We start from the raw sequence: 268,164 nt of genomic DNA, 5'->3' as shown, positions 1-268,164 counted from the left end.
CAGAGAGCGACAGAGACTGATGGATCCACGCACAGAGACAGAAGGCGGGACGGAGGTGCACAGACCTCAGGAGAGAATGGAGACAAAGAGGCAGGACTGACAGAGAAGCCCTCAAAGGCAACAGCCAGGCCGGCGGCGCTTCCCTGTTCTCCCTCCCAGCCCCGCCTCCTCCCCAGTCCAGGAAGCTCTGGGGACCGCGGGCTAAGGATGCTTGGGGGGACGGTGTCTGGGCGGAGCCACTGAGGAAGGGTGACCAACCTCTCTAGCAACGCTGCCTCCCACCTCCCAGAAAACTCCAGACCCCACGGTTGTGGGTTGCAGTCTCCTTTCCTTTGCAACCCAGTAGGGGTCTCCAGACTGTGTGTCCAGCTTTGGCGCTCAGGACAGGCACTGGCTCTTTCTGGGCCTCAGTTTCACACGTCTATGAAGGGAGGGGGAGGATCTGCATGTTGCCCTCCTAGCAGGGCTGAAGTAGGTGCAAAAGAACCTGGTGCAAGTATTCTCCTGCTAGGCAAACTGAGACCAGAGAGTTCAAGGGCTTTGCTGAGACCACACAGTGCCGTGGGGGCCGCGCGTCCCCTCTAGACTAGGGTGGAATGAAAGGAAGAGGGACACTGCCCTGGCCTTGGATTCAGCCCTTGCATGGGATCGATGTCTGTTTGAACGTCTTCCTGAACCTGTTTCCTTTTCTAAAAAACTGGTTTGACAATAATAGCAGCCTGCTGGAGCCAGCTCAGCAAGCTGGTTGTTGAAGTCTCAGGGATTTCGGAGCTGGTTGTTAAACAGTCATTATTAAAAATTAAATTATGCAAACATACAATTAAATAAATTATATTTAAAGCAAAGATAATAGTCATCACGTCCTAATTATTTCACGTTTGGTTCTTACGTGCGATCCTGAGGTTATTTACATCTATTGTATTCTGTTACAATGAAACTGCTATGTAAGGGGTGACTGCACATCTCTTTTCCCCCAAAGGCTTTCAATGTTGACACCTTGGTAGCCTGGAATTCGCCATGGTGGGAATATTTACACCATGGAAATTGGCACATGCTACAAAGAAAGGCTTTCCGCCATCACTCGGCAGAGCGCCGGTTGTAACCTATTGACCTGTATGTCACTGCTTGATACCATCAGCTACATCTACTCACAGAGGCTTCCTCTGTGCCAGGCTCTGAGCACTTCATCCTTTCTGCTACAGCATGAGATCGGACCATCATTGTCACCCCCGCTTACAGAGGAAAAACCATATGCTGAAGTCCACACAGCTGGTAAGCAGCAGGGCTGAGGTTTGAACACAAGCGTCACCAAACTCCACAAGGTAGGGTCTTGTCCACTATGGCTTCCTGTCTCTGGAAAGTAGAGGTAGCAGCCCAGCTCTGTGACAAATTAATGAGACTATGGAAGGAAAGCAGTTCTTGCGGGAACAGATTAGAATTTCTTAAATGGGTGATATTATTATTCAACAAATGGAGCCTGAGGAGTCTCAGGGATGGTGGGAGGCAGAGAGGGAGGAGCACAGAATGTTGTTCTGGAAGCTTTGGGATCCCAAGGTTTCTGCGGGATGAGGGGTGGGGTCTTGGGAATGGGATAGAGGCTGAATCCGCCCAATCCCTTCCCAGCCCTAGCGCTGACAGCTGCAGTTCTCCAAAACACCACATGAGGGCAGAAGATCGCCTCCCTACACAGGTTGCCCACCGCTCTTCAGGGCTCACCCTGGCTCCTTAGTTCCCAGTATGGTCCCCACCTCATTTCCCAGATGGGGAAACTGAGGCTTAAAGAGGGGAGGCTGTGGCATGGATAACCTTAAAAAGTTATGCTCATCAAAAGAAGCATACAAAAGACCATTTACTGTATAATTCCATTTATAAGAAATGGGCTTTCCAGGTGGCTCAGTTGTATAGGAATCTGTCTGCCGATGCAGGAGATGAGGGTTTGATCCCTGGGTCGAGAAGATTTCCTGGAGAAGGAAATGGCAACCCATTCTGGTATTCTTGCCTGGGAAATTCCATGGATAGAGGAGCCTGGAGGGCTACAGTCCATGGGGTTGTAAAGAGTTGGATACAACTTCACAACTAAACAACAACAAATTGATGTGAAATATTCTGAACAGGTAAATCTATAGTGACAGAAAGTAGATTCAGGGTTGCCAAAGACTGGGGGGAGAGCACAGTAAGGACCGACTGGAAAAGGTTTTAGGATTTAAGGATTTCTTTTTGGGTTGGTGAAAATGCTTTGGAATTAGATAGTGGGGATGGTTGCCACAACCTTGTGAATATACCGAAAACCATTGACATACGCTTTAAAAGGGTGAATTTTATGGCGTAAGAATTATAGCTCAATAAAAAATTAAGTTAAAAAAGAGGGAGAGATCCAACAGTGTCCATGGCCCATAACAGATGCTTGGTTCCAGCCCGGCCTGCCTTCTCATTGTCATGGGTCCACACTGACTTGGGGAGGACAAAGCCTGTTTCTCCCCCTGCCTTCTTGGCCACCAAATCAGCCACTCCCCCGGGGCCCTCTGCGGACAAATCCAATCCTTGAGTGGAGGCCTTCAGACCTTGGAATCTTAACCCCTGATGCACTTATCCCAACCTAATGTCCACAGAGCAGCCCCCACTGGGGCTAGGGGACAAGGAGTGATCCCTGAGCCCAGCTCCTGCCCCTAATGTCAACCCTACCTCACCCCAACCCCAATCGAGCTGAGGCAAGTGATCATTCTCTCAGGCCAAACACCTGGGATACTATGCCTGGGAACCCAAAGGGCCACCTAAGCCTAAAACCCAGCCTTGAAAGTAACCCTAATCCTGCATCTCACTCCATCTATCCCCCAACCCATTTCTAGCCCCAAGCCATCTGCCGTCTTCATCCACAACCTCCCATCCTTAGCACTGCTCTATCCCCACTGGTGCATTCTGTTAACAGATCTTTACTGAGCACCTGCTATGTGCCGGGCATGTATTTAGAGTTATCGCGATGAACACAGTAAGCAAAATCTGCATTGAATTTACGTTTGATTGGGACAGTCAGAAAATCCACCAGGGAGAAAGAGGGATTTGATCATTTCAGGTTGTAGAAAGTGCTCTAAAGGAACTGAAAAATCAGAGCAGTGTCTCTGGGGAGCGGGGAGCGTATAGGACGGGCAGAAGTGCTTTTGCTGGTCGGGAACCTCTCCATGGAGGAAAGGACGCTGGAGCTGAGACCTGGGTAATAATGAGAAGGCAGGCGTATGGAGACCTGGAGACAGGGGCTTTTAGGCAGAGAGAACCACGGAAGCAAAGCCCTGCCTAGGGCCACCCCCTGAGGCCTCCAACCAGCCCCTGGTCCCAGCAGAACCTTCCTCCATGTCTTTACCCCAGAGCGGGGGAACCCAGGAGAGAACTTCGGGGCCCACAGCCAGCATGGGGTGTCTCTGAGGGGGTACGCAGGAGGGTGTTGTCACCTTGGGAGGTGTGAAGAGCAGACTGGGGGGGTTGCCAGTTCCGGTCGGGGTGGATGAATGTGGGGCCTGACCGCAGCCCAACACAGCCTGGCCTAAAAGGGCAGACAGATAACAAGTCCTTCCCGCCCCTGGCCCCAGAGAGGGAGGGGTTTCCTGACAGGAAATTGACCTCCTCTAACCCCCCCTCCTCAGATCCAAGCTCTGGCTGGCTGAAGGAGCCTCAACACAGGACAGCAGCCGGGACAGGAGACACCGAGGAGGAGGTGAGTGTGCAGGAGGAGGGGAGTCACGCGCCCCGCGCCTCTGAATCGGGCACTGGACCGTAATTGGGGAGAGCGTGTCCCCTGAAGCCAGGAGAGTCTGGGGGCAAAGAGAAACTCTAGGGCCTGACCTGGTGGTGGTGGTGGGGTGTCAGCCAGCAAGAGGCTAGGGGGAGGAGAGGGGGAGCAGGAGGAGGAGGGTGCAGGGCACGCCATGGGGACTCTGCCGATCCAGGCTGCCAGGGAGCCACGGAGAGCTTGGAAGCACCAAGGGAGAGGAGAGACACGGTGTCATTGGGTCGGTGTCATTGGGTCGGAAGCGCTCTGAGTTCAGGTGGGAAGGCTGAGGCCAGAGGGGGATGGGCGGTCTGCTCCGTCCCCAAGAGGTGGGATCCCAGAGATGGGAGCGGTGACCAGGGTTGGGATGGAGATAGAGCAGGAGGCGGGATGAGGCTGGGATTGAAGATGTAGGTGAACCTGGAACAGGCCGGGCTGGTGACGGAGTTGTTTGCGGGCAGGGTCTGGATTGGGGTTGTGTAGGACACAGCTGGTCAGGGCAGTTCCCTGATCACAGGCATGGGACTGGAGGTGATAACTTCTGCAAACAGGCCGGCCGGCCTGCAAAAGGTTCGGGGCATTGGGGAAAGGCTGGTAGCAAGGAAGAGGAGGAGGAGCCCAAAGAGGGAAGCTCTGGTGGCCAAGACATCCTGCGGGGGGCACAAAGGCTGGGGGGCTTGAGGGATCCCTCGGAAGTGAGTCAGGGGCCGGCACCCGGAGGCCGAGGAGGGGGCTGGAGGGGGCAGGATGTTGGAGTCAGGTTGCAGAGGTAGGTGCTGGAGCCAGGAAGGGGAAAGACGTCGGGGTCAGTTTTGGGAAAATGTTGCAGACGGGTCTGAGGATGTTGGAAATGATTTGGCGGGGAGGGGTCCCAGTTTAGGGGTGGATGTGGAAGCTGGCGTGGGAATGTCAAATCTTGTTTGGGTGAAAAAAGATCTAGTTTGAGTGGTGTTGACTTCTGCTGGAGGGAAATCAAAGGCCCCTGTTTTGAGGGGGAGGGGGAGTTTTTTGCCGGCGGAGGAATGATGGAGCCAGTTCTAGGGAATGACAGAGCCATTTTGGAGATGAGGCCTGTGGAGCCCAGCTTGGAAGATGAAAGAGAATCAGTATGTGGGGTGCGTGCATGCGTGTGTGCGTGTGTGTATGTGTGTGTGTGTGGAGGGGCTGGCACCAATTGCTCATAGCCACAGGGGTTCCAGGCAAGGGTTGCCATGGTGACTGCCTCTTGGGGGGATCGGGGACCATGGAGACTACAGAGAGGCTAGGATGGTGTTTTGAGGAACAGGAGGCTTGAGAGACAACAGCTAAGGTCTGGAGGCTGAAGTCAGGGAGGAAAGAAGTGGGGTCACCACCAGCAAAGGAGAGGCTTGTGCCCACAGCCCAGCCCACTCAGGGCCCCTTCAGCATCGGCCTCCTCCCAGTGCCCCCATGCCCCGCCACACCCAGTGCCCCATCTAGACCCTGTCCCTAGCCTGCTCCGACCCTGTCCTGGTTGAAAGCAACCATGTGTCTGGCCAGAGGAGGACGTGGGAACCTCTGACACTTCACGCATTTTGTCATAGTTGCACAGTGGAATACGGTAGGCAGCACTAATTAGAGCCACAGAGACAGGCGTGGACAAATCGCACATGTAAGATGTGAGGAAAGAAGAAAGCAAGTTGCAGGGACACATGTAGTAAGATAGTGTTTATAGAGAGTTTGAAACCACGCAAAACAATATGATATTTCTGGGTACTAGTCTGGGTAGGCAAAGGGATGGCTTTCCTTGGGAAAGGGCTAGAGCAGGCGGGATGAGGGAGGGGTGTGGGAGGCTTCAGTGCCTTTGCAACGCTTGAGTCTTAGTTCCCTGACCTGTGCCTAACCTATGCCCTTGGCGGGGAAAGCGCAGAGTCCTAACCACTGGTATATGCTAAAGCACTTCCGTCGTGTCCAACCCTTTGCGACCCTATGGACTGTAGCCTGTTAGGCTCCTCTGTCCATGGGATTCTCCAGGCATAATACTGGAGTGGGTTGCCATGCCCTCCTCGGGGGATCTTCCCGACCCAGGGATCAAACCTGCATCACTCACATCTCCTGCGTTGTCAAGCGGGTTCTTTACCACTAGCGCCACCTGGGAAGCCCCCTAACCACTGGACCACCAGGGAATGCTCTGCAATGCTTATTTCTTTGGAAAACAAAAAACTGAACCCAAGAGAGCATATATTTGCGTTAGATGTAGCTAGGATCGTAAGCACAAGGGTGTTTAGTAAATTTGTTTTTTTATACTTTTCTGACTGTTTGGACTATTTCATTGTTTTCAAAAGTGCCCTTCCGGAACTTCCCCAGCAGTTCAGCGGTTAAGACTCTGCCTTCCAATGCAGGGGGTGTGGGTTCAATCCTTGGTTGGGGAACTGAGGTCCCACACATGGCCAAAAGTTAAAACAAAGGAAAAATAGCCCTTCACGGCTCCTCGGTGCCCTCGGGAGAAAGCTCAGGCCCTTCCTTATGACTTTTGAGGCCCTGCCTAGCCTGCTTTTTGCTGACCTCTCCAGCTTGACTTATCATTCTTCCTCCCCCACGAGAAATGAAGTCCTTGCCCCCTTCCTTTGTTTCCTGTTTGGCCCCCATTCATTCCCAGAGTGTCTGCTCTGGGAGCTGAGGACACAGTGGTGACCCAGACAGTCCTGACTCAGCCCTCTCAGGGCTCACAGACCCAACCCCAGACAGCGATGACCCAGAGTGGGAATATCAAGGAGGGGAGCACCTGATTCAGCCTGGGTATCCTGGAGAGCTTCCTGGAGGCGGCAACATCTGAGCTGGGTCTCAAAGCCTGAATGGACTATGGAGAACAGAGTTCCATGTAGAAGCAGATGTTGAAGCCCAGAGGAGCCTGGAGGAAGAAGGAGGAAAATGTGGGATCATGCTGATGAGGGATACAGCTGGCCAGCCTGCATTTTGTCCTGAGGGCACTGGGGAGCCATGGAGGGTTAAGAGAAGGGGAGGGGCGGGTTCGAGCCCTAACAAGGTCCTCAAAGGTGCACTGGAGGCCTAGAGCCTGGAGATCAGGGAGGGGGCTGAAGTAGAGAAGCAGGAGGGGGCTTGGACTAGGGTAGGAGCCATGAAGAGGGAGGAGACAGGGATGTAGGAGATGGAATGGGCCAGACTCTGGAAGCTTCCAGCCCCACAGGGGCAGAGACTGGGTCTGCCTTGGCCGCCGCTGTGTTCTCAGTGCCTGCACAGGGCTGGACTGATACAAATACCTAATAAGTGTGTGTGTGTGTGTGTGTGTGTGTGTGTGGTAAAATCTGTACAACATTAAATTTACCATATTAGCCATTTTAAAGTGTATAGTTCAGTGGCATCTCATGTATTCACAAGGGTGGTCAAACATCACCACAAATTCCAGAACATCTCCATCCCTCTAAGAGGAAACCCTGTACCCATTAAGTGGTCAGGCCCCAGTCCCTTTCTCCCAGTCACTGGCAACCACTAATCTTTCTGTCTCTATGGATTTGCTTGTTCTGGATCTTTCCCAGTAAGAGTTTGCTGGAGGAATGAATGGGGTAGAGGTGACAGGACTACTGACTGGATGGGGAGGAGACAAAGGTGCCCGAGAGTGTGGACAGGATGCCTGGGTAGATGGTGGGGTGCGGTCTGGGTCCCCATGTAGGAGGGGACCTTCCCCTCTCAGCCTGTTTTCTCCTGGAATAGGAGGGTCCCAGGGCAGGAGTGAGGTAGGGGAAGGGTCTGAACTCCATTGCTCCAGGGAAAGAGCCCAGGATCTGGAATCAGACAGGCCTGGGTCTGGATCCCAGCTTTGTCCCTGAATCACCATGGGACATTAGGCCCTTATGAGCCTCAGTTTCCTCATCTGCAAAATGGGCATAGTGACAGTGCTCAGCACAGGAAGCTGTGCAGATTCTGGGGGTGTGTAAGTGCTTAGCCCAGTGCTTGGCACACATGCTTCAAAGTGCTGGGGACACAAAGGCTCTGTCGTCAGTGTCACCCACCACCAACAATACCGATGGGCCATTTCCACCCCTCCCGCCCCCAGGCCCTCTCCGATCAAAATGCCCATCCTCAAGAGTCTAGGGATGGCAGACTCTAAGGTGCCCCGGGCAGGGACACTGCCTCTGAGGTCCTCTCGGAACCCCTTTGAGGAAGTCTCAGGACTGGAAGAAGAGGAGGCTGCGGAGCTGGGGGCTCTGCCCAATGGAACGTCATGTCGTCGTCGAGCCACCCTGGAGAAGCTGGCAGGCCTGTCCCCCTTCCGGCTGGGTAAAACCCCTGGCCGGCAGGCGGGCAGCCCCAGGGATGGGCAGCCTCGCTCTTTCCTGGGCCGGGTGCTGTTGCCAGGGATTCGCAGGAGCTCAGCAGACTTCGGCCTCCTGGCCAGGCTTCAGGGGAGCCGAGCCCAGGGCGATGAGGAGGCGGCTGGAGAGGCTGCACGGAAACTGGCCTTCCTGAGACTGGGGCGTGGGCCCAAGCCCCTGCGGGCATCACTGGCTGAGAGGGTGGTGCCCGCAGGTGAGGCGGCTCCCGAGCCCCCGCCCAAGGTCCCAGAGCCCCCAAAGGTGAAAGAGCCTTTGTCAGGTGAGTTGGGAGCCCTGGCTCAGACCTGAGAGAACCAGTGTCTCTACCTGTGACATCACTGCCATTCACATCTCCAGTTTCCATCCGCCCACCTCCATGGACAGGGCCAGCCGTCCCTCCTGCGGTCCTAATCTGCATTGTCAAGCTCCAGCTTCAGCCCCATCTCCACCCCCAGCCCCAATCTGTCCCTTTCTCCACCTGCCACCTTCAACCTTGCCCCGTGGTCCAACAACAATCAAATCACCAACTCTGGTCTCATCTCCTCCAATGCCCTCCCTGTCTCCAGTATCAATCCTCTTTCCCTTACTCCCCTCAAATTCAGCCTCAATCCCATCTCCTTTCAAAGCATCCACATTTGACCTTGACCTTAAACCCCGCCCTAACCTCCACAGTCCACCCTATTCCCATCCTTAGCCCTAATTCTGGCCCCAAACTCCAACCCCCACCTCAACCTCCTCCTCCATCATCAATCTCTTCTCTTCTTCCATCCCACTCTGAACCTCAACCCTAACTCCACCCCAGTCCTAAACCCCCAGCCCCAGCTCCACCTTCAGCTTCATCCCTACTTACACTTATACCCAAGTTTCATCTTCAAGCTCACCCCCATGCCTGATGTCCCCCTCCATCTCCCGGCTACATCCGCCCAAACCCATCACCACCTAGGTTAGTTTTCTGTTAGTACACAGACTGGCTGACTGAAGACCACAGACGTTTATTCTCTTGCAGTTGAAGAGGTCTGAAATCGAGGTGTTGGCAGGGCCACGCCCACTCTGAGGCCTGCCTGGCCTCTGCCACCTTCTAGCACTCCGCTAGCTGCATCCCTCCCGCCTTCCATCCGCCTGTGCCCTTCTCTGTCTTCACCTCATCTTCTCTGTGCCTGTCGGTCTTGGTGTCCAAATGTCCCTTCTTACAAAGATGACAGTCACACAGGTTCAGGGCCCACCCTGTTATCCCATTTTAACTTGATGACCTCTACAAATGACTTATTTCCAAATAAGATCCCATTCTGATGTATTAAGGGTTAGGGCTCACATATCTTTTTTTTTTTTTGAGGTTGGAGGGGGGACAAACACATTTCAACTCACAACACCACTTTAGCTGTATCCTCAATCCCAGCTGTACCCCAAACCCCAGTGTCTTCCTTGGTGCCTTTCTGGTTTCCAGTCACACTTATTCCAAACCCATCATCCATCTCCACCCTGAGACACATCCACACGCTTATTCTCAACCCATCCCTTTTTCCAGATGCCATCTTTAACCTGAGAGCTAGGCCCAACGCCATGACAGCTGCCAAGCGGGCAAGGTCCAGTCCCTTGCCTCGGCCGGTTCCTCGCCTCTTAGCCCACCGCTCAATCCCGTCCCTGTGTGCAACTCTTTCCCCTCTTCCATCTCACTCCCACCCCCCAACCCCAGGTCTATCTCAGTGTCCCCCTTCAACCCCACTCACCTCCCCAACTTCCTGGTTCAGGAAGTCGCATTCCCAGCCCGTTTTCAACCTTAACCCAAATTCATCCTCTCAGTCCCAATCCTAACCACCCACTTCCAGCCTCCAACCTCAACTCTCAGCATTCCGAACCCCAGTTCACCTCCAGGCTTCTTTGAACTCACTTCCTTGTTTCCATCCTCACCATTGCCTCAACTCATCCCTAGCCCCATCCTTACCCCAAGCCCAGACACCATCCTCAACTCCTTCCCCACCTCCCTCTTCAGATTGCAGCACCGCCCTAGCTCTCCTGAGCTCCCGCATCCCAACCCCCACCTTCACCGGATCCTTATCTCCAGCCCCAACCCTGAGGCCTTGTCTCTATTCCCCGACCCCCACCCCTGGCCTCCCCCACGGACAGCCCTTGCTGCCCCAGCAAGGGCTCCATCCTCTGATGCCTTCCACATCCTGCATCAGAGGCTATTTCAGCCTGGCGCCCTAGGGACTGGGAGGGCACTGCAGGGAGGGGCAAAGCGGGTGAGTGGAGCCCCCGCCTTCTGGAAACGGATGGGCAGAAATAGCACTGGCCAGGAAACAGTTTCTCTGCCAGGGAGGAAGGGGAGCGGGGGGAGGTGTTGGGGGTAACCCTGGGCCACTGGGACCCTGCTTCTGCCTTCACTCAGAGGCCTCTCAGCCCCTCAGAGGACCCCCCTCTCCTGGGGGAGTGTGAAATCACCAGAGAACCAGATCACCCCCACAGTTGTCTGCACCCCAAAAGCCCTACCTGTGGTCCTCACATCCTCCTCCCACCTCTAGGGCCCCATCTCTCCCCTCACCTGGATCTGACTGCCCTCCCTCAGCCTCTCCACTTTCTCTGATGCCTTTTAAAAAAAATCTTGATGCACGTTTTCTATCCTATCCGCCCTCAGGTCCCCAACTCCTCCCCACATCCTAACCCACCCCCTGATACTCTCTTCCCCAAGCACTAATCCTTTCCTTCTTCCTCAACCCCTACCCCCATCTTACTCTGACTCCCCCATCTTATCTTCCTCCTAATTAGACACCCTCTAGTCTTTTGACCTCCTTCCCATATCGAGACTCCCTCTCCCATCACCAAACCCCTTCTTCCCTCCCCAACCCTCTCCTGTCTCCTTTTTCCTGACTCTCTCTCTGCCTCCTTCATCCCCTGTCCCCCATCCTCCCCTCCCCAAGTCCTGACCCCTCTCCTCATTCTCTCCATTCTCCTCATCTTCCTCCCTTGACCTCCTCCTCCACCTCTGCCCCCACCCCCTCACCACCCCGAACCTTCTCCCCCTCGCCTCCCACCTTGTCCCATTCTTCGCCCCCTTCCGCCCCGTCTTCCAGCCCCTGATCGCCCACTTTGCGCCCACAGTGTTGGAGATCCTGAGCTTGATCCAGCAGCGTGAGCTGGCGCGGGCCGACGAGCACATCTTGGAGCTAGAGGCCGAAGAGCTGGCGTCGTCGGGGGGCGGCGCGCCCGGGCCGCCCAAGGCCGAGGGCGCGGGCGGCGGCCGCCGGGCGCGGGACGTGGCTCTGCTCTACGAGGCCCTGCAGCGCGAGATGTGGGCGCTGGTGCGCGAGACGCTGGCGGGCCCCGGGCTGGGCGCGGGCTCCGGGGCGGGCGCCGTGGCGCAGCTGGGCCAGGTGTTGGTGCAGGAGGAGGCGGCCGACGGGCGCCGGGGACCCGAGGCTGCCCGCAAGCTGCGCGCCCGCTGGGCCGAGGCGGTGGCGCGCGCGGCCCGGGAGCGCTTAGAGGCGGCGGCGCCCGGGGCGCCCGGGGGCCTGGCCGGGCAGCTGGAGGCGCTGCGGGGACGGCTGCTGGAGGACATGGGCGTCGTGCGGGGCCGCCTGGCGCCCTCCTACCCAGCCGGCCTGGGCGCCTTCGGCATCTACCTGCGCGGCTACCACGGCGCGCTGGCCGAGTGGATCGGGGCCGCCGCCCGCCGGAGGCTGCCGCTGGCCGACCGCTACGCGCTGCTGCACTGGCACAACCAGGTGTACCCCAGGTGAGCTGCGGGCCAGCGACCAGCTGCCCGAAGTCCGCAGAACGCCCCTCCCTCCACCCCGTCCAGTCCCGGCCTTCTCAGATCCTAAGGACCCTGGACTGCGAATCCTAGAACTTGAACGTCTTTGACCCTTCCAGACTCGGCACTGGTGACATCTACAGTTCAAGAGTCTTATGGCTCAGCACGCTTTCCACGCTAGAACTCAGCAACAGGAAGCCTCTGATCGTAGCACCATACACGAACCTTAGAATCCTCAACACTTGCACTCTTAGAATTTTAGCACCGCCCACCCTTCTAATCCGAGAATCTTAGCACCAGTGACCCTTGTCCTGCTGAAATCTTGGCACTGTTGAACCTTAGAATTCTAGAACCCATACAGCGCTCTCGCCTTCAACCCTAGGGCACTAGTGCGGATGACTCTTCCAATCTTAGAACTTTAGAATTGATGACATTTTCAATTCTAGAACCTTGGCGCTGATGAGCCTTTTGAGTCCTATACCTTAGCTTTTTTTTCTGGTCTGCCATGTAAGGCTTGTGGGATCGTAATTCCCTGACCAGGGACTGAACCCGCCCTCAGCAGTGAAAGCTCAGAGTCCTAACCACTAGACCACTCGGAAGTTCCCTATCCCCTCTTTGGATCCTAGAACTTTGACACTGTTGATCCTTCACAGTTTTAGCCTCTTGAATTCTATAATCTTAGCATCTAGAACCTGAGTACCATTGACAACTCCAGTCCAAGAATTTTATAACCATCGAGGCTTTGGACCTTCAAACATTCCATTCTTGTGGCCGGAGGATGGAATAACATTATTAGCAATAACTGGGTCACTAGGGGCTCCAGGGAAAAGGGATCAGCCACACCCAAACCACACACTGGAAGGAGAGGGAGTGGGTGGTTCCTCATCAAAATCAGGGTGCTGACACCAGAAGAATAGTAAGGCAACAGTTACCCCCAAGCCACATCCCATTTGGGAGTATCTGTTCATGACGCTCACATGCCGACTGTCACAGGGGGAGGCAGAATAGGGAGCCTGGGATGTGAGATGTCGAGTCTGACTTTCAGGGAGATGGGGCTTCTGGCTGAGAGGATGCCCTGAGCCAAAGGCTGGTGTGTGTGTGTGGGGGGGTGGGGTTAGTGGGGAAGTGTGGTGAAAGCGATGGCATGGTACAGGCCGGGGCATGCAGAAGGGCAGAAGCCAAGGGTGACGGCTGACGCTGGAGGCCTACCAGGCGAGGCGAGGCTGCAGGGACTAGGGGCGGAGGTGGAAGGGAGCTTCTGTCCTGTGAACCTCTGGTGGGTGAGACCTTGCGTGCCAGATCCTCACGTCTGGACTTGATCCCTCCGAGTCTTGCCCGGACACCATCCATCAGGGAGCTGACTCAGAGAGCTGGAGCCAAGGGAGCAACAATTCCAGAGACTTCCTTTGAGGGATGAGCAAAGCTGGCCCCAAGGGAGGAAGGGAGTGGCTCAGGTCACAAACACAGAGAGCGAGAGCGTGAAGGAATGAGTGTGGGGAGGGGTTCAGTTGTCCAGCCTCAGCTCTCACAGACCCCCTGCCTCTTTCCCCCACTCCTAGAGAGGTCCTGGGTCTGGTGGACATGGTTGCTCTGGAGAACGGGGAGCTGGGGCCCCTTCTGTCGCCCGGCACCCTTCGTGGCTTGGAGGATGAATGTGTCACAGACGTGAAGGTACCCAGAACTTGGCATTAGTGATCTGGAAGTGGGAGGCACTCTGCAGAGGGGGGTGGGGGTTACACTGGGCTTGGGGGGCCTCTCCCCTCCCCCTTTCCCTGCTTCCATCTCCCTTTTCCCTTTATGGACTTCTGAGTTTTGTCCAAAAGAGAGAAATGTAAGCCCATACTGATCCATTCTGTCTCATGTTCAGTGTATCTCAAGCACCCAGCCGGGCATAGGAACACTCGGCAAAGGTTCAATATATTCGGACACTTCAAATCTTACAGCAAGACAGAGTTGGTCACAGGACCTCAGCTCACAGACTCAAGGACTCACAGAAAGAGGGCATCGAAACATCTTTGCAGGATTCATGTTGATGTATGGCAAAACCAATACAATATTGTAATTAGCCTCCAATTAAAATAAATAAATTTATATTAAAAACATCTTTGCATATAAGCAGGGCTGATAGTAAATAAACATGCTTAATGATTGGCATAGTTACTGCTAAGCAGAATGGTCCTGCTGTAAACACCCATTCCAGCCGCAGCTGTGTTTCTGGTCTAAAAAGCCAGTCCTGCCTCAGCCACAGAAGTCAGAATCTTTGCAACTCTAATTCTAGTTGCAATTCTGATTCTAATTAGTTCAATTCTAAACTTGAAGCTTTGAAATTTAGACTCGAACAAGTCTAGATACTCATACTCACTGAACTGAAGACAGGGCAGGACTAGAGAATCAGAGATGTGTAAACCTGAGAACCTCAGATTCTTGGAATTCTTGACTCACAGAATTTGGAAACCCTGAGCGAACTATTTTGCGGAAGCTGAGAGCAGAGTCTTAGAATCATCAGATAATGAGAGAATAAACCCTCAAGCCCTCTGCCTATTAGATGGGGGTGCCTTAAAACCACAGATTCTTAATATCAGGTGCCAAACTATAGGCTTAGGAATGGAAAGGGCTGGGGCAGTTTTCTGGGCCAGCCCCTCTCTCCAGTGTTGCCCTGATGAGCTCACAGGTAGACTCCAGACCTGCTGGGGCCTAAGGTATGGGGATTGCTGTGGGAGAGGCTCCCGGGGTTCTGACGCCTGCCTCTGCCCTCCTCCAGGCTCAGACGAGGGCAGCCCTGCTTCGAGTGCTGCAGGAGGACGGGGAGCACTGGGGGAGCACGGAGGACTGGTCCAGCAACCTGGCCCAGGACGTGTGTGAGGTACGGGGCGGGGAAGAAGAGGGCGAATCAGCTGGGGCGGGCCACTGGGACCTGGCTCCCTCCTCACCCCCTCCTTACACCCCCTCACCCCGGACCATGCAGCTGCTGGAAGAACACACAGAGCGAGCGCCCCGCATCAGCCAGGAATTTGGGGAGCGGATGGCCCACTGCTGCCTAGGAGGGCTGGCGGAGTTCCTGCAGAGGTACGGAGGACTGGGGACGGGGGTGGGCATCTGGACCCGGGATCCAACAGAGAGAGGACAGATGAAAGTGAATCGAGTCAAGATGGGCAGAAAGGGGCGCCTCTGTAGGGATCACAGGCTTTGCTGGGCTGACTGCCCAGCCAGGGACCCTTTTCCTGCAGTGCTTCCATCTGTCTGCCATTTCTCCTCCCACCAGCTTCCAGCAGCGCGTGGAGCGATTCCATGAGAACCCAGGAGTCCGCGAGCTGCCACCCGACACCTACATCAGCAGGACCATCTCCCTGGTCAACTGTGGCCCCCCTCTGAGGTGAGAGCATCCACAGGGTATGGGGGAGATGCCAGTCCAGGGTGACAAGCTCAACTGGAGTGCCTGGATCCTGGGTGCGGTGGCCCCGAGAGGCATACACAGGGGACCTGAGAATCCTAGGACCTGGGAGTCCTAGAAAGAACCGCAGCACCACTAGATTATAGAGTAATGGAAACCTGGGGGTGTTGGAATTCCAGGAACCTAGAAGCCAGACTCTAGGAATTACATTTTTTTTTAATGTTTTTGTCTTACTTGTATAGCTGATTTACAATGTTGTGTCAATTTCTGCTGTACAGCAAAATGATTCAGTTATATTACTTCCCCTTTTATTGACTTTTTTTAAGTGAGTTTTTTAAATCGGGAATGCATTCAAGATACAATAGGGCATACAATGAAAAGCTTCCCTCCGTTACTTCTCTGGTCAAGTTATTACTAACGTCTCCTATGTCTTTGCAGGGTTATTTGATACATTTTCCAGTAAATATGTGTAAATAAATGTATATATGCAGAGGCAAGCTTCATTCATATGCAGAGACGTGTGTGCATATGCATATTTCAAACATACACAAGTAAATATATTACTATGTACATACATATTATTTCTTCCCTTTAAAAAAAAAAAAAAAGAAATACAGGGACTTCCCTGGCAGTTAAGACTCTGTGCTTCCACTGCAGGGGACGAAATTTCGATCCCTGGTGGGGAACTAAGATCCCACATGCACATGCCTTGCATCATAGCCAAAAAAAAGGGGAATGACTCCCCCCAAAATACAGATGGTAGAATACTGAACACACTCTGTCCTTTTCCCTTTTACACCTTGGCGGTCTTTCTGTGAGCACCTGAAGAGTTCCCACATTCCTCTTTCATATCTGAAGTGTTGTCCACTGTCTGGATCTGACATCATTCATTTAATCTATCCGCAGTGGGTGGACAGTGGCCTCCACCCTTTTGTAGAGAAAAATTTGGCACAAGTTTGGGGACTCGGGGATATGTTCTCAGAAGGGAGTCTGCTGGAATTTGGGCAGAAAGTCCCAAATGCCCTCCAAACTGGGTTATTCTCCTTTCAGTGATGGAGATGGCCATCAACTGTTACAATGACAGAAAACGAGAAAGGTAGCATTTTAGAATTATAGTCCTTTAGAATCACAGACTTTTAGGATGGAGGTGTCCCCACTCTCACCCAGAAAGCACCAAGACAAAGAGACCCAGAGAGACCGCTTCCTCCCCACTACATCCCCCTAGACTCCCAGACAGTCCACAGAGCCCCCCAAATCCCCAACCCTCCAGACATCCCCCGATATTTCCCACCCAGGCCCTCCCCAGAGCCCCTGACTTCCACCAGCTCCTCCTCTGACCTGTCACCCCTGTGACCCACAAAATAGGGTCCGTCTAAGGGGAGACAGGTCCAGACAGTTGGGCTGAGATGTTTGGGTCCGTGACTTTTGGTTCCATGGATCCCTGCAGGGCTCTGGCGGAGCGCCTGGCCCGAGTGGGCCCCCCTGAGAGTGAGCCAGCCCGGGAAGCGGCCGCCAGCGCTCTGGACCGCGTGATCCGACTCTGCCACCGCATCCTGACCGACCTGCTGTTCCAGGAGCTGCAGGTGAGAGGCCATGGGCTGGGGTGGGGCCAGGGTAAGGGGGCGCCCCCACCTCATCCTGCAGCTCCTTTCAGCCCATGACTCAGTGTTCGGGAAGCAGAGGGGGTGGGGTGGGGTAACAGCTATATCTGGGTGGTTTAGCGGGGTAGGGGGTGCAGGAAGGAAGAGGCAGGAGGACATGGTCGGGGGAAGATGGCCATCAGCAGGAAGGGGCCTTGGGGACTGGGTGGAGCTCCTCGTCACCGAGGTCCCCCAAATCCCTGCCCAGCCTCTCCTAGTTCCAAGAGCCCCATTTACTCATCTCTGGGCTCCTGCACATGTGCAGAGGGGACAAGGTTCAGAAGGAGTGGGGGGCTGGTGGGAACACTGGGGAACAGAACTGAGCATTGTGCGTGTCCCTGCTTGCAATTGGTGCTCAGTCCACGTTGTATATCAGGTTGTGTCCCACCTCTGCTTAGAACCCTCCATGGCTCCCAGCTCTCTCTGGGCAAAAGCCAAGGTCCTCGCTGTGGCCCCCCAAGGGCCTGGATGGTCTGCCCATTCCCCCTCTGACCTCATCTCCTCCCGCTTCCCTCCTTGCTTATTCCACTCCAGCCACAGCCACCCGCCAGGCCAGCTGCTCCTTAACGTGTCAGACACATTCCAACTTCAGTACTTCTGCACCTGAGGGTCCCTCTGCCTGGACTTCTCTTCCCTCAACAGGCCCAGAGCTCCCTCGCTCAGCTCCTTCAAGTTTTGACTCAAATGTCACCTTCTCAGAAGGACCTGCTCTGACTGTCCTATTTAAAATAGAAGCCCCCTGAGACTCTCCCTCACCCCCCCCCCCGCCCCAAGCTCTGTTTGTCTCCAAAGCACTTATCACTACCTGCCATGCTATATCCTTTGCTTTTTTTTTTTTTTTCCAATCTGTCTCCTCCCATTGGAATGTTAGCTTCTCAAGGGCAAGGATTTGTTGGAATGCTTCTAAAATAACTTTCTTGTAATGGAAAATTTCAAACATACACAAAAGTCAGCAGAATGACCTCCCGTGGACCAGCTCCAGCAAGTATCAGCTCCACCTTTCCCCTACCTCTCCTGCCCACTGGTTTCTTTTAAAGCACATCCTTGATATCCTGTCATCATCCATCAGCACTTCAACCTGTATCTCCAAAAAGATAAGGAATCCGGCCTTTAAAAAAAAACAAAACATAATTCACTGCCACTCTCCTACCTAACAAATGGAACAATCAGTCCTTAATATCATCACATATCAATCAAAATTCAGATTCCCCCCAAAGGCTTATGATGATCACGCGCCTGGAGTTTTGTTTATCTCATTTTGCGCTGTGTCCCCAAGAGTTCTCTGATGTGTTCCCAGTGATCCACGCAGGGCTGGGCCATGCAGGAAAGGTTCAGAGAATGTTTGTTGAATGACTCAATGGACAAGTATGGGAATGAAAGTAAGTGAGTGTGATGGAGGAATTAGGTACAGTCTTTATTCCAGGCCTGGCGGTACCACTTCCAGGTAGGGGGTCTTGGGCAAATGGCTTTCCCTCTGGGGTTGCTGTTCGCTCATCTGGAAAATGAGCACAGCCTTCTCAGATGGCTGTGTGGAAGCAATGGGCTTGCGGCCATAAAGTGTTTAGCTCTCGGGTACTGATCATTGTGATCTTTGTAAATGTGCAGAGTTCATAGCAACAGCAACACTTCTGGAGTCGAGTGCTGTACTAAGAGTGATGGCTCGTTTGATTCACACGCCTGCTTTCTAACAAAAGCCCACATTTTTGGAGGATCAGAAAACTGGGCTACTGTGGGATGAGAAAGCAGGAAGGGGGTGCAGGGCCGAATGGGATAGGATCCTGCTTCGGGCCCTCATGGGCACCAACCTCAAAGGTGTCTGGGGACCTCCTGCTCCCAGTGTCCACCCAACAGCAGCATCTCCCCTCGCTCCTCCCAGCCTCCATCTCAGGGACAGACCCATTCCCCATCCCACCTCCAGGATCCAGATGCCTCCCGTCCCTCCCCCAACAGGCGACCACCCACTACGTCCTATGCATCTGCTACCTGTGTTCTCCTTGCCTCCTCCTCATCCCTTCCGTCTCCTTCCAGACCCCCCATTTCTGCCTCAGTCTTGCCCTGTCCCAGCCATCTCGGTGAAGCACAAAGCTGATCTGCTCCCTCTCCTGCTCAGAACCTTCCATGGCTCCCCAGTACCCTCAGGAGAAATCTGGAGATCCTCACACAGCCCGGGAGGCTTGTGTGTTCTGCTCCGTTCACCTGGCCAGCCCCATCTGTCTACTGGGCAGTCATACATGACCTTCCCCTTCCTTGCTAACCCTGACTCCTTTCCCTGCTTAGATTGGCCCTTAGCTTGGTTTAACACTCTGCTGCCTCTTAAGCAATTATTTTTGAACAAAGGTCTCTCATTTTCACTTTGCATTGGGCCTGTGAATTATCTAGATGGTTTTGCCAGCCACACTGACCTTTCTGGCCCTCTGACCTGCAAGCCCATCTAAAATCTGAATCTTCCTCACACTGGCTCTCCCCTGGATTCAGCTACTGCCTCTCCCACTCCTCACTTGGCTAACAGTGACCATCTTCTGCGCCTCAGCTCTGGGGACCCCTCCTCCAGGAAGCCCTTCTTGACTCTCTATGCTGACTCAGCCATTCTCCTCTGGATCTCCTAATCCCCTGTAAATGGGTCTGTCTCCCCTTCTTGACTGTGAGGCCCCAGGGAGGCAGGGCTGGACTGTCTCTGGCACTGCTGTATCCCCAGCACTGTGCAGGAGCAGAGTTTGGGGAACAAATATTGAATTGCTAAGTGAAGAAAGGGGGTGGAAAGGAGGCGAGCCTTGAACCTCTGCCCACTCTTTCCCACCCAGCCGCACTTTAGCAAGCTGATGCGCAGGAAGTGGCTGAACAGCTCGGAGGCCCTGGATGGCATCGTGGGCACGCTGGGCGCTAAGGCCCTGGCGCTGCGCAGAATGCAGGATGAGCCTTACCAGGTGCGTCTGCTTGGGCGGGGGAGGGGTGCGGGGTGGAACCCGGGCGGCCGCGGGGCGAGGGGCTGAGGGGAGCCAGAGTGCTCGGCTGGGAGAGGCCTCTTCTAGGTGGGGAGCAACTCTATCAGGGAGAGATAGGTGGCGCTCAAGCTGGGGTCTGCGCGGAGGGCGCCAACGGGTTTGGGGTATAGCGGGGGAGGGGGTTGCCGGCAGGGTTGGGGCCTCTGGGAGTGGAGCTCCGGAGAAACCCGGAGAAGGCTGGGATGGGGCATCCTTTGGGGGCCGGTGGGCTCGCGGGCTGATTAGGGAGCAGGTCAGGGGTTCCCCAGAAGGAATCAGGAGGACTGCCTGGGGACTGGGGGCGGGGAGGGGTTCCTGTTGGGTACCCGGAGTGCGCGCGGGCGGGTGGGAAGCGGGGAGAGAGGGTCATCAACAGCTCACACTCCCTCGCGGCTTCCCGGGTCCCCAGGCGCTGGTGGCCGAGCTGCACCGGCGGGCGCTCGTCGAGTACGTGCGGCCCCTGTTCCGCGGGCGCCTGCGCTGTGGCTCCGCGCGGACCCGCAGCCGCGTGGCCGGAAGGCTCCGGGAGGACGCCGCGCAGCTGGAGAGGCTGTTCCGACGGCTGGTCAGTGCGGTCAGAGGGCGGGGGGCTCCGAAACCAGGAAAACGGGGAATCTGGGGACTCGATAGCCGGGGGCGGGGGCTTAGAATGAGACCCCACCCAACTTATACCCAACTGTAACACTCTGATCTCTGCCCTCTGCGGGTAAAAAGTCGGCTTTCTCCCGGCGGCGAGAGCTCAGTCAGGGCTCAAATGAGAAAAAAATGGTCCCTATGCGTTGTTGTGGCGATTAGATAAGTTAAAGGGGCTTAGGACCTGGAATCCTGAACATTAGCTATTATTACAAGCACAGAGAGTCGCTAAATGTGACAGAAACTCAGGACTTGAGCGCTCCCAAATCCGAGCATTTAAAATCAGCAAATCTTATTTGTACCCAGTTGCAATCAGCAAGACCGGAAGAGTCTCACCCAGGCTATCCGGGTAGTTTCTAACCTAGAGTCCTTGGAATTTTCTTGCTAATTTGTGGGGAGATAACTGTAGGTTCACATGGGGTTATAAGAAAGAGTGCAGAGAGAGATCAATGACATACTTTGTCCAGTTTCCCCCAATGCTAACATTTTGTCCCTGAGCCCCAAATTATCTACAAACAGTAGATTATATTACGGATTTTCCTTCAAATTTCCAAAGGTTCCAGATAATCTCTGACTACAGCCCGCCCTATGCCTGGTTTTACCGACGAGAAAACCGCGGGGCCTCGGGAGAGGGTGGTTACGAAAGGGTAAGCGTTGACTGGGGGCGAGGTTGTGAGCCCGGGGCCCTCTCTTAACTGCAGGAGTCCCAGGCCTCGTGGCTGGACGCCGTGGTGCCCCGTTTGGCTGAAGTTCTCCGCCTGGAAGACACGCCGAGCATCCAGATGGAGGTGGGGGTGCTGGTGCGGGACTACCCGGACATCAGGTGAGATCCCCACCCCCACGGCCGCCCTGGCCCTTTCTGCCGCCGGCAGGGCCGAGGTCTCCCGCGAGCCCTGGCATATCCGTCCGTGCGTTTCCTGCCTCTTGGGCGAGGGAGGGAGGCGGCGAGCGTGTCTGACGGCCGTTTCCTGCTGGAAACCAGGGCATTATTAATACGATTTCCCTCCTTCTGCCGCCGCCGTCGCTGCCGCCGCCGCCACCAGGGCTCACAAACAAACAAGCAGTCACAGGAAGCCCGGGGCAGGGGGGCCGCGGGGCCGCCCGGCCGGCAGGAAGGGCCGGCCCATCAGGGGAGCCGCGGGGGACTCGGGGACACGCAGGGGCGCACGGGCGCACACGCACTGGGATAGTGGCAGGGGCCGCTCAGGTCCTGATGGACTCTTTCCTTTGTGATCCTCTCTGAGCCTCAGTCTCCCGCTTCTGATCCATGGGGACAATAGTTCTCTTTTCATGATTAGCGAGGGATGATTTACCATCCTCCGTGGTAACAGCAGTAACACCACCAGTTCTTGTTTATTGAGTCCTTAGGTCAGACCTAAAACAGCCTCACACACACTCGCTCTATAAGTAAGAGTTATTTTAGAATGGAAGCTATTTTAGAAATTCTTTGCAGGTAAAAGGCAAGCACTGTTCTGAGAGCTTAGCACCATTGGAGGCAGGCAGAGATTAACTAGCTGACACCAAATGTCACAGCTAGTCAGCAGCAAAGTCTGGACTTGAACCCAGGCAGTAGGCCCTAAAGCTGGTACTCCTGACCACCGCACAACACTGCCGCTTGCATAAGGTGGTGGTAGTGGCGGTAGTCCCACAGCGTTGGGCAGACAGACATTCTGTATTCAGAGAGACACACCCCACAGGACCCCAGCGTACCGCTGGGTTTAGGGTCAGGACTTGGGGCTGAAGGTAAGGACTCTGGAGCTGATTCACGATGAATAGTTCTGGTTGTGAGGCGGGGGACTTGTGTCCTTGGGAAACCACAGCATCCCAGAGTTGCATGGCATTCCTGCTGAGCTGGGGCTTCTGAACTTGAATCTGAACTTGGATATACAGCCCACCAGCTGCATATCCAAGTTTGAAAGGTCTCCAGCTGGCCTGGGAGGAGGGGTTCCAGAGCTGAGTTAGGGGGCCACGTTTTGAAGCTCACTTGAGCTGGAAGGTTCTTGAGTCCCATTTTAGATTAGTGTTTGGGAACTATGGCGATTTCGAATTTGGAATGTGGACAGGTGAAGATGCTGAGGTGGATTGAAGGGGGTGGTAAAGACCCCAGAACCTTGTTTGAAATGAAAGTTCTGGAAATGAATGTTGGGTGCAGGATATTGAACTGAAATATGGTGGTTCTGGAATTGCGTTTTGGATCCAGGATCTAGAGCTGAGATCGGGTGAAGGGGAGGTTCTAATGTGTTGCATTTAGGGCCAAGGGTTGTGGAATAGAGTTAGTTTTGACAACAGAGTTTCTGGTGGGAGTGAGGGTCCGCAAGGTGAATTTGGGGTTCTGGGGGAGAATTTTGCTTGATAACAATTCCAGGAATGGGCTAGTGGTGAAGTGAGTGTACAGAGGTTGAATTTGGATGAGAGTCCAAACAGCAGTGGTGGAGAATATTCTAGACCGGGTGTTGGGGTGAGGTGAGGGTTAGGATAGGGATGGGGGTGAGCACTTCCAGGCTAGATCTGAGGGATGATGTGGAGCTGTGTGAGATGAAAGTGAAGGTGAAGTTAAGGGTTGCTACAGAGTCCAGAGCTGAAACAGGCGCAAGAGTAGCAGAATGGTCATTCAGGAGCGGTCTGAGCTCCTGAAGGGGTGGAGATGGAAGGTTATTTTAATCAAGAGCTGATATGGGGTGAAGAGGAAGATGCTTGTGCTGGTTTTGGAGGTGAGGGTTCTGGAATCCACTGTGAGTAGGGGGATTTGGAACTGGTTGGGAGGGAAGTTCTGGAGGGGGGCTGGTGGGATCTAGGGGAGCTGGTGGGGAGGATCTGGGGGGAACTGATACGGAGGAGGAATATGGAGAGAGCAAAGGGGTTCCAGAGCTAAGACAAGTTCTGGAAGAGATGGCTGGGGGGCAGGGTGGGTATCCCAGGTGGGCTGGGAGTATATCTGGAGGCCCCCATGCACCTGTCCCCTCCTCCGCCCCCAGGCAGAAGCACGTGGCAACGCTCCTTGACATCCGTGGTCTGCGCCACACGGCCGCCCGCCAGGAGATCCTGGCGGTGACCCGGGACCTGGAACTCTGCGAGGTGGCAGCCCTGTCCCCACCTCGGGACCGTGCCTTCTTCGCAGACATCCCCGTGCCCCGGCCGCCTGTCTGCCTAAGCCTCCCTCTCTTCCTGGGCCGCCTCACCCTCTCCCGGCTGGCCTGCCTGCCGTGGCCTCGGCCTCCGGCTCCGTCTCCATTACGGCGGCCCCAGTCCCGACGCTGAGACTCTCCCAACCCCACCTCAGTGCCCCCCATCTTTGCTGCTGACAGACCATCCCCCCCCCGGCCCCGACTCGACTCCTAGCCTGGCACCACAGACGCCTGGGCTGGCAAGATCCTTAGCGGTCTTCTCTCCTACCCCCAAACTCCCTGTTCCAAGGAGAAAGCGGCTAGAAGGAGCAAGGACTTTCCCAAGGCCATGAAGCCCGTTCCCAGCACCAGCTCCCCAGCCCAGCATGGGGTGGGTGGCGTTTTGGAAGGCTGTACACAAATATCCCAGGCCCCCCCCCTTTCCCCTCACCTCAAGGTCTGGCCTCAATCCAATGTATTAAGGAACGTACGATACTTAGAATAAAGAGGTTTCTATTTAACACAAGGAAGGGCTGAGTCCCCAGTGTGTGGGGGGAGGAAGGACTGGGGCAGGGCCCAGGGCCAAGGGCTTCTCACACACCCAAGGCCGGGCTAGGGTCCAACTCCTGGGCAGAGCAGTGGAGGCCGCGGGAGGCCCTGCAGGACGGGAGCAGCCCTGCCGTCCCATTTACATCAGGTCCCCGAGGCTGCGTGACTCTACGGCAGGCCCTCAGCCTCTCTGGGCCAGCGACCCTCATTTTGTCCATCCCCAAGTGCCTTCTCTCCTGGGCCCAGTGGTCCCACCTTGGCACACACCCCCTCCCCCATCCTCAGGCGGGAAGCGGTATCAAGAGAGGAAGGAGGTTGGGGGCAGGGCTGGCGGCATCCAGGGCGCCCTCCTGGGTTGACGCAGGAAAATCTCAGGGTGGGAAAAATTCCAGCCTCTCACCCCCAGCCCTGCCGCCGGATCCTAGTCCCCACGGAGACCTTGAGGTGACCTCCTTGCTGACCCCTACCCCTCCGGCCCAGTTGGACAGGCTATGATGGATGCTTCCTGGCATGGCTTTTTTTTTTCTTTCTGCAAAGTCGGAAGGAGGAGGCAGCCAGGGGTCAGAGTGGAGGCTGGGGTTGGAACCTCATGCACATTTGAACTCACGTTTGACGTTTGACGTCTGACGGTCTCTTGGAGCCCCAGGGCTGTGTGATGCCAGGCAGGAAGCTGACCCTCTCTGGGCTGCAGTTCCTGTCCCTCTCTGAGGAACTGCTTAACCTCTCTTTGCCCAGGACAAGGTGCGATGTCCAGAGGATATATGCCCCTCACCTCACATCCTCAAGTGATACTTTCAATGTCATGGATATACAAGTGGGGAGTTGAGGAATGAACCGGCTGCAGTTTGTGGACGTTTAATGAAAGATGTATTCATCTCAGTTTGGTAGGATTCTTTTTCGAGAGTTTGGTGCCCCACTGTAAAATGGCTGTATTGAAATAGAATTTACACAGCAGAGAATTCATCCATTTAAAAGTGCACAGTTCAGGGCAGCCACCTCTGCAGTCAATCTTGGGAACATTTCATCCCCCTAAAGAGACCCTGCACCCCTTTAACCATCAACCCAACCCCTCTATCCCTCTCAGGCCCTGGGGACCACTGGGTTCCTTTTTCTCTCTGGAGATCTGCATGTTCTGGAACGTTTTTGTGTAAATGGGATCACAGAAAATGGAGTCTTTGTGTGTGTGTGTGTGTATGTGCGTACGGGTGTTCAGAACACAATGTGAGATCTACCCACTTAACCCATTTCTCAGTGCGTAATACAGTGCTGTTAACTATCGCCACAAAGCTGAACAGCAGATCTCTGCACTCTAAGCGTGCGCTCATTAAACAACTCTCCCCCCTCCCCCATCCCATCTGTTCTCTACTTTGATGACTCTGAGTTATTTTCATTTTTCTTATTTTCTATTGAAGAGTATAGTTGACTTACAATGTTGTGTTAGTTTCTGCTGCACAGCAAAGTGATTCAGTTACACATATCTATATACATAGTCTTTTCATATTTCCCATTATGGTTTGTTATAGGATGTTAAATATAGTTCCCTATGCTTATGGTAGGACCTTGTTGCTTACCTGTTTTATTATGTAGTCACTTGTATCTGCTAACCCCAAACTCCCAGTCTGTCCCTCCCTCACCCCCTGAGTTTGAATATTCTGAATACCTCATGTAAGTGGAATCATGCAGAATTTGTCCTTTTTTGATGGGCTTATTTCACTTCACATCATGATTGTCACAAATGGAAGGATTTCTTTGTTAAGGCTGAATAATATTCCGCTGTGTGGCTTCACCCACTCATCTGCTGCTGGACATTTGAGTTGTTTCCATATCTTGGCTACTGTGAATAAAAAAGTGATTTTTGGGGGGCCTGTCTTCTTTCACTTCGCAAAGTATTTTCAGGATCCGTCATGTTGTAGCACGTGTCACCACATCATTTCATTTCATTGTCAGATCACATTCCACTGTACGGCTATACCTCACTGTATTCATCCATGTATCAGCTGATGGACAGACTTCTCAGGTGGCGCTAGTGGTAAAGAACTCTCCTGCCAATGCAGGAGATATAAGAGATGCAGGTTCAATCCCTGAGTCGGGAAGGTCCCCTGGAGGAGGGCACGGCAACCCGCTCCAGTATTCTTGCCTGGAGAATCCCATGGACAGAGGAGCCTGGCGGGCTACAGTCCACGGGGTCACAAAGAGTCGGACACAGCTGAAGCAACTTAGCACGCACACATGCAGCTGATGGACATTTAGGCTGTTTCTACTTTTTAGTTATGAGTATTGTGCTCCACTTTTTCTTTTCTAGATTACAAACATTTTCTTGGTTCCCTGAGAAGTTCTGACCTTACCCTGAGCTTCATTCCACCGTGTTTGTTTGTTTGTTTTTTGACCTTGTTGCCTGCTTGCAGGATCTTAGTCCCCTGACCAGGAACTGAACCCAGGCCACAGCAGTGAAAACCCAGGAGCCCTAACCATTAGGCCACTAGGGAATGCCCTCAGTTTCCACTTTTGTAAAACGGGAGAAGAGTCCTAACAGCAGCGTTAATGTGGCGCCTGCAGCATGCCGAGTGCCATGCTCCCAAGGATTCACTCAGCAAACCTGCAGATTTGGAAACAGAGGCCCAGACGAAGACAGGAGTGCCACTAAAGTCGCCATCCAGGGGCTTCCCTGGTGGCTCAGTGGCGAAGACTCTGCGCTTCCAACGCAGGGGGCATGAGTTCAGTTCCTGGTTGGGATACTAAGATCCCATGTGCTGTGCGGTGCGGTCAAAAAAGTAATAAAAAAATGCCAAATCATCATCCAAAGAGTGCCAGGGGCAAGACCCCACCTACTCACCCCAGGCTCCCAAGGAGATTGTGTGCGAGAAATCTGGCTCAGATCCTGACCCAGGGGGAGTGCTTGGAAAACCCTTAACTGATTGGATTCACACAGAGCTGATTTCTGGACTGTGGGACTGGGGCGGGGTGGTAACTGTTTATTTGGTACCTACCTATTCTGTGTCAGGGGCTCCCTGAAAGTATCCTACATGCAGAGCATCTCAGGACTTCCCTGGTGGACCAGTGGGTAAGACTCCCTGCTCCCAGTACAGGGGGCCCAGGTTCAGTCCCTGTTCGGGGAACTAGATCCCACATGCCACAGCTAAGAGTTCCCATACCGCAACTAAGACCCAGTGCAGCCTAAACAAAGACAGAAATAAAAAAAATTTTTTTAAATGCAGAGTGTCTCATGGCACCACCCCCTGGCCCTGGGAGAAGGGACTGGTCCTCTCAGGCCGGAAGCAGTCTCAGAGGTTAGGACAGAGGCGGTGGCTGGGATTTAAACCCCAATCAAATAGATTCCAACAGCTCTCAGTCACTGTCTGCTGGCCCTGCTGTGCACCAGGCCAAGCACGTGCCTAACTCACTGTACCCGTGCCTCGCTGCCTGGTCTACGGCCAGCCTCCCCGTCAACCCCTGGGAGATGGATGGTGTTATTGTTCCTGGTGCACTGATGAGGTCCCCAAGGCTCTGATGGACACTCTGGTCACACAGCCAGGAAGTGGCTGAGCAGCGCCTTCCTGGGAAGGGGAGAAAGGAGACGACGCCGGCTGGGGAGGCTGGGGAGGGGCTTATCCATATGGGCCACGGCCACGGTCCAGATGAGAGAAAGAGAGGCAGGGGGCCATGCCCTCCCCTTGGACTGGGCTTGGTTCAGTTGGAAACAGGATCATTCGGCTTCATCAAAATGTGAAATTGCAGCCAGGACCATAAAGGCACCAGGGCAGGAAATTCTGGGAAAGGAGAGGGCCCGGGGTCAGTAGCCACCCCCACCCTGGGTCTTCCCGCACCCGTCCCTCCCACTCTGGGTGGGACCCTCCTTTTCTACCCAGTGCCTTTCTGATGAGCTGCCCACCCATGCCTAGTCATTTTCCACTGAGCCCTATGTCTAAGGCAGCCCCATCAAAGCACCCAGACAGTGTGAAAGAGGCCCCTAAGGCCTGGGGGGAGACCAACAGTGTCCAGTGCTGACCTAGCAAAGCCCTTGAGCCCCTCCCAAGGCCTCCATGACCGAGCAGGTGGTCAAGCTGGAGGAGGCAAGCCTGGTTGCCGCTATCTGCAAGAGGAGGAGGAAGAAGGTGGGAACCTACGCAACTCCCATCCTGTCTAGGAGCCTCAGTTCCCAGGCCTTCTGTAACCTCCACCCCCATCAGAGCACCTGTCATCCTTGCCAGCCTTAACAGCTCTCTCGAACCCCCAGTCGCCACTGAGTCCCCATGCCTCTTCCTAAGATGCCACCCCTCTCTGGCTGTCTCTCTCTTCGTGGCCTTGCTTCCTTCTGGAAGCCCCCTTCCAATCCTCAAGTCTCCACCTCTCCCTCTGAGCCTCCCTACCACCTCTCTGAGCCCCTGGAAGCTGAGTCCTGTCCCCATCTTGGGTCCCCTCTCTTTCTGTCGCTATAAATTCACTCATTCTGTCCATTCATCCACTGAGTTCATCTTGTACACCCAACCTTGTACAGGGTGATGCTGGGGACACTGTAGTGACCTCAACAGCCTTGGCCCTGCCCTGACGGAACTGACAGTCCAGAGGGGAGACATGTCTGTCATACAAAGTGGTCAAGGCTAGAGTTGGGGAGCTCTCTAGGGGAAGTTCAAAGTTTCCCTGACTTTGTCTGGGAATCAGGAAGGCTTCCTGGAGGAGGAGGCACCTGCTCTGAGATCCAACCCTCCACTGGACCACGGATACCATCTGGCAGGTCATAATACCCTAGAGGGCCTGAGGAAGAAAATGGAATCAATAGATTCCCCCAAATTTTCTTGTAGTCTTGCCTAAATAACCTTGTAATACATGGAACGATGTTCAAAGGGAAAATTAAAATGCTCATACCCTTGAACGCAGAAACCCCACTTCTAGGAATGTGTCCCTTTGCAGTACTCTCGCAGGTGCAAGACAGACACTGCTACGCTGTTCAAAGTGGCAACGATGGACAACAGTCAACAGGTGACCAGTTAAGTTGGGTCCAGTAGGTTCAGTCCCCAGTGGAATACAACATAACTAATACAAGACTGGAGGTTGACACTCTCACCTTATTCCCAGGCCCAGAAGGGAAGCATTTAGTCTTTCATTATTAAGTATCATGTTGTTGTTGTTGTTTAGTCGATAAGTCTTGTCTGACTCTTTGCAACCCCATGGACTGTAGCCTGCCCGGCTCCTCTGTCCATGGGATTTCCCAGGCAAGAATACTGGAGTGGGTTGCCATTTCCTTCTCCAGGAGATCCTCCCAACCCAGGGATGGAACCTGATTCTCCTGCATTGGCAGGTGGATTCTTTATTGCTGAGTAATCAGGGAAGCCCAAATATCATGTTAACTGTAGGCTTTTCATAGGCGCTCCATATTAGAAGGAGGAAGATCCCTTCTATTCCCAGCATGATGAGAGGTTTGTATGGAAAATAAAGTTTGCTTGAGGCTCTTCCTGTATCTTTTAGGGTAATTAAACTATTTTCTTCTTTATTCTATTAATGGAAGATGGATTACTTAGATTGATGGTCGATTGTTCAAACAATCTTGAATTTTTAAGGTTAAACACACTTGATTATGATGTATTATTATTATGTATTGCTTGCTTTGCTTTCCTAATATTTTATTATTTTTGCATTCATGTTCATGGAGATATGAAAAAGAATTAGACATGAACTGACACCTTTTATGACAAAAAGCAATAGATAAACTAGGAACAGGAGGGAAATTCTTCAATATGATAAAGCCAATATATTAAAAAATAAGTAATATTACCTGCAATGGGGAAAAATTGAAAACTTTCAATCTTTTTGAAACTCCCTAAGATGAGAATCAAAACGAGAATATTTGCTTTCACCATTTCTATTCAACATAGTACTAGAGTTCCAGCTTCTAGAAAAAGGCAAGAAAAAGAAATAACTGGAAATGAAGAAATAAAATCTATTTGCAATAGCATGACCTTATAAGTAGAAACTCCTAAAGAATAAAAAAAAAAATTAGAACCAAAAATGAATTCAGCAGTGTGTAGGATATAAAATCATCACACACAAACCAGTTGTATTTCTATACACTAGCAATAAGCAGTCTAACAGAGAAATTAAGAAATAATTCCATTTACAAAAGCATACAAAGTAATAATTAGGAGTAAGTTTCGCCTGGGAACGAAATTAGGAGTAAATTTTCACTGAAAACTAAAAAAGCACTGCTATAATGGAGAAGGAAATGGCAACCCACTCCAGTATCCTTGCCTGGAGAACTCCATGCTCAGAGAAGCCCAGCAGGCTACAGTCCATGAACTCGCAAGAGTCGGACACAACTTAGCAACCAAACCACCACCACCACACCCCACCAGGGCACCCCAGGGCACAGCAGATTGCTGCCACAACACAACTGGCCCACTCCCTCAGGCAGGGCTCACATCAGGGATCCAGAGGTGGGATATAAAAAAACAAAACAAAACGCTGCTTTAAGAAAGTATAATTTGAAAAGATACATGTCCTCCTATGTTCACAGCAGCACTATTTACAACAGTCAAAACATGGAAACAAGCTAAACAGCCATCGACAGATGAATGCGTAAAGAAGATGCAGTGTATATACATAGTGGACTATTACTCAGCCACAAAAATAATGCGCGAATGCCATCTGCAGCAACACGGATGGCCCTAGAGATTCTCATACTAAGCGAAGTAAGTCAGAATGACATGATATCACTCATCTGTGGAATCTAAAACATGACGCAAACGAAGATGTCTGTGAAACAGAGACAGACTCACAGACACAGAGAACGGACATATGGTTGCCGAAGGGGAGGAGGGGTGCAGGCGGGAAGGACTGGGAGTCTGGGATTAGCAGATACAAACCAGTATGTATGTAGGATGGTTAAACAGCGACGTGTGACACAGGGAACTCCTTTCAACACCCTGTGAGAAACCGTGACAGAAAAGAATATGAAGAAGAATGCGTGTTTATAACACTGTACATCACCTATACGTCAATCATTTTTTTAAAGCTACAGTAATCAAGACAGTGTGGTACTGGAGCTTCTCTGGTGGCTCAGAGTTGAAGAATCTGTCTGCCCATACAGGGGACACGGTTTGATCCCTGGTCCGGGAAGAGCCCCCATGCCGAGGGACAACTATCCCCATGCCACAACTATGCAGCCCATGCAGGTGCCGAAACTGAAGAAGCCTTAGCGCCTAGAGCCTGTGCTCTGCAACGAGAGAAACGACGGCAGCGTGAAGCCCTCACACGGCAACCAGAGAGTAGGACCTGCTCGCTGCAATTGGAGAAGGCCTGTGCGCAGCAATGAAGGCCCAGTGCAGCCACATGTAAGCCAGCAAATACTTTAAAAAAGACAGTGTGGAATTGGAGTGAGGATATATATCATACAAACACAATAGTGCATTTTCTATAAACATGTAGTATAATTCAAGGGGAGGAAAGTCTTTTCAATAAATGATCCTGAAACAACTGGATATTTGCATGAATAAAACTGAACCCAGTTCACAGTGCACACAAAAATTACCTCAAATGAATCAGAGACCTAACATATAATCATAGACCTAGCATATAAACTCTAAAACTATAAAATTTCAAAAAAAGAATTGGAGAAAATTTTCATAAACTTGGGGTAGGCAAGGGTTTTTAGACAAGACATTAAAAGCACTAACCATAAAAGGAAAAAAAAAAACAAACATTAGATCAATGCAACTTAACAAAACTTAAAACTTCTGTCCTCCAAAAGACAAAATTAAGAAAATGAAACTGTGAGCCACAACCTGGGAGAAAATATGTGTAATATGTTTTCCACCAAACTGGTTGAAATCAGAATATATAAAGTATCTTTATAACTTAATAATGAAAAAAAATTTTAATTTCCAACTTTAAAATGGGCAAAAGACATGAACACTTCCCCAAAAAAGATATATTAAAGGCCAACAAACATCAAGACAGTCAGCATCTACAATCACCAGGGATTTTCAAATTAATGCCACAAAGAGATACGACTATACATCCAGAAAGGCTAAAATTTTAAAAGACTGATAATACCAAACACTGGAAAAATATGCAGCAGCTAGAACTCTCACATAGTGTTGAAGGGAGTCCAAAATATTGGGTTGGTCAATAAATTCGTTTGGATTTTTCCTTAAGATGTAACGGAAAAACCCAAATGAATTTTTTGGCCAACCCAATAGTACCCCCACTTTGAAAAACAGATTGGCACTTTCTTGTCAAGTTGAATATACATTTACCCTGTGATTTAGAATCCTCTTGGGTATTTATTCAAAAGATAGATAGATAGATATATATATAAGGCTTCCCTGGTGGTGCACTGGTTAAGAATCGCCTGGCAATCCAGGGACACGGGTCACATCTCTGGTCCAGGAAGTTCCCACATTCCTCGAGGCAACTAAGCCTGGGAGCTGCAACTACTGGAGTCCTAGAGACCATGCTCCGCGACAGGAGAAGCCACCGCAATGAGAAAACTGCACACGGCAACCCATTCTCTGCAAGCAGAGAAAAACCCAACAAGCAACAAAGACCCAGCACGGCCAAGAAGAAATAAAATTATTTTTAAAAAATAGTGTATGTTAATTATAAGCTTCCTGAATTCAATCGCTGAATTGTTGTTATTAGAACAGTGTCTTTGTTCTTGGGAGTTACCTGCTAGAGCGTTTAGGGGTAAAGAATCATAAGGTCTCAAATTACTTTCAAATGGCCCATTCATTAACAACATCACCACGACCATCATCATCACATATCCACGGAGAGAAATAAAAGCAAGTTAAACGAACATTAATGAGCAGTGACTCTAGATGAAACAGTGAACAAAGATACTAGTCTTGTAATTTAAATAGGCTTAAAAATGTTCAAAATAGAAAATTAAGAATGGCCCAGCCTGTGATACCTGTTTCTGTTCTTTGAAGGTGTTCAAGCTTGACCCCAAGGGGAGGGCTTGCTCTTTCTGTGGAGATGGGTCTGCAAGGTATATTCCTGGGAGTGGCATTGCTAGGTCTGAGAGTAAGGACATATGTTGTTCAGCTAGTTAGCTATCATCAGATGTCTCCCCATGGAGTTTGTATCATTTTGCATATCCACCAGCAATGCATGAGAAGGCGTTTCCCACCTTAGAAATTGTTGCCAACTTTATAGGTGAAGACTGCCACTTCAAGGTAGTTTTCACTGGAGTTGCTCTTATTATGAGTGAAGTTGAATATCTTTTCATATAGTTAATGATGGCTCATATTTGTTTCTCTGTGATCTATTTCTTCTGCACATTTTAAAACATTGGGCTTTTAGTCTTTTCCTTATAAAGAGGTAAACATTTTGTGTGACAAAAGTTGTAAATATTTTCTCTGAGATCGTCACAGTTTTACTTTGCTGATAGTAAAGTACTTTGCTTCTTTTTCAATAATCTCAAAATTCCAATGTTTTATTAACTATTTTATGTGCATTGCTATCCAATCTTGAAATCTGATAAAATATGTCCAGAGTTTCTTATAAAGACAAGTGCAAATGCTCATTTACATTTTGCACATTAATACTGACAATGAAAATGACACTACAGTTATAACGACATAAAAATATATACAAAGATTTGGAAACTCCGTGGTGGTCCAGCAGTTAGGACTCAGCACTTTCACTTCTGTGGACCCGGGTTTGATCCCTGGTCTGGGAATTAAGATCCCACAAGTCATTTGGTGTGCCCTCTCACTCTCTCTCTCTCTCTCTCTCTGTATGTATATATATAGTAACTTTACCGACAAAGGTCTGTCTAGTCAAAGCTATGGTTTTTCCAGTAGTCATGTATGGATGTGAGAGTTGGGCCATAAAGAAAGCTGAGTGCCGAAGATTTGATGCTTTTGAACTGTGGTGCTAGAGAAGATTCTTGAGAGTCCCTTGGACAGCAAGGAGATCAAACCAGTCAGTCCTAAAGGAAATCAACCCTGAATATTCATTGGAAGGATTGATGCTGAAACTCAAATACTCTGGCCACCTGATGCGAAAAACTGACTCATTCTTCAGGAAAGACCCTGAAGCTGGGGAAGACTGAAGGTAGGAGGAGAAGGGGATGACAGAGGATGAGATGGTTGGATGGCATCACCGATTTGACGGACATGAGTTTGAGCAAGCTCTGGGAGTTGGTGATGGACAGGGAAGCCTGGTGTATGTTGCAGTCCATGGGGTCCCAAAGAGTCGGACACTACTGAGCGACTGAACTGAACTGATATAATAAAAGTATAATATAGATTTATATGGATTCAAGATAGACTTAATGTTATTTGACTTATAAAACAGGTAGATACTACACAAAAACTGAGGATGTAATTTCCAGAAAAGTAAAATGTCACTTTTCTTCTTAAAATTTAACAATAAATTTCCTGTTGTAATTACTAATTCATAGCCAAATCTTAGACTAATTCAAATTAGCCAGGATTAAATACTCTGCATTTAAAAAATAAGGTTTGCAATTTAATAAACATACGTAGGGTTTCCCTGGTGACTCAGATGGTAAATTTGATAACATTTTGTCAGAATTAAGAACTGTTTATCCATGTCATTCTAGATCCTGGAAACACACTAGAAAAAGTGAATACTGAACAACTGATTCTTTGGAAAGCTGCACCCCTAGCCCTGGAAAACATCCTTAAGGGGCCCAGGGATCACACCCTAATGGAGGACTTCTCTGGTGGTCCAGTGGTTAAGAATCTCCCTGCTAATACAGGAGACGCAGGTTCAATCCCTCGTCCAGGAAGATCCCACACTGCCGCAGGGCAGCTAAGCCCATGTACAACTATTGAGCCTGTGCTCTAGAGCCCAGGAACTGCAACTACGGAAGCCCCCACACCTACAGCCTGTGCTCCACATCAAGAGAAGCCAACACAGTGAGAAGCAGCACACCGCAACTAGAGAAAGCCCTCACACAGCAACCAGTGCGGCCAAATAAATAATTAAAAAAGAATAGGGGGGTTGGGAAGGTCATATTCTGCTATGTTCTAAATGGATAACCAACAAGGACTATTGATTATACACGTGACATGAAACTTTACTCAATGTAATATGCCAGTCTGGATGGGAGAGGGGCTTGGGGGAGAATGAATACATGTGTAAGTATGGCTGAGTTCCTTGCTGTTCACCTGAAACTATCACATTGTTAATCAGCTATGTGTGTGTGTGTGTGTTAGCTGCTCAGCTGTGTCTGACTCTGCAACACCATGGACTGTAGCCCACCAGGCTCCTCTGTCCATGAAATTCTCCAGGCAAGAATACTGGAGTGAGGTACCATTCCCTTTTCCACAGGATCTTCCTGACCCCGGGATTGAACCTGGGGCTCCTGCATTGCAGGCAGATTCTTTACTGTCTGAGCCACCAGGGAAATCCATTAATCAGCTATTCCCTAATACAAGATAAAAGTTTAAAGTTTGAAAAAAAAAAAAAAAAGAATTGCTTTTTAAAAACCCTAATGGGAAACTTACAAAGTAGCAATGATGCTGAGAACAAAGAGAGGGGAGTAATATGCAGATGTTTCATTGCTGTATATAGTATAATTAAAAGGTATGAGGTGATTTACTGAGGTTTTGGAAAAGGTGTCAACTATTCTTAGGGGATCAGTTAAGACACTGAGAATGAACAATCCTATTAAGACCTCAGAAAGAACATCTCCCCTATTATCATGGTGTTATCTCACTAATAGGAAATTCAGTTTCTAACAACTCTTTTCTATATTTTACTCTACTGGCTTGAGAAGCAGCTTCCTATTTTGAGAAATATAAGACATAATATAATCATATATAATTAAGCTAATGGCTTAGAAAACAAATTGATAGTAATTTTAAAAAGGAGCAAGTATCTCTCTTGCTAGGTTGTAACACCAGGCTAAGAGGGCTTAGGGTTGGAAAGTAAGTCGTGGGGATTGTGAGCGGTTCAGGTATAAATCTACCTCCATTCAAGGAGACGAAGGGCATGAGAAGAGTCTGGACAGCCCAGAATGGTCCTGGCACCTGGATATACAGTTACCACGCTGGGTCAAAGACAGCTGATGCATCTCCTCTGCCCTAGATGCTATGGGACCCAACTGCTGCCCAACATTAAACTGGGAACATAAGCATCATAAGCATCTCAACGCATACTTGCCAAAAACAGATTATTCACCCTCATAGTGTGAAGCCTAAAAGGAGAAGACATTTGATTATTTTAAAAAGTGGGCTATAAAATGATGATGTTTCTCCTTACTTCATCTGAAAAACCCGAAGAACAAATATGTTAAAAATTTTGGGACTTCCCTGGTGGTCCAGGAGTTAAAACTTCCTGCTTCCACTGCAGGAGCCAAGAGTTTGATTCCTTATCAGGGAACTAAGATTCACCCCTTCAGGCCACATGGTGCAGCCAAAAAAAAAAAAAAAAAAAACCAACTACGACTATTAACATGTTTAGAAGGTACTTAAAACATTTGTTTGCAATCCAACTCAAATATATCTGCAACTACATTTTGGACAAATGTTTAAAAAAATCCCGCTTAATTTTGATGCAAGTTTTCTTGTAACTCAGTGATATTTACTACTTACAAGGGCTGAATGTTTTGAAAAACAGAGCCCCAACTTTCTGCAAAACATCCTGAAAGTGCTTTTATCCTAGAAATGGGGAGGGGCTAATGATCTGCTCTTTCACTGACAACATCCTGTAGTTATTTAAGTAACACATCGTCATTTTCTTGATGGTTGGTGATTCTACAACACCATCGATAGCTACTGCTTGCTTCTTTTATATTTTTTGGCCAAGGCATGTAAGACCTTAGTTCTCCAACCAGGGATGGAAACTGTGTCCCCTGCATTGGAGACACAGAGTCTGACCACCAGGGAAGTCCCTATCGTCCATTTCTTGGTTCTCTGCTCACCTTACCTTATTATGTTGTTGATATCTTTCAAACTCTTAGAGGCGCGGCACTGGATTTAGACAGCAGAGCACTCCTTGGCGTAAGGACTGACCCATCCATGGAAACTGATATCAGTGCGATCGATCCAGCATCGTTTGCTGGACTGTATGCAATGGGATTGTAATTTTATGTTCTGTTGTCCCTATTCTATGTCTCTGGCCATTAACAGAAGACTCTGTCTGGGTGAAATTGACATATTTTCAGCAGTAATGCTTGAAGGAACAAATTTCTATTTTGTTCCCTCTGTTCCGATCCTGTCTTTATGCATTTCCTTTGGGGGAAGTCTTCCCCACAAAGTCTCTTAGCACTCCCAGCCGTAGGAGAACTGTAGTGTTCATGGACAGAAATTGGAGACAACAGTTCCCTACCCTTTTGAAGACTTTCACTGTCAGTCCAAATTTCTTTGACCCTTGGATGACAAGGTCATCCATTTCTTTGACCCAGGAGACACTGGCATCATGGGAAAGATGTCCTTGTACATTTCCCCCACCTCCTGTTTCAAAATTATTTGGGAATATAACTTCTTCACAGGTAGGAACTTTGCAGAAGCATGGAGAGCCTCTCACAGTGCAGAATCATGACTCCATACTAAATTCTCTAAAATCTGTTCTTCGATGCTGTTCAGGTGTTTCACCATGTCCCTGGAGAGTCCCTGTTCTGAGCAGATCACCACCTCTATCACTTCAGTTCAGTCACTCAGTCGTGTCCAACTCTTTGTGACCCCATGGACTGCAGCATGCCAGGCTTCCCTGTCCATCACCAACTCCCAGAGCTTGCTCAAATTCATGTCCCTCAAATCCGTGATACCATCCAACCATCTCATCCTGTCATCCCCTTCTCCTCCTGCCTTCAATCTTTCCACAAATCAGGGTCTTTTCCAATGAGTCAGTTCTCCACATCAGGTGGCCAAAGTACTGGAGTTTCAGCTTCAGCATCAGTCTTTCCAGGGGACTGATTTCTTTTAGGACTGACTGGTTTGATCTCCTTGCAGTCCAAAGGACTCCCAAGAGTCTTCTCCAACATCACAGTTCAAAAGCATCAATTCTTAAAAAAAAAAAAAAAAAAAAGCATCAATTCTTAGGCGCTCAGCTTTCTATATGGTCCAACTCTCATATCCATACATGACTACTGGAAAAACCATAGCTTTGACTAGACGAACCTTTGTCGGCAAAGTTAATGTCTGGTTTTTAATATGCTGTCTAGGTTTGTCATAGCTTTCCTTCCAAGGAGCAAGCATCCTTTAATTTCATGGCTGCAGTCACCATCTGCAGTGATTTTGGAGCCCAAGAAAATAAAGTCTGACACTGTTGCCATTGTCACTCCACCACCTCTATAACCTTACAAAAATAAAATGGCCACAGATTAAAAACTTCAGTAATCCAGAGAAAAGTATGAAGTGAGCTATAGGCAAAGAGGACCATTTTGAAACAACAGGCCATCAGGGAATGATGAAAAATATATATCCTGCTCTAAAATAACTGACATATCTATTCCATGAAGTCTTTGTGTTGCCCGAACCATTGCAGTCTCTCATATTTTATAATACAAAATTTCTGCAAGTTCCTGTTTGTTTACAGCAAAGTCTATGCAAGATTCTGGCTGTTCATCTGTTGATTGAGTATAGTGTTGGCAGAGTCTCTCTCACTAGTTTCATTATGTTTTCCCTTGGATTACACAAACAAGACTCAAAAATATTTATAACTTGGTTACTTAATTTTTTAATCCAGCCACAATACTCTGTAATCAGCTCACACTTTGAGTGACTGAAAGCAACAAGAGTTAGTGACTGCTACTTTTTCTCTTAAATACTGCTGCCCTGTCAGTGGGGTAGAAGGTATAATGTTTGTTTCAAAGTATTGTTGATGGTTACACTCCACAGTAGTCTGGGTTGTCCGTTTCCAAACAGGGCATCACCAGTGAACCTTCCAGGAGTTTATTTCCTCTTCTGCATATTCTCCCCCAAAGAGCTTCTCATCATAACCACCAATGGTTAAAACATATTCTTCACACTCCGTGTTCACTGCTTCGCTATTGTCAGTAAACTGGAAAGGCCCAGGAGGCATTCTCTCCTTTAAAGTCTTCCTGTCAAATAGTTTTGAAACATATGGCTTAAAGTAGTGCTCCTTTATCCCTCTGGCTATAGTTCACACAGTACAGCAGTGATGCAGCCAGGCTATACAGAAGCTCTAAAATCAGCAATACGAAAATCAGGATGGTAAACCTTTAAAGATGAATTCAAGGAGTCTCGTCAATTTGAGCATATAATGTCACTGGCGAAAATCGGATCCAAGCAGCACAGAAGGAAATGATGAGTTTACTAAAATATCTCCAATCATATGAAAATTATCCTCAGTATAAACAAAGTGTCCAAAAGAAATTAAAAAGCTCCTTAACACTGCAAGGACTCCTCTGCTTCCTGCTTCGTGGTAACTTTGGTGGCGCTTCACATGGATTTTGAAACACATCTTTAAAAATTGGCTCAAATTTTTTGAAAATTACAGTAGACACCTCAAAATTGCGTTTCGCTTAATTTCCTTCCAAGATACGGTTTCCAACTGTGGGGATAATGCTTTTGAGGCAGGCGACAGATAACGAACAAGCCGACCAATGTGTAACTTCCTCTAGGCCGTAGATGTCCTGGATGACGGCGGAGTTAGCTTGAGTTCCCCTCGGCCAGGTTCAGCTCCCGACACAAAACGTCCGCAGCGGCACCCACATCGCGCCACCACCGCCACCTGCCTCAGCTTGGTGCCCGCCCTTGTTTATACTCCTTCCGCTGAGCGCTACCCACAACCACCCGCACCAAGGCGGGCGAAGAACGACGGCTCTTCGATGGTCTACATCCGCGCTTCGCCTCAAAAAAGTCCGTTTCTTCTCCAGGGTTCCGAGCCTGTCCTTCACCAGAAATGTGATAAAAAGCATATCATCTTAAGTGACTTATAAATCTGCTTAAGTCGTTTTATTTATAAATTTAACTTGATTGCTCCTGGATTTCTCCCAACATTTTATTATGGAAAATTTCAAACACGCAAGAAAGTTGAAAGAGGTGTACGTGTGTCTATCACTTAGACTCTGTTACCAACATTTTGCCATATTTGTCTAACTGTATTTCTATTTACTCTATCCATCTAACTTTTCAATGCATTTCAAAGTAAATTGCAGACATCAGTACACTTTCCCTAAATAATTCAGCCTGTATGTCATTAACCACAGTTCAATTTTTTTTTTTTTGCTGCTTTTAATTTTCAATATTAATAAAAGATTCTCCCACTTTCAAGATGGAAAGAAATTCATTCATGGATTCTTCTGGTTGACGTGTTTCCACTTTCACACAGCGATTTAGGGATTTCTAATTTATTTGGAGTTTATGCAGGTACATGTTGTGAGAACTAAATCCAACTTTATACATAAATATATATATATACATGCACAGGGGCTCTCTGTTTTAAAAGTATTTTTATTGAGATTTAATTCACATACCATAAAATTCACCCTTTTTAATTGTGTACATTTTAGTGGGTTTAGTATTTCACGAAACTGTGCACCTATCATTGCTACAAGCTATATTTGTACATATATGTTATGTATGTGTGTGTGTGTATTTGTTTTTCTCCAAATGTCTATCTAGTCTTAGCGGCACATATTAAGAGCTCCATCTTGCTGTCAGAGAGTTGAGATGCTGCTGCTGTCACTAATGTCCGGGTATCTGGGAGACCAATTCCGTTCCACTGGTCTGTTTGTTCGGTCTCCCTAACAACGGTTCTGTTTTAGGACTCTGGTAAGGGGCGGGGGGCGACAGACATGCGGTCACGCCTTCAAGGCCTTTAGTCAAATTCTTTCAGAAAAGAATCCTGCTACATTAAGGCTCTCCAACAGAGTAAATCCCCTAGGACTCATAAAAAACCAACTGGGCAGGAGCATGGTCAGCAGGAAATCCTGGGAAGGAGAAGTACCAAGGATCAAGACACGCCCCATTCTTGAGTCTCCCCTCTCCTCTCCCGGCTCCCCAGCCCGGGCTGGGGGCCCTCCCCTTCTCTGTCCATCTCCCCCTTTCTGAGGACTAGTGGACCCGCACCAGGGGCGTCCCATCCAGCTCGCATCCTAGGACTGTCCGCAGGAAAGCACCTGAATAGCGTGGCTGAGGCACCCAGTGGTTTCAGAAGTGAGGCCAAGCGTGTCCAATGCTTGCCGAGCGAAGTCTTCGGCGCTCACCACGAGCAGTCCCTTTCTCAAGGGATAGGTCATATTTGTTTCAACCAAAAAGGGGCTCACTGTCTGCAGGTAGGAAATGGATCAAGATAAGAACTCCCTTCCCTCCCAATCCCAAGCTCCCGGGCCCTCTCCGAGAATCCCTGAATCCCACCCCTCTTGCGGACCACGCCCCCAGATATGTGCTGACCACGCCTCCCTGGCCACGCCCCCTCGAGAACCCACCCCTTGCGACTTTCGTGCCACGGAAGCTTTTTCTTAAAAAAGGTTCTTCCTTCCTTCTTCCCTCTTTCTCTCTCTTTTCCTTCCTTCCTCCCTTCTTCTCTCTCCCTCTTTTCTTTTTTCCCCTCCCTTCCCTTCCTTTCTTTCTTAAATTTTACTGAAGTATAGTTGATTTACATCCACCGAAGCTTTTTGACCTCACCCCCACCTCATTCCCAGCCCGCCCCTGCTCCTAGGAGCCTCCACTGAATCCAAGCTCCTCCTCCTTCAGAGCCCGCCCCTCGTGAGTTGCCCCTCCTGCCCCTCTCGAGCTCCTTCCCTCCGGAGTCAGGCACCTGCACGATGACACCTTTGGAGCGGTACTCTGTGCCCACGGCCACGGAGAAGCTTCGCACAAAGGCCTGCGGAGAAGGAGAGGCGGGTCCCAGGACCACGAGCTTTCCGCGTGGAGTCCTCCAGCCTGCCCCCTGTCCCGGCGTGCAGTCCCGTATCCTAGAACATTCCCTCGTTCCCGGAGGGGCCCCTCCCTTACGGCTCAGGTTCTCACCTTAACACCTGCAAGTTTCTTTGCTCTAAGCCCTCTTTTTGTTCCCATACTCTCACTCTCCATTCCAGCCGCGCCAGTCTCTGTGTATTCCCTGACCTCCTCCCACCGCACAGGTTCTCGAAATCCTAGCTTTCTTTTCTCTTAAAAAAAGAACACAAAATCTGACTTGCCCACTGGACTGTGCCCGAGATATCTGACCTATTAATAGCCTCAGACTCTGGTGATACATCTCTCTCTCTCTCTCTCTCTCACACACACACACACACACACACACACGCACGCATTCGGGTCTTTTCCGCCATAACCTTCAGGACCAGAATTAAGGGCTACTGTAGGAATGACAGCATGCCAGCCAGCCGGTGCCCGGTCTGTGGGTCTGGGTACCTTGGTGGCCGCATACACTGCTAAATATGGATAGGGCTTCCTGTCGGCTACTGAAGATATGTTGATGATGATGCCTTTGCCCCTGGAGGAGGAACCATTAGTTGGAAGGCAGTCACTGCCAATGGGGAAGAGAGGGTCCTAGTGATTTTCCCACCTCCCCACCCTTTAGTCGCTGTGCTAACCAGAAAGATCAGAGAGATAGGGAGGAGGTGGAAATGTAAATGGGAGAGCTGGGGAATAGAAATAGGCAGAGGTTGGATGGGAAAGATCCAGAGTGAAAGACAAAGAGACTGCCTCCTACCTGCTGACCATTCGGGGCAGGAGGATTCTAGTCATCTGCAGGAGGAATGAAGAGGATCCTGTCTTTCCTTCTTTCCACTGCTTTCACCTGCCCAGACTCCCGGCCCCTCCTCACGTTCACTCCTGTCCCCCTACTTTCCATCAGGGACTATTCCGCTAGCACTGCCTCCATGCCAAGTCCAGTACTGGGGGATATTGAGGACCACCCAGAGCGGTCAGAGCTACGCTGACTCTGAACCCAGTCCCTCCTAGCCCTGACTCACCTGGGCCACAGACAGCATGTTGCAGTTTATAATATCCTGGAGTTTCTAGGGGAAGAAAATGGAACCAATCAGTCCTTTCCTTTTTTTTTTTTTTTTGTGAGCAGAAGGCTTATCAAAAGACATTTAATACAATTGGTTTGCAACAACCTCTGGTGGTCCACATCTACAAAGATATCCAGCCCAACCCACCCCCCTCCAAATCCCACCCCACAGAAAAGCACATACTTACCAGAATTTTTAGCAAGTATGGTTTGGGAATTTTTTTTTTTTTAAGGCCCCTAGGGCAAGTTATTTACAGTTTAATTGCCACTGTCAACTGATCTGGACCTTGACCGGGACCGGGACCGGGACCGGGACCTCTGGCGATCCACAGATGCTGGAGACTTAGATCTACTTGAAGAACCACGTTTCTGGCTCTTCTCAGGCACAGGAGACCTACTAACAGAACGAGACTTGCTCTGGCTCCGACTCCGGCTCCTGGACCGGCTGTAAGACTTGCGACTCCGGGAACGAGATCGGCTACGAGACCTCGAGGAACTCCTAGTACGGGAACGAGACCTGCTTCGTGACCTACTGTGCCTTTTGCTGCCTTCAATTAATTTGATTTTTCTCCCATTTATTTCTTTTCCAGAAAGTTTTTCAATAGCATTCTTTAAGTCACCATAAGAGGCAAACTCAACTACCCCCTCATTTAATTTAGGTCGATGTGCATCCGCAAAGGTTACTTCCCCAGCTTGTCTCATGAAATCTTTGAGATCCTGCCAGCTGACTCTTGAAGATAAATTCTCAACTATAAGCCGATTTTCTGTTCTTACAGGTGGAGCATTTCGTCTATCATTTCGGGGTCTGCGACTACTAAAACGGTCTGAGTAGCGTCCTCTACCTCTTCCACCTCGAGATCGAGCCCTAGCATGTTCATTTGTAACCCTTTCACTGCAGAGTTCTTTTCCATCAAGTTCATATACAGCATCATCCGAATCCCTGGGATCTTCAAATTCCACAAAACCAAAGCCTCTTTTCAGATCAATATCTCTTATTCGTCCATACCCCTTGAAGAATCTTTCCACATCTTTCTCCCTGGCCGCCGGATTTAGCCTCCCGATGAATACTGGATAGCCACTCGTGTCCGGCTAGTACTTTCTACCGGACAGGATCTTTGGCAGCTGAGACCCAGAGAGGTCCGTAGTCTGCGATAGAGCCGGCCGCCTCCCCGCAGACCAGGACTCAACTCGTCTATGTCTCTCCACAACTGACTCAATCAGTCCTTTCCTTCACCACAACTCTGCCACAACTCCCATATTTTCTAGCCTACTTTTCTTTTAATGTGGAACACAGTTTTTAAAAGTTGCATCTACTAGAATTTAAAATACACATAAACTTCGACGCATCAACTCCACTTCTGGAAATGTATTCCTTTCTAAGATACTCACATATATGGGGAATGCATATGTCCAAAAATACACATTATAACACAATTTGTAGTCAGATATACCAGGGAACAGCCTGAATATCCATCAATACTGGGATGACTAAATAAACACTGGGTAGCCCATGGATAGACCACTGAACAACAAGTAAAAAGAATGGATCAGCTAATTATTCTGATTAAAATGATCCCCAAGATACATGTCTACTTGTGAAAGGTAAAGTGCAGAACAATAGGCTGCCACCATTTGGATAAAAATTACATATACATCCTTCTGTAGGCATAAAGAGAAAAATCTATCACTATTTTAAACTGGGGGGCACTTGTGGGGAATAAGATTGAAAGGAGAAGGGAGATTTTCACCTTCTTTTCGTAAACATCTCTCTTTGGATTTTCTGATCAGTAAACTATTTATAAATGCATACCATATACATACCAAAGTGCGCAAATCTTAGAGTAAAAACTGAACACAAATCTTTAGCTTCTACCCACATAAAGGAAGTATTGGGACTTCCTTGGTGGTCCAGTGGCTAAGACTCTACATTCGCAATACAGGGGGCCAGGTCAGTCCCTGGTCAAGGAACTAGAACCCACAGGCGGAACTAAAAGATCCCACAGCCGCAACTAAGACCCAGCGCAACCAAATAAATAAATAAAACATTTTTTAAAAGATTCAATTCAACTGCTATTAAAAGCCTAGTAGCATATTTTGCAGAAAGAAAAACCCTGCCCAAAATTTATATGGAATCTCAAGGGACCCTGATATTAGCCAGACTAATCTTGCATCCATCATTTCCACTTCTGGGTATATGCCCAAAAGAATTAAAAGCAGGTACCCAACACTAAAAGCCTCTTGATGAAAGTGAAAGAGGAGAGTGAAAAAGTTGGCTTAAAGCTCAACATTTAGAAAACGAAGATCATGGCATCCAGTCCCATCACTTCATGGGAAATAGATGGGGAAACAGTGGAAACAGGGTCAGACTTTATTTTTTTGGGCTCCAAAATCACTGCAGATGGTGATTGCAGCCATCAAATTAAAAGACGCTTACTCCTTGGAAGAAAAGTTATGACCAACCTAGACAGTATATTCAAAAGCAGAGACATTACTTTGCCAACAAAGGTCCGTCTAGTCAAGGCTATGGTTTTTCCTGTGGTCATGTATGGATGTGAGAGTTGGACTGTGAAGAAGGCTCAGCGCCGAAGAATTGATGCTTTTGAACTGTGGTGTTGAAGACTCCTGAGAGTCCCATGGACTGCAAGGAGATCCACCCAGTCCATTCTAAAGGAGATCAGCCGTGGGATTTCTTTGGAAGGAATGATGCTAAAGCTGAACTCCAGTACTTTGGCCACCTCATGCCAAGAGTTGACTCTGGAAAAGACTCTGATGCTGGGAGGGATTGGGGGCAGGAGAAGGGGACAACCGAGGATGAGATGGCTGGATGGCATCACCGACTCAATGGACGTGAGTCTGAGTGAACTCCAGGAGTTGGTAGTGGACAGGGAGGCCTGGCGTGCTACGATTCATGGGGTCGCAAAGAGTCGGACACGACTGAGCGACTAAACTGAACTAAAACCCAACACTGCTGTATTTAAAATGGATAACCAACAAGGACCTATCGTATAGTATGTGGAACTCTGTTCAACGTTATGTGCCAGCTTGAATGGGAGGGGAGTTTGGGGAAGAATGGATACATGCCTATGTATGGCTGAGTCCCTTCACTGCTCACCTGAAACTACCAGAACATTGCTAATTGGCTATACCCCAATACAAAATAAAAAGTTGAAAGTTTGGGGAATAAAAAGCAGGTACTCAACAGATATTGGTACATCAACGGTTCATAGCAGCATTATTCACAACAGCCAATAGGTGGAAACAACCCAAGTATCTATCAACAGTGTAGAGATAAAGGGTGATACATATTAATACATACGATGGAATATTATTCAGCCTTAAAAAGAAAATTGGGACACAGGCTGTGACATGGATGGACCCTGAAAATACTATGCTAAGTGAAACAAACAAGGCCCAAAAGAATAAATACAGGATGATTCCACTTATAGGAGGCACCTAGAATAGGCAAATTCACAGAGACAGAATGGTGGTTTCCAGGACCTGCAGGTAGTTAGGAACTGGGGGTTACTGTTCAACAGGTAGAGAGCCGAAAAAGTTCTGGAGATGGATGGAGGGGATTGTTTCACATCAGTCTGAGTGTACACAATACCACTGAACTGCACACATAAGAGTCAAAATGACAAAATTTAAGTTATATATATTTCCCATAACTTAAAAGCAAAGAACAGAAAAAGAATGAAATTCTGATATTTGCTAACAACACAGATGAAGTTGAAAACATGCTAACTGAAATAAGCCAGACACCAAAGGAAAACTATTCTGTGATTTTTCCTGTATGAGGTATCTAGAATTAGCAAGCTTGTAGACACAGAAAAGTAGAAATAGATGTTACCAGGGAATAGGGAAGAATGTGGAGATACTGCTTAATAGGACCTGTTTAACTTACAGGTCCTGTATTTAACTTATACTGCTTAATGAGCTTCTGTTTGGGATGATGGAAAAGTTTCGGAAATACACAGTGGTGACGGCTGTACTACACTGTGAATGTATTTAATACCACGAAGTTGCAAACTTTAAAATCGTTAAAATGGCAAGTTTTATGTTATATATGTCACAATTTTTTAAAAAATTAAATGCTGATATTTCCATTAGCCTGGCTCCATGTGGACCTTGTTATATTATCTATTATTTCTCTTGTGTTCAATCATGAATTTTCTTCTAATACTCCTGGTTATATTTTTTTGGTGCTGAATATTTAATATTAAAAAAATTTAACTGCTAATTTGAGTCTCTGGACTACACTGTTTTTCTCTAAAAATGGTTTGGGTTTGCGTCTCCCAGGTAGCTAAACTAGGGGATGCCAAAATATCAGATCCACATAATCCCAGTGGAATTAAGATCATCCGAGAGTTGGCTTCAGTTCCTATGAAACCTGCTGCTGTGCTGTGCTTAGTCGCTCAGTCATCTCCAAGTCTTTGTGACCCGCTGGACTGTAGCGCACCAGGCTCCTCCGTCCATGGGATTCTCCAGGCAAGGATACTGGAGTGGGTTCCCATGCCCTCTTCCAGGGCCTATGAAACCTACTTTACCCTAACTCCTGGATTACAGTGTTCAGGATTCCAACCTAAAATCTGAGATAGTTTCCAAAGCTTTGTGCTATGTTATTTGTTGCAGCTCCAAACACTATCCATGTTGAAGGGGAATGTTGCTTCAAACGTCAGATCTCACCTCTCTTGGATTCTCTCTTCCCTCAAATCTTGATGTGACAATTCCTCATTGACTTAGTAGGTTGATGCCTTCAAACAGTTATTTTAAAACTATTTTATCCAGCTCTCCTACTCGTTCTCATTTGCAGGGTTAGTCTTCAGTCACAGCTTCCTCTAATACCAGAGGCAGAATACACAGGCTGATTCTCCTTGCATTTTCTAAAATGGGCCTATGCCTTCGTTTTCTTTTCTGACTTCTGTTAGCACAGATTAATTTTTATGGGAGCATAATTGGTTTACATTGTTGTGTTAGCTTCTGCTGCACAACGAAGTGAATCAGCTCTGTGTATACATATATCCCCTCCCTCTTGGACCTCGCTCCCACTCCCTTATGCATTCCTTCTGAAATAATGATATTTAGAATTTATTTATTTGTGTGTGTGTGTATAGCAAAGTTTTGTTAATGTGATAAAGGGACAGGGAAAGCTTCTGACAGACATCAGAAGGGGGATGGAGAGTGCCCCCACTCGCTAGTCTTATCAATGCCTTAGATACTTTTACTGGACCCACTCCCACAACAGACGTCTTAAACTAACATGATTAGAACTAACAATAGAGAATTTAAAAGCCATCCTGATCTCCTATGTTTAATAATAATAGCCCTCATTTATGGAGCATACAACTTAGGTTTATGCGCATTATGTTGTCTTATCAGCTGATATCTTATCAGCTCTACGAGGTCAGCAAAAAAACACTGATTCCCATTTTATAGATATGAGACTGAGGCGCTGATTTTTCCACGTGGCTCATTCGCCGCCCCCTACTCTTTTTTTGGCCACACTGTTGGCCACGTGAGATCTTATTTCCCTGACCACAGACAGAACCCACAACCCCGGCCCACCCCCACCCCCACCCCCCCATTGGAAGTACGGAGTCTTAACCACTGGACCGCCAGGGAAGTCCCTCATTTCTCCAGAAAGTTAGCACCGGAGAATATAAAACGGGCAGAACCAGACTCAATTTAGACAGTGGTCCTGGTTGAGCACTGCAGAAGGGCGCCCCATGGAAGGAGAGCATAGATTCCTAGCTCTCCACTTAATCAAGCTAGTGTACTGCGCGAGGTTTTCCAACAGAGGGAGCAGTGTAAGACAGAGGTCCCGCGGACTAGTTCTCGGTGTTACTCACTTTGCCGACGTCCTCCTCACAGTCGAGCAGTCTACTCAAGTGGGTTGTATATTTTTGGCCCACGTTGTTTACTGAATGAGAGGGGACAAAGTGCTTGTGTCACTCCAACAGTCCCTGGGACACCGGGCGGGGCCAAAGGGGAGTGTTTGCCAAGAGAGTGTTCCGGGGTCAGGGTGAGCCCGAGGGCGGCTGAGAGCAGCGCTTCTCCCAACAGGCACAGGGACATACCCAATACTCCGATCTCCAGGTCCTTCAGTCCCGCCTCAATGGTCTCGTAGATTTCCAAGCCCCCGGTGAAATCCACCTGAATCACTCGTGTACTTTTGCCGTAAAGCCGCTCTGGGAAGTGTGTGAGGGGTTGAGGGGCAGAGGCGGAGTGGGAGCCAGGCTTTTGGCTGTAACTCATCTCTGCCTGCATCTCACTCCAGTCTCAGTTCAGCCCCAGGCCCTTACCCCATCCTTCGCAGGCCGCAGAGGCAGTGGGAGCGTGCTCCCTGCACCTGCCTCGACCACGCCTTCGACCACGCCCCGACCACACCCCGTCAAACCTCAGCCCCTGAGCCATGAGGGCCGCGTTTCTGAGCTCCCCTCCTTTCCTTTACTCACCTATCTCCCTTGCCTCGTGCTTCAACTTGCTCAGGTCTCGACTGATGAGGACGACGTTCAGACCTCTCCGGGCGAGCTGCAGGAGATGCATTCGTTTATTTATTCACGAAAGCCACAAATATTTACTGTGTGCTGACAGCGTGCTGCACTGTTTTAGGCGCTGCGGATGCAGAGGTGAACAAAAGAGAAACAAGGGAAGTCGGCCCTCGCGGAGCATGCATTCTGGGGCCAGACGATTCCAGGCAGAAGGAACAGCAAGCGCAGGCCCTTGCGCAAAGGCTGGCTAGCTGAAAGGACAGCACACAGTCCAGGGTGCACTGAATGAAGTATTCTTGCCTGGGAAATCCCATGGACAGAGGGTCCTGGAGGGCTACAGTACATAGGTCACAACAGAGTCGGACACGACTTAGTGACTAAACAGCAACTAGCCTCCCCTGCCTTCGTGCCCGCTCCGGGACATCGCTGCAGGTTTCTCCCATTTTCCCCCTGCATCACGCTCTCTCTTTTCTGGATGATCCCCATCCAACGTGCAGACCTGCCAGAAGGTCTTTGTTTCGGTGCTCCCCCATTTCTCATCACGCCACCCCACGTTACTCAACATTCTAAGAACTGCTTACCCTGGCTCTCTCCCGGGCTGCTTGTACCCATTCCAGTTGGACTCCTGCCCCCACTGTGCCACCCAAACCACTCTGGTCAACAGTAACCTCCACGGTGGTAAACCCAGTGCCGTTCTCAGCACCTCCCAGCACTAGCTGACACATTCATCACCCCCTCCTCCAGGCAACGTTCTTTCCCTGGCTTCCAAGACGGCTCTTCCAACCTTGGATTCCCTCCTGCTCTGGCTCAGATCTTGTGCCTCATCTTCCCTGCGTCTTAACTTTGAGTGCTCCAGGGAGCACTTTGGGGGGATTCAGACTGTGCTCCCCTTCTCCATCCACATCCACTACCATGGGCATCTCATCTAGTATTGGGACTTTATTTTTTACAATATTATGTATTTTATTTTTGGCTGTGCTGGGTTTTCACTGTAGTGCGGGCTTTTCTCTAGTGGTGGCAGGCAGGGGCTACACTCTAGGTGCAGTGCTCGGGTCTCTCTTCCTGGTGGCTTCTCTTGTTGGAGAGCACGGGCTATAGGCACATGGGCTTCAGTAGTTGCAGGATATGGGCTCAGTACCTGTGGCTTCCAGGCTCTAGGGCACAAGCTCAGTAGTTGTGAGGCATGGACTTAGTTGCTCCTCAGCGTGTGAGATCTTCCCAGACCAGGGATCAAACTCATGTCTCCTGCACTAGCAAATGGATTCTTTACCGCTGGATCACCAGGGAGGACCCCTAGTCTTAGGACTTTAAATGGCATTGTTATGATGTTGATGCTCCAATTTCTATCTCCACCCATTCTGAACTCCAGAATGGCATTTCCAACTTCTCGAACTTCACAACTCGGATACCTAACTGGTATCTCAAATGTGTGTGTTAGTCGCTTAGTCATGTCCAACTGTTTGCAACCCCATGGACTATATAGCCCGCCAGGCTCCTCTGTCCATGGGATTTCCCACGTAGGAATATTGGAGGTTGTCATTTCCTATTCCAGGGGATCTTCCCAACCCAGGGATCAAACCTGGGTCTCTCGCATTGCAGGCAGACTCTTTATCATCTGAGCCACCAAGGAAGATAGAATGTCCAAAACGCCAAACTTAGAATGCCCAAAACTAGACTCCTTTCCACTTCCCCCAAACCTGGTCCTCTCCTCAGTTCAACTCCATTGCAGTAATGGCAGCTCCATGCTTTGAGGTATTCTGGTCACAGATCCTATAAGTACTTTATTTTATGAGGTCAGCATTATCCTAATAGCAAAAATCAAACGAAGATGACAAGAAAACTACAAACTAATATCTCTCATAAACTTAGACACAAAAGTTCTCAATGAAATATGAGTAAATCAAGTCCAGCAATATAGAAAATGATAAGAGGTAATGCTCAAGCTGGGATTTATTGCAGGAATGCAGGGTTAGTTCATCTTTTGCAAAATCAATTGATGTAATTTACCATATAATCAGACTAAAGAAGGAAAACCATATGATCACCTCAACAGACAGAAAAATTACCTGACAAAAGCCAACTATCCATGATAAAAAAAACAAACACAAAAAACCTCTTAGCAACCTAGGTATAGAAAGGGCCTCTCTTGACCTTATAAAGGTCCTATAAATAAATACATACACACATACATGAATTTTAAAAACCTAATATTATGCTGAATGGTTGAAAACTGAATACTTCTCCTCTAAGAACAGGAACAAAGCAAGGATGTTACCTCTTACCCCTTCTCTAAATGTCCTATTTAATTTCCTGGGCAGTACAATAAGGCAGAGAAAAGAAAGAAAATGTATGCAGATTGGAAAGAAGAAATAACATTGTCTCTGTACATGGATGACACATCCATGAACATAGAAAATCTCAAGAAATCTACAAAATGGTTACAAAAACTAAGTGGGTTTAGCAAATTTTCAGTTTATATAAGGTCAGAGGTTTGGAGTCATACTCTACAACCAATCTTTAGAATAAATCTTGTCAGTACAAGGCTTCCCTTATAGCTCCGTTGGTAAAAAAAAATCCACCTGTAAAGCAGGAGACCCTGGTTTGATTCCTGGGTTGGGAAGATCTGCTGGAGAAGGGATAGGCTACCCACTCCACTGTTCTTGGGCTTCCCTTGTGGCTCAGCTGGTAAAGAATCCATGAGCACTGATGTCAAAATCAATCCGAAATTTGGAACTTCTCTGGTGACCCAGTGGCTAAGACTCTTGTGCTCCCAATGCAGCGGGCCAAGGTTTGATTCCTGGTCAGGGAACTAGGTCTCATATGCTGCAATTAATAGATGCAGCATGTTGCAATGAAGATCAAAGGTTCCCTGTGCTAAGGGAATTTGCTGCAGGTCAGCTAAGACCTGGCACAGCCAAAATAAACGAGCTGATAATTCAATAAAACCTAAGTGCAAGTACTTCTCATGCCCCGATGTGATCACACTTGGATGAATCATCAAGATCTCTTGCTTGGATTTTGCAAGAGCATGCATAAGCAGAATCTCCCTGCTTGCATCCTCACCCCCTGTAGTATCATATCCCTCTTCAAAACACATCTCACTCAGTAGATGTTAAAGTCTCCACAATAACCTACCAGATTCCCCATGATCTGTCCTGAAATTGCACTTCTGCCCTCATGTCCTACTGCTCCTCTCTCCTTGTGACTCTGATACAATCACAGCCGGCCTTTTCTTGCTTCTCCAACAAGTGATGCTCCCTACCGCAGGGCTCTGCACTGGTGATTTCTTCTCCCCGGAAATTCCTTCTCCCAGTTATTCACAAGACTCCATCCCTCATCTCCTTCTCATCTTTGCCCAATGCTGTCTTCTCAGTGACACATTTGATTACCCTATATAAAAATTGGAACCTGCACATCTCCAGGGCTCCCTCTTCTCCTTCCTTGATTTATTTTTAACTTTTTAAAATTTTAAATCTATGTCTTTCTTTCTTTTTTTGGCTACACCGTGTGGCATGTGGGATCTTAGTTCCCCGACAGGACCAGAGATGGAATCCTTGCCCCCTGCAGTGGAAGCACAGTCTTAACCACTAGACCACCACAGAATTCCCTCTCTTTAACTCTTGTAACCATTTGACGGGCTTCCCTGGTGGCTCAAGCAGTAGAGAAACCACCTGCAATGCAGGAGACCTGGGTTCAATCCCTGGGTCAGGAAGATCCCCTGGAGAAGGAAATGGCAACTATTCCAGTACTTGACACACTATGCATTTCATTTGTTTATCTTACACCTATCTCCCCTCACTACAACATAAGCTTCCAGAAGACAAGTTCTTTTGATTTTTTAAGAAAAACCTCTTTTGTTTACTGTTGTACCTCCTAGCATCTAGAAGATGCCTGGTGCATGGAGGTGCTATATAAATATGTTTTGAATGAATAGATTCCTGCCCCAACCTGGGGAGCAGAGGAAAGGCTCCCTGGAGAGGATGTCTGCGGGAACCAGAGAGAGCACAGCATTCTCAGTCTGATAGAGTTAGCTGACAACAGACAAACAGGAGAAGCCCTCCCAGCACCCACCCCAAGCCCTGGCTCACCTCACGTGCGTAAGCCTTGCCGATGCCGCTGGTGGCTCCTGTCACCACTAGAAAGGAGAGGAGGAAAGGGCAGGAGGGGATCCCCACCCTCTCCTACCCCCGTCATCCACTTCATGTCCCTCTTGTCCCTTTTTGCACCTTTTCTGGGAACCCCCCTCACTGAGACCCAACCCTCCTGGTTTTCGTCCTCCTCTTTCATCAGCAAGGGGCTCTGACACCTCGGACAGGTTGGAGGACTTCATACACGTCCAGCCTTCACCCGTCATGCTTCCAGGGGTCCCTGGCCTCTGCCCTGACTAGGGGTCCTCACCGGTCATCTGTCCGTATTCCTGCTGCCCCGCCTCTACCTGCTTAGTGCAGAGCCCTTCTTCCTTACCTGCCCAGGCCCCGTGGGCCCGGAGCCAGTGGTTGCTCCGGCGTGCCTGAGGCAACAGATGCACATAGACTGTGGAGCCCACAGCCCAGGTCGCCCACAGCAGCAGGAACAGGGCTGTAACCGCTCCCAGCACTCTCAGCGCGTCCCACTCCGCCTCCATCATAACCCCAACCAACAGATCACCCGACCTAGGACCGAGGGGGTTTTTCCGGGGGCAGCTATTAGAAGCCTGGGCGTTAGCCCCGCCCACAGTGCCAGTCAAGCGTTCCACCCCGCCTCTCTCCCTAGCTACGCCCAATGAGGGTTTAATCTAACCAACAGCCACGCCCATAGCCTTAACACCGCCCCTTGATGGGTCCACACCTGAGCTCAAAGTCCACTCCCAGCGCCTGCAGAGCCAGCTTACATCCAGCCTCCCCTCAACCTACAGAGCTGGGCAAAGGGTGCCCACAGATAACCTCCATTTGGGTCACTGAACTCAGTCTCGCTGTTGGTGGGTGAAGGCCAGAACTGAAACGAGGGACCAATCACGTCGTTGTTCAGGCGCCAAGTTGTGTCCGACAGGCGGGGTTTAGCAATACACAGTTTGTCAGAAGAACCTCACCTACAACTTATCTCCCGGGGCAGTATAAAAGCCGGAGGCCTTACAGTGGCTCTATGTAACCTTTCTCCTCACTTCTCCTTGGCAAATTCTGTTGTGTTTTTTTTTTTTTCACTTGTTCTTCGCATTTATTATTGAGTAATTTGTTGTTGTTGTTCAGTCCGGAAGTTGCGTCCAATTCTTTGCCACCCCATGGACAATAGCATGCTAGGCTCCTCTGTCCCCCGCTATCTACTGGAGTTTGCTCAGATTCATGTCCACTGAGTTGGTGATGCTACCCAACCATTCCATCCTCTGTTGCCTCCTTCTCCTTTTGCCTTCAATCTTTCCCAGCATCAGGGGCTTTTCCAGTGAGTCAGCTCTTCACTTCAGGTGGCCAAAACACTAGAGTTTCAGCTTCAGAAACAGTCCTTCCAATGAATATTCAGGATCGATTTCCTTTAGAATTGACTGGTTTGATCTCCTTGCAGTCCAAGGGACTCTCAGAAGTCTTCTCCAGTGCCACAATTAGAAGGCAATTATTTACAATAATAAATTGTAATTATCATCTAATGATTATGGCTATGGTTTCATAACATAAATTATAGTTATTTATAATAAATATTATTATTATTTAATAATGGGGTTCCCTGGTAGGTCAAACAGTAAAGAATCCGTCTGCAATGTAGGAGACCCGGTTCGATCCCTAGGTAGGGAAGATCCCCTGGAGAAAGGAATAGTTACCCACTCCAGTATTCTTGCCTGGAGAATCCCATGGACAGAGGAGCCGGGCAGTCTATAGTCCATGGGTTTCAAAGAGTCGGACACGATTGCTGTGGTAAAATAACTATACGTAACATAAATTTCACCATTTTAATCCTTTCAAAGTATAGATATAATTCAGTGACATTAGGTGCACTCACAAGATTGTGCAACTGTCACTACATCCTAGAGCTATTTCATCACCCCTGATAAAAAGAAAACAGGTGCCAAATGGAGTCAGCTGTGCTAAGCCTCGGGTTAACAAAGCAAGATTTAATAACTAACTTAATGGTTGTTTCAACCCCACAAGAATGTAACCTTTATTCAACCTAGGATCGCCTGGTTGGTACTAATGAGCTTTGCTGCTGTTCAGTCACCCAGTCGAGTCCGATTCTTCGCAGCCCTGTGGACTGCAGCCTGCCAGGCCTCTCTGTCCCTCCCTATCTCCCAGAGTTGGCCCAGGTTCATGTCCAATGAATCAGCAATGCTAGTGAGGTAGGCCACCCAATAAGCCCTTCCATCCCCTTAGGAGGATAGCCTTGACTCAAACAATGAATTTCTTTGCTGAAGAGATCCTTTTTTCAACTCCCGTTCTGCCTTTAACAACTTCCCTTTTCTACAGCTCAGTGGAGATCCTTTCTACGGCTAGATGGGATGTAGCCTGATGCATGAACCATTGAATAAAGCCAATTTGATCTTTAAGTTTACTGAGTTGGGACTTTGTGTTTTTTTAACAGATTTGGTGGCAGCAGCAGGACAAAGGGGATTTCTGATGGCTTTGGAGACAGCAGGAGACAGGTGTGGCGCCCCGTGAACCCTTTGGGCTCACTGTCTTTCTGGCCATTTCCAAGGATCCTGGGTGAGTTCTTGGTTCTGAGTTCTGTCCTATTTGTGTCAAGTTCCTGACCTAGTGGGCTTTCCAGTTAGTTTTCCCATTTGTCTGGAATTACTAGTTCCATGTCGGGAACAGCCGGTGACCACTGCAGTTTCCCATTTGTCTGGAAGAAGCCTGCAATTCTCATTCTTTGGAGTCTGCGGGTTCAGTCCTTTCCTCAGTCCCTGGTTCCATGTTGGGAACTGGTCATGGTGTCCACAGGACCTTTTCTGGGCCAGGATGCAGTAACAGCTCTTGATCTTCACCGATATATTAAGGTACATGTGTTTGCTTGTTTTGAATCAATGAGGGCTGTTGCTAACTGGGACCTCAGAGGTCAAAAGCTGCGAAAATTGATGGGTCTGGATGGAGCAAGAACAGAGTTATGACAAAAAGGAATATAAATCCTAGCAGCACAAGACACTATTACTGAGTTTAAGTAATCCCTCCAATGTAGACCTTATTCCTATGGGATCCATGGCAAAGTGTTTCCTGTGAGACTGAATCCATGTTCTTGCAATGACAAGCAATCTTACTGTCTAGCACTACTCTGGCTAATGAAGTTTGGGCTTTTTGCTGGCAGGTTATGGCTTAAACCTGCTCTTTTATGTCCTTTACAATCTGTCCTTGATATAGAAGAGAAAGAATTACAACAAAAATTCTCTAGTTTAACAGAGGTGCCCCCAAATCTATGGGTTTTTTCTCTCTCTTTTTCTTTTTTCTTTTTTGCATTTTAAGCTTTACTTATGAAACACTGACATGCTCTCTTTTATATTAGCATTTAATACTTACGAGAATTGGTCTGTTTACTGTTACCTGCCTTCATAACTAAACCATTTTTATTGTTGTTTAGTTGCTAAGTTGTCTCTGAATCTTGTGACACCAAGGACTGTAGTCCGCCAGGCTCCTCTGTCCATAGGAATTTCCCAGGCAAGAATACTCAATCTATGGGCTATTTCTAATCCTGACTTTGGGAAAGCAAAAAGTGCAGAGCCGGTAAAATTTCTGACATATGTGGTTAGACCTCTTTCTAAACTGCCTCAATATTCATTAAAGCCTGAATCCAGACAAGGCCTTATACCAACAATAGACAATCTCACCACCAAGGGTTGATCATTTCCTGTACCAGCCCCTATAACACTGGTCTGGCTGACTGGAAACCCTAATGAGGACTTCCCTGGTGGTCTAGTGGTTAAGAATCTGCCTGCCAGTGTGGAAGACACAGATTTGATCCTGGTCTGGGAAGATCCCACGTGTCATGGGGCAACTAAGCCTGTGGGCCACACCTGCTGAGCCCCCTCTCTCTAGAGCCTGTGAGCTGCAACAAGAGAAGCTACCACACCACAAGAGAGTGGCCACAGCTCCCCATTGCCAGAGCCTGCCTACAGCAGTGAGGACCCAGCACAGGGGAAAAAAATCGAATGGTTGGGAAGCTATTTACAAGATAGTTACTCCCCACTTCCCAGTTGTTTCAAACACAAACATTCTTTTGTCACTAATTCCACCAGGCTCAAAATGGTTCACTGCTGTAGCTCTTTGCTTGGCTTTTTTCCCCCCCCGCATCCCTGTGGACCCCAACAGCCCACATCTATTTGCCTTTACTTGGAACAATCAACAATATACTTGGACACTCATGTGGCAAGGGTCCACACAGACCCCTTCTTATCTCTCCCAAGTGCTCCACCAGGGTCTGAGCACCCTCCACTTCCCCAGGAAGTCGACTCTCTTATAATATATGGATGGACTCTTGCTTTGCTCAGTGCTCCCCAAGAGGCGTCCATAAATGATCCTATTCATTTGCTGCAACAGTTAGTTCAAAAGAAACATGGAGTTTCTGATGCAAAATACCAACCATCTCTAGACACTGTTTATTACCTAGGTCATAATCGAAGTGCTGAAGGAATCCAATTGTCTCCCAAACAGATTAAGTTAACCCAAGAATTTCCTTGACCCACAACTAGGCAACAGCTTGGTGGATTTCTAGTCCTGGCTGGCTACTTGCAGATCCTCATTTTCCTCTCTATAAACTTACTAAGGGCTTCCTTTGTGGCCCCAGGCGTAAAGAACCCGCCTGCCAATGTAGGAGATGCAAGAGACGTGGGGTTTGAATCATGGGTCCGCATGATTTCCCTGGAGGAGGAAATGGCAACGCACTCCAGTATTCTTGTCTGGAGAATTCTGTGGATGGAGAAGCCTGTGGGCTACAGTCAATGGCGTCGCGAAGAATCAGGCACAACTGAGCAACTAACACTTTCAAACTTTCATTGCCTTTTATAGCAGCACACAAGTGGATTCAGAGGGTAGTGCCTACCCCAACTATAAGGCTGTAACTAAAACTGGGTGCTCCACAGGGTTAACAGAAATTGGTGACTAACAAATTCTTGAGCTGGTCTTACAGAACAGCAACTAAGGAAACACCTTGTTTAAAAAAATAAACAAATCTCCACTTGTAACTTGCCTTCACTGACCAAGCTTGCCTTTTTTTTTTTTTAAATGCCTTAACCACCCCTATAGATAACACTACTGACTGATGGGTCACTATAGTAATGGGGGCTTAAGCTGTTTTTCAGGAACTTGGAGCCAGCTCTTGTCCTGTCCGAGTCAGCTGAGACTGATTGGGACCACCGACCCTAAAGCCGGTCCTGCACAAGGGTCCAACAGATGCCCTTTTGACATCAGAGGGGCAAAAACTCCAGTCTCAGAGTGTGCTGTGTGAGCAGTCGTGTGCGACTCTTTGTGACTGTACCCCTTCAGGCTCCTCTCTCCATGGGATTCTCCAGGCAAGAATACTGGAGTGCATTGCCATTTCCTCCTCCAGGGGATTTTCCCAACCCAGGGGTCAAACCCTTCTCTCCTGTGTCTCCTGCATTGCAGGCAAATTCTTTACTGCTGGGCCATCGAGGAAGCCCTTCAGATTGCACTAAAGCACTTCCATTTTTTAACATGCATCTCATGAAGAATTATGTATTAATAATTAGCATCTCATGTATTAATAATTCAGAGACATCTGTGCAGAATGCCAGTTACTTCACCTTTTCCCCTAGCTCCAATCTCCTTTCCCCACGCTTATGACCACCCTAACTCTTTCACCCACAGATAGTCCAAGTTCCTCACCTATGAGGAGCAGGATTTGTGGATTTGAGATCTCATTTGGCTGCTTTGTGAATAAACATTTTCTGTTGCAAACCTTAGTGTCTCGGCCTTTGGCTTGCTTCACTGTGGGCAAATGAACCTGGTTCAGTAACAAATTTGGTGAGCCATCCTGGAGATAAAGGTCCAGATGGACTTCTTGCTGGTCATTCATTGGCCCCTTGCTGACACTGAGAATCTGTGGACAAGTCTGAGCAGCTGCCTGGTCCCCTTGTTTTAGGGACTGTCCCCTGGATATCCCTCACCACAGTGTCACTGAACTTCAGAGCTCAGTATTTTTTTTTTTTTTTTTGCATTAGAGACATCTTTTGGTAGCAAGCAACCTTGTTAAAATATACCTGTGCCAGGGACTTCCCTGGTGGTACAGGGGTAAAGAATCCACTTGCCAATGCAGGGTGCGCTGGTTCGATCCTTGGTCCAGGAAGATTCCACATGTCTTAGGACAACTAAGCTGGTGTGCCACAACTACTGAAGCCTGTGCACCCTAGAACCTGTGCTGCACAAGAAGAGACGCCATCGCTATGAGAAGCTTGCACACTGCAACTAGCGTAGCCCCTGCTTGCTGCAATGAGGCTTCCCTGGTGGTGCTAGTGGTAAAGAATCAGCCTGTCCATGCAGGAGCCTCAGGAGACCTGGGTTTGATCCCTGGGTTGGGAAGATCCCCTGGAAGAGGGTGTGGGAACCCACTCCAGTATTCTTGCTTGGAGAATCCCATGGACAGAGGAGCCTGGCAGGCTATAGTTCATGGGATCACAAAGAGTAGGACATGGCTGAAGTGACTTAGTATGTTGTATCTAAAGAATGTCTGTGTGCAGCAACAAAGACCCAGTTCAGCCAAAAATAAACTAAAAAAAAGAAAAACTAAAAGCTTGTGATTAGGTTTAAACAAACTCCGCCTTCCAAAGCAGGGGACTTGGGTTCCATCTTTGGTCAGGGAACTAAGGTCCCCCATGCCATGAGGCCACTAAGCCTGTGTACCACAACTACAGAAAGCCCAAGAGCTGCGCCCCCACCCCCACCCCCCGCCGCAAAAAAAAAAAAGACCCGTTCATATTTTAGCTAAATGTGAAACCCTTTCGTCTCTTTACTCTGGCATTGGCCTAGCAAGATAATGCCCTCATCATATCTCCCAGGCCCTTGCTAAGTGAAGCAACCTTTCAGACTGCTGAATATTTCATCAAAAACTCACCTGTCCATGAGGTGAGAGATCCCCGCTGATCCTTCCTGTGGCCCACTCTTCTTCTGTTCGCAATGTCACTGCAAACTATGACTGACTCCCCTTAGAAGTCTCAGCTGCTGTGGCCAGAATATCCGGTGCCTTGTCTTTCCCTTCTCTTGTTATGCCCGTGCTTACCCGATTACACAGGAATACCTATGTAACCTGGAGGAGGGCACGGCAATCCACTCCAATATTCTTGCCTGGAGAATCCCAAGGACAGAGGAGCCTGGTGGGCTACAGTCCATAGGGCCACAGAGTCAGACACGACTAGAGTGACTTCACATACACACACACACCCCTATGTAAATCTTTGTACACTTGCACCCGCCACCTACTCATGATTATCTAGATCAGATCTACTCCCACTCACTAAACATTCTCACCAGCAGCTCCCATCTTCGCAAGGGATTTAAAACGACTCTGTTTCAGGCTAGGAGATTTTCTTCCTGTATGCACTAAAAACCTAACTGACCTCTGGCTTGAATGGGTAAACACAGCCATGCCTTTGAATGGATCTATTTATAGTACTCCCATAAGGGGAATGGTCTGTCCTGCAACAAGTTTCGTCTTTGTCTGTAATGGTTATCATTCTCGTAGGGTGTATGAATGCCTAGGTGACTGGTGTACAGCTGGGTAATGCCTCTTAGATTATCTAACTGCGCCTCTAACTTTGTGGACAAAGGAATGAAGACATTTCATTGATTGAATCCCTTTGACCTACATTGTCTAGTTAGAAAGGAACTACCAGGAGGCGTTCATGATTCAAGGTTGATGTCCTTTGGCAGGGCCCTACGTTTCCAGTTAGGATTAACTGCAAATGGGAATATGACCTCAAACATCTCCTTAACTCTTGAAGATACTGTAATGTCCATTGCTAAGACCACAGCTGCCCAACAAAGGGCCTTAGACCCTGGTCCAAGTTGTTCCTGGTAACAGGACAGCCCTTGATTATCTTTTAGCTGAGTGAGCTGGTGTCTGTGGCCAACACCACCTGTTGTACCTGGGTTAACACTTTTGGAGAAGCTGAAACTCAGGTACATACGAGCATTGAGGAGGCCACCTGGCTTAAGAAGATGACTCTCTGGGCTTCTCAGGTGGCTCGGTGGTAAAGAATCTGCCGCTAATGCACGAGACACAGGTTCGATCCCTGGTCCGGGAAGATCCCACATGCTTCGGAGCAACTGAGTCTGTGGGCCAAAACTATTGACCCTACACTTTAGAGGTGGGGAACCCCAACTATTGAAGCCCACATACCCTAGAGCCCATGCTTAGAAACAAGAGAAGCCACTGCAATGAAAAGCCCATGCATTGCAACTAAAGTGTAGCCCCTACTTGCCACAGTAGAGAAAAGCTCAAGTAGCAACAAAGATCCAGTACAGCCAATAAATAAATAAATAAAATTATATAATATATTATAATATATAATATAATCATCTTTATATACACATATAAAGATCATTCTTTTAGTGGAGTTTTTCTTTGACTTATTTGATTTGATTGGTTTGGGTCTTGAGGATCGTATCTCCAAAGTGCACTCAGAACACTAAGAAATATCCTGCTTATAAAAACCACAGTCATCTCCCTGGTACACTGTACCCTCTCATACTCTTTCAAAAGCTTTAATTGTATGTTCATAGCCGATAATCACCAAACAAGTGTTCTCCCTGGGATATAAGAAAAGAAACAAAGAAAATGTCCAGCTTAAAAACTGTGAATCTGAAGTTGTGGCTGCGAGTATCACAGATTAAGGAAGACCATCAGGACTTGGGGATACGGCACAGAGGATCAATAGGAGCTAGGAAAACTGCAGAGCAGTAGCTTTGAGTGGCGTTAATGCCTTAAAGGATAATCATATCTCTCAGGCTGAGAATCTAATTGAAATTAGGGGATGGTTAAAAAGAAGACATGCATGGTCAATTGATCAGTCGAGTCCTACTCTTTTTGATGGAACTTTTTAGGGAGGAATACTGGAGTGGGTTGCCAATCCCACTTCTCTTCCAGGGAATCTTCCCAACCCAGGGATCGAACACGAGTCTTCTGCACTGAAGGCAGATTCTTTGCCATTGAGCCATTAGGGAAGCCCCCTTAAAAAGAAGATAGCAGGCTCAAAATGGAGTCACTTGTGCTCAACCCCATGGAAGGAAAACAAGACAATATCTAACCCAATTGTAGTCTCAATCTCCAGGTATGTGACCTTTGACCAGTCAACCTGGAATTGCCTGGTCAGTACCACTGAGCTCATAGCCCAGTAGATCCTTCCATTCCCATTAGGAGGGTTACTATGTCTGAAAAAAATCGTGTTTTTTTTTTCTAATAACTTTTTTTCCCCACCTCTTTCCACCTATAAAAGACTTTCCTCTTGGGATTCCCTAGTGGTCCAGTGGCTAAGACTCTGTGCTCCCAATGTAGGGGGCCCGGGTTCGATCCCTGGTCAGACAGTTAGAGCCCACATACCACAACTAAGAGTTTGTGCGCCACAGTGAAAAATGCTGCGTGTTGTAACTAAGACCTCGCTAAGCCGAACAAACGAATAAATATTTAACAAACAAACTTTTTACAGCTCCATGGAGCACCTTTCTGCTGGTGGATGGAATGTAGTTTGAGTCATGAACTGTTGAGTAAACCAAATTAATTTTTAATTTGCTTACTTGAATTTCATTTAACATCGCAAATAGAAACTCTGTGCCCATTAAACAATCATTCCCTAACCCAGGTCTATGGTGATGGAATTCCAGCTGAGCTCTTTCAAATCCTAAAAGATGATGCTGTGAAGGTGCTGCACTCAACATGCCAGCAAATTTGGAAAACTCAGCAGTGGCCACAGGACTGGAAAAGGTCAGTTTTCATTCCAGTCTCAAAGAAAGGCAATGCCAAAGAATGCTCAAACTACCGCACAATTGCACTCATCTCACACGCTAGTAAAGTAATGCTCAAAATTCTCCAAGCCAGGCTTCAGCAGTACATGAACCGTGAACTTCCAGATGTTCAAGCTGGCTTTAGAAAAGGCAGAGGAACCAGAGATCAAATTGCCAACATCCGCTGGATCATGGAAAAAGCAAGAGACTTACAGAAAAACATCTACTTCTGCTTTATTGACTATGCCAAAGCCTTTGACTCTTGTGGATCAGAACAAACTATGGAAAATTCTGAAAGAGATGGGAATACCAGACCACCTGACCGGCCTCTTGAGAAACCTATATGCAGGTCAGGAAGCAACAGTTAGAACTGGACATGGAACAATAGACTGGTTCTAAATAGGGAAAGGAGTACGTCAAGGCTGTATATTGTCACCCTGCTTATTTAACTTACATGCAGAGTACATCATGAGAAACGCTGGACTGGATGAAGCACAAGTTGGAATCAAGATTGCTGGGAGAAATATCAATAACCTCAGATATGCAGATGACACCACCCTTATGGCAGAAAGCAAAGAAGAACTAAAGAGCCTCTTGATGAAAGTGAAAGAGGACGGTGAAAAAGTTGGCTAAAAACTCAACATTCAGAAAACTAAGATCATGGCATCTGGTCCCATCATTTTATGGCAAATAGATGGGGAAACAATGGAAACAGTGATAGACTTTATTTTTTTGGCTCCAAAATCACTGCAAATAGTGACTGCAGCCATCAAATTAAAAGATGCTTGCTTCTTGGAAGAAAAGTTATGACCAACCTAGACAGCATATTAAAAAGTAGAAACATTACTTTGCCAACAAAAGTCTGTCTAGTCAAAGCTATAGTTTTTCCAGTAGTCATGTATGGATGTGAGAGTTGGATTATAAAGAAAGCTCAGCACTGAAGAATTGATGCTTTTGAACTGTGGTGTTGGAGAAGACTCTTGAGAGTCCCTTGGATAGCAAGGAGATCCAACCAGTCCATCCTAAAGGAAATCAGTCCTGAATATTCATTGGAAGGACTGATGCTGAAGCTAAAACTCCAAAACTTTGCCCACTCATTTGAAAAGACCCTGGTGCTGGGAAAGACTCAAGGCGGGAGGATGAGATGGTTGGATGGCATCACCGACTCAGTGGACATGAGTTTGAGTAAACTCTGGGAGTTGGTGATGGACAGGGAGGCCTGGAGCACTGCAGTCCATGGGGTTGCAAAGAGTCGGACATGACTGAGCAACTGAACTGAACTGAATGTCTATGTGATCTTTATTCTACTTTCTGTCTTGATTAATTTGCATATTCCAGATGCATTATATAAGAAAAATTATAGCTATTTGTCCTTTGGTGTCTGTTTTATTTCACTGAGTATGTTTTCATGCTTGGGCATGCTGCAGGATGTATCAAAATTCTGATCCTTTTCCAGGCTGGATACTGTTTCATTGCATGTACATACCACATTCTGTTTATTCATTCATCTGTTGAGGGACATCTGGGTTGCTTCCACCTCCTTGGCTATTGTGACTAATGCTACCATGAACGTTCGTGTGCAAGGATCTGTTTGAGTCCCTGCTTCTGAGTCTTTTGGGTATATTCCTAGAAGTGGAGTTGCCAGATCATATAGTAATTATATATATTTAACCATTTATTTATTTATTTTTGGCCGCACCACATGGCATGTGGAATCTTAGTTCCCTGCCTGGGAATCGAACCCTTACCTCCTGCATTGGGAGTGTGGAGAGACCGCATTGCCCAGAACCTTCTGCCCACTCTGGAGGCTGCAACTGAGAGATCCCAGGACCTGACAATGGCAGCAAAACCTTAGGCTTCTTTTCTGTTTCCCGGACCTCTGCACGTGGTCTGATCGAGCCCAGCAGCACAAGTCTCTACAGTACTTCTCCCTTCTAAATTTACATTAGCTGGAGAAAACATTCGTGTGAACTAACTCCTGGAGTCCAGTGACTCTTGTGATTATTGTGTCTTTCTGGGTTTTGGGCTTCCCAGGTGGTGCAGTGATAAAGAATCCGCCTGCCAATGCAGGGGACATGGGTTCCATCCCTAGGTGGGGAAGATCCCCTGGAGGAGGGCATGACAACCTACTCCAGTATTAGAATCCCATGGACAGAGGAGCCTGGCGGGCTACAGTCCATGGGGTTGCAAAGAGTCAGATACAACTGAGTGACTAAACAACATCTTTGAAAATTCTACCCATCAATGGTGAGATAAGGGATCCTTTGATTTGGAAAAACATTTGTGTTTTTAAAAGATTTTAAAGACTTCTCATCCTAAATAAATGTCCTGTTGGAACCAAGACCAAACTGATAGAAGGAAGCAAAAGAGCATCCTGGCTAGCCTTAGGGGTCCCTTCAACAAGACTGAAAAAAACAGAAGTCAGACTTAGAACACAAACCTACAGGCCCCATAAATTCCACTCTCCCACATGCCTCTTCATACCCAGCTCCCTGTCGCTGACCCTCCAGAAGGTCTTCTGCATCTCTGGGTCCCTGCTTCAAATCCATCTCCCCAAAATCTAGCCTCATCTCTCCAGCAAATACCTTTAATTTCTAAAATTACCCCAGCTTCCCCAGAAAATCCCTCAAACACACAGCTGCCGGATTAACTTCCCCTTCCCTGAAAGAATCCAGAGAGCACTTGGGCCTGATCTCTGGACTGAGGGATATAGGCCATTTATGTAAATACTGATATTGAGGAGGAACACTTGGTAGAGGCTTCAGTACTGGTCTTGCCATCTCTGGTAATCAGGGGTACTTGCCAGGGCTCTGTAATCAAAATCCATCAGCTTCAGGCTTTCCCAGGCAAAGGGCTGGTCAGACGTTTCCTGGACTCAGACTTCCCTGCTGGTCCAGTGGTTAAGAATCCCCCTGCAAATACAGGAGACATTGGTTCGAACCCTGGTCTGGGAAGATGCCACGTGCCAAAGAGCAACTAAGACTGTGCGCCACAACTCCTGAGCCCGGGTGCCTAGAACCGGTGCTCCAAAGCTAGAAAAGCCACTGCAACGGGAAGCCCACGCCCCACAATGAAGAGTAGCTCCCGCTCCCTGTAACTAGAGAAAAGCCTTCAGGCAGCAAAGCAGCCTCAGTGCAGCCATAAACAAGTAAACAGATAAAATGTAAGATGCTTGGGGTAAACCAGAGCTAATAAATGAATAAACGTATCCGGGACGGGGCTGTCCCTGGTGGTCCAGTGGCCAAGACTCCATGCTCCCGATGCAGGGGCGAGGGTTCGATCCCTGTTCAGGGAACTAGATCTCACATGCTGAAACTAAGACCTGTCTCAGCCAAAAAAAAAGAAAGAAGTATCCTGGATTCCACTGGAAAGCATCCATGTTCCCTGGATACCAGCAGATCTTTTAAACTTCCACTTCCAGAAGATCCTGCCAAATGCCAGAGAGGAGCCAGAAACGTTAGCGGCCATATATAGCCCTGCGCATAGGGGGCAGCTTGTAAGATGCGTTCTTTCCATTGATGATGATACTGTGGCGGTGGTTTAGTCGCTCAGTCATGTCTGACTCTTGCAATCTGGTGGACGACAGCCCGCCAGGCTCCTCTGTCCGTGGCATTTTTCAGGCAAGAATACTGGAGTGGTTTGCCATTTCCTTCTCCAGGGGATCTTTCCAACCCAGGAAATGAGCCTGTGTCTCCTGCACTGCAGGCGGATTCTTTACCGACTGGGCTCCCAGGGAAGGCCCTCTGATGATACTAAACCATATGCCAAGAGCTCCCGCAGGAAACTCCCCACACTGGGGAAACTGGTGGCCAGAACCCTCCCCAGATGCTTCAGCAAATGGCCAGGAAATGACCCGAGGGGAGCCTGATGTTCCAGGTCTGATAGGAATGATGCTAAAGGGCTTTCCTCCAAAGGTAAACTGGTCCCAGGTTGAACTGTGTGCTCAGAAAGAAGAGTGTTCCCAAATCTCCGTGGAAGGTGTTACACAGACTTTTCAAAGACACACTGCATCAAACTCAGATGCCCCAGAACACGTCTGCTTTGGCTGGAAATCTCCCTAACGTGTGTGTGTTAGTACACATGTGTGCGTACTCAGTTTTGTTCACCTCTTTGTGACCCTCTGGACTGTAGCCCGCCAGGCTCCTCTGTCCACAGAATTCTCCAGGCGAGAATACTGGAGTGGGCTGCCATGCCCTCCTCCAGGGGACCTTCCCTACGTAGGGACAGGCAGATTCTTTACTGTCTGAGCAAATCCAAAATAGCGTAACTGGCCAGGATGGACAGGCTCTCGATGTTATTACAGAAATTGCTTCTCGGTTCTTTTACAATAGCCTTCAGGAAAGCAGGAGGAAAAAGCAGTTAAAATCAACGGTCCCTGCCTTTGTCCCAAGACAATTGTACATTCTGTAAAAGGCTGGGACATTGGGAAAACAGTGGTCCTGTACGTCAAATAAAGGAAAGCTTAAAAAGCAATCATCCTAGAATCCTGAGCCCACAGAGGGTCAAGTTCTCCTCCTTTGGGGGCAATTCCCCTTCAAGGACAAGGTCAGTCCTATCCTGAGTCACACCCTGGCACCCACCATTGAACTTAAGATAGAGGATCAGGAATTGGATTTCTTAAATTCCATATTTTTTTTAATAGGAAGAAGTAGATTTATTCAGAGAGAAACACACTCCCCAGACAGAGTGGGGGGGCCATCGCAGAAGGCAAGAGCCAGAACCTTAAATTCCACTTCTTAATTAAAATTTTTTTAAATGTTGGTGTTTGGGATTCTTTTGTGTTGCTGAGCTCGGGCTCTAGAAGGCACAGACTCAGTAGCTGCAGCACCAGCTCCCTAGTTATGGCGCATGGTCTTAGTTGCCTCGAGGTATGTGGATCAAATCCAGGTCCCTTGCACTGAAAGGTGGATTCTTAACTACTGGACCACTGGGGAAGTCTCCCTGGATTTATTTATTTTTAAATTTACATATTTGTTTATTATTGTTATTTGGTTGCACTGCATCTTTACCGCGGCACTCGGGCCTTTCCCTGGTTGCAGAGAGTGGGGGCTGCTTTCTTGCTGCAGAGCACGGATGCCAGGCCCACGGGCTTCAGCAGTTGCGACACGTGGGCTCAGCAGTTGTGGCGCATGTGCTTAGCCGTTCTGCTGCATGGAGAATCTTCCCGGACCAGGGATTGAACCCGTGTCTCTTGCACTGGGCAGGCGGATTCTTATCCACTGGACTACCGGGGAAGTCTTCCATGGATTTCTTAATCGACACGGGTATGACTGCCTACCCTTGGCTCCGAGGATTTATGTCCACCCACCACGTCTGACTCCATTCCAGCTGTTGAGTGTCGCTGGGCGACTTCTATTCCCGGATTCCCTTCTGAATCAAACCTGGTGATATGTACAAAGGGGGCAGAGCCATAAACACTTGTCACTCCTCCATCGCAGAGTCCCTAACCCTGGCATTGACTCCTGCTGATGCAGCCTGGTTACAGTGACGGACCTTTGCTCAGCTTTCTTTCCCCTGTTGATTCCTGACTCACCATTTCTCTCTGCAGTTATGTTTAGAGGGAAACAATTAACATGGACTCACATATCTCAGGGATGGTGCGAGATTATTTTCCCAAGTCTTCAAAGCTGACTTCACTTTGCAGCCTTTACCCCAAACTCCACCATTGCTCAATACATGCGTGCTTTCTTACTCTGTAACCAGATAAGCAGAGTGATGAAACAGACCCTCTCATTCTTTCAGGCCCCGTCCTCCAGGGGGTCTTCCTGACCCGGGGATCAAGCCCACATCTCTTTTATCTCCTGCAATGGCAGTCGGATTCTTTACCACTGCACCACCTGGGAAGTCCAGGGCACAAACGAACGAGACAAGACCAGAACGCTTCCATATCTAAGCTTCGGTGGCTGCTAACCACTGCCACCTACTCAAGACAGGAGTTATTGCAGGGAACTCAAAAACTCACTCCTAAACGCCTTAAATCACTTCTGTCCATCCCTCTACTCAGAGCAAAAAAAAGCAGATGTGCAAACCCCAGGGGAAAAGCCGCATTAGGCAGATGCCTTTACTTTTGCTGCCTTTCCTCAAGCTTTATTTGCCCTCCTCTCAGATGCTATTTGGAGCCCATGTCCTGGCTCTTGGAGGCATGAACCTCCTCTGAAACTGTTTTATTTAAATTGTAGCACAGTTGATTTACAATGCTGGGTTAATTTCAAGTGTACAGCATCATGATTCAGTTATACATACATGTATATATCTATTCCTTTTCAGACTCGTTTCCCTTATAGGTTATTACAGAATCCTTGTGCTATACAATAGGTCTTTGTCGGCTCCTTTGTATACAGCGGTGTGCTAATATTAATTCCAAATTTCTAATTTATCCCTCCCCACTTTGGTAATCATAAGTTTGTTTTCTATGTCTCTGGGTCTCTGTTTTGTGTATAAGTTCATTTGCATTCTTTTAAAATGTTATTTATTTTTTAAAATTTATTTTTAATTGGAGAATATTGCTTCATACTGTTCAGCTGGTTTCTGTCACATGACAATGTAAATCAGCTATTAGTATACATATATCCCCTCCCTACCCACTCCAGTAATCTTGGGCTTCCCTTGTGGCTGGTAAATAATCCGCTTGCAATGAGGGAGACCTGGGTTCGATCCCTGGGTTTGAGAAGATACCCTGGAGAAGGGAACAGCTACCCAACTCCAGTATTCTGGCCTGGAGAATTCCACGGACTGTATAGTCCACGGGGTCGCAAAGAGTCGGACACGGCTGAGCGACTTTCACCTCCCCTCCCCCCAACCCTCCATTTTATTTTCTTAGATTTCACACATAAGTGTTATCATTTGATATCTGTCTTTCTCTGACTTATTCCACTTAGTATGAGCGTCTCTAGGTCCAGCCATGTTGCTGCAGATGACATTATTCCATTCTTTTCTTATGACTGAGGAGTGCATATATATACACCACATCTTTATCCATTCACCTGTTAGTGGATATTTTGGGGAGCTTCTGTGTCTTGACTGTTGTAAATAATGCTGCAAGGAACGTCAGTCTCCTGAAACTTTAAAATGAGCACTGTCCACACCCCCAGCTCTCAGCTGACCTCATTTTGACAAATCTTTTCACCTCCACTGCCACAAACACGATGTTTTATGACAACTTTTGGCCTCTCAGATACACCCTGTAGCGTATTTCTCAGGTCAGTTAGACCCTGTGGCATCAGACACAAGTCCCCCTCTGAGCCACCACCCTCACCTGGGGCTCCCCAGTCCTCTCTGCTCCCCCTGCTGTGCCAAAGACCCGGCCTCTCTCTGCAGGCACCCACCCTGCCCTCCGCTCCTGGTGACAGAGAGCCCAACCCCATTGCCCTGGGCTATGCTGAGTCGCTCAGTCTGTCCAACTCTTTGCAACCTCATGGACTGTAGCCTGTCAGGCTCCTCTGGCCGTGGGGATTCTCCAGGCAAGAATACTGGAGTGGGTTGCCATGCCCTCCTCCAGGGGATCTGCCCAACCCAGGGATCCAACCCGGGTCTCTTATGTCTCCTGCATTGGCAGTCAAGTTCTTTACCACCAGCGCCACCTGGGAAGCCCAGGGGCTAACAGACCTCCCTGCTAAAATTGCTGCTGTTCACCGTGGAGACAGACACACAGCTAAACACACAGCTCCCCGCCCCCGCCCCGATCCCTTCTCCACCCAGTAGTCTAAATCTGCCTTTATCCCTAACGGATATTATCAGCTAGTCAGGCAAATACACCACAAACTGAAGAGGACAAATTGGATACCAAACAGTGTGCCCCAAGGATGTAACGTACGGTATGGGGACTGTAGCTCGTAACACTGCATCGCGTATTTGAAAATGGCTAAGAGTGGATCTTACAAGCCCTCATCACAAGAAAAAAAAAAAAAAATTGTAACTGAGGATGGGGACGGATGTTAACTAGACTTACTGTGATCGTTTCACATATACACAAATGTTGAGTCATTATGATCTGCACTTGAAACTAAAATGTTATATGTCAATTACACCTCAAATTAAAAAAAAAAAGGGACCAAGCAAACGATTCACTGGTGGACTATACATCAGGCCAAATGTTCTTCCGGTGGCCCCCACTTTCTTTTTTCTGTTGTTGAGCTATAACTGACTGGCCCCCCTCATGTGACCTTCTGGCTGACCTTATCCCCCATCAGATGGGACCTGCGTGCAGATGGGCAGTGGTGAAGCCTCTAAAGGACAATGGGTTCTGTCCCAGCATCTATAAAACCTCTAACCAAAGTATTTCCTGATGTGCTGTTTGAGAATCTCAGCGGCTCCCCAGAGAACAGCTTATCTCAGGAAATCCTCCAAGGTCCACGCTGACCCTTGCACTGTCTCACGTGGGTTCCATACCTTGTCCTCTGGCTTCAGGCTGTTCCTGCTGTTCACATGTTTACTGGAGGGGTTGGAGGTTATCCAGCGAGACGTGCCGATGCTCTGACAGAGGAAAAGAAATGAATAGTGGAGATTATCCCTCAGCTTGGCATTCCTCTGTGGAATCGGGCCAAGGAAGAGCAGAAATGTTAATACATACATACATAGCTTGTTTCAGCATAAGTTTTAGTCCCTCAGTTGTGTCCAATTCTTTGTGACCCCATGGACAGAGGAGTCTGGCGGGCTATATAGCCTGCCACTGTCCATGGAATTCTCCAAGCAAGAATACTAGAGGGGACTAAACCAGAGTCTCCTGCACTGCAGGCAGATTCTTTACCATCTGAGCCACCATAAATATCAGATACACAAAATTTACAGCAGAGGGACTTCCCTGGTGGTCCAGTGGCTAAGACTCCAAGCTTTCAATGCAGGGGGTGCAGGTTCTAGATCTGCGAACTAGATTCCACATGCTGCAACTAAAGATCTCTCAGGCCTCAATGAAGACTGACAATCCCACTTGCAATATATATATATTTCCAAAGGAAATCAGTCCTGAATATTCACTGGAAGGATTGATGCAGAAGCTGAAGCTCCAATACTTTGGCCACCTGATGGGAAGAACCAGCTCACTGGAAAAGACCCTGATGCTGGGCAAGATTGAAGGTAAGGTTGGATGGCATCACTGACTCAGTGGACTTGACTTTGAGCAAACTCTGGGAGATAGTGAAGGACAGGGAAGCCTGGTGTGCTGCCGTTTATGGGGTTGCGAAGAGTCGGACATGACTGATTGACTGAACAACAACAAAAACAATTTTTTAAAACGCTGATCATTATCTGAGGCTTCAGTGAATTATCTTTCCGTTGCTGGAGGGGCCTGCCTCAGTGTTGATGGGCACCGACTGATCAGGATGGTCGGTGCTGAAGGTTGGGGAGGCCGTGGTGATTTTCTTAAAATAAGACAACAGTGAAGTCTGAGGCATCAATTGACTCTTCCTTTCACAGATGATTTCTCTGTAGCCTGTGGTGCTGTCTGAGAGCATTTACCCACAGAACTTTAAAAATTGGAGGCAATCCTCTCAAAGCCCACCGCTGCTTCATCAACTACGTTTACGACATATTCTAAATTCTTGGTCGTCATTTCAACAGTCTTCACAGCATCTTCACCAGGAATAGAGGCCAGCTCAAAAAAACCACGTTCTTTGCTCATCCGTAAGAAAGAGCTCCTCATTCATCAGAGTTTTTCCATGAGGTTGCAATAATTCAGTCCCATCTTCAGGCTCCACGTCTAATCCTAGTTTTCTTGCTATTTCCCCCCATCTGTACTTACTTCCTCCACTAAAGTCTTTTTTAAAGATATTTTGAAGTGGACCATTTTTTAGTCTTTACTGAGTTTGTTACAATAGTCCCTCTACTTTATGTTTTGGTTTTTTGGGCCGAGAGGCACCCTGGATCTTAGCTCACCGGCGATCAAACTGTACCTGCTGCATTGGAAGGCGAATTCTAAACCACTGGGCTTCCAGGGAAGCCCCTTCTAGCTTTTAAGTGAGAGATGTGCGACTCTTCTTTCATTTGAACACTCAGAGACCTCAACAGGATTTTAACTGGCCTAATTCCAATATTGCTGTGTCTTGCGGAACAGGGAGGCTGGAGGAGAGGGAGAGAGACGGAGGACGAGCTGGTTGGTGGAGCATTCGGAACACACCCAACGTTTATCAATTAAGCTCACTGTCTTACATTTGGGTGCTGTTTGTGGCACCCCCAAAACAACGACAAGAGTCATGGAAAACTGGTCAACCGCTTGTAAAAGAATGAAACTAGAACACTTTCTAACACCATACACAAAAATAAACTCAAAATGGATTAAAGATCTAAACGTAAGACCAGAAACTATAAAACTCCTAGAGGAGAACATAGGCAAAACACTCTCCGACATAAATCACAGCAGGATCCTCTATGACCCACCTCCCAGAATACTGGAAATAAAAGCAAAAATAAACAAATGGGACCTAATTAAAATTAAAAGCTTCTGCACAACAAAGGAAACTATAAGCAAGGTGAAAAGACAGCCTTCAGGATGGGAGAAAATGATAGCAAATGAAGCAACTGACAAACAACTAATCTCAGAAATATACAAGCAACTCCTGCAGCTCAATTCAAGAAAAATAAACGACCCAATCAAAAAATGGGCCAAAGAACTAAATAGACATTTCTCTGTACGTAAGAAGACATACAGATGGCTAACAAACACATGAAAAGATGCTCAACATCACTCATTATCAGAGAAATGCAAATCAAAACCACAATGAGGTACCATTTCATGCCAGTCAGAATGGCTGCGATCCAAAAGTCTACAAACAATAAATGCTGGAGAGGATGTGGAGAAAAGGGAACCCTTTTACACTGTTGGTGGGAATGCAAACTAGTACAGCCACTATGGAGAACAGTGTGGAGATTCCTTAAAAAACTGGAATAGAAATGCCATATGACCCAGCAATCCCACTGCTGGGCATACACACCCTGGAAACCAGAATTGAAAGAGACACGTGTACCCAATGTTCATCGCAGCATTGTTTATAATATCCAGGACATGGAAGCAACCTAGATGTCCTTCAGCAGACGAATGGATAAGAAAGCTGTGGTACATATACACAATGGAGTATTACTCAGCCATTCAAAAGAATACATTTGAATCAGTTCTAATGAAGTGGATGAAACTGGAGCCTATTATACAGAGTGAAGTAAGCCAGAAAGAAAAATACCAATACAGTATACTAATAGATATATATGGAATTTATAAAGATGGTAATGATAACCTTGTCTGTGAGACAGCAAAAGAGACACAGAGGTACGGAACAGTCTTTTGGACTCTGGGAGAGGGAGAGGGTGGGATGATTTGGGAGAATGGCATTGAAACATGCATAATATCATATAAGAAATGAATTGCCAGTCCAGGTTTGATGCAGGATACAGGATGCTTGGGGTTGGTGCACTGGGATGACCCAGAGGGATGGTATGGGGAGGGAGGAGGGAGGGGGGTTCAGGATGGGGAACACGTGTACACCCGTGGTGGATTCATGTTGATGTATGGCAAAACCAATACAATACTGTAAAGTAAAAAATAGAATAAAAAAAAGAATCACGTCAAAGATCACTGAGGGGGACTTCCCTGATGGTCCAGTGGCTAAAACCCTGCACTCCCAATGCATAGGGCCTGGGTTCAATCCCTGGTCAGGAACTAGATCTTGTGATGGAACTAAAGACCCTGCAAGCAGCAAGTTAAAAAAAAAGCAGAAAGACCCCACTGGCGGCAACTAAGACCCAAATAAGTGCAGCCAAATAAGTGAACAAATATTAAAAACATAAATAAAAAATAAATCATTTGCTCAATCTGATATTTAAAAAAGATCAGTGAACACAGATCGTGGAAAATATAGTAATTTTTAAAATGCATTTATTTTATTTATTATTTGGCTGTACTAGGTCTTAGAGCTTCTCTCTAGTTGCAGAGCTCTAGAGCCTGCAGGCTTCAGTAGTTGAGGCGCACGGGCTGTCTAGTTATGGCCCATGAAAATACAGTATTAATGAAAAAGTTTGAAATATTGCAAGAATTACTGAAATGTGACCCATTTCGAAGCAAGCAAATGCTGTTGGAAAAATGGAGCCAACAAACTTGCTCAACCTAGAGTTGCCACAAATCTTGCCACAAATTTGTAAAAGTGCAGCGTCTGAGGAGTGCAGTAGAGCAAAGGGCAATAACACAGGTCGGCCTGTGTCCTTGGAGAGTGTGGTCAGCAGGCCGCCCCTGGCCAATGAGCCTTGTCATCCCTTCCAACCAGGAGATCCAGGGTATGTCAAGGTTTTAGAAGAAAATGTGTACTGTCACCTGGCTGGAAAGGACCTCTCGAGCACTGCTGATCACCTGCACTACCATTAGAATAAAAGCGATCCTGCTGAATTCACGGGAAACACGCCAAACCAGGCCCAGGTCAGCACTCCTGGGATTCTCGGAAGCCCGTCCCTACAGATGATGACCGCCACCAGACGATTTCCAGAGCCAATAAACTCGTTCCTGAAGCAGACGGTGCCAAGAGGTAGACAGCACTTCCCAAGATCACAGATCTTAAAAAGACTTAAAAGACCTCCTGATGACAGTTGTTGCAGGCAAGATCTACTGATGGATGCTAATACTGGGCAAAAGTTTAAGAAGAAATACGATATATGCATAATTTCAAAGTATCTCCCCCAAGATATCTGTCAACTACAGCGCAACAAACAGTAACCTCACACTGAAGAAACCCAGCAGACACCACGTTAATCAAGTAATCAAGGTTAATATCACCTCTATCAATATCACTCACCCTCAATATAAGGTGTGCGTGCTAAGTCTCTTCAGTCATGTCCGACTCTTTGCCACCCTTATGGACTGTAGCCCACCAGGCTCCTCTGTCCATGGGACTCTTCAGGCAAGAATACTGGAGTGGGTAGCCATTTCCTACTCCAGTGGATATTCCCAACCCAGGGATCGAACCCCAGTCCCTGCAGCTCCTGCACTGCAGGCGGATTCTTTACTGCTGAGCCACCAGGGGAGCCCCAATATAAGGCACCAAGGTGCAAAATATCAAATTATCACTTCTGGAGTATTCCTGACAGAAGTGCATAGGGTCAATATAATCATGGGGGGAACCTCAGACAAACCCAAACTGAGGGATGTTCTAGAAAATAACCGATCGATATTGTTTAAAAGGGCCAAGGTCACGTGAGATAGGGAGCTGTTACTGCTCGGGGGACACTCAGAAGGAAATGCAGTGTTCGATCCTGGATTGGCTTCTGGAACAAAGAGGACATTGACAGACAGGAAAACTGCTGAAATTCAAACAAGGCCTGTCCCTGAGTTATTGGTATTAGTATCGTACTCACACTGCTACTACTGGGCTTCCCTGGGGGCTCAGACAGTAAAGAATCTGCCTGCAACGTGGGAGACCTGGGTTCGATCCCTGGGTTGGGAAGATCCCCTGGAGAAGGAAAAGGCTACCCACTCCAGTACTGTGGCCTGGAGAATTCCATGGACTGTATAGTCCATGGGTCACAAAGAGCCGGACACGCCTGAGCCACTTTCACTCACTTCCGCTACTGCTACCCCTGGAAACCGGCCTGCCTCCATGAGATGGCAGGAGCGCCCCCTGTAGTCAGGCTTTCAATCCAAAAGCCCTGAGCTAGAATGTGATATGATGTCAGGATCTTCATCGGTTTTGGCAACCACATTCCACCACTTCAATGAACCCTTCCCTAGGGTTCACCAATTAGAATCTGACTCTGGCCTTGAGATTCGCTTTGACCAATAGTGTGAGATGGAAGTGACTCGCAACTGCCCCGGGCGGCCTTATAACGACTATAGCATCTGTTTCCCATGCACCTGGAAGGTTCTCTCTTGCAACCCGGGTGCCACCTGGGAGAGCCCCAAGGACATCTAGAGGACTGAACACAGCGGACGACAGCCTTATCTGTAGGCTCAGCACCTGACCTATCTATAACAACCCTAGGAGATGGATAATGGTTTTATCCTAACTTAGCAGATATACAAATTTGCTACGGCTGCCATAGCAAAATTCCACCAACTGGGCTGCTTAGACGTGAGAAGTGTTTCTCACAATTCTGGAGAAATTCTCTTCCTGGCTTGCAAACCGCCTGCTTCTCAAGTTGTCGTCACACAGTCTCTCCTCTGCAGATGCCCAGGGTTTCTGTTTGTCCAAATTTCCTCTCCTTTTTCTTTTTGGCCACACCTCGCTGCATGCGGAACTTCCCTGACCAGGAATCGAACCCTCACCCCCTGCAGTGGAGTCTTAACCACTGGACCACTAGGTTCAAATTTCCTATTCTTAGTGGACATCAGTTGGATTGGATTAGGACCCAGCCAATGGCCTCATTTAACCTACACGCCTCTTTAAAAGCTCTATCTCCAAATACAGTCACATTCTGAGGTACTGGGGATTACAGTTTCAGTCCATGAATTTTGAGAATACACAAGTCAGTCCATAACAGCAATAAGGAAATGCACAGAGAAGTTAAGCAATTTTCCCAAAGTCACACAGCTGATAGGCAGCAGAGCTCAGACATGAACCCAGGCAGGCTGGCTCCAGGGGCCACGCTTTTATCCACTAACCTCCACCAACTTGTGAATCAGGAAGTAACCTGGGGGACTTCCCTGGAGGTCCAGTGATTAAGACTCCAGGCTTCCACTACAGGGGGGCATTGGTTCAATCCCTGGTCAGGTAACTAAAGACCCTGCATGCCATGTGGTGGGGCCAAAACACAAAAGCAAGTGAATTGGACTCAGCCAGCACTCATTCTTCCCTTGGGCTAGAATGGGTCAAGGACTTAGCCACAGTTAAAGCAAGCACAGATCTGGGGCCAGCTCAAATCCCATGAGGCCTTCCAGCAAGGATAAGGCACTCAACTCCCCCCACCAAGATCCCCCTCTACTGTCTGAAGGCTTGTGCCCTTAACTGAGCTCCTCGATTCAAGGGGGTATGGTAGGTCTTGATCCTTGGAGTCTGTGAGAGTCGCCTTCCATGTCAAAAAGAATCTTTGAAACTGTGCTTACATGATCTTGAGGTGGGGGTTTATCCTGATTATCCAGATGGGCTCGCAGTGCAATCACAAGCACCCTTATAAGAAGGAGGCAAAGCGAGATTTGACAGGGAGCGAGGGCGATGGAATGACCTCAGCAGAGAGTGAGTGTGTGTGCATGGTCTGAGGATGCGTGGGCTTTTAAAAATATACACGTATTTATTTGACTATGCCAGGTGTTAGTGACCATGAAGGAGGAATGGCAGGAAAGTGCTAGTCACTCAGTCCTATCTGACTCTTGGCCACCCTATGGCCTGTAGCCACCAGGCTCCTCCGTCCATGGGATTCTCCAGGCAAGAACGCTGGAGTGGGTTGCCATTTCCTTCTCCAGGGGATCTTCCTGACCCAGGGATCGAAGCCAGGTCTCCCGCATTAGAGGCAGATGCTTTAACCTCTGAGCCACGAGGGAAGCCCAAGGAATGCAGGCAGCCCCTTAAAGGTGGGAAAGGCAAGGAGATGGATTCTCCTCTAAAGCCTCCAGGAGGAATGCAGTCCTATTGACACCCCAGTTTCAGGACCTCTGATCCCTAACTGTAAGAGAATACGTTTATGTTGTCTTAAGCCACTAAGTTTGTGGTACTTTGATACAGTGACAATAGGAAACCATTACTGTCTATACCTCCATCCCTTCAGGGGCTCAAGCCAGGAAGTTCAGACTTGCCCTTGATTGACTCCTCCTCTCCATCTCCCAGAAAGCAGGTCTGTTGATCTCATTTCCTAGACAGTTCTTAACTCCATCCACTTGTCTCCAGACCCCCTGTCCTTGCAAGTTTGGAAGGTGGTCCAAGCCACCATTTTACTTCACCTGGATCCTTACACCAACCTCCTGCTAATAAAGCTTTCAGAAACAAAATCCTGATCGAAATTAAAAAGGTGTCTATTGGGGGTTTGTTAGAACTTCAGCCCAGGAGACACAGATTCAGAAGCACTTGCACTATTTTCCTATCTTGTAATAACTGACAATGGAAAATAATCTCAAAAATAATATATGTGTACATGTGTAACTGATCACCTTGCTGTACACCTGACACTATACTTCAATAAAATATATATATTTAGAAAAAACAAACAAAAAAGTGCATGCTTGCATGTAGTTGCTTCCGTTGTGTCTGACTCTTTGCAACCCTATGGACTGTAGCCCACCAGGCTCCTCGGTCCATGGGATTCTCCAGGCGAGAATCCTGCAGTGGGTTGCCATGCCCTCCTCCAGGGGATCTTCCCCACCCAGGGATCAAACCCAAATCTCTTGCGTCTCCTGCATTGGCAGTTGGATTCTTTACCGCCAGTGCCACACGGGAAGCTCCAGATTACCAAAGAGGGGAGGCTTGGAACGGCAAACATTGTAAAGTTACAGCCAGATACAAGAGTTGTTTCTCAAGAATCATAATTGGAGTTGGCAAGAAGTAACAGTATTTGTTAAGGAAGGACTGGTTGGCGTCTGAAATGGTTGCGCAGCTACAAGGGGAGACCTTGAGAGGATAAGTTTGCAGCTGGCAGGTATTGTTCTGACTACAGCTGGTGGTGTCCTTGGAGCTGGCACAGTTAAAAGCAAGTTCAAGTTCAAAGTGGTGCCAAGAGGTGTTTGAGACCAGATCTTCAATGGCTGATTGACTCCGTTTTTGTACACCTGAACTTGGATCACTCCATTATTTTTTTTAATTTATGAATTTTTCCACGCCACGTGGCATGCCGGATCTTAGTTCCCTGACCAGAGATCGATCCCATGCCCCTTGCAGCAGAAGCACAGAGTCTGAAGCGCTGGACCCCCAGGAAGTCTAGGATCACTCCATTATTATCTCCATCTGTCATCACTCCTGCCTGGGCTCACCACCCCCACTCTTGCTTCCCTCTGCTTTTCATTGCATAGCTGATACAGTCATTTCAATGTGCAAATCTGATGGTGCAACTTACCTGCTTAAATTCTTTCCATGATCCTCCACTGTTCTCAGGAGAAAGCAACACCATTCTCAAGGGGGTCCCCAGTCTGGTCTGGCCCCTGCTCACCATTCCATCACATTTCATTCCCTGTGCCCCCAGCTCTTGGCTCTTAGCATCCTAGTCTCCAGCCTCAGGAGCTTCATCCCTGCCATTCTCTCTATCGGCATACCTACCTTTATTTCTCATTTGCCTTATGGAATATGTATGACGTGCAAACAAACAAAATGAACACCCCTGTCTTTAAAAAAAAATTATTTTTGGCTGCGTTGGGTCTTCCTTGGTGCGCTCGGGCTTCCTCTAGTTGTGGAGAAGGGGGCTACTCTTGGTCGCGGTGCATGGGCTTCTCATCTTGGCGACTTCTCGCTGCCAAGCACAGGCTCTGGGAGGCGTGGACTTGAGCAGCAGCAGCACTCAGGCTCAGTGGCTATGCGCACCGGCCTAGCTGCTCTGCGGCATGTGGGATCTTCCTGGGCCAGGGATCGAACTCACGTCCCCTGCATTGCAAGGTGGATTGTTAAGCACTGGACCACCAGGGAAGCCCTGAATAACCCTGCCTTGACCATCCAGTTCAAGGGCAAAATGTCATCCACTTAGGTGAAACCTGCCAACTACTACTCCCTTCTCTTTGCCCACTGGAAGCAATTGGGGAATCTTGTATTGCTCCCACTTCCCTTTAAATTTATAGAGCGTGTACTTACAAACCCAGGAATCCATACCAGCCATTTGCTTGTTCTTTAAGTTTAGATGAAGGATAGCCTCCTGAATGCATTCTTTTGCAGTTTGCCTCGGTCTTCTGATGTTCTGTTGTGTGCTTAGTCGCTCATTTGTGTCCAACTCTTTGAGACCCTGTGGACTGTAGCCTGCCAGGCTCCTCTGTCCATGGGGATGCCCCAGGCAAGAATATTGGAGTGGGTTGCCATGCCCTCTTCGAGGGGATCTTCCCAACCCAGGGATCAAACCCAGGTCTCCTGCATTGCAGGTGGATTCTTTACCAAATGAGCCACCAAGGAAGCCCGATGTTTTGTTGTAGGGGTCTTTAGTTAATTCATTTTCACTGCTGTATAGTATTCTTTATCAATATACCAAAACATATATCTTTGTTCGCCTGTTAATGGGCATGTAATTACCAGTGTTTCTATGAACACAGAACATGAGATGGGGTGGGGGGTGGGTACATCATCAGCTATTGGTTGTCTCCCCAGGCAGTCATGTCAATGTCCATTTCTTACCCACAGCTAGTAAAACTTCCGCTGCTTCACTTCCACACCAATAATCGGTATTGTTAAGACTTTTAAAATGCTGCCAACCCAATGGGCGTGAAATGCTGTCATGCTGTGGTTTTAATTTCATTTCCTGCCATTTAAAACTACCATTTTCCCCCTATCAGATTGGCAAAGATACAACCCAGTGCTGACGCTGTGCTTGCCACTGGAAGGAAATGGGCACTCCTGAGGGAATGGCGGGGAGGGGTGTGTGTGTGTAAATTGACCCAGTTCAAGGAAGGGTATCGGCCAACTCTAATAGGAAGCTTACATTTTTTTTCTCTTAAAAAAAAAAAAATTAACAGCAAATGAGAGAAAAACTGTACTGGCACCTTAATGGATTTATACGAATTCAAAGTTATATAGCAAGGACAGAGTGCCATGAGAAGACAGCGCTGAGTGGCTGCTGCAGGTCCACCTCACAGGCGTTTTTTGCTTTGGTGAGTTCCTCTTAGAGATCTACGGCCTGATGTTGGTCATGTCCCACGATCCACCCAAATTCAGGTGAAATTTCACTGATTACATCATAAGACTTTAAAAAAAAAACCCACCACTTCCTGGTGCAGGACATCAGAAGCAGCAGGGTAGCGTCATCAGTAATCTTCCCTGTCTTCACTGAGTGACCTATTTTATGAATACGCCAAGGAAACAGAGTCACACTGCAATCCCTCGAAGACTGGTGGTTTGCGGTCAGAGAAGCACGTTGTACGGCTTCTCTGGAGGAGGTGGGGGTGACTTCAGCCTGGTGATGCTGGAGGAGGTGTGGAAGGAGAGGGATGCGAATTCCATTAGGGGCTCTTTCTGGATAATCCCACTCTGGAGCTAGGAGGCAGCGCTGTTTTGAAGGCTGTGTTTCCTGCCTGTTTCCAGGTGATCTGCCAGACGTACAAAGCTGGTTCCCCACAAAGATTAGGTGTCAGCTTCCTCCTGTGGGCCCTAGTGAGGCCGAGAGACCTGAGATGGTGGCAGGTCCCCTCTAAAATGTTTTAAATTTTATTTTTATCTTCTGGCTGTGTCGCAAGGCATGTGGGATCTTAGTTCTGACACCAGGGATCAAACCCATCCATGTCCCCTGCATTGGCCAGAGCCTTAACCCCTGGACCACCAGGGAAGTCCTGAAGTTTCCATTTCTGTGTCTTCACTTTTCTGTTTTAGGTGAGGTAGAGAAACAGTGTACATTCATTCTTTCAGTCCTGGTTTCAGAATGGACTGACCACACCCCATCTAGGACAAATATTCTCGTATTTTCCCACCACCTCCGCTCCCAGGATGAATCCCCAGACTGTTTCCAGAACACAGGAGCTGTGGCTGCCTCGTTTGCCTTTAGGAGAGGCTATTAGGGATCTGGCTGCCGCGTAGGCAGACTTTCAATCAACTTATTTTTGCCTTCCCAGTAGCTGTTTCAAACAGTTCCTGCACTTGAGGGAATTCTGCTGCTTCAATTGCTTGGCTCTCAGCTGTCGGCCTCTTCTAGATTACTTTTCTCGGGACCGCTAAGACCTTTTCACTCATCTGTGTGCTTCTCATCTTTCCAAGTACCTGTGGCATTGTCCTCCATGCTTTCTAGATCTGTAGGATTTTGCCCTTGAGAAGTCCCTTTTAGAGAGAACGAGAACTAAGCTGTGATGCCAGGGTGGAATAGAAAGAAATACAAACAACGTGTGCCAACAATTGTGCTCCTTGGTATTTATCCAAAGGAGCTGAAATGTGTATCAACACAAAAACCTGCACACAAATGAGCGGCTTTAAATTCATAACGGCTAAAATTTGGAGGCAGCCAAGATGTCCTAGAGCAGACGCATGGATAAACAAACTGTGGTACCTCCAGATAATAGGATATTATTCAGCGCTAAAAAAGAAATGAATTAGGCTGTTGCTGCTTGTGTTGAGTCCAGAAACACAGCCGGACATGGGGCTAGAGAATGAACAAAGGATGCTGACTGGGTCTGGAGGCCCCAGGGAGGAGGAAGAGGGAGGGGAATTAGTGGACCCCCGAAGAACAGTGAGAGAGCAATGCGAGCAGCTGGAGAAATGTGTAAAGGCTCGGGGGCGGCTAGAATGCTGATGAGCATGTATCCTCCAGGTCACAGAAACAGTACTGCACAGAGGAGCTCTTCGACTTCTGGCATACAAGGGCCCACTGTGTGGCCCACAAACGGTTTTAATGGCTTGAAATAAGTGTGCAGATTCATTCACCCCAGCCTTCATCACCTGGGCATGGGGATATTTCCTATGGTTCTGAACATGCCACTTATCTGTGTAACTAAGTTCACGTGAACCTCAAGGATTTCGGCTTATGCAAGTAGCTTCTGTGTCATTATCAGTGACTGCACCTTAATAAAGCCCAGTGATCAGCCAAAAAACAAAAAAAAAAGGAATGAACTATCCAGCGACGAAAAGATATGGAGGAAACTTAAATATTACTCAGCAAAAGAAGCCCCTCTGAAAAGACTACATACCGTAGGATTCCAACTATACAATACTCCAGAAAAGGCAAAACTGTGGAGACATTAAAAAGATCAGTTGTTGCCAAGGGGTTGGGGGACGGGAAGAAGGAAGAGTGCACACAGGATTAATTTTAGGGCAGGGAAACTATTCCGTATAGACATTCTACTGTAGATACCTATCATTTATACATTTGTCCAAGCCTAGAGGACAAGGAATTGGCAACCCATTCCAGTATTCTTGCCTGGAGAGGTCCATGGACAGAGGAACCTGGCGGGCTATGGTCCATAAGCTCGCAGTCAAGACTCAACTGAGCATGCACAATAGAATGTGTTAACAAGTGTGAACTCTAAAATACAGACTTTGGGTGGTAATGATGTTGATGTAGGTTCATCGACTGTAACAAATGTACCACTCAAGTGTGGGATGTTGATAGCGGGGGAGGCTGTGAGGGGCAGAGTTGGCGGCATATGGGAATTCTCTGTACTTTCTACTCAATTTTGTTGTGAACTGCTCTAAAAATAAAACCAGTTTTAAGATGTGTGTATGGCATAGGGATTACATAGTTTTGTTTGCTTGCCTTGTTTTTGTTTTCGGTTTGTGCATTGAGAGGGCCTGGGAGTAGCAACCCAGCACCCACATCTTGGCTTCTAAACACCATTTCCCACTAAAACGAACGAGGGACCCATGCACAGATGGCTGATTCCAAGGTTGAGGCAGAGAAAAATACAAGATGTGCCTAGATCATCTCGCACTGGTCAGCAAGAAAGTATTCAAACAATGATGGAGAAATGTCAACAGGACACAGAAGCCAGCTAGAAAAGAGATCCTACTGGCCAAACTGGACTCAATTTGAGCACCAAAGCAACGCGAGGAATGTGTTATAACCCATTAAACAAAATAGGAATCTGGAACACCCCTGACGTGACCTCACCCTCCCCAGAGGGTCTTCGTGGCTGCTGCTGTTGTCTCAATCATTTATCCAAGGCAACATGAAAGAGAGGGACCAAAACAGTCAAAGCCTCTTTCCCAATCCACTCCATCTACCTGCAGTGATTTCAAAATAGATGCACAAATGTGGACACTATCATTCATCAAAGGTCCACGTCTCCTTCCCCTCCACTCCTGCCTTTGAATCTTGGCTGGACTTAACAACTAGTTAGTAACTGAGAGAACATTCCTGAGTGCTTCTACTTTGCCCACTGAAATATATTTGGGACTTTTCTGGCAGCCCATGGATAAAACTCCGTGCTTTCAATGCAAGGGGCGTGGGTTTGATCCCTGGTTGGGAACCAAGATCCCACATGCTGCGTGGTATGGCCAAAAAAGTTTTAAGTAAAAAAACTGAAATATATTTGGAGCTGAGCTGCCATGTAAGGAATCTGATTACTTAGGGACTGCCATGTTAGGAGGACGCTTGAGCCATATGAGGAGGCCGCTGATAGACACTTCAGTCAGCAAGCCTAATCTGAGTAAGCGTAGTCCAGGCACCTGAGTGAAATCGCGTGGGATCCTCTGCGCCAACCCACTTGCCAGCTGAACACCTGAGTGACCTCCAAGGAACCAAAGAATTTTCCAGCTGAGCCTTGCTGGAATTCCTGACCCACAGAATCTGGGGCTTAATAAAACAGTTGTTTCCGGCCACTACATTTTTGGTCATTTATTACAAGGAAGTAAGTACCAGTATACTATGCCAGAACCAGAATTCTTTGTCCCTGAAGACTTCTCAACAGTTTTCCATTCCTCAGATCCTGACTTTGTTCTTTCTTCCAGCTTCTCCGAGGCTGACGTTGCGGAAAGGAGCCAGCAGCCCGCACTAGCTCATCCCTTGGCCATCCGGTGCGCCTGGCATCTTTCAGCTGTGGGCTTGTTTGGTCTGTGTTAATCTGCTGTAACTCCGAACGAGGCCAGTTGAGGGCGTATCCCCTGTCTGGTTTCCTGGTCTGCTCTACAAGGGCAAACCCCCACCCTAATCGGGCCTGAAGGAAGGCCTGTGGCTATGAATTCCCTGAGGAAACAGTCCCTTTACGCACAGCCCAAGCCAAAATGGACAGGTTTCCTAAGTGTGCCTCAATGGTGTCACTCGGTTTTTTTTTTTTTTCTACCACATTCTTTCATTGAAGATGTAGCTCTTCAAGGGACTTAAGTTTTATGCAGGGGCCTCTGCTTGTCTCCTTGGGCCTTGCCTGGCCCAAGGTCCAGCAGCTGTTAAAATCCAAGGTTTTATATGATCCTGCAATTCCACTCCTGGGCATATATCCAGACAAAACTATAATTCAAAAAGACACGTGCACCCCAGTGTTCATAGGAGCAGTACTTACAGCAGCTAAGATGTGAAGACAGCCTAAATGCCCACTGACGGGGGGTGAAGAGGATGTATGTGTCTACAACAGAAAATCACTCAGCCATAACAAAGAACGACATGCCATTTGCAGCAAACTGGCTGGACCTAAAAATGATCGTACTAAGTGAAGTGAGTCACACAGAAAAATAAACACTATATGATATCACTTACACGTGGAATCTCAAACAGGACACAAATGAACTTGCTTACAAAACAGAGTAGACGCAAAGACATGGAGAACAGACGTGTAGTTGCCAAGAGGGTGGGGGAGCGAAGGATTGGGAGTTTGGGGTCAGCAGATGCAAACTATTATATGTAGAACAAACAACAAGGTCCTGCTGTATAGCACAGGGAACTATGTTCAATAATATCCTATGACAAACCATAATGGAGATGAATATGAAAAAGAACGTATATACACTCAATGGACATGAGTTTGAGCAAACTCCGGGACACAGTGAAAGGCAGGGAAGCCTGCGTGCTGCGCGCAGTCCATGGGGTCACATGACTGAGCAACTGAACAACAAAAACTGAATCACTTTGCTGTGCAGCAGAGATGTTCACAACGCTGTAAATCAACTGTAATTCAATAATGAATTAAAAAATAAAACCCAAGGCTCTGAGTATCTGGTACTGGCAAATACTGCGGTTTGAAGCTACCTCTGCAATTTGGGTACAGATTTCCCATGCTCTGAGCTCAGCTGTACATTTAAAAGGACGTTTGGTTTCGAAGCCACTATTTCTGGGTCTTTTTCAGAGGCAACCACACTGCAGAAGCACCAGTCTGAGGCTCCTTCACAAAACACATTTACCAGATGGCATCATTCTCTACTTGTTGGCTGTTCAATAAAGACCAAGGATTTTTACTTGGTTTAAAACTCCAGCTTTGTCTGGCCCCTGCTAGCACAGTCCTCACCACCCCCATCTCCCCTGGTCTCCCCATTCCAGTAGAGACTAGAAGGTATCAACCTCTTCTGTTGTTAAATAGGCTATGCCCTCTTCTGACTCAGGGCCTTTGCATATGCTGCGCACAACACTTTCCCACCCCCCACGTTTCACCTTTTTACACCTTCAGGATTTTTTTTTACACCTCAAACTCACTCATCACTTCCTCACGGAAGCCATCTGACAATCCTCCAAACAAAGTCTGACAAATTTCAGTTACACTCTCACAAAACTCCTGCATTTCTTTAGGGCACTAACCACAATGCCAGAAAAATTACAGTCAAAGTATAAATTACAATTATTAAGACTATCCACTTATACATAATATTTTCATGTCTGTCTTCCCCAGTGGATTGTCGGCTCTGAGAGGGCCCAGCTTGGGTGGGGCATCCCCAGGGCTTGGCTCAGGACAGGCGCAGAACAGGAGCTCAGTAAATGTGTGGTGAATGAACACAAGTAAGTGCAGAACCAGGGGGAAAAAACTTGGGGCCCCAATCTCCTAGCCACAGGTCCACTTTCAGTCGGCCAGGTGGGAAGGATCCCTTTCTTGGGACTCACGTTTGCAGTAGAATCGCCAACCGACCCGCCCCCCCGCCCCAGCTTAGATGGGGAGATAAGAGGAACTGATCATATCAGTGAATGTCTTGAGTTTTAATGAGTTTGCCATACAGTGCTCTTCCTCAGCACTTCTTCATCCTGCGAGCTCAGATCTCAGCTCAGGTTGGGATAAGAGAGTTGGGGAGGGGAATGCATGTGAATGGGACTGAGGGGCTGGGGCTGGGAGAAGAGGGAGCAGTGAGGAGGAGACAGAAGGAGCTAACCCAGAAATCCAAGCAGTTTAGCATCCGCAGCATCCACGGAACATAGTGAACAAAGTACACGTATCTGCAAAGTGGTGTCATATTGCACATAAAGTTCCAGGGTGAGTCTGTACTGGGCCCTCAGTGCCTGCTGGGGGCACCCTCAGCCTGGTGAGTCAGGCCCAGGCCTGGAGCTCATACCTGGAGCTTGGGCAGAAGGCATAATCTCGGCCTGGGGGGTGGGAAGGATACACCAATGTGGGCCTGGAGGAGATGCCACCTTGGGCCTGGACAGCTGGAAGGGGGACCTCCTTGAGTCAGGAGGGAACCTCATCTTGGACCTGATGAAGAAAATCATAGGGGATCCCTGGAGCTCAGAAGTAAGCAGGTAGTTTAAACAGAATGGGAGAAGCAGAAAGAGGCAGAGCCAAAACTAAGGGTAGAGCTGGACCCAGGAAGCAAGATCAGGCCAACAGGGTACGGCTAAGCCCAAGGAGAAGGAGCCAAAAAGGGGCAGAGCAAGGACCAGAAGGCGGAGATGGAACCAAGGCCAAGCCTGGGGAGCAGAAAAAGGGTCCAGATTAGAGGGACAAAATTCCAGAAGTGGGGCAAGGAGACAGAGCCAAGGGAGTAAAGATATCAGGGAACTGACATTCAGCCGGATTCTGGCGCTCCCGTGCGGAGAAGGAAGCAGGACCAGCCCCTGTGAACAGAAACCAAACTGAGGAAGGCAGAGAGCAAGGAAAGATGAGGCTTCAGGAGCTGTTAAGAGGGAGACAGATCCAAGAGCAGATAGATACCCAGGAGCTGGAGTCAAGTTTCAGACACAAGCTCTGAACCAGGAAGCAAAGGCCAAGCCCAGGGGGAGGAACCAGAGCTACGGTCCAGCAGGGACACACACACACACACACAGCGCATTATCCAGGGGCAAGGTTATCCCTGAGGGTGACAGCAAGATGGGTGGGTGGCTAAACAGAGCAGAGAGCCAGGTCTAGAGGCCGCAAGGCCTACCCCCAGGGCAGTCAGTGGAGACAGTGGGTCACGGCTAGGCTCTCGGTCCCGGGTCCTTTTCAGGCTCGGTCCCCGGCACACCGCGGATGTCGGGCAGCAGGCGGCAGCTGGCCACGATGTCCAGACGCTCCGCCAGCGCGCAGAGGTCCCCCCTCGCCAGGCGCACGCTGTGGGCTGCGGCTAATCCTGCCGCCTGGGCAGCCGCCAGCCTACCGGCCAGGGCGGCCACATCACGGCCCGCGCGACGGTACACGCCGCTCACCGCGGCCGCTACGTCATGGTCCAGCCGCGCCTGGCTCTCAGCCAGCCGGAGCTGCAGCAGCGAGCGCGCAGGGGCGGGCGCCGGGGCCTCCTCCTCCGCCCAGGCCTCCCCGGCCGTCTCCCGCTGCACCACGAGCGGAGGCAGGTCCCGCGGCGCGGCCTTCGGTTCCGGCTCCGGGTCCGAGTCGGTCTCCGCAGCCTCCCCAGCCACTCGCAGTCCCGTGGGGCGGCCGCGCGTTGGGCCCGAGGGGCCCAGGTACAGCTCCTCCTCCTCCGACGAGGACGCAGAGAGATCTGAGTCCGACTCGGCCGCTTCCCCCTGCACCAATGTCTCAGGCCTCCGCCGACGACTCTGAGACTCCATGGCGCGAGCTAGGGAGAAGACGCGGGAAAGGATGATATGAGAGGCGGGCGCCGTGCCGTGGTTAAAAGCCGCAGTTTCTGGATTCTCACCTCCTCCACTATCTTAAAAATTTGCGGTCACTGCCTGCCTGGGGTTCAGTTTCTGTAAACTAATGATGGTAGGAACTACTGGACTCTGCCTCTTCAGTGTACTGATGGGAAAACTGAGGACCACCAGCTCGATCAAGACTCTGAGACACGAGGTCCCGGAATCCTAAACTCTTCCCGATTTTGCTTCCTAGCAGAGGCCACACCCTCCACACTGTCTTCTTAGCCTGTGACGGATTCGGAAGCACACGGGTTTCTGAGCCGCTCGGGAACCAGGGACTCCATCACAGAAAGGGTAACAGTCCAAATGGACTCGGGGGAGGATGCACATGGGGCGGGGGGAAGCGAGCGTTATCACCGAAGACCGTACCAGGTCACCAGAGCTCCGAGCCTGCGGGATCCTCTACCTATCCGAAGTGCGGCGTCTTTACCGAGGAGCGCGGCAGCCCCAACCAATAGCGGAGAAAGTTGGGCGGGTGTTGGCGGCCTATCACCTGGGCCGCCCGGCTACCAACCAGGAAGTAAGCCCTCCGGACCAGATGTTGGGGCTGCTGTAAAGAGCCACGTGAATAAGGGCACGGCCAATAGGAAAGCGGTTGGGCTGGCGCTTCCGGGTTGTGCCGCGAGAAGAGTGGACAAATAGAGAGTCTAAAAGACGAGCTGTCACGTGTAACCAGCGACTCGACCAATGGAAACGCTCGCAGACCCGGAAACGGTGAAGAAACAGCAGGACGGGCAGAGGTGCTTGTCACGTGCGGCCATTACGGACAAAGCAGGCCCTCCCCCTAGACTCCCGGGTTCACGCGCGCACCACGAGAGCCCAGGAAAGGAAGGCGGGGCTAGCCTGAAACACCAATGGAAGCAGGAGTGGGTGGGCCGCACTTAAGAGGCAGGAGGCGGGGCTTGCCCAACTGGGCCAATGAGAACACGAGACGCTGAGCGGTTGTTAGGCGACTGAGACCCGCGCATGGCGGACCCGGTACTGTTCGAGTTTCTGCACACCGAGATGGTAGCGGAGCTGTGGGCTCAAGATCCAGACCCCGGCCCCGGGGTGAGCGCCGGGTCCTGGTAGGGAGGAGCCACGGGCCGCGGCTGGAAAGCCAGTCGAGGCCCCCGGGAGGCGCGGAGGGCGCGGCAGCGGCCCGGGCCGAATACCCGCCCAGCCCCTGATCGCGGGGAGACCTCCACTGCGGGCTTCCGCCTCTGCAAAGCCGAGTCCGGACAGGACCGGCCTCGCGGGTTACTCCTAGAACTGTGCGAGACAGCTCGGGGACAAGCTCCTAGCTCAAAACCTGACACAGAGTAAAAGGGTAGTAATTACGATTGCTTGGTATATATTGAGGACTTACTGCCCGGGTTAAATCCCGCCTGCGCCACTCACCCTGGGTGTGAAAGCCAGTGATTCGATCTGCGTGCCTCAGTGTACTCCCTTGTAAAATGGGATCATAACAGCACCTAAGACTCGGTGAGACATTCATTCAACAAACTTACTGAGCACTTACTGTTCCCCAGGCACTTGTTTCCTTGTCCTCACAAAGCTTAACCTTTTAGTAGGGAATTTCCACCAACAATGGGCTTCCCAGGTGACTCAGTGGTAAAGAATCCGCCTGCCACTGTAGGAGATGTGGGTTAGATCCCTGGATCGGGAAGATCCCCTGGACGAGGAAATGGCAACCCACTCCAGTATTCTTGCAGGGAAAATATCACGGACAGAGGAGCTTATCGAACTGGGGTCACAGAGTTGAACACAACTGAGCGGGACACCCAGGCAAACAATAAAAATAGCAATAAATGTGCCACCTGCTAGTGAGAAGTCCTATAAAGAAAACTTAAGTAGAATCAGGGAAAGAAAAGGGATGGAGTGGTGGATGGTGGAGGAAGGCCTTTTTGAGGAAAAGAAGGGAAGAAGCAAGCCCTGGGGATAAGTAGGGAGGAAGAACATTCCAGGCAAGAGGAGGCCTTAGATCGCTTGGAATTTTGAAAGTTGGTCCTTAGGAAAAATGCTTAAGACTTTAAAGCACTTAGTGCCACGTCTAACACATAAGTGAAAATGAAGTCGCTCAGTCATGTCCCACTCTTTGCGACCCTGGTGGACTGTAGCCTACCAGGCTTCTCCGTCCATGGGATTCTTCAGGCAAGAATACTGGAGTGGGTTACCATTTCCTTCTCCAGGGGATCTTCCCGACCCAGGGATCGAACATGGGTCTCCTGCACTGGAGGCAGACGCTTTAACCTCTGAGCACCAGCCACCTCTGTGCCCGTCTAACACATAATCAGCCCTCAAAACATGGAGCTCTGTTTTAAAATCTGGTACTAAGAAGAAAGGGTGAGGGAGAAAGCAGATGCTTAATAAGTGGGTGCTATGGCCACTTCTTTCATTATTATTCTATCATCATCATCAATATGCAAGACATTTTTATTGATGTGTGTTTCCTTCCCAATCCAGGAGCCCTAACAAGGCTGTTGCTTGTTATCATCCCAACATAGATTCAACAAACTCTTAACTATTAAAACATGCAAGCTGCCAGGCCTTGCTGTAGGGGCTGGAGATTACTCAGCAAACCGTGCAACACCCTTGCCTTCTGGAGCTTACGTTGTAGTGGGGGAAACAGACAAATCAGATAAATGCATCTATATTGTACCTTTGGGAAATGCAATGAGAACGATAACACTTGGGGGAGGGAATGTGCACTGGCCTGTGTCAGGGAGAGGGCTGCAGTGTCCCAGCACCCCATCCATCCTGGCATTCCAACAAGGAGCCCAAGGGTCTGCAGTAACCGCCTTTACTCCCTCACCTTCAGCCATCAGCCAGGCCCAGCCTGTTCCACTGTCTAAATACAGTTCCCATCTGTACCCTCCCTGTTGCAGTGTGGCTCCCCTCCCCTCTACTCCATACCAGCCCCCTTCATCTTCCAGCTTATTTTACCTGCCACGTTGATACTACGTCGACATCTATTAATCCTTCAGTTCAAATGTCCCTCCCTCTGGGAAGCCCTCAGTGGAAGTGGGGGTATCTCTGTTCTGTTTGCACGTTCCCCCTCCCCACACCACCATACGAACCTGAATTACGATCCTTTAGTTACTGCCATCTCCTCTGCCAGGCCCCATGCTGTGCGCTGTGGGCAGGGACCAGGTCCTCAGAATAGATGTATATCTTTTTAAATTTATTGTTTGTTTGGTTTTGGCTGTGCTGTGTCTTTGTTGGTGCCCTTGGGCTTTCTCCAGTTGTGGTGAGCAGGGGCTACTCTGGCTGCGGTGCCTCTCACTGATGTGGCTTCTCTGGTGGAGCATGGGCGCTGGAGTGTGCAGGCCCCAGTGTTTGTGGCACATGGGCTCAGTAGATGTGCTGCACGGGCTTAGCTGCCCCACGGTGTGTGAAACCTCCCAGGACCAGGGATTGAACCCGTGTTCCCTACACTGACAGGCGGATTCTTTACCGCTGGACCACCAGGGAAATCCCAGTGTGGGTCTGTTGAAGAAGTGAGCACAGCCCCTGTGCCGTGGAGGGTGAGGGTGGGGACTGGGTTCACTTATATTGTGGCCAATAATAACGCCCACCAGGTGCCCGCAGCGGCCTCACCTTCCTGGTTCCATTTGATCCACCTAACAACCCATGGAGGTCAGCATGATCCTCCCCGCTTTGTAGGCGAGGAACAGAGGCTTTGATGGATGGAGTCTTTGCTGTCAAGTGGCAGAGTCAGGAGTGTAACTGGGCCTCCCACTCCCAAAACCTGTGCTATAAACTCTCACCTGTTTCAGCATCTTCCCTGACACTCTTGGGAGGATTTTGATGTGGCCAAGCAAGTGTGGGGGACACGCGGTTACTCAGCTTTGCTCAGCACAGGGTTTTCAGAGCGTGAGTGTGCCCACGACCTTTGGCAATGGCTGTCTGCCTGGCTGCCTCCGCAGCCCCAATGCTGGGGTCCCTGCAGCCCCAATGCTGGGGTCCCTGCACCAGGGATTCCGGCAGAGCTGGGCTGGGAGGTGGCCTGGACATTGGGCCTCAGAGCTCCTGGGTGGTTCCCGTGTGCAGCCAGAGTGAGGACTGCCGTCTCCCCACATTCCTTCAAGCTGGCAAATCCTGTTCCTCAGCGGCACATCATGGGCAGCTGCCTGGTTTTCCTGCAGTCTTTTCTCTTTTGCCCCGGGCCCTCCCCTCTCTGCTCCTTCTTTTTGGTCCAGCAAGTGTCCTGTCTGCCTCTTGGATACTTCTCGTGGCTCCAGCACAGTGCTTTATCTGATTTAGTTCTCAGAACAGCCCTCTAGGGTTGACATTATTATCCCATTTTACAGGAGAGGGACTGAGGCACCAGACAGGAAGGGGTTTTCCGGGATCAGAGGCAAAATCAGGACTCGGGCATCCGGGTCAGAGCTTGTCTGTGGCAGCAGCCCCACCAGCCCCAGAGCCCCTTGAGGAAAGCAGTGGTGGCTGGTTCATCTCTGTCCCCGGCGCCAGGCGCCACAGGCATTGTTTAGGGCTTTTTGATCTCCACGTCCTGCCTGGTTATTTGTAGCTGTTGAGTGGATTCTCCTGGAGGGTTACGGCTTGAGTGGAAGGCTGGCTGGAGGAACAGGAAGGTCTAAGGGCCTTTGTTATCTGAGCAGGAAAAGTTCCGGGAGGAAGAGGCAGGGGAGGAGGAGGAAAAGGAGGCGGCTGTGGTTTGTCCATCTCAGGAGTTTTGATGATAAGGGGAACCTGTGGGCAAAGGAATGAAGCCTGCGTGGGAACGAGCTGTCCTCTGGAGGCCCAGGAACAGCCGTGAGGGCCGGGCCCTTGTCCATCGAAGCCCAGTGGGCGCTCAGCCAGCACCTTCTCTCAGGAGGGCCTGGGCGGGGGGTGGAGCAGCCATCAGATACAGTCCTTGTCCTCAGGCTGGAGCCTGGGAAACCACCTGCTTCCTGGAAAAGTGCATGGCATCGGGGCGTGGTGCCTCTGAGGCTGCAGAGCCGCAGTGGGGCCTCTGTGAGCCAACTGGGGCTCTGTCCTGAGGGTGGTGGGGGCCGTAGAAGGTTTAAACTGAGGTCGCTGGGCTCAGATTTACTTCTTCGGAGGTCCTCCCTGGACACGTGGGTGAGATGGGACGGAGACTGGGCGGGGAAGGAACGGGCAGACAGACGGGGGACTGGGCGAGCTCGCCGAGTGTCAGAGGAGAAGGTGGAATCTGCGGTTGTCCTGGAGACTGCCTGGGTAGATGATGGGGGAGAAGACTAGCGACAGGTTGGGCGGTGTGCTCTCACCTGGTCACTCTCCATAGTTCCTTTTTTTAAAGAAAAACAAAAAAGATTATTTCTTTGGCCACACCGAGTCTTAGTTGCAGCACCCTGGATCTTCGGTCTTCCAGTCGCTGCACACGAGATCCTTGTGGCATGTGGGATCTAGTCCCCTGATCAGGGATCGAGCCTGGGTCCCCCTCACTGGGAGCTCGGAGTCTTAGCCACCGGACCACCAGGGAAGTCCCCTCACCATACTTCTTTTGCATCTTCTGGGGCCACTGACGCTGGGGAAGCCAGAAGGCATCCCTTCTCCCTGTGCTTACGGCAGGACCTGGGCTGCCCTACCCTGGAACCTCACAAATAACTGAGGGGCCCGGCATGCAGCCCCCCACCCAGCAGTCCAGGACGGCACGGGGGAGGCAGTGTGGTTTCCCGGTTTCACGTTCCTCCTGCTCGGAGCTCTGTGGCCCTTTTCAGCCTGGACGCCTGACTCCGCCTTTAGCCGAGCACAGCTGAGCACGTTTTCCTCTTTCAGTGTGTCTTCTCCCGTTGTTGTTCCATCTGTGGTGCTCAGAGGAATCGTAGACTTTCTGGGTCTCTCTCCACGTGTCAGCTTTTCTTTTCTTTTCTTTTTTTTTTTTTCCCTTAACAATCTGTGAGGTTTTAGCGACTTTTCAGAGTTCTCTCTTTTTCGGCTCCCTTGCAGAGAGATTCGTTTTGGCCACCACGTTCGTTTTCATGCATGCTTCCTTGTCGGCTCGTCCCTTCCTCCGAGCGCCCGTGGTGCTCGTGGGTGCCCTTGGTGACCACCCTAAATAAGCCTTCCCTGAGGGGGTCCCCCTGCCCCGCTTCTCCCATCATCTCAGTTCCTCTCCGTGGGCTCTCGTGTAAACCGGATGTGGGGAGCCCAGAAACGCACTGGCTCTGGGCTGGGCTCCAGAGGCTCAGGACAGGATGGGAGAGGCCCCTCGCCCATCACTAGCAGTGATGACCCCCTAGTGTCGAGGAGCTTTTGCAGGGCCTGGGGTGTGCCCGCCCTGCCGCCCTCCCCTCCCCCAAACCCCACCCCCTGTCACACTTCCTCCCCCGCCCCTCCCCACCGCCTCTCCGCCCTGCTGGCCTTATGCCCCCTCTCCCTCCCACCCCCAGTCTCTGCACTGCAGCCTCTTTCGAGGGCTGGGACCGTGGGGCCAACAGCAACAGCTGCTGTGCTGCGAGCTGCCGGTCAGCCACCCCTGGGAGATTGCGCCCCCCCCTTAACCCTGTCACCAGCTTGCCATCCCCACTAGGCACGGTGTGCGAGCTCTGGACGGGAGCTAGGAAGTGACCGCAGGATGAATGGGGGTGTCCTGGGAACACAGGTGCGCTGGGTCAAAGCGGAGCCCCGTCCGGCCCCCTCCAGGAGTTCCCCTGAGCAGGGAGGTGATGTAAGAGCAGCAGAGGCCTGGCGAGGGCTGGGCAGGGAACCAGGTGCTGAGACTCGCCCGCCCACAGAACAGAGCCCCTCCTTTGTGGGCTTTCCCTTTCCTTTCACCATCCCCAGCTCATCAGCAGGCTGACAGGTGCAGAGGCTGCAAATGGCGACAGTACCACTTCCCCAGCCCGACTCGGGGTGCTTGGCTCGCACTTATCCACTCCTTTAATCCTCACGAGGGCCCTGGGAAGGTCCTTGTTTTACACGGGACGACACTGAGGCACAGGGCAGCTGGCCACTGCCCCAGGCCCACAGCTGGTAAGGATCCGGACCCTGTACCCAGCCACCAGGCATGTGTTCCCCTCACTGCCCCTCACACCCGAGCTCAGACCTCGAACACCTTAGTCATCGAGTCAGCCTGCCCCCCCCGAGGCCAGCCCTGCCGTGCCGGAGGACAGCAGAGAGCACACGCCGGTGTCACGGGCAGGAAGCTGTGTCCTTCCCCAGACCCGGTTCCCACAGGAGGAAGGCAGAATGGTGGGCCAGGGTCTGGGTGTCACGTGGCCCAGCAGAGGAGGGGGCCATCACGCGAGGCACCTCTGCTCCGGCTCCCCACCCACTCCTGGCACCTCCCCTCAGCCGACGTCAGCCCTTGCCACTTCCCTGGGGCACGGACAGCTGCGAGTGTTGCCCTGGTCGCCTGCCCGTCAGCCACCTACATGCAGGAGCCGGACCTGCTCAGGTCCGAAGGTGCCTCTGGGAGGTCTGACCTAACCCCTCTGTGCCCCGGTCTCCAGATGTGAAACACAACCTACCTTATGGGGCTGTTAAACAAGGGGTCTGCACAAGGCAGCTGGCACAGCGTAGGCCCAGGTCCCGATTCCTCACTCGGCTCATTCAGCATGTTCCTCACACGCCCCCCGGTGTGTGCCTGGCCCCCCTGACTCCGTCTTGGCATTTCTGCTGCTCAGCGCTCTCCGGGTCACACAGATGGGCCACATACACAGGTCGGCTCTCCTCCAGCCACGCTCCAGGACACCTGGACAGACACCAAGTGCGGCCTCCTGCCGCTCAGTCCCCACGCCTCAGCACCCCCACCGCGGGACCCTGGCCTGGCCCGGCCCCCCGGAAGGCCACTTGGCCACCCCTGCCTCCCCTGAGCCCCTGCGGGTCCCTCCCAGGAGTCTCGGCTCATATTTAAGGCCTCATAATCACAGTTGACGTTTCATCCGCCTGCTGGCCCATCCGGGGGCCCACCCCTGTGGCCCCTCCACTGCAGCCCCCTTGCTCGCCATATGAGCCCCAGGGCAAGTCACCTTGAGTTTCTGGGGTGACGGGAGTGCTACCCCACAGGGCGTTTAAGGACGGACGCTGAAAGTACACTCAGGAAGTGATGGGAGTTGCAAGGAAAGACAACAGGTGAGGCTGAGCCTAGGCAGGACCCCCGTGTTTCCCGGAGTGAGGGCGAGCGGAGCCTGAGGGCCGGTGCGGTCTGTGGATCCAGCCTGCCACTCAGGAAGCCCTCTATCCTGGGTCTTGTCTCCCTGCACCAGCAGGGACACACAAGCCCCCCTCAGCTGCTATACCGGCTGGCTCCCGGCTGGAGGTGGCCGAGGGCCCCTGAGCCTCCCTTCCTTGGCCTTCTAGGGACAGAAGACCAGCTTGTTGGTCCTGGAGGGCATGGGCTTCCGTGTGGGCCAGGCCCTGGGCGAGAGGTGAGAGGCGGGCAGGACCTGCAGTGGGCTCCCTTCCTGGGCAAATGGGTGGGGAGGGTGCCTCGATCCAGACAGGATCCCAAGCCAGTCTCCTCCCTGTTCCTCACCCCGGGGCTCCCCCAGCCTGGCCCCCACAGTGTCTGCTGCTGCTCCCCCCCCAGGCTGCCCCGGGAAACGCTAGCCTTCAGGGAAGAGCTGGACATCCTCAAGTTCCTGTGCAAAGACCTGTGGGTGGCCGTGTTCCACAAGCAGATGGATAGCCTCCGCACCAACCACCAGGTGTGTGCCCCCCGGGCAGACAGCGGGCAGAGGCCGGAGCCCCGGGAACCCAGGGAGGGGACCCAGGCTCAGGGCAGTCACAGCAGGCTCAGCTCCCCTCGGGGCCTCCCCACAAGGCCCCCCAGGACAGGCCCCTCGCGGCTTGCGGCTGTGCCTCGGCCTGACGCGGCTTGTCTGCACCCGAGCCTCGTTCCCATTAGGCACCCACGCTGGGCCTGGCTGGTGGCCTGATGGCCTGGGCTGTATCTTCTCCCCACCGGGCACCCTGGAAATCGTGCAGCAGGGGCGTGGAGGGGAGGACACCAGGCCCTGGTCGGAGGGTCCACGGGTCCTCATATAGCCTCGAAGGACGGCCCAAGACCGACCACAGCCATTTTGTGGGAAGGGTCCTTCCGGACCTCAGGGTGGCGGTGCTGGGCCCTTGCCTCCCCTCCCTGCCCCCACCAGGAAGGTACAGGTGCCACATCGGCTCCCTGGGACCCTCCTCTGTCCCCAGGGGACCTACGTCCTGCAGGACAACAGCTTTCCCCTCCTCGTCCGGATGGCCTCGGGTCTACAGTACCTGGAGGAAGCACCCAAGGTACCGGGCGTGATTCCAGCCTGGGGCAGAGGCCTCTTCCCAAGCCCAGGACCCTGGGAGAGGGAGGCGGACCCATTCCACCCCGCTGTGAACGCTCAAGCCCACGTGGCCCCGGGGTGTTGGCCTCCCCCTGCTCTGCCCACGGTGACCTGTGTGCCCCGCCCCTAGTTCCTGGCCTTCACCTGCGGCCTCCTGCGTGGCACCCTCAGCACCCTGGGAGTCAAGAGCCTGGTCACCGCCTCCGTGGCAGCCCTGCCCGCCTGTGAGTTGGGGTGGGGGGGATCCCCCCTGCTCCCAGGGGCCGTGGAGGTGGGGCCGGGCCGCCCAGCCCCACTGCAGATGGGAATCTATGGCCCAGAGAGCTGAAGTCCCAGGCCCAGGCCACACAGGAGGTGCAGCCCATCCACGGCCCTGCCCCCGATGTCCTCCTAGACTGCTTCCCTGGGCGTGCCAGCCTGGCGGGGACAGCCGACGACAAGGACCTGGGCTAGTGTTTTCCAACACTCTTCCCAGTGCAAGAACCCAGGTGGACACAATAGGAGTCACCTGGGGATGGTGGGGTGGGCGGTGCTGGGCTGAGGAGCTCCAAAGGCAGCCAGTGTGAGGGGGTGTCCTCCTGACCCCGGGGCCCTGCTGGCCCACAGTGCCCGCCAAAGGACAAGCCGAGGCCCCACCCTTCCCTGGGGGCTGCCTGCGACCAGCCCTCCACGCACCCTTCCCTCGGGCGTCTTCCCCTCTGCCAGTCCCCAGGGCCACACATCATAGGGGACTGGGGCCCAAGCCGGCAGGATCTGAGCCACATGTGCCACTGAAACTGGGCCAGGTCCCTCCCCGACAACCTACGTGCCTGACCTGCTGCCTGCCCTTCGTGCCCCCAGCCACCCACACAGCCCTGGGGCACAGGCCAGGGGTGGGGCTAGGGCACCATCATCTCAGGCCAGCGAGGCAATGAGGTCCAACCAGGGCCACCCAGGCTGAGGGCACTGGGCCCGGGTGAACGGCTCAGAGCAGCTGGGGTGCCACCTCTCCCCTCCGGCCCCAGCCTCGAGCTCAGGCCAGCCCTTCTCTTCCAGGTAAATTCCAGGTGGTGATCCAGAAACCTTGAGGAGCCCCAGGTCCCACTCCCAGACGAGCTTCACAGCACCCTGGCCCAGAGAACCCCGCTGCTGCCTGTGCTGGGGGCTGGTGCTGGGGAGACGGGGTCCCCGCACTGCAGGGTGTCACAGATGCCCAAGAGATGGGTGTCAGAGGGAGGTGGGGGTGTCCCGGGGGCCAGGTGGTCCCCAAGGCATTCAGGGCCGGTGTGGAGGGGGTCTGCACCACACATGTCCCTCCACAGGGCAGGCGCTCAATAAAGGTTCTGTAAGTGGAACCAGACTCAGAGTGGAAAGCGGGGCGGTGGCGGGGGGGAGGTGCTGGGGGCAGGGGCAAAGCGACTGTGTGTCACGGGCCCAGTGTGGAGGTACCCCGTGGGGCTTCCTCCCCGCCGAGTCCCTTCCTCCCCGCCGAGTCCCTGTGGCTGGCCGCCTCCCGCCCCACATACCTGGCAGGGGAGGATGGCCCCCAGCACAGGCAGCCTTGCCAGCATGGACAAGTCTGGGGCTGCTCTCTGCTCAGCGGGGTCCAAAGAACGGACCTCTCCCTGGGAGCAAGGCCATTGGCCCCTGGAGTTGCTGCCAGGTGTGGGCTGGCCTGGGGGGGCCGCCAGGAACAAGGATAGGTGAGTGGGTGGGCCAGACACCCTCCACTCCCCTAACACACACACACACTCTATCGAATACACGCTTAACGTGCCTGGCGGATACGAGTCATACCCAGAACAATGGCGCCGCTGACTAGTCTCTGGGCAGTTCAGCCTCCGTGCCCACACCCCACCCCCTGCCACCACCTCCCGTGTTTACATTCATAGCATCTGGGGGCATCACCCATTTGGACTCTGCCGGGCTCTGCCACTCGCTGCCTGAGGTGGGTAAGTACCTCGGCCTCAGAGCTGTAACCTGAGGCTGGGATTGACCCGCATGGGAGGAGGAGGGGTCCCCTTGCCTAAGACCCCCCCAGGGGCTGGGGCTCCTCTGCCTGCATAGCGTCTGGTGCAGACATCGTATGCAGCCCCCTCCCCAGCACACACAGCCGAGCCCCGCAGTCCCCGGGTTGCCTCTGAGCCTTAGCACAGGCCTTTCCTGCCTGGCCCCCTCCCCAGACTCCTACTCCGGCAGCCTGCAGCCTCCGCTCCCCACCAAATCCCCTGCAGCAGCTGCTCACTTGCGCTTCCCCGTGGGTCCCTGGCTGGGGGCTGGCACTGTCCAGGATGAGTCCTAGATGAATCTCGGTCACTCAGCTAAACTCTGCAGGCAGGCGGGCAGGGGTGAGGGAGCGGGGGAAAGACCCAGGGCCAGCCCTGCCCTCAGGAAGCCCAGTGGCAGTCCAGAAGGAGCCCCCAGAGACCCTCCCACCCCTGACTCCGACACGCCAGCCTGGCCTCCTTGCTCAGGACAGGGGTAGAGTCCTGAGCTGGTGGAGGATGGGGAGGAAGAAGCTGCTGGGAGGCCTGGCGAAAAGGGAAGGAGACATAGCTGGGCTGCAGGGGGTGGCGTCTGGTCACTGCGCGCCAGTCGGTGTCCTCTCTCGTCCCGGGCGCTGCTTGGGGGTTGCCTCCCCCACCTCCTGGGGGAGCCTCTGCTGGTGGCATCACCCCAGGGAGACGGGACCCTGGAGAGCAGAGGGGCCCCCTTCCAAGGTATCTAAGATGCCTCCTCCCCACCCCCACCCCCCAAGAATATCTGCAAGGCGCCTTCACTACCGGGCACAAAACGCTGCCTGCAAAGCCCGGCTCGGCCTCTCTAAGACCTGGGCCAGGGGACTCTGTCGGTCCTGTTTGCTCATCTGTAGGGCAGGCCTCACGCCCGCCCCGCGGGGGCCTGGTCCAGGGAAAGGGGGTTACTGTAGAGAAGCACGTGGGGAGTTCCCTGGTGGTCCAGCGGTTAGGACCCTGTGCCCTCACGGTCGGGGCCGGGTCCTGGCTGGGCATCTCGGATCTCACAAACCATGTGTTGGGCCCCAAAAGGGAAAAGCATGTCCACCGAGCGTGGCTCCTAACGAGCCAGGAACTTGCGTGTCCTCACTTTGTGTGAAGCATCTGGAGCGGCTGGTAAGTGGGTTGGTTGGAGCCTGTTGCCGAGTGCCAGGCACTGGGCTCAGCGGACTCCCGACGGCTGCGAGAGGCCGCCCCAGATGCCAGTCCACTCAGCAGTGAGGAAGCCAGGCTCAGAGAGGGGAAGTCACCTGGCCTGGGAGGAGCTGGCACCCGAAGCTGGGATCGCTCCTTCCCTGGGCCTGGACTCCCGGCTTCCTTCCTGCCCGCCTGCGGCCGAGGTGCCCAGACCTGCAGACCCTGTGGCGGGGCCCTCCCTGGGCGGCACCGAGGCCTGCCGTCTCCGTGCCTTACCTGGGGCACCCCCAGTCCTGGAAAGTGGAGCGCAGCAGACGGGGACTGGGAGGGCTTGCTGGGGACAGGGCGGGGACGGGGCGGGCAAACCGGTCAGGCGGCTGGGCTCCCAGATCCCAGGCTCCGTAGTCGGGCCCGCGCTGACGCTATCGGACGGAGGGGCTGGCGCAGAGCCGGGCAGGAGCTGGCGCTGCAAGGCTGCCATCAGGTACAGGAGACCCCAGGCCAGGGGCTGTGGGGTGGGGTGGGCGGGGCCACGCGCCTGGTCCCCAACCCTCACCACCCCGTTTCCTCCGCGCCTTGGTGCCCCCCGCCCCCCGCCACCTCTAAACAGCATCCTTCCCGTCCTTAAAATAGGTGCCTCACATTTTAAACCCGGTGCCCCCCACCGCCCCGCATCACCCCTAGTTTGCTCTCTCAGCCTCTCCCAAATTGGACCACGCCATTTCATTTTCTCCCCGAGAATGCCCCTCTCTCCAACCCCTCATTACGTCCCGAACGCCCCAGCCCGGAAACTCCAGTCGCTGGCTGGGTGGCTCACTGCTCCCACCTCTCATCACTGATTGCGCTGGTTTCAAAGGGCGCCAGCCGCCACGTCCCACAGCACAAACCCCCAATACCTAGTTCCCCCTGGTTTTACTCAACCACACACCAGCTCCCAGCCCACCTCAGCTCAGCACCCGCATTGTCCCGGCCTCTTGGAAACCTCCCAAACACCCCAGATCACCCCCCTTAACACCGCCCAACCTGGGGCCTCACCGTCCGCTTCCGACCCCATCCAGACCTCCCAGTGTTCCTTGGAGGAGCACCTCCACCCCACCTGGGGACCCCAGCATCAGGAAGGGGGCTCATCCAGGGCAGGTCTCAGGGAGCCGCCCCGGGGGTAGGCTCTGCTGCTGGCACCCAAGGCTGCTGGGCACTGAGCCAGGCCCCTCCTGCCCCCTCCCTGAGCAGGCCCCCGGCCACCATGCACCAGCACTGCACCGTCCACTTTGCCAAGGGTGCCCTGCCCCCTCGGATCGCCACTGAGCGCTACTTCTTGGACCCGGAGTTGGGGCACCGAAAAGGTAGGTGTTCAGTTTTGGGGGGGTCCTGGCAGCAAGGAGGGATGGCTGAGGGGGATGGCCAAGCAGAAGAAGACCATCAGGCCCCAAGAGAGAAAAACCACCAGCACTCACCATAGAGGCGTCTGCACAGAGCGCCATGGGGGGCCCTGGGAGGCCCACCTGACCTGCCTCTCCTCCCCCGGCATGGGAAGAATTTCCTCCCCGAGTCACCAGGCCTGGGGGGACTGCCCCCCACCTGGGGGGAGCCATGTGGTGGGAGGGAGGGGTCAGAGGGCAAGCCCCCTCCGACTGAGTGTATGAAGGAAGTGGGGGTCCAGCCTCTCATGGTGACCACAGGTGCTCCTGCTTGGGGTGGGGAGGGGGTGGTTATCGCCCACCAGGTGATTCAGCCTCCTTGGGGCCTCCCAGGGCAGCCCCCTTCCCGAGGGCCTCATCTGAGCCAGGTGTGAGGCCCAGCCCCCCTTTCCTAGTCCCCACCCTGTCCCCTCTCTGCAGTCACCTCCCGTCACTCTGGCCTCTGGACCAACCGGGCCAGCTCCCAGTGGAGTATTCTCAGTGCCTGCACTGGGGGACACCCCGAGGACTGGGGAATTGGGGGGAGCAGGAACTCCAGGACAGCATCCCCACTCTAGTCCCTGACCTGGCTGAAGCCCAGGCCTCTGCACCTCCTCCCCTCCTTCCCACCCCAGCCGTGGGAGAGTGCAGGGCGAGGCCGCCCCTCTGCCCTCACCCCCTGCTCATCCTTCCGATTTCTCCTGAGCCCTCCTCCACCTGAAGACCCGACCGGTTCCTGCCAGTGCCCTCAGGGCTCGGGGACCCAGGCCCAGTCACCCCCACTTCCTTCCTTCCAGGACGCTGTCATCAGGGGTGCCACGACCCAGCAGCACCTGGCGCCCATAGGCCCTGTCGGCTGACCCCCAAGGCATGCCGGCAGCCGGCCTACCACGGCCACCAGGGGGGGCACGGTGGCTGTCGCCGGGGCCCCCAGCACCCCCCACAGCAGCAGCAGCAGCAGCAGCAGAGGCGGCAGCCCCAGCCTCCGCCTCCCCAGCCCCCACAGCAGCGTCTCTGCTCTGTTCACGGGGCCCAGAAGCGGCCACCCGCAACCACCGCTGCCCCCGCGCAGCCGGCCAGCGCCCCCCAGCCGCCCCCCACCTCACTCACTGCAGCCAGCATCCCTGCCACCGGCGGCCCAGCCCTGCCCTCCGCAGCCGGCACCCTCCTGGAGCCCAGCAGGCCCACGGACGCCCGGCCCCTGCCCGCCCCTGCAGCCTGTGGCTGCTTCACCTCCTACAGCTCCGGTGCTCGCCCAGCCTCCCCCTCCCAGGCTGTCCCTGCCACCTTGCTTCCCGCCTGGGCCTGGGGCCTGCCCTCCTCACCCTCCATCTGGGCTCTGTCTGGTGGGCGCTTGTCCCCGACCCTGGGCCACGGGGCAGCCACCACTGCTTCACCTGTCAGGAGCCGAGGGTCCTGGGCCAGGCCAGGGCCCTGGCCCCAGCTCTCTCCCTCTGCTGACACCCTTGCTCTGCTTTGTCTCCCCCAGCCCTCCTGACCTGGGGCAGTGGGTGATGAGCACCAGCTTGCTGGCCAGCTCGGGGGTGGGGGAGACGGGTCAAGTGTGCGGCTACAGCCAAAGGTGTGGCGCGGCCTGGGAGATTCGGAGAGCAGTGCAACCACGGGAGGGGGCTGGCCCTCTGTCAGTGTCGTGACTGACATTGACAAGTGACACCCAGCCACTCACTCACTCACTCACTCATTCTGTGGCTAGGTATGGACACCTACAGGAGTGCCAGGCTCTGTTCTGGGAGTGCCCCGGGGAGCAGGGCGGACAGATCGCTGCCCTTATGGAGCTCACATTCTGTAGGCAGCTGGGGGAGGCGGGTTTAGAGGAAACAACAGGAAAGTTCAAAACAGCGTCACCAGGGTGATAACCATGTTGGGGGAAGGATAGGCAGGGAGGGGAGATGGGGGTCTGCAAATTAAGCAGGGTCATCAGGCGAGACCTCATTAAGTCGACCTTTGAGCAACATGGGGCAGTTCTCTTGAGTCAATGGCAAAGGCACTGAGCCTGGGGTGGCTGGTTCAAGGAGGTGCTTGTGGCTGGATCGGGGGAGGTGAGGAGGAAGGCCAGATAGGGCCGAGAGGGCCAAGGGCGGCCGGACTGTGCGGACCTCGTGGCCGCAGTGAGGGCTCGGCCTTCTCATGGAGAGGCAGGGGCCGTGAGGGCCCAGAGCTGACGCTGGGGCATGACATGAGAGCTGACTCCTGGAGCCCAGGCGAGAGGGGCTGGCGGCCTGACCAGGGAGGTGGCAGCAGACGTGGGCACTCACACTGGTTTCGAGGGCTGTTTTGAAAATAGAGCGTGGCTGAGCTCATCTCCAGGTCGGGCACAACCTCATCAACAGAGAAAAACTAGACTGCAGCCTCGTGGCCATGATGCCCATTTCACACACTGGCAAGTAGAGGCTCAGTGAGGTGAGGTCAGCCAGTGACCAGACAGAGCAGGCTCAGGTCCTCCCTGGCTGCCGCCTTAGCTGACTCTGGCCCTAGTCTGCCCCCTGCCCTCCCAGCTGTGCCCCCAGGCCCAGCGCTGGCACTGGGCGAGGGATGAATAACGCAGCCCAGAGGCCTCTATAAAAGCAGGCGTGTCATCCCCACCGAGCACCGTGAGATTGGCCAGTGCCCCCCCACTGCAACCCAGCTGTACCCTTCTGGCGCTCCAACTCTGGGTCCAAGAACTGGCGTTCAGTGGGGGCCCTGCTCCCAAAGGGGGAGAGCAGGCCCACTCTGGAGAGTGGGCTGTAGCAACATTGAGCCCCTGTGCCGGGACTCAGACAGGACAGCTGCGCCCTGAAGGGCCACCCCAGGCCACGACATTGACAGAGGGCCTGGCTTCCACGAGACCCTTTGGTGCCCTCCGACCCAGACGGGCACATCTGGTCCCGGAGGAGGGGGCTGCCTGCGGCCACAGAAACCTCTGCTGGGGGCTTTGGCCTGAGTCGCAGCTGCGAGATGGGGAGGGGTTGCCAGCGGTGCAGGGAGAGGGCAAGCACTGCGGAGGGCAGAGGGGAGGAGGGTGGTGTCTGGCCAGCCTCGCTGACTCGGGTTTCCCCTCCCCACCCCTGGCACCCCCAGACATCTTGACAGAGGATGACGTCTACTGCAGCTGCCTGGCCAAGACTCTCTGCCATGTGCCCGTCCCTGTGACCGTGGGTTTCTATGCCCCCTTCGGCTGCCGCCTGCACATGATGCTGGACAAGATCACAGGTGAGGACTTGCAGGTGTTCCGGGGAGAGGGATTAAGGGAAATGGAGCCTTGGGTCCCTGCCCCGCCCCAGGCTTCCCCAAGACCTGCTTGCCCCTGAGGTCAGTCGACCTCAGGCCAGAGGCCTGTAAGTCAGCATTACCCAGGTCCCTCCCCATGCCTTTGCCCCCCTCCCCCACCAAATCCACTGCAAGGAACCTTTCTAAAATACATATGGATGCGAGACATCCCTGGTGGTCCAGTGGATAAGACTGCATGCTGCCACTACACGGGGTGCATGTTCGATCCCTGGTCAGGGAACTCTAACACCTCACATGCCACGAGCTGCAGTCCAAAAGTTAAGCAAATAACAACAAAAAATAAAACACACATCTAGCCCTGTCCTTCCCCTGCTCAGAAGTCTCCCATGGCTTCCCAGCACCCTCGGGAGGAAGCCCAGGTTCCTCGCCAAGGCTGCAGGCTCTTGCCGAGTCCCTCCTGGGCTCTGTGCTCCTCAGGCCCATCTCTTCTCCCCAGCCCGGGCCCAGGGCCGGGCACCCACAAGACCCCAGACAGCACTGTTAACTGAAAACACGAGCAGGTTCAAACCCTGCTGCAGCTCAGCCCCCAGCCCCAGTCACCGTCAGAGAAACCGGAGGTGATTCACCCCTGTGTGCCCGGCCCTGGGGAGCTAAACAAGCCCACATCTTATTGTCACAGAGCAAAAAACAGGGTCCTGGGAGGGGAAAAGATCTGGCCAAAAGGCAAAAGCAAACAAAGCTTCTGGTTCACTCACTCACCCTCCCAGCAGGAAGGTCCTGCCCAGGACCTTCTCACGATCCAGTTCTCTAGACATTCTCCCAGCACCCAAGGGACGCAGGGTGGCCAAAACAACCGGGGCCCTGCCCTTCCTGGGCTCACAGACCAGCGCAAGAGACAGACCTGTCCCCAGACAGGGAGGACCCAGTATGGGCAGGGCTGCAGTGGAGGAGCTCAGGGTCACCTGACCCAGCTTGGGTCTCAGGGAAAGCTTCCTGGAAGAGGTGACAGCTGAGCTGAGAGCTGGAAGAAGGGCAGTAAGCCAGGAAAATGGGAGCCAGGGGGTATCCTTAAGGCCCTGCATTTCCCTTCCTCAGCACCTGGCTGCCCCAACCCATCCTCTCTCCTCCGGGGGCTTTATTTCTGACCCCCCCATCCCACCTCCCCACCTCGGACCCTCCCCTGTTCAAGCCTGGCTCCAGGCCTCTCCTTCCGTCCTTGCGCACCTGCCCAGTGCTTGGGGATGGCCCCGGGCTCCCTAACATCCAGGCCCTCGTGCTGGTCTGAGCCGGTTCACATCGCTCCCCGCCCCCCCCCCTCCCCGCCCCGGCGCCCTCGGTCCCCGCAGCGCTGATGCAGCAAGAGGCAGCCCAACGCGAGACCGAGGAGCTGGAGCGCGTGCAGTGGCGGCCGCGGCCCGTGCGGGGCTGGGCCTTCCCGAAGCTGCTGTGGTACCTGGTGTTCCTGCAGCCCATCATCACCGAGGTGCACCTGCGGCGCAAGAACGTCAAGTTCCTCTTCATCCGCTTCAGCGCCTGGCAGTACGCGGGCACCGACAAGCTATGGGCCGGCCTGGTGACCACGCTGTGCGAGGGCATCCGCCACCAATACGGCGCTCTGCCCTTTAGCGTGTACTCGGTGCTGGGCACGAAGGCGGCCACGACACCGGGCTTCCACCAGCGTGAGTGGCAGTGCCGGCACCGCGTGTGCCTGGCGCTGCTGGCGCTGCTGGCTGTGCTCAGCCTGGGCGTGGGGCTGCTCTACCTGTCGGTGGGTGCCCGCTCGCTGAGCCACCGCGCCAGCAACAGCAGCCTGCTCCGGGTGTTCGGCGGCGCGGCCACCACGCTGTCGGGCTCCGGGCTGCTCATGGCCGTGTACTCGGTGGGCAAGCACCTGTTTGTGAGCCAGCGCAAGAAGATCGAGCGGCTGGTGTCGCGCGAGAAGTTCGGCAGCCAGCTGGGCTTCATGTGCGAAGTGAAGAAGGAGGTGGAGCTGCTCACCGACTTCCTGTGCTTCCTGGAGATCTACCAGCGGCGCCGGCTGCGCGTCGTGCTCGAGGTCACCGGGCTGGACACGTGCTACCCCGAGCGCGTGGTGGGCGTGCTCAACGCCATCAACACGCTGCTGTCCGACAGCCATGCGCCCTTCATCTTCATCCTGGTGGTGGACCCCAGCATCCTGGCCGCGTGCCTCGAGAGCGCCGGCTCCATGAAGGGCACGGCCGACAACGGCTACCTCTTCCTCAACCGCACCGTCACGCTGCCCTTCTCGGTGCCCATCATGGGCCGCCGCACCAAGCTGCAGTTCCTCCAGGACGCTGTGCAGAGCCGTGACGACCTGCTCTATCGCGAGATAACGCGCAAGCTGCGGCCGCCGGGCGGGGCCGGGGCCAGGGGCTGCGAGGGCGCGCACCTCCTGGAGGTGCAGACGCAGGGGAGGGGCGAGCGTGAGCAGAGCCGCATCGACGCCGAGGCGGCGCGTCGCATCCGCGAAGCGCTCTTCTGCCTGCACGACGAGCGCGACTGCCTCTACGAGTACGTGCCCGACAACGTGGTGTCCATGCGGCGCATCGTCAACACCGTGCCCATCACCGTGCGCCTGCTGCAGCAGCAACAGGGGGACTTCGGGGGCCCCTCGCCTCGCCAGGCCGTGGCTTGGGTCGTGCTCGCCAACCAGTGGCCGTGCCGCCTCAGCTGGGCCCTGCAGTGCCTGGAGGACCGGCAGCAGGCCGGGGGCGCGCCCGAGGCCCGCTCGCGCCTCTGGGACGTGTTCAGCGACCACAGCCGCGAGCTGCACACCATGACCAAGCCGCTGCAGAACGTGCTTGACCTGGACGGCGACCCTGAGCTTTTCGAGCGCTTCCTGGGCGCCGACTTCCCTTTCACCGTGGCCGAGGCTCAGAGCCTCCTGCGCTGCACCGTCAACCTGGACCACTCCATCCGCCGCCGCATGGGCCTCATCCGGGCTGTCAGCGCGCTCAAGCCGCCCAGCCCGCCCAAGTCCCCTGCCCGAGACACCCCCCACGCTGCCAACGGAGCCAACCACGCCCCTAGGGTGGCCCAAGCAGGCCACCCTGCAGGGCACACCCCTGTGCATGCCAGCGAAGCCCACCAACCCCGGGACTGGGCGCAGGGGGGCAAGCCCAGACCCATGGCTTGAGCGCCTTTGACTCAGGGGCAATCCAGCCCAGGTGGGCCTTGAATGTAAGACTTCTGGGCACAACACTTGCATCTGCCCAGATGAGAATGTAGGGGGCCTGGCTAGGCTCAAGACCCCGGGGCCAGTGTCCAGAGTGGGGCCTGTGGTGCCCATATTTCCCAGATGAATCTGTGAGCCAGGGAGAGCCCTAAGCCATGGCCACCAGGAATGGGACAGCGTGTGTGTCTGAGAGCTGGGCAGAAGGACCCATGAGGAAATCGGGGTTCAAGTGCAATAAATGAAAATGTGAAAGCCCCCGAATGGTCTTCCTTGATGAGAGCAGGGAAGCTGAGAAGCAGAGATGGCCCTGGCCTCCCCAGCTCACTGAGGACTGGGCACCAGGCCTGCCTTGTCCTGCCAGGTCTACTGCATTCCCAGGGAGTCGGGCAGGCTCAGCTGACATCCCAGAGGCGGGAGGAGCTGCGGGGGCGACAGGCACGGCTGCGGAGGCAGGGGCGATGAGGGCCAGACGGATGTGCTCCTTGACTCAGTGGAGCACACCCAGGCCTCAGGGGATCCAGGTCCCTGTCCCCACACCTGAGCTTGCCCCTCCGTGGGCAGGGCAGGAGCTGGCATTTCCGAGGGTGGTGTCCCCAGTGAGCTCAGCAGGCTGCTCCACTCGGGGTGGCTCCTCCCCTGGCATAATGGGTTAATTAGGCTTTGCTGGCACTGCAGTCTGGAGGAGCTGGCGGCACTGCCTCTCCCGGATAACTAACTGTCCGGGGGGGCGGGGGTGCCTGCCTTACGGGTCACTCCAGGCCCACCAGATGAGCCTCTTGAGGAGGACAGGGAAGTTGAGGCACAGAGATGGGGCACGTGGAGCCAAAGTGGGGCCCTCCTAGGGCCAGCCCCTGCATCATGGCTCACCAGCTTCCTTTCCATCTTAGGGACAGACCCAGGCTGGGGGCACCACTCCTCTGAGCAGCTTCCCAGTTCTCACTGGTCAAAGAGCCACATGCTGAGGCTATGGTGTGCCTGGCCCAGTTCAGTGGCGGTGGGGCGGGGGGGGGGGGGGGGGGGTGCGGTGCAGGGCCCTGAGAGCCAAGAGGGCAGTCCCAGAGGAAGCCAGGAGCTCTGTGAAGACACCCACCTCCAGGCCAGGCAGCCTAGTGCGGGTACTGCCCTCATGCCGTAGCTCCAAGGTTGGGTGCAGCACCCCAACATCCCTGGCCAATAACTGCTTCAGAGTGGACATGGGGCAGAGAGAATCAGCCTGTGACTTAAAAGGAGCTGCCAGGACTGCAGCACTGGCAGTCCTGGCAAGGCTGAACTGGTAGCATAAACCCCAGGCGTGCTGAGCTGTTTTCCAACAGCAGGGGGGAGAGCCTGCTCAAGAGGAGCCGCCGCGGAGAGAGACAGGGTCCTCCTGACGCTTAAGACAGGTGTTTCCGTAGATGTGCCGCTGCAGGCAGCATGCTTCCCTTCCCTTCTGCTTCCTCAGCCCACTTGGCTTGGGCAGAGTCTAGGCTGTGAACAAACTGGCCCCAGGAGCGGGGTGCTGGGGAGGCGGAGCCAACCTGTAGACAGAAGTCAGGGGTAGGACTAAGGACCGCCCCCTGCCCTCCCACCAGGCCCTCGGAGGAAGCTGTTCCCTGTAACAGGGTATGCAGCAGTGGTCAAACCGTTGCCCAGTTTTATCTTAGATTCTGGCCATGTGCCTGGCAAAACTAGAGCTTTCAGAGACTAAAAAGAACATTAAAAAAAACACCAAAAGAGGATATCAGAGGGGCTGGGTGTGGCTAAGATGGCTCCCTGTCCCCCGGCGTTCACAGATCCTCTTTAGTGCGGGGCTCTTGCTGGGAACTGGCGCCCACAAGGGAGTGGATGGAAGTGTGCGTCTTTTTCCCATCATGGCAACGACTTAAAAGAGGCAGGCTTGCCTTTTCTCCGCTCGCCTCCTCGGCCTGCCTGCTGGACGCGGGGTCTCCTGAGGACCCATGGATGGCAGAGCCACCAGAGGGCAGGGTCCTGGCTTCTGAGAGTCACTTCATGGAGAATAGCTGTCTGCCACCCGGAATGCCCACGTGCATGAAAATAAATATCTCCCACGTTAGGGCATTGAGGTCTTTTAAGATTTGGTACAACGTCAAGCTGTTGTGAAGGATTCGTGTTCACAACAAGCTTGGGTGATGCTTGGATGGCTGAAGGCAAAGGAAAGAAATACTTGGTCAGGGGCTTCCCTGGTGGTCCAGTGGTTAGGGCTCTAAGGCTCACTGCTGAGGGCCAAGGTTTGATCTCTGATCAAGGAACTAAGACCCCTTAAGCCTTTAAAAAAAAAAAAAAAAAAAAAACAACCTTGGCCAAAGGGATCTACCTCCAAGATCCAAGACTCCTAAAAGTCAGAAAATCAGGAGCAGTGCAGAACTGGTCTACTAGTCTCCTGGGGCTGCTATAACTAAATACTCCCATGAACAGTATGAAAAGGCAAAATGATAGGATACCAAAAAAGGAACTCCCCAAGTCTTTAGGTGCCCAGTATGCTACTGGAGATCAGTGGAGAAATAACTCCAGAAAGAATGAAGGGATGGAGCCAAAGCAAAAACAATACCCAGTTGTGGATGTGACTGGTGATAGAAGCAAGATCCGATGCTGTAAAGAGCAATATTGCATAGGAACCTGGAATGTCAGGTCCATGAATCAAGGCAAATTGGAAGTGGTCAAACAAGAGATGGCAAGGGTGAACGTCGACATTCTAGGAATCAGCGAACTAAAATGGACTGGAATGGGTGAATTTAACTCAGATGACCATTACATCTACTACTGCGGGCAGGAATCCCTCAGAAGAAATGGAGTAGCCATCATGGTCAACAAAAGAGTCCGAAATGCAGTACTTGGATGCAATCTCAAAAATGACAGAATCATCTCCATTCGTCTCCAAGGCAAACCATTCAATATCAGTTATCCAAGTCTATGCCCCAACCAGTAATGCTGAAAAAACTGAAGTTGAACGGTTTTATGAAGACCTTTTATGAAGACCTTGAAGTTCTACAAGACCTTTTAGAACTAACACCCAAAAAAGATGTCCTTTTCATTATATGGGACTGGAATGCAAAAGTAGGAAGTCAAGAAACACCTGGAGTAACAGGAAAATTTGGCCTTGGAATGCGGAATGAAGCAGGGCAAAGACTAATAGAGTTTTGCCAAGAAAATGCACTGGTCATAGCAAACACCCTCTTCCAACAACACAAGAGAAGACTCTACACACGGACATCACCAGATGGTCAACACCGAAATCAGATTCATTATATTCTTTGCAGCCAAAGATGGAGAAGCTCTATACAGTCAACAAAAACAAGACCAGGAGCTGACTGTGGCTCAGATCATGAACTCCTTATTACCAAATTCAGACTCAAATTGAAGAAAGAAAGGAAAACTGCTAGACCATCCAGGTATGACCTAAATCAAATCCCTTATGATTATACAGTGGAAGTGAGAAATAGATTTAAGGGCCTAGATCTGATAGAGTGCCTGATGAACTATGGAATGAGGTTCGTGACATTGTACAGGAGACAGGGATCAAGACCATCCCCATGGAAAAGAAGTGCAAAAAAGCAAAATGGCTGTCTGGGGAGGCCTTACAAATAGCTGTGAAAAGAAAAGAGGTGAAAAGCAAAGGAGAAAAGGAAAGATATAAGCATCTGAATGCAGAGTTCTGAAGAATAGCAAGAAGAGATAAGAAAGCCTTCTTCAATGATCAATGCAAAGAAATAGAGGAAAACAACAGAATGGGAAAGACTAGAGATCTCTTCAAGAAAATTAGAGATACCAAGGGAACATTTCATGCAAAGATGGGCTCAATAAAGGACAGAAATGGTCTGGACCTAACAGAAGCAGAAGTTATTAAGAAGAGGTGGCAAGAATACACAGAAGAACTGTACAAAAAGATCTTCATGACCCAGATAATCATGATGGTGTGATCACTAATCTAGAGCCAGACATCTTGGAATGTGAAATCAAGTGGGCCTTGGGGAGCATCACTACGAACAAAGCTAGTGGAGGTGATGGGATTCCAGTTGAGCTATTTCAAATCCTGAAAGATGATGCTGTGAAAGTGCTGCACTCAATATGCCAGCAAATTTGGAAAACTCAGCAGTGGCCACAGGACTGGAAAAGGTCAGTTTTCATTACAATCCCAAAGAAAGGCAATGCCAAAGAATGCTCTAACTACCACACAATTGCACTCATCTCACATGCTAGTAAAGTAATGCTCAAAGTTCTCCAAGCCAGGCTTCAGCAATACATGAACTGTGAACTTCCTGATGTTCAAGCTGGTTTTAGAAAAGGCAGAGGAACCAGAGATCAAATTGCCAACATCCGCTGGATCATGGAAAAAGCAAGAGAGTTCCAGAAAAACATCTATTTCTGCTTTATTGACTATGCCAAAGCCTTTGACTGTGTGGATCACAATAAACTGTGGAAAATTCTGAAAGAGATGGGAATACCAGACCACCTGACCTGCCTCTTGAGAAATCTGTATGCAGGCCAGGAAGCAACAGTTAGAACTGGACATGGAACAACAGACTGGTTCCAAATAGGAAAAGGAGTACGTCAAGGCTGTATATTGTCTCCCTGCTTATTTAACTTATATGCAGAGTACATCATGAGAAACGCTGGACTGGAAGAAACACAAGCTGGAATCAAGATTGCCAGGAGAAATATCAATAACCTCAGATATGCAGATGACACCACCCTTATGGCAGAAAGTAAAGAGGAGCTAAAAAGCCTCTTGATGAAAGTAAAAAAGGAGAGCAAAAAAGTTGGCTTAAAGCTCAACATTCAGAAAACGAAGATCATGGCATCTGGTCCCATCCCTTCATGGGAAATAGATGGGGAAACAGTGGAAACAATGTCAGACTTTATTTTGGGGGGCTCCAAAATCACTGCAGATGGTGACTGCAGCCATGAAATCAAAAGACGCTTACTCCTTGGAAGAAAAGTTATGACCAACCTAGATAGTATATTCAAAAGCAGAGACATTACTTTGCCAACTAAGGTCCGTCTAGTCAAGGCTATGGTTTTCCTATGGTCATGTATGGATGTGAGAGTTGGACTGTGAAGAAGGCTGAGCGCCGAAGAATTGATGCATTTGAACTGTGGTGTTGGAGAAGACTCTTGAGAGTCCCTTGGACTGCAAGGAGATCCACCCAGTCCATTCTAAAGGAGATCAGCCCTGGGATTTCTTTTGGAAGGAATGATGCTGAAGCTGAAGCTCCAATACTTTGGCCACCTCATGCGAAGAGTTGACTCATTGGAAAAGACTCTGATGCTGGGAGGGATTGGGGGCAGGAGGAGGAGACGACAGAAGATGGGATGGCTGGATGGCATCACAGACTCGACAGACGTGAGTCTGAGTGAACTCTGGGAGTTGGTGATGGACAGGGAGGCCTGGAGTGCTGCAATTCATGGGGTCGCAAAGAGTCGGACACGACTGAGCGACTGAACTGAACTGAACTGAGTAGCTTAGAACAGCAGAGGTTTATTTCCTTACAGTTCTGGAAGTCAGAAGTCCAAAATCAAGGAGCTGTCAGGGCCGTGCCCCTCAGAAACCTGGAGAGGGAGCCCTTCCTCGCCTCTTCGAGCTTCTGGCATCCTTGGCTTGTGGTTGCGTCACAAGCCCTCCATCCTCACAAAGCCTTTGGTGTCCTTACATCTTCCCTGTGAGTACGTCTGTCCCTGTCTCCAAATTCTCCCTTTTCATATTGCATCAGGGCCCATCCTACAACCTCATTTTAACTTGAATACCTTGATAAAGACCCCATTTCTAAAGTCCCATCTGAGGTCTGGGGGAGGGTCACAATTCAACCCTGAATTCCTAACTACAAGCTGAAGTGAAGGGCAGGGACAAGGCTGGGAAGAGGACTCCAGACATTCCCAGGCACCCCACGAGGCATAGGCTCCTTCCCCACGTGCCCCCCTCAGCCCAGTCTGTTAATCACCTGGCCTGGAGGTGGAGGCAGACAGTAAAGGGGATGGATGAGCACCCAACACTGATGTAAGGACCAAAAGCCCCCACCGGCGTTGACTCCTGGGCAATGGCTAAATTTTACCAAAAACCTACTGTGATTTTTAGGGGGCTGTACTGACAATACCTCAACTTGGCAAAGGACTGTGGTTTCTCAGTACTTTGAAAGAAACTCCGCATTCCTGGGTCTCCCCAGGAAGCGGGGGCTGGAGGTAGGGCAGCCTGGAGGGGCTCGTCCCCCACCTGGTCACAGCTGTACCAGTCAGAGGATGACGCTGCCCACAGCCCGGAACCTGGACACTGTGTGGGTGTCTCCCTGGCTGCCAGTGGGGCGGGTGCCACCGGCTGGTGACCAGTGTACATGGCTTCCCCCAGCCCTTTGCCCAAATGAGAGGGAGTCCCAGCTGCGGCTGCCCTAAGGACAGTTAGGACACCGCAGTGGTTGGTGACTCAAGGTGTTCATCCCAGTCGCTCAGGCAACTGGGGCAGAAGACCCCCCAGTTTGCATACGAACGTAAGGGGTTCCTGGTCCTCAATGCTGTGACTCTCGTTTTCTCACCGCACCTCTTCCTGACCTGAACCGGCCTCCCACACAGCAAAGGAGCAGGTGTGAAGGCCTTCCCCTGAAGTGGTTCTCACCTTTTCTGAAAGGTGAGACTCAGATTTCCCAGAAGTGCGTGCCCGACAGCCCTCCAGCCGCACCTCGGTGCCTGTGGGCAGTGACCAGGCGACCGCCGGGCTCCGAGGACAGGCGTCCTCCTCCCAGGATGTCTGGGGCTGACGGGGCTGGGCTGTCCGTTCTCCTTGGCCCACTTCCTTGGTGGCTCAGGCAGTAAAGAACCTGCCTGCAATGCCAGAGACCCGGATTCAATCTCTGGGTCGGGAAGAGTCCCTGGAGAAGGGAATGGCAACCCATTCGGGTATTCCTGCCTGGGAAGTCCCATGGACGGAGGAGCCTGGGTGGCTATAGTCTGTGGGAGTCACAGAGTCTGACTGGGCAGAGCAATGACTTCTGAACCCGAGCTGGACCTGAAGCTGGGAGGCATTCGGAAGGTGTTTCCTCGGGAGAGAGGGGAGTGGAAGCAGGGATGAACCGGCTGTCACGGAGGAGCCTGGGCTCCTGAGGAAGGGGCACCGGCGCGGAGGCTGTGGTGGGAGACCCCGTTCCTGCCTGCCCCACCTCGGGGCTCTCCTCCAGGATGGCCTCCACACATCCCCATGGATGCTCCGCAGCCGGAACCTGTCACGCCCCTGCCCTCCCCTCCCTCTGCCCAGAGCCCCCACAGTGGAGACCCAGGATCAGCGCAAGCAGAGAGCAGGCAAACGGGGAACCCAGCTCTGGTTTATTAGAAAAGGTGTGAACAGAGTTGTACCGACAGGAGCAGCCCCTCCCCCGCCCTCTGCCCACCCCCCTTCCACCCCCGCGCACCCCCACCCCGGGTTGTAGTGCCTCTCAGGGCGCAGCCTCACGTGGCTGGGACAGCAGGGTCTCCAAGCCCTGGCTGCTCCCCACCCCAGCTCCCTGAAAGATTTATTGCACTTAAGATAAAGAAAGCTCTGATCCTCGGCTCCTGTCTCCCCCCACCCACCCCAGCCCAGGCCCTCACCCTGCCTGGGGCTGCTCCAAGTCCAACCACCACCACCACCACCACCACCACCACCACCACCGCTCACCGCCCCTCCCAAGCCATGCCTCCGGCCTGGTCCCGCACCCGGGGCCCCGGGGGGCCATCCCGCCACCACCTAGGACTCCTGCCCTCGATGGGGCAAGCCTGGCCAAATGGGCCCCTGGGAAGAGGCGCTGGGGCCTCGTGAGCCCCATGGCTTTGGAGACCGCGTCCACTTCCTCCTCCCTTCCACCCCCAGCCCAGAGTCTTCGAGTGTCGACACATAAATAGAAGTGCTTCAGTCAGGGTGGGGAGGGCCACCCCTGAAGCTCCTGCACCCCATGTAGTGTTGCTGTGTGGGCGGGTGGGCGAGGGTCCCAGGAAAGCCCCCACCCTCTGGTGTCCCGGGCCTCAGAAAGCTGGGGGTGAGGGTGAGCAGATTCTCATGGCTCTGGCCTCAGCTCTTCGAAGACCGACGGGTAACAGGGAGCTTCGGGAGGAGAGAAGGTGGAGAGCCTGTCAGAGCCGGGGCTCTGCCACCGGCCCCCCGGCCCGGCCCGCACCACACCGCACCGCACCTAAAGCGTCACAGTGTCTCCTGCCCAGATTCCTGACTGGCTTCCAGGAGCAGCTCTTCGAGCTCCTTCTCGTTCTTGGAGCAGCTCAGTTCTGTGGGGGGTCGGGGGAGAAGGGTGGGCGGCCTCCAGTCAGGTGGGAGGGCTGGGGGCAGGAGCCCTGCCTGAGCCAGACTCCTAAGGGAGCACAGGTCCGGGGGCCACTGAGACCCTCAGACTCCAGTCAGCAGACCTGACATGCCCCACCCCCACGGGGCTCCCAGGGACCCCAGAGAGTATGGCGGGGACCGAGAACCCAGTCCCACTCGTCCCTGTCAAGGTCCACTTTCTTCAAGGGGTAACTGAGGCATCCCACGGGTGTATGCTTGCCCAGGGTCACACACAGCACCCAGGGGCCCCGCCACCCAGCCCCAGGGCGCCTCTCACCGTGTTCCAGGCCACAGCTTCCCACCTTGGCCTCAGGCCCTGGGGGCGGCTCTGGGGACAGTGCCAGGGCGAACTCAGGCTTCAGGCCGTTGGGCAATGGTGGCCCCACCTGGGGCGGCTCCAGCGGTGGCTGGGACTCAGGTGGCCCAAGGTCCGGAGTGCTGGCAGCCTCAGTGGGCGTCAGGAAAGGTGAGGGTGGGGGGGAGGCTGAGGCGGGTGGGGACGCAGGACCAGGAGGGGCGGGGGTGGCAGGAGGGGCGGGGGGCACAGGAGGCTCTGCCCTCTCGGGTGGACTCTCCACCCGGGTCACCACAAACACTTTGTGGCCCCAGCCCGGGCTGGACACGGAGATGCGCTGCTCGGCGGGGGAGGAGGGGCAGCCTGGGGGGCTCCTGTCCCCAGGGCCCAGGGAGTCCGTGGGGGGCACCAGGGCGGGGCAGGGGGCCTCGGCCCTCTCCCCATCCGCCTCGTCCCCGTCCTCCCCCTCAGAGTCTGAGTCTGAGTCTGAGTCCGGCCCGGGGTTGGGGCCCGGCGCCCCGTTCTCCTGCGCCTCGGCGGCAGGCTCCTCCCGGGGCTCGTCGTCGGGCTGGGGCTCGGTGACGGTGATCTCGGGCATGGAGGCCGACAGCTGCAGCCGCTGCTCCTTTTCCTCCCGCTCCCGCACCAGCACGAAGTTGCGCTTGCAGCCGTTCTGGATCTCAGCGAGCAGCGCCTTCTGTGTCTCGATGAAGCTCTTCACCTGCAGGCAGAAGAGCGGGCCGGGCTCGGGCTCTGGGTGGCCTGCCCACAGCAGGTCCCCGGCCCACCCCCTGCCGGCAGGGAAGAGCCCGCTCACCGCCTCCTTCTTGGGCTCACGGTCGAGGTCCAGACGCAGCAGGGAGTGGTTCACCTTGAGGGCCAACGACAGTGCCATGAGCCCGCCTGTCTTGATCTCGTTCTCCCGAAGGTCCAGTCTCAGGAGGCGGGGGCTCTCGGCGATGAACTCCGCCACTGCCACCGCGCCTGGGAGGGGGACCGCAGGGGCTGGCCACGGGCCCACGCTCGGCTGGCCGCCCCCCGCCCCGGCCCCACCATCCCCTGCCCCACCATTCCCTGCGCCCTACCCTCGCACGTGAGCTTGGTGGAGGCCAGGCCGAGGCGCAGCACGCTGCGGTTGCCGATGAGGCCGTTCTTAAGGTTCCGAACGCCCTCATTCCCGATGGGGTTGTGGCCCAGGTTCAGTGTCTCCAGGCTGTGTGTGTGCGGCTGGAGGGATTAGCGCACAAGAGCCAGGAAAGGCCCAGGAAGCCAGTCAGGAAAGAGGCAGGCTCTCCTTGGCAGTGCCCCCAGTCCGAGCACTAGCACCTTCCTGCTTTGGGCCGAATCCCTCATGTACACAGAAATCTCCCAAGTGCCAGCTGCCCCATCCACTACTCAGCCCTCCGGGCGTCCAGCCACCCCATAGCCCCAGGCCCACCCTCTGACCTCGCCAGCCTCCTGAGGGCTCTGGGCACAGGCCTGGCTGTGGGTAATTCTTAACTTGGGTCTGAGGCCTTGTACCCTGTGGGCTTGCTTTGAATACCATGTGATGAAGAGATTCAAGACTTACTGAAGACTTCCAGGAATGCTAACTTTCTAGACAAAACGGTTTCCCCTGGCACAAGGCACTGTCTTGTACTAGGCTGTGGTGCTGGGTGTGGAGAAGCAATGAAGGAAGGGCTGCCCTCCTCAGAGAAAGAGGGAGCAGGAGCCGGAGCAGAGACCAAACAGGGCTGGCGGGAGAGGCCAGGTTCCCCAACTGGCAGGATGAGCCGAGACCGCGGAAGAGGAGGAAGAAGGGGGACGGGGGAGGTGCTGGAGGGGCCACGCTGCCCCCTCCCTCTCCAGCCGACTCACCAGTGTCATGCCCAGGAAAGCCATGCCCGTGTGCGTGAGCTGGTTGTTCCACAGCACCAGGGTCGTCAGCCCCTTCCTCTGCTCCTTAAGGCCCTCGCAGATGTAGGCCAGACCTGGGGAGGCCCGTGGGCAAGTCTTGCCGGTGGTCGGGGAGTCTCCCAGGGGGATGCTGGCCAAGAGCCAGCTCAGAGTGCTCAGAAAGCCCCGCCCCGGCCTGTCTAGCCCCACAGGCTCTGGCCCCACTACCTGGGACCTGGCACACACAGCTTCCCAACCCCAGGGATCATTCGTCCTCTGGCTAAGTAGATGAAGGACTCCTCCACCTGTCTCAGATCTTCACTCAAATCTCGCCTGCTCACAGGACACTCCTGGCCAGCCTACCCTCAGCAGACAGCTCTGTCCACCATCGTGGCTTGCTTCTCTTCACGGCATGTCTCACCATCTAACAGACATTACTCATGTATCTTGGCTTTGTCTCTCCCGAGACAGAGACCTCTGCCTCACTCATCGCTGTGAACCAGGAGCCAATAGTCCCTGAATGTGGTAGGTGCTCAGTAATCATGGTGTCCAGGGCCAGATGCCCTGGAGGAAGGCGCTGGACTTGTTGCCCCATCCTGCACCTCCCTCCCCTGCGACTCTGCTCGACAGTGAGCCAGGATGAAATCAAATTCCTCCCACTGACAAGGCCCTGTGACTAGTCCCTCTTCACTGCTCACTCACCTTCGGGCTCACTGGGGCTCTTCCCCCCAGATATCTAACATCTAAGCTCTTTCCCAGGTTTTCCTGATTGTTTAAGCAGTAAAACAATCTGCCTGCAATGCAGAAGATGGGGGTTCGATCCCTGGGTCAGGAAGATCCTCTGGAGAAGGGCATGGCAACCCATTCTAGTATTCTTGCCTGGAAAATTCCATGGACAGAGGAGCCTGGCTAGCTATAGTCCATGGGGTCATAAAGAGTAGGACATGACTGAAGTGACCGAGCATGCATGCATAAGCTCCTTCCCACCTCAGATCTCAGCGCTTGGTATTCTCTGCCTGGATTCTTCCCTAGGCTGTTCAAATGGCTGGCTCCAGCCCAGCCTCCTCATCACCACCCACAGGTCCCTGCCTGCACACCTTGAACAGCTTCTGGTTGATCCTTTATCGCAATATCAACTATCTGGTCAATACTGCACCTCACCCTCAAGGAACAGTTGAGCTGTTCCCTCCTCCCTCATCCCAAGTCGGGGCCAAACCCTGGGGCTCCCACAGCCTGGCCCTATCTGCGCCATCACCATGAGGGGAGGGCTGGGACTGTCCTAGCCACCCGTGTCAGCAGCACCATGAGTGACTGGCTGGCCACACAGTGGGTGCCGGGGAACTGAAGCAGGGGTCAGGTAGGGACCACATATCCACCTGAGTCCAGCACGTGGTTGTTGCGGAGGTCCAGGATCTGCAGGGAACAGTTGAACTTGAGCAGGTTGCCGAGCTGGGCTGAGTCCTGCAGGCCGTTGAGCTTGTTGTCGGCGAGGTACAGCTCCCGCAGAGTCATGTTCATCTTCAGGGCCGTGGCTGGGGGAGAGGGGGAGGGGGTTGTGACCGGCCAGGCCTGGGGGACCTGGCCAACAACCCGAGCCCAGCAGCACACCGCCCTGGGGCCTCACCAAGCAGCATGAGGGGCCGCCCCGACAGGCTGGAGCTCTCCAGGTGCAGCACTGCTAGGCTGCTGCGGATGCGCAGGGCGCGCGCCACGAAGGGCGCCGAGTGGTCCAGGAGGGGTGTGTTGCGCGCGTCCAGGTACTGCAGGCAGCTTGTCTGCGAGGCAGGTGCGTGAGGGGCGGGGTCAGGCTGGCCCCGCCCTCCCCGCCCTGGGGGCGGGCCCCCCCCCCCCAACAGCCTCATGGACAGCAGGGCCACCTGGCTGTACAGCGGGGACACTGGCTGGTGAAGGGAGGGCTGTGGAACCAGGCCCTATGAAGAGAGGCTGCGGGCCGGAGGTGCCCACCTTGCGCATCATGTGGGCGGCGGCCTGCCAGCCCCGGGTGCCGATGTGCTTGTTGAAGGAGATGTTGAGGTGTGTGGCCGACTCATAGTACTCAATCATGTCGAAGAGGGCTGAGGCACCCTGGGCAGAGACAGCGGGGCTCGGCCTCGGGTCGCGGCCGCCCGGGGAAGCCAGGAGGCAGGGGCTGAGGCACTAGACTCCCGAAGGCCATACGCCTCCGCTCAGGCCTGGCCCCACGCATCCCCCTTGCTTAGGAAGCCCCATCCTGGGGTGAGTCTGTGAGACCGTTTCTCTGGGCCCCATCCAGAGTTCAACCCCACCCCGCACTCTGGGCGCTCTGGCTGTCTCCCTGATCTTGCTCCTCAAGAGGCCCCGCCCAGCTTCTGTCCAAGGGGGTTCCTTTTTTCTGCTATGCCCTCCCCCGAGACCTCTAAGGGGCAAGGAGCTCAGGGCGTGGGGATGGGCGGTGGCGGGCTGCTCACATCTTCGTCCAGGTTCGTCTGTTCCAGATCCACGACCTTGAACTGCAGCCTCTTGAAGACCTCTTCCAGGGCCTCGCAGGTCTTGTAGTCAAGCTTCTCACCTGGGACGAGACGGAGTGCCGTGTGCGCATGCGCATCTGTGGGCGCATCTCTACGCACGTGCACTCACGTGCGGGGCGGGCCGCTGGGTGGAAGCATGGGCTCCCGGCCAAGCCAGGGAGGAAAGACCCTCCCGCCTCCCCACGGCTCGAGGCACCTGTCTCACCTCCGGGGACGCCCACACCTCTCTCTGGCCCAGCTCTGCCTGCCCTCGGCCACCTCCAGGGAGGTCCCAGCTTTGCCCACCACCCAAGGGCCCCCGGCCCCTTCCAGACACACACACCTTTCAAATCCAGGCAGTCGATGCGGTGCCCGAGGTCCGTGAACTCCTGGGAAAGCAGAGCGGACGGTGGTCAAGCCAGGAAGCCCTTGACCAGGCTGTCAGGTTGTCTGTCCCTAACAGTGGGGCAGCCAGGGCTCTGAAACAAGCAATCCTGGAACATTCTGGAATGACCCATCCAGAGGGAAGGCACTAAGGCAGTGCTTTACCAACACGACCAGGGTGGACAGGCGGCCTGCGAGTGACGACTAGAGGAGAGCAGGCCAGGGGCACAGCAAGGCCCTGTGTGTGTGTGTGTGTGTGTGTGTGTGTGTGTGTGTGTGTGTGTGTGTGTGTGTGTTAGTCGCTCAGTCGTGTCCAACTCTTTGTGACCCCACAGACTGCAGCCCGCCAGGCTCCTCTGTCCATGGGGATTCTCCAGGAAAGAACCCTGGAGTGGGTTGCCATTCCCTTCTCCAAAGGATCTTCCCAACCCAGGGATCGAACCTGAGTCTCCCACAGTGCAGGCAGATTCCTTATGGGCTGAACCACCAGAGAAGCCCCACAGCAAGACCTTAGTCATACAAAAAAACAGAGCCTGCCCACGTGTCTACACACCTCTGGACAGTGACTCCCCCATTTATAAAGGCAGAGTCTAGAGGGTGAAAACCCCAAGCTGCCACCAGGGGGCACTCCTGGGAATGGGACTTGGGCAAGAATTGAGAAATGGCGTGCTTTCTGTATCTGCAGTATTTGAACTTTTTAAAAGAATATACATTATTTTTGTCATTCAGACTTTTAAATTTCATATACATGGCTTTTCCCCTGAGGAAGAGAACTTCTTTGGGGAGCGGATGATTCTTGACAAGTAATTTCCTACTTTACATAATTCTGTACTGTTTATTTAAATATTCATGAAGAGCCTGACTGGTTTTACCACTTAAAAGAGGATTTTCAATGACATATTTACATTAGCCCTTGGCTGGCCGGCTAGGCTGGGGAGGGGGAGTGTTCTGTGTACCCTCTCTTGCTTGGGGCAGACATCACGGGCCCAGAGGGTGCTGGGGGGCACAGGGAGGGCAGCTTCACCCCAGGGACCACTCCCACCCCCAGTCACCTGGCATACCTGGAGCTGCCTGAGGAGCTTAGGGATCTGTCTGCAATTCAGCTTCTGGCAAGCCTGCTTGTAGGCGCCAATAATCTCGTCCACGGTCACATTCTGGGCTGTAGGCAAAGAAGACCCAGGCAGGTGATGCTCCACCCCCTGGGCCTCATTCACCCATTCCTACCCACTAGCCTCTGCCCCCCGCCCCTTCCCCTCTCAACCTCCTTCCAACAACCCACCGAGTGCAGTCCTGCTGTTGAGGCCCCTTGCTGTGACTGCTGCGCTGGGGAGTGTCTCCCGGCGCCCCCAAACCAAGTCAGCCCACTCTCCCACACCTCCCCGCAGCTCCCCGACCACCTTCCCATAAACATCATACAGCTAATGTCATGCCACTTTTCTACCTGTCAGCTGCTTCCTCTACTAGATTGGGAGCCCCCGCAGGGCAGGACTGGGGCTCCCTAGGTCTCCCCACCACCACCCAGAGCAGATGTCTGATTTGTGGTTTCCTTTGAATGAGAGAATGAGGCCACACTCCAACCTTATGAGGAAGTTGAGCTCAGAGAGGTGAAGCACTTTGCCCAAGGTCACACAGCTGGTGAGTGGTGGAGCTGGAACTCAGACCTCAACTGCAATGCCACATGGCCTCTCAGATTCCTCACTCCAGAAACTCCCTCAGCACCAAACGGGGCCTCCTGTGCCCCAGGGACACGGCAGCAGTCAGAGTCCCTGATTTGGCCCTGGCGCCCCAAGGAGGCGGACAGTGGCTCCCCAAATGAACGAGGGGTGCAGCCCAAACCCAGCCTGCACAGGCTTGTCCTTGGGAATCTCAGGGCCTGCTATCACGTGGAAGGTAGGGCTAGCCTTTCTGTCTGCACAGATTTGCCTTTTCTGGACATTCCATACAACGACGGTAAACCGTATGTGGCCTCTGGCGGCCTACTTCTTCCTGGAACGGAACAGTTTTGAGTTTCTGCCCCTTTGTAGTGCTGCGTAGTAACTGCCCAGGTATGCATTTTGTTTAGCCATTCGCCAGGTGAAAAGATCAGTTTTTGGCTGTCAGAGCCTGGATTTTGCCCGGGGGCAGCCAGGAGTGCCAGAGAAACCAACGGCACCCCACTCCAGTACTCTTGCCTGGAAAATCCCATGGACAGAGGAGCCTGGTAGGCTGCAGTCCATGAGGTTGCTAAAGAGTCGGACACGACTGAGTGGCTTCACTTTCACGCACTGGAGGAGGAAATGGCAACCCACTCCAGTGCTCTTGCCTGGAGAATCCCAGGGACAGAGGAGCCTGGTAGGAGGCCGTCTACGGGGTCGCACAGAGTCGGACACACAACTGAAGCGACTTAGCAGCAGCAGCAACAGCCAGGAGTGCAGGAAGGGCTCTGAGCCGGGGAGGAACGGAGTCAGGCCTGCGTGCAGGGAGCCAGCGGCGTGGGGCGGACACGGGGGCTGCAGGGCGGGCAGGGGATGGACCTGCGGGAGCCCCTGCAGAGCTTCCGGGCAGGCATTTCCAGGGGACGCTCCCTCCAGCCACCATTCTGCCAGGAGCCCAACACCCAACCCTATCAAACAGCACCATGACTTCTTGCGGAGGAAACCAAGGTCCAGGGAAGGAAAGCTGCCTCCCTGGGGCCAGGCAGAGCAGAATACCTGCTCCGGAACTCTCTCTGTTGTGTTAGGTAGGGATGCTGGAGGAAAGACGCCCATAGAGGCCCTGGGCTTCCCAGGGCTCAGGCTCCATCCTAGACCCCTCGCTTCCTTCTTGGGGGAAGTGGGCAGCATGGAGCCTGAGAAAAGCTAGCTGTAGGTGACCAGCAGCCTCCCCCGTGTCGCTGGCCCCGCTGCCATGCCATCACGTGCCCAGGGGCTCCCAGCTCTGGGGGAGGGGGGACTGGCACTGGTCTGTACTCAGGGAGTCCACCAAGCAGCGGGCCACTGACCTCTCAGGGGGTCCATGAACTTGAGAAAAATTGCCTCTGTAGTTTCACTAGCTGAACTGTGATGTAATTTAGCATTTCCTTCTTAGAGGCAAAAAAGAGAGAAAAGAAACACTCTTTAGCAGACCCTAACACTCTGTCATCAATAGAAACGGCAGATGTTTTCACGTCACGTAACAGTTACTGCAGATCCTGAATGCTCATCACTGCTTTGGGAGCCGTCCGAGCTGCTGCTATGTCCTGTTATTTCACGTGTCAATGAGGATGAGTATAAATACTATATAATGATTTTAAAGGTATTCAATACACTGTATTTTAACTGTACCCTTTATAAATCCTGTTTTTCGCCTTTAAGAATCGCTGCTCCATGGGGCTTCCCAAGAGATGCTAGTGGTAAAGAACCTGCCTACAAATGCAGGAGATTTCTAGAGTCGGGAGTTCGATCCCTTGGTCAGGAAGATCCCCTGGAGGAGGGCATGGCAACCCACTCCAGGATTAAAAAAAAAAAAAGTCACTCCAAGAAAGCGTACATAGGCTTTACCCGATGGCCAAAAGGCAAAAACTGCTCCCTGAGACCCACTCCCTTCCGTAACGGCCCCCAGGCCAAGGTGGGGTTGGTTTGGTCACCTCAGATGGGGATGAAGTAGGGACGGGGTACACATGGGGTTGTTAACTAGCAGTTCTCAGTATCCTAGACAGTCTGGGCAGGAAACATGAGCCTTAGCAACCTCTCAAATTGCAGTTGGTCCTTTAGGTGTCCAGCTCCAACAATGCTTCCTCCAGAAAGCCCTCCCTGACTGCCTAGGACTTCTGGCTCCTGATGTCCCCTGAAAGCCTACCCACTGGGTTGGTCTTTGCCCTGAGAGGCCTCCTGGTGAGTCTGAGGGCCAGGGTCTCTGACCTTGCCACCTCCACACCAGCCACAAGTACCATCCAGCCACTCCTCCAGCAAGGCGCCTGTGGGGTTTTGATGACGGTACAGCCTCACACAAGGCCACTGCCAGGGCTGGGGGAGGCAGCACCTGCCCACTCGGGCGCAGTAGGGGAAGCTGAGAGCAGGGGCAGGAGAGACAGGCTCGGAGACCTGGGGCCCAAGGCCCAGGGCAGCTGCAGACACGAATGACGACTGCGGGCTCCCCTGGAGGCTCAGTGGCGGAGTGACACGGGAGACGCGGGTTCGATCCCTGATCCGGGAAGATTCCACACGCCGCGGAGCAACTAAGTCTGTGCGCCACGACTACTGAAGCCCGTGCACCTCCAGTCCCTGCTCTGCCACACGAGAAGTCACGGGGGGCAACGGGAGGCCCACGCACCGCCACCAGAGCACACCTGCTCGCCACGACTGGAGAAGAGCCCACGCGTGGCAGCGAAGGCCCAGCTCAGCCCCAAACTGGCAAAATTACTTTTCAAAAAGAATGATAGCTGCGTCTTGTCATTTTCCTCTGATGCTGAGACACACACTCCAGGTGGGGGCAGCAGTGGGGTGAAACAGAGGAACAGAAGCGGGGTTCAGCCTGAAGGCCCCCGGCCCCGCCTTGCTTTTCTCAACAGCACTGCCAGCCATGTCCCCAGGCCTGGTCGGTCACCAGTGGGCACGTGTGAGTGTCAGGTGGATTGGGAAGGACCTTGAGGTCGTCAGTATGTATGGGCATTTCATTCATATATAAGAAAAAGGAACTATTAAATCAAAACCAGCATTTTGCATAGATTATCAGTGGAAATAAATGAGAAGAAACATATTCAAAATTTTTTAATGAACCAATGTTAAAAAAAAAAAATACGGTAAGGAAATGGCAGTACAGGTGGTTCAGACAAATTACATAGAGTGTTTATGCAGCACTTCTGCCGTGCCAGGCACCACCCAAGCACTTTACAGGCTGGGGGGTTGGCCCAGGCGGCCGGCTCAGGACTAGCCCCCACACACTTGCTCATCTGTGATGCTGTGACGAAATCATCAAGGCCCCACCTTGGGTCATCCGCCCTCGACTTGTCCATCCTTAACCACAAGGCCGCTGCAAGTCAAAGGGCCTGGGCCTCAGGCTGCAGCCAGGCACCCACAAATGAGCAGGCGGACCCGGAGAGCTAGGGTGAGGAGAACCGCTCACACGGTGAGGTCACTGGCCGCCAGGCTGGGCCAGGCTGGGAGGCCTGAGTCAGAGCCCTGCCCCAGGGTCCGAGGGCAAGGCTGCAAAGTAGTGAGGGCCCAGCTCCAGCCTGCAGTCGGGGGCCTGGGGCCTGGCTGCCCCCCACCCCCGTGAGCTCAGGAAGGCCCTGCCTGGACGTGGCTTACCGGAGACACGGGGTCTTGCAGCGTGGTTGAGCACGGGCTCCGGAGCCGGAGCACCTGGGACCAAGTCCTGGCTCCCAACTTAAACCCTATGACTCTGAGCAAAACGACGGAACGTCTGCCCCTCAACCACCCGACTCTGAAAACGGGGCCGAGCGGGACTCCTCCCAGGGTGAGTGTGCACTGAGTCAGCACAGCACACCCCTCAGGCCAGGGCTGAGCTCACGCTCCGGAGTGCTCCTCGAGGCTGGCTGGCCGTCACTGCCCTGTTTTGTCCCCACACTGGAAGGCGGGGACCCAGAAGAGAACAAAGCACCTGTTGAGTGACGGAATGGTTGGTGAGGCGTGTGCGAGGAGGACACGCCTGTGAGTGTGTTTCCAGCTCCCATAGCCACGGCTGCCAAGGTCTGATTTGGGCAGGGGCTGGTGTAAGCAGCCGTCAGAGAGGAGGGGAGGTGCGGTGAGGGGCGCACCCCCGGGCGCCAGGAGTGGGATGCGAAGAGGTCACTGCTTCAGGTAAGAGGACCCATGTTCCGATCCTCATCCTGTGAGGCTGTGATGAACACAATGACTCTTTTCCTCTCTGAAAGGGAATCTGGAGGGTCTCAGGAGAGAGGGGCATGAGAGCACCCGCCACGGAGCTGCCCAGCACAGGGCCTGGCTTGGCAGGAGACACAGCTGGTAAAGGTGGCGATGGTGGCTGCGGCCACCACTGCCAGGCATCGGGCACTTATTCCGTCTAAGCCACCATGCTGAGCACTTTCTATGCAGTTTTGTCCGGCCAGCTGCGTGACCTTATGAGTCTGGCAGGTGCATTTTTACTTTGTAATCAGGGGAAGCAAGCTCAGAAAGGGCAAGTCATCTGTCCAAGGTCATGGAGTCAGGAGCGGCCGGGCTGGAATGCACACTCCGACCTGTCCTGCTCTGTAACTGGAATATGGCTCCATTCTCACATGACCTTGACGGGCCCGGAGGGAGGCAGGGGCCGGGGCGAAGGTGTGAGCTGTGGGGAGCGAGGCCCATGTGCAGCTGGTGCCAGTCTCCCAGGAAGAGGCTATGGGGCAAACGAGACCGCTCCCCCACCCCTGCCGCACAAAGGGGCACAGAAACCCGATGCCAGGCGTCAGGTGACGGCCGAGAGGGCTCTCTCCTCTGCACACAGGTGCAAAAGCACCCACGAGAGGCAAGGACGGGGTGTACCAGGGGGCGGCGGTGGCTCAGGCCATACCTGCGTCAGCCTGGGGCTGTGGTCACCCCAGTGGGTGTCAAAACCAGGAAGCAGCAGTGGGGGAGTGGGGGGGTGGGGTGGGTGGGGGGGACAAGGGGATGGGGGCCAGTTCTCACTCCTGAGGCTTTAAAAGCAGGTTGCAGACACAGATGAGAGAGACAGAGAGCAGGGGGCAGTAGCCCAGGGGAGCAGAGAGGCAGGACAGCAGGGGGACAGGCGGGGCTGGATCCAGGCCACCAGGAGAGGCGCAGGGGCGGGGACCCAGCGGGCCTCAGCGAGCACTCCACTCTGTACGAGACAGGAGCCACCAGGCTGGTTCAGAGCAGTGTCAGGGGGTATCCGAGGTCTGGGGAGGACTGCGTCTGCAGAGACCAGGGCCAGGGAGCGGGAAGCCCCCTGAGTCCCCTAACAGGGAGGCTGTCGGGACTGGCGCCCAGAGCTGAAGAGGGAGGCTGAGGCTACTGGGTGGCCTGGAGCCAGGCCTGGGTTCTAACCGCACGTGGTCCTGACTCCCAGGGCCTGGTCAGAGCATCTGCGGAGCCCACCCTCAGAGGGTCCTGTCACGCCCTTCCTACCCCAGACAGAAGGGCACCGTCACCATCACCCTGCCCGACAGAGAGGAAACCAGAGCCTCACAGCAGCAAGGTCACTGCAGTGACCAGCCCTGCAGGGCACCCAGGCTCTTGTGGCCCATGCCTCACCATCTGGGGAACACCATCCTCGCCGACCCAGGCCGCTTGGGCTCACACCTTCAGGGGGCACCTGGCCAGCAGCCCCCGGGCAGGTGGTGTGCCAGGCTCACAGCACACCCCCACAGTGAGGCTGCCTTGTCTGCGTCTCCCCGCGCTGCCCCGGGCAGTCAGCACCCGGGCCCCACCGCCCTCACACCGCCATCCCCGGGCCCCAGGTGGGACGTCTGCGTTACCTCCATGTCCCGCCATCCTCCCCAGAGGTGCCCTGTCCGCAGCCTCCTTTCAGTGACTCGCCAGGGACAGGGGGATGACCCCTGCAGGGCTGTCAGGAAAAAAGAGCTCGCGTCTCCAGGGGTGGACGAGGTGGCCTCCCGCTTTTGGAGCAGCCACTCCGGAATCCACCAAGGGGAGAGTGCCTCCCAAGAATAAAGCTGACTTGGGAGAGGTGGGCCCAGAGGAGAAGAGAGACACAGGATCCAGCGAGGCCAGAAGTCAAGCTAGTCAAGGCTCCGCAGATCCAGAAGACAATAGAATCCCCCTTCAGCCTTCAGCCCCTTGGAGTGAGGCTTCTAACCCAGAATTCCCACTTAGATACCATCTTCCTATTCGTCAGCCCACACCTCCCAGGCCAGGCCTTGCCAAGCTGTGTGCTGGCACTGGGAGGACAGGGAGGGCTTGGACGCGGGGAGGAATCCCCACCCTCCAGGGGTTCTTATCTGGGGGGAGGAGCATGCAGTCCATCCACGGAGGCCCTCTGGGGGCGCTGTGCATGTTCTGGACTGAGCTGGGACAAGGTGGAGGGGGAAGCTAGGTCTCAGAAGCCCCCGTGAAGACTTGCTCATGGAGCCCCTGCACCCCCGCCAGCAGTGTGCTCCAGCCACACTCGAAACTCCTTTCCCAGAAAGGCTCAGGGCCTCACCTCACCTCGTTCTCTCTCTCCTCTTAGGCAGGACAGTCTCATTTCAACCCTCAGCTCAGGGGCCCCCTTCTCTGGGGAGCCCTCCATGTCCCCCCGCTGGTCAGGCTCCTTCCCCTGGGCTCCCCGCACATCCCCTGCACTGTCCCTAACAGGGCCAGGCGCAGAGAAGGCACTGTGACAGGGTGGGGAGGGAGAGGCAGAGAGCGGAGCGCACGCCAGGCCACTGTCCCAGGCCTTGAAGGCAGACAGGGCCTTCTGACATCGTGGGGCAGGGGGTCAGCTCCACATGCAGAAGAATACAGAAGAGCCTGGAGGGAGGCGGGCAGGATACCAGGGCCCAGACTGCCAGAAATGCCCCGTGACCCGCCTTGGGTAGGCATCGTCACCCTGCCTTCCAGGTGAGGCACGCGATGGGAAGTGACCTGCCCAGGGGCGCTTCTCCAGCGGGAGGCAGAGGCCGCAGCTGGCCCCCTCTGCGTTGTCCACACCCTGCGTCTCCAGCCACCGCGATGGCTCCTCGGCTCGGGAGGGGGCCTCGTTGAGCTCTCCCCGCCACCCCTTGACGACGGCCTCCTCCAGTCCAGTCCCCAAAGATGGAAACTAAGGTTCGGAATCCTTCCACGCTCATTCTCAGAATAAAGAGGGATTCGAATTAAATGCAAGTACACTGATGTATTTTTCAGACAGGCCAACCCCATGAGCCGGACAGCACCTGCTGGTGACCGTGGGAGGCGGGCGCGCAGCGACAGGCACAACCCCTTTCGGCAGCAGTGTGGCTACACCAACCGATCAGCACGCCGAAAGACAAATGCGTGTGCCCTTTGGTCCAGCGCCTCCACTCTTGGAGACTCATTCAGAGATCCTTGAAAGGTTACTACCCATGGCGCGGAACAGAAGAGTATGCCGGTGAACACCACCTTTCACGGAACAGTGCTCGTTGTTAGAAAGCAAGCTAACCCAGCGACGGTGCAGCAAGGGACGCCGCCCAGGAATCGGAGCGTGACGGCCTTCCTGGCAGCCTCCGGAGCCTCGCCCTGGGGCGGGGAGCCTCCTTTGGCGGGGGGTGGGGGGTGGGGGGGTGGAGGCCGATCCTCTCCGAGCGTCGTGTACCGTGTACAGGGCCACAGGGAGCACGCTCTCATCCTGCACTGGGGGAGATCTGGGGGAGATGACCACCAACAACAGAAGGTGGCTGGCTTGAGGCTGAGCGCCCCCGCCAATTCAGAAGCAACTTAGAAGAACGTATAGGGGGATGGTGGGTATCTAGGATTTGCCGCAAAATAATGGGGGCAAGGCAGCCTGAGGGTCAAGACTGGCCACATACGGGTCGTTACTGAAGCCGGAAAGCGGGTTCATCATACTCCTACAGTTGCTATGTTGGAAGACGTCCATAATGAAAAGTTAAATGGGGGGCAGCTCAGAGCTGGTGGTCCACACAGGGCCCCAGGGCAGCATTTGGGACTGGAGGGAGGAAGCTTGAGGGACGCTAAGGCCAGCCTTTCACGACAACCTTAATCACACAGTCAGGTCTGGCCCAGCAGGTGATCAGCCAATATGGGCTGCAGGAAGGAAGGGAGGAATACAAAGCTGGGCCTCAGACCCACACCAGGGGGACAGGGCACCCAGACGGAGGGCTGTCACGGGGAATCTGAGGCACACGGTGGTGAAGCGGGGCGACCGAGGGCTCCAGCACTGGCCTGCTGATGGCAGCGTCCCTGAGTTCTGCACGGAGCCCACCCATGGTGACAACCTTCATGTGCCTGAGCTGACGCCTCACAGCACCCCTGGGAAGGGGAGGTGATCAGGCCCCCAACCTAAGACAGACAAACTCAGGTGCCGAGAGGAGGCGACACCTGAGTGGGCACACAGGACGCACACTCAGGGCCTCCTCCCTCACGGCTGGGCCACTACGGCCTCCAGAGTCGGCCGAAGTCAGCTCCACGGCTCCGTGTCCGCCAGGAGGAAGCGCCCTCAGGTGCCCGTGCCCACGGCGGTTATGACTCCTCAGGCCTTCCCCCCGCCAGGCCGGGGGCTCCCCCAGGACCCAGCCACAGGGTGCTCTGGGGGCCAGGCCGGGGGAGTGACAGGGCCCAGACAGAGCGGAGGGGAGCAGCGGCCTTTGCTAGGACGACTTCCACCAGCAGGGGTTTCTAGCAGCACAGCTGGCTCCAAAAAAAGCCTCTGCCTGTGACTCCTCGGGAGAAACGAAGGGACATGGTCATGAGTTATTCTTCCCGATGACGAAGCACTGGGCTTCCTCCACCCCTGCCAGCCTTTCCGTAGCTCAGAGGGACCGAGGCAGCGGAGGTCACGCCCAGGCTGGAAGCACTAACTTTCCCAGCAGAGGGTGCCCATGTCACCACTGGTGATGCCAAGCTCCATCTGTCCTGGAGCCACACCAGCGCCAGGGGCTGCCGCCCCTCACTCCAGCCAGCCTGGTCTCCTGGGCCTTCGCTCGGGTGGGCCCCTGCCTGTCCCTGGCAGAGCTGAGGCAGGGCTGGGGAGACCCCCAGGGGTGTGTTTGGGTGTGCACCTTCAGAAACATGGTGAGCATGTGTGAGGACACTCCAGCAGGTCCCCGAGAAAAGGAAAACCCCCACCTCGCAGCTTCTGCCCTTCGGAGACAGGCAGGCACGTAACGAGCCGCGGTGACCGTGGTGAGGAACGGGCTGGCCTCTGGCACTTTGAGTCTCCATGGCTTGCCCCTGCGCTGGGACTGAGGCTGCAACTCCTCACCCCAGGACAAGGCCCCTGACTCGATCCTGCAGCGCTCTTACCCCCATCCCCGCGCGCAGACCTCCCCGGCCCGACCTTGCTTGTTTTTGCCTCTAGGTTGGCAACTGCTGTTGCTGTGGCTCAGAGCACTCCCCTCCCCACACCCCCTTCCTAACCTGTCATCCAGGTCTCAGCTCCAATGTTGCCACTTCTGAGAAGCCTTCTCTGGCCCCTTCCTAAATCAGTGCCCCCACACCCGTATTCTTCACCACATCCCTCTGGGGCCTCACGAGATGCACCCCAATTGGTATCTGCTTCCTTGTTCACTCTCTGTCCTACACCAAGGGCTCCCTGAGTCTAGAGACATCACTGCGGCAAATGAATGACTCGCTCCGTGAATAGCATGAAGTCTCTCTTCCTTTCTCCCCAGAGAGCCATGTGATGGGGGCAGGAAGCCACACCGTGCCCTGGACAGGAGGCCCCTCAGGAGAGGCTGGGTCAGTCCTATCTTCTCAGACTCCGGGCCCCTCCCCAGGCCTGCGAAGGGGCTACGATGCCCATAGCTCCCTGGGTGATAAGCGTGGTCTTCCCTGTCCCTCTCGGGAGGGAGGCATCATGACTGGGGGAGGGGAGGCAGGATCAGGGACACCAGCTGCAGGGGGTGGGCTACGCTTATGCAACCAGCCAGGAGTCCCAGGCCAGGAAGAGGGAGGGCCTGGCTACTCTACCTGCGGACCCGCATAACCTTCCAAACCGCTCGGCTCATCTGAAGATCCTGCTACAGAAACTCGTGCAATCTGAAGGTGCCGGAAGCTTTCTAAGTCACAGACGACTCAGCTCGGCCCACCACGGAGCCTCCCCCTCAGCAGGAGCTTGCTGAAGCTCCAGGGTGCTCTAGGGGGAGGGGGAGGTCACGGGGCACGGTCACACAGGGTATCCTAAGGACCCACGCGCCAGCCGTGAGACAGCCCCTTCTAATTCCAAGGCACTGCTACTCACGGCAGCAAACACACAGGGACAGCACCTTGCTGGCGTTTACGACACTTACTGCTTCCGGCAACCAGGTGAGGGCGGACTTACTCCCCAGGTGAAAAGCGAACCTGAAGCAGGGGAAGGTGAGGAGCCCACCAGAGGCCACAGAGCCAGTGGGAGGAGTGGGGCTCAGGCCTAAGCAGCCCGGCTCCGCGGTCCTGGCTCCTTTCCTCTGTTATCACTTAATTGGCTGCGGCGGGCCTTAGTTGCAGCACACAGGATCTTCCTTGTGTCACGCAGGCCCAGCTGCTCTGTGGCACGCGGGGTCTTAATTCCCCTGACCAGGGATCAAACCTGCGTCCCCTGCCCTGCAAGGGGGATTCTGAACCCCCGGACCATCACGAAGTCCCCACAACCCTTGCCCTTAACCACACCCGACGCTTTCTGTCCACAGTACACGCTGCCTCGAGCTTTCCAGAAGAGGAAAGAGAGGCCCAGGGAGGTCAGGTGCTTTCCAAGGACACGGCCAGGAGAGAGGCGTGTGCGGCTGGCTCAGGGTGGGGGTGGACAGTCCGAGGTGTCTAAGGCTCACCTAAGCCTCGCGCTGACCCACCAGCTGCGCCTCCTCTTCTCTGCGCCGGCCCTAGGCTCCATCGTCCTCCCGCCCCCAAAGTGGGTCTGTGGTGGCGAGGCTGACTTGCCTCTCGCCTCCCTGGTGGTGCTGCATGCCCAGCACACGTGGGTGGGCACAGAGCTCAACGTCCGCTGATGCTGAACCACCAAGACAACGTGTCCAGCCCAGTACTGGGTGGAGCCGCAGCACGACCCAACACAAGTGCCCACGGTGGGGCTTTGACTGTGAGCTGCCTCCTGGCGGGTGGGGCGTGCGTGTGCGTGTGACACTAAGACCTGCCTCCTGGGTGTGTGTGTGTGTGTGTGAGACACTGAAAGCTGCCTCCTGGGGGGGGATGTGTGTGTGTGTGTGTGTGAGACAGACACTGAGAGCTGCCTTCTGGGGGGGGGTGTGTGTGAGAGAGACACTGAGAGCTGTCTCCTGGAGTGTGTGTGTGCGCGTGCGACACTCAGAGCTGCCTTCTGGGGTGTGTGTGTGTGTGTGTGTGTGTGTGTGTGTGTGTGTGTGAGAGACACTGAGAGCTGCCTCCTGGGGGGGTGTGTGAGACACTGAGAGCTGTCTCCTGGAGTGTGTGTGTGTGTGTGTGTGTGTGTGAGAGAGACACTGAGAGCTGCCTTCTGGGGGGGGGGGGGTGTGAGAGACACTGAGAGCTGTCTCCTGGAGTGTGTGTGTGTGTGTGTGTGTGTGCGCGTGTGTGTGAGCGTGCGACACCGAGAGCTGCCTTGGGGGGGGGGGTGTGTGTGAGAGACACTGAGAGCTGTCCCTGGAGTGTGTGTGTGTGTGTGAGACACTGAGAGCTGCCTTCTGGGGGGTGTGTGTGTGTGAGAGACACTGAGAGCTGTCTCCTGAGTGTGTGTGTGTGTGTGTGTGTGTGTGTGTGTGTGTGTGAGAGACACTGAGAGCTGCCTTCTGGGGGGGTGTGTGTGTGTGTGAGAGAGACACTGAGAGCTGTCTCCTGGAGTGTGTGTGTGCGTGTGTGTGACTGGTGGCTTTCTGCCTCGTGATGTGAATCCACCTTCTTGACCCAGAACAGTGCAGGCCGGTGCAGAGGGCATGGCCCCTGGAGGCAGATGGTGCGTCTGGCAATGTCTGTTTGCGCTGTCTGAGGAGCCCAGGTCCCCTTCTCTGAGCTGTCCCCAAGCCCCACGAGGCTGAGCCTGGCCCTCTCAGGCCCCACTTGACAGGAAGGATGTGGGATTTCTGCTCAGCCTGCATGACCACCAGGATGGCCAGTGACCGGAGAGGGGAGCGAGTCAGCCGCACTGTGGCCCGGAGAGCTAGGGCCCGCTCTTCCCATCAGCTCTGATCCCCCCGCCCCGCAGGAGCGCCCAGAGGCCTCTGTGACCTTCCCGTGAGCGCCTTCATGTACCTCACGCGGCCCCAACAGTTTCCCACCAGACCCCAGCCGCCACAGGACAAGGCCCTGGTCTCTTTCTGGTTGACTTTCCTCTTCTGGAAAACGGAGCCAATCACACACACAGACACACAGACACACAGACACACAGACACACAGACACACACACACACAGGGAGGCTTCTAGCAGCAGTCACCAAGATCACTTATGTGACTCATTTCGCGGGAGGCTGGGGCTGGTCGACCGGCCGGCCCGCTGTCAGCGCGGACGTGAGCTGACACCTGGAGAGCGAGCGGAGCCCCAGGCAAACAAAGGCTCGGCGCTGCCCGGAGGCTCCTCGCGCTCCGCCCCGGGCCAGCTGCGTCCACCTGTCCCCGGGCACCTGTCTCGGAAATACTGGTCGCACCACTCCTGCCTGCCCAGAGACAAATATTTACCCAGGGCTGGACACCTGAGGGCACAGGAGTGAAGGCTTGGGGACAGAGGAGGACCCACAGGGCGGCGGGACGAGGAGGAGCCCAGGCCGGCAGCGCAGCTCTAAGCCAGCGCCCCCCTGCCTGCAGACGGGAGATGCTGCTCCACTCCCAGTGGGCCGGGCGAGCCGGACTCCCCCCTCTGCGTCTCACCGTCCCCCCACGTCTGTGAAATGGGGCAACGATCCACCTACCCCGAGGGACAGGGTGTGGACAGGGCCGGCTGGCGCATGGATGGTGTCAGCGCTGTGCCCGGCACCGGGCAGGCGTTCTGCCAACACCAGCCACCGCCACCCTTGCGGTTACTGATCGACAGCCCTGAGCAGCGCCCACCGCTCCTCCGGGACGCCTGGTGCCTGCCTCGTCCATGTCTGTGAGGCTCACCACAGCCTCCCAGTCCTGCCCTCTTCAAAGAAACGCGTGTGCCAACTCTTAACTCCCACTGCTCAGTGAGGCACCCCTGCCTAGCCCACCCACTGACTGAGGTGGCAAGAGCCGGGCGGCAGCTCCTCTCAGCTGCCCAGGGCAGAGGCCACGGTCCCTCCTTCTGCCAGGGTCCCAAGTTTAACTCCGAGTACTGGATACTGGACTCCGTTTCTCTCTTTAATCCCACCTGCCTCAAGGGTCAGTGTCTCAGCAGCAATTCAATGGATCCTTCACTCAACACCCGCTCTATGTTCCACCCCTGGAGGGTGATGCTGGGGACACAGCATTCAAAACACCTCTGATCCCAGCCTCCACAGTGGAGACAGAGCAGTTCCCAGAGAGTGATGACCCCGAGGGGGCAGGACTAAGGCGGAAGGGCCCAGGAGTGCACCTAACCTGACCCGGGGATCAGGGAGGGCTTCCTGGAGGAGGGGCTACCTAACAACACCGGTCACGTGAGCACAGGGGCTTGAGTCTCACTCACCATCTCATCCCGGAATATAACATAACCGTGCCTGGTCCACGGCAGGTGCTCCGTCTACTGAAGGAAAGAAAGTGGGAGTGGCGGTGAGGAGACCCAGGGGGGTCTGAGTAGGAGTTCCCCAGGTAAGGGGGGGAAAGAGGCCCCTGAGAGGGCTGGGTGTGATCATGCACCACTGCGCAGCCCCAACTGCAACCAGCAAGTCCACCCCGAGGTCTGTACCCTGGAGGACTTCTCACTCACACCCCAGGCGACGCGCACACAAAGTTCACAGCTGCGCCAGTGTGTCAGACCGAAAGCCAGAAACAGCTCAAACGTCCATCGAGGACAAGCTAAGGCAGAGCCATGCAACGGAAGGCTCGGGAGCATCTCCATGGATGGAAGTGAGACACGCAACGCTGAGGGGAAAGGAGGGCACCAGGTCTCCACTCATGACACACCGTCATTTTTATAACACTCAGAAACAAGCAAAACCAAACTCCATAGTTTTTCATCATACACGCACAGGTGATAAAACTTTAAAAAAAAAAAGGGGGGGGGGCATGACAATCGCAACCTTCAGGGTAGCAGTCATGGGTCTCTGGGCTCCATCCACCCTCCCTCCCAGACAGAGCTGAGTTAATGGTAATGTTCTCAGCCCTAAATTGGAAGGTAGGCTCACGGGTCTTTATTTTACTACACTTCAACTTACGTGTATGGTACATACATAGTTTAAATGCCGTAAAAAGAACTTAATAACAGTAATTTTAAAAGCAGAGGGAAGCAGGGAATTCCCTGGTGGTCCAGGGGTCAGAACTCCACGCTTCCACTGCAGGGGGCACAAGTTCAATGCCTGGGCTGGGCTGGTCGGGGAACTAAGATCCCATAAGCTACTCTGTGCAGCCAAAAAAATAACTAGAGGGAGGGAGAAGTGTGTTGCAGCAAAGGGAACAGCAAGTGCAAAGGCTCAGAGGACAGAGAACTGCGGCACCTCTGGGGAACTGAAAGTCATCGTCAGGGTCAAGTGAAGTAAATAGGCAAGGGACCCAACGCAGGGCTGGGGGCACTGTGGCACCTGAAAAAGGCCTGCAAATCACTCGCTGGCTCCCTGCTTCCCATCGCTCCCGCTTACTGAAATCCTGGGTAGGCAACGGGCCCAGCTCAGGGAAGGCGACCCCTGAGAAAGCTGAGGGCCATCAGGGGACAACCAGGCCGGCTATTTCAGGCTGCCTGCCTCAGGCTTCCGGATGGGGCACCAGATGGCCAGCTGCACTCAGAGGCACTCGGGACTTTAGTTTGGAATTGTAAAATCCAATAACTGTGAGCTGTTTACTGGTGTGGTGAAGGCTCCAGGGATGGGCACTGAGTGCCTGGAACTTCTCGCTGCCCGACCTGACTTTCCTCCCCTATGAAAGGGGAGCACCGCCACGCAGCCTCACGAGGTGTGTCTGGGTGCTGAAGGACATGCTCATTCATTCTTTCTCAAGCAACCTGGGCTGGGCGGACAACAGAGCACAAAACAGACCCGGATCCCTGCCCTCAGGGAGAGACTGCTAGGAGGCAGACAGATGATCACACAAATAAAAGTGACAAATTATAAGCAAGAAAGCACTCAGAGGAAAACACAGGTGATGATCACTTAGACTGGAGGCTGTAACCAGGAAAGGCCTGCAGAGGGAGGAACATTTAGGTTGAGACCTAAAAGACGAGTTACGAGGCAGAAATTCATTCAGCCCCTCAAACGCTCCTCTTCAGGGGCAGGTGCAGTTCCAAGGGAACACCCTGAGGCAGTGAACGCAGCCTTGGACCATCCCCCCCTCAAGTCCCTTCCGATGGAAAAGGCAGACACAAGGCAGGGAGTGGATGTCAGCAGACCAGTGGTAACCCCACGGAAGGTGGGGCGAGCCTCTCAGGCAGGAGAGCCAGCACAGAGGCCCAGGCTGTAGACGATGGAGGAGCGGGGGGTCTAGATTCCTGGGGGTGAGGCAGACTGGACGTGCCCAGGGACGGGGCTTTGGCCACGTTCCGCACAGGGCTGTGACCTCCGCAAGTGACAGATGGCGCCAGGTCACCAACTAGGGGCCCCACCAGCTTCGCCGGGTGGCTCGGCCTGGTGCTCAGCGAACAGCAGCTGCAGGTGTGTTTCCAGGAGAACCTCTTCGGAACCTGCTATCCCCTCTGCACCGGGCCTGGCCGCACTAACACGACCCCCCTCCCCACCGCAGTGCCACCAGGGCCCGGGCCAAGCCCACCACCCCCCACCCACCCAGCCCTCCCTGCTGCAGAAAGCCAGCAAAGAGCAAAGGCCACAGGGACACTTTTTAAGGAGGCTCCCCCACCTCCAGCTTTCCAGCAAGGCCAATGATAAATGAGGAAAACTATATCTGCACACGATGTAATGCCCAAGAGTGGATATCCGAAATAGAGACACGGGGCTTACAAAACGTCCCCAAACAAAAATGGGCCCAGTGCATGAAGAAGCAACTAACGCGGTAACAAGAAACAAGTTAACTACTAGTTCAAGAAGGCTCATTAAAACCAAACACCATCTGGGCACCAAGACACCCAAATGCAAGTATTATTCATTCATTCTTTAAAAAAGAAAAAAATCAAGAGATACAACCAAGTGCTGTCCCTCGAGGCTTCCAGACCTTTGTGAGCACAGACTGTATATGAGACTTCAAAGGTTCCTACCCTCTGACCTGGTAAAACCACCTTCTAAGAATTTCTTCTGAGAAAGCTCCCCGTGACAACAGAAAAATTTATGGACAAGGCTGAACGTCGCTGCATTATTCATGCAGCTGAAAACTGGAAAGGGCCTAAATGCTCAGCAACGCGGAATGGCTGGAATAAATTACAACAGCCTGATGGCGGATTTTAATCATGCTTTGTTAAAAAAAAAAAAAAAAAAAAAAAAGGAAAAATGAGGTGAAAATGCAGGACATTCAACTGTATACCCAGACTCTGCCCAGTTTCATTTTCACGGGTTTGTGGCACTGTGACTTAGCCATTGAAGAGATGGGAAGGAAGTGCTCTGGCATTTCACGCTGACGACATTCCAGGTGGTGCGCGTCGCTTCTGATAAAGAGTCTTGCATCCAGAATATATACAGAACTCTTACAGCCTAACCAGAAGACAAACGATCCCACTTTAAAACAGGCCAAGGATCTGAACAGACATGTCTCCCAAGAAGACATACGAGTGCTGAGAGGCGTGTGAAAAGATGCTCAACACCATCAGCCGTCAGGGAAACGCAGATCAGATCAAAACCAGTGGGGTGGCTGGGATCTAAGGGCCCGACGAGGAAGGGAGGATGTGGCGCGAGGGAGCGGAAGCCTCACCCGGTGGAGGGGAGCGCTAAGTGGGGCAGCCGCCCGGGGAAAATGGTCTGGCAGTTGCTCAGAGGGTTAGAGTCGCCTGATGAACGAGCAATCTCACAGAAATCTCAGAAAAATGAAAGCCTGGGTCCACACAAAAACCTGAATGTGAACATCCACAGCAGCACTATTCATCACGGCCAAAATATGGAAATAACTCAAATGCACATCAATAGACAAAGAGATGAACCATCCACACGATGGAATGTTATTCAGTGATAACGAGGAATGAAGCACTGGCACGACGTGGGTCAACTCTATGAGCACCGTGCTCGGTGAGAGCAGGCAGACACAAGAGGCCACCTATGAGCACCGTGCTCGGTGAGAGCAGGCAGACACAAGAGTGTGAGCACCGTGCTCGGTGAGAGCAGGCAGACACAAGAGGACTCCACTTCCAGGAAACGCCCAGAAGCTAACGAGAGCAGACCAGAGAGCAGACCAGCGGTGGCCCGAGGGGGCGGGGGCGGGGCACTGGGATTCCCTGCTCAGGGGCTCAGGGTTTCTTGGGGCAGGGAGAGGAGGTCGGGTAATGAAACGTTCTAAAAATGGACTGTGATGACAAATGCACCATTCTGGGAAAAACTGAACTGTGTGCTTTACATGGCTGAAATATACGTGAATTACATCTCAGCGGAGCTTTTCAGTTTCATGCATTGGAGAAGGAAATGGCAACCCACTCCAGTGTTCTTGCCTGGAGAACCCCAGGGACGGGGGAGCCTGGTGGGCTGCCGTCTCTAGGGTCGCACAGTCGGACACGACTGAAGTGACTTAGCAGCAGAAGCAGGAGCTTTTAAAAAAAAATTCCAGATGGTAAGCCTAAGAAGTGATTTTCATTTTCTTCTTTCGACTTTCCAAGTCTTTTTTTTTTTTTTACAGTGAACATATCTTATTTGTAAAGTCAGAAAAGAATCAAAGTAAGGGGTCTCTCCCTTAGTAACAACCATCCTGAGCTTCTCAGGTGACCGCACACCCTCCACCCCTAGCTCCCCTCACCGACCCACACTAAGGGGGTGAGGAGAAAGCTGAGCCTCGGGCAGGACTTGCTCAGCTGCCCCGTGGGCTGCAGATGGCATCTCTACTGCCCCAGAGCCCAAACCCTCTCCTTTCATAATAACGTCAGGCAGGGAACCCAGGGGCACAACAAGGCAGGTCTCTCAGCTGCCCTCCTCGAGGACGTGTCACTCTGCCCCTCAAAGCAGCAGAGGTGGCCGAGCAGCAGCAGCAGCCATCTGGGTGCCAGGCCACCCCAGCCTGCCGCCTCACTTGTACAGCCAGGACGATCAGCCTCCACCCCGGATAATCCCCACGTGGGAAACAGGCGCGGAGCCTGCGCCTGCGGGATCCTCACGGATGGGTGGTCAGTGAGCACAGGCATTTGGACCCAACAGCTGGCGGCCGCCCAGCAAGTCAGATGGCCCTGCCCTCCCCCGCCCCCCGAACTCACTGGCCTGAGGTGTCTGCTCAGGACCAGCCAGGGTCAGACGGCTGTCAGACATGCGGGCTCTGAGCAGGGCTCCACGGGCAGCTCTATCTCCAGGCTCTGCCCTCACCAACCCCCCAACTCCATGCTAATGGAACGACACTCGCCAAGCACAGGCTCGGTGCTGCCGGACACAGCAGTGACCAGGACAGCCCCGCCCCAGCCCCGCCCTCCTGGGGCTCGCAGTGTAACGGGGAGACAGCAGTTTGGCAGGGGAGCCCAGAGAAGCTCCACGCCGCAGACCCCAAGGGCTGAGCCCAGGCCCGGGGGACAGAGGACCCCCCAACCCCCATCCCAGGGAACACAGCCCTTTCTAGTCACTGTGATTAAAGGCGGGAGAGCCGCATCAGGAGAGAAGGGGATCACAGGGCAAGGAGTGAGGGTGGAGGCCTGAGCTGGGTTGGGGTGGGGTGGGAGCGGGACTCCCCTGTCGCTGGTGGGCAGGGAATCAGGCCACTTGCCACAAAAGCAGAGAGGCGGGCCAGTTACCACCGCCTGAGCTCTCTTGCCCTGCCCTCCAGCCCACGGTGAGGAGATCCTGGCACTCCGTTCCCTAAATGGTGGGGGTGGCCTATGGACAGAGACAGGGAAACACACACGGTGGGAAGGGACCTCGACACCCCCTTGCTGCACAGAAAGGCAGTGCCTTGGCCGAGGACCCACAGCAAGCCCACAGCCAGGACGGGCCTGCCGGCCGACCTGCACTCCCGCGGGCTCTGCAGATCTGGCAGGGGGACACCCGCGGCAGACTCGGGGCCCTCCTCCTGTCCTGTCCTGGGCTGCCAGAGTGTGGCCTGCCTAGTCCCTGAGGCCTGGCACCACCTGCCCTTCCTTCTCTTGGTGCCACATGCTGGAGCACCAGGGAATATGGGAGCACCCAGCCAAAGCCACCCCCGCCCTCATGATGCTCACAGCCAAGGGTGCAAGAGTACCTTCCGGCCCACAGAGAACCAGATCGCTGACCTTCTGGGGGGAACCAAGTGAGAGGGCCAGGAAAGAAGGGTTTGCTGCTACCTGAGGACAAGCTAGAGCTGTGAGAGCAAGGCGGGCATTCCAGGACAGGATGTGGGGAGCGCCCAGCAGGCTGGAACTGAGAAGAAGCCACGGCATTTGAGCCCAGAGAGGACACGGGCAAGGGGGGGCCCAGCCACGGTCAGTGAAGGCAGCGGGGGACGGCCTCGCGAGCTATTTTAGAGCTCCCGCATGGGGTGTGAAAGGCAGTGGGGGGAAGGGGCCGTAAGCCTGATGTGAAGAAACAGGGCTCGCTTCCCTGGGAATGGAGAGAGGACGTGAGCAGGGAGGGCAGTCCGGACTCCGTCACCTGGTACACAGTGGGGAGAGGCGGTGGCAAGGGATGAATGGACGGACAGATGGCTGGATGGATGGATGGCAGTGTGGACAAACGGTCCAAGCGACCCTATGAAGATCTTCCTTGGCCCCTGCTCCCTTTCAGGCCCCCAACTACTCTGAGGCCCAGGCCTGGGTTAGGGGCCTGAGGCTCCCGACCTGGGGCGCTCGTCAGCAGGCCTACTGGGCTCCGAGTCCCTGTGTGGCCTGGGGGTGTTCACGCGGAGCCAGAGGGAACAGATGCGGTCTCTCACAGTGTTCCTGGGTCCAGTGCGGGGAAATAGACCCAAACAAACAACAGCGGGAGGAGGTACCACGGGAACCCGGGAGAGCAGAGCAGCGCTGTCTGGAGACGACGTGTGCGCCAGTGCGGGGACGTAGGGCAGAGGGAACCGTGGTCTGCGGATTAGACTGGGGGGGCCGGGGGGTAGGGGACGGACGGGGATGGACACCGGCTTGGGAAGGGCTCCCCACTGGCTCAGGGGCGCAGCCTCTGTCCTGTGGTGAGGAGGCTGGGAGGCTTCTGGGGAACAGAGCAGAGGGTGAGCCCTGTTCCCTCCTGTTCGAACGCGGCCCCTCCCTTTACTGCCCGTGTGGCTTCGGCAGCCCTGAGCCCCAGCCTTCCCCTTCCGGCTGCTGTGAAGATTAAACCAGTGAGTGCGCGCGAAGAGCGCCGATCACCCCACCACGGTCGTCACCATCGCGGCCATCCTGAAGCCCGACCCTCCGCAGGGTCGCTTCCTTCCCTGGCAGGGACTGGGGGCTTCCATCTCCCGGCAGCCCCGCCCTGCCTCCCCCCAGCCGCCCCAGGGCTCTGAGGAACCCAGGGGCTTCAGCCGTGAAGGTGCTGGCTTCGCACAAAGGGGAGGGCCGCACAGAACACCAGCAGCTCCCCCACCACACGGCTGGTGGCAGCTGGCAGGAGGCTACGGCTACGGGGAGACGGAGGGGTGGGCGTGAAAGTGGCTCACGAGTCTGACCCCAGCGGGCTCCCATCCACCCGACCGGGGAGGACATCCAGCTGGGATCCGACAAGGCCTCCGCAGCATCAGACCACAGGGCTCCCACCCCAGGCTTCTGCTGGAAAGGGAGAGGGCGTCAGGCAAGTCACATGAGCCGAACGGCTGTCAGCAGACACTTTCAAACCGCCACCCCCACCTTGAGGCAAAGGCTCCGGAGCTGCTGCAGAGAGTAAGGAAGAGGGTGAGAATAACTTTATATAGGGTGCCCACTGGATACCTGCCCCCATCACGACTCGCCAAGGGGAAGGCTGCCGAGCAGCTCTGGGGACACTCAGGGGAGGCAGACCAAGCCAGGCTCTGCCCTCGTGGAACTGCCTTCCCAGCGGGGAGAAAACAGAAGCGAAGCACGACGGACGTCGGTCCTTCCTGGGGGCACCCGGCCTTGGAACCCCCTTCCTGGAAAGAGGACCCCTTCCGCCTGTCCCACCCTAACTGAAGCACCAGACCCCCACCTCCTGTTGCAGCTCCAGCCCAGAAAGCACCCCCAAGAGGGAGCTGCCCTAACACGAGCATGGCCCGGCTCAGGGCGGGAGTGATGGGGGCGGCCTGGGAGTGGTGAAGTCAAGGACCCAGCATTCTCACCAGGCCTGCAGGGGCTACGGGGTGCCCCTGGCTCGGAAGGCTGGGCCTGGCTCCCCACCAAGAGTCAGGAGGCTTCGAAACACACTCCTCTTGTGCCAAAATGGCTCCACAGACAAGCAAACTGTGACACAGACAGGTTTCAGGACGTGTCTGCGTTCACGCGGTGGGATTCACAATCAGCCCAGGGTCTCGGGCTGGTCAGTCTGCTCTTGGAAAGGAGGGAGCCAGGGCAGGGTCACCAGGACACGGCCCCCGTTCAGCTCTAACGAGCCCTTACTGCATGCAATAGCTAGTTACCGGTCCAGTCACCTCCCAAGTTTCTCAATCCCCACACAAGAGGGGATACTGAGGCAGAGAAGCCAGGCGGGCGCCTCTGGACAGAGGGCAGCGGTGGACTGGCACCAGAGTGCCCCGAAGCCCGAGGCCTGGGCTGCCTCGCATTACTACAGCTTCACAGAAATGGGGAAGGGGCCCACTGGGGGCTCCATGGTCTCCTACTGGAAATTGCTGGGCCAATATTCTAGAGCTCAGAATTTCCTGATCTTAGAAAATCACCACAGGATGCCTCCTCTATTATGTTAGACCCCAGTTTTTAGAGCTCTCTGCATCTGGGAAGTGTGGGACCTGGGGGACTTTACAGGTGAAGCCAGTTGCTGAGGTGGCACAGGGGAGGCCGTGCAAGCACCCAAGTGCACGATGCCCCCACTCACCACCCCATCACCCCACACCAGGGCAGGGGGCATGAACTAGGGTTGGGGGGTTGGAGCTCAGAGACCCATGGGGAGAACACCACAGTGCAAAACCTTCTGGGGAGGGAGAGGTTCAGATAAATCCGGTGATTAAATCAATCAAACAAATGCAAGCTCCTAGCCACCGCAGGGCTTCACAAGGCCGAGAATCTCAGGCTTGCTGCCCCAGCCTTGGTCTCAGCCTCTGCAGGCCGCACTCCCAGAAGGTTCTGCTGAAAACAGTGGGCAGGCCCCTTCTTAAAGCCTTCTGCTGGCTCCCTGCCATGCTCAGGCTAACAGGGCCCACAAGGCCCCACCTGGGTGGATGGTCCCTCCCCGCCTTCCCCAGTCTGGCCTCAGACCCTCCTGCCTCCACCTCGACTTCTGACTCCAGGAAGACTGGCCTTTTCCTCCTCCTCGGATGCGCCTCACTGGCTCCGCCTCCAACCCTCTGCACTTCTTCCAGCTGCTCCTCACCTGGCTCACTCCAGTGATTTTTTTAGGCCTGAGACGGCCCCTTCCTCCCCAAGAAGCCACCTGTGCCTTGCCCATCAGCTCTTCCCAGTTAGGGTCCTGGGCACCCTGATTTGATTAGAACCGTTTACCGTGCGGCTCCCTTACTCAACCGTGACCTCCACGGAGGCAGGGCCTGCCTTCTTCCCCGACCCCTAACATCGGCATTCACTAAATGAGAGGCTGCGCTCGCCTTCCGCCAGAAGGGACTGAGCGCGCACCACATCCCAACACTGGGGAGCACAGGAGGAATTCGGGCCAAGGCTGAGGACATGGGAGCAGCGAGGACCTCCCAGGACGCTTGAGCTGCCCAAGAACCACAGAGATCCCCTCCTGAGCGCCACCCAGCCGATTCCTTCCCTCAGGCTGCTTCTCGTCCCTGAGCTGCCTGGTGAGGCTAGAATGGCCATCTCCATCTCACAAAGGGTTATGGGTTCAAGACGAGGAAACCCCGCAGCAGGCAGAAGCGGATGCAGCCGTGAGCCAAAGCTCACGCAGCCAGGACTCGGGCGGAAAGCTGCCTGGCTTTGTGACCGCCTCCAGTGACCTCGCCTCTCTGTGCTCCCAGTACCTCGTCTACAAACCGGGAAGACCGGCGCCTGCCTCCCGGGTGGCTGGGAGACATAACCGAGACACCCACTCAGCACAGCGGTGGGCGTGTGGGAGTAACGAGCGGTGACCAGGGCCGCCTGGAGAGCAGGGGCCTCGGCCTGGGCCCCTCCGCGCTCCACTGCGGAAGGCCGCCCACCCAAACCCCGTTTCTGCAGCTACCGCAAGTCAGACGCTTCAGTGTGCTCTAAAACAAGTCTGCGAGGCCAGCCCCAGCCACCCTGGAACTGAGGTCTGGAATTGAGCCTTGGGACTGAGCGCTGGGCAGCTGGGCTGAATCAGGGGCCCTGAGCAGGACAGCCAAACCTGGCCGCCTGGGGAGCTTTCTAGAAACACAGATTCCTGGCCTCCATTCCCAGAAGCCGCCCCCATCTCGCCCAGTCCAGTCCAGGGCGTCTGGCTCCACAGCTCTTAACACTTCTGGAGCCAAACGCCTGAGAGACAGGAGACGCCTGGTTCCCGGAAGCGCGTGTACACACTTTCGAAAGCCCCCTTGGAGGACCAAGCGCCAAGCGCCCAAGGTATGGGGCCTGGTGCAAGCCCATCAGCTCCTCCGAGAGGCTTTCTCCCCAGGCCCTCGGCGGCATGAGAGCTGACGGAAAGCCTCACTCCCCTGCCGCTCGCCCACCCTCCTGGGCGCCAGACGCAGGTCACAGGGGTGACCCACAGTCTTCACCCTTCAAGAGGGAAATGTGACGCGAACACAAATAAAGTCCTGGAGGTGGAGAGGAGGGCCAGCCACTCCCCACACAGGCCCGACCACAGAGTCAGCCTCCCATGGGGCTTAGGGCTGGGCGCCAGGCCATTCTACAGAGGGGACGGGGCCGGGGGGGGGGGGGTGTGTGAGGCAGCTGGAACTTGTCCACAGTCATGGCTGGTGTCTGAGAGGCTGCGGCTAACACTTCAGCGCTCTGCATCTAGACCCTCGCTGCCCTTGCTGCCTCTCAGCCAGAGGCCGAGACGGCTGATTGAGTTTCAGCTCAGAGAGGCTGGGCAACCTGCCCAGAGTCACCCAGCTCGTCACCGACAGGACTGTCCCTGTCAGGGATGTCGGGGAACTCTTCTGACGGATAGACCGCAGGGTTTTGACGCTGGGGGAGAGGTGAGCGTAAACACACAGCAGAGACAGCGCGGCACGGAGGCCAGGGGCTGTAGGCGGGGGGCAGAAGACTGGCGACGACAACAACAGGCCCCCCCAGCACTCCCCGGGGACACTGTTATCTCACTTAATCCTCATCGCCCTATGAGGAGGTATGACTGTCAGCTGTATTTCACAGACAGAAATATCATTATGGACAGAGAGAACGACTGCCCAAAGTCACATGGCAGTCTCTGTGCCAATGCCGGCAGGAGGAGGTGAGGGTGGGCCCTCCCTGGGGGAAGCACCAGAGCCACCCCCCACAAGGGCACTGGCTCCTCACCAGCCAGACCGCCCACCACTCAGGTAAAATGACCCATTAACTAGCAAGAGAGCCTCTGTCCACTACAGATAGGTTCCTTCCCACCTGTCAAAGCTGTTTCAAGGACTCAATCTGCAGCCCGGGTTTCAGTGAAAACAAACAGGACGGTGTTTCCACGCCCTCTGATCCTCACTGAGGAACACGACGGCCACTGTCCCCACCAGCCCCTCGCCCCCATCCCACCCCTGAAGCTCGGGTGGCCGGAGCTGGGCACGTTTGGGCCCCCTCCACCCTGCAGACGCCTCCACTCCACATGACGAGTTTCCCAGGGGGCGCAAAGCTCCCATGCCCCCACTCCAGGACAGACTGCACAGGGTGGAGGTCAGGGAGCGGGGAATGAGTCATGGGCAGGACTGGGGGGAGGGGGGAGACAGCCGCCCAGACCGCGGCCAGTGTCACGTGCTCCCCGACGCCTGCCTCACCAAACCCGTGTCTCCTCCCCACATGGCGGTCACCTGGGACTAGGGAGACAGCTGGGCCTCAGGTCACTCGTGCAGTTTGGTCTGAAGAGTCCCTGGTACAAGACCCTCAGAGGAGCTGGGACCGCAAGGCCTGCTGCTATGGATGGGGGTTGCAGCAGGCGAGCCCCTCCTCCATGGGGGCCCACTTCCACGCCCCAGGGAGTGTGGGGCACACACTGGCCCCAGCCTGGCAGTACGGAGGCGGCCCCCTCTCCAGCTTCACAGCCCATCCACCGGCAACCGGCTTGCTGCAGAGACCCTCCTGCCCCACCAGGTCCATCCCGTTCGCTCAGACATCCTGGAGGTCAGGTCAGCAGGACAGGGCTCACAATTTCACAGATGAGGAAACAAACCACCAGCTCAGCGAGAATCGGGGCTGGGCCGGAGCCACAGCACTCTGCGGCCGGGGCCGGGCAGGGAGCACACCGCAGCGAGAGGGCCCCAGGTATGGCCTGGCCTCAGCCCTTCTGCATGGCTGCACGCGCCCCTAGTGCTCATTCGGCCATGACCCCCATGTGTCTTTCGAGGGGCTGAGTGGGAATGAGCATGGACAGTGCCTGCGCTCCCATTCTAGATGGGGAGAGAGACCACCAGCACGAAACAAATGCGTATCTTAAAGGCAGGCAGCCTTTAGTGCAATGAGGCAGACAAGCAGGCCCCCGAGTTGGGGGCAGGCAGGGACATCATGTGACATGGGAGCCAGGAAAGGCCCTTCTGAGCGCTGGGCTGGGTTGAGCCTCAGGAGGCATGAGACCCTCCCACACCTCTTTCAAATGTCTGGTCTCCAGGAATTCCCCAAAACGTGACCTCTGACAGGGTCTGACAGGGCTCCTGTCTCAAGCAGACACCCCCAGAGGCTCCCACCCAGCTGGGCCTCCACCTAGCCCCAGACCCAGCCTCGCCCACTGCAGCCAGAGGCTGTCAGGCATGGCCAAGCTTTCTTCCTAGGGCAAGGCTCTGCTGACTGGGTGCCTGGTGCTAGGGCCCAATTCCTCCAGTGGCTGCTTGCTCCCAGCCTGGGGATGCTCCTGCACCTTGGGCCGGCGCAACTTCTCCATCTCTGCGATGGAAGAGCAGCTTCTGAATGATCTCTTCCAATTCCGATGTGCCAATTCCTCCTTCACCCTTGGCCTCGGGGTCGTGTCACCAGGGCAACCCCCAGCATGACCCCTCCCTCACCCTTCTCACAAGGGCCGGAGCTCAAATGACACCCTCTCTGCTTTCCCGCGGCTCACAGACCACCTCCAGCAAATCTCCTGCCCCTCCTCCAAGACCTGTCAACCCCTCCCTGAAGCCCCCAGCTGAGACCCTCAATCTCTCAACTGGGCAAGCCCCTTGGCCCAACTTTCCACAGCCTGGCGAGCCTCTGTCTCCCTCAGTCCCAGACCAGCCAACAACTCCACTGTCCTCCCCAGACACAGGGCGACTCACTGGCCAGCACCACCAGGCCTGCCAAATCCCATCGCCCGAACTCACCAACTTCACTAATGAGACTTCCCCTGCCTGGGAACTCCTTCCCCTGCCACCCAACTCCTTCCCTCGCAGGTCGACCTCAGCCCCTCTCCCTGGCCCAGACAGACCAACTTTCCCCACCCTCCCGTAAAATCAACCCATTTCTCCAGGTCATCACCTCTCCACCTCAGACCCACTGATGTTTCTGGAGAGTGAGTGCAGACCAGTCCCGCCGTCCCTCCCAGCCACCATCCTCTCAACCCCTCCCAGCCAGGCACCAACTGACCCTCCTACTCAACATTCTGCCCCCCAACCCCCGCCTTCACCGCCTCTTCATGACTGCCCGAGACATTAAAACAAAAAAACCCAACCAACCAAAAAAAACCAGACTGAATCTGCCTGGATAACAGCAGCTGCTATTTATGTGGCAGGAACTTACAAGGACTATCTTATTTAATCCTCACAACTTCCCCACAGTAGAAATTAGCACCTCCATTTGCAGAGAAAGAAAACAGGAGGCTCAGAGAGGAAAAATGGCTTCCCCAAAGCCCAACAGCTGCTAACACACAGCTGTTGCTCTTCTGGGAACCCGCGGGCCAGAAACGTTCCCCTACTCACACCCCGCCCCCGGCCCGGACTCACCAACTGCTGCGGCCGCCACTGTGCTCCGGCCCACAGACGGAACATCTCCCCTTCCCCCGGGCCCAAGCCCACCAACCGACTGGAAGGTTGTGAAGCACGGCCCCCGCCCCCAACTCCACGAACCAACTCATCCAGGCTAGCCCCTAAAACGACCAGTAGCACCTAACGTCACCCCTAAAATGACCAACGATAACTGCAGCCTCATGAAGGCCCACCCTGGCCGACCACTTTCCACACACAACCTTATTCAGTCTTCTCTGAAACCCCGTGGCATGGCTACTCTCACCCACTTACAGGTGGGACATCGAGGCTCTGAGGAGTTAGGAACCCAGCCTGAGGTCATGCTTTGGGTAAATGGGACTCAGGATTGAGCTGGAGCCCAGGCTAGCCACCATCCCGCTCTGCCTCTCCAGTTCTTACCCTCCTGCTCTGAGCTCCCTGGACCGGATGCCGTATCTGGGGCCTGTTCCCTCTTCCCTTCCTCAGCCCTAGTTCCCCAAGCCCTCCAACCTAACCTATCTTGAAGGCCGAGAGCCCAGGGACTTGGCTGGCTCCCAAGGCCAAGAATTTTAAATTAACCACTGTCTCTTGAGCAATAACTGGCTGGGGAATTACCTGGAGGTCCAGTGGTTAGGACTGTGCTTCCACAGCACTGGGCCCGGGGTTTGATCCATGGTCGGGAAACTAAGATCCCGTATTCCACACCATGCAGCCAAAAGACAAAACAAACAAAACACTAACAGGCCAAGATGGCATTCACGGCCGCTCCTCGTGTGTTCAGCTTTCAGCTCCCACGCTTCCCACCCTCACATCAAAGCCACTGCTTTCTCCACTGCCCACAGAGCAGCAACATTTCTACCGCTCTCCCAGGGCCCACAGACCAACTTCTATAGACCAGGGTCCAGGCCGATCCCTCTCGTCTTCGGCTCCATCCCTGCAAGAGTCCCAGACCTGTCCAGGACTCAACCCTGCCATCCATCTCTGGAGCCACTTTCCACCTTCCCAGCCCTACAGATAAAACACACTCCTCCAACTGCTCTTTCAGTTCCCACACAGAGCTGACCTTCTCTAGAGAACTTTTAACCTATGCAGTCGCTCTCTCCCCACCACACCTCAAGCCATCAAACTTCTCCAGCGCTCTCACCTTCCACCGCCAGCAACTCCAAGGCTTTCTCGGGGCAGGCGGGACAGGGCCAGAGGAAACAAAACAAGGATAGCCCTCCCAGAGCCAGGCTCCAAAGTTCCTCTGCTCCTGAATGACTGACAATGTTCTGCTTCCCTTTTTTTTTGGGGGGGGGGGGGGAGTAGGGGAGGAGAGGAAGAGGAGGCGCACGGTGATTTTTCTTCCTAATGCCAAGATCGAACACCTCCCTGGACTATCTCAACCAGCCTCAAACTGACCACCAACTAGCTCCTTTTTCTTGCAAGTTTGTTTACCTTGCCTCCCTTTCCCAGTCCCAGGACTGACTGACTCCTCTACCGCCAGGCTCCAAGTTTACTCCCTGTCCTCCTTTCAGCCAAGGAAGTTGAGTCACGTGACCATCCCCAGCCCCGAGGCTTGCAGACCGACAACTGTAACCTCCTTCTGTCCCCATGGGCCCATCAAACTCCTCCAACTGCCCTTTCAGCGACAACGTTGACCCACTCTTCCTCCCCTGACTGTTCTATCCTTCTCTGAGGAAACTATGAACTCAAAGGCTACTTGCCCTCCTAATCAATCTCCCAAGCCACTAAACTTTCTTTGATTGCTCACCGTCTTAATTCCTCAAACGATCACCAGCAGCGTCCCTTGGGGAGGGGAGAGAGGCAGTAACATACACCAGCTAATGTTCACCTTCCCAACCCAACAGCCACTCCCTCTCTAACACCCTCCAAGCTCTAAACGGACGACTGTCTCCTTAAATCATTATTAGGGGCAACTTATTGAGCTCCACCTCTGTACTGGTGGCCGCACGACTCCCAGGTCCCCAACCAGCCCGCCCCCGCGCTCCAGCCGTGGCTACCATGTCTCCAGGGGTCTTTGGGTTCCACAGCTCCGGACACGATATCTTCGTCGGAAGGGAACGTAACGCGCTTGGCCGCAGCCTTGAGGCGCCCGTCGGCCGGGGGCGATGCGGGGCCGGGAGACGGGGCCTTGGCGGGGGCCTCCTCGGCTTCGCCGTCCGCGCCCGGCCCGGGCGGCGCCTCCTGCGGCGGGATCTCCATCGCCGCCGCCGCCGCCTCCTCACGGGGGCCCTGGGGACATGCCCCGGGCCCCGGACTTGTCTCTCCGGGCCCTCCCGCCGTCCCGGGGCATGGGCTCAGCCACTGCTTCAGGCGCCGACTCCGTCCCCTCTCCTGGTCGTCGTAGTCGTCGCCGCCGGGAGCTCGAGCGCGCCTCCCCCGAGCCCCGTGAGCGTCTGCTCGTTCGCAGCCGCACTTTCGTTAAGGACCAGTGAGCCCGCCGCATACACGAAAAAGCAGAAAATCAATTTAAGTTATTTTCAGGTAGAGTTGTCTCGTGCGTTGTTAAAGCGGGTACCAAAAAGCAGAAAGAGCCACGGGAAAAAGAAACGTGAGTAGTGAATCTGCAGAGCCGGAACTGCAGAATACGAGAGGCGGGGCGAGATAGACGCCGTCTCCCGGAGCAGCGCGCAAGCGCGAACCTAAGCCGCTCCCCCGCCCCACGCCTCCCCGCTTCAAAGTAGATAACTAACATTCAGGCCCTCACACATTCGTCACGAGCTCAGGCAACGGAGAAAGGAGTGGAGGTGATAGGAATAAAAACATATGCTTGGTGAGGCTAGGCCAACTGATATGGAGAGAAATAACGGGATGGAGAACTTGAAAGGCTATAGGAGTTGTGTTGATTATATGAGTACAGGTGATGGATGCTGACAGAGGGAACCTCTGGCTGGAGACAAAGCCTGTCTCCATTTGCTGGTTAGGCTCCAGCTTTCCATTTGCAGACTGCAATTTCATCAATGACCCTCTTTGGATGTTGTGGTTATACAGGCGGTAAGTCGTGTCGGGCTCTTTTGTATAAATTGTATTTTATATAAACTTAAAAACGGAAATGTGAGTCCATAGGTGTGTTCTAGCCTTAGTTTAGCTTTTTTTTTTTTAAGAAAAGAAAGAGCTGGACGAAGGAAGAAATTCCGAAAGCAAGGGACGAATCTTCCAACCGAAATACCCGGCGATGGAGCAGGTAGATCTCGAAGCCAGTAGCGAACAAGCACGAACTCAAGCCACGCCCCCACAAGGGCTGACTCAGTCGTTTACTATTCGCCTCCGCACTTTCTCCGCTCTATCCCAACCCAACCACAACCCTGGGTGGGCGGAGCTAAAGCCAAAAAAGGTGACTTGGGGAGGAGCAAGTGATGTCGTTGCTAAGGCAACTCGAAATCTGGGCCCAGGAGTCGCCAGAGGTAGCGTTGTGAATGAACAAATGGGAGCTGAGGCCCTGCACAAGCCTCATTCAACTTCAGTGGTTGCCGCACCTTGACCACTGAAGATGACCAAAGCAAATCACATCTATATTGAACGGAATCTTCACTTACATTCTTAAACTCATGGGACTACAGAGGGGGCAGAAATTACTTTTTAAAACAATCTACTGAGGGAATTCCCTGGAGGTCCAATGGTTAGGACTCTGCTTCCCCTACAGGGGGGATGGTTCAACCCCCGGTATGAGAAGTAAGATCCCAGTGTCATGGCCAAATAAATAAAGTAAATCTGCTGAAAGACTGCTAGTAATGGGGCTAAGTGTGTGAAATGGACAGCTAGGCTACAAAGCTGGGGTTAAATGGAAAAGGGGCAAAGTTTCACTCTAACCTTTAATCCCCTTTTTCCCAATGGTGCAGCCATGCAGGGTTTGACCCACCTAAAGGCTACCCACCCAGAGGCCAGGCAATGGGAGGGACCTCTTGTATGTGACCATGTGACCCAATTCAAGTCATTCCCCTCACTGTATACAAGCCAGCCCACCAGAAAAGTCCAAGTCTCGCAAGTCTGGCATCCAGGTCACACCAGCTGTTCCAGACTAGCCATGGTCTAATCCCCATATCTTTATCCCAGCTCCCCCCACTCACATGTCTTCCCCTTCCTGACCCAGCTCCACAGGATTCAGCCTTTCAATAGCCACCCTTTCACTCCCTAAATCTGGCTCAATCCCTATAGGCTACATTAAAAAGAGAAATAAAACAAGAAGCAAAGTTTCCTGAGATAACTGATTCCTTGGCAGGAGGGAAGCATTGGGGAATATTTCCAGGGTGGCTGAACTTTGCACCCTCTTCAACAGACAATTTCCCATTAGGTAATCTGCTATCCTTTATTCCCTCCCTCTGTCCCAAATCTTCAAGAACTGGCATGGGGCCCATATATCTGTAGAGCTGAGAGTTCTGTGAGGTAGAGCATTCCTTTCAACAGGATGTAGAACCCATGGGTTTGCAGAAGTGTACTGACTACACCCTGGATGTCCAGAGATGTCAGAGTTGCTTGGAGCTTGGTGCGAATTTCCAAGGGGGTTCTGAACTCTCTGGGGCCCAGAGGTCCAAGCTCAGGAACATATGGAGGCCTGGGAGGCTGTAGCTACACCCAAGGCAGAAAGATGAACACGATGAAGTCTTTATGGCTTGAAGGTGTAGGAGATAATGTCACTACACCGGAGCAGTGCTTCAGCCTGCACGCCTATTGGAGTCTGCAGCTGCGACACGTAGAAATTGGCCACGTCCAGGTCGGTGGCTCCGAAGTGGGCAATCACCTGCACACCCTCGTGCAAAGTGAAGCACACCGGGCGCCCCACCATGGCCAGCAGGCTGCGGAGGTAGCGCTCCCGAAGGGAGGCTCGAGCCTGCTGTTCCTGGAATTCCCGAGATTCTGGAGGCTCCAGGACTTCAGGGACTTCCGGTTTCAGGGGGGCTCTGCGTCCATCGGGAGCAAAGCCTCGGTTTGAGCCATCAGGACCCCGGGGGAGCCGGAGCACAGGCACAGGAGTGGCCAGCGGAGTCTGCATCATCCTGGCTGTTGGGTGAAGAAGCAGACCAGGGAGTCATTACGGGGAGTGTGGAGCTACAGGAAGAGGGGGCTGGGGGCAGAGGCCTATCTACCCCATCTCCACTTAACCTGTCCAAAACCCCACTCCTAAGTCCCCCTTCTAAAATCTGCACCATCCCTCAGCCAGTCAACCCCCTTCCCAGGACCTAGCACCCCCATTTACAAGGTCCATGAAAGCAGGGCCTTTGCACTGCTTTTTAAATTTTATTTTTCAAGTTTTTGGCTGTGCCACCCAGAGGATCTTGGTTCTTGGACCAGGGATCGAACCCATGGCCCACTGTGGTAGAAATGGGGAGTCCTAATCACTGGACCACCAAGAAATTCCCTGTACTGCTTTTATCCCCAGTCCCTGGCAATAAATATTTGCTAAAAGACCAAGCCGTGACCTCTCTCACAAACAGCCCATCCAATCTGTTATTTGTGGAGGAAGGCGTGACAACTCACTCCAGTATTCTTGCCTGGACAATCCCCATGGACAGAGGAGCCTGGGGGACTACAGTTCACGAGGTCACAAAGAGTCAGACACGACTGAGGGACTAAGCACAGCGTATCTCCCAAATAAGTTCCCATTCACACAGAGTCAGCTCAAAAGGGGGATTTTTTTTTTAAGGGTGAAATTTTTTGAGTCATACTTATTTTAAATAAATAAATGAAATAAAGGGAGGAGAGGGGAAAGTCCTTACCATACATTTGAGAAGGCCCAGGATATTTGCAAAGTGTTAAAAGTACCTCCTCAGAAGATATTCCTTGTAAAGACTTCAGAGTAACTTTGCAGTGGAGAAACACGGTAGACACCACTCTAATGCTGGCATTAAAATCAACACGTACAGTGATGGGGCAAACACACACCAAGGGCATCCTGATGTGACACACTCAGGACAGGGCACCCCTTCTATGGTGGTCCTGCCAAAAATGGATGACCTCAATCTATTGAGGCAACTCAAACTGAGGGACAATCTACCAAAAAAAAACCCCAGAAAAATTAGCCTGGTTCTTCAAAATTATCCAGATCATAAAAGACAAATGTTGGGGCGGGGCCACAGGCAGTTCCCTAGTTAGGGTTAACCAGTGGTTAGGATTTGGTGCTTTCCTAAGAGTGTGTGTGTTAGCTGCTCAGTTGTGTCCAACTCTTCACAACTCCATGAACTGTAGCCTGCCAGGCTCCTCTGTCCATGGGATTCTCTAGGCAAGAATACTGGAGTGGGTTGCCATTTCCTTCTCCAGGGGGATCTTCCTGTCCCAGGGACTGAACCCACATCTCTTAGGTCTCCTGTGTTGGCAGGCGGAGTCTGTACCATCTGAGCCACCAAGGAAGTGGCCTGGGTTATACCGGCTTAAGGAACTCTAACCGGGTTATTCCTGGTTAGAGGCGGCAAACAAGAAATGCTCAGGGAGAAAAACATTTATTTTAAATTTAAAATATATATATATTCTTGAGAGTCCTTTGGACAGCAAGGAGATCCAACCAGTCTATCCTAAAGGAAATAAGCCCTGAATATTCATTGGAAGGACTGATGCTGAAGCTGAAACTCCAGTACTTTGGCCACCTGATGTAAAGAACTGACTCATTTGAAGAAACCCTGATGCTGGGAAAGACTGAAGGCAGAAGGAGAAAGGGACGACAGAGGATGAGATGGTTGGATGGTATCACTGACTCAATGGACGTGAGTTTGAATCAACTCCGGGAGTTGGTGATGGACAGGAAGGCCTGGCGTGCTGCAGTCCATGGGGTCGCAAGGAGTCGGACACGACTGAGCGACTGAACGGAACTGACTGATTCCCAACCTAATAGTTTTCACTCTGTCCAACAGCTCAGTCTAGCCACTGTCATCCCCTGCCTGGACTATTGAAGTCAGCTTCTCACTGGACTCCGGATCCCACCTTCACCCGCTGCCAGTCTGTCCTCACACACAGCCAGAGGGACCCCACTAACACCTAGGTCAGATCACATCCCTCTTCAGCTCAGAGTCCTCCCCTGGCTGCCGTCTTGCTCAGAGTCAAAGTCAAAGTCAAAGTCCTCACCACAGCCCTCACGGCCCTGTGTGCTCCGGATCCCGCCCGTGCCCTGGCTTCACGCCCCCGCTTACTCTCTCCACCCGGCCGCACTGGTCTCCCAGCTGGTCTCAAGCATGCCTGGCGTGGTCTCTTCATGGGCCCTGGTACTGGGGTTCCCTCTGCCTGTACTGCCTTCTCCCCATTCCCAGGGCAGCCTGTCTTCAAGATCTCCCCTTCAGCCCCCTTCATCTGAGTCGGCTTCTTCATTCTTCAGAGCATGCCCCTCTCTTACACGTGATGTCTATTTACTGGTCTGCTTATGGTATTTTTCCCTGCGAGATGGCTGCCTCCCCACAGGTAGTGACCTTGCTTTTTCCCCTCTGCGTAGCCCCAGTCCTGGAACATGGGGTGGCATACAGACCAGACTCCTTAAATACTGTGTCTGCTGGAATGAATGGAATGGAAATCGAGCTCTCAGGCCTGCTTAGGTGGGTGACCTCAAGCAACAGACGTTTCCTTTTCCACTGTGTGGAAAAACGGCACCAACAGCCACCTCCACTTGGTATCAGGATTCAGCACGCCCGTGCACCATCGGTTCATGACCCCACACACTAGGTTCTCCCTAGTGTCATTCAAGTTACACTTGAATAACAACTGTATGAGTACTGGTACTGCTGTGTGACCGGGGGGGGGGTTGCTTAATCGGTCTTTGCCTCAGTTTCCCCATCTATAAAATAGACTGACAAGAGGACCAACCTGACAGGGTTGCCACGGGGACTAAATGACCTAACAAACGTGAAAGTTCAGCACTCGCCTGTAACATATTACATGCTACTACACTGAGGTCGGGTTTCTTTTTTTTTTTCAAGTATAGTTGTTGTGCTAGCTTTAGGTATACAGCAAAGCAATTCAGTTATATGTATATATATAAGAATATATACATAATTCAGTTATATACATATATTTTGCTCTTTAGTTGTTAAGTCATGTCCAACTCTTTGTAGCCATATAGATTGTAGCCTACCAGGTTTCTCTGTCCATGGGATTTTCCAGGCAAGAATACTGCAGCGGGTTGCCATTTCCTCTACAGGTATCTTCCCTACCCAGGAATCAAACTCATGTCTCCTACATTGGCAGACAGATTCTTTACCACTCAGCCACCAGGGAAAACTATACACACACTTCTTTAGATTCTTTTCTCTTATATGTTATTACAGAAGATTGAGTATAGTTCCCTCCTGTGCGATGCAGTAGGTCCTTGTTGCTTATCTATTTTATATATAGTACTGTGCATACGTTAATCTCACACTCCTAATTTACCCTGCACCCTGACCGCTGCGCTGATGCTGACTGCATGTAAGGAGATGCTGGCATTGTGGGCAGGAGAGAGGACCTGAGTTTCAGGCAGTGCACCCCTCCCCCTGCTTCAGTCCCCTCCTCTCTAAAGTGATTCACTGAAGTGACTGACATGAATCAGGTACCCAGTGTCCCATCCCAGGGACACTCACCATACAGAGATGACTGGGATTGTCTTTTTTCTTGCGAGGCTCTTCCTATCTCGGCAGCTCAACTTTCAGCTCCTTGCAAGAAAGGATCCTGCAGAGAAATGAATCAACGTTTCTCAACTTCAGCTCTAGGTCTGATCTCACACCTCCTCTGCTCAGAGCCCTCCCATGGCTCCCACGCCATGTGGCCAAAAGCAAAAGCCCTCACTCCAAGGCCCTATCAGCTCTCTGATCTCATCTCCTTCCCTTCTACCCTGTTGTCACTGTTGTCAGTCCCTGAAAATGCCAAGCACATTCCTGCCCCGGGGCCTTTGCACATGCTATTCTTACTGCTTGGAACCTTCTTCCATACATGAGATATATTTCCAGATACATGCCTTGCCTTCCTCCCTTACTTCACTCAGGTTAAACATTCCTCCGTACAGGGAGGAAAATAATAGCCCTTTCACCGTGCAGTATCATTTTTTTTTTCACAGCACTATCACCTCCTGACAATATGCATTTACTTGTCTGCCTACATGCCATCTGTTCTGCCACAGAACGTAAACCTTTGGGAGAAGGGACATGTCCAATTACATCACAAGGGCTGGCAACCAGGGGTCACTCAATAAACACTTGTGGAAGGATTCACTCCTTCTGTTATCCAAGCGCTTGCTCTGCGCCTGACCCACACTGGGTGGTGCTGGAGACCCAGGTGGGAACCAAAGAGCCCGGCCCTACTGTCCAGTGGATGACACACACTAGGGCTCCAGACAGTGACACCAAGAGTAGGCAGGGCTGGAATGAAGGAGCCCGGGGGCCTCATGAGCCCAGAGGCGACACCTGGCCCTGCCTGGGTGGGTAAGAGGTGGTTTCCAGGAAGGGGCTCGGGAAAGAAGGCTCTGATAAGCTCACATTGGAGCAAGGACCAGAATGGAATGAGGAATTGAGCCATGAGGAGATATGGAGGGAAAGCATTCCAGTTGAGAGGACAGCAAACTCAAAGCCCATAGAAGGGTGACTGGGTGATAGTAAGGAGGCCAGTGTGCAGGAGGTGCGGGCAGGGGCCTTGAGGACTGGGGTATCTCTGAGCAGAGGAGGAGCAGGGTCTGACTTATAGGATCCCTCTGCCTGCTGCACAAAGAATGGACTGTGAGGGGCAAGGGGAGAAGCAGGGAGCCCAGTGAGGAAGCCAGCTCACTGGGGAAGGTGGAAGATGACATTATCTGGGGCAGTGAAGCGGGGCGGGGAGAAATGATTGGATTAGGCTATCTGTTGAGGATTGAGAGCCCTCACTATTTGCTAACGCACTGGGCAGAGCCAAGGAAGACTCCCAGGTTTCCACCTGATGGGTAAGACCACAGTGAACAATGAATTAATGGGACTGCTACATGTTCATTATCTCACCACAGATGGCTGTCAATGAGATTAAGGGATATGTACGTTTTCTAATGTATCTGACCACTGCATTCCCAGTTTAGTCCAGGGTCACCAGCCCCCAGGGCTTTCTCCCAGCACTTGTAGGTTAACACTTGAGGGTTTTAGGAGAAACACTCCCTCTAGGGCCGATGGGAAATATGCAAGTTGCCAAAGAGTTCTGTTAAATTCCTTAGTAAAACAAAATTAAATTAAACATGGGCCAGCATAGGCCATGTTTTTGCTCCTATGGAGGAAAAAAAAAAAAGATTTGGTCATACCTGCAACAATCCCCATTTTCCCAAAGAGGAAACTGAAGTTGGGTGATGCCAAAGCATTTACTGGGTGCAAGCTGGTGACTGACAGGAAAAGGGAGCAAACCCAGGTTGGTCTACCAACAGTCAGGGCCATCACCCCTGCCCTATGCAAAAGGGCAGTTTTTTCAGTGAGCAAAGGAGAGCCATTGAGGTCTGGGAGTGACTTGATAAGAAACTGGTTTGAGAAAGGTCACATAGGGTGTGCCCAAGACAGCAAAAGCAGGTATTCTTCCTGGTGACCAAGCTGAGAGTCCTTAATCCTATCAGTCTCCAAGCCAAGGATTTCCTGCCCAGGTTTCAGGGGGGAAAAAAAAATTGGATCCCATTCCCCACTAGAAAAAACTAAAGCGCCCATCACTTGGATCAATGGCAGGGGCAGGAGACTCACAAACTTCCATCCTTGGGGGCCTCAAAGTTCACTTTCAAAAAATAAGAATGGTCGGCTCCGTGGACAAACGCGTAGCTAAACCTTCAATGGCCAGGGTTGGAGACCAACTGAGCTACCAGGCTAACAGCGAAGGCTCTAGACCGAATTCACCGACATAATGACCTGCCTACAACCACCACCCCAAGGGCTGGCCCGGTCTGGATACAAATTAGTTAAACGGGGCGTCGGGTGAGCATCTGGACACCAAGCGCTGAATCCCCCGCCCCCCACCAGGGCCGGTCAGTTTCCTTTCATTTCCGCCCCGGCCACCCGTCGCTCTCCTTTTCTCATACTAAGTAGGTCCTCCCGGCCCGCAGGCGTCCACTCCCCACTCCGCCCTGGGCTGGACGTTCTTCCTACCTCCCGACACAGATTAAGCGAACGATTCTGCTCCAGGAAAGGCCGGAGTCTGAGGACTGCAGCCATTATTACTGTTATTATCGTCGTCGTTATTATTTTCCTGAGGGGTTGCATTCCGACCTCCGACACCTCCCCCCTCCCCCGCAACTCACCCCGGGCGCAGGGATGTCTCCGCTGCTGCGTTGGGAGTGCAGTCCCTCCCCGATGCAGGTGTTCGGGGACTAGAACTTCCCAGTAGTCGGTGCTGCCAGCGCGGACCCGCCGCTTCCCGCCGCTCGGGGTCTTACACGCGGGTGGGCGTCCCGTGCTGGGACCATGGAGCCGGATCTTGCTCGCGACCCACCACTCTGAGATTCACGGCGGCTGGCGCCCCTACTTCCGCCGGCGCTCCAGCTGCAGAGGCCCGGGCAGGCCGCTAGCCTCTGAGCCTGGGTTCCACCCGCGCCGCCGCCGCCGCCGCCGCCCCACGTGGTCGCGGGCGCGCGGGCGCGGTCTCGGAAACCAGCACAGACCCCGGGCGCCACCCAGCCAGCGGCTTGACCCTGCGCTTAGCTCTTGATCTACCAGTCTGCGAGGTGTGGAGGTCCAGGATGTCCATTTTACAGAAGAAACTGAGGCTCCTCTAGGCACATGGGACTTGGCACCCCCACCCCATACACGTGCACACTCCTACCCCTCACCTCCATTCTGAACCCCACCTTCCCTTTGAAACCTTGAGATCATGCTTTCAGCAGCCACGCACCAGGAAAAAGCCTTGCAGAGCAGCACCTGGGAGAGACCAAAGGCGGTCATTTTGCCCAGCAGGACTCCCCATAACCCTGTCTTACAATGGAAAACTGAGGCCTTGAAAGGCAAAATGTCTGTCCTGAGTTGGAAACGCACTGCTCTGGGCTCAGAATGCATTCTTCCCCACGGTTTCACTAAGGGAGGGGTCTTGTGGACCTCGGCTTACCACTGGATCCCCAAGACCCAGTGCCTGCATAGACCCTCTGCAGATATATTTTGGAAAAAAATGCATATAGAAGGAGCTCAATACACAATCTGTTAACTGAACTATGTATGAACCATTAGGAGCTCTGTTCCTGAACAAGATGGATTTGGCTCCGTCCATCTCAGAACCTACATTCTAGAGAGATTGAGAGAGATCCGATAGGTTACTACATGAACGAATACACCAACAAGGTCCTTCAAGGCTTGACAAGGATGCAAAAGGAATAAAATAAGGAGAATAAGATAGGGGGTAGCAGGTTGGAGGAGCGTCTTTATTTGGGCCGTCATGGGAGGTGGCATTGAAGAAGAAGCCACCTCGGGTCACAGATGGGAAACCTGAAGCCCAGGAGGGAACTGGGGACAGATGGAGGTCACGGAGTGTAAATTGTAAGGCCTTCGGCAGGGTGGGGCTCTCTTAGATCCTGTGGTCAGGGAGGTCCTCTGGTCTTTGGAGGACGATTGAGCTGAGACCTGAATAACAATATGAGGGGGCCCTCAGGCTTGCAGCGGGACTCCAGGAGATTAGCATGTGAAATTCCCTCAGTGTTGGGCTGAGGACGCAGCCGGCAGGCCAGAGCCAACTGACCCTGGCCCTGACCTCTGGGGGGTGGGGGGTGGGGCTTGTGTTAGGGAGAGGGGAGATAGGAGAGTAAACAAACAGTTCTAGATGGTGATGTGGTAGGTGCCAGGAAGAAAAGAAAACTTACAAGGTTGGAGGGTGGGGCAGGGTGTTGATGCCACTTCAAATAGCGATCAGAGAGCAGCTTTGACAAGGGAAGTTGGAGGAGGCCCCAGCGGAAGGAGGCTATTGGTTGGCTATTTGGTTTTAATGGCGAGTCCAGGTCTAGGAGCAGAGTCAGTGTATATGATCATGACCCTCCAGGGCTCCAAATCCTCCCAAGGCTTCCATCTCAAAAAACCCGAAGACTTTAAAGTGGTCAAAAGATGTCCCTGGAGCTGACCTTGTTTTCTCACAGAACTCCGTCAATACAGAACTTAATTTACAGAACTCCTCGAATACACAGGCCTGGCATGGGGAGAAAACTGAGGTCCCAACCCCACCCCAGTAATCCTGTCCCTTTATAACCCTTCCTAGCTCCGCGCCAGCCCCCCATGGCACTTGTGAACAGCACCTCATATTTTAGTTTATTTTGTGGAGACTCTGTCTTTCAGAACGAATAACCTGCAAGAGGTCAGGGTTATTTGCTTTTCTACCCTGCTGCATCTTAGTGCTTAGTCCAGAACCTGGCACATAGTAGGCGCTTAACCCTTGTTTACGTAAGGAATTTTTATTGTAATGCATTCAGTGGAATAGGTCAGATTACTATCAGGCGCCTAGCTAAAAACTTGGCCCCTACCATTTTCTCGCTTGGGGGTGTGAGTGGGCACCTTGTGCCTCAGTTTCCACCAGCCCGGAAACGGGGTCAGGAATAGCTGTTTCTGTGCGTGGTCGTGTGAAGTCGTTATCTTTAAGACATTCAATAGTTCAGCCAAACGCAGGGGTCACGGTCCTGATTGAGTTTGGCTGAGGCGGGGCAGTCCTCTCCCGGCAGGCCCCGCCCCGGTGGGCGGAGCCACGGGCCGGGCCAGCACGTGTAAGAGTTCGCTGCGGGTCGCCGCAGTCACTCACCTGGGCGCCTCGGTCTGAGCGCGCACGCCTCGCGTGTCCTCCGCCCGCCATCCGCCAGTCCGTCAGTCCGCCTGCCCGCGACCCATGTCCCGCCGCAAGGCCGGCTGCATGCCTCGCCGAATAGAACCCTCGCCCGCCGCCAACTCAGACGACGAGATGGAGATGCGAGACCTCGTCATCGACGTGAAGCCCGAGCCGGACCCGCGGCCCCTGCAGGCCCCGGGGTTAGGGCCCTTCACCCCGAAGGAAGTGCCCGCGCCAGAGCGGTTCGAGAGCGAACCCCGCCGCTGCGCCGGCCCCGTGCCCCCCGGCGGCCTCATCCACGCCCTCAGCCTGAGCAACCAGTGTTCGCCGTGGACGCCGCTGTCCCTGAGCCCTCACGGTGAGCGCCCCCTACACCAGCCCCGGGCCAAGCTCCCTCCCTTCCCTCTCGGCTGGGACCTCCTCGGGGCACCGACCCCCGGCCCCCTCCCCCCCAGCTCCCGGCCCCTGCCTTAATTTCCTGGCCAGGTCCTAGCCTCCAACCTGCCTTTTGACCTTCGGGTTTCCCCTCTCCCTCTGAACCCCCAGGCCCCATCCTGGCCCCACCCCGCGCTCACCACCCGCTTCCTCCCTGCAGACCGCCAGCCGTGGACCGACAAACATCCAGATCTGTTGACCTGCGGCCGCTGCCTGCAGACCTTCCCGTTGGAGGCCATCACTGCTTTCATGGACCACAAGAAGCTGGGCTGTCAGCTCTTAAGAGGCCCCAGCCCCTGCCAGGGCTCAGGTGAGTAGAGCCAGGATGCAGTCACCGGTCTCAAGTTCAAGGGCCCGGCTTCCTGTGGGAGAGGGGCTGAGCTGGACAGGCGGGGCAGTGAGCACTACTTCCCCTTTCTGGCTCCCCACCGGGTGCAGCCTAGGCGTGGCCAGGGCCTGCCCTGTCCTAGGGCTGAGACTAGTAGTGGTGAGGGGGGTAGGTGGGGGCGGGGCTGGGCAGGGGAGGAGGGCCACCCACAGGGTGTGGCCAGCCCCAGAAGACTGGTCTGGGGATTTGCCATACACACACCCCCAATCTGGTTTCACTTCTCCTTCCCCTTGGCCAGAAATAACTGGCCAGGTGGCTGGACCAGTGTGGCAGTAGGGGGGACCTCTGGGGAGGGCAGCAGCCTGGGGGAGGGGAGCCGAGGCCAGCTGGACTGGGGGTGTTGTCACCCCCTTCCATTTAATGATCACTTCTCATCGAGGTGCTGGGCATTTGCTTGGAGTTGGGGAAGGGGCTTCTGGCCTCCCTCCCTGATGGAATCTCCCAGCCTTGCATGCCCCTGTTTTCAGCCAGGTCCTGGGTGTCTGGATACCTGGGCTCCCAGCCGTGGGTAGGAATTAAAACCCTTAACTTGGTACTAGATGTCTGGCGAGCTGAGCTTTTGGTCAGCATCGATTGTGAAGCTCATACACAGCTCTGGATTTCTAGCCCCTGTGCCATGTGCCCCTGGGATTTGTGAGAAATGGAATTATATTCAGGGCTGGGCCAGGGAGAGGGTCCTGCAGTGAGAGGGGGAGGGGGGATTTTGATTGCAGCAGGGAGGCTGGCCCGGTGGGCAAGGGTGGGGCTGTGATGGGATCATGGGAACAAAACACTCCAAGGTGCTTGGGCTTGGGAGAATTGTAGACACCGATGGGCTTCCCAGGTGGCTCAGTGATAAAGAATCCGCCTGCCAAGGAGATGTGGTTAGATTGATCCCTAGGTCCAGAAGATCCCCTGGAGAGGGGAATGGCTACTCACTCCAGTATTCTTGTCTGGGAAATCCCAGGGACAGAGGAGCCTAGTGGGTTATAGTCCATGTGGTCGCGGAGACTTAGTGACTAAACAACAGTTAATGCTTATAGAGGGCTTGATGGACCAGAACTCTCAGCTATTCTCCATCTGAGGTCACAGCAAATCTAAAAGGGAGAGGACCCCTAGGATGCCCATATTCTAGCAAATGAGGAAACTGAGGCTCAGAGATGTGTATTTCTTGCCCAAGGTCACACAGCTAGGGGGCAGGGGAACCAACTGGAAGTCAGGACAGGCTCACCCTGTCCAACCCCCACCTGTGCTCCTGACCTATGCATCGGGAAAGCCGCCCCCATCCAAAACATAAAGGCAAAAGGATCTGGAAGTACGTTACTAATAGTACCTGAGGGTCAAAAGAAAACGGTGACTGCTAAACCTTCTCCCCATTTAAACCTTGGCACCCTTGTCTCTAAGGCAGGAAAAGGGGATCATGGATGGAACCCAAGTATATGGGGCCTGGCAGAGACATCCGGTTATCAAGAGCTGTTTTTACGAGTAAACCAATCATTTTTCCTAAAAAAATTTTCCTCTCTCTCCCACTCCCTGGGATTTCTGGATTGAAATCCCTTCCTAACTGTAACCTTGGGGAAAGGTCTCTTTGCCTCAGTCTTCCCATCCGGAAAATGAAACTCTTCTCTTCTAAGGAAAATTTTAAGAGGGAGCTTCGGGTGGCAGGTGCCCAGGAGACCTAATTAGGTCAGCCCTTTGTGACCCCGGTATAAGCTAGCACTCCTCTATCCATCCCTCTCCTCTTTTAACCTTTTCTTGAAGACTTTTCAAACACAGAGGGAGTCCCCAGGGACTCATGTACTGCATGGATTTTCCTTGCTCCCTATCTGTCCACCCCGCTCTCTGCACACCTTCCCCCCGGGAGGGCAGGGGGCCTGGCCTCTTCTGCTGCCTCTCAGCTGCTGGACCAGAGCCTCTCCCACCTCATGTCCAGCTGGCAGCTGTGAACTGCAGCTGCTCCGACTAGCCAGTCACACTGCTTCCTGGCCCTTCTCCCCTCTGCAGAACGTGAGGACCTGAAGGCCTTGAACTGCCTCCGCTGTGGCCGACAGTTCACGGGAGCCTGGAAACTGCTGCGCCATGCCCAGTGGGACCATGGACTGTCCATCTACCAGACGGAACCTGAGTCCCCGGAGGCCCCACTGCTGGGCCTGGCTGAGGTGGCCGTGGCCGTGTCGGCCGTGTCGTCGGTGGTGGGGCCCGAAGCCGAGGTCAAGGGCTCCCGGGTGGGGTCCACCCGACGGAGCCCCACCTGCCCCGTGTGTAAGAAGACCCTCAGCTCCTTTAGCAACCTCAAAGTGCACATGCGCTCGCACACAGGCGAGCGGCCCTACGCCTGCGACCAGTGTCCCTACGCCTGCGCCCAGAGCAGCAAGCTCAACCGCCACAAGAAGACCCACCGGCAGCTGCAGCCCCATAGCCCCTGCCTGGCCGACACTGGCCAGGAGCAGGCCTCCACCGCCCCTCCCGAGCCCGCCGCCCATGCCGCAGCCCCTGCCAGCGTCCTCCCGTGCAGAGGAGGAGAGGGGGCTGGGGCAGCCGCCATGGCAGGGGTCCAGGAACCCGGGGCTCCTGGCGGCGGGGCTCAGGCAGGCCCTGGTGGGGACGGCTGGGGCCCTGAAACTAAGGAGCAAAGAACGGACCCGGAGAAGAACCAGAAGACGTCACCCAAGAAGCCGCTGAAGCCAGCGGGCAAGAACCGGGGGCCGGGGCCTGGGGGCAGCTGCGAGTTCTGCGGGAAGCATTTCACGAACAGCAGCAACCTGACGGTGCACCGGCGCTCACACACGGGCGAGCGGCCCTACGCCTGCGAGCTCTGCTCCTACGCCTGCGCCCAGAGCAGCAAGCTCAACCGCCACCGCCGCATGCACGGCCTGGGGCCCAGCGGGCCCCGCTTCGCGTGCCCCCACTGCTGCGTGCCCTTCGGCCTGCGGGCCACCCTGGACAAGCACCTGCGGCAGAAGCACCCCGAGATGGCTGGGGACGCCTGAGCAGAGGGATGCCCCCCTGCCGTCCAGGGCACTACGATTACCCACCTTTGTGACCTCCTATCCTTCCCCCCAGCCCATGAGTAAAGCCTGCCCGCAGCTACACGTGTTTGGACTCTGGTTTTCTTGGGGTGTCTGAGCTGGGGTGGGAGGCTTCCCTCCTTGGGGTGGACAGCTGGACAGACCGGTTTGGAACGATGGGGTAAGGGGAGAGGCTGGCCCCCAGCGCCCGGGGCACCACAGTACTGGCACAGAAAGCTGTGCTCCCGGTTCCTGGTGTGGGCGAGGCCAGGGCAGGGGCCGAGGCGAGGGCGGGGAGAGGCCTGGACCTGTCACCGGAGGCCCCTGGGCAAAGTCCTGGCCCATCCTCCACAGGCGGGGTGCTCAGCCCTTTTCCCACCACATGGCACCCGGGCCCTGAGTGTGGCAGGAGCAGCAGTTCTGATTACCAAGGAGCCATGTTCCAGTGCCCAGATGTGGGCGGGACTCCCCACCAGGTCACACTGGCGCCTGTTCCCTGAAGCCACCAAGCACCTTCCCCCACTGGCCTCGGTTGGTGGGCACCGGGGTTTGGGGGCCCTGCACTGACCACACAGACAAAAACAGGAGACCAGGGGAAGGGAATTAAATAACGTGTGACTTTATTAGAGAAACCAGCAGCATCACAGCTCGAGCCCTTGTCCCCCCACCTCATCTCTGCCTGCCCACGCTTCTGCCTAATGTCGGTAGTGGGGGCTTCGGGATCTGGACCTCGACCGTCTGGAGGGAGAAGCGGGGAGAGAGGCCCCGTGAGGGTTTGGGCAGGAAGCAGGGAGCCCAGCCGTGTGGGCAGGTGCACACACAGCCACCCACATGGGACCACTGGTGCTTCAGTGACGCAGAAATCAGCTGCGTGCAGCATGCGGCCAGGCCTTGGGCAGCTCTGATGACTGCAGGGGGGCCAGGGCAAGGATGGGGGAACCAGGACTGGGACCTCCCACCAGAGGACAACAGTGACTGCCCAGGGTACAGGGCCTGCCTGCTTACCTTCGAGAAGAACTGTATTCTCGACCTGGAAAGAAAGGGCACAGGAGTGCAGGTGAGAAGAGCAGGACACTGCCTGCCCCCCGCCCACACCCACGTGCTACGAAGCTCTTCCAACTCCTGCAGTTCCCTGGGGACTGAAGCACTGTGTGTCGTGTGTACAGCTTAAACGTTCCAGTTTACTGAAGGCTGATGTGAAAGGTGTACCGCGGCTTTCTATAACCCAGTTCTGACATCTCTTTTTAATGTCCCAGAGCCTCCAGCCCAGCTCTCTTAACCCAGCGACCAGAGAGGCACTGGCTGTAGCGGGGGAGGGCCACCGGGGCGCATTCACTGTAGAGGGCGAGGGTGACCGGGGCACACTCACTGTAGAGGGCGAGGGCCACCAGGGCACACTCACTGTAGAGGGCGAGGGCCACCGGGGCACACTCACTGTAGAGGGCGAGGGCCACCGGGGCACACACTGTAGAGGGCGAGGGCCACCGGGGCACACTCACTGTAGCGGGGGAAGGCAACTGGGGCACACTCACTGTAGTGGGAAGAGGGCCACCAGGGCACACTCACTGTAGCAGGGGAGGGTGGCCGGGGCACACTCACTGTAGCGGGGGAGGGTGGCTGGGGCACACTCACTGTAGCGGGGGGAGGGCGAGCGGCTCTGCCGGCTGTACTGGCGTTCCCACTCCTCTCTCTCCTTCTCTCGGCGCTCCCGTTCCCTGCAGGGAGAGGCGAGCCAGGGTAAGAGGTGAGAATACTGAACTTGAGGGCCAGCTGGGTCGCCTGCCAGGTCAAGTGGAAAAGTTAGCCAAGGGGCAGGTCCTGCTCCTTTCCCCACCTGGAAACAAGAGCACTGAGCTCAGGCAGGGGACACTGGCCGGCAGCTGAATCCCAGTCTACCACCCGATGAAAGGTTTGCTGAGGGCTGGATGTTTCCCGTCATGCTCCAGGCGCAGCCTCTGAACAAAGGGACTTACACGCTAAGTGCTTATCTGGCCTTTGTCAGAATGACCGGGATTTGCTTTGCTATTCCAAGGGCTGCATTTATTGAGTGCCACCCCAACGGCTGCATTTATTGAGTGCCACCCCAACGGCTGCATTAATTGAGTGCTATAGCGCCTGGCCCTGATCACATAAAATCCTGTCCACAAGCCTATGAGATGGGACATCTCATTTCATCCCCATTTAACAGATGAGCACACTGAGGCTCAGACAGGAGAAAGGCCCACAGCTAGGGGGTAGCAGAGGTGAGGTAGGATCAGAAGCTGGGCCTGACTGACTAGAATGCCGAGTCCCTACGCACTATGCTCCCCACCTCCTGATGCACCCGTGTGATGGGTGTGTAATAAACAACCAACCAGTATCAGTAGCTCCAGCCATCAAGCCTTCCCATGTGCCAGGAGCCTTACAGTGGGATTCCAGAGGTGGCTGCCTTATTGCATCTACCTCACATAACGAATCCTGGCTCAGAGAGGTTAAGGTACTTGTCCAAGGACCCACAGCAAATACAGGGTAGAAAGAGAAATAAGTACAGGTGACACAGCTCTCAACTGACTGACTCCCCTCGTTGCCAACACCAAGCACTATAGCCTCCAGTTCTGCTCACGGGTCCCACACAGGCTGACGCTCTAAGGGCACTGACTCCTCAGTTACCCTGTACAGCTGGCGCCAAGGACTGTTCACAGTATGGACGAGCACCCACCCCAGGGCCACAGAGTCAGAGAGAAGCGGAGCTTGGATTAAACCCCAGGTTTGTCTGAACCAGGCTCTGGGCCACTCAGCTCTGCAGAAGAGTCAGGAGAGGAGAGGAGCAGAAAGGAAGGGGGGCGAAGCCCAGGCTCCCAGCGCAGGGCTGGCCTGCATCCAGCCCTCAGCATTTATGAGCACCAGGGTTCTGGGGGCTGAGCACACAGCAGAAGCCTGGCAGCCAGACCCAACTTCTCAGTGGGGACGCCAGCAAGAGCGAGTAAGGACACAGACAGGACGCTAGGATGCCGGGGAGACGAGCGCTATGAAGGGGCAGGCTGGAGGACGGTGCTTTTGGGGGTGCTATTCCACAGAGGACAGTAAGGAAGGACCCGAGAGCAGCCTTGGGGAACAGTGGGTGGGTATCTGGGAGAGAGAAGGAAAGGCAACCCCAGCTGGAGGCTGGTGGAGCTGTGAGGCGGGAAGGACACGAAGGTCCGGAGAAGGCTTTGACTGTTCTCCACCCGGAGGGCCTGGTCAGAGCTCTGGGTCGGGCTGGTGGTGGGGAACACAGGACCACCCGGAGGCAGGCTGGGGGCAGTCTTACTTCATGCGGATCTTGCGGGCCATGGCGCGCAGCTCGTCTTCCCGCTCCTGCAGCAGAGGTGGTGGTGAGGGCGGGGCCGGGCTGTGCCCCGCGTGGGCCCTGTGCCCTCCCAGCCCCATACCTGGCGCTCATGCTCCTGCTGGATCATCTTCTCCTGCGCCGCCTTCTTATCTGCCTTGACTGTGGGGAGAGGGCACAGGGGATGAGCAGGTAGAGGCTGAGCTCAGAGAGGCCCTGGACCTGGCGGCCACAGGGCGGGTACACACCCGCTCCTCCCAAGAGCCTCCTGTTGGGAGACAGCAGGGCCTTCCCCAGCCAGACGGGGAGGAGAAGGAGCAGGGGAGCCCTGGAGGGGCGGGGCCAGGACGTACACTGCCTGTTGAGTGCCTTCTGCATCCTCAGCTTAAGCTTCTCCTGCGGCTTCAGCTTGGGCTGGGGAAGGGGGAGAAGAGGCAGGAGAGCGGGTGGGTATCCCGGAGCTCCCACAACCCACCTCATCCAAAGTCTGGGACTGGCGGGGGCAGGAGCGGAGGACGGGCAGGCTGCGGAGACCAGCCACGAGGGTCTGGGAGCCCCAGTGGACACAGGAAAGGGGGAGCGGGGCACGGATCTTAATCCCTGGGGCTGGATCTCCTGGCCCACCCGGGCCCCCCTGCAGGCCCACCGGGCCCAGCTCTCGGGCACTGCTGCTGGCGGGAATTAGACGGGCGAGTTCCAAATTCTTACTGACTTTGGCAGCTCCTGTCTCTTTACCAGCGGCAGGTTCGGTCCTGGGAGGAAGAAAAAGTAGCTGCCACCTCCAATCCCACGTGGCCTCAGCACTGCCCTCAGACCAGACAGCAAAGGCCGTGTGCCCCAAACACCCCCAGGTGGAAACCACATGCCTCCTGGATCCTGCAGGGCAGGGTCGTGACCCCCTCTGACCCTTCACCCAAGGCAAGGCTGGGACTCCTCAGTACCCCCACCCCCACCAAGGGCAGACCCCCCAGGGCAGGACCAAGTTACTTTTGAAACACAACACTGGGGCGCCCCCTCACCTCCGTCCCCCAGCCCTAGCCCCACTCACTTTTTCAGCTTCTCGCCCACAGCGGGGGACGCTGCCGGCCTGCTCAGCTTCTCCCTCGGCGGCGATGGAGAGTGACTCTGGCTGCGGCTGCGGCTACGGCTGCGGCTCAGGCTGCGGCTGCGGCTCAGGCTAGGGCTGCGGCTGCGAGTCAGGCTGCGACTTCGGGATGGGCTGAGGGACCAGCTGCTGCGGCTGCTGCTATGGTGCCGGGGGCCCCGGCCGCCCCGCCGGTACCGGTCCCCGGAGCGGGAGCGGCTCCTGGGGGCGCCGCAGAGCAGGAGGGAAGCCATGAGACTCCGGGGAACCCCCGAGCGCCGCCCCCACCCTGGCACTGAATCTACGCGCCTCCAAGAGGCCCTGTGGTCTGTCTGTCTCCAAGTTCCTCCCGCTGCTTTCCTCAGACATCCTCCCTGGTCTCCCTGGTCTCTAAACAGAGACTGTCCTCAACACACTGGCCTAGAACAGCGCTTCATGTCTCACTAGACACCTGTGTGCCCATTTCCCTGCGAGGTGATCTCTGGGAGGGCAGGACTTGCCTGGTGACCCCCCCTTGGATGCTCACCTCCTCACCTTGCCAGGCCTAGGGTCTCGCCACCAGTGGGGACGACCCCTCAATCCTCCCCACACGCCTGCGACCCAGACCCACAGAATCCAGTCTGGGAATACGTAAGCCCAATCCTCTCTCTGCTCAAGACGTGGGGACTCCTCAGCAAGGGCCCCTCCTCAGGGTGACCAGGCCCCTCTCTGACCCCTAGCCTGTCTCCTGCCATTGCCCTGGGGCAGGCTCCAGGCAATGATCTAGATGCCAAACCAACATCACACACTGACTCTGGGGAACTGTCCCAGGTTTTGTCAGCAATATCGAGAAAACAAGAGCTGTCTTTTAAACATCCAACTCAGTTTCTCTGGAAAAATCAAAAAACTGGGCACACCACACCCGCCACTGAGTGGCCTACAACCCCAGCAGAGGGGAAGTGCGCTCCCAGGTCACCAGGCCCATGGGGTGCCTCGATTTTACCTGCCAGACCTCGTGGGTAGCTGACACTGAGATCCCCACAACAATAACAGGTAATAACGCTGTCGACAACAAGAGCACTCATCAAGTGCTAGGCTCTGGACCAAGCACTCAAGTAGAGTTTGTCACAACTTTGCACTCAATGGAGGAGACGTAATGATTCTATTTCTTCTACAGATGAAGAGGCCCCAACAGCTCAGCAGTAGGGCCAGACTCCTCAGCCGGCCGGCTGCTTTGAAGTCCCGCTCTCACCCAGCAGGTCGTGCTGTCCCTCCATGGGCAGCCCTGACCCCTGGGAAAGGGCAGGAGGGATGCTCCTGTCTCCCAGGACGGTATTCCTGCCCCACCAGAAGTTCTTACATCACACCCTGCCCTCCCCTCGGGGCACCCTGATCCTACCAGGCAGCTGCTGTAAACACCCAGGGAGCCCCTGGAACAAGCATAGTCCAGTCTCCCACCCACTGGCTCCCCACTGGCACCACATCTGGGATGACCACCATCCCACCAACCCCACAGCTCCCTCACAGAGCCTGGGTCTCACCCAGATGGGGCCCCCGCCCCACGCACCTGCTTCTGCGCCGGGGTCCGTAACCGCCGCGCCGGGCCGGCGAGCGGGAGTAGCGGTGTCCGTCTCGGGAGCCCCCACCTGAGTGCCGCCGGCCACGGCTGCGGGAGCGAGAATAGCGCCGGGAGCGGGACCGGGAGCGCGACCAGGACCGGGAGCGAGAGCGGGCGTGGCGGCCGGAGCGGTAGTAGCCCCCGCCCCGGCGGGAGCGGGAGCTGGAGCTGGAGCGGGAGCGGGAACTGGAGGTCCTCGAGGCGGAGGAGGAGGAGGAGGAGGTGGAGGAGCGGCGGCTGCAGGCGGGCATGGGGGGCGGTCAGCGCCAGCCCGGGCCGTGGCCCCCCGCTGCCCCGAGTCCCCCCCACGGTGCCTGGGGTGTAGGGCGGGCAGCGTGAGCGTTACAGACCGGGCACTGGCATTACGTCCCGGTGCGGGGCCGCCGGGCTGGGGAGGCGCCGGGGGCTTCCCTGTGGCAGCCCCTGATGCAGCTGCTGCAGCTGCGGCTGCGGCCGCCTCCTCATCACTGCCCCCGAAACTGGTGATGAACGTGATCTTCTCCTCCCGGCCAGGGGTCGGGGAGCGGGAACGGGAGCGGGATTCGGAGCTGGACTCCGAGGGCGACCTGAAGAGCAGGGAGAAGGGGCTCAGTCACCGGGCCCCTCGAGCCTGTCTACCCACGAACAAACCCTCCACAGAGTGAGAGGTCACCGAAGAGCAGGGTCCCGAGCGACAACAGACAGCAGGTACAACAGAGCCGGTGGGCAGAAAGACAGCAGGCCTGTGAGAATCTGATTCATGACCACAGAGGCCTTCTCAATACAACCAGGAAAAGCAGTGACAGAGAACTATTAAGAACAGATGCACAGATCTGTACTGTAACAGCAGCAGGCTTCCTCTACATGGATGTCAGTGCAGTTCAGTTCAGTTCATTCGCTCAGTCGTCTCTGACTCTTTGCAACCCCATGGACTGCAGCACGCCAGGCCTCCCTGTCCATCACCCAACTCACAGAGTTTACTCAAACTCATGTCCACTGAGTCAGTGATGCCATCCAACCATCTCATCCTCTGCCATCTCCTTCTCCTCCCACCCTCAATCTTTCCCAGCATCAGGGTCTTTTCCAATGAGTCAGCCCTTTGCATCAGGTGGCCACAGTATTGGAGTTTCAGCTTCACCATCAGTTCTTTCAATGAATATTCAGGACTGATTTCCTTTAGTATGGACTGGTTGGATCTCCATGCGGTCCAAGGGACTCAAGAGTTTTCTACAACACCGCAGTTCCAAAGCATCAATTCTTCAGTGCTCAGCTTTCTTTATAGTCCAACTCTCACATCCATACATGACTACTGGAAAAACCATAGCTTTGACTAGACGGACCTTTGTTGGCAAAGTAATGTCTCTGCTTTTTAACATGCTGTCTAGGTTGGTCGTAATTTTTCTTCCGAAGAGCAAGCGTCTTTTAATTTCATGGACGCACACAGCTTCTGCAATGACTTTGGAGCCCCCCAAAATAAAGTCTCTCAGTGTTTCCACTGTTTCCCCATCTATTTGCCATGAAGTGATGGGACCAGATGCCATGATCTTAGTTTTCCGAATGTTGAGTTTTAAGCCAACTTTTTCACTCTCCTCTTTTGCCTTCATCAAGAGGCTCTTTAGTTCTTCTCTTTCTGCCCTAAGTGTGATGTCATCTGCATATCTGAGGTTATTGATATTTCTCCCGGCAATCTTGATTCCAGCTTGTGCTTCATCCAGCCCAGCTTCTCTCATGATGTATTCTGTATATAAGTTAAATAAGCAGGGTGACAATATACTGCCTTGACGTACTCCTTTCCCTATCTGGAACCAGTCTGTTGTTCCATGTCGAGTTCTAACCACTGCTTCCTAACCTGCATACAGATTTCTCAAGAGGCAGGTCAGGTGGTCTGGTATTTCCATCTCTTTAAGAATTTTTCACAGTTTGTTGTGCTCCACAGAGTCAAAGGCTTTGGCACAGTCAATAAACCAGAAATATGTATTTTTCTGGGACTCTCTTGCTTTTTCAATGATCCAATGGGTGTTGGCAATTTGATCTCTGGTTTCTCTGCCTTTTCTAAATCCTGAACATCTGGAAGTTCACAGTTCACGTACTGTTAAAGCCTGGCTTGGGGAATTTTGAGCATTACTTTATTAGCATGTGAGATGAATGCAACTATGGGGTAGTTTTAGCATTCTTTGGCATTGCCTTTGGGATTGGAATGAAAACTGACCTTTTCCAGTCCTGTGACCACTGCAGAGTTTTCCAAATTTGCAGGCACATTGAGTCCAGCACTTTCACAGCATCATCTTTTACGATTTGAAATAGCTCAACTGGAATTCCATCACCTCCACTAGCTTTGTTCGTAGTCATGCTTCCTAAGGCCCACTTGATTTTGCACTCCAGGATGTCTGGCTCTAGGTGAGTGATCACACCATCGTGATTATCTGGGTCGTGAAGATCTTTTGTGTACAGTTCTTCTGTGTATTCTTGCCACCTCTTCTTAGTATCTTCTGCTTCTGTTAGATCCATACCATTTCTGTCCTTTATTGAGTCCATCTTTGCATGAAATGATCCCTTGGTATCTCTAATTTTCTTCAAGAGATCTCTAGTCTTTCCCATTCTATTGTTTTCCTCTACTTCTTTGCATTGATCACTGAGGAAGGCTTTCTTGTCTCTTCTTGCTATTCTTTGGAACTCTGCATTCAAATGCAGAGTTTTCTCCTTTGCCTTTAGCTTCTCTTCTTTTCACAGCTATTCATAGGGCCTCCTCAGACAACCATTTTGCCTTTTTGCATTTCTTTTTTTGGGGGATGATCTTGATCCCTGCCTCCTGTACAATGTCACGAACCTTCGTTCATAGTTCTTCAGGCACTCTATCTATCAGATCTAGGCCCTTGAATCTATTTTCACTTTCACTGTACAATCATTAGGTCATACCTGAATGGTCTAGTGGTTTTCTCTACTTTCTTCAATTTAAGTCTAATTTGGCAATATGGAGTTCATGATCTGAGCCACAGTTAGCTTCCAGTCTTGTTTTTGCTGACTGTATAGAGCTTCTCCATCTTTGGCTGCAAAGAATATAATCAATCTGATTCTGGTATTGACCATCTGGTGATGTCCATGTGTAGAGTCTTCTCTTGCATTGCTGGAAGAGGGTGTTTGCTATGAGCAGTGCATTCTCTTGGCAAAAGATGTCAAGTCAGGTGTAAAGCAAGTTTGAAAGCATTAAGTGTGAAATAACCTCAATTTTGTTAAAGAAACTATGTAGTCTCTTTCATGGCACCCACAGTTGAGCACCTACCTGAGCCAGACCTTTTCTCAAAAGGCGTACCTGCCTTATCTCATCTGTCCTCCCAGGAGCCCCAAGGGTCCCTCTCACCCCATCCAACAAAGGGAACGGGTCAGCCTGAGACCTGTCCACCCCCAAGGCCTCTGACCAACCACTCCCACACCAGGAGACACATGTTGTGTGTGACCAGGCCATTCTGTACCCGTTCCTCACTCACTGGTTATTCCTGGCAGTTCAGATTAAAGACACCTGACACCTAAGTCCCGCCTTTCTGCCATGTTTGGTCACTTTTAACACAAAACTCCACTATGTTTAAATCAGAAAAAAGCAGAACACATTCCCCAGTCTGTGATCTCAGGAAGGCAGCCTACAGTACACAGGCCCCGCCCCACCCCACCCCACCCTCCATCAGGAGGGTGCTGGGCCCTGGGAACTCACCGCTTATAGGGGTCATAGGTGGGGCTGTCTCGGCGTGCATAGCTGTAGAGAGAACCAGATGGGACGGGGTGCGGTGGGGGGTGGGGTCAGTACACATGGAATTAAGGCCAATCCCTGACCTGGGTGCCCCAGGCCACGCACTGGACAGTGATGAGGAGGCTGCCAGCCAGGTTACGGGCCCTGCCTTCATCCCTCCTCCTATCCCCTCACACCTGCCTAGAGCCTGAACCGCAGCCCTGTACTTCTTCGGTGACGATGGCAAGAATCATCGCAGCTCGTGACTGAACATTTTCCAGACCACGCATCCAACCCTGAGCCCACCGCAGGTCCCTTAAGCCTCACAGCAACCCTGAGACTCCCCTTGAACACAGGAGATGTGGCAGAGGCATCGGTTTGCCTGGGCCCCAGGCTGGGCTCTCTGCACATTAGCTGCCTCATCCAAACCTGCCCGAGACCTCACTGTGGGCACTGGTGTAGCCCCCGTCCTGGAAGGTGACGGTGCCCCTTTCCCAAAGAGAAAACTGCAGCTCAAGAAGAGAAAGTCACCTATCCAAACTCTAATAGGGAGGAGGCAGCCCACAACAGAAGCAATGATGCCCCCTTGACTCTGCTCACAGCCAGGGAACGTGACATGGGTTCCAAATCCAGCAGGGAGAGGGGGATGGCTGGCAGGACGGGTGTCCACACGTGCCTCGTGGCCACACCTATCCCAGACCTTCCCTGTTCGCTCTATTAGGACAACTCTGTCCGCAAGCCACAGGCTTGCCCCCCAGACTTTCCTGAGCCTTGGCTCCTCCCCCAGAGTCCTGAAAGACTGATGCTGGCAGGGCGGGGGCACAGGGCAGAACCTCACCTACCTGGGGGGGCTGATCTTGCGGCCCCTCAGCCGCTTCTCCCGGAACTCCCTCCTCTGGCGCCGGGAGCGACGGCCCTGGAGCAGAGTGGGGACGAGGCTGGTGAGTCTGTGCCTTCCACGAAGCACACACCTGCCCTGCCACCCGGGCCTAGCCCTCACCGAGTACATGGCCTTCTCCTCCTCAAGGGCCTTGGCGTGTTTGATGGCCTCCGCCTCCTCCTTGTCTTTCCGGAGCATCCTGCGGAGGGGGAGGAGGGCCACCAGGAGGAACGAGGTCAGATTACAGGCAGAGTCACTGCAGGAGGCGAAGGACCCCAAGCCATCCTGGTGGGTCTCACATTCATTCAGTACTATTACTAAGTACCGATTGCACGCCAGGTGTTATCTCAGGCATCCAGGATGACTGAAAACAAAACTCCCCACTCTCATGGACTAACATTCTGGGGAGAAGACAGACAATGACCAAAGTCACATAACACGTGACTCATTAAATGGTGAAAAACTTGATAGGAAAGGAAATCACAGAAGGGGGAGAGAAGTCCAGGGGCCTGGTAGAGGCTGCAGTTTTCAACAGGGAGGCTGGGGAAGCCCCTCTTAGAGTAACAGCTGATGAGACCCCTGGGGAGTGAGCTGTGCAGGTGCAGGCAGAGCCCACAGCACCTGAATGGCCCCAGATCAGGTGGGGCCTCGGGCATCTGAGGGGGAAAGAGGCCATGGAGGCCGGGCAGGGGTGGAGTGTGTGGGGAGGGGACCAGAGAGGTGAGACTCTGGCTGTGGTGAGGACGCTGGCTGCTCCTGAGTGAGGATGCTCAGACGCTCAGGCTGTGTTCAGACGTGGGAGTACTCAGAACTCAGTACCCTGTTAGCTGGGACCAGTCTCTGTGACCCACCTGGGTGAGGCACAGGGCAGAGGCCCAACCAGCAACGTCCAGTGAATGCAGGGAGAGGAGCCACTCCACTAGAGGGCGCTGCCCACCATGCCCAGAAACCCCTGAAGCTCCAGGGGCTCAGAAGGCCTCAGGTCACACAGCCGGGGCAGCCTCTGTCTCAACACCACTGAAGCTGACCCCAAGAACCAACCCTTACAACCTCCACCCCTCCTCCACGAGCTCGGGAGCCTGTGCGTGTAATGTCCCTGGCGCAGAGTCAGGGACACCAGCGCTCAGGAAGAGGGGCAACAGCAGAGAAGCCAGGTCCACAGGGTGGGGAGCGGTGTCAGCCCACAGGCCTCACCTGACGAAGTCACCATCGGCCATGCCATAGGTCGTGGCCTGTTTGTTGAGATCTGCCACCTGCTCCTGGTTCAGTTCGTCCACATCCACCTCCACGTCTGCACCAAGAGAAAGGCTGTCAGGGGCCAAAGCCAAGCAAGAGGACGGGAAGGGGCAGCGCCCCAGGACCTGGGGGCGGGGGTGCCCACCAGACCTCAGGCCTCTGTGGGTAGGTGGGGGTGCAGACACCAGTCAGCACGTCCTGGTATCCCCAGGCTGGCATGGGGCTCTGCCAGGAGCAAGCACCATAGACAGCGGGTGAGGGTCGGGGGGGGGGGGGATGTGACGGGGAGGGAGTGATGTACACAGGGGTGTGAATGAGGGCGGCTGAAGATCTAGGTGGGTGGAGGCAGGGGTGCAGGTCTCTGGTATTCGGGAGCGGGATGCTTGATGGCTGAGTGGCAAGTGGGCTTTACACACATCTGAACAAACAGCAGACGGGCTGAGAGTGAGCTGGATGAGTCGAGGGGAGAAATGGGTGGCCGGTCTGATCAGCGGGCATTTAGCTGGTGGTGGGCAGTGGGGTGGGGGCTGAGGCCGGCTCTGTAACTGGAGGAACACGTGTTTTCCAGAAGAGAGCGAAAGAGAAGGGCAAGGAGAGACCAAGAGGCTGAAGTCAGAAGAGGAGAACAGAACCAGAACCCAGGTGGGGATAGTGTCAGAGGAGCAGAGTCCTAGAAACGAGGAAGGAGAAACAGCGAGGGAGGCTGGACCAGGAGGACACGAGTGAGACGGAAGGACAGTGGGAGGCGGGGGGCAGGAGAGGCGGGCTCGTAAGCACGGGCGCCCCACACAGGGGGAGGGGCGAGACACGAAAATGCTGCCCGGGGACTGTGGATGGGGAGGGCAGAGAGGGGACCCCACCGATGTCGGGGATGACCTCATCTTCATCCGAGTTGCTCTCCTCCTCGGCCGGGGACTCCTCCTCCTCCGGCTTCTCTGTCACCTTCTCCACCTCGGCCACCGTGCTGTCCTCGTAGGTGTAGCCAATGGATGCCTTCTTCTCTGCCAGCCTGGCAAGGGGGAGCCGAGAATCAGGGCCACGCCGGGAGGAGACGCAGGCCCCAGGCCGGATGCAGCCCAGCCAAGCCTCCAGGACCCACACACCACCCTCCTGAGCCAAGGCAGCCTGGCGCCCTCAAACGGTCCCTTGGCCTAGAACGCTCTGCGGCCACCTGCCACCTTTCCTCTTCCTACAGCTCCAGCGCACCACCGTCCAGAAGTCCTCGTCTGGGGGTGGCGACCGTCCTCAGCTCCCAGCCCCGTTCACACTGGGTCTCTCCACTGCCACCCCCGACGACGTGTCCTGCAACAGCTGGCCTGAGTTCTCTTGGGTAACAACGCAGCCCAACTTGGTCCAGGATGGAGCAGGGGCCTAGGGCACGTGTGCTGCTGAACCCAGCTGACACGCCCTGATGCCATCCCTGCACCAGCCTCGTCCAAAACAGGTGGCCATGAATAAGGGTCGGTCACTGAGACGCTCAGTCACCTCTGTGAGGACCACGGTGGGGACGGCTTGGCAGCAAGGGGTAAGCAGGCGGCTCCGGGACTGCAGAGCAGTGGAGGGGCCGGCCAGGCTGGCAGAGGGATGAGCCATTCCTCAGGGCACACAGCCTGGAGAAGCCCTCTGCAGAGTGACATCAGCTGCTGTGGGCCACACGCTTACTGCCTGGCAGGGGACAAGCACTTCCCCAGCTCCATCTCCTGTAGTCCTGGGGTATCCAAGCAGGGGGCACCAAGGCTTGGAGGGCAGGACTCAAACCCAGGCCCTGGCCCAGTCCAGCTCCTGCCCTCCTAACTGCACCTCCTCCCAACCCAAGGGTGGAAAACGCCACGGAGAGCTTTGTCAGCAAACCCGTCCCCTCTGGCGCTGCCTGCTCCTTGCAGCGCTGATGAAGCGACCACCGACTGGGCGCCACCGCCAGGTGCAGCTCTAGGGGACACCGGGTAGACGGAGCCCTGTGGGGTGCATGGTCCTCCTGCCCCCCGCAGCCCCCACTGCCCCGGACCGCGACTCACTTCTTCTTCTCATCCTCACTGGGTCTCTGGAGGCCTCCGTACAGCTCGTCGATGTAGATCTGGTACAGGCACTGCTCCTCGGAGACTGGGGTGGGGAAAGAGGCACATGAGTCAGAGGGGGCTGGGGACACTGAGAATTCAGGGGGGACTCAAGAATGCAGTGGGGCTTGGGCAGGTGTGAACCCAGCACGGCTGGTGGCAGGCTCATGGATTCCCAGATAATCACAGCGTGCGTGGCGATGACACAGCAGCTACAGGAGGGACCTGGCTGCACCGCTGACTCGCCATGCAACCCTGGGAAAGGACTCAGCCACTCTGTGCCTCGGTTTCCTTCCCTGTAAAATGGGAGGACCACTGGCAGAGGGAGCGCCTGGGCACTGCTACAGTTATCACTGTCAGAGACCTCTGACTGGACCCTTCAGAACAAGCCTATCCTGAGAGCTGGGCGTCAGTCACCTGCACCCCACGCGCCTGCCACTCTGGCCCTCTGGGACCCAGTTTAAATTAAGCTAATCTGGGCTCTCAGCTGTAACACCTAACTTGAGGTGCTCAGCGATGTACCAGAGCCCCCTGGGACCCTGGACATGTCCCGTTCCCTCAGAGGGCCTCAGCTTTTCTATCTGTAAAGCGAGGTGGGGGGTCTGGGCGAGCCCCAAGGTGACACAGCACAGCCATCACCGCAGGCTCCCCCGTTTTGCTGGTGGTCTACGCAGCCCCAGGGGAGGGCCCTGGGGCTCTATGCAGGCTTCAGGCTTAGGCAGCCCCATGAGCTGTCTCATATGAGCTCCAGCCAGGCTGGCTTTCCCTGTCCCCCAGACCACCCTCCTCCTGTCCCCTCACGGCTGTCCTTATGGCCCAGACAGAGTCGGGAGCCACCTCCCCTCACTGGGGAGCTCCTTCCCCGCCCCACCCCACCCTACCCTCTGCTGATCCAGCCTCAGTCAAGCGCCTCCGAGAACAGCATACCATCTGTCGAAACAGTGCCTCAGCTTGTAATGAGCATCCGCTCTCGTGATGACGTGGCTCCCCCACTAGACCCCTCCTCCCAGAAGAATGCCTGACACACTACAGGTGCTCAGGAATCGTATGAATGGATGGATGGATGAAGAGATGGAATCAGGCAGAACTAAGGGAAACTCTGGCTCCATCATCAAGCATCTGTGTGGCCTTGGGGGAAGGCAAAAACCACCACCGCGTCAGTGACGCTTCATTCCCCTGATGTGAGGCTTCATTGATAGCCAGAATTTGAAAATCTCTGCTTTTAAAGATGCTAAACATCTATTTCAGAAACAAAGAAATATGGGTACAGTGAACCCACGGTGAGGGTGGACTATGCCAGGCTCTGTGCAGGGGCCCTAAGCATCCCTGACGTGAACCCTCACATCACCCTGAGGGGGACAGAAACTTCCACGATTGCTCTTCTCCAGGAAATGAGGCCAGCCAGGCTGAGGGACGAGTGTGTGGCCCTTACTCTCACAGAGGGATCTGGGAGAGAGGCTCTGCGTCCTTCTCAGGAGGTGAGCTCCAGTTCAGAGCTGCCTGCAGGAGGCAGCAGTGCTTAAGGGCAGGGTGAGAAGCCCAACTCTTTGGAGGGTCCCTCCCAACCCTGAGCCTCAGTGTCCTTATCTGTAAAATGGGGCATCACCCCCACCCTGCTGGGTGATCACACAGATGTGCTGCAGTAACAGAGACGAAAAACTCTGTCAGGGTTGGAACCTCCACAAGTCCAGAGCAGGGAACAGCCCCTACACTTGTTTTCTCTTTTGTGAGGTGACAGCTTGGGAAAAGAACCTTGGACACGTATGAACACTTGGCAAGCTGTCAAACTGCCTAAACAGTCACTTAAAACAGGCATAAATTTCCTCTTCTGAGCTAACATTCTGACCCATGCAGGTGGGGAAAATACAGCAAAAAAATATGTTCTTCCTATTTCTTCCGGTTTTTCAGGAAAAAGATCACAGAATTAGAGGGCATGGGCTGTCAAAATGGCCACCTGCTGGACCATCTCGGTCAGCAGACATCTCCTGTACCAATTCCAGAGACGGAGGCCCCAAGAGAGAAAAGGGATGGGAACAGAGCGGGTCCATGACAGAGCTGGGACCACACCCAAGGCCCTGGAGTAGAAAGTACTGGGACAACTTTTCTTCACAGTCTTGCGGTCTTCCAGCCTCCAAGGACCCCTCCCCTCAACCCACTCCCCACACCCCAGGTCACTTACTGCCAGCAAAGTCGTTCTGCACCAGGCCTCGGTAGCGCTCGTAGTTACATTTCCGCTCATCCGACTCCTGTTCTGGGGAGCTGTGGAGGAGGACAAGGTCTTGCGATCACAGGGAGCTCCCACCCCAGGCCTGCAGGAAGGGGGATGAGGGGGCGGCCTCCCGCTGGCGGGGGCTGCCCCACGTGCACACCTCCTTCCCTCCCAGGAGGGACCACCGGCCGGCAACCCCGGGGGAGGCGGCTTACATGGTGGTGAGCAGCGGGGGAGTGTAGTCGGGGATGTGGTCCAGGTGGGCGCGGACGTCAAAGCGGTCAATCATGTTGTTGGTGTCCCCTTGCCAGGGCATCCTGAAGTGGGAGCAGGGGAGGAAGGCGCCTGGGCTCCCAGTGCCCCGGACACACAGCACCTGCCCCCTGCCACCTTGCGCTTGGGAGCCTGGCCCTCAGCCCCTCTGATGCCCAGGCCCATCCCACTCGCAGCCCCCACCTCCTGTTCCTTATGCCACAACACTCCCTGAATCTACATTCAGGCTCCTGACCTGAAAGGGCCCTGAGGAAATCGGGGCCCTAGTTTGCAGAACCACGCAAGAGTGGGACCTTGAATAAGGTCCCATGGGCCACTTGCTAACACCTCAAAACACCCACTCTGGCAAGCACTCTCTGCTTACCTGGGCCTCTGGCCATGGCCCTGCTCGTTCCCTCTAGGTGCTCCAACCACTACACCATGGGGTCTTCATCCCAAACCCTGCCATCTCGCCTTAGCTAGTGACCTTTACCCTCCCACTCAGGCCAAGCCTTTCCTGTCTGAGGCGCCACAGGTCTGTCCATACACCAGGTCCCCTTGGACCCCTAACCGTCAGCCACAGATACCACCCTCAAACCCGGTCTTACATGTTAACAGGGCTCTCCGCGGCCAGGGCAACTGCAGAATCCAGGTGCACCTTGCAAGCTCGACCGTGCACCTGCAGGAACTGGGCTGGGTCCTTCTTCTGTGGGGATGGACAAGATGGAGGCCACCACCCAACTGAGCCCCAAGCCCTGCCACTGCCCTCACAGCCAAGTTTAGCAGCAGCTTCACCTCTACACCAAGCAAGCTGTACTTCTGAGGTAAAAGAACACGCCAGGGTGTGCAGGCAGCACCAACAGGGCCACCTAACCTCTGGGGACAGGTTTCCTCTCAAGATAGCCACAGGAGGCTCTGAGCTCTGGCTCAGTCTTCCTCAGAGCCAGTACCGAGACTGACCTCCCTAAAATATCAGTCCCCAACTCTTCACCCCACACCCACCCCAGGGCCACTCACTCAGAGCCAAGTGCAAGCACGTTGGCCAGGAGCAGCCTCGAAGACACCATGACCACATAAACTCATGAAAAGACGATCAACATCACTATTCATCAGAGAAACAGCAATCAGAACTACAAGACACCACCTCGCACTCCCTAGGATGGCAAAAATGGAAAGGACAGGCAATAGCAAGAAACTGAGAGGAATACGGAAAAATCAGGCTCTTCAGAAAGTTAGACAAAGAACTGCCACATGACCCAGCGATTCCACTCCATCCCTAAAACAGCTAAGGACAGACACTGAAATACTTGTACACCAACAGCGGCACTGGGCACAACAGCCGAAAAGTGGAAACGATTCGAAAGTCCATCAATGCACGACAGAGAAACAAAACACGGCACAGCCAGACAGTGTAATATTATTTAGCAGTAAAAAGCAATGGAGTACTGATCCATGCTAAAACCTGGATGAGCCCTGCAAACATTACACTAAGTGAAAGAAGTCAGTCACAAAGGGCCACATATCCTATGATTCCATTTATGTGAAATGTCCAGAACAGGTGACTCCAGAGAGACAGAAAGTAGATAGCTTACCCAGGGTTGTGGGGAGGGGGGAACTAACTGCTAATGGGCATGGGGCTTCTTTTGGAGGTCACAAAGAGTTTCTAAAATTAGACTGTGGAGATGATTGCACAATCCTGTGAATATACTGAGGGCTTCCCTGGTAGCTCAGCTGGTAAAGAATCCGCCTGCAATATAGGAGACCCCGGTTCAATTCCTGGGTCAGGAAGATCCACAGGAGAAGGGACAGGCTACCCACTACAGTATTCTTGGGCTTCCCTGGTGGCTCAACCGGTAAAGAATCCGCCTGCAGTGTGCGAGACCTGGGTTCAATACCTGGGTTGGGAAGATACTGAAAGCCACTGAACTGTACACTATGTGGATTTAAAAATGTTCTTCCCCCTTTCTTCTTTTTTTCAGCCATGCCTTGAGGCACAAAGGATCTTAGTTCCCTGAGCAAGGATAGAACCAGTGGGAGCGTGGAGTCTTAACCACTGGACCACCAGGGAAGGCCTGAGTATGTGAATTATATCTCAATAAAGCTATATTTTTTAAAAAGGGCACCAAGATAGAGGAGACAGGCCCCTGAGTCACCGCTTTCTTCAGAGCCCCTCCCACCCCCTCACCACCTGCTGCTACCTTCCATTCACTTCTCACCTCTGGCCTGAGCTCTCCTGTGGAGGTTACAACCCCAAGTGACCATAACTGCAGCAGGAAAGCCTGAAATCTGGCAGCACCCGCCACAAGCGCCAGGCCCTGGCTGAGCTCCAGCCCCCTGCCGCGTCAGAGCCACGAGCTGGAGAGCTGGTGCTCCCCACGAAACCCTGACTCCCCAAGACTTCCCTCCCCAGACTCCAACCACCCGCCATCCTGAGCGCCCTGCCCCACCACCGTCCCTGACCACTCAGCAGCCTCCTCTCCCCGGCTCGGCTCCTCGTTACCACCCTTGCCCTCTGCAGCTCCTTTCCCACAGAGCAGCCTGAGGTGGTGTTGAAATGTATTAGGCCCTGTCCCTCTGCGCAGAGCCTGGCCCGCTCCCTGGCCTGCTCCCTCCGGGCCCTCTCTGCTCGCCACGGGCTCCCCCAACCCCGCCCTGCCCTGTCCCACACCGCCGGCCTCCACGCCACCGAACAGCCCTGCTCTTGCACGTCTGTCTCCTCACTTATTTCCGATTCCCTTCCAGCCGCCCTCCTCGTCAAGCCTATCTAAACAGCTCCCCCAGCCCCTGACTGACCCTAGCTCCTTACTCTACCCTACTCTCTTCAGAGCACTGCCCATCACCCGTCACCTGTCACCCACCGCCCCAACTAGAACGGAGCTTCCCGTGGCCAGGCCCCGCCTTGTATTCCGAGCGCCCAGGGCAGGGCCCAGAACACCGACCAAAGGAGACAGGACACAGCCTCACTCACAGGCGAGGAGCCTCAGCCCGACTGAGCACACATCAGCCTCAAGCTCTCGAGAGCCTGCACTCCCGCATGCGGCCTCCAGCTCCCACCCCAACCCGGTCCGCAGGAGTTGAGGACACTCCCCGATGACCACAGCTACCCCCGGGCTGCTCCCTGTCCTGTGCGCGCTGGCTCCACCCGCGTCCACAGGGTGGCGCTGCTGCCACCCAGCGCCTCCTCCCGCACCTCACCCGCCTCCCTCAGTCCCTCATCTCAGGCCTCGTGACGGCGACCGCCCGGGGCAGCTCTAAGACCCGGAGTTCCGAGACCGCTCCAGGCCAAATGCTCGGCTCCCACACCCAAGACACACACAGGACTGTTTGCAGGATGGACTTTGGCCTGTACCAAGAACTTACTGTACCCGCACCAGAGAAACAAAAAGACACTGGGTGAGGAGTTAAGACTTGGGTCCCTGGCCTGGCTCTGTTGGGAGCTTCAGGAAAAGTCCCTGAACCACACTAAAAGCCAGCTGCGTTATGTACACCTCAAACTTCTCAACCATGGGAGGAAGGCGCTACTCCTACCCCACGTTCCAGATGAGGAAACTGGAGCTCAGAGTGGGGAGGCTCACTCGCTCCAGATCACACCAGTCACAAACAGAACCAGGATCTGAGCCCAGACAGCCTGACTCCAAAATCCACTTTTTTTCTAAAATAATTATTTTGGTCATGGTAACAGGCACACAAGTAAAATCTACTAACCTAACCACCTTTAAATGCACAGTACAGTAGCATTAACTGCCTGCACCTTGCTGTGCACCGGATCTCTAGACCTTCGTCTGCAAAACTGAAACTCCACACCTGCTGAACAACTACTCCCCTTTCCCCTCCCCCAACTCCTGGCAACCATCATTGTCTGTTTCGAAGGGCCGGACTGCTTCAAATACCTCATACACATGGAATCTCGCAGGGTTTGTCTTTTTGTGACTGGCTTATTTCACTGGACATAAAGTCCTCCAGGTGCCTCTACGCTGTAGCCTGTGACAGAATTCCCTTTCTTTCTGCGGCTCAGTAATACTCCACTGAACGTAAGGCCGCTTTTCTTTATCCATCCATCAGCTGCTGGACATTGACAATGTTTCCACATCTTGGCTGTGGTGAAACAAACTCCAAACAAACATGTACAAATCCTTCAAGAGCCAAAATCTATATTTAACCACTGGACCATTACATCTCCAGGATCAAAGAGGGTCAGACAAGTTTGTGGTCTTTCTCTTACTCATTCAACTGTGAAGCAGGGACCCACTCTGAGCAAGGCCTTGTGCTAGGGCCACAGCTGTGACTGAGACAGTCAGCCCTGTCCCCACAGCTCAGAGTTCATTGTGGGGGACAGACTCGGGCCCCACAGTGACGACTTAGAGTGAGCAGTGTTGGGATGGGGGAGCCAGGGGTTGTATCGCTCAGCCCGCTGGGGTCAGCCTGGGGCCTCCTGGAGAAGGAGATGCCAGAGCTGAGATCTGTTTTATTTCCCACTTTCACATCAACATGGAATTCTGTTTCTTTACCCAAACCACTAATTAGAAGAAAGTCGACAGGGACGACGGAACAGGGACAGGAAGGGAGAGAGAGCAGGCACCAAGGACAGATCAGGAGAAGAGAAATCAGCTGTCTGGACACACCGGCCCAGTCTGCCACAGCCGACCTCTGCTTCCTCAACACTGGCCTCAGCTGCCTCTCTTGGGCGGAGAATAAGATGAGAGAGACCACGTGGCAGCCCCATCCTCTCCTCAAAGCTGCCACCGTCCAAAGCTTGGTGGCTCTGATCTGAATGCTGATCACGCTCATGTGCGGGGACAATAGCTGCTTGTACAGGCCTGCACCACAACGCACCCCACAGACACTGTTCTATTCTTGAAGCTCTTCCCTGTCACCCAGTGAGAGGGGCTGGTCGTCATCCCTGTCCCAAGGGGGAAAACAAAGTTCAGCGAGCTCTCTGGCTCACAAGGACGAGAACCTGGAGTCCCAGGCCTTCTGAGTGACCCCACTCCGGCCTTCTTTCCTCCACTCCATCCATCCACCTGGATGCGATTCCAGCTCTACTTGGTAATAATAACCTCAGCACCAAGAAGAGCTGGCATTTACTGAGCAAGTTAGCCTGGGCAGGTTGGCTCTCGGGAGTCTCTGTGCCCAATCTCACCGAATACTCCGATACCCTGGGAGGGAGGTGTCCCTATCCCCACCATTTGTGACAGCCCATTAGTTGGCAACCAACATCCACTGCCCCTTCCTCCACAGTAATGAGACTCCTAACATAACTGGCACAAGGCCCCCCAGAATACAGGGTATGACTCTCAGCCTTCCTGGCAGCTGTATGTGACCAGGGGCTACTTTCCGGCCATGGGGATACGAGTGGATATACCACGTGCAAACATTTAGAAACTTTCTTAACAACTGATATGAGCCCATTGGCCTCTTCTCCCTCCCTGCGGAATGGAATATAAAGACATGATGGCTAGAGCTTGAGCAGCCCTCTTAGACCTTAAGAAAACACTGGCAAGAGAAGCCACTCATGGCTGAATAACAGTTCCCTGAGCAGGACTGGCCACCTCTGGGCTTTTATGTAAAAAGGAAATAACATCTGTCTTCAGTGAAGATATGATGAAACAGAGACACTGTCAAGCGCTCAGTACAGTGCTTAACACACAAATGCTCAATAGCATTACTACTGTTATGAGCAAAGCTTTAACACAGGGGTCAACACCCATCTCCCAGGCCTGCTAAAAGGACCAGAAAAAACATACCGAAGTAGCAGGCACAGGGTCTGGCGCACCCCGAACCCTTAATGAGCAGCAGTTACTCAGCCCCGAGCGCTGACAACATTCCTGGCCCGCTATATATAACCAACTATAACCAACACAGACCCAGGCCCTGCCCTTGTGGTCATGTCATAGTTGTTCCAACACCATTGGAGACGGGCTCTCAGAGATTCCTCTCCTAGGATAACAGCAGCCTCTGTTTCATGGGTGATTGCGGGGACTCAAAGAAATCATACATCTGAAGTTCTCCTCACAGAGCCTGGAGCCTGAGAAAGATCAACTAAAATGGCAACTGCTATTATTGTTTTATTCATCTAGTCCAAATAAACCACGTTGGGCTCAAGCTTGGAAAGCAGTAGCATGACCTAAATAAACCTAGTCCCCAGTCTCACAGAGCTGAAAATGTGTGTTAAATTCCACAAAGGGGAAAAACAAGAAGCATGACAGCATTTATAGGGGACACTGATTGAGTATGAAGGATGAGGGAAGACTTCCCTGAGGACTGAGATCTGAGAGATGAGCAGGAGCTAACGTAATAGAGGAAAAACTCACGCAAAGCCCCTACGGCTAGAGAGAACTATACAATTTGGGGAGGTAAACTGGTAGCTCTTTACACAGCTTTTTTTGCTAGAAAAAGTAGCCCCAGATAGTAGGGAGGCCAGATGACACGAGCAAAGGAATAAGGCAGATAGCAGAGTAACATGAGTCTGGAGGAGGTGGTAAAAGCCAGGCCATGCATGGTCTTAAAGGCTGTCATGAGGAGCCTGGCACTAAAGAGTCACAGAGAAGTTCTGAGTAAGAGAGGGGCAGAGTCAGCTTTATGCTTTAGAAAGACCTCTCTGGGGACTTCCTTAGCGGTCCAGCAATTAAAACACACTCCCAATGCAGGGAGCCCAGGTTGGATCTCTGGTCAGAGAACTAGATCTCTGATGCCAACCCCCAGTGCACCCAAATAAATATTTTTTTAAAAAATAACAGCAATTCCATCCCTTATTAAAAAAAAAAAAAAAGACCTCTCTGGCCTCTGAGGAGGGTGGATTAGAGGCGGCAGGACTGGAAGCCAGAACACCAGGGAGGAGCCTGCGGCAGTGCTGCAGTAGTAAATGACACCGTCCACACAAATTCCATCTCACGGAAGACCAGAACCTAGTGTGCCAATGCCACTGGAGCTGCGGTCTCAAGAACAAGTAACAGGTAAAGAACTGAGAGGAGGCATTAAAGGCTCCATACCCAGTGGCGGCAGAGATGGAAAAAAAGGCCAATGGAGCTACCTCAGGCTGAAGCCCAGAGGCCAGACCACAAGGGCCTTTTAGGTCACAAGATGGAGTGTGCTCTTCTCTCCAAAAGCAACTGAAGCATCTAACAGGGGAGAAATGGTCAGAATTCACTCAGTGAATACTGACGGTACTCCTTCCGGGTGCCCAGTCAAACCTTAAGAAGGGCTGAGCTCCTCTGGGCTCTGTGAATGCAGGAATAATAAGCAAGACCGACAACATTCCGGAGGTGGCCAATCTTATGTCTGGAGTGCTACAAAGACTTCCCTCCTCCCTGCCAACACCAGTTCTGTACTCTGAGTCCACACCAGACACCACAGCACGTGATAAACAAGATACCTCAGTTCCCTGCCCGCGCCCCCAGTGATTATGCTCTGGAGGAGAGGATGGCAACCCACCCCAGTATTCTTCCCTGGAGAATCCCCATGGACAGAGGAGCCTGGTGAGCTACAGTCCACCAGGGTGGAAAAGAGTTGGATGGGACTGAGAGACTCAGCTCAGCACAGCACAGCACATGATTACACTCAAAAAATGGACATTCTCTTTGAGAAAACGGGTATCCCCTCTTAGCATATTTCCAAGCCTGGTGGTACCAGGATAACCAGGGCTCCGCCCTCTCACAGAGCTCCCAGCCCAGATTAAAGGTCACTTACGATCTTTTCATAGTACTCCCTGCGCCGCTCTGCCCTCTTTTTGTAGTCGACCATCATGCCTCGAAGTTTCCGCTCATGTTTTCGAGCCTCGTGCCACATTGTGGTGAGGCCAAGGCTGGGGCCTCAACCTGAGGGATTAGGGAAGGGGTGTCAGATGGAGTTTAAAAAAAAAAAATAAGGGCAGAATCACCGTTACCTAACAAGTTGATGGAGTTAATCCTGAACATCAGCTTCAGGGAGGGTAAGTGAGGCTGCAGAGCTGTGCAGCAGGATACACTCGGGTGGATCCCGGGCAAGTCTGATCCAGTACCCTGGGCATTCTGACTCCCCCACCCCCACTCCCGTTGACTCTGGAGTGAACAGCCCAGCGAAAGTGGTACCCTGTGTTGAAGGAGCAGGAATCAAGGGTGAAAGGTTCAAGGATGGAAGGAGTGAGTGTTTGAAGTAAGGTCTGGAGGAAGAACATGAGCAGCTGGGGTTGGGAGCTCAAGGGAGAGGAAGGGTTGAAACGGCGCCCACCAGGTGGGTGGGGGGAGGGTCTGGGTACCAGAGGTCTGGGGATGAAGGCAGGTGGACGAAGAAACTTTTTATGGGAAAGGGTAGTGGTGTGGAGGTCGGGGTCGAGGGCAGGTGAAGGGCGTGGATGGTGGTGGATGTCCTCCAGACACTTGCGGGAGGAGGGCGCAGGAGGAAAAGAACGGAGCGCTGCCGAGCTCTAAAGCAGGAATCTAAATTGGGGGCGGGGGGAGGGTACAGAGGCTGAGGGAGGCGGAGCGAGCTGACAGGAGCGGGTGGGCTGCGTTTAGGGGCAAGCCTGGAGGATCGGGCTCGAGCACCCGGTCTGGGCCTGAGGGATCCGGTTAAGTTTTTCTGACAAGGGGGCGGGACCTGTGGCAAGCTGCAGGGTCCGACGCGGCGAGCTCTGGCCGACGGCGGAGGCAGGGCGCGGCCTGAGGCACGGCAGGCCGAAGGGGTGCGGGGCGGGCGGCCCTCGGGGCCCGGGTCGAGCAGAGTCTCACAGTAGATCGCGGAGAAGCCGAGGCAAGGGCGAAGCTGGGCTGACGTCCGCCCGAGGCCAGCAGGTCACCCGCTGCCTGCACTCACCGGCTCGTCGCCGCCTCCCACCGCTGCGCTCGCGCGCGCCCCGCACCGGAAGCGGAAGTGGGAGGCTGAGGGACGGGGCGGGGAGCGGCAGAGGCACTTCCGCCGACTCGAGGGGCGGGAACTAGGTTGGACTAGAGAGTGAGCGGAAGGGCGGGGCTTGAGGAAATCAGAGGGGCGTAGGCGGAGCCTGGAGACCTCAGACCTAAGTGTGGGGGTTGTTTCTCTAGCGAAGAGACGAGACCCCCAGGGATCAAAAGCTCATGTTTATTAGGAAGACTCTGAACAAACTACCTACCCCGCCCCACCTTCAAGCCTGGGGAAGGAGGATGGGGGATCTGCACCCTCCTCCCATATATACACAACAGAATCCCCCTGGAGAAGGTGCCCCTGCTTGTGGGGGCTGAGACAGCAGCTTTAACAAGCTAGAGCTTGAGAGCCAAGCCCCCTTTCCTCTCCAGACTCAGTTTTCTCATTTGTAAATGAGCTCAGGAGAAACCGGTGTTACGGAGTTTCTCCCCAGCGCTGAAGATGTCCGATTCAGAAGGACGAGGACGTCGGAAGACTGACCAAGGGCCGCCCCAGGGGATGGGGGTGCTGGGTATCCTGATTGGAAGGCCACCTCCCTCCCGACCCAGCGCCTCTCCTCCAGCGCCGCGGGGCTACGTGGCCTCAGGGCCCGGGGACAGGAGGCCACCCCCAAAGCCGGCCTCACGGTACTGGTTGGGGAACATGTTGCTGCCCACGAGGCTGGCAGTGCCTCCGTCCCCGGGGCCCGGGGCCTGATAAGAGTCCAGCGTCAGCGGCTCGGGGCCGGGGGGCTCCCCGACCGCAGCCCCTGCACCGCCGTTGCCCGCGACAGCGCTGGTGAGTGGTGGCGCTGGGGGCAACATGTCCAGCATGGTCAAGAGCGTGGGGGCAGCGGGGTCGTAGGGAAAGCTGTCGTCCAGGAGGTCTGGCCCGCCGGGGGGTTCCAGGCTGGGGAGGGATACGGTGCCCGGGAAGAAGTCTGTGTCGGGTAGCAGCACTGACGGCGGGAGGTACGGTCCTGCAGGGATGAGAAGAAAGAAGGAAGCATGGTGGGCTTTTAGGGTCGACCTTCCGCCAGCTCAAATGCCGGGTCTGTGGCTAAATACTTTATCATGTGGCCTCCTATAACGCCAGGGAGAACTCTGAGTAGGGACTATCACCATTATCTCCTTTTTTTAATTTACGATAATTTTCTTTGAGGTATAGTTGATGAACAGTATTATACGTTTCAGGTGTACAAACAACGTAGTGACTCACAATTTTTCAGGTTATACTCCACTTATGTGTGTGTGCTTAATCGTTCAGTTGTGTCTGACTCTTGGCGACCCCATGGACTGTAGCCTACCACGCTTCTCCGTCCATGGGATTCTCCAGGCAAGAATACTACAGTGAGTTGCCATTCCCTTCTCCAGGGGATCTTCCCAACCCAGGAACTGAACCCAGGTCTCTTGCATTGCAGGTAGATTCTTTACCATCCAGGCCACCAGGGAAGCCCATACTCTGCTTATAGTTGTTATAAAATATTAGCTATATTCCCTGTGCTGTATTCCCTGTCCTTGTTGCTAATTTATTTATCCGTCGTAATTTGTACCTTTTAATCCCCATCCCTATATTTCCCCTCCCCCTCCCCTCTTCCCACTGATAACTGCTAGGTTGCTCTCTATATCTGTCAGTATTTCTTTTTTGTTTTATTCACTTTTTTTTATGACTCCACATATAAGTTATATCATACAGTATTTGTCTTTCTCTGTCACTAAGCATACTCTCCAAGTCCATCCATGTTGTTGCAAATTACAGGGTTTTTTTATGATTGAGTAGTAATATATTGTGAGGAGGGCATGGCAACCTACTCCAGTAATCTTGCCTAGAGAATCCCATGGACAGAGGAGCCTGGCAGGCCGCAGTCCACAGGGTCGTATACAGACAGACAAGACTGAAGCGACTAAGCAGCAACAGTAATCCACTGTATATATATACACCACATCTTCTTTATCCATTCATTTATTGAAGGACACTTAGGTTACTTCCATTTCTTGGCTATTGTAAACAATGGTGCTATGAACACTGGGGTACATGTCTCTTTTCAAATTAGTGTTTTCGTTTTATTTGTTTTGGATATACACTCAGGAATGGAATTGCTGGGTCATATGGTATTTGCAAATGATATGACCGGTACAGGGTTAATGTCCAAAATAAAAACAGCTCAAAGTGAAGTCGCTCAGTTGTGTCCGACTCTTTGCGACCCCATGGACTGTAGCCTACCACGCTTCTCCGTCCATGGGATTTTCCAGGCAAGAGTACTGGAGTGGGGTGCCATTTCCTTCTCCAGAGGATCTTCCCCACCCAGGGATCTTATAGATAAGGGCAGTCCTTATCCTAAACCCCACTGCATTTGTGCATAACAGGAGAGTTAGCCTATCCTTTCCTGAATTAAAACTAGAAAAACAGCTCATACGATATTAAATAAACAATACCCCAACTAAAAAAATGAGCAGAACTGAATAGACATTTTTCTAAGGAAGACATGCAGTTGGCCAACAGTCACATGAAAAGATGCTCAACATGGTTAATCATCAGAGAAATGCAAATAAAAACCACAATGAAGTATCACCTCACACCTGTCAGAATGGCTGTCATCAAAAAGACATAAATAACAAATGCTGGTGAGGATGCAGAGAAAAGAGAACCCTCATACATTGTTGGTGGGAGGGTAAATTGGTGTGGAAAACAGTTTGGAAGTTCCTCAGAAAACTAAGAATCATTCTTATTTAATAAGGAAACAGGCAAAATAACTTGCAGTCCACAAGTGAGTTGTGGAACCAGGGTTGAAACTGTGCTCCTATAATGCTAGTGAGTTTTCCTCAAGAATGAGGAAGAAAAGGATGCTCCAAAGCCCCCCAGCGTATAAAGACAACCCAAAAGGTGAAATCTCCACACCATGGGAGACCCAAGGAGAAATACCAAGTCCCAAAATTGGAAGGTAAAATGGTTAAGTGTCATTGTGGAAGTCTTTTTGAGACAACACAAACCTCACCAGCAAAGACTGACTAGACTTATTTTAGAAGGAGTCACAGTGCTGCTGGAACTCTATTTCCCAGTTTCCCTGGTAGCTTGATGTGGACATGTGATCAAGTGCTGCTGGCTGAAATGTGGGCATGCTGGCTGGAGCTGCAACAGCCATTCTACACCAGGAGGTGGAAACTATGAGCTGAAAATGGCAGGAGCTTGGGTCTCCAATGATCATGCAGCCACCAAACAATCTGTGGACCACCCATCCCTGGACTGTGTGTGTGTGAGAGGAGAAATAATGTCCTACCCTATTGAGGTTCCTGTTATTTGGGGTTTTGCTGTGAATTCAGTTAAACATGATCATAACAAAATGCAGGTGGCATTCTTGGTTTCCGGCAAGTTCCTAACATCTCCTGGGCACCAAATCCTATACTAAATAACTGTGCATTGTGGCCTCACTAAATTCTAGAAGGAACCCCAAGAAGGAGGATCTCCATCTGCAAGTTAAGTAAACTGAGGCCCAAAGAGATTGCATAGGGACTTCCCAGTGCAGTGGTTAATCCACTTTCCAATTCAGGGGACACAGGTGTGATCCCTGGTTCAGGAACTAAGATCTCATATGCCTCAGGGCAACTAAGCCCATGCACCACAAATCCATTTCTAGACCCCCTCACACCACAGCTAGAGAGAAGACCTTGTACTTCAACAAACAGCCCACATGACACCCAGAAAGATCCCACATGCTGCGACTAAGACCTGATGCAGCCATAAACACATATTTTTTTAAAAAAAGATCACACAGTGGCTTAATTGTGGCCTTGAATTCAAACCCAGTCTGATTGCAGAGGCCAGGCTCCTAACCATTCCACTCTAGTGCCAGCTTTGCCAAAGGAATGAGAGAGGGGAACTTTAGATACTGGGAAATTGGGGTGATGGAGCAGGTGAAAGAATTACTAAGTGGCTAATGATGAGGGACTTCAGGGTCAAAGGTTGATGAAATGGACTAGGACTGGGGGTTTCTAGGGCAGAGGTCTTGGGCATTAGTTAGAGGGTGTTGGGGGACAACAGATGACACTTGAAACCTTCAGGTGAGATTGGCTGAGATTGACAACTCCAGCAGACTGGCTGGGAGCTGGGGTCAGTGTTCTTAGAGCTAGCGGTCAGCGAGTGGGGAGGCTTTGGATAGAAGCCAGACAGGGTTACAGTTCATGGGATCTGGAGGCTGGCGTGTGAGTTGAGATGAGGGCCATGGTAGAAGAGGTCAGGGGGTGACTGAATTCAAGGCTGGCTAGCTCTGACACCACCTCCATTTATCCATCATCTACTCCCTACTACTACTTTCTCATGTATCATCACTAATCTAAACCTGTGCCCATGGGTGGTGATCCAGTGGCTAAGACTCCATGCTCCCAATGCAGAGGCCCTGGGTTTGATTCCTGGTCAGGGAAATAGATCCCACATGCCGCAACTAAAGACCCCACGTGCCATAGAGAAGATCGAAGATTCCATGTGCTGCAACGAAGACCTATTGCAGCCTAAATAATTAAAATTTTTAATACATTAGAAGTAAATCAACTTTTGCCCAGGTGTAACTCCCCACTCCACCAGGGACTGGCTGTGTGACCTTGGGCAAGAGATGTCACCTCTCTGGGCCTTGTTTTTCACCAGTAAAATGGGACTGCGGCATGGGGGGAGATGACAGCACCCACCCCCCACCCCCCATAAGGACTGCACAGATTAAATGAACACACACAAAGCAGTTATGCTCAGAGTGTCTGTAAAAATAAATACAGTAACATTTAAAAGGCCAATGAGGTAGGTATGTGGTGATACTTTTCAGAGGAGCCCTGAAGCTCTGAGAGGTAGAGCAACTTGATGAAGGTCACACAGCATGTAAATGGCCAAGTGGAGATCGGAGCCTCTGAACACTTCTTTCCACTTTATGTTGCTGGTTAAGTGGTGAGGCACTGGCCATGTAGGAGCTCTTGGGGGGCCTGAAGAGGCTAGAAAAGCGGGGCTGCAACCCCCTCCCCACCAGCCCACCTCGAGGGCAGGGGCTTGCACTGAACCAACACCCACCTGAGCCATGGCTAGGCAGGAATTGATCCAGGAAGACTGGTTTTTTCCTCCGTCGTTTGCTCTCAATGCCATGGGGATCTGAAGGAAGGCAAAGATGAGGACCCCTGGATCCCACCAGCCCTTCCTCCCCAACCTGGGGGGGTGGGCAGGGCATTGGGTCAGTCACCCCCTCCCAGGGACCTGGAGAGGGACATCAAAAAGGGCAGAGGGGACACACCAGAGCTATTCAGCTCCCCAAGGACGTCAGGCAGCCCCCGTTTCCGCTTCTTGTCCACGCCATAGCTGTCTGTTCAGGAGATACCAGAGGCATACAAAATAACCCATGAAAAATAAGAATTAATTATAGAAACCATTTGGGAAGTTGAGCTGTTCTGGCTTTTCCCAACCAATGTATATAGATGTCCATATCTTAGAATAAAACCCAAATTACTTTTAACCCCATTGGAACATCTAAGGCATAATTCTGCCCCAGCGCCTTTGCACTTGCTGTTCCAGCTACTTAAAACACTCTTCCTCAACTCATCACTTTTCTGGAAAACTGCTTAGTCACCCTCCTGTCCTCAGGTCAGCTGCCCCCTCTTCCAGGAAACCCTCCCTGAACTCTAAGGCTGGGTCAGTTGCCCTACTCTGCAAGACTAATTCTATAAGCAGTTCCATCCCAGCCCTGCCCAGTCTGCCTGCCACTGTATGGGAATAGATCTCTTCCCCCCCCATCGCCCCACCCCTATAGGACGATAAGCCTCTTGGCACAGGGCTGGGGCTGTCTCTGGTACCACTATGTTCCCAGCAGAGGGCCAGGCATGAGCAGCTGTGCTGAGGGGAGAAATTATTAAATAATCCCAAAATGTCATGAGATGGGTACTGTTGCTATTTCCATTTTGCCACAGGAGGAGTCTGAGACTAGGAGAAGCCAAGGTCACACAAGCCAGTAAGCAGACCAGGATTTGAACCCATCTGTGCAACTCAGAGCCTACATTCTACTTCTGCCTCTTCCCGTTTCCCCTTTGGGTCATCCCAAGCAAGGCCAAAGACCTGGTCTCTGGGGCAGTGGGTCACCCTGGGTTGTTGTGGTTACCATGGTCCCGAGGCAGGTAGGTGAAGGGCAGAGGCTCACTGCAGACCCCATCAGTAAGCCGCTGCAGAAAGACGTTCACTGTCACAGGTTCAACGATCTCCAGGTCCTCGTAGGGTGGTGTCTTGAACACAATGGCAATCTGGCGGTGCACATCGGCCTGGGAGAAGTCAGCCCGGCCTTCCCAGGAGGCTCTGCTGAACACCACCGATATATCCTCTGGCAGGAAAGTGGGGGCATCAGCTGAGCCAAGACACTTGGTCCACCAGAGACCCAACTCACTCAGCCTCCCCCAAAATCAACACAAGTATTTCTAAGAATAAAACTAATTATGCGGCATGCATGCTAAGTCACTTCAGTTGTGTCTGGCTCCTATGGATCGTAGCACACCAGGCTTCTGTCCATGGGATTCTCCAGGCAAGAATACTGGAGTGGGTTGCCATTGCCTCCTCCAGGGGATCCTTCCAACCCAGGGATTGAACCCACATCTCCTGTGTCTCCTGTATTGGCAGATGGGTTCTTTAGCACTAGCGCTACCTGGGAAGCCCATATATGTGTATATATATTGAGGCTTTATATGTGTTGGACACACACAGATTACCTCTAAGACATACAACAGTTTTAGGAAGCCCATGATATTGAGGAGAAAGCAAAGGCACCAGGAGATTAAGCCACTTGTCCAAGGTCACGTGGTCAACACGTGATGCAGCCAAGATGGGAATCCAGGCAAGCAAGAGCTCTTTAGCACTAGCTCCTAGGACTTGGGGACGTTACTGACATTTCTGGGCCCAGTCATCACCCTAAAGAGGGAAAGTCATAGCACTCACCTCATAGGAGTTGTTAGAAGGATTAAATGAGTCATTCCAATAAAAAGGCTTAGAAGAGGACTTAACATAATAGGTGATCAATCCTTGTGAAGTATGATGGCTTTTATAAGCATTATGTAAAATATTAGCTCCAGGTCTGGAACTCAGAAAATCCTCAGTAAATGCTACCTCTTTGTGATGTAGCTCTTAGGTACCTGGGATCCCATCTCATCCTAATACCAGCTCATTTTAGGGGTTGAGGAAACCAGCTCAGGGTATTAAAGTCACCTGGCCAAAATCAGCCAGTGAGTCAATGACAAAATAGAACTCAAAATCTACCTTGAATCATTCACCCGGGGCAGGATCAGTTTTTCTGCCCTAACCCCAATTCCCAGGCTCCTGAGAATCTCCTTGGCCTTCCTCAGATCTCGGCTCAAATACCACCTCCTCCAGGAAGCCTTCCCAGATGCCTGGACCATATCTGGTCTTCCTGTTCAGTCTCAGTACTGTGTCTTCTTCCCTATCAGCATTACGCACATTTACAATTTGTATTTCTTTCCCTACCTCTCATTGAACTGAGAGCCCTGTGAGGGCAGAGTCTGGACGTGTCTCGGTCACTGCTATGCCCCAGCACTGCCTAGCACAGAGGCCCAATAACCATTTGCTCTTAAAAAAAACAAAAAAAAACCAAAAAACAGACTTCCCTGATGGCACAATGGATCAGAATCCACCTGCCAATGCAGGGGGACATGAGTTCAATCCCTGGTCTGGGAAGACCCCCACATGCTGCGGAGCAACTAAGTCCATGCGCCACAACTGCTGAGCCCATGCCCTAGAGCATGCATGGTGCAACTACTGAGCCTGCATGCTCTAACCACCGAAGCATGTGTGCACCTGGAGCCTGTCCTCTGCAACAAGAGAAGCCACCACAATGAGAAGCCTGCGCATCGCAACGAAGAGTAGCCCCCGCTCACCACAACTAGAGAAAGCCCACGCAAAGCAACAAGGACCCAGTGCAGCCAAAAATGAATAAATAATAAAATTTTTTAAAAGCCAGTTTGAGAAAGGGGTTTTGTATTTGAATGGATATGACTCAAGTGGAAACCTCCATTTTCTCCATCTGGAGCCCCGACCCAACTGTCATAAGGCATTTATTTATACAACTCCACGATTTTAATACCAGAGTAGTTCCCCAAAGTTCCTGATGCCAAGGTCTGCCCAGCATTCAATGCTGGCTAGTATAAACAGGCCTCCTTCTCTGTTCATGAATGAGTGAGTGGGTGTGTGGGTGGGTGACTCAGTGAGTGAGTGAATCAATGGGCAATATCTGAAACCAGAGCTCTGGACCCTTCTACTAGGCTCCCCTGGTTAACCAGCTACTCCTCACCGTCTCAGTCTCTGCAAGCTGGCAGACCCCACTCTGCCTGCTCACTGCCCCAGGCCCCTCACCTTTCTGCACCTTGTCACACAGTAGGTAGAGCTCCTCGCCACCCGTGCACGGCCCACTCTCCTTGTTGATTCGACAAATCCGTAGCTCCGACGTGTTTGTAGACTCTGGGAAAGAGGAGAGGAAGACACACAAAGGAAAAAAAAAAAAATTTAGTCATCAAATCCTTACCAGGAACCCAGTGGGTGCCCACTCAGGATGTGGAGAGGTGGGAAATGGACAAGCCAGGGTGTCTGATATTTTTGGAACCTGTGCTGCAGGTGGAAAACAGAAGATGCCCAGGGTGGAGGGGTTAATGGACATCCCATGAGTCCTCTGCACTGAGGTCTAGTGAGCTCCCATCTCTGTCATGGGGATTGGATAAGGTCAAAGCCCATTGGTAGCTAAGTGGGGACCATGTGCCCTAGACCTGGCCAGTCAAAGCATCACCTCCTCCTGGCCACAGCTGATTGGTCAGAGAGGAGAATGTGAGGAAAACTAGGCCAATGAGAGACAGCCCTGGGACTTTGAGCAAAAATATTGGGTAAGAGGACTTCCCTGGTGGTACAGGGGGTAAGAATCTGCCTGCTGATGCAGCGGACACAGGTTCAGTTCCTGGTACGGGAAGATTCCACATGCCACAGAGCAACTAAGCCTGAGCTCTAGAGCCTTTGAGCCGCTACTGCTAAGCTCACTTGCCACACCTACTGAAGCCCAAGTGCCTAGAGCCTACGGACCTCAATAAAGAGTAGCCCCACTCACCGCAATTAGAGAAAGCCTGCATGCAGAAAAAAGAAAGAAAAAAGAAATTGGGTAAAAGAATCTCTCTTCAGGAGCGGGAGAAAAGTTCCAGGCTGGTAGGGCATAAGACTAGAGCTTTGTACAGTTATTTTGCCCCTGCCTGGGAGGGCCCTGCTAAGAGTGACTCTAACATGAAGGAAGCATGACTGAGAGATGGAAAGAAATAGACCCCTAATGACATCACTGAGAGCCTGGATACATACAAACCTGAAGCACTGTATTACTTCTGGATATTTTTAGTTAATGGAACATCCTTTTTTTTTTTTCCTTATGTGAGTTGAGATTCTATCTCTTGCATCCATAAAAGCCTAGATTGATATTCCCTGCCCATTTTGATGTCTGTGGCAGTCCCTGTAAGTGGGCTAAAATCTAACAGCCATTCCTAATCTTCTCTTCTATGCCTGTACCCCTTGATACAGGATGAAAAATCTAAATACATGCTTTCTCAGACTGCTTTGCAACTAAAGGTGGCCATGGAGCCAAGTTCTGGCCAATGAGACATAAACAGATGCCTATCAGGGTGATTCTGAGAAATGTATTATTTTCTGTAAAAGAGAGATTATTACTTATGCTGCCTGTTCCCAAGGACTGCGTCATTGTACTGATTGTGCTTTCTACAACACTAGAAGGCCCCATTTCCTTAGGCTACTTAGTAAACGCTGACCTCTAGAGGTGGGCAGTGTACAGCTTGCACACCACACAGGGTGACACCGCACAGCATCTTGAACATAGACATGATGTCTGGAGCTGTGGCAGCCAGCTTGTAACCATGAGGGAAAGGCCATGAGAATCACAGAGCTACTGAACCAGCACCCTGATATAGCTGAGCAGCTGAATCAGCAGGAACAGACTTAATAACTGAGCAAAAAAAAAAAAAAATTCCCTGTTTGTTCACCCATTGTGTATGGGGCTTTCCAGTACTTGCGACCAATGGCAATCCTAATGGAACATCGCCCTCAACTCACTCTTGTCGTAGACAGGCTCAGAGAGCACAGGGTCCATCCGGCGCATCTGTCCTTGCTGGTCCCTGTATGAGGCCTGGAAGCAAATCCTCACAACATTCATGTCTACCTCCTGATGGTTCTTCAGGGACCCAGCTGTGGGAGAGATATGGGAAGGCTGAGTGTGGGTGGTGGAGACCCTAGCAAGGGGATGGGGGACAAGGAAGGGCTGGGGCTGGGGCAATGGTGGAAACTGGAAAAGGCAAGGGGATGGGGTGGCGGAGGGGCGAGGAGTTTGAGAGGATGGGATGCTAAGCTAGGCGCAGGGACTCACCATTGTAGGGGTCAATGCCCAGCTGAATCTTCCGCTCAATGGCAGCCTCGATCTCTTTCTTCCTCACACACTGGATGCCCAGGTTGTTGAAGCTGAGTAGGGGAAGGGGTGAAGGGAGGCACTCCTGAAAGGGCAGGTGTCACCCTGACCCACAAGACGGCTCTGGCAGATGCTGCTGCGGGGCTCACACCCTCAGAGGCCGAAGCCCCCTCAGGCCCAGGGTTCCCAGCACTGGGAGGAGGCTGGGGCTCAAACCCTTAGGGGTATGGAGGATTCCTGAGAGAACTTGGGAACACGCCTTATCTTTATCCCATGAAAGCACCAGTTGACCTCATTTATAAGAAGAAAACTGCCAATTAAACTCAAATGTGATATCAATTCCTAAAAAAACTCTCCAAAACAGCAGAGATCAAAACGCTGGATAATGCTCTCTGTAGGCGATGTTGTAGAGAATCAGGCACTCTCACTCATTGCTGGAGGGACTGTAAATCACCCGAGTGACCACGTACTGGAAGACAACATGGCAGTATTCATTCATTCCAGCAAGACTTCCTGAGCACCTACTGTGTGCCAGGGACTGTGCTAGGCACAGGGAACAGGGGGCTACAGCAGGGAACAGAAGAGAGAAAATCTCTGCTCTCACAGAACTTACATTTTCATTAAGTTTATAAATTGTTAAAAGTATAAATGCACAGATGTGGGGCCAACAATTTCATTTCTAGGAATCTATCCTAGAAAAGGGTATATATGAAACCATTCATGAATAATAGTAACAGGGCAACAAGAGATTGGAATGAGTGCCCATTATTAAGAACATATTCGATCAATTGTTAACATCCATGCATTGGAATACTATGCAGCCAATAAAAAGGATAGGACAGGTCTAAATGTACTGACAGGAATTATCTCTCGGATGTACTAAAACATGAAAACAAGGTGCAAATGTCTCTACCATTCATAAGGGAATGACAAAAATATACATATACAGGCAAAGCACGACTTTAGTTGCCTCCAAGAAGGGGCACTAGTGACTAGGGGACCAAAGATGGAAGGAAATTCATTTTTCACTGCACACCCTTTCTGAACCTTTTGCTTTTTTAAATTGAAAACATATAAATTATAAAGTGAAAGAAAGAATGGGCCTTGCAGTTAAGTCAGGTCTGGAGTCAAACCCCGGCTCTGCCACTGGCTCTCTGGGCCCCTTCACCTTCCTGAGCCTCAGTTTTCTCACCTACAAAATGGGGATAAACATAGCGCATGTGGAGGTGCAGGCAGCAGGGTTCCAGGCCTAAACGAGACCCTCCGCTGTTCCCACATCTTGGTTTCCCCATCTAGGCAATGCAGTGGGGAGGGTCTGGTTAAGCTGCCCCAGCCCTAAGGTTTTCTCAGGTGATCCTCAGCCCCTCAAAATCTCCATGACCAAGCACAAGGGGTCAAGTCAGGTACCTGTGCCGAGGGCTGACATGAGGCCGGAGCCGCACCCTGCAGACGCCGTCTGTGCAGTCTTTCCCCACGAGGCTGTGGGGATGGACTCGGTGAGGCCAGTCCTTCCACACCAGGCAGGCGGTCACCTCCACCTCCCGCAGCCCTCCACAGTCCCGGAGCTGCAGGAAGACGGGTGCTTTTGGGGTCCCATCGCAGACACCTGCACCCATCCAAGCCTCCTCTGGTACCTCGTCTCCCCCTCAACGATGGAAGTGTGTCGGTGGAAGACCTCTTTTAGATCCTAAACCCAAAGCTTCCAACCTGGGGACCTCATAACATGAGAGCTGACCCACGGATGCACTGTCTTTGGCCGCTCGACTTAAAAAAAATGGATGCACACAAGGTCTCCAAGTGTGGTCGGCAGAGAGCAAGCTAATAGTGGGGAGACCTGGTAGACACCACCTTAACCAGGTCAGCAAGGTCAGCATCACCAATACGGGGGCAATGGAGCACAGGCATCCTCTGCTGGGATGAATCACAAGCTGGAATCAAGGTTGCCAGGAGAAACATCAACAACCTCAGACACACAGATGGTACCACTCTAATGTCAGAAAGTGAAGAGGAACTAAAGAGCCTCTTAATGAGGGTGAAAGAGGAGAGTGAAAAAGCTGGTTTAAAACTCAACACTCCAAAAACTAAGATCATGGCACCCAGTTCTATCACTTCATGGCAAATAGAAGGGGAAAAAGTTGGAAACAGTGACAGATTTTTATTTTCTTAGACTCCAAAATCACTGCGGATGGTGACTGTAGCCTCGAAATTAAAAGATGCTTGCTCTTTGGGAGGAAAGCTATGACGAACCTAGACAGTGTGTTAAAAAGCAAAGACATCACTTTGCCGACAAAGGTCCATCTAGTCAAAGATATGTTTCCAGTAGTCATGTATGGATGTGAGAGCTGGACCGTAAAGAAGGCTCTCTTCTATGACAGCCCCTCCACAAGTGCAACCCCAGAACCCAATCATGAGGAAATGTCAAACAAGCCCTAACTGCAGGTCATCCATTCAGACATATCTGTGTCATGAAAGATAATAAAAAGATGAGTGAGGACTTCCCTGGTGGTCCAGTGGCTAAGACTCTGTGCTAACACAGTGGGCTTGGGTTTGATCCCTGGTTGGGGAACTAAATCCCACACACCACAACTAAAACCCAGAGCAGCAAAAAAAAAAAAAAAAAAGATAGGTGTCATATTTGAACAAAAAGAAAAAAAAAAGTATTTTGATCGGCTGGTAGTTAAATAATGTATACATCGGTCAAAATCCTTAGAGCTACACACAATATTTGATCAAATACAACTCAATTTCCAAAAAAATAGAGGCGAGAGACTCCAGAGACACAACCAAAAGCAACATAGGACCCTAGATTGAGGAGGGAGAAATCATTATAAAACACATTTTGAGGGACTTCCCTGCGGTTAAGAATGCACCTGCCAATGCAGGGGACATGGGTCCCCGGGTCCAGGAAGATCCTACATGCCTGGAGGAACTAAGCCCGGAGCAACTAAGCACCACAACCACTGAGCCAGTGCTCTAGAGCCAGTGGGCTGCAGCTACTGAGCTGGTGCATCACAGCTGCTGAAGCCCCCAAGCCTAGAACCAGTGCTCCACTACAAACGAAGCTGCCAAAGGGAGGAGCCCCCACACCACAATGAAGAGAAGCCCCCATTCACTGCAAATAGAGAAAGCCCGTGCAGACCAAAGACCCAGCACGGCCAAAAATCAATCAAGCAATAGATCTTAAAAAAAAAAAAAATTGGGGGGAACAATTTGGAAATTCCAGCATGGACTGTATATTAGATGATATTATGTGATATTATTGATTTTTTTCTAGGCATAGTAATGAGTGTCGCAGCCATGCAGGAGCTTATTTTTCAGAAGATGCCCCCTGAAGTATCTACAGGTGAAATAACATGATATTTACAACTCATCTGCAAATAGGTCTGCAAAAAAAGCAACATGCATATCTGTGTGTGTGTGAGCACTACGCATCTGTATGTATGTTTGTGTGCATGGAAAGAGGTCAGATATAGCAAATTGAGGTAAAATTGAGGTCTACTGGTGAATACAGGTGAAGGGTACACAGGTGCTTGTTGTACTGTTTTTTTAATTTTTCTGAAGATGGCAATTGTTCTCATCCTAAATTCATCAAAATGTGTACATTAAGTGTGTATTTTTTTATATCAGTTATACTGCAAAGAAAGAAACAAACAAGAAATCTAGAAGAAAGATTTAAAAGATTTTTTTTCAAAATAAAAAGTTGGGGTGGGGTAGGGGAGGGAAGGACTGAGAATTTGGGATTAGTAGATGCAAATGAGTATATGTAGGATGGATAAACAACAGGGTCCTACTGGATAGCACAGGGAACTATATTCAATATCCTGTGCTAAACCATAATGAAAAGAATATATGTATAAATATATACCTATGTATATATAACTAAACCACTGATATACAGCAGAAATTAACACGATATTGTAAATCAACTATAATTCAATAAAATAATTTTTTTTTTAAGTTGGGGAAGGGACTTCCCTGATATTCAGTGTTTAAGACTGCACTTTCACTGCAGAGGGCACAGGTTTGATCCCTGGTCAGGGAACTAAGGTCCCGACCAATGTGTAACACGGCCAAAAAAAAACAAACGGAAGTTGGGGAAAATTTGGAGCCTACATTTAAAAGGTATGAGACATCATGCTCTTCTAGATTTCCAGGTTCTCCTTTTTAAAAAGGAAGTTATGACAACTGGGGCTGGAATTCTACTCTGCAGCTACATGGGGCAGCAGACAGATACCAGCCCCTTGAGGTGGGGCCCAGACCTACTTGGTTTTCCTGGGTCACTCGAAGGGCCCTGCCGGTCAGAGAACCTCTAAAAAGTGTGATCTGAACATGTAAAGTGAACGGTGAAAGTTGCTCAGTCGTGTCCAACTCTTTGTGACCCCACGGACTCTACAGTCCACAGAATTCTCCAGACCAGAATACTAGAGTGGGTAGCCTTTCCCTTCTCCAGGGGATCTTCCCAACCCAGGGATCGAACGCAGCTCTCCTGCATTGCAGGCAGATTCTTTACTAGCTGAGCCACCAGGGAAAGTGAACACGTAAAGCTGCTGCTGCTGCTGCTGCTGAGCCGCTTCAGTCGTGTCCGACTCTGTGCGCCCCCATAGACGGCAGCCCACCAGTCTCCCCTGTCCCTGGGATTCTCCAGGCAAGAACACTGGAGTGGGTTGCCATTTCCTTCTCCAATGCATGAAAGTGAAAAGTGAAAGTAAAGTTGCTCAGTCGTGTCCGACTCTTAGCGACCCCTTGGACTGCAGCCTACCAGGCTCCTCCAGCCATGGGATTTTCCAGGCAAGAGTACTGGAGTGGGGTGCCATTGCCTTCTCCGACATGTAAAGCTAATGCCAACAAAATACAATGAACAGGTGTGTCTCAGTGGGCGGGTACTGCCCTCTAGGGGGTGTTTGTGGTACTGGTGACAATTTTGATGATGGAGACAGCAGGCTGGACACAAGGCCAGAGATGCTACCCCGCCTGCAATACCAGGACAGACCCACACAAATCCTGTAAGACTTCTGAATATCCCGCCAGCATTCACATTGGTGACAAACCTGTTTGAAAAAGTCAGAAGCCAGAACCTCCTTCCGTTTCACATATGTAGCATTTTTTTCCCAGGTGCCACAATGGTAAAGAGTCTGCCTGCCAATGCAGGAGATCCCTGAGTCGGGTAAACTCCTGGAATAGGAAATGCAACCTGCTCCAGTATTCTTGCCTGGAAAACTCCGTGGACAGAGGAGACTGGTGAGCAGCAGTCCATGGGGTCGCAAAGAGCTGGACATGACTGAGCGACTGAGCGCACACGCACACATTTTTTCCCATAACTTTCAAATGCACTGAAGTGTCAAAAACTGCAATGGCTATGTCAATTGAGAGAGCGCTGGATTTCATTTAGACTGAGAATTATTCATCACTTTGGTGGCTTTTTCTTCCCTCGCTATGCAGCCTGTGGGAGCTTAGTTCCCTGACCAGCAATTGAACTGGTGCCCCTGCAGAGGAAGCATGCAATCTTAACCACTGGACCATCAAGGAACTGAGTCACTACCAGTTATGGGCTAAACTGCATGCTTCCAAAATTCATATGTTGAAGCCCTGGCCCCAGGGAGACAGACCCTGTAAGTGCTGTGCTTAGTTGTGTCCGACTGTTTTGCGACCCCATGGACTGTAGCGCGCCAGGCTCCTCTGCTCATGGGATTTCCCCCAGGCAAGAATATTGGAGTGGGTTGCCACTTTCTCCTCCAGGGGATCTTCCTGACCCAGGGATTGAACCCAAGTCTCTTGCATCTCCTGCACTGGCAGGTGGATTCTTTACCACTAGCACCACCTGGGAAGCCTTAGAGCCTGTAGACAGGTGAGTAAATTAATCAGCCCTGAGGGTAGGGACTACCCTGATTTCTCAGACGATAAAGAATCTGCCTGCAATTCAGGAGACCTAAGTTGGATCCCTGGGTTGGGAAGATCCCCTGGAGGAGAAAATGGCTAGCCTACTCCAGTATTCTTGCCTGGAAAACCCCACGGACAGAGGAGCCCGACGGGCTACAGTCCACAGGGTCGCAGACACGACTGAGTGACTGACACTTTCATTTTCACTTAGGGTGGGGACTAATGCAACCTGCCTCTTGGCCTTCTGTTCTGAAGTGAAAGTTGCTCAGTTTTCTCCGACTCTTTGCAACCCTGCGGACTGTAGCCCGCCGGTCTCCTCTGTTCATGGAACTCCCTAGGCAATAATACTGGAGTGGGTTGCCATTCTACAAGAAGAGGCAATCAACCTGAATATTCATCGGAAGGACTGATGCTGAAGCTGAAACTCCAATACTTTGGCCACCTGATGCAAAGAACTGACTCATTGGAAAAGACCCTAATGCTGGGAAAGATTGAAGGCAGGAGGAGAAGGGGACAACAGAAGATGAGACGGTTGGATGGCATCACTGACTCAACGGACACGAGTTTGAGCAAACTCCAGAAGATGGTGAAGGACAAGGAAGCCTGGCATGCTGCAGTCCATGGGGTTGCAAACAGTCAGACATGACTGAGTGACTGAACAAGAAGAGGTAATCTGGATGCACAAAGAGACACCAGTGTGGACAAAAAGGAGAGACCAAGTGAGGAGAGAGAGAAGGCGGCCATCTGCAAGCCTAGCAGAGAGGCCTCAGAGGAAACCACCCCTGCCAATAGCTCAGTTTTGGCCTTCCAGCCTCCAGAATCATGAGACAATAAATTCCTGTGGTTCAAGGCACCCAGTCTGTGGGATTCTGTGAGGGCAGCCAGAGCTGAGTAATAAACCACCTTAACCACAGGATCCGATTCAGCACTGCCACCCCACGTGCCAGGATGTCAGACTCTAAGAGGACCACGGCCTCACCATTGGGGTATTCCCGCCAAAATTAATAACTTGACTTAACCTGGAAACAGCCAATAAATCCAGAATGTGGGACATACTACAAAACACCTTCCCTGGTGGTCAAGTGGCCAAGATTCTGCACTTCCCAATGCAGGGGGCCCAGGTTGGATCCCCAGTCAGGGAACTAGATCCCACATGCTGCAACTAAAAATCCACGTGCCATAACTAAATCCCTCATGAGGCAACTAAAGAGCCTGCACACCGCAGTGAAGATCGAAGGCTCCTCGAGCCACAACTAAGCTGTAGCGTAGCCAAATAAACAACAACAACAAAAAATGACACCTTTTCTGTCCTGCATAAACGTCCCTGTCCCGAAACGCAAAGGCAACCTGAGGAACAAACCCCGTCACACCGAAGATGCCTGTCTTTGTTTCTCGAGGATTCTGGAGGCTGGAAGTCCAAGATCAAAGTGCCTGCACAGCTGGGTTCTGGCGAGGGCCTCTTTGGGGCACAGGCTCTGTCTCCATGTCCTCAGATGGGGGAAGGCGGAAGGCACTCTCTGGGATCTCATCTGTAAGGTCACTGATCTCAAAGGCCTCACCTCCTACTCCCATCACCTTCAGAGTTGCGAGTGTTCGGTCATGTCTGACTCTTTGGGACCCCATGGACTGCAGCCCACCACACTCCTCTGTCCATGGGATTTTCCCAGGCAAGAATACTGGAGTGGGGTGCCATTTCCTCCTCCAACTTTTGGAGTTAGGGTTTGAATGTATGAATTGACAGGGTACACAAATATTTAGACCTGGCAACTAAAGGCAGGACTGGACTAGACTGGAATTTTTTTTTTTTTAGACTGGATATTAAACAAGTGGACCAAAGAAAAAAAAAGGTATAAAGGATATCTGGGGTCAGTGGGATCAACAGACTATGGACTTAACCTTAGAAGATATTGTTGCATGAATATTACATTTCTAGTATGTGATAAGAGTGTTGTCATGATACAGACCCTACCTTGCAGAAAAAAAAGTCATGGCTTTTGAGAGATACAGGCAGAAACATTTTGAGTGAAGTATCATACCTCCAACTCACTTTCAAATTGCCCTCTCTATAAATGTCTATATAAAGAGAGAGGCAAGGGTGGGGTGAAAGGAAGGCTCAAGAGGGAGGGGATATGTATATAGTTATGACTGATTCACATTGTTGTACAGCAAAAACCAACATAACATTGTAAAGCAATTATCCTCCAATTAAATAACGAGAGAGGCATTGATGGAGAGGAGACGGAAACATCTCACACGAGGAAGCTGGCACCAGGACAGGGGTCAGAACAGGCATCCCTGAGGTGGGCAGAGGCCTCACAGGTAAACAGGGGGTGACTGACTCTGCCAAAGCCTTTGGCTGTGTGGGTCACAACAAACTGTGGAAAATTCTTAAAGAGATGGGAATACCAGACCACCTGACCTGCCTCCTGAGAAATCTGTATGCAGGTCAAGAAGTTAGAACTGGACATGGAACAACAGACTGGTTCCAGATCGGGAAAGGAGTATGTCAAGGCTGTATATTGTCACCCTGCTTATTTAATTTATATGCAGAGTACATCATGAGAAACGCTGGACTGGATGAAGCACAAGCTGGAATCAAGATTGCCAGGAGAAATATCAATAACCTCAGATACGCAGATGACACCACTCTTATGGCAAAAAGTGAAGAACTAAGCCTCTTGATCAAAGTGAAAGAGGAGAGTGAAAAAGTTAGCTTAAAACTCAACATTCAGAAGACTAAGATCATGGCACCTGGTCCCATCACTTCATGGCAAATAGATGGGGAAACAGTGAGAGACTATTTTTTTGGGCTCCTAAATCACTGCAGATGGGGACTGTAGCCATGAAATTAAAAGACGCTTGCTCCTTGGAAGGAAAGTTATGACCAACCTAGACAGCATATTAAAAAACGGAGACATTACTTTGCCAACAAAGGTCCGTCTAGTCAAAGCTATGGTTTTTCTGGGTAGTCATGTATGGATGTAAGAACTGGACTATAAAGAATGCTTTTGAACTGTGGTGTTGGAGAAGATTCTTAAGAGTCCCTTGGATTGCAAGGAGATCCAACCAGTCCATCCTAAAGGAAATCAATCCTGAATATTCACTGGAAGGACTGATGCTAAAGCTGAAACTCCAATACTTTGGCCACCTAATGTGAAGAACTGACTCACTGGAAAAGACCCTGATGCTGGGAAAGATTGAAGGCGGGAGGAGAAGGGGACGACAGAAGATGAGATGGTTGGATGGCATCACCAACTCAATGGACACGAGTTTGAGTAAACTCCATGAGTTAGTGATGGACAGGGAGGCCTGGCATGCTGCAGTCCATGGGGTTGCAAGGAGTCAGACACTACTGAGCGACTGAACTGAACTGAACTAAAGGCTGCAAGTGGAAAACACTTCAGGCAGGAGGAACAGCAGTAGCGAAGGCCTGATGGCTGGATGGTGGGGAGTGAGGGGGCTGGGTGGGAGTGGGCAGCAGAAGCTGGACCAGGCAAGGTCTTAGAGGGCCTTCCCTGGTGGTCCGGGGACTAAGATTCCATGCTCCCAATGCAGGAGGCCTGGGTTCCATCCCTGGTCAAGAAACTAGATCCGACATGCCACAACTAAGATGGAAGATCCCACGTGCTGCAACTAACACCCAGAACAGTTAAATAAATAGATAAATCTTTTTTTTTTTAAAGAAATAAGCAAATGTCTTCAGAGGCCCTGGGGAGGATCCTCCCCAGGAGGATCTTGGGCCTCCTCCTGAGGGCACTCCGGAGACAAAGGAGGATTCTAAGCAGGGGAGAGGAGCAGATGTGTAATTTACCAGCACCTCTCTGGCTGCCTCAGTGAAGCGGGGAGGGAAATCTGGGAGGGGACTGAGAGCTGGTCACCAGGGAGAAAGCTGGAGGTCAGGGAGCAGCTGGGCCTGGATTCGGCCCTAGTGGGATGGTGAGGACACAATTCAGGCTCCACAGACACTTGGGCAAAGATCCAGAAATACAACAAGGCTCCGTATTGGAGAGGCATGAGGCACCGGGCCTCTCAGACATCACTGGGAGAGACAGTCATGGGTGCAACCCCCGAGGAGGGCAACTTGGCAATGGCTGTCAAGTTGCCTTTGATGGGCAATCCCGCTTCCAGAAGTTTGGGGATCTTATTTTACTTTTTTTTCCCCATGCCACACGGTTTGCAGAATCCTAGTTCCCCAACGAGGGATTGAGCCTCAGGCCCTCAGGTATGAAAGCAGAGCCCTAACCCCTGGACCACCAGAGAAGTCCCTGTTACCACATTTTGTAGAGAAGGCACAGAGGGACTGAGTAACCTGCCCGAGGCAGCAGAGCTAGCAGCTGGTGGAAGCAGGATTCGAACTCAAGCACTCTGATTCTTACCGTGAACCAGGAGGCTACACAGCCTTTACAGCAATAATGACTGTGATCGATCCTGTCATATTCCCAGGAAGAAAGTCTTTCTTTGAAAACTCTTTAAATTTAATGCCAAGTAACAGTGGTATCTGGAGAAGGAAATGGCAACCCACTCCAGTATTCTTGCCTGGAGAATTCCATGGACAGAGGAGCCTGGCGGGCTACAGTCCATGGGGTTGCAGAGTTGGACATGACACACACCCAACAGTGGTATCATCAACCCTGGCAGTAGCAACAACAATAATAACCACTGTAGGGACCTCTCCCTTGGCGCAGTGGCTAAGAATCTGCCTGCCAGTGCAGGGGACAGGGGTTCAATCTCTGGTCCGGAAAGATTCCACATGCTGTGGAGCAACTGAGTCCGAGGGCCTAGAGCCCCTGCTCTGCAACAAGAGGCCACCGCAATGAGAAGCCCGCACCACAGCTAGAGAGTAGCCCCCACGCCCGGCAACTAGGGAAAGCCCACAGCAAGGAAGACCCAGTGCAGCCAAAAATAAATAAATAGATGAAATTCAAAAACCAATCATCATCATCATCATCATGATGAAAATGCACGAATAAAGAAATTCGCGTGTGTGACTCCTGGGGGCAAGAGAATCGCAGTCCCCACCCCACCCCCCGCCTCCCCCTATTCCCGGTGCCCAGCCCCCTCTGCCTACCTCGATGGCGGGCAGCGTCTTGCTGGCTTCGGTGCTGCTCTCTCCAAGGATGCTGCCGGCCGAGCGGCCCTCGCACTCATAGCGGAAGCGCATGCCGCGCTGCTTGGGCTGCTCGGTGATAACCAGGTGCGGCCGCGGCCCGGCGCCCGGGGCCGGGGGCACCAGCCGGCCCAGGGTGCAGTTCCAGGGCGGCGGCGTGGCCGGGGGCGGGGGCGCCGCGGGGCCCAGGGTGACGGTGCTCAGGGAGGCCGCCCCGCGAGATACCAGGCGTGGCAGCCCCTCGCCCGGGCCAGGCTGCGCCCCCTCCAAGCCGAAGCCATTCTCCTTGATGTACTCGTCGATGATCTCTGGGGGAGAAGCCAAAACTGGGGGTGACGCTGATAGTTAAAAGGCTTGTTTAATCCCCTGACTTTTGCCACCCTCTCCACTTCCCGTCCATTCGTTTCTTCAAGACAGATTTCTTGTGGGTTTCACATACACAGAGTAGGGGCTTCAGCTCTGAACACACAAAAAAGCCCCTGCCTTCCTTCTTGCAAATAGACCCCCAGCGTGCCCAGTTCTTAAGGCCCTGAGGGTGGGCCTGGTTTCTCCTTCTCCTGCACCCTCATGTCCACTGGCCTCCGAAACAGCTCCTGCACCCACGCCTTGATCACCTCTCACCTGGATCAAGGTAAGACCAGGTCACAGGCACCCCTGCCTCCATCTTGCTCCATTTAATAACAAGAATAACAGCTACTCTGCCGAAGCTTCATCTCAGAAAGGAGCATCACCGTCCAGTGATCAAGCTGGAAGGATGCCAAGTTTGTCAGTGGCTCAGGATCCCACATCCCCTAGGTCCAATCCATGAACTTTTCCTGCGTGTGTGTGCATGCTAAGTCGCTTCAGTCACGCCTGACTCTTTGCAACCCTATGGACTGTAGCCCGCCAGGCTCCTCTGTCCTTGGGATTTCCCAGGCAAGAATACTGGTGTGGGTTGACACTTTCTCCTCCAGGGGATCTTCCTGAGCCAGGGATCGAACCCGCGTCTCTTGCATCTCCTGCATTGGCAGGAGGATTCTTTACTACTAGCACCACCTGGAACTCTCTCTCTCGCCTCTCCCTCGAATATACATGTATAGTCCCACTTCTCCCACCCGCGCTGCCTCCTCCCTGGGTCGCCCTCCATCCTTTCCCATCTGATCACTGCTCCTGGTCCCCACCTCCCCTCTTCCAGTCTACCCACCACACACAGCCAGAGGGATCTGATATCAGACCCTGTCCTCGTGTGCACAGAAACCTCCAGTGGCTCCCATCTCCCTATGAGTCAGTCAACACCTTCCCCATATAAAACTCCCCCAAGACTCCATTCATCTCAGGAAAGCAAGACAAAACCCACACCCCTGGCCTTGGCCACAGAATCCTGGCTGTCCTGGGCCTCTTGCCTCCCACCACCCCCTCTCACCACATTCTGGTCTCTTTTCTGTTGCACCTACCAAGCCCGGCCCTCTTCAGGGTGTTGTACTGGTTCCTCCATCTGCCTGGTCCCCCTATTTGAAGCATTCAGGCTCCTTCTCATCCAATCTCAGTTCACCTCTTCAGAAAGGCCTGATCTAATGTATTTTCCCCAGGCCCCTTCCTGTTTATTTCTTTCACAAGCCTTAGCCCTATCTAACATTATTTTGTTCTTTATTCCTTTTCCTTTGGTCTCTGCCCCTAGAGTATCAGCTCCAAGAGGGCAGAGGCTTCGGTTCAGGGCCGAATTCACAGCATGTGCTCCATACGGTGCCCTCAAGGAATGAACAACAGCTGTAGTAATAGTAACTAATATTAAAGGCAGCTGGCATATGCTGAATTTTCACAAGTGCTGCTAAGTACCCTGGGAGCACATGACTGTTAAAATCCCCCAGCAGTCCCAGAAGTCACACCGTGACCTCCTCGCCAACAAGGAAGGTCAAGATCCCCCTCTGTGAGCACTTGGGACTCTTAAGCCTCCCCGCCCAGACCACCCTGTGATACTTACCCAATTCATCTGTGGAAGGAAGAGGAAGAGAAAGGTAAGAAAGGTGAGGTCCAGAAAGTAGTCAAGACTTTCATGTTTTAAGACAGACCCCCCTCAACCCCCTCCCCTCCTGGAACCCTTCCCTCTTCCTCCATCCTGAGAAATCCTGGGATGTTAATCCCCAACCCCCATCTCTCGCTCCTGGCCTACTTTCCCTTCAGCTCCTGATGTTGGGGTCCTAGGGTTAGGCTACCCTCAAATGCCTCCCCTCAGAACATTTAGACCAGGGATTATGAAACGTTGTTGAAAATCTGATGAAAAGCCAAGGGTTTTATCACCAAGGGGGAAAAAAAGGGGACACCTTAGAGTCTAAACAAGGGAAATCCCTAGAGGTTTGGTCATTAGAACTCTGTGCTTTCACTACCAAGGGTCCAGGTTCGATCCTTGGTTGGGGAATTAAGATCTCACAAGTTCTATAGCTCAGCAAAAAAAAAAAAAAGATTCTGAACAAAATGTGAGGTTGTACCCCTCCCTAAAGCCCACCCAAGACCCCAAGATATCACTTGTTGGTGTCTGAAGCCCCAGGGAGGCTGATCCTCCACCCCCAAGCAACCACCTGCTCTGCATCCCATGCTGGTCCCCAGCAGTGCCCACCCGGGATCCAGGATTCACCTCTACTTCCTAAGGAGGGAATAACAGCAATGCTGAGGAAGCCCCTTATCACCTCCTCAGGAAAGCCCAGCCCTGGAAGGGACCATGGAGGATCGAAACCAACCTCCCACCATTCCACAGACGTAGAACAACGGGAGGCCCCGAGGGAGCAAGCAAGCCTGGAGGGTCACACAGCCAGGGAGGGCAGGCGGGGTCCAGGTGCCCCATCCATGGTTGCCTGCGCTGGCGACTAGTGGCTGGATTATCACCGAGCTGCTCAGCTGCCAGATCTGTCCTCCTCCTCCACTCTCTGGGAGTGGCTCCCGGCAGCCAGACCTTTGCTCCTTGGAAAGCAAGCAGTCTTCCTACACTTCTTATCTCATGTGATCTGTGAAGTCAGCAGGGTGAGGAAGACACCCCCACTTGGTAGATGGGGACACTGAGGCTGGGAGAGAGGAAGGGACATGCTGTCGCTCAGTGGCAGGGCCAACGTCAAGTCACTTCAACTTGGAAACACCTTCTTAGGCATCCGTGCTGGATGACCTGGGGCCCCAAAGATGACTTAGCCTGTGTCCAAGCTCTCAAGGAGCTCCCAGGCTGCGGGGGGAAACTGAGGCCCGGGCAACTTTGACTGAAGCTCTGGACTGCTTCAGTTCAAATCCTGGCTCTATTCCTTGCTATGTGCTAATGTGACCTTGAGCCCATTACTTAACTTTTTTCTTATTAGTTTAGAATTTGGGATGTTTTAGTTGTGGCATGTAGGATCTAGATCTGATTCCCTGACCAGGAGTGGAACCTGGACCCCCTGCACTGAGAGTGCAGAGTCTTAGCCACTGACCACCAGCGAAGTGAAAGTCACTCAGTCGTGTCCGACTCTTTGTGACCCCATGGACTATGCAGTCCATGGAACTCTCTAGGCCAGAATACTGGAGTGGGTAGCCGTTTCCTTCTCCAGGGGAAGTCCCTTAACCTCTTCTTGTGCCTTGGTTTCTTCATCTATAAAATGGACATAATACTAATGCCCCTCTTGTGGGGCTGTTGTGAAAATTAAATGAGCTGATACACAGGAAGCACTCAGAACTGCCATAAGAGTAGGTGATACATAAATGCTGGCTAGTGTTGGGTAAGATGTCAGAGACATTATTTTATGAATTTGGGGAAATTGCTTCTACTCTCTAGGCCTCAGTTTGTCTGTCTATAAAATGGGGAGGTTGGAAGACATCATATCAGAATATCAGGTGTGGAGTCACACAAATGTCAGTTTGAATCCCAGCTGTCACTTGCTGGCTGTGTTGCCTTGGGCAAGTCGCCTAACTTCGCTTGAGCCTCCTTCTCTATAAAATGAGCTCTGATATATCTCAGGCATTAGCATGAGGATTTAGAAGCACACTGGGAAATTGCTTAGTATAGAATCTGAACACTTCAGGCCCTTCATAAAGTTATTAGTTTTTTTTAATTATTATTATATAAAATCCTCTTTCAGTCAGGAAATGTTAGGGATTTCTCCTTATTCAGGGTCTGCTCAAATACCAACCTCCCCCCCCCTCCTCCACCTCCTACACAAACTTGCCACCATTCAGGGGCAGCCACTTAAGCACACTTGAGCAACTGTCTTTCTCACCACTTGCCTCAGGGCCTTTGCACAGGCTAATCTCTGCCAGAATGCCCTTCCTTCAGTTCTTTGTATGCCTCCTTCTCCACTTTCAGTTCCCCATTCAAGTGTCACCTCCTAGATAGGTCTTCCCTGACTCCTTTATCCAAGGTAACCCCCAGAACCCCGCCTCCAGTCACTCATAGTTAGGTGCCTTGGTTTTATGATTGTCATGACACTTGTTAGGATTTGACATGACCTTATAGTACAGTGATTCGTATCAGTCTCCTGTAGACTGTGAGCACCAGAGAGGAGGAAACACGTCTGCCCCTCCCCACTATACCTAGGGCCCAGTATGTGTCTGGTCCATCAAAATGAGGGAAAATTTCCCTCCATCTCGGTTCTCCCATCCCCACCTTGCTATTTAGGTGTCACTCATCCCAAGATTTGTTTATAGCCTTTATCACATTTTACAATCCTACAGTTAATTCATTGTGTACCTAGCTGCCTCCACGGAGCACTATGAGGGCACAGCCAGGGTTGTCTCAGTTACTGCTGAGTCCTCAGCACTGCCCAGCACAGGGCCAGGTAAGGAATAGGCACTCAATATTTGTTGAATGGATTATGGCAAAAATTACTCTTAATTGAAACCAAAGATCTAGGTCTTGGGTCAGAAAAATCTCAGCCTTGTTCCTGCCCAGAAGCAGTGCTTGGGAGGACTTGTTTCCAGTGCAGCTCCCACCTTTCAGAATCTCCCACTCAGAGATCTGTTAGAGAACCCACAGGCCCTCCTCCACAGCCATGCCAGCACTTCTGGGGTCCATCCCAAGATTCTACCTCCAGAGAGAGGTTCAGACCCAGCCCTCAGGGGCCACGGATTCAATTCCTGACCTGCAAATTCCAGCACATTTATGAGAAATGATGTCATCCTTTGGCCATGGTTCTGTATTTCCTTGGTCAGCACTGTATATTGGGTGTTTTGTTGTTGCATGACACGTGGGATCTTAGTTGCTCAACCAAGGATCGAACCCATGCCCCCTGCAGTGGAAGCGTGGAGTCTCAACCACTGTACCACCAGGGAAGTCCCATGAATTTTGGATGGCACCGAATGAGGGGCAGTATAGACTAGTGGTTCTGAGTATCTCTTGAGAACTTGCTAGAAATGCACATTTCCAGAGCTCATCCTGGACCCACTGAATCAAATTCTGGGGGTGGAGCCCAAACATTTGTTTTTAACAGCTCTCTTGGTGATACTTAAATGTGTGCCGGATATTGCTTTAATACTGTCATTGTTTTAATACTGGTACTGTTTAGCTTTATCAGCTCATTGACTCATCTTGGTCCCTCTAAAAGGGAGGCATTGATATTATGCCCATTTTACAGATGAGAACAACTGAGGCCCAGAGAGGGGAAATGACACAGTGAAGGGGTGGTGGCACCAGTATATAATTATTACCCTCTGCACTATGATAGTGAATCTCTAAAGAGGACTCTTAGAAACCGAGTAAGTTATACTTGCCCAGCACCTTATCACCTGGGAGGTAGGGCATCTGGGGACCCCCATCTCAACGGGCAGGGAGGGACACAGGCTGAGGAAAGCTGAGGTGGACCTCTGCAAAACCCCCCAGACAGAGGCGTGCACAATGCCACCTCCATAGGATTCTCTCTGCCCTGTCCTGAGAGTGCAGACGGGCAGCAACTGTGGAGGGCTGCTCACCCGTGGTCCTGGAAACGGCGAGAGAGAGCGAGGAGAGGTCAGCGGACCCTGCAGGGAAGGAAGCATGTTTCAGGAGGTGATGAAGATGCGGCGGGAAAACCAGAGAATCTTCCAAGCTCCACCCCGTTCCTCTTCTGGCACCGCCTCTTTGGGTCAGGCCCCTCACTCTTGGCTTGCTTGGTCTGGCCTTACTTCCTTAACTCATGGACAGGTTCTCTACTTTCTCTCAGTCACCCCACCCTTCGTCACACTCAGACCCTGCTCCTTCTCTCCGTTAAGAAGGCTGAGAAGGGCCTGGAGGAGCCCTTATCAACCTCAGTTAGAAAAGCCCCCACCCCCTCCCTTATTTCAGGGTCAGACCCTACCCTTCACTTTTCCAGTGTCAAGCCAGTCCTCTTCTCCCTCTCAGACCCTGCCACTTCTCTCCTGAGGCGAGCCCCACCTCCTCTTTCTTCTCTGAGTCAGACCCCGCCCTCTTTTTTTCAGAACAGGCCCTCCCCCTTCTCTCTCTGCCAGAGTCAGGCCCTGCCCCTTCTCCCTATCCGAGTCTGTCCCGCCCCCTTATCACCGTAAGCCCCGCCTCTTATTCTGAGTAGGCGAAAGCTTGCTTCCTTCTTTATGTTAGGCCCCGCCCCCTTATCATATTACTCTCAGACCCCGCCCCCTTCTGGGAGCCAGGCCCCTCCTTTTTCTCCCTCTCTGCGCCTGGCCACGCCCAATCCCTCAGGAACGGCTTCCGCTCCTCCTTCTCCGAGTCAGGCCCCGCCCCTCCCCTCTGTCGTCGGGTCCCGCCCCCTTCTTTGCCTCAGGGTCAGGCCCCGCCCCCTTCTCACTCTATAGTGGGACGCCTCTCTCTTACCTTGGACCGGACCCGGTCACCATCCTATGCCTCCTTCCTTCCCTTTGATATAGTGTCCACAAACCCTCACACTCTCCCCGCAAAACCCCTGGACTCCTGTAGGAACTCCCAGACTACTCCGGGACCCCCAGAACTCCCGCGTCTCCAGTCCTGCCCCAGACTCCTCTCCTGATCCCTGGCCCCGCTTACCCAAGGGCCCGAGCTCCGGCGCAGCGGACGATCTGGCGACGCGGCGACTCGGCATGGCCCAACCAGTGGGGACTGACGGCCCGGAGGCCAGCCCAGACCAAAACACACACACGAGGGCGGGCAGAGCGGCCAGGTGGCACGATCTGGCGGACGATCGCGGGTCGGGAGAGCGGCGCAGGGGCTGGGGCCTCAGGCCGGGCTGGACGCGCGGCGCCCGGGGCTGCGGGGGGCGCCGGGCCGGGCCGGGCGGGCGGCGGGCGGGGGCGGGGCGGCGGAATTCCCCGGCGCCGCCGGCCTGCGAGTTCATTGGCCCGAACCCCGTCGTTACGTCACGCCAGGGGAACGGGAAAACCCCCACGCGTCACGTGGCTTCGGGGGCGGTGCCGGCCGGGAAGAGGAGGCTGGGCGCACCGGAGGGGCCCCGACTAGCGACGATTCCCATTACCCAGGCCGAGACCACTGAGTCCACTTGGAGCCACTACCTAACCTACCCATGTAGCAAATTAGGAAACTGTGACCTGCCTTCCCAAGTCTGCCAACTGGCCTTGACCTGTTTGGTTGGAAGGGAAGCTTCAGGATCAGGTTACCAGAGCTCCATAGCTGCTCTGATGATAAAATTTTCGAAACTTCCATGGTCTCTCTACACCTCAGTTCCTTCACCTGAGTCAATCGTTGAAGATACTTAAACATTTAAAGCTAGGGTGTCAACTCTAGGATTCGTCTGTTTTGTTCCTTGCTGTATACCCAGCACCTAGAACAGCACCTGTAGGTGCCCAATAATGTTTACTGAATGAATGGATGGATGTTTCATTCCTCCCCACAGCTCCCTTAGGTTTTCTAACAGCCCACAACACTTTCAGCTCAAAGGCTCAATAACTGGGAAAGATAACAGCAGAGACCCCAGGGTACATGAGTTGAGTGCCTGATCCCTGGGCTTACCAGGGGCCCTCACCAATGCCTCACACGTTGCACCAGCATCAGAGAAAGGTGAGATAATTGGGACTAATGTAGAGGAGATTGAGGCTCAAAGAGGGGTAGCCAGTTGGTTAGATCATGTCTAAGCCTATTCATTAGGTCACAGCTTGGACACCAGGCACCCTCAGGTCACAGAGCCCAGGTTTGACATCCTGTGTCTGCTTGTGAAAAATTTGAGTGTTCCACCTCTTCTCTTCATGATCCACATGGACTCACTGATTCAGTCAACATACACTTACTGAGCACCTGCTGTGTGCCAGAGCCTGCACTGGGTACCAGGGCACCCAAGCCAGCCCTGGAACTGCTCATGGGAGGCAGGGGAGTCCACTGTAGTTCTCAAGGTGTAGCCTTAAGCCTGCTGGTGATATGAAGTCAGCTTAAGTTGGAGTACTGCTATAAAGCCAAATAGGGAGCAGACATTTTCTGCAATGGCTGGATAGCAAATTTGTTCTGCTTTAGGCTTTGAGGATCAGACGTCTCAAAACTCCACTCTGCCATAGCGCTGCTGCTGCTAAGTTGCTATTAAGTCACTTCAGTCGTGTCCGACTCTGTGCAACCCCAGAGACGGCAGCCCACCAGGCTCCCCTGTCCCGGGGATTCTCCAGGCAAGAACACTGGAGTGGGTTGCCATTTCCTTGTCCAATGCATGAACGTGAAAGTGAAGTCGCTCAGTCGTGTCCGACTCTTAGCGACCCCATGGACTGCAGCCCACCAGGCTCCTCCGTCCATCGGATTTTCTGCCATAGCACAAAAGGCGCCAAAGACCATACAGAAACAATGAGCATGACTGTGGTCCAATAAAATGTTATAGCCACTGCAATTTGAATTTTAACTTTCATGTGAAACAACATATTATTGAGACTTTTCTCCAACCACTTAAAACATGTCAAAATTACAGAAAAATTCAAAATGCTGTTTTGGGCCTGCAGGCTGCAATCTGCATATGACAAGGGCATTGCTAGAAAGGCTATGATTTGAAGGTTCAGAATCAGGCTGCCCAAGTTCCAATCCTGTGTCTCCCACTTACTAGGAGATCGTAGGAAACTGACTTCATCTCTGGGCCTCAGTTTCCGCTTCTGTAAAATGGGTCTAATAATATGATGGTTGTGAGGATCAAATACTAACAATAGTTGACACTTGTATAGAGCTCTTCCATGTGCTAGGCACTGTTCTAGCACTTTATGTCACATTACCTTGTCAGACTTTGGACAAATTAATTTCTCTGGTTTTTCAGTTTTCTCATCTGTTCTTGTGAACTATGACTAACAAGAGTTATTGTGCACAGGGTAACAGTACCAGGCACTCTTCCAAAAGCTGGGGACACAGCAAGCAACACAATAGTAAAAAGCCCCTGCCATCATGGCACTGAAATCCAAGCTGGGGAAGAGACAGCTGGAAAAGAGATAAGCAAATACGTGTCTCATGGCGATGATAGTATTACAGAAGATTAAAGCAGGATACAAGGATTGAGTATGTTTGGAAGTTCAGGGAGGGTCTGAGGCGACATCTGAGCAGATACCTGAAATGGTGAAGGATCCATGTGGATGTCTAGGTTGAGTGTTCAAGGCACAAGGAATGGCAAGTGCAAAGGCTCCGAGGTGGGAACACGCATGGCATGTTCAGAGAACAGCAAGGGACTGCTGGGGAAGCAGTGGAGATGAGGCATGGGCCGTGGTCCCTAAGGTGATGGAGCCGTTGGGTTCCGAAGTTTAATGAAGAGAACCACATACAGCTAGACTAGACCTTGCCTCAGTGTTGAAGAGTGGCTCCTATGTGTAGGGCCAGCTAGTCCACCTGCTTCCCTGTGCCCCATGAAATATCAGGGTTCACAACGCTTTGTTGGGTGAATGAAAGGACACGTCGGAAATCCTCAGCTTGGGGCTCTGAGCACCATGAGGGCAGGCCTGGGGTTGTTTCGACCCCTACTGTGTGCACAGAACTAACCCCAGCTCAGAGCAGTGTGCAGCAGAAGGGCTCAGGGAACACTTGTTGACCAACTGTATGGTAGTCTCTCCACTGGTGTCTTAAAACAGGTCCCATCTAGGTCTATACTTCTGGATGTGTGCCTGTGAGTCAGAACTGTGCAAACATGCACTCAGCACATTCAGTGACTCCTCTGTGCCATGGACACAGCAATGGCCAAGGCAGCTCTGAGACTTACAGGGCTCAGTCCATAGTGGACACTACCTGTCCCCAGGTAGTGATGACCTTTAGCGGGCAGGGCTGGGATGTGGGACCAGGGAGCTGGTGGTGGTGGGGGCTGTCCCAGAGGAGGTGGTCAGGAAGGGCTTCCTGGAGGAGGAGCTGTGGAGCTACAACCTGGAGGATGCATAGGGTAAGATGAAGGGTTGTGACATGGTGACATGCCTGGTGGCATGTCTCAGGTAAGGGAACAGTGGCAGAGGGTAAGAGGTCACAGCTAGTTAGAGCAAGGGAGATGAGGCTGTAAGGGTTAAGAAGCCCCCTCCCCACGTGTTCAGCACTGTTAGCAGCCTGGGCTCTTCTCCCAAGGGTACTGGGGAGTCATGGTAGGTTCTGAACAAGTGAGCACGGTCAGGCTTGAGCTTCACAAAACTCTGGCTGCTCAGGACTTTCCTGGTGGTCCAATGGTTAAGACTGCACGCTCCCACTGCAGGGAGCATGGGTTTGATCTCACATGCCATGCAGGGTAACAAAAAAAGAAAAGACCAGGAAGGAGGCTAAGTGGGAGGGACCCCAGAGCAATGAGGAGCCTGGACCAGGTGGTCTCAGTGGAAGCAGTGAGAACCCCAAGCAATTGTGGGGTACACTGATGGGTCTTGCCAAAGGCTGTGGGATGAGGATTTGGGGCTCTCTCCTAGGAAGTGGGTTCGGGGTCTGTCGCACAGCAGGAGAGGGAGTGGAGCAGCTGCCTGAGGGGTGGAACCCGCAGCGTGTGCACACGCGCCTGTGTCCACAGCTGGGGCTCTGTACACACCTCCTGGATGCCCTGCCTGGCTCTGCAGGGCACCGTGGCAGAGGTTCTAAGCCCCAGGGCTCCTCTCCTAGAAGTACTGATGAGAACACCCACACAAATAAACAAACAAAAAGGAAACCTGGGAATGCGGGGCACCAACTCCTGGGAGTGCAGGGACACCCAGGGGCCTCAGTCCCCTCACCTACAAGTGGGTGAACCAGTACCCAGCCTGTCGGGAAGGCAGGCACACCACACACCAAGACTCTGGCTGGGTGCTTGGCACAGGCAGCCCTGAGGGTGCTGATGGCACCCCAACAGCTATGGATGCCACAGCCTGGCACGGTTCTGAGCTGAGATTCACCCTTGGGGTCCCCCTGGAGATGAGCTCTTAAGCCCAGAAGCAAGGTCAGTCAGCCAGGGTCCCAGGACCATGGACTGAGGGAGGCTGACTCAACTCTCGGGGCGGTAGGTCTGCCCTCCTGCCCTGCCAGGCCTCCTGAGGCCAGGAGATAATCAGCGGGCACTGGTGAGGCTTTGACACAGCTTTGTGGCTAAGAGTGGTGGGGCGGTGAGGTCATGGCAAGCAGCTTCCCCGTCTGTGAGATGGGACAGTTCTGGAACCCTCTGGGAAGGGGAGAAGGATGAAAAAGGGGCCTGGCCTAGAGCGTCCCTGTGTATGCTCAGGAGAGCCGCCCACACCTGCTCCCTGGGGTGGCAGAGGAAGGAAGGCACGAGGTGGGGGCTCTGCTGAGTTTAAGTTAAACACCCATATGAATTTATTAAATCCAGACTGTGTTAAAGGGCGGTGGTCTGGGAGGAGGGGGGTTGGTGGGGGATCGAGGGACAAGATGACGGACGGCCGTGGGCATCCCTCTGTGGGGCCCCGGCCCCTCCCCCGCCTGGCCCACCCCCTCGGCAGTGCCACATCAGCTTCACCATGATTCCCAATGGTGCTGGGCTGGCGGGGCGTGATGGCTAGAAACACAGAGGAACAGACAGACGGACGGCGCCTCCACAAATGACGGGCCCTGGCCTGCCCCGGCCCCCACGCCTCACGCTGGGCCCCAGCCGTAGGGGGCCTCCCACCGCCCCGGCCCGATCTGTCCAGGGAAAGGGCAATGGGGATGGGGTGGCGAGGGGCCAGGGCGGCAGGGTGGTGGTCACCAGGAGCCTGGGCGGAGGAGGACCAGGAGTGACTAATCCCTTTTTTTGTCCTCTGCTGGCTTTGGAGGGGCTTCCTGGGGCTCGCTGGCAGAGCTGGGCCCCTGGGGGGCCTGGGAGGGCAGGGATGTAGAGGCCTCCTCCCCGGTGGCCTCGGTGGTCGTGGCAGGGCTGGGGGCAGGTGAGAGGGCCCCTGCTGCTGGCGGGGCCTCAGCCACGGGGGCAGCTGCAGTTGGGGCCTCGCCGCTCATGCCAAACTCGTTCACCCGCGTGGGGTCGACGCGGTAGATCCACCGTTGGTAGAGGTAGATGAAGAAGACCACATCTGAGGGAGGGGCAGGGAGGAGGTGGCGTGAGGGACGCAGGCAGGGCCCACTCGGCCCCCAGCTTGCGGCGGGGTGGAGGAGTGGTCCTGCCCAGAGTGGGCTGAGCCCCCAGGCCGGGGACCCTCCCTCAGGCTGGGCCCCGCCCATGCCCAGCTCTGCTGAGAGCCTGCCGGGGGACTGCCGACCAACCCACACACCCACCCACCCACTGGGCCTCACCGTCCCGCAGGCAGCCGATCCGGTACATAACAGGCATCTTGATGACAAAGGCAAACAGGTCGTCGATGAAGGTGTTGAGGGCCTTGTAGGTGAGCATGCGCCAGGGCAGGTGGGCCACAGACTTGAGCTTGTAGTTGATGAAGAGCTGGGGTGTCATGGTGATGAAGCCTGTGGGGTGAGGAAGGGACACCGGTGAGCAGAGGAAAGGGGTCATGACCCTCCACCCCGACTGCATTCCTGGCCTCTGCCCCTTCCTCACTCTGCTCCAGCTACCCCCGGCCTCCTTGCTACTTCCAACAGCCCGGCACATCCTCCTCAGGGCCTTTGCATTCGCTCCGCCTGCGTCACCAGATCTTTGCACAGTTCCCTCCTAGGCATCTTTCAGGCCTTAGTTTACATGTTACCTCCTCAGAGAGGCCCCCCACCAGCTTCAATGCCCCCTCCTTCTCACTCCTTCGTAGCACTCATCACCTGCTCACTGTCTGCCTGTTCACTCTGTCGGTTCCCCTGGGGATGAGGACTGAAACGCACTGTCCAGGGCTTCCTGGAAGCCCTCTCTGACCCCAGAATCAGACTGGGCAGCACTTTGAGGCTGCCCATGTGCCATCCCTGACTACCCCAAAGTATCCCTGTCTGGGGATGGGTCAGTCTCCCCACACTGGACCTCAAGTGTGGAGAGGGCAGGGCCAGGCTGATTCGCTCACTGTCGAGGCCCCAGCACGGGGTTGAGAGCCATGCCTGGATACCTGCCCGGGCACCATGGGGGCTGGGCACCATGGGGGCTGGGCACCCGGGGCCTGCTCACCGAAGGTCAGCAGGAAGCCGTAGAGCATGCTGAGCACCCAGGAGTACCAGCCCTTGTGCTCCAGGTACAGGAGGCTGTAGACGGCGTAGCAGCCCAGCAGCGGGAAGAGGATCCAGGAGAGGTACCGGAACGCCATCTGCGGGGCACAGGCCGGGGCTGGGATGTGGCTCCTTGGGCCCCACCTGGCACCCTGGCTCCTCACCCCCACCCACCCACACCTGGTCTGGCAGGCCAGGCCGGGGGAATTTCCAGGTTGCCCTGGGGACTCTGGACTCAGCCAGGAAGTCGATGTGGCAGACAGAGGACACTGGAGGGAACGACACAAGCCCTAAAGCAAGGGGCTGTCAGCCGACAGGCAGGCGTCCCAGCCCCCAACCACCGCCCAGAGCTGGGGCCCCCAGGAGCGAGCGGGTGCCTGGAGAGGCCCCTGGGGCCCACTGGGAAGGGGGACACTCACGTCATCGTACACTTTGGTTGAGGACTCGACGTATGTGGACTTGTCCTTGAAGGTTGGGCGGGGCAAGAGCCCTGCCACCTTGTGCTCCCGGTCCAGCTGCAGACAAGCAGGGAGGCTGCGGCCAGCTGCCGCACCGGCTCCCGCCCTCCCCCACCCCCAGCCAGCTCCAGCCCCTGACCTTCCCCACTGCTCCCAGTTCCCCTGCCCCATGTGTGACCCGAAAAATCCCCTGGTGTGAAAATCCCCTTGGTCTTGGGAGTGCGGCAGGCACTGGGAATCCCCCGGGGCCAGCTCCAGGGTCTGGCTGGGCCGTGCGACCCCACTCCCAACCTCCCGGGGCTCCCGCCGCGGTGTGGCAGCCCGGCCTTACCCGGACATCCATGACCTTGGTGATCTTCCAGAGGTCGATGAGAACCCCGATGAAGACGCTGACCTGGACCACGAAGTTGGTCTCGTTGTCCAGGATGTAGAGCAGGACAACGAAGGACTGGAAGACACCGAAGAAGACGGAGCGCACAGACAGGCCCTCCAGGGACTGCCGGCTGTTCCAGAACTGGATATCTGTGCACGGGAAGGGGCAGGGGGCAGCCGGGAGGTGAGGAGCCGCCTGGGCCCTGCTGCAGCTCCCTCAAGCCTTGACCTCCTCAGACTCCCAGGACGGCATTGGGTCTGCCAAGGGGGAAGGAGCACACGACTTCCGTTTCCCCTGAGAGTCAGCTCCGTGGGTGCTGCCGAAGCCCCAGACAGGCAGGATCTCTGCAGTCCTCAGGTTGGACATCCCCAACCCCAACCAGGGTCAGTCCCTAGATGGTCAATGATGGTGAGACAGCGGCCATGCTCCGGGGCTCCTCACGCGCTCAGTGCTCAGGGCCGCAGCATCCCAAGGCCACACAGCCTGGCCTGGCAGAATCTACACGGAAGGCGGGTCTGTGTGACACCAGACCTGAGCTGTCCACCCTGGTGCTGTGGTGCCTCCGCTGGGTGGGAAAATCCAGCCCGTGCACTATTTCCGCCCACGGCCCCAAACCCTTGAAGGAACCGGCCGGCACCCACGCTTGGGGCGCGCACAAGGACCACGGGCTCTGCTCTCCAACGGAAGCTCCTTCCTGTGTCCCCCCCAGACCCCTGCCACCCTCCGGGGGCCCCAGCTCAGTCCCCCTGCTGGCCCTGGTCTGCCCGTGGACCCGAGGATCATGGCACTGTGGGACCCTGCTGGGCTGTGCACCTAGCCCCTGCCACCAGAGGAGGCTGACTCAGCACGATGCAGCTCTTCTGAGGGCGAAGCCAGGCCTGTGGTCACAGAGGCATGGCCTGGGTGCTGGCTGCCCAGCCAGCTCTGATTCTGACTCCCGAGCCCCAGCACATCCAACAGACTCACTCGTCTCTTGTCAGACCATTAGACTCTCACAGGACCTCCCCCACCCAATCCTAACTAGGAAGAATGTGTTCAAAGACATACAGGGGTTCTGGCAGGGGTGAGTGGATCCGAGTTCCACTTTAGACCAGAGGGGCAGCAAGCACAGGGTATAAAGCCAGCTTTCCCAGGGCCCACACCCTTTCTCTGTGACCTTGGGCAAGTGACTCCCTCCCCTGTGCCTTCATTTCTGCTTAGGCAAAGAGGGACCCTGAGGGACCGGCTTGCAGCCAGCAGGAGTGTCTGCAAATTGGTGCCCGGAGCGGCACCCACCTGGGCTAACAGACTCCTCCCTACTGGAGTCAGCACCATTTACTGTTGGGTTTTGATGTTACAATTCTCCAGAAAGTAACTCAGTCATGGCCAGACCCTCTTAATAATAAGGATGATAATATTAACAGTACTCATTACTACTACCACTTTCAGAAGCTGCAAAGGGCCAGGCCTCCTTCAGACCAGGGTTCTCCAGAGAAGGAAGAAGTAGCTGGCAGGGCCAGGAGTATGAAGTGGGAGCTGGAGCGGGCTCCCGTATCCAAGTCCTGGCTGGGCTGCTTGGGAGCTATATGACCGTGGGCAAGGAACCAACCTCTCTGATCCGTCAATGTGGGAGGGGATGCTGCCTCCCGGGCCCTGGTCGCGGGGCTTCCATGAGCTCACTGGTGAGGGTGCCCCCACAGTGCCTGGCAGGTGGCCATTGCCCCTGTTGGCCTCTGGCACCTTGGGGTTCTCTGGGGACACGGCTGCCACTTTCCCACTCAGGTGGGCCCTGTCCGCTCCCCCCAAGGGGTCTCCCCCAACGGGTAGCCTGCCGGGCAGGGCGGTGAGAGCAGCTGTGGGGCTTCCCTGCTCCCGGCCTTGGAGTTCCCCGGCCTTGCTTCCTGGCGGTGCCGACCAGACCTTTGCCAGAACAGCGGGCCTGCCCCTCCCCCTGCGACACGCCCGGCGGCCGGGAGTTTCTGGGCTGGGAGTTGGTGGCCGCTCCCTAGGCCTCTGGAGAGCGGGGCTGGCAGGCCACATGCAGGGAGAGGGCCCAAGAGGAAGAGGGAGGGAGTGCACCCTACCCTCCCACACGCACCCCCGTGCCCCCAGTCCCCCATGGCCTCTCACAAGGCCCTGCGGCCCACCCCTACCATTCTTGAAGGCCAGGAACTCAAAGATACTGTGGACGATGGACACGATGATGGTGAGCGCCAGCAGGTAGGGGTTGGTCTCCAGGAGGGCGACCTGGGGCGGGGATGGGGAGATGGCCGTGAGCACCCCCGGGCCCCGGCCAGGGCTGACCGCAGCGGCTCCCCATTAGCCGGCCCATCTCGCCTTCCTCGAGCTCCGGAAGAGCCTGATGATAATCCCACAGACCTGACCCTGGGGCTTCCGGGGAGGGGGCGTGGTGGCCAGGAGGACAGCAGGCCAGAAATGGGCAGATGGGCACAGAGCGGTGGGCGAGGGATGCATGGAGAGGGAGGGGGGAAAATGGGGAGAGAAGAGAGACGGGGACAGCGATGGGGGCAGGCAGAGTATAACTAAGAGAGTCGGAGTGAGGGACAGAAACCCAACACCAGAGACGGCCCCAGGCAAGTGCGGCCAAGACCCAACATGCCAGAGGCGGGCAGAGAAGGATGCTGCTCAAGGACACAGGGCGAGCGAGCAGAGACCTCGAGTCGGAGCCCAGAGGCCAGGCGGCAGGCCGTGGGGCAGAAGGGACAGGTCTAGACCCAGAGGGCCGGCCCGGCCAACAGAAAAGCCACGGCAAAGACGGCCATGGGCGCCTCAGAGGCAGGACCCCCAGCGCCAGCCAGGGCCGGAGGCCGAGTGCCTGCTTCCTGCCCCCCACGGGGAGGGGCCCTGAGAGGTTGTGAAACTGTGGGCAGGAGAGCACCGGCCAGCGGCCCCCAGGCCAGCAGCGCAGTCCACTTCCCCTTCCCCTCCTGCAGCCCGGGAAGGCCCCACCCCTGCCGCACCTTCACCGAGTCCTGCTCCTCGTCTGACTGCTCATACAGCTCGTCACCCAGGAAGTTCCACGGCGACTTGGCGCTCTGGGCGGCGTAGAGCTGCCAGCGCCAGAGCGACAGCGGGCAGAAGGAGACGCGAAGCGGCAGGCTGGCCAGGCTCTCGTTGATGGGGTAGTAGTCCTTCTGCAGGTTCCAGTAGTCGTTGAAGTAGACGATGGGGTAGTAGTCCCCGCTCACGGCGTCGAACTTCACATCTGCAGACACACGGGGCAGCGCTGCCACTCGGCACCCACGCGGGTGGGCCGATTCCAGCCTCCGAGGACCAATGGGTCAAATTCAGATGTCTGCGGGGACCCAGTGGGGCCCCCAGACAGAGACTGGCGCGTAGGGGACATTTCTGGGCTGTGCCAAGGAGTCGAAAGACGGCATGACCTCGGGGGGCGGGGGGGGGGCGGGTGGTGCAGGCTAAGGGCAGGCTGGGCAGGCCCCAAGGGCCACCGCGTGTCAGGATTTTGTGAAAGAGTCAGAAATCTGGCTTCCTGAGTGATGCTGCCCCCATCTCCAAGGTTGGCGGCAGTGTACACCTTCTGGAGAAAGCTCGTGGGCCAGATGAGACCGGTTTGGGCACACGGTGGTCAGCGCTGGGGTCATCAGGGTTGCGGGAGGGAGAGAAAGGGGAGTGTCTAGAGGGTGGGGCAGGAAGCTTGGGAGGGGAGACACCTACTTGGAGACGACAGGGAGTACAGGGGTCGGGGCGTGGGGCCAGGAGATGAGGAAATGGCCCGTCGGGAGCCTGAACAGGGCGGGACTCACACTGGTCCAGGGGAGGCGGCACACTGCCCTTCACCCACGGCGTGTGATCGTCCACAATGTTGATGGTGATGTTGGGGTGCCAGTGGGAGATCACCTCCACGGGTCCGTAGTCCTCGGCCCTCTGAGGGGAGACAGGGGGTAGGGGGCCTCAGAGGCGGCTGCTCACTTCCTCCAGAGGACTCCCACGACCACTGTGACAGCAGAAGAGCAACCACCGCAGGGACCGCTGGCCGAGGGCCGGCCTCTAGACTCCGCTGCCCTGGCTGGCCCCAGCCACCCACTGGAGGACAACACGCAGGTCTGCCCACCTGGATGGGACGGCGTGCCAGGCTGTGGAGTGCAGCCTCCGTGCTCAGGGGCCACCCTCCTGCCTGGAACCACCTTGTGGAGAGGGAGACTCTTGGGGCCGGTTCACATCCTGGGCTGATGGAGAGTGTTCTTTCCAGAGCCACAGTATCAGCCACTGCCTCCTCTGTGCCAGGCCGACCCTGGGCTCTGGGCCCGGCAACTTGGTTGTGAATCGCAGCCCTGCCATCTCCTGGCTCTGACACCTCAGGCAAGTCTGCCTGTGCCGGGACCCACCCAACGGGCTGGCGAGAGGCTTCTGGGTGGGTCTGTGTACAATGCGCAGAGGGCCAGCCCCGCCACTGCCAGAGGTCGGCTGGAACCTCGCCTGGAGCCCTGCTCCCTGAGAGCTAACTGCATCCTGACTCTGCTTCCAGCAAGGGGAACTGAGGCTCAGACATGAAGGCTCCCCCAGTGGCTCAGGGGCCGTGCAGGAAACGACTCCCCTGGGCTGCCTGCTGAGCTGGAAACCTGGGTCCGGACGGCGCCCCCAGGACCTGATGGCTCTGCTCGTGTTTACCTTGATCATTTCTGGGTCAGCTTCTGTCTCTCCCGTCAACAGGTTCTTGGTTTTCTGAAACCGCCGGCGCTTGTATTTGTTGATCACTGCAGGGAGGGAGGCCGGGAAAGGGGTGGACGTTGAGATGGGCTGGCACTCAGGGGACCCAGGCCCCAGACCTCCGCCCACCGACGGCTGCTCACCTGGCTCCTGGTTCCCACTCTTCCACCCACCAACCGACAACAGCAGCAACCAGAGAGCCTGCACTGCCTTCCACATCTCACCTAGCCTCGGGGTCCCCATCTTTATGGCCACAGTAGCATCCATCAAATTGTCCTGTCTTCCCTCTCCACAACTTGCTGCATCCGTTCCATCAGCCCACCCTGGGTGGACGTGCCCTCCAGCACATGCCAAGCACCAGACTACTGCCTCCCCTCCTGGGTCCCCCTCCAGGCCAGCCACAGCACCCCCTCCTTGGTGACCAGAGTCACCTCAGTACTGGCCTCCTGGTGGCCACTCTTGCCCCCTAAGATTCCCTCTGCCCAGGAAAGCCAGATTCTTTGAGACCAAGCCTGTAATCGCATCATCCTTCTGCCTTAGAACCCTGGAGGGCTCCCACTGCCCTGGGCAAGGCCCCTGAGAGGCTCACCACGGCCCCCTTGACTCTCAGCCCATGCCACCTCCCTCCCTCGCCCACCCGACTTCCTTCTCCTCAGATGCGCTGACCCTGAGCCTTCGGACGACCTGCTGCGTCTCCCTGGCAGGGACCCATCAGGGTGGGAATCTTCCTTGGCTCCTTCTCCCCCTTCCAGCCCTTGGTTACATGGCCCTCTGCCCCCTCCACTGAAGGAGACTGCCCAGACCTGCTCCTCGCCATTTCTGCTTCCTTCACAACAGCCCATCACCACCCACTGGTCACCTGTGCACTGGTTTACTTGTCTGCTGTCTGTCCCCTCAACCAGTCTACGAACTGCAGGTGGGGTTCGGCCCATCCTGGACTCTGGCGTATTCTCCACTCTAGGCTGGGCCCATAGTGACAAGCAGCGGGATTGACAAATGTAAACAGGTGGGCCGCGACAGTGCTGGAGAAGGCCGAGCGCCGCCAATGTGGAAAGTACTGTGGGGCTGAGTCCCTGGGCAGGAATGGACCTCACTTCCTCCTGCGGAGGCCAGGTCAGCCACAGGCTCCCTGCCACCCTGCCCCCAACCCTGCCAAAACACGCCAGACAGACAGGGCTGGTGCTTGTTTACACTCTGTCGCCCCGCCTCCTCCCCGGCTGGGTAACTGTTCAGCTCCTCCGTATGTTGGGGCCTCATACGGCCCATCTGAGACTTCATCCTGCCCTCAGGGGCTAGGGAGAGATGAGGAACTGGGAGAGGGAGCTAGCCAAGACTGGGGGCCCCTGGGGTCACACCCTGGCTCTGTCTCCTACAAGCTGGGGGCCATTGGTAAGCTATGTCACCTCCTTGGGCCTCGGTTCCCGCTCTTGACAATGGGGATAAAAGCCTTGCCTTTCCTGGGCAGGACCACTGGGAGGCGGCTCTCTGTTCTACAGAGCGCAGCCAAGCAGACATCCCGGCACAGTCACACTGACACCCGCCACAGGGCCCAGGCCCCTCCCACTCGTTCCCAACTGGGGGCTTCTGGAAGCCATGGACGAGCTCATGCTCAAGAACTCTCCTGGCAATTGACTGAGGGTCTCAGCCCAGGAACAGCTGCTCCTATCATCCCCAGGAATATCATCCCAGCACTTCTATTCTTACTAACGGGGAAGGCATTTGAGACCTAGGCCCCACTTGTCGGGGGAAGGCAGGAAACGCCCAAGGGTGGACACCTTGGGGAACGGATCTGGGGGCGTGCTCCACTGGTCGTGTCACCGTCACTGGACAGGCTCCACACCTGGGGGAAGGAGGCTGTCTGGGGGAGGGAGGGGCCGGCCCCAGAGGAGACAGGCTTCTCCACCGGGGTGGTGAACATTCTGCAACTTGGTGGCATTAGATGGGATTATGATTTGAGATGGAACTGGCTTCCAAAGGGTGAAAGGAGCTCCCGTTTTTAGGAGTTAAAGCTTCTAGAACTACATGCCAAGCACCAACCATGTGGCTCGCTGAAACGGAGATGTGCTATGAGTGCATAACACACTGGACTTTGAAACGGAGCACACGGAAAAGAGTAAAACATCCTGTTAATTTCTTATACTGATTGCATGCTGAAATAACAACACACTGACCTCAGTAAAATTATTACTAACAATCATTTTTTCATCTTTTTTTTTTTTTAAACATGGGCTCTAGATAACTTAAAATGATCTCTGTGGCTGGCGCTGTATCTCTACGGGACAGCACTCTGCTAGAGTCCTGATCGCTGGTCCTTTGGGGGAGGGGGCTTTTCCGATCCCACACTCTCTCTCGTTCTATGCCCTGGAGTGGGCTGGCGTCCCTCCGAGCCCCTGTTCTAAGAGGGCCCAGCTGTGAGGCAAGCCTGGGTGACCCCGGCAGTTTCTCAGGTTCACAGGCTGCAGACTCTATTTTGCAGAGCACGCCAATATCTGTCACACTGACCGTGAACATGACCTGGCCACACAGTGACACAGATCACATTCACTAAAGATGAAACCACAAAGGATGCTGGCACTGAGCAGGGCTGACGGGGGTAACTAGACAGGCGAGCAGCTGCCCGCCTGGGTCACGTTCAAGGGAGCCTCTCAGCATCAGGCACGTGTCACCAGACTTGCAGGGACACATTTTTGGTGGGGTGGGGAGCGGGGGCTGCAGACCACACCCCCTCAGCCCACATCTTCGAGGATGCGCGCCACTGAAGCCCGCCAGCCGGCCGGGTGGAACACCCTGCAGAGCATGGTCCACAGCCACGCTTGCTTAGAGCAGCGCTCGGCACACCCGGGGCCTTCCCGACTCAGCGCTGAGAACTGACAGAGTCAGTCTTTTGTTTCATCCAGTGTAGATGGTCACAAAAGTACTCTCATCCTTTGGGTTATTTTTATACCCAAAGAAGCAGGGAAAGACCTAACCATGCAAATCAACGTGCACCTGCCGCTGCCCCACACGAAACAGCTGGAGGGATCTTAACCAAGTCCACAGGCACAACAGAATCACAGCGAGGGGCGCACAGCAGTTACACGAAGGGGATGGGGCTTTGGTGGGTGGGAGGCAGGGGGTCTTGTTCTCTAGATCTGCTGAAACCCAAGTGTGTCGAGAGAGTCCCGTGACTGACCATTAGGAGACAGTGGACTCAAGGACAGAAGACAAAGAGCAGATGAAAAAATGCCGATAATTATTAACCTCACGGAAAAGAAGTTAGACTAGGAAGGGAAAAATAAACACACACACTGTGTGGTTTAGATGGAGGAAGAGCCACAAACTCAAGATCATTTGAATGTTGAATTTGAATCTAATCAAATTTCGTTCCTGAGCTGAGATTTCCTCTTCCAGAGTAGGAAGTCAAGAGACAATGTCTAGAACAGAAAAACCCAAAGACTGCAGCATCGCCTTGTTACTGGGAGCCTTGAAGATTAAGGAGCAGACACAGCTAGAGCAGCTGCCAGTGGGGAGTGGAAACCGGGGGAGCCTGAGAGGGGGTGGGCAGGAGATGGGTGAGTTCTGCTGTCTGGTTGAATTTACTTGAGTTTTAAACCATGTGCTTGTAACAAGATTTAAAACAAAAAAAAATTTTAAGAAGAGGCCGAGGGTAGAGAGAAGCTCAGTTTCAGTACAAGGCTGTGTAAATGGCCACAGTTCTGACCTGGGGCTTCTTGGGGTCACTGGCAGTCCCAGGGTTTGCTCACCAGATCAAGCTTCTCAGGGGTGCGCCTGGCGCTCGGCGGCACCAGCAGGCTGAGAATGCAGCCAGTCTGCTGATGTGGCCCTGCCAGCCTGCCTCATCAAGAGCGGCCCCGCGCAGAGGCGTGTGTTGGGGGGTGTGGGGGGACAGAGGCTTGGAATACAGCCACGTAGAACGCACCCAAACCTGCAGCTCGGAAGCCTCACCAGGCCCCAAGAGAGGCCCCAGACGCCCACTGTGCAGCACTCATTCCAGGAGCAGCTGACATGGATGACCGGAGATCACGCTGGATGGAACCGACGGCCAAGGGCCTTCTGCTTTCCCTCTGCTCGCCCAGTCCAGCTAGCATCTGCCCCCAGACTACTCTGGACCCTCTGGTCTGCCAGGCCCAGAGGTCTGCACTGTGCACGGCCGGCCCGCCCTCCCCTTCTGTGACACCAACTCCTCTCCCTCCAAAGGCCCTTTCTCCACCTGCTCTAAGCAGATTCTTCTCCTGCCTGTCCATGGGTGTCCAGAGACAAGCAGGGTACGCGGGGTTCGAGTCCGGCCACACCAGCCGGACCTCAGGGCGGGGAGGAACTTACTCCGAGACATGTGGACTGTGGCGAGCCGGCGGTACAGCGCCTTCTGCCGAGGGTCTGGGTGGAAGCCACTCTTGGTGAAGTAGACGTGGATGTAGATGGAGCCGTTCTGCTGGACACTCTGCAAGGTGGTGCATGGGGACAAGGAGACAGTGACATCCCCACCCTCACCCCCATGTCCTGAGTGCTCGGGGTGGGCAGTGTAGCTGAGGGGTTGAGGCCGGACACTGGAGTTAGACTCCAATTCAAAACCGGGCTCCAGCACACAATAGCTGTGTGGCTCGCTGAGCCTCAGGGTCCATGTGCAGGACACAGATGGTCAGCACGGAGGGCACAGGAGGCCCGTAAGGAGCACCCGGGGTCGCTGAGCCCAGAGGACGAGCTCAATAAACACCAGAGGCCCGAAGTCATTAAACGGTACAACAATGGAGGTCAGACCCTGCTCTGCACACTTTGAATGGCAACTGCCCGATCCCGTGAGTTCACATCCACACAACGCACGTAAACCTCAGGCAGTGGGGCATGTTATTATCCCATTTTCCAGATGTGGTGACTGAGGCCCACGTGGAGAGGCTACAGGCAGTGAGTAAGTGGATCTGTCCAAACCCAGTCTGTGGGCTCCCCCAGGGCCCTGCCTCTCACCGTCTGTGTCCTCCTGGGTCCTTCGCCACTCTTCTCATGCCCCCTCCCTGCCCGCCCTTCCCCCAGCATAGATGAGAAACCGAAGCAGGGAGGCCAAAGCCTGGCCGGAGCCTCTCTGTCTGACTTTCATGGGAGCTGGGAGTCACTTGGCCGCACTGTGTCCTCAACTTCCGTCTTTTAAGCCCACCTCTGTGCTAACTATGTTTTTTATTTCTTTTTATTTTTACGTTTTATATTTTATGCTGTTTTCACATCTGGCGGAGGAGAGACTGCTCCTCCCAGGGCTAGCTGACTCCTAGAAATAATAAGCAACTCACCTGCTTTCAAAGACACCTTTAAAACGCAAACCAAGACGCCCAAGTCCACACCCACAACAAGCCCTTTGTTTGACTCTCATACCCCAGGCTGCACTGAAGCACCCAGGGCAGGCACCAGACAACTAGAGACCACCCCTCCAGCCTGGAGCCTACACACTGACCAAGCTGGCCAGTCCTAAGCTGTTTCCCCTCCTGGCCTGCCTTTCCCCAGGAAACCTCAATGGAGGGAGGTTTTGGCGGAGGCCTCCCCTCGCCCCTTGGAAGTGCTCCTGCCCAAACCTGGCACTTTCGCATGTGGCCCTGCATGGTGTGGTGGGCCCCCTCCTCCCAGGAAATGTAAGTAGTAAATTCTTCTTCCAGTGGCACTGGCTTCTCCATATCGCTGCTCGGTTACCTCCCTAAATCAACATCAGGGACAACTTGGACACCCTCCCGTCACAAAGCTGGGAAGGAAGGTGAGCTCCAAGTCTTTGGGAGCAGCCCTCACTGCCTGGCTTCCTGCCCCGCAGCCCTCCTGGGATCTTGGGGAGGGGTCTAGGGGCTGGACGTGAAGTCTCCGCGGGAGGAGTCACCCCTCCCATGGCCTGGGCTGTCCTGCCTGCCTCAGAAGGCCTGCATCCGCCCCACCACCTCCAGCTGCCAGACAGACCAAGCCAGAGCCGGACGTGGCACCCCTCCTCCCTAGGAGGCTGAAGACAAGACCTGATGGGGAGGCATGAGTGAGGGCAGCCCCAGAGAGACGGCAACATTCAGAGCCATCAAGTTCACGGATGCTTCAACAGTCACGGACTCTGCACCCAGCCCACTGCTGGGCAGAGCAGGGGACACAGCGGTGCCCAAGATGGCCCTGGCCTTACCGTCACAGGGTTCTCAGTCCCACACGGAAAGAGATCCATATTCAGGTAGCGACCACCCCCCTCCAGAGTTGGCAAGGCTTGGTGGGGGAGCCCAGAGAGGGCTCTGCCTGAGCCTGATGTCAGGGAGAGCTTCCTGGAGGAGGTGGGATCAGAACCTGGGGCTGTCAAAGTTCACAGTCAGACAGCCTGAGTTCAAAACTCACTGGTTGTGTGACCCTGGGTGTGGCCTCTCTGTACCTAATCTTCCTCATTCGTCAAATGGAAAGAAAAGTTCCCACTGCCCTGGGCGGTTCCCCTCAGTCAGTCTAGCCTGGTGCCCAGTATGCAGTGAGCACTTAATCAATACTAACTGTATTTTTCAAACCAGGCTGCCTGACTGGACACCTCCAGGGCGATTACTGATCTTTCACTGGTTTAAAACACAGATCACAACCCTGAAAGCAGGTGGGAGGCCAATTCCAACTCCATCTGCCTGGAGAGGTCAGGGGGACGAGGCCCAGAGACCTCGGGGAGTTGCCTGTGCTCAACAGCGTGTGGACTGAAGGTAGAGCCAGGATTGGAACCCTCAATCCTGACTGCCAGCCTAGAAGCTGGTTCAAGCAAGCGCCCTGAGTGCTGGTCCAGCAGCCGTGAAGCCGGAAACCAGAAGCTGTGCCCACCTGTGGAATGTCGAGCTCAGCAAAGTGCTCGTAGCAGCCGTCTGAGTTCTCGCCACTAGTCCAGTCGCCGTACACGAGGTCTTGCTGCTCCCAGAAGAGCGCCGACGTGGCGTTGAAGTCTGTAAAGTGCTCGTGCTCAGAGATGTACACGTGCAGGTTCTGTCAGGAGAGGAAGCGGGGGGAGTGAGCCAGGGCTGCTCATAGGAGCCTCTGAAGGTTGACAGATTAAAGAGCAGATAAGGAGCTGTCATCACAGTAATATGAACAATCTGGGGTGGGGAGGGGTAGTGGGGAAAAGCGTGGCCACTGACAGAATAAATCTCTTTCCTCATACCCCACCACGTCTGTCCTGGTCTGAGCCTATGGCGTCTAAGAAGGTGTGCACGCTCGAGTCAGGTCCGACTCTGTGCGACCCCATGGACTGTAGCCCGCCAGGCCCCTCTGTCCATGGGATTTCCTAGGCAAGAATACTGGAGTGGGTTGCCACTGCTTTTCCAGGGGAATCTTCCCAACCAAGGGATCCACCTTGAGTCTTAACAATGGCCAGTCTGCCGATTAGAACTTGGGGTTAGAAAGGATCCGAACCTCCCTGCATTATGTTCCCTCTCAGCCTCTCACGGGCTTCTTCATCAGAATTCCCACGGATAAAGCCCAGTCACGGTGTGCAGCAGTGTCGGCCGGCTACTGAGAAGCCAGGGACGCTGCAGACGCAGCATCGGAACCCCCTCCCTTCTCACGTCCCCGTGGCCTTCTCTCTCCAGAACCTGGAAGTCTCCTGATAAGGACCAGCTGGACAGTGGTGAGCCTGCTGGCCAGAATTCCGAGAAATCTGGCATCCCAGAGCTCTGGAGAACCACAAACGTGGGAGAAGCCAAGACTGTTGAGGTCAGAACACCGGCTGCTCCTGCATGATGTCCCTCTTCCCCAGAGGGGACACCAGCCCAAACCTGAAAGAGCTTCCTGGTTCCTCGTAAAGTCACTTGAGTGACTCAGGTTTCATAGGCTGAAGATGAACCTAGAGTCTTTTGACCCCAGACCCGTGCACAGACCTGCCTGTGACGAGGGATGGCGTCGGTGCTGACTGCCCGTGTCACTCCCCTCCCCCTCACCTCCCAGGTCTGGCTTCCCAGCCAGCGGTTACCATTAAAGTGTCTTTGGGGAACAGGTTGCGGCTGGCGACGCGCGGGGCTCCTCCGGGGCCTGCCTGGTCCTGAGGGGCCGGCCCTCTGCGGAACCAGCTGCTGATGGCCCAGATGATGAAGATCCTGAGGAGGCAAGCAGGGCAGGTGGTGAGTCCTTTTCTTCCCAGTGTGGCTACCCCTGACCTGACTCAGCACCTGCTGGGGCCTGACTGGGTCTGATCAGGGGTGGGGGGGTCCCTGAGAAGGCAGTTGCAGGGCTGCTGAGAAGACCAGATGCCCCCAAAGGCCATGCCTTGGGACAGACCCCAGATGCTTGTGTCCGCCAGTGGCGGGGTCCTGGTGCTGACTCCCACCGGAGTCTGGTGGCCACAAGGGCTCAGAAACCTCGAAACCTCAGAACTAGGAAACCTCATGTCCCAGTCCCCTGGAATCCCAAAGCTGAGAACCCTGGAATCTGGAATCCCACCATTCTGGAGGCACAGACATTAGGGAGAGCAACATCTCAGAACTTCAAGTCAGCTGAAAACCGGAGGAGCAGATAGCAAGGAATCGTGAGTCCCTATTTTTAGTAACGTTGGGCTAGGTTATGCAGACCAACTCTCCTGCTGGAAACTAGTTGGAGGAGTTATGTAGGAAATTCCCCGGCAGGCCAGTGGTTAGGACTCTGCGCTTTCACTGCTGAGGGTGTGGGTTCAATTCCTGGTTGCAGATCTAAGATCCTACAAGCCTTGTTGCATGGCCAAAAAAAATATACATATATAGTAAGAAAATACCAACACTAGTTTTATATATATATGTATTTATTGGAGAAGGCAATGGCACCCCACTCCAGTACTCCTGCCTGGAAAATCCCATGGACGGAGGAGCCTGGTAGGCTGTAGTCCATGGGGTCAATGAGGGTGGGACATGACTGAGCGACTTCACTTTCACTTTTCACTTTCATGCATTGGAGAAGGAAATGGCAACCCACTCCAGTGTTCTTGCCTGGAGAATCTCAGGGACGGGGGAGCCTGGTGGGCTGCCATCTATGGGGTCGCACAGAGTCGGACACGACTGAAACGACTTAGCAGTGGCAGCAATTTTATATATATAATTACAAGTCTTAATACAGCAATATATTCTTTATATTCTTCATATATTCTTACATATATTTTTATACATAACACATGTAAATATATATTCTCTTTATTCATTTTTGTTAAAGTATAGTTGTGTAGACATATTTCTTTTCTTCTCAGTTAAAGCAAATACATTAGAGTTAGTTTCTCAATTTACAAAATTGAATGAACATAATATACAACCTTTGAGTTGAAAATGAAGCAGAGGTATTTCCAGGATACACTTTTAAAGGAGAAAGGCAAGGGGAAGGAAAATATATAGTTACCCTTCCATATTGTGTAATATACTTAAAAACCCCACAGAAAATCTGAACTGGAGGAAAGAGAAATGCAAGTTGGTGTCTAGTGGGGACAGTCTCAGATGGGGAAGATGAAGAGTTTTGGAGAAGTTTGGCAATAATGGCTGCACAGTAATGCGAATGTACTTAACGCCACAGAACGGTGCCCCTAAAAACGGTTAAAATGGTAAATTTTGTGTTATATACATTTTTTGCTGCAATAAAAAGAAAAGAAAAATCCCAACAATCTGTAATGCACCTTTATGCCATCAGAAAAGCAAAGACAGGTATAAAGTACAAATCAACTTTAAAATGGACCCCTTGCTTTGAGGGAACAGGAAAGATCTGGGGGCAAGCAAAAACAGGACAAAATGCCTCAAAACACAATACTGTCTTTAAAAACATTCGCGCAGAGGCTTCCCTGGTGGCTCAGTGGTGAAGATTCCGCCTGCCAATGCAGGAGGCATGAGTTCCATCCCTGCTCTGGGAAGATCCCCACATGCCAAGGAACAACTAACTCTGTACGCCACAACTACTGAACCTGCGCTCTAAAGCCTGGGAGCCGCAACTACTGGAGCCAGCAAGCCCCCAGGCCCACGCTCTGCAGCAAGAGACGCCGCCGCAGGAAAAGCCTGCGCACTGCAATGAAGAGCAGCCCCGGCTCGCTGCAACGAGACGAAAGCCCACGCAGCGCAAGGATCGCCACCAACACAGCAGTGATGGATGCTGGCTACCAGTGGGTGATTTGTATTTTCTTCTTTATGCTTTGCTTTCTGAATATTTTTTAATGAACAAAATAAAAGCCCCCCAATAAGACTATAGCAAACTGCTAGTTTTCTCCCAATATTCATCTTCCCCTTCTCCATCAGAAAGAAAACACCTAAATTTTAACTGGACCTCTTGGCTACTTGGAATGAAGACTACAAGTCTAGCATTTCAGCTAGGTGTAGACACACGGTGAAGTCCTGGCCAGTAAAGTGTAAGAACAGTATGTCATACAAGTATCTTCAAGAGACAGAGCGTCCCTCCTTGACTTCTTCTTCCCTCCTGGGACGTGGACATCGTGGCCACATCCTCAGCAGCGGTTTTAGGCCATGAGGATAGACGGCAAAATCCAGGAATGAACACAGAGCAGGAAGGGATCTGGGATGCAGAACACTGCATAACCCTGGTCTGCCTAAGTCCAGAATAGTACACGAGACAGAGGGAAAGTTCTATTGTGTTAATTCAGGTCTCTCATATACATGCAGCTCTGTAATTACTAAATGAGACAAGGACTTATTGATCACAGGTGTGAAAAGCCAGACAGTTGCCTCTTGAACAACCAAGGTTTGAACACACAAATCCTTTTCAGTAGTAAATACTACAGTACTACCCAATCCACGGATGGTTGAGCCTGTAGATGTGGGACGGCAAATACAGAGGAGTCGCCACACAGAAGGCCAACTATACGCTACACGTGGATACACAGCACAGGCACCCAATCCCCACGTGGTTCAACCGTGCAAGAGGCTGTGTTCAGCTGTGTGGCGGAAAGGTTAAGTGCTCAGCCTCTAAGCTGCAATATCTGCATCCAAAGTCCAGCTCTGCTACTTCCTGACTGTGAGACCTCAGGCAGGACTCAACCTCTCCAGGCCTCCATTTCCTCAACAGTTAAAATGAGAACAATACTACCTACCACGTAGGGTTGTTTATAAGCATTAGATGCATGATACGTACGTGCACACACATGATATATACATCATCTAGAATGGAGCCTGGTACCTACAGTAAATGCTTTAGACGTGTCAGCTATCACCGCTACTTTCATCATAGGAAAAAAGGCATACAACAAACTCTGAACTGGAAAAATGCTACAAGGGAATTCTAGTGTGCGTGGGTACCTCCCTGCTGAGCCCCAAACCACACTGAAGGGCAGGATGAGGCGCAGGGACTTGCCTCTGCCTGTACAAGGCACACAGCCCTGGGGTCTCGGGGGCCACGCTCAGCTGACCCATCTGCTGCCACCCCAGGAGGTCCCCGATGCACAGGGCTGGGGAAGGTCTGACACTGGTGATCTCCAGGGGCCCCCTACACTTCCAAGAGAAGCTCTGATTTTAGTAAACATGCCAAGAGAGAGTGTGGGAGCAAGGACATCCACAGGCAGCTCTGCCCTGACTTGGCGCGTGGCCTGCAGGGGACCCATCGACTCTGGGCTTCTGTGCCCGTGTCTAAGACGTGGCAGGCCAGACCAAACTTTCTGCAGGATTCCAGATCCCCAGTTCCCTCCAGTGTGCACCATCTGCTCATTGCGGGCCCTCTCGGATGCAGCCCACGGATGCAGCCCACCATCCCCACCTCCCAGACGAGGAGGCCCAGCCCAAAGATACCAGGGCTGGCCTCACCTACTGCTTTTCAACTGACTGGAGTGAGCAAATAAAAGAGACTTCCCACCCACCTCAAGCAGGCAGTCTATCAATACATTCACAGAAAATATTAAGTATATAAAAAAGCATATGGTAAGTATATAAAAAAGCATATGAAACCGCCCTCCCATCCCACCCCTACTCCAGGTAACCACTGGTATCGTTGCAGGAGGCAGTGAAAACCATGGTCTACCCTCTACTCCCCCAAAAGGCCACTCTCACAGCCTGCTCCATGCTTCTGAGAGTTCACAGGCCCCTGAGCACAAAGCCTGAAGCCCATCTAAGAACTCTGGATGGAGAAGGTCCCCGGGCAGCCATGGGGACCGCTTCTTGGTGCTGCCTGGTTCTAGGGAAGGAAATGACCCAACACTGTGTTGTATGAAGAACGCCTATCTGAAGGAAGCTCTCTTATGTACTGATGTGGAGAGGTTTCGGAGATACATTGTTAATGAGAAAAATCAAGGTGCAGAACTGTGTAAAATAGGCTACCTCTTATGTAAAAATGAAGGGAAAGATAAAAATAATCTGTATTCCTAGGAGCCTGAAGCATGAAAAGAAGAAACTGATATATAAGATAAGAAGATCCTAACTCCTTACTGGGCTTCCCAGTTGGCACCAGCGGTAAAGAACCCGCCTGCCAATGCAGGAGATGTAAGAGACGTGGGTTCGATCCCTGGGTTGGGAAGATCCCCTGGAGAAAGGAATGGCAACACACTCCAGTATTCCTGCCTGGAGAACCCCATGGACAGAGGAGCCTGGCGGGCTATGGTCCATAGAGTTGCTATTGGACATGGGGGCAAGGGGACGGGAGGGAGTGAACAGGGAAGAGAAGGGAGGGGCTCCACGGAAGAAGAAACCCACCCGGGAGATTCCTCCCCCCACCTCCCACACCCTCCTGGAGGCTCCCCAGGGCTTGGTCAGAGGCTGGGCTTCCAGAAGGTAGGTCCTGTCCTCCTGGCACCTGGGATGATCATACGAATCCACAGGCAAAAGGTTCGAAAGGACAGCCCGTATGGCCCCACTTACAGGAGGCACCCAGAGCAGTCAGCTTCAGAGAGACAGAAGGTGCTGTAGAATGGTGGTGGCCAGGGCTGAAGGGGGTGTGGGAGAGACAGGAGTCAGTGTTTCATGGGTACAGAGCTGCGGACTCTGTGTGTGCCCAGTCCTGTCCGACTCTTTGTGACCCCATGGACTATAGCCCGCTAGGCTCCCCCATGGGAAGAAATTTTCCAGGCAAGAATACTAGAAAAGAAAGTGAAAGTGAAATCGCTGTCCTGTCCGACTCTTTGCGATCCCATGGACTGTAGCCTACGAGGTTCCTCCATCCATGGAATTTTCCAGGCAAGAGTACTACTGCAGTAGGTTGCCATTTCCTTCTCCTGGGGATCTTCCCAACCCAGGGATCAAATCTGGGTCTCCTGCATTGCAACTAGATGCTTTTACTGTCTGAGCCACAAACCCATGTCTCTTGCGTCTCTGGCACTGGCAGGCGGATTCTTTACCACTGAGCCACCTGGGAAACCCACAGAGTTTCAGTTTGGGGAAGATGACAAAGTTCTGCAGATAGATGGTCTGATGGTTGCGTGACAGTATCAATATGCCAAATGCCACTGAATGGCACACTTAAGGATAATTAAATGGGACCTCCCTGGTGGTCCAGAGGTTACCACTCTAGGTTTCCAGTGCAGGGGGGCACAGGTTCCATCCCTGGTCGGGGCACTAAAATCCCACGTGCCTTGCAGTGCGGCCAAAATATAAAAAGCTAAAATGCTAGATTTTATGTAATGCAAATGTTGTGGCTGAACTGCGTCCCCACCCCACCCCACCCCACGTTCACGTGTTGGCAGTCCTAACCCTCAGTATCTCAGTGCCAGTACGGGCAGATGGGGCCTTTGAAGAGGTGATTAAGGCTGAGTGAGGTCATTACTCAGGGTGGGCCCCAATCCCACAAGACTGCTGCCCACATACGAACAGCAGATTAGGACACAGACTCGCAGGCAGAGGAAAGGCCTGGTGAAGGCACAGGAAGACGGCCAGCCAGGCGCCGAGGACAGAGGCCTCAGAGGGGACAACACAGCCTGACACCTCAATCTCAAGACTTCCAGCCTCCAGAATTATGCAAAAATAGAAAGGGTCTCCACAATACAGTGATGATGGCCATTCTCAGTGATTCTTTCCTCTCTCTTTTTTCTTTAACTTTTGTTTGGTCGTACCATGAGGCTTGCGGGCGCTTAGTTCCCTGATCAGGGATTGAACTCCCACCCCCGGCAGCAGAAGCGCAGAGTCCTAACCACAGCACTGCCAGAGGATGCCCTCTTTACACTTTCCTATTTGAGCTTTTGTCGGTGAACAGCACCAAAGCCGCATCCACTCACCTGAACAGCACACCCTTGATGACCTGCCAGGCGTTGGGTGCTGGCTGGGGCGGTGGGTTCTGGGGCTGGGTCTCTGCTGGCGGGTCCCTCCCGACGCTGCCATTGCTGGTCACCTGCAGGGATAGAGGCCAGAGTGAGGACGGAGGACGCATCCTGATGCACCGAGGCTGTCACAGATGCCACCGCGTGCTGAGGCCCAGCAAGGGCGGAGCACAGAGGGGGCCCCTGGCCCAGCCTGAGAGTCAGGGAGCAGTCCTGGAGGAGTAGACGCCAGAGCTGAGCCCTAAGTTATAACCAGCTGGCCGGCGCAGGGGAGGCAATGAGGGAAGCCGCAGGTGCACACGTGAAGGTGAGAGAGACAGTCTGACTCGGAGGACAGGCCAGTGCTCCGGGGGCCAGGATGCTCCCAGGATTTGAGGTGCCCACCGGGGACAGTGCAGAAGGGGTCATGTAGGAGGCGTCAGGTTGTGCGAGGCTGGGGTTGATTGGAAAGGTCCTTCCCTATGCAAACAAGTCACGATGCCTCCTCTGTGGCCAGCCCTGTGGGGGACCCCTCCCTCCAAGGGCTCCAGATCCAGCAAGTGAAACAGACACAGAGAAACGCAACCACAGCCGGAGCGTGAGGCAGGCAGACGTGCGTGACCTGTACATGGCTCAGACTGCCTGTGAGGCCAGAACCAGGAACATCTCCACCTGGCAGGCGGGCAAACGAGGCTCGGGGAGCCTAAGCCACCACGTGTCTGGGTCACTCAGGAAGGATGACGGCAGGATGACAGAGGGGTGGGCAGGCCAGGCAGGGCTGCCCAAAAACAGAGTCTTCACTTAGAAACAGCAGCTCAGGGGCTTCCCTGGTGGTCCAGTGGTTAAGAATCTGCCTTGTAACACAAGGGGCACCGGTTTGATCCCTGATCCTGGAAGATGCCATATGCCCAGGAGCAACTAAAGCCTGAGTGCCCTAGAGCCCGAGCTCCACAACAAAAAAAGCCCCTGCTCATCATGGCCGGAGAAAGCCCACGCGCAGCAGCCAAGACCCGGCCCCGCCAAAACTAAATTCTTTAAGAAAGAAATAAAGACAGACAGGGAAACTCAGATGCAGAGAGTGTCATGACATCAGAGTGGAAGGGCCTGAGATAGGGAAATTCTTCCCGCCCCTGTCTTTGCACCTGCTAGCTCCCCTGTCCTGCCCTATTCCCTCCCGACGGCTGTCCCCTCCCCCCCCCCCCCCCCGGCTTTTAAGAAGATGACCAGGACTCTCATGACCGCTTTTAGGTGGGAGCACTGCCCCGCCCAGCGTTGGCAATGAGCAGGAGCTCGATAAACACCTGGAAAATCAACAAATGCTGCCTCAAGGGCCCGCCCTGAACACCCAAGCCACTCACGTCTGCCTGTTCCTGGGCCCCCCTAGTTCTCTCCCTCGTGCCCCAAAGCTGCTCCTCTGCCTTCCGTCAGCTGCAAATGCCAAGAGCGGAGGACAGAGGCCCCGCCAGCCAGATGAGGCTGCCGCGAGCCCAGGCCAGTGTTTGCTAAATGCATCACCTGTCATTCCCGGTCCCCTTCACCAGCGACAGTGCTCTCCTTTCACCTCCTGAAGTGGGGGCGGCACCCAGCACTGGGGTCAAAGGTGGAGGCTCTGGAGTCCAGGAGACCCAGGCTGCAGTCTGGTCCCACAGTTCCCGGCTGTGAGATCTTGGGCGTGTCGTTTCCCCTCACTGACACTTCACCTCTCTGACCCAGGGGCCAGGCTGTGATAATACCATACATTTAGGGCAGAAAAGATTTCTTTTGCGTGTCAAAACAAGTTACCTCCCAAACACCAGGCCCAGTGCTGGGTGGTGGGGTCGGTGCTGGAGCTCGGGGTCTATACGGAAGCACGCAGGCAGAAAAGTAAACAGGATAATTAACAATGGTAAACGGGGATGTGTTCCGGAGGAAACAAGCAGAGGGGTGATGACAAAGGGGTGGCCGGGTAGTCGAGGAGGCCTCCCGAGGAGCTGTCTTTGCTGTTTGGGTGAAGGGCATCTGAGGGAGAGAAAAGGTGTGGGCAAAGGCTTGGCCAAGGGGCAGGAGAGGTCAAACAGGCACAGGAACCTTCATGCAGAGTTCAGGGCTAGCCTTGCTCCTGGCGACACAGGGCAGGGGTTGGGGAAAGGGGGCAAGGGTTTCCAGCAGGTCTGAGCTGATTCCAGGCCAAGAAAAGGAAGCTTGAAGTCAGGCCAGGATTTGAACCCACATCTGGCTGGCTTCCCAGGTGATGCCAGTGGTAAAGAGCCCACTTGCCAGCACAGGAGACACAAGAGATGTGGGTTCAATCCCTGGGCTGGGACGATCCCCTGGAGCAGCAAATGGCAACCCATTCTAGTATTCTTTCCCGGAAAATCCCATGGACAGAGGAGCCACAGGCTGCAAAGAGTCACACACTGAGCACCTCAGCACCCGGCTGCCTCCCAGGTCTGTTATCCTACCCATGGTGGTGGACAAGCTGGCCTGGAAACCCTCCCAGGGCAATGCAAAGGGAAACCAAATCACCAGGATGGCTGTAATCAAACAGAGGGACAAGCACAAGCACTGGTGAGGATGTGGAGAAACTGGAAGAGCCGTACGCTGCTGGTGGGAGACACAGAGCTGCTACTTTGAAAAATCCGGCAGATGCTTAAAAGCTAAGCATGCTCCCAACCAAGCCAGCAATCCCACTCTGAGCTCTCTGCCCGAGAAATTCACAACATGCATCCATACAACAGTTTATATACAAATGTTCACAGCAGTGTTATACATAAAGCCAGAAGCAACCCACAAACGAGTCTTTTGATGAGTGACCTGTGCTGGATGGGCACAATGGAATACTACTGAGCCACAAAAAGGACCACTGTTGGGGCAGAGAACATGCAGAAGGGAATCAGGGAGCGTTCTGAGAGGCCGGGAACATCCTCAGACCACACTGGGGTCTGCACCGCACAAAGGCAGACAGCTTCTGAACGCCACACTGACCACAGGCGCCAAGTTACACCCTAGTAGAAAGGCAGCCCTCTCGCGGCTCCCCCTCCTCTCACAGTAAAGGCACAGCTCTCACCGTGGCCCTCTGAGGCCTGGCACGACCCTCCATGCCCGTCTGCTCTCACCCGCCTCCCCTCAGTCACCACTTCCAGACAGGCCAGCCTCCCCACTGTTCCCTCGTCACCCCAGGCCTCTTCTGCCTCAGGGCCTTTGCACTGGCTGTTCTCTCCACCTGAAGGGCTTTCCCCCATGGTCTGTGTGACTCCCTCCCTCATCTCCAGTAGGTCTTTGTTTGCATGTCGCCTCCTCAGAAAGCCCTTGCCAGACCACTGTATATAAGTTACAATCCCCTTACCCAACCCTCACTTCCCATGTTCCTCCCCAGCTTTAGTTCTGGCCACGGCACTTATCACCACCTGAGCTGCTGTATGTTTTTCTTATATGTGTTCTTATTTGTATATACTCTCTTATTTCTCTTATTCACTGTCCCTGTCCCTAACTCCACCCCACCCCCCAGTCCTCAACAATACATGGGCTCCAAGAGCGCAGGGCCTCTGTTCCCAGCCGACCCCCAGTATCAGCATGGGGACTAACAAGCAGCGGGGACTCAACTCGCATCAGCTGAAGGGATGATTATTAGAGCTGTGAGCTGGTGTCTGAGGCCCTGGCTGAAGGAGGGGCAGGCTGGCTGGGGCAGATCGCTGAGGGTCCGCCCAGGAGCCAGGCGAAGACGGCAGCGGAGGCCGAGGGCACAGCAGTGACTAAGACATAGTTCCTGCTCTGAGACCCGTGTGCCCAGTCTCACACCATCCCCTGAACACCGAGGAGGGGCCCCAGGAAGCAGTGGAAGCCCTGAGACCAGGCTGGGGCTGGGAGGAACTCGGGCCATCCTCTTTGACTGCCTGGATCCACACTGGGAATTCCACCTCAGCCCGGCATCTGCCTCAAGATCCATTCATCCCACAGGTGCCGAGCGGCTGCTCCGTGCTTACTCCTGAGCTGGGCGGTGCTGGGGACACAGCACTGACCAAGGCAGTTCCCGTTCTGTCCTCCAGGGGCTCCCAGTCCATCGGAGGAGACAGAGTGACAACCCAGAGTGGACAGGGCTGGCACGGGGCAGCCCAGGGACAGTGGGAGTCCTGACCCAGTCTGAGAGGGTCAGAGAGGCTCCTCGGGGAGAGAATGCCTGCGATATCCAGGACTGATAAGGATCAGTCAGGTAAAGACGAGAGAAACACGTGCAAAGGCTAGGAGAAGAGACAGCGAGGCATGTGCCTCGTTTCACAGTAAGAGCTTCACAGTGGCTGATGCTCCTCTTGTCCAGGGACTCAGGCAGGGACAATTTTGCCTCCTCCTCGCTGCCACTCCCTCCAGGGGACATTTAGCAACATATGGAGATGATTTTGGTTGCCACAATGGGGGAGAGACGTTGTGTGTTACTGACATCCAACGTGTAGAGGCCAGTGATGCTGCTAAACATCATACGAAATACAGAACAGCACCTACCAAGAAGAACTGTCCAGCCCCAAATGTCAGTAAGCTGAGAAATCCCAGTCGAGCCTGAGGGGGAAAAAGGCAAATCACGCAACGCCTCGGTCTGCCAAAGAATTTGAACTTAATCCTGAAAGCAGAGGGATAAATCTTGAAAGATTCTGGATAGAAGAGATCTTGCGGGGGTGGAGTGGGGGTGGGTTTCTGTAAGCTCAGGGCAATCAGGGCACACTGAGCCCTGGTCTCTCAGAACACTGCCCCAGGCAACAATCAACAGAACCTCAAGAGAAAGAAAGGCCTTCTTTCAGTGAGACTGGAAGGCTCCTGAAGACAGGGACAAACACTTCCTAGGACTACCCTTGGGGCCAGGCCCTGGTTGAAGATGCTGAAAAGATCCAGACCAGGAAGGCTGGCTCTGTCATACAAACCTCACCCTAGTGTCCTCCCCAGGTGGTATTATTTGCCCCTCCTCCATCCTAAAGATCAGCCCTGGGTGTTCTTTGGAAGGAATGATGCTAAAGCTGAAACTCCAGTCCTTTGGACACCTCATGCGAAGAGTTGACTCACTGGAAAAGACTCTGATGCTGGGAGGGATTGGGGGCAGGAGGAGAAGGGGACGACCGAGGATGAGATGGCTGGATGGCATCACTGATTTGATGGACCTGAGTCTGAGTGAACTCCGGTAGTTGGTGATGGACAGGGAGACCTGGCGTGCTGCGATTCATGGGGTCGCAAAGAGTCGGACACGACTGAGCAACTGAACTGAACTGAACCGGGCTCGCTCAGTCCCTGACATGGATTTTTCTGTCTCCACCCTTGTCACTCCAGGATTATACTTCTTTATACTCCTGTCTTCTCTCTCACTCCCCTGATGAACAGACATGGTTAGAGCCACTCTCCTGGCTAGGAGAAGAGAGAGCAGGGCTCTCACAGGGCTGGCCCTCCTGCCCAATCCCTCCATTTACCACTGGAGAAATGAAGGGGGGAAAGGAACTTGCCCAAGGTCACACCCAGAGTCAGCTTCAGATCTGTTCTCTTCTCACAACCTGTACTGCCTCCCACATGTCAGTGACATCCCCAGTGGGTGGGTCGACAGAACCTCTGCTGTCACTCCATCGACTCCCTAAACATCTCAAGGGTGGCTGCCTGAACTAGTATGTTCTACGGCTTGTTCAGCTGAAGTGGCAATGGGTCAAAAGTCAGTGCCAGGATTAATTTCCGGACAGGACTCCTGTACGCTGAAAGTACACCCATCTCAGTCTCCACCACCCTGCTTCAGCAACGGCGGGTAACTTCTACAGGAACAGATCCCAAATCTAACCTAGGTGACCTTCTCTAAGCGCCTTAGTCTGTTCCTTGGATTCCCGTCTGTAAAATGGGTCTGTCAGTCTCCACAGCGCGTGCCTTTCACCACGATGATCACCGGACTTCCCCAGAGTTAGAAAACTCCAAAATAATCAATCACTGCCCATCCCTGGAGCACGCCGTGAACCCCAGCCCACTCTAGGAACGGTCCGGGAGCCTGCAACCGCGGAGTCGAGAACCCAGGGAGCCCGGGTACAAGTCTGCGCCCCTCCGCGCCCCTGTCTCGTCGGCTCGAGCAGCGAGCCTGGTGGCCGCCCGGCGCGAGTATGCAGGGGACCCGGCGCGCAACAGGGCCCCGCTCCCCGCGCTGTCCGGCCTCCCAGGCTGCCCGGCCCCGCCTGGGCCGGCTATTCAAGGTCCCTCTGGGCAAGGACCCCTCAGAGCACAGGATTATGTGAGAAGAGGCAGGACACGCCCCGTGGGAGGCCCCCCGGGTGGGGAAGAACCCCTCAGGCCCCTCTCGGCCTCCGTACCTGACCGGAGCTGCCTCCCCCGGCCGCCACTACGGCGCTGCCAGCCCCGTCCGCCTCCTGCGCCGCCGCCATCTTCCCGCTCCGGGTCCCCGCCCCCGCCGCCAGGACCGCCCCGTCCCGGACGGCTCCAGCGCGATCGCGCGAGATTTCACGTTTGCCCGACCCGCCGGCCACCGTATCCATCCCGCAAGAGCGCCTCAGCCACGCCTCTCGGGAGCCGCTTCCGGCTATGAAAGGGCCAATCGAGCCACCGTACCCTAGTCCTGCCGGGTCCCGTTTTCACCTAGTAGACACCCTCGGGCTTCCCAGGTGGCTCAGTGGTGAAGAATTCGCCTGCCAAGTAGGAGACGCGGGTTCGCATCCCTGGGTAGGGAAGATTCCCCTGGATAAGGATATGGTAACTTGCTCCAGTTTTCTTGCCTGGGAAATCCCATGGGTAGAGAAGCCTGGCGGACTATACAGTCCATGGGGTCGCAAAGAGTCAGACACGACTTAGCGACTCAGTTCAGTTCAGTCGCTCAGTCGTGTCTGATTATTTGCGACCCCATGAACCGCAGCACGCCAGGCCTCCCTGTCCAACACCAACCTCCAGAGGCTACCCAAACTCATGTCCATTGAGTCGGTGATGCCATCCAACCATCTCATCCTCTGTCATCCCCTTCTCCTGCCCTCAATCTTTCCCAGCATCGGAGTCTTTTCAGATTTTCGCATCAGGTGACCAAAGTACTGGAGTTTCAGCTTCGGCATCAGTCCTTCCAATGAACACCCAGGACTGACCTCCTTTAGGATGGACCGGTTGGATCTCTTTGCAGTCCAGGGGACTCTTAAGAGTCTTCTCCAACACTACAGTTCAAAAGCATCAATTCTTCTGCTCTCAGCTTTTTTTCATAGTCCAACTCTCACATCCATACATGACTACTGGAAAAACCATAGCCTTGACTAGACGGACCTTTGTTGGCAAAGTAACGTCTCTGCTTTTTAATATGCTGTCTAGGTTGGTCATAACTTTCCTTCCAAGGAGTAAGCGTCTTTTAATTTCATGGCTGCAGTCACCATCTGCAGTGATTTTGGATCCCCTCCCCCCAAATAAAATCTGACACTGTTTCCATTGTTTCCCCATCTATTTGCCATGAAGTGATGGGACCAGATGCCATGATCTTCGTTTTCTGAATGTTGAGCTTTAAGCCAACTTTTTCACTCTCCTCTTTCACTTTCATCAAGAGGCTTTTTAGTTCTTCACTTTCTGCCGTAAGGGTGGTGTCATCTGCATATCTGAGGTTATTGGTATTTCTCCTGGCAATCTTGATCCCAGCTTGTGCTTCTTCCAGTCCAGCGTTTCTCATGATGTACTCTGCATAGAAGTTAAATAAGCAGGGTGACAATATACAGCCTTGACGTACTCCTTTTCCTATTTGGAACCAGTTTGTTGTTCCATGTCCAGTTCTAACTGTTGCTTCCTGACCTGTATACAGATTTCTCAAGAGGCAGGTCAGGTAGTCTGGTATTCCCATCTCTTTCAGAATTTTCCACAGTTTATTGTGATCCACACAGTCAAAGGCTTTGGCATAGTCAATAAAGCAGAAATAGATGTTTTTCTGGAACTCTCTTGCTTTTTCGATGATCTAGCAGATGTTGGCAATTTGATCTTTGGTTCCTCTGCCTTTTCTAAAACAAGCTTGAACATCTGGAAGTTCATGGTTCACATATTGCTGAAGCCTGGCTTGGAGAATTTTGAGCATTACTTTACAAGCATGTGAGATGAGTGCAATTGTGCAGTAGTTTGAGCATTCTTTGGCATTTCTTTTCTTTGGGATTGGAATGAAAACTGACCTTTTCCAGTCCTGTGGCCACTGCTGAATTTTCCAAAGTTGCTGACATATTGAATGCAGCACTTTCACAGCATCATCCTTTAGGATTTGAAATAGTGTAAACGGAATGTGATCCACTGGAGAAGGGAATGGCAAACCACTTTAGTATTCTTGCCTTGAGAACCCCATGAACAGTATGAAAAGGCAAAAAAGATAGGACATTGAAAGGTGAACTCCCCAGGTCAGTAGGTGCCCAATATGCTACTGGAGATCAGTGGAGAAATAACTCCAGAAAGAATGAAGGGATGGAGCCAAACACCTGATGCGAAGAGCTGACTCACTGGAAAAGACCCTGATGCTGGGAAAGATTGAGGGCAGGAGGAGAAGGGGAGGACAGAGGATGAGATGGTTGGATGGCATCACCGACTCAATGGACATGGTTTTGGGTGGACTCTGGAAGTTGGTGATGGACAGGAGGCCTGGCTTGCTGCGGTTCATGGGGTCACAAAGAGTCGGACACGACTGGGCAACTAAACTGAACTGAAACAACAGCAAACAGTAGGGTGCCCCGAACTCCCAGGACTTTCTTGGCTAACATGTACGCTTGCCACAGCCTCCTTTCTGCCCCTCTCGCGTAACTCCGCCCCTTTCAGTTGTATGAGCCTCCTGGGTCATTCTGTCCGCTTCGCCCCGCGGATTCTTTAAATCCTTTTCATTTCAACTTTCAGGAGCTTTCCCGGCCACCATAAACGTATTGAACCGCTCCGCTTGAACCACACCCCTCCTGCGTTAAAGGAACTCTCCTGGTCTTCGAACCAAGACTCGGTGGCCTCTCTGACCTTTTGTTTTCCTCTGACAAGTCTCCCTAGGTTATAGCACTGAGCGCTTAGTTACTATTTCAGACTAAACGACTTCACTTTCACTTCTCACTTTTATGCATTGGAGAAGGAAATGGCAACCCACTCCAGTGTTCTTGCTTGGAGAATCCCAGGGACGGAGGAGCCTGGTGGGCTGCCATCTATGGGGTCGCACAGAGTCGGACACGACTGAAGCGACTTAGCAGCACCAGCAACGCCACCACACTTTCTAACTGGACCCTCTCGGCCCCTCCCTAAGCCTTGGGGCTGCCTAGTTTAATGCGCAGGCACGTAGCCCTCGTGGTCTTCACATTCCAGCGAAGCCTGCCACTGCGGACTCCGCTTCAGGGACTCAAAGAACTCCATGCCTTTTCAATAACTTGCTACAGCTCCGGATATGTGTTGAGAGACCCTTGGCCCAAGGAAGGAGTAATAGAGGCCCAGAGAGGACAGAAGACTTAGCAGTTGTGAAACGTTCACCAGTGAATTGGATGGAAGTCTGACCTGGGTTCAAACCTTGGCTGTGCTGCGGAGCAGCTAAATGATTGCGGAGAAGTGACCTCTCTCTTCGGGCTTCATTTTTTCCCTCTGTAAAAGAATGTAAAGCACCTGGCACCCGTCCTCACTTAGTGTGGACCTTAGTAAGTCATCAGTATCAAGCCCTGTGGTTATGAACTTTACATATGGCCTGGAAAGGAAAGCAGGCTTTGCATTGAGATATTTTAAATATTTATTTAACGTTTTACTAACGACATTCTCCACTTTCCTCGAGGCCTCAGCTCAAAAGTAGCTGTCCTCCAGGAAACCCTCCTGAGCTCCCAGACCTCCTCTATCCCTGGACTTCCCACCCCGTCCCTGCCCACTTCGTGTCATCACGGATGGAGGTGGGTGTGTCTTTGTCATGGTCACGTGTCTCCAGCACTGTCCCAGGGCATGACTGCTGAGTGAAAGGATGAAACTCTTGAGTGCAGTGAATGACTGACCTCTGAGCCAGCACAAGGACAAGAAGAAACCTTAGAAAACGTCTTGCCTTGTCCCCTTCTAGTACAGATACTAACGATAGTAATGATTCTGTGAAATTGTAGGCCTAGTCTTCAAGTCTAGAGATGGAATGAACATAATGATGAAGTCTCCCAGAAGATGGGCAGATGGAGATTTTGCGGGCTTTAAAAACAACTATGAGTCTTATTTGCCGCACCTGGGATCTTCACCGTGGCGCGGGCTTAGTTGCCCTGAGGCAGGTGGGATCTCGGTTCCCCCACCAGGGATCCAACGCCCGTTCCCTGCATTGGAAGGCAAATTCTTAACCACTGGACCACCAGGGAAGTACCTGTGAACCTCTTTTTTAAAAGTGCAAAACCGCGTGTACAAATTTAAATAGAGGACCAAAGAAAGCCAGTTTCACTGTTACCCCATCATTGCTCTCAGCACTAGACGCCCCAACATCCTCATATACCGCAGAGTCCTGCCCTGTTGCAACACCAGGGGCTCTGAGCTACACTGTGACCTCAGATGGGGCCCTTGTAAAGCCCTCCTCCATGTCCACTGGATGACCAAGTAAATACTTCCATTCCTGTTAAATCAATCACCGATCAGACCCACTCTGTGCTCCACTAGGGGACGCCCGACACCAACCAGAGGGTAAGATTTCAAATTCTAAGGGGGCTGGGGACCTGAACTTCTGGGTCCCCAAGGAGAACAGATTGAGGGTCCTGAATTCCGGGAGAGGAGGAGTTTGGGGGGCCTCGACTCCCGGGGTCCTGAAGGGAATGTGATTGGGGGTGGGTGCCTGAGAAAGGAAGGAGGAGTCTGGGAAGTACACCAGGATTGGTTGGAAACAGAACTAGCCTGGGCAGTGGTTTGGTTTGGCTTGAGTCTGTGGGAAACAAGTGGACAGAGCAGGGATTGTTCATCCAGGGTCCCCCCCTGCCCCATCACCCACTGGGCTTGGCAGCTTCAGTTCTTCCCAGGCCCTGGGGACTTTGGGGGCATTTCCCACAACCCCTCCCCAAGGCCCCTGTTTTCTGCTGGACTCACAGCTGCCCAGCCCCAGGACTGGGAAAACTGCCCCAAGAGAGCTGAAAAGGCTGGCCGGAAGCTAATATCAAGTCTGTTAGCAGACTACAGGCCCTGCATCCTCAGAGGCCAGTAGCCCGACCCATGGGACTTGGGGGCACAGGACCCACTCTCCAGTCCTTCCAGATGTGGGAGTCCAGGCCCTTTGCCCCCTCCACCCATGGGCCCCAGCACTGTCCTCCCTCAGACTGCAGGGCCTCTGCTCTTAATTCACCCCCTGTGCTTTTGGCCGGTAATTCCCCACTGCCCAGATACCAGAGGATAGAGTCCATCCGTTCAGACCTGGGAGCCAAGTGAATACTCCCCTCCCTTCCCCCTACTTTCCATCAGCAATTGTCCTTACCACTCTTCATTGCGACTCCAGGTACCCTGTGACCAGCCCAGCTGCGTCCTTTAGAGTATGCTCCCTGTGACCCCTATCCAAGGTGGCTGCACCTAGATCTTGAACTCTTTCCTCACTTCTTCACCTTTTCTTCATCACCTGCATTGCTGTCTGAAGTTGTCTTTTCCATGGATCGTCTCTGCCTCCCACCCTTTCCCCTCAGCCCCTCTATTTGTGACTCAGGATGGAAGAGTTTCTGGTCCTGAATAGGAGCTCAGGAAACATTATTACTCTTGCTAGTAAGAAGAGCTAAAAAAGCATACCTCCAAGCTGTAAGCAGTAAAACCGTATAAAGCTGGGTCAGGACCCAACCAGTACCTTTTTGAGGGGTCATGTGAAGGCAAGGTCAAACCAGTCAATCCTAAAGGAAATCAGTCCTGAATATTCATTGAAAGGACTGATGCTGAAGCTGAAACTCCAATACTTTGGCCACCTGATGTAAAGAATTGACTCATTGGAAAAGTCCCTAATACTGGGGAAAATTGAAGGCAGGAGAAGAAGAGGACAACAGAGGATGAGATGGTTGGATGGCATCACCAAGTTGGATATAAATTTGAGCAAGCTCCGGGAGTTGGTGATGGACAGGTAAGCCTGGCATGCTGCAGATCATGGGGTCGCAAAGACTCAAACACGACTGAGCAATTGAACTGAACTGATGAAGGCAGGGCTGTCTTTTTCCCTGCTGTGTCTCCAGCGCCTGGTTGTGTCTCAATAAATACATGACAGGGTGCAGGGTGCGGGGCGGGGGGGGCGTGCAATGTATAGGAACTGGCACAGAACACAGCTTTTACAGATCTGCCTTCTTGGGTCCCAGCCAACCTGGGCACTGCCTTCCCACACTCAGCAATGACTCATGGGCACCACTCTCCCCTCTGCCATAGGGCCATTGAACACCTCTCTGCAATGGCATATTTAAAGTGTCAGCCCAGTGATTGATGTTGATGAATGGCAGAAACCAACACAATATTGCAAAGTAATTATCCTTCACTTAAAAATACATAAATTTTTACAAAGTGTCAGTCCAGGCCCCAGACACAGTCAGAGGCCACTGTAAGTAAGCTGTATTCATTTACCTGATGCTGGGAAAGATTGAAGGCAGGAGGAGAAGGAGATGACAGAGGATGAGATGGTTGGATGGTATCACCGACTCAGTGGACGTGAGTTTGAGTAAACTGGGAGTTGGCAGTGGACAGGGAGGCCTGGTGTGCTGCAGTCCATGGGGTCGCAGAGTCAGACATGACTGAGTGACTGAACTGAACTGATTCATTTCTCATTTTACAAATGAGGAATCTGGGACTTCCCTGTTGGTCCACTGGTTCAGGCTCTGTGCTTCCACAGCAGGTGGCACAGGTTCGATCCCGGGTCAGGGAACTAGATTCCACGCGCCACATGGCATGGCCAAAAAAAATGGATGAGAAAGCCAGACCTCAGTCTCTAATGATTGTTGTTATGATTATTCATTATTATTCACCTCTTTATTGTCACTGACCAGGTTAGGAAGATATACATAGAATGTGCTCAATAAGTGTTGGCTGGCAGGCATCAGCTCCTCCATCTTGGACCCTGAGGTCTCAGAAAAGTGACGACGTCAAAAAGAATAAACTTGGCTTTATTATTATTATTGATAAGTCAGGCTAGAATTGGGAACAGGATGCTGAGAGTTGCAAGGAAGAGGGCAAGGGTGTAGATCAGGGGACCCAGGGGGTTGCCGGAGCCTGGACTCCCCCGTGATTGGGGGCCCAGCTGTTAATCTTCTCCTGACAGTATGGAAAAGACCTGGTCAGTAATAATCCCTGCATAGGTGGTCACAGCTGCCGTGCTTTTGCTGTATATGTCCCTGGGGAGAAAGGACAGACGGACTGAGGGAGGAGGGGCTGGGGGTCTGGACCCTGTGTCTGAGGGATGGGTGGCTGGGGGTCTGGACTTCTGGGGCTGGGGGAAGAGGGGCTGGGGTCTGGGACTCCGGGCTCCTGGGGTGTGGGTGGGGGGCAGGTGATACCTGATTTTCTCATCCACGGTGGGCAGGTATGTCTTCTTGTACAGCTTGTGGGCGGCTGCCTTGGCTGTATCCCAGTAACCTAGGAGTGACTCCTGCATCTTGGTGAGCAGGGCAGGGCTGGAGGCCTCGTCTTGCTGGGGAACATGGGCCCCTTGGGCCTCTGCAGGAGGAGAGTGCGTTAGGGTAGCTGAGGGGCCTGCTGCAGGGGGAGAAAAAAAGAGGGAAGGAGAGGGATCGGCAGGGGCAGGGCGGCACAAGAACCTGACTGGGAGGATGCTCGGGGCTCCTCCCCCTCCTGGCATCCCCACCTCCCCTACCAACCCCACTCAACCCCACTCACCGAATCCCAACACCAGGAGGATGAGAAACCCGACCAGGAAGTATCTCGTGCCCATGGCGTCAGGAGACCTGGAACACTGAGGCGGGTGGGGGCAGGACCATGGGAGGCATCTGGTCCTGGGGTCTCTGGGCCTCAGGGACACGGGCCTAGGACCCCCTCTCCCCTTCCTCCCCACCTGAGTCAAGTTCCCAATGACTTGAGCCTCACTTCCTAATATTCGATGATGCTACTCCTGCTTCCTGACTGTTACATCGTAATTCTTTTTTTTTTTTTTTTCCGTTGTGCTGCATGGCTTATGGGATCTTAGTTCCCCGACTAGGGACTGAACCCAGGCCTGGCACTGAAACTGCCAAGTCCTAACCACTGGACCACCAGAGAATTCCCCGCAACATCTTATTTCTAACATTCATTCATTCAAGAAGCATTTCTTCAGCACCTACTGTGTGCCAGGCGCAGTTCTGGGCCCAGCCATGAACACAGTGGCCCTTGCCCTCAGGAAGCCAACGTGAGAGAGAAATGCAAGGAGCAAACGTCAAATGAATGAAGAAGTATAGTGCCTGTCTCCCTCTGATAAGTGCTCTGGAATGCAGAGGGTGTGCTGTGTAGCCTGGGAAAGCCTCAGCAGTGGGGCGGTTTTTACGTTAAGACCCAGTCAGTACAGGGCCACGTGCCACAGTCTGGGTTAAGAGCCACCACTTGGATGAGTGAGTTTCCTCTGCTCTGGGCCCTGTTCTACCCACATTCCAGAGTCATCTTGATCCCAACCCTGGGAGGGAGTCACTCAGGGACAACAGGGGTCAGTCCATCACATCACCCTCCACCCCATCACATCACCCCCCATGTTTCAGAGACTGCGGCGTGGAGGTTGACATCTGACGGGAGGAGGATTAGCACACACAGACATGCTACAGTTTTTAAATTCCATGATTTTTTTTTTTAACCCCGGCAATGCCACATGCTTAGCTTGCGAGATTTAAGTTCTCACACCCAGCACAGAACCCAGGCCCCCAGCAATGCGAGTGCTCAGCCGTAACCACTAGACCACCAGAGAATTCCCTAAATTCCATGATTCTAAAACTGGAACTGTTTTTTTTTTTTTTTTTTTTTTAAGGCTGAGCCAAGCGGCATGCGGGTCTTAGTTCTCCAACCAGGGATCGAACTCGTGCCCCCTGCATTGGGAGCTCGGAGTCTTAACCACTTGACAGCTAGGGAGTTCCTTGGAATCTAATATCTTGACTTTTGCAGTTTCTGATCTAACAATCTTGGCCCGTTCCTGCTGTCCCCCGCCCCCCCCCCCCCACTTCTGTCCCCTCTCTTACCAGACTCTGGCGGCTGTCCTCAGCAGCTCCAAATGGGCAGAGAAAGGCTTTATAGCTCTTGAGATCCACCCCTCCACCCCCACCTCGACACCTCGGCCAAAGTCCTGGCCAACAGGACTGTGGGGATGGGAGGGGGAGAGTTGGGGGGGAGGTGGCGTGGGGACAGAGAGGGAGACAGGTTGAATGGGGGGCTGTGGAGGGGTCGGGGGTTCTGGGTGCCTACCAGGCACCAGGTCTGGGGTTTCCATCGAGTGGGAGGGGAAGGCAGAGCTCTGAAGGAGGGGCGGCTGGCAGGGGTGGGGGGCTTGCTAACTGCTCTCCAGCCTTCACCCTCCACCCCAAACGGAGAAGCCTGAAGTCCTCTGCCACCCATAAGCTGGCAGTGGTGGGTCCAGCACTGAGGGCGGGGTGGGGTCATCCCTCGGGGCCTCCCAGTCCTTCCCCTCCCCACCCCCACCCCCACTGTTGCTCCTGCCACGTGTCACTTCCTCCACCCCTTAACCTCTGGAGGGGGATGGGGGGTTATCTCTGGCGAGGCCAGGAGGGACTGGGACAGGGACACACACAGGAGAACTTGTTTATTGCAGAGGGTGTGACGCTTTAATTTTGGTCGCTAGGCCTGCAGAGCAGCTGGGGACACAGACTGTGAGCCTTGTTCAGGAGGCTATCCTTGGAACTGCGCAGCCAGGCCTGGGCGCGAGAGCCCAGGCCCTTCAGATGGTCATCGTAGTAGGTCTCCATGAAGCCCCGGAAGGCCGTGGGGCCCCTGGAAGGGAGGGGATTCACAGTGGAGACCGCAGATAGCCCCTGAGACTTCTGCTCAGTTCACCCATTCCTCCCTTTGACCCAGGAGCCCCCGCTCTCAACACTTACCTCCACCCTTCTCAGACCCAGCTTCACAGCCCTGCCCCCAACCCATCCTCCTCCTGGAAACCCACGAGTTTGGGCACAGTCCCTCCTCCCCCAGACCCAGGAGCCCAGACTCAGGATCCAGACGCCCAGCCCCTCCTACCCCAGACAGACACAGGATCCAGACCCCCAGACCCTCCTACCCCAGACAGACCCAGGATCCAGACTCCCAGGCCCTCAGCCCCTCCTCCCCCAGACCCAGGATCCAGACCCCCAGCCCCTCCTCCCCCAGGCCCAGGGGTCCAGGACCCCAGCCCCTCCTCCCCCAGGCCCAGGAGTCCAGGCCCTCAGCCCCCCCCTCCCCCAGACCCAGGATCCAGGCCCCCAGCCCCTCCTCCCCCAGGCCCAGGAGTCCAGGCCCCCAGCCCCTCCTCCCCCAGGCCCAGGAGTCCAGGCCCTCAGCCCCTCCTCCCCCAGACCCAGGATCCAGACCCCCAGCCCCTCCTCCCCCAGGCCCAGGAGTCCAGGCCCCCAGCCCCTCCTCCCCCAGGCCCAGGAGTCCAGGCCCTCAGCCCCTCCGCCCTCAGCCCCTCCTCCCCAGGCCCCAGGATCCAGGCCCCAGCCCTCCCTCCCCCAGGCCCAGGAGTCCAGGCCCCCAGCCTCCTCAGGCCCAGAGGTCCAGGCCCCCAGCCCCTCCTCCCCTAGACCCAGAGGTCCAGGCCGCCAGCCCCTCCTCCCCCTAGCCCGCCCCTGCCCCTCCCCCTCTCTGAGAGCCAGGCCCCCAGTCCCCTTCTGCACACTCACCAGAACCACTTCCACTTCTCTCTGGTCCTGTTCACCAGCGGCTCCACCCACTCCTTCACCTTGCCTGGAACCAGGCTCCAGGAACTCCTGGCTGGCGCTGGTGGGGGGCTCAGGGTCCTCTCCGGCTCTTCTTGCTCCTTCACCTTGCCTGGAACCTGGCTCTGGGAAGTACTGGCTGGTGCTGGCAGGGGGCTCAGGGTCCCCTCAGGCTCTTCTTGCTGGCATGCTAGGTGGGACCAGAGGACAACTTGGACGACTGGGTCCCTGAACCTGTCCGTCTCCCCTTCCCTCCATGCTCGGGGTCGCTATCACTCCTGGAGTCCTCCCACTGCCTTCTCTGTTCCTCTGACCCCTCGCCCCCCTCCATCCATCGGTCATCTCCTTTCACCCCCTGTGCCCGAGACCCCCATCAGCCCTCCATCTGCCTGAAGCATCCTCCCGCAGTCTGTAACCCTTGCCCCTCCATGCCTCCCTCGCTAGCTGATCTTGCTGCCTCCTCTTCTCCTGCGACCCCACCCACACGGTCTGAACGACCTCCATGCGCAGTGAGGGGTGTCCCCAGGGACGGAGGTTGGCAAAGCCGTGTGTCAGGCTGGTGGGCCAGGGGTTCTACAAGGAATCACATACACCTGTCAGTCCGGCACCCCCACACCTGGGCAAAGCCTCACCTACAGAGACCAGCATCACACGGGTACATGTTTACAGACATATATGGAGGCACCCATGCGACCAGTGGGGTGCTCTTGGCCAATGACTTAACCTCTTCAAGGCTCAGTTTCCCCTTCTGTAGAATGGGCTCGGGACAGGACCTAGCTTATAGGATTACTGTGAGAGCTCAGGGTTAACACGGAGAACTGGTTTCCAGCACATCGGAGGCACTGTGTACATAGTGATATTTTAAATGCATGTGCAGAGGGACTTCCTTAGTCCAGTGGTTAAGACTCTGCGCTTCCAATACAGGGAGCACGGGTTCCATCCCTGGTTGGGGAACTAAGATCCCACATGCCTCGTGGCATGGCCAAAGCAATAAAACTGAAGAACTGCACGTGCAGAACCCAGACACACTCACACAGCAGTACACACAGACACTCTCCCACCCGCTAACCCTCAAATCTTTTGCATAATTACCCCCTAAAGACACACACGTGCCCACAAGCATACAAATGCGTGTTCACACGCACACGTTTACCTCGCCTGCATGCTCTTTTGCTGACGCACACACAAGTGCAAATTCATGGTCAGGGTCATCTGTACCAACCCCGTGTACACACTTTTCAAACACAGCCACCCCTGACACAGACTCCCAGACACGCGCACAGATCTGCATGCCTCACAGTCGAGCACACTCACACCCCAGGCTGCTGCAGGGTCCCCGTACCCCACCCCCGGCTCTTCCTCACCCACGACACAGGCCAGGACCAGAACGCAGAAGGAGAGGGAGGCCAGGGCCTGGGGCCTGCATCCAGGGAACGACATTTCTGGGGGCCTCTGTCCCTCTGAGCTCAGCTCTCCGGGCTGGGGGAGGGGCAGGCTGCACTGAGCAGAGCCCTCCCCTGGCCACCTCCCCACGCCCCTTGGCAAGGACTTCAGAGAGAGAGGGGGCCAGGTGACAGTGACAGTGAGAGGCCATGCCCGCCCCTGTTGGCCTCCTTCCTACCCTCCCACCACCCTAACCTGACAGGCGAAGACAGAAGTTTCTTTGGCCTCCTGAGCTGAACTGAGTTCAAATCCTGGCTCCACCTCTTGTGACAGGCCCTCTGGGGCCTCAGTTTCCTCCTCCGTAAAATGTGCCCCAAATCCGTACTTTAGGACGTAAATTAAATGATGTGATAAGAAGGGAAATTAGATATTTTAAGTTTGTAAAATTAAAACTTTTATTTTATTTGGTTGCACTCTGTGGCATGTGGGATCTTAGTTCCTGGACCAGGGATCCAACCCACACCCTCTGCACTGGAAGTTCAGAATCTTAACCACTGAACCCCCAAGGACTTCCTAAGGAAGATTCTTCCTGTGGAAGCTGGCAACAAAGGTGCTCACAGATCAGAGTTGCCTATTCTT

The 268,164-nt window shown here is 53.7% G+C and overlaps 13 protein-coding genes, 2 long non-coding RNA genes and 4 pseudogenes across 33 annotated transcripts; 7 read left to right on the top strand and 12 right to left on the bottom strand.

The window, feature by feature from the left end:
• The first annotated feature begins 3,633 nt into the window (after window positions 1-3,633).
• On the top strand, window positions 3,634-40,306 carry EXOC3L2 (exocyst complex component 3 like 2). Of its 2 annotated transcripts, none has more exons than XM_060398714.1 (12): window positions 3,634-3,706; window positions 7,794-8,332; window positions 11,149-11,782; window positions 13,360-13,471; window positions 14,562-14,663; window positions 14,766-14,866; window positions 15,063-15,173; window positions 16,639-16,774; window positions 19,633-19,755; window positions 20,222-20,377; window positions 21,147-21,268; window positions 34,663-40,306. In XM_060398714.1, exons 2-12 carry the CDS (start codon window positions 7,810-7,812, stop codon window positions 34,694-34,696), a joined length of 2,154 nt encoding a protein of 717 aa, XP_060254697.1. In that variant the 5' UTR covers window positions 3,634-3,706; window positions 7,794-7,809; the 3' UTR covers window positions 34,697-40,306. The 2 variants fall into 2 exon arrangements, with proteins under 2 accessions (XP_060254697.1, XP_027834272.1); XM_027978471.3 differs by lacking the exon at window positions 34,663-40,306 and adding an exon at window positions 23,421-24,075.
• LOC105608489 (retinoblastoma-like protein 1) lies at window positions 30,556-37,708 on the bottom strand (annotated as a pseudogene).
• On the bottom strand, window positions 30,556-39,951 carry LOC101115058 (retinoblastoma-like protein 1; annotated as a pseudogene).
• A 551-nt stretch (window positions 40,307-40,857) lies between the features above and the next one.
• On the bottom strand, window positions 40,858-54,099 carry LOC101112590 (estradiol 17-beta-dehydrogenase 12-B-like; the record flags this gene model as incomplete). Its single annotated transcript, NM_001306107.1, is given in 11 exon segments — window positions 40,858-40,965; window positions 41,155-41,304; window positions 41,796-41,861; window positions 42,392-42,473; window positions 42,693-42,727; window positions 42,955-42,999; window positions 48,845-48,915; window positions 49,073-49,183; window positions 49,451-49,526; window positions 53,575-53,621; window positions 53,951-54,099. Coding segments are annotated over 11 exon segments (940 nt in total), but the record flags the coding sequence as incomplete, so codon positions are not given.
• Window positions 54,100-81,933: 27,834 nt separating this feature from the next.
• LOC114117903 (negative regulator of P-body association-like) lies at window positions 81,934-82,542 on the bottom strand (annotated as a pseudogene).
• A 952-nt stretch (window positions 82,543-83,494) lies between these two features.
• LOC121816533 (cytochrome b-c1 complex subunit 6, mitochondrial-like) lies at window positions 83,495-87,038 on the top strand (annotated as a pseudogene).
• Window positions 85,717-90,414, bottom strand: BLOC1S3 (biogenesis of lysosomal organelles complex 1 subunit 3). Its single transcript, XM_012190538.4, has 2 exons — window positions 90,253-90,414; window positions 85,717-89,804 (listed from the first exon to the last, which is right to left on the bottom strand). Exon 2 carries the CDS (start codon window positions 89,794-89,796, stop codon window positions 89,206-89,208), a length of 591 nt encoding a protein of 196 aa, XP_012045928.2. The 5' UTR covers window positions 89,797-89,804; window positions 90,253-90,414; the 3' UTR covers window positions 85,717-89,205.
• A 416-nt stretch (window positions 90,415-90,830) lies between these two features.
• TRAPPC6A (trafficking protein particle complex subunit 6A) lies at window positions 90,831-100,456 on the top strand. Its single transcript, XM_027978472.2, has 6 exons — window positions 90,831-90,933; window positions 98,158-98,225; window positions 98,387-98,504; window positions 99,001-99,084; window positions 99,253-99,346; window positions 100,158-100,456. Exons 1-6 carry the CDS (start codon window positions 90,850-90,852, stop codon window positions 100,187-100,189), a joined length of 480 nt encoding a protein of 159 aa, XP_027834273.1. The 5' UTR covers window positions 90,831-90,849; the 3' UTR covers window positions 100,190-100,456.
• Window positions 100,457-101,004: 548 nt separating this feature from the next.
• On the top strand, window positions 101,005-110,332 carry NKPD1 (NTPase KAP family P-loop domain containing 1). 4 transcript variants are annotated; one of them, XM_042232169.1, is made up of 5 exons: window positions 101,005-101,049; window positions 103,484-103,596; window positions 104,448-104,897; window positions 106,732-106,863; window positions 108,228-110,332. In XM_042232169.1, the coding sequence occupies exons 2-5, from the start codon at window positions 103,497-103,499 to the stop codon at window positions 110,036-110,038; spliced, it is 2,493 nt and encodes an 830-aa protein (XP_042088103.1). In that variant the 5' UTR covers window positions 101,005-101,049; window positions 103,484-103,496; the 3' UTR covers window positions 110,039-110,332. The 4 variants fall into 4 exon arrangements, with proteins under 4 accessions (XP_042088103.1, XP_042088104.1, XP_027834271.2 ...); XM_042232170.1 differs by having other exon boundaries at window positions 101,005-101,053; XM_027978470.3 differs by lacking the exon at window positions 101,005-101,049 and adding an exon at window positions 101,988-102,737.
• A 7,006-nt stretch (window positions 110,333-117,338) lies between these two features.
• PPP1R37 (protein phosphatase 1 regulatory subunit 37) lies at window positions 117,339-154,573 on the bottom strand. Of its 2 annotated transcripts, XM_027978469.3 has the most exons (13): window positions 154,225-154,573; window positions 124,472-124,569; window positions 123,370-123,415; window positions 122,988-123,088; window positions 122,506-122,625; window positions 122,165-122,315; window positions 121,917-122,072; window positions 120,523-120,635; window positions 119,751-119,892; window positions 119,483-119,649; window positions 118,648-119,386; window positions 118,225-118,315; window positions 117,339-118,136 (listed from the first exon to the last, which is right to left on the bottom strand). In XM_027978469.3, the coding sequence occupies exons 1-12, from the start codon at window positions 154,424-154,426 to the stop codon at window positions 118,233-118,235; spliced, it is 2,118 nt and encodes a 705-aa protein (XP_027834270.1). In that variant the 5' UTR covers window positions 154,427-154,573; the 3' UTR covers window positions 117,339-118,136; window positions 118,225-118,232. The 2 variants fall into 2 exon arrangements, with proteins under 2 accessions (XP_027834270.1, XP_060254101.1); XM_060398118.1 differs by lacking the exon at window positions 122,506-122,625.
• On the top strand, window positions 129,062-145,598 carry LOC121816532 (uncharacterized). The gene is made up of 2 exons (XR_006056208.2): window positions 129,062-129,190; window positions 132,197-145,598. It is a non-coding gene; the product is annotated as an uncharacterized LOC121816532 (long non-coding RNA).
• A 1,842-nt stretch (window positions 154,574-156,415) lies between the features above and the next one.
• Window positions 156,416-166,699, bottom strand: GEMIN7 (gem nuclear organelle associated protein 7). 5 transcript variants are annotated; one of them, XM_042232166.1, is made up of 3 exons: window positions 166,474-166,699; window positions 160,759-160,846; window positions 156,416-157,222 (listed from the first exon to the last, which is right to left on the bottom strand). In XM_042232166.1, exon 3 carries the CDS (start codon window positions 157,215-157,217, stop codon window positions 156,828-156,830), a length of 390 nt encoding a protein of 129 aa, XP_042088100.1. In that variant the 5' UTR covers window positions 157,218-157,222; window positions 160,759-160,846; window positions 166,474-166,699; the 3' UTR covers window positions 156,416-156,827. The 5 variants fall into 5 exon arrangements, with proteins under 5 accessions (XP_042088100.1, XP_027834269.1, XP_042088101.1 ...); XM_027978468.2 differs by having other exon boundaries at window positions 166,534-166,699; XM_042232167.2 differs by lacking the exon at window positions 166,474-166,699 and adding an exon at window positions 165,875-166,015.
• ZNF296 (zinc finger protein 296) lies at window positions 165,869-169,790 on the top strand. Its single transcript, XM_027978466.2, has 3 exons — window positions 165,869-166,256; window positions 166,494-166,643; window positions 168,705-169,790. Exons 1-3 carry the CDS (start codon window positions 165,959-165,961, stop codon window positions 169,688-169,690), a joined length of 1,434 nt encoding a protein of 477 aa, XP_027834267.1. The 5' UTR covers window positions 165,869-165,958; the 3' UTR covers window positions 169,691-169,790.
• Window positions 169,791-170,311: 521 nt separating this feature from the next.
• CLASRP (CLK4 associating serine/arginine rich protein) lies at window positions 170,312-194,876 on the bottom strand. 4 transcript variants are annotated; one of them, XM_042232163.1, is made up of 21 exons: window positions 194,818-194,876; window positions 193,714-193,841; window positions 186,636-186,733; window positions 185,991-186,092; window positions 185,746-185,825; window positions 183,528-183,612; window positions 182,373-182,521; window positions 181,471-181,567; window positions 180,397-180,475; window positions 180,239-180,312; window positions 179,382-179,423; window positions 176,047-176,262; window positions 175,646-175,933; window positions 174,064-174,321; window positions 173,728-173,767; window positions 173,369-173,429; window positions 173,119-173,177; window positions 172,998-173,044; window positions 171,341-171,423; window positions 170,714-170,738; window positions 170,312-170,446 (listed from the first exon to the last, which is right to left on the bottom strand). In XM_042232163.1, exons 2-21 carry the CDS (start codon window positions 193,810-193,812, stop codon window positions 170,404-170,406), a joined length of 2,025 nt encoding a protein of 674 aa, XP_042088097.1. In that variant the 5' UTR covers window positions 193,813-193,841; window positions 194,818-194,876; the 3' UTR covers window positions 170,312-170,403. The 4 variants fall into 4 exon arrangements, 1 of the variants encoding a protein (XP_042088097.1); XR_006056207.1 differs by lacking the exons at window positions 170,312-170,446; window positions 170,714-170,738; window positions 171,341-171,423 and having other exon boundaries at window positions 173,724-173,767; window positions 194,602-194,876; XR_006056206.1 differs by lacking the exons at window positions 170,312-170,446; window positions 170,714-170,738; window positions 171,341-171,423 and having other exon boundaries at window positions 173,369-173,767; window positions 194,602-194,876.
• Window positions 194,877-195,067: 191 nt separating this feature from the next.
• RELB (RELB proto-oncogene, NF-kB subunit) lies at window positions 195,068-223,625 on the bottom strand. 3 transcript variants are annotated; one of them, XM_015100238.4, is made up of 12 exons: window positions 223,282-223,625; window positions 222,234-222,281; window positions 218,296-218,304; window positions 216,297-216,643; window positions 206,759-206,916; window positions 205,313-205,404; window positions 205,003-205,134; window positions 203,260-203,364; window positions 201,008-201,223; window positions 200,150-200,218; window positions 199,933-200,010; window positions 195,068-195,862 (listed from the first exon to the last, which is right to left on the bottom strand). In XM_015100238.4, exons 1-12 carry the CDS (start codon window positions 223,586-223,588, stop codon window positions 195,477-195,479), a joined length of 1,947 nt encoding a protein of 648 aa, XP_014955724.3. In that variant the 5' UTR covers window positions 223,589-223,625; the 3' UTR covers window positions 195,068-195,476. The 3 variants fall into 3 exon arrangements, with proteins under 3 accessions (XP_014955724.3, XP_060254102.1, XP_060254103.1); XM_060398119.1 differs by lacking the exon at window positions 218,296-218,304; XM_060398120.1 differs by having other exon boundaries at window positions 217,769-222,281; window positions 223,282-223,357.
• Window positions 223,626-227,939: 4,314 nt separating this feature from the next.
• Window positions 227,940-255,870, bottom strand: CLPTM1 (CLPTM1 regulator of GABA type A receptor forward trafficking). Its single transcript, XM_027978464.3, has 14 exons — window positions 255,673-255,870; window positions 249,353-249,465; window positions 243,176-243,299; window positions 242,035-242,193; window positions 239,563-239,680; window positions 235,201-235,286; window positions 234,336-234,456; window positions 233,532-233,776; window positions 232,704-232,797; window positions 230,530-230,720; window positions 230,160-230,255; window positions 229,703-229,838; window positions 228,898-229,065; window positions 227,940-228,677 (listed from the first exon to the last, which is right to left on the bottom strand). Exons 1-14 carry the CDS (start codon window positions 255,853-255,855, stop codon window positions 228,388-228,390), a joined length of 2,124 nt encoding a protein of 707 aa, XP_027834265.2. The 5' UTR covers window positions 255,856-255,870; the 3' UTR covers window positions 227,940-228,387.
• LOC121816531 (uncharacterized) lies at window positions 255,861-262,218 on the top strand. The gene is made up of 3 exons (XR_006056204.2): window positions 255,861-256,069; window positions 258,209-259,978; window positions 260,778-262,218. It is a non-coding gene; the product is annotated as an uncharacterized LOC121816531 (long non-coding RNA).
• A 168-nt stretch (window positions 262,219-262,386) lies between these two features.
• On the bottom strand, window positions 262,387-264,849 carry APOC2 (apolipoprotein C2). 5 transcript variants are annotated; one of them, XM_060398114.1, is made up of 4 exons: window positions 264,454-264,849; window positions 263,135-263,250; window positions 262,795-262,993; window positions 262,387-262,632 (listed from the first exon to the last, which is right to left on the bottom strand). In XM_060398114.1, exons 1-4 carry the CDS (start codon window positions 264,699-264,701, stop codon window positions 262,542-262,544), a joined length of 654 nt encoding a protein of 217 aa, XP_060254097.1. In that variant the 5' UTR covers window positions 264,702-264,849; the 3' UTR covers window positions 262,387-262,541. The 5 variants fall into 5 exon arrangements, with proteins under 5 accessions (XP_060254097.1, XP_060254099.1, XP_042088096.1 ...); XM_060398116.1 differs by having other exon boundaries at window positions 262,795-262,954; XM_042232162.1 differs by having other exon boundaries at window positions 263,135-263,210.
• Window positions 262,387-267,586, bottom strand: APOC4 (apolipoprotein C4). The gene is made up of 3 exons (XM_042232161.2): window positions 267,507-267,586; window positions 266,107-266,332; window positions 262,387-265,219 (listed from the first exon to the last, which is right to left on the bottom strand). The coding sequence occupies exons 1-3, from the start codon at window positions 267,580-267,582 to the stop codon at window positions 265,054-265,056; spliced, it is 468 nt and encodes a 155-aa protein (XP_042088095.1). The 5' UTR covers window positions 267,583-267,586; the 3' UTR covers window positions 262,387-265,053.
• Window positions 267,587-268,164: the final 578 nt, after the last annotated feature.

Source organism: Ovis aries, chromosome 14 (genome assembly GCF_016772045.2).
Source record: "Ovis aries strain OAR_USU_Benz2616 breed Rambouillet chromosome 14, ARS-UI_Ramb_v3.0, whole genome shotgun sequence".
Taxonomy (NCBI): Eukaryota; Metazoa; Chordata; class Mammalia; order Artiodactyla; family Bovidae; genus Ovis; species Ovis aries.
Note: the sequence above shows the minus strand (reverse complement) of the source record. Positions and strands in the feature narration are given on the sequence as shown.

What these genes read in the sequence shown, in the direction of transcription:
- CLPTM1 (XM_027978464.3), bottom strand. Translation starts at nt 255,855, where the DNA reads ATGGATACGGTGGCCGGCGGGTCGGGCAAACGTGAAATCTCGCGCGAT. An exon ending in GGGGAGGCAGCTCCGGTCAG is followed by an intron (nt 249,466 to 255,672) that starts GTACGGAGGCCG and finishes CTATCCCTGCAG; the next exon opens with GTGACCAGCAATGGCAGCGT. An exon ending in CACAGTCCACATGTCTCGGA is followed by an intron (nt 235,287 to 239,562) that starts GTAAGTTCCTCC and finishes CCCTCCCTGCAG; the next exon opens with TGATCAACAAATACAAGCGC.
- APOC2 (XM_060398114.1), bottom strand. Translation starts at nt 264,701, where the DNA reads ATGGAAACCCCAGACCTGGTGCCTGGTAGGCACCCAGAACCCCCGACC. An exon ending in AGGACAGCCGCCAGAGTCTG is followed by an intron (nt 263,251 to 264,453) that starts GTAAGAGAGGGG and finishes CAGAGACCCCAG; the next exon opens with GACCAGATGCCTCCCATGGT. An exon ending in CCTCCTGGTGTTGGGATTCG is followed by an intron (nt 262,994 to 263,134) that starts GTGAGTGGGGTT and finishes CTCCCCCTGCAG; the next exon opens with CAGGCCCCTCAGCTACCCTA.
- GEMIN7 (XM_042232166.1), bottom strand. Translation starts at nt 157,217, where the DNA reads ATGATGCAGACTCCGCTGGCCACTCCTGTGCCTGTGCTCCGGCTCCCC.
- CLASRP (XM_042232163.1), bottom strand. Translation starts at nt 193,812, where the DNA reads ATGTGGCACGAGGCTCGAAAACATGAGCGGAAACTTCGAGGCATGATG. An exon ending in GGGAGTACTATGAAAAGATC is followed by an intron (nt 186,734 to 193,713) that starts GTAAGTGACCTT and finishes CCATCCCCACAG; the next exon opens with AAGAAGGACCCAGCCCAGTT. An exon ending in GAAGGCACTCAACAGGCAGT is followed by an intron (nt 173,178 to 173,368) that starts GTACGTCCTGGC and finishes CTCTCCCCACAG; the next exon opens with TCAAGGCAGATAAGAAGGCG.
- APOC4 (XM_042232161.2), bottom strand. Translation starts at nt 267,582, where the DNA reads ATGTCGTTCCCTGGATGCAGGCCCCAGGCCCTGGCCTCCCTCTCCTTC. An exon ending in GGTCCTGGCCTGTGTCGTGG is followed by an intron (nt 266,333 to 267,506) that starts GTGAGGAAGAGC and finishes GGTCCCACCTAG; the next exon opens with CATGCCAGCAAGAAGAGCCT. An exon ending in GAGAAGTGGAAGTGGTTCTG is followed by an intron (nt 265,220 to 266,106) that starts GTGAGTGTGCAG and finishes CCTCCCTTCCAG; the next exon opens with GGGCCCCACGGCCTTCCGGG.
- EXOC3L2 (XM_027978471.3), top strand. Translation starts at nt 7,810, where the DNA reads ATGCCCATCCTCAAGAGTCTAGGGATGGCAGACTCTAAGGTGCCCCGG. An exon ending in GGTGAAAGAGCCTTTGTCAG is followed by an intron (nt 8,333 to 11,148) that starts GTGAGTTGGGAG and finishes TTGCGCCCACAG; the next exon opens with TGTTGGAGATCCTGAGCTTG. An exon ending in AACTGTGGCCCCCCTCTGAG is followed by an intron (nt 15,174 to 16,638) that starts GTGAGAGCATCC and finishes GGATCCCTGCAG; the next exon opens with GGCTCTGGCGGAGCGCCTGG.
- RELB (XM_015100238.4), bottom strand. Translation starts at nt 223,588, where the DNA reads ATGAACTCGCAGGCCGGCGGCGCCGGGGAATTCCGCCGCCCCGCCCCC. An exon ending in AGACGCTGCCCGCCATCGAG is followed by an intron (nt 206,917 to 216,296) that starts GTAGGCAGAGGG and finishes GTCTTCCTGCAG; the next exon opens with CTCCGGGACTGTGGAGGGCT. An exon ending in TGAGCCTGTCTACGACAAGA is followed by an intron (nt 203,365 to 205,002) that starts GTGAGTTGAGGG and finishes CCTCTTTCCCAG; the next exon opens with AGTCTACAAACACGTCGGAG.
- TRAPPC6A (XM_027978472.2), top strand. Translation starts at nt 90,850, where the DNA reads ATGGCGGACCCGGTACTGTTCGAGTTTCTGCACACCGAGATGGTAGCG. An exon ending in ATCCAGACCCCGGCCCCGGG is followed by an intron (nt 90,934 to 98,157) that starts GTGAGCGCCGGG and finishes TTGGCCTTCTAG; the next exon opens with GGACAGAAGACCAGCTTGTT. An exon ending in GGCCAGGCCCTGGGCGAGAG is followed by an intron (nt 98,226 to 98,386) that starts GTGAGAGGCGGG and finishes CTCCCCCCCCAG; the next exon opens with GCTGCCCCGGGAAACGCTAG.
- NKPD1 (XM_027978470.3), top strand. Translation starts at nt 102,316, where the DNA reads ATGCCAGTCCACTCAGCAGTGAGGAAGCCAGGCTCAGAGAGGGGAAGT. An exon ending in CGCTGCAAGGCTGCCATCAG is followed by an intron (nt 102,738 to 103,483) that starts GTACAGGAGACC and finishes CTCCCTGAGCAG; the next exon opens with GCCCCCGGCCACCATGCACC. An exon ending in CTTCACCTCCTACAGCTCCG is followed by an intron (nt 104,898 to 106,731) that starts GTGCTCGCCCAG and finishes TGGCACCCCCAG; the next exon opens with ACATCTTGACAGAGGATGAC.
- BLOC1S3 (XM_012190538.4), bottom strand. Translation starts at nt 89,796, where the DNA reads ATGGAGTCTCAGAGTCGTCGGCGGAGGCCTGAGACATTGGTGCAGGGG.
- ZNF296 (XM_027978466.2), top strand. Translation starts at nt 165,959, where the DNA reads ATGTCCCGCCGCAAGGCCGGCTGCATGCCTCGCCGAATAGAACCCTCG. An exon ending in GCTGTCCCTGAGCCCTCACG is followed by an intron (nt 166,257 to 166,493) that starts GTGAGCGCCCCC and finishes TCCTCCCTGCAG; the next exon opens with ACCGCCAGCCGTGGACCGAC. An exon ending in CAGCCCCTGCCAGGGCTCAG is followed by an intron (nt 166,644 to 168,704) that starts GTGAGTAGAGCC and finishes TCCCCTCTGCAG; the next exon opens with AACGTGAGGACCTGAAGGCC.
- PPP1R37 (XM_027978469.3), bottom strand. Translation starts at nt 154,426, where the DNA reads ATGGAGATCCCGCCGCAGGAGGCGCCGCCCGGGCCGGGCGCGGACGGC. An exon ending in CTTTCCTGGGCATGACACTG is followed by an intron (nt 119,893 to 120,522) that starts GTGAGTCGGCTG and finishes TAATCCCTCCAG; the next exon opens with CCGCACACACACAGCCTGGA. An exon ending in GTGAGCCCAAGAAGGAGGCG is followed by an intron (nt 119,387 to 119,482) that starts GTGAGCGGGCTC and finishes TTCTGCCTGCAG; the next exon opens with GTGAAGAGCTTCATCGAGAC.